General features: G+C 35.3%; 3 protein-coding genes across 3 annotated transcripts in view; all 3 read right to left on the bottom strand.

Annotated features, from left to right (window-relative positions):
• Positions 1–5,954: 5,954 nt before the first annotated feature.
• On the bottom strand, positions 5,955–159,696 carry chsy3 (chondroitin sulfate synthase 3). The gene is made up of 3 exons (XM_006626834.3): positions 158,355–159,696; positions 153,583–153,866; positions 5,955–8,399 (listed from the first exon to the last, which is right to left on the bottom strand). Exons 1-3 carry the CDS (start codon positions 158,965–158,967, stop codon positions 6,828–6,830), a joined length of 2,469 nt encoding a protein of 822 aa, XP_006626897.1. The 5' UTR covers positions 158,968–159,696; the 3' UTR covers positions 5,955–6,827.
• Positions 159,697–172,502: 12,806 nt separating this feature from the next.
• On the bottom strand, positions 172,503–176,974 carry minar2 (membrane integral NOTCH2 associated receptor 2). The gene is made up of 3 exons (XM_006626924.2): positions 176,798–176,974; positions 175,900–176,145; positions 172,503–173,222 (listed from the first exon to the last, which is right to left on the bottom strand). The coding sequence occupies exons 1-3, from the start codon at positions 176,954–176,956 to the stop codon at positions 173,031–173,033; spliced, it is 597 nt and encodes a 198-aa protein (XP_006626987.1). The 5' UTR covers positions 176,957–176,974; the 3' UTR covers positions 172,503–173,030.
• Positions 176,975–180,729: 3,755 nt separating this feature from the next.
• Positions 180,730–288,358, bottom strand: part of LOC102694857 (A disintegrin and metalloproteinase with thrombospondin motifs 19) — a 119,589-nt gene continuing 11,960 nt past the window's right edge. Inside the window, exons 4-23 of the mRNA XM_015366082.2 lie at positions 287,102–287,274; positions 284,767–284,850; positions 283,647–283,801; positions 279,995–280,038; positions 260,569–260,674; positions 243,311–243,451; positions 239,783–239,933; positions 232,003–232,104; positions 223,341–223,486; positions 222,547–222,716; positions 218,041–218,168; positions 211,982–212,102; positions 210,286–210,366; positions 207,169–207,326; positions 205,829–205,982; positions 204,690–204,825; positions 203,103–203,307; positions 201,942–202,094; positions 190,151–190,328; positions 180,730–186,541 (exon numbers count right to left, since the gene is read on the bottom strand). Of these exons, the coding sequence (XP_015221568.1) occupies positions 186,390–186,541; positions 190,151–190,328; positions 201,942–202,094; positions 203,103–203,307; positions 204,690–204,825; positions 205,829–205,982; positions 207,169–207,326; positions 210,286–210,366; positions 211,982–212,102; positions 218,041–218,168; positions 222,547–222,716; positions 223,341–223,486; positions 232,003–232,104; positions 239,783–239,933; positions 243,311–243,451; positions 260,569–260,674; positions 279,995–280,038; positions 283,647–283,801; positions 284,767–284,850; positions 287,102–287,274 (2,738 nt within the window). The 3' untranslated portion in view covers positions 180,730–186,389. The remainder of the gene's footprint in view (positions 186,542–190,150; positions 190,329–201,941; positions 202,095–203,102; positions 203,308–204,689; positions 204,826–205,828; positions 205,983–207,168; positions 207,327–210,285; positions 210,367–211,981; positions 212,103–218,040; positions 218,169–222,546; positions 222,717–223,340; positions 223,487–232,002; positions 232,105–239,782; positions 239,934–243,310; positions 243,452–260,568; positions 260,675–279,994; positions 280,039–283,646; positions 283,802–284,766; positions 284,851–287,101; positions 287,275–288,358) is intronic.

The following is a 288,358-nucleotide window of genomic DNA, read 5'->3' on the forward strand; positions in this document are numbered from 1 at the left end:
GATTAGTGTCATTTAGGAAATCCTTTTTAAATTGTATTTCCATGTACTGTCTTTAAGGTGCCTATTGATTCTACACATTGTATCAGGTTTTGACATTAAACCTGAGAAGATGGCTTTTTTCAAAGTTCAGTTTAATATTATGGCATTCGCAGTATTACTGCTCTGCTGTGTGGTTTTGTGGCATTTGGGACATGCTGTTCTGCCTTCCCATGACAGCTGAAGCAGAGATATATTGTATTTTCTCAAACTGAAGAATACTTCAGTTAGTGGCACCAGTAATACATTTCATATTGCATGGCAGCCCTTCCTCTTTTATTTTGACAGCTTGAAATTTCTGAACCCTTACTAATACTTATGTTATGTCTGCATCATTGACATGATATTTTCCAATAACGTCTTTTTTCCTTTTGTCTTTCCTCTTGGTCATTCTATTCTTGTGTTTCTATCCTTCGTACAACATTAAAGAAACCACAATGAAATGTAAGCACAGTTAAAAAATGAAATTACAAAGTCCAAGAAAAAGAAGGAAAACAATACTGCAGCTGAGATTAAAATCAAGAAAAGGTGTTTCAGTACCTCAACGGCAAGTATCCAGGACAACAGAGGGACACTTCTAGACAAGGAAAGGGACATGGCTGACATAATGAGTATTTCAGGTATTCACTAAGAAAGAAGTCAACTACTGTACATGCCTCAGGCAGTGGAAGTTCTTTATTGCACAGTATAAGCATAGAATAGGTACACAGGTTTCAGGTTCTAGAAGCACTCAAGGTTAATTAATTCCTGCGGCCTGATGGTACTGTATCTTTCCAATTGATGTCATTCAGAGGCCGTTGATACAATTCTTCTGACAGTCTCTTAAAAAAGGGAAAGTACAAATGTATTAGAAATGTGCCATTGGAGTTCCCAAATAGAAAGGTAACAAATCTGACCCAATCATAGATCCTCCAAGTCTGATATTTATTACATGTAATGTTAGTTTTAGAAATAGAGTATCACCTCGCTGAAAGTGATATCATGGGGAATAGGAATAGTAGGACTTGCCAAACTTCATTTTTAGGATTCTTCGAACAAGCAACAACAACAGTGGATATGCACTGTATATGCAGTATATGATGTGTTTAGATTTTCGGATGCTAAAAACTTTGAGTTCCTCAAAAAAGATTAATTCTCAAATTACAGGTGGTAGGCATGTCAGGATTGTATTTGGATTGAGAATTAGTTAATGGGAGTACTGATAAGGAATGAATGTTCGAGTTTGGATTATGTTATTAGTGGAGTACCACAGGGATCTTATTAGGACCACTGCTCTTGTTTACAGTACTATATATCAATGAGCTAGAGTCTGGTGTCATTAAAAAACTAGTCAGGCAGTTTTCTTGGACTCTTCTTTTCTGGTACTCATGGTTCATCATTCTCTGGTTTATTTTTCATTTAAGAGAAGACAAGATAGTTTTTTTTTTGTTGTATGATTACAGAGACTGAAAAGCTTCTGTCTATCAAAGGGTGGTTTGATAACTTTAAAACGTTTTACAGTCTACTTACATTACATGAAATTATCAAGGGAGGCAGTATCCAAATTTTCTGGGGAACTATAGAAGCTGATTGATAAAAAAGGCTGTTTAGCTGATGAGGTCTTCACTCTATCGATGAAACCAGGCTATTTAGAAGTGTTTGCTTGATCAATGAGAATATTTTTTCTGTTATGTGACAGATTTTAGGATATGCTTTTGGGAGAGTGTTGTTTTTCTGTTGAGATCTGTTGTACTTTATTTTAGTCTGTTTTTTGTTCATTTATTGGAGTTAAAAAGGAATGTTTATTCTTTTTTAATGGTTCCCTATCTCTATTATTCTCATAAAATCTTGAGATTATCTACTGCGAATGTACCTACCGTAAGGGTTTTCAGGAAGACAGCATTAGTGTTTGTTTTGTTTGTTTTCCAATAAAGAGGTTATACACAAAAGTAGATTGTGAAACTTGGATATTGTAAAGATTTATACCAATAATAGAAGATGATAACTAGTTTGCACATTAAAAAAACAACAACATTTTTATAGTAGTTCCAGTTAAATATGTGCTGTGACATATTGGACTCATTAACAAAAGCTTCTTACGTGATATGTTGCACCTTATCCATAGGCTTATCATTGGATAAGGTGCACCTTATCAAATAAGAAGCTTTTGTGAATGGGGTTCATTGTTTGTAGATGGGATAGAATACTTGAAGCCAAGAGGTCACATTGGTAGAATTATAGTAAATTTCTGGTGCCCTTTAGAATCTGTTCTTTTTCCATAATTAATTTCTCATTTACCTTCCCCAGGCACCTACAGTATCTGCTTCGTTTTATGCTGCATCTCCAACACTACACAGAATATTTCTTTTAGGTTGTCTTCTTTAGCTTGCTTATATTCTCATTAAAAATCTTCCTCAAATAATTGTCATTTGTCTGATAGTTAGACATGATAAGTGAAAAAAAATTGATTAACACAACCTTTCTGAAGCTCTGAATGTTACAAGTCTCATTAGTTTTGTGGCTTCAGTGAATTGCTCCCTCTGTCTGAAAATGATATTACTAGATTGCCGAAAATAAATTAATACTTATTTTTGATTTTATTAAAAATAAATTATAATTTTTGAGGAATACATCTTGATTTCAGTTTTTAATCTCTGTGAAGTCTCATAGTTCTAATTGCTGGATTGATTACTCCAACTGGAATAAATGCACAACTTGCCATTTATCATCAGATCCCTTCTCAATTGTTCTCAGGTCAAGGAGTTTATATAATGAACACTACACAATGCCAGGTTTCTGCATAAGAATTGTATAGTAATCAAATAGCATTAAAAAGAGTATCCAGTGTGATTTGTCATTATGACCTGGTATACAGGACCTGATCCTGTTAATTGATGTACATTCATGCATCTGTTCATAGGCTATTAGCTTGCAGATCACCAGAAGACATCTCATCAGCTAGAATTAGTGTTTTAAAAAATTTGACCTACTGTCTGAAACTAGTATCTCTGAATTCTGTTTTGACAGTTGTTGTTTTTTTGCCATGTTTACCTACAGTACCTACTCTAAATGAACACTTTAAATAACCCTTAGCCAACTTGTTTTTCTTTAGGTGGTTTTGCAGATGTTTGCCATGGCCTTATAGAATAAGGATGAGGATGTGTGCAAGAACAAGTTTGTCAAAATCTAAAATCTGAATTCCAGATTTAATCCCAAACTTCACAACAGTGTTTACAACAAGTTTACAACTTGTTGATTTATGTTCAGTTTGTTTTCTTCTTTTCTATGAGAACATACTCTATAAGCATGAGAAAAGTCAGAAATTAAATAATTGGAAATCCTCCAATATACACAAGCATCTTTAGCCATTTTTTACTGTTTCAACAAATTGGCAATTCATGTTTTTCAATTTTTAAATTAAAAATATTAATATTTTTTTTTATCAGGTGATATTTTAAAGGATCAGATCAGATTAAAAGAGTCTCTTTTCACATGGAACTTCTGAAAACACAACAGCATTTTGTTCAGTGTTTTAAAAATCAAGGATCAAATTTCATGAAGCTCATAATTCATACATTTTAAGTGTGCTTACAGTATTCTTAACAAAACATTACATTTAACAAATAAAAAAAGCGATTGATATTGTTTACAGATACTGTATGTAAGAAGCAAGAAGTATCAGCATTTTCAGTCTGTTTTCAATAGCAGTTTTGAAATGGACTTAAGTTTCATTTGTGAGAATATGGAATAAGCTACTGGGCAATGTTGCTGAAGATACCCCAGCTTCTTATAATATTCCCTTATCTGATCTCACCTAAAGCAGTTGCAATGACCAACGACCTGGGTGACCAGACAATTCGAGTAATATTTAACAATGACAGGATCATTAGAAGATAATAGAGGATAAAAAAATATACAGGGTATTATACAGGTTAACATACAGGTGCCCCTTACTAAACAGTTTTGGAAATCAAAACTGTCAAGTTCATGTCAAGTTCAATTCCAATATAATGGAATTTTAATGTCTATGTACTCTTGTCCCATTTTTTCTACAATGAAAGCATATTTGTAATATTGTATTCTTTTTGTTCTTTCATTTTAATATTCTGTAACATACAGTAATGTGAAAGCCAGGCACCAGGCCTGTCCATTAAATTTTTAAAGAGAAGGCACAGGAAAAGACTGGAGAGAGAAGAAATGATGATGAATCTCTTTCAACAGACCAGCTAGTCACCAGAATCTGTCCAGGTGATTAGAGAGTAAACGTGGACTGGATTATACAGTATTATGGATATATTATACAGCTTTATGTAAGGTACTTTTTTATATTATTTGGAAACAGTGATTTCCTATTTGTAACATCCTTAAGGCAGAAATACATATCTCTGTTTAGTGAAGCATTTTGAATTCTATACTATAGGTTCCCATTTATTTAGCATTTACAGTACTTTGGAGATGACTGAATCCTAAATATGATCCTTTATTTAATAATACTCAGGTTCCTTCTCTCTTTTTCTCTTTATTGTACAGTATCTCTCACTGTTGCCAGGGAGAGTTCCATGTTTTGCCATGTGTGTTGAAGGCAGTACTCTGACTTGCAGAACTGTAAATATCTGTGCATTGCTGTAAACAGTGTGTGCTGTCTAGATGTACTGTAAATTATTGCAAGTACATATTGTTTGTCCTATTCAAGTTAGCCGCCTGTGTCTGGAGAAGAAAGAAAACATTTGCACGGTTACATTCTGTATTCCCTGACTGTAGGGAGCGTATATTGTAAATGCTATTTTTTACATATTTGCTTGCATAACATTTTGGCTTCAGAACCTGATATTTGATATGTGATTGATACTTATTATTTTGCCATTTGTCAAACACTTCACAGTTTGTAACGTTTAATACAGCCATTGTGATTTATAGGTAAAATGATAAAGGTAGATTCAAGTTACATATGTCCTTTACTAAACAGTTAAAAACTGTTCAAGTTCATGATCTTCCAAAATAGCAGAATATTAATGTCTATGTGCCCTTGTCCCACTTTTTTAAGTAAAGGCATAGTTGTAATAATGTATTATTTTTGTTCTTTCATTTTAATATTCTGTAACAGTGTGTCTGTGCCATATACAATAGTGTGAAAGCCAGACACATGGCCTGTTCATTAAATTTTTAAAGCTCACTTTTAAAACCGCTTTATACAGATTACCAAGAAGAAACATGTGGAGCACCTTCACAAGCATCTAGAGATCCATATTAAACACAGGTATGCTTTAAAAGAAAGCTTTTACTGATACTTTGCCTTAGCTATGTTCAAAAAGATAACTGAATGTTGAAATATTTATTGAAGGTTTAATAGGTTAACGGAACTGTAGGGGGAAGTGTTTCTCATAATTATTACAGGACAAAATGGGAAATAGTGGAATCACTTTTATATTCTTCATCCTGTATTATGTCTACTACCAAAAACATCAGTATAACATTAATTTGCCTGTACTTCAACAATAACAAACAACAAGGACAGAGAACTGATAATTATTTTCCAGCATGCCAGACATACTGTAAGCAACTGAAAAAGCTTTAATGATAACAAATGGATATAATTTAAACTTGGATATAATCAAATGGATATACTGTAATCAGAACTTGATTACCAGTGTTTTTTTATCCTTGTCTGTTATGCACTTGAAATGTCATCTTTCTTTCTTGTGTTTCAATAATAATACACTGTCAAATTTTCAAATTAAATGTTCAAACTGTTTGATTTTGGACAGAGAATGAAGACAAGCATAATGTGAAATAGTAAAACATCAAGTAGGCAGCATTATAGATTAGTGATATCACTTAGTTCAAATCGAAGGCCTGAATGATTATTTTGTTGGCCTATTTAAAAGATTCACATTTGCCATCATTTTAGAAAAAGGCTAAATAAAACTCACATAACCAGGTATTTATAAAAGTTTTAATGTATATGCTTTATTATAAATTACCCCTTTTAATAGAATTTCTTAGTTCTTGTCAGCAAACTGAAAGACTTGAAATTCACAAAGCTGAAACAATGCAATCAAAATGCTTTTTTAAGCATGGCCACATGAAAAAGAGAAATACATCATTTATCAGAATGGTCTCGAGACAGCGGATATCGGTATCCAGTACCTTTTACGTCAAGGAAATAGTTTTAAAAATAAAGATACAATCATCAAAATTATTCACATACTTTAAAAATACTGCAGATGACGAAAGTTCTGTTTACATTTTTACGACTTTATATAAATTAGAAAACTCAAACTATATTACAGAGTTCCTTCCCCTGTGGAAGCGTAAAGCACTTTTGTGGTACTTTCAACAGTTTAATTATTATTTTTATTGTTATTATTATTATTATCATTGTCATCATCACATTGGGTTCAGCAAAGCCTGAAAAGGAACATGGTGAACACTGTACTTTAAAGCCTATACAGAACAAAGCCACAAAGCACACATTCATTTGAAGTAGCCATTGGTTTTGTGGAGGATGTGCTCCTGAGAATAGTTCTGATGCACTGGATCTTCTCAAAATGTAAAGCCAAAACAAAAAAATACAAGAAACCCGGCATCAAACACTTTCAGGTGTATATCAAAATAATGGAGGGACTGCCACTGGGATGTGCAGAAGTCCTTTGGAAGACGGCTGAATAGAAACTAACTTCAAATAAAAGCAAACAAGACAACAGACTTACACACTGCCACTTACACAGTCAAGAGCACATGTGACTCATCTGCTCTGCAAGGTCACACAAAACTTGAGGTAACCTCCCAAAATGGGAGAATGAACTGGAATGTCAGGACAAAGTTCTGTTGTACCCCACACCTAAGTGCTTTTCCAACCACAGTTCAGCTAGTTGCATCGTGGATGCGTAAGTACTTGCTTTAGACCCTAAGCACATCTTATATTGCTTAGGGTCTAGGTTTGGGTCACAGTGAACAGGGTGGTAAATATGGACAATTCCAACCTCTTGACTACGAAATGCCTTTAATCCCGAATTTATGACTTTTGTGAAGAGATCTACATCCTCTAATCCCCAACCTTGGATTGAAGTGTCAAAACCACCTGCTTTTAAGAAATCACTTTTATATATGCATGTGATTCCAAATCCATACTCTCTCCAGAACCCACTTTTCTTTGTAAATACAAAGTTGCTGTCCTCTGGAGGATTGCCTGCATAAACGATTTTTGGATCATACTGACTGAAGATGATGGGGTAATATACCTGTTCCCCTTGAATGGTGTTGTCTCTGCACCGCTGCAAGAAATCTGCATTAAACACAAGGTCAACATCACAGAACAGCAGCAAAGTGTTGTTGTCTAGCTGTGATGATCCCATTTCAAGTGCCAAGCCCCTTGAGAAATCTCCAGTCATGGGAATGACTGCTACATCAGCTTTGGGATACTTCTTACGGTATTCCATAATCAGATCCAAATGCTTCTCTTTGTCTTGGTTAGAGTCATTGTCTACTAAAATTACAGTTAATTTTACATTCTGGTTTGGAATAAGGCATGTCTTCTCAAAGTTCTCCATAAACCTCACAAAAATTTCATATCTTCCTGTGAGAGGGACAAGGAAGTGGATCTTTTTTTCGTTCCTTTCCCTCATCTCTTTGGTTGCTTCAGTAAACTGGAAGGGAGAGAAGATCTTAAAGGAATTTGAGAGGAAAGAAAAGGACTGAGAGTCACTGTTAATGGTGTCAACAAGCTCTCCCACATCAAGTTCCTCAGCTTCTGCAAAGAAGGGTTTGCTGAATGACTGCTGGAGGTAGGCATGCCGTCGGACTGGCACGGTAACCTTTCTCCCCTTGTGCTTTTTATAAAGAAGCAACAAATCCAAGATATATTCTGCCCCATGTAAAGGATCTACTCTCCGGTAGCCATATTGGATCTCCTTGAAATCAATAACACGGCCTCTCGCCTTTGAGTTCTCATTAATCATCTCCATCACCTGAAGCACCGTGTCATCTAAAGCAGCCCGTAACACTTTGCCGAGTCCCTGCCGAGGCACCTGGTTTTCAGCCATGGAGTACAGGAGTTTCCCAGTGAGGAACTCCCATTCAATTACTTCACTTCTTTCTGTTGGCTGGAAGCGAGTATAGGAAGGCATCATTCCCAGTTGCTGATCTTCCTTCTGCACTTCCATGTTGCTCAGCTTGCTCATGACTACTCCTTCCCGGTGGAGCTCGATTGTGCGGTATCTCAGCTCAGAGATTTTACGGCTCAACATGTAATTGTGCAGCCTGTACTGGTATGCAGGCCTCTTATTGGGATGAAGTGTAATGGCGTTGTGGATTTTGCTGCTGTGCAACTCCTGGATATATCCTTTCTTGTTGTGTTCGTAATTTTCATAGAAGAGCTGCTGCATCTGCAAGGAAAACAAAAAGAAAAAGAAAATTAAAAAAATATATAAAAACCTTTGATACACATGTGCAAGTTTTGGTGAAGGCTCTGCTATTCATAACTAGTGAAAATGTTTACTTATCTTTGAAACTCCAGTGTTTCATACACTATACCATGTACTCCCAGACAGAAATATCTAAGACTTAAGGGTTTTGTCACTGAAGCGGAACATTTGTTTGCAAGCACTAAAACTTTCCATTTATACACAATTTGGTTCCCATTAAACACATGGAAAGGTGACTTTTTTCTCTCTGCTCATTAGAAAATATCAACTCATGAGCATTGGTCTATAGATATTATATAAAAATAATAGTGAGAAGTTTGTTTCATTATATTGTACATAGATAGATGCTCTTTTTCTATTCCTTTTTATCCAAGGACATCTAGGATAGTACAAAGTGTTCTATTAGCTGTAGTTCAGGGCACTAAATTATTGCTCAAGAGTTCTACTGAAAAATATTCCTAGCCAAGGGCATTTGATCAATTCAAAGGCCAAGTATCTCATATAGAATAAAGGTGGCCATTATGACAGGCAGTTAATTACACTGGGCATACTGGACAGAGCTTCTTTAGTGAACCATGTTAATCACGTTGGTCTGGCAGTGGTGATTGGTGGGTGGGGAGGAATGAAGGCTTTATTTTTGGTTCTCAAAAACCAATTGCCTCCCTGATATATTTAGCTTTATTTTAATTTTTAATTAACTCGAATCATATTTGGCTTGTTTTCAAAGGAGACTAATTTAATTGCATGGAAAAGCCTCCGTGGAAATGAAAGTAGAGCCACAAAAGGCCTTCTTATTAGGCAAAATGTAGCATTGTCATAAAAAACTAATTAAATTGTGATGAAATGTAAGTCCCTCTATCATTGTAATATAAATCCACAGGACTATATAGGAGGTGGATATAATCCAAGCACACAACATATTTATATGCAGACAATGTCTATATCCATATCTAAACAACAAAAACTAAGATAAAACTAGACAGGAAAGAGCTTTAGATTTATGGTGTGTAAACAATTCCCACTCCAAAAGAATTTTTAAAATAAAAATGGTATCCTAAATAGTATTTATGAATTATTTTTGCAAAAAAGGTGAAAATGTTGCTTATAATAATGGACAAAAACTGTAGTTTGTAGTATATGTAGGGAAGAAAATTATTTAAATGGTACAAAATTAATTGTCCTTCTTTACAATTTTAAATTTGCATTCCCATGAATAATTTCCAGTACTGTCAATACTGTGAGATAAGGCATGAACCGCTTGTGCAATTTACTTTCACAACAGTTAAATATCCTCTTTGCAGTCATCTAACTTGATTAATGATACTTCTTACCTTCAGCCCAATCTGTCCTTGTTTAAAAATACATTGTAAATAAATAAAGCCATTTTAAACTAAATACACCAAAGAAAATATTTTTCATATACTGTACAATATATATATATATGTCTGCAATCATGAGATTTCACACATTTATTATTGTTATTACTATTATAGGAACACATAGGAAGTTAATTCCATGCTGAAACAGATTTTTGGTTATGGGGTCTTCTTCAGATGTGTCACTACATGTTTTCTTCTTCTTTCTTCTGGTTTGTAGCAAGGAATTAACCTCTAGCTTTTTCTTTGAAGCCATCCTCTAACACAGCTCCATATTCGAATGCCATAAGTTGAAATATATGTATCAATATATTAAGAATTCTGATACTGTATTTCTATGCTGTTTACATTTTAATTGAAATAGCTATACATTTTGCTAAGCTTAAGTCTGGACTGTGGCCCGATTCACATCAATTTGTTTTGGTTGATGGTCACAGAACAGTCCCTTGATTTCACTTGATCTTGTCTGAAAATATCCCCAGACACAAACACTGGCACACCCCTGTAATTTGTCATTTTTTCTAAGGAAAGAGCTGATGTTTATCTCAACACCTTCAGGCATTGCACCGAAGCCCATTTCCATGCTATTTTAATTTCGATATAGTTTCAAACTACAAACAGATCCTTTAGAGGTTTAGGCTACAGACAATGCAGATGTCTTCTGCCTAGTACAGTGTCAGTTCTATAGTCTATTTTAATGGAATTCACGTTTGTGAGAGTCAAAAATCAAGTCCCTGGATTTTGAGTGTGGATGCCAGGGTGGGGTTGTTCATTACTTAATGGCTGCAAGATGAGGAGGGGGGCAGAAGGGGGATTAGAATGGAAACTTCACGTCCAGACAAATAGCTGTTTGTTGTTCATGAAATAACTGAAGCAGTCAGGCAATATTCCCATGGCAGCAGCTGCTTCAACCCCACCTTCTCTGGCATCAGTTGTTAGATGGGAAATGTGGATTGCAAGGTCTGAGATAAAATAAATCACAAAACTGCCTCACCTTTTCCTATATAATGCTTACAGTAAGAACAGATTCAGGAAAAGTGAATTCAAGAGCAGTGAATATTAAGTTCAAATGTCTAATATCATTTTTTGCTAAAGAACCTTGTAGCAGTGACAGTGGTGTACTTCACAGACCTTCGCAGATCTTGAGTGAATTAATTTATGCCACCTTTTGAATGTGGTGTCTATGTGAAAATGAAAACACTGCTCATAATCTGGCACAAAAATATTACCAAGTGTTAACATTCTCATTTAAATGGGTATCATTACTATTCAGTGATAAAAGTTGGAGTATTTCTCTACAATCCAATAACAAATGAGTTGAAACAATAATCCGATTTTTTGGACAGTCTTAAGATTTTATACAGTAGCCGTCTATGTAATTTCATTGATTTGAGTGTGTATGTTTTGTAAGAAATTTGTGTTACAGTGATCAAGACTATCCATTTGACCTTGAAGCTATCAGTGCATCCCTGTATCAGTATCAAAAGTATCAGATGCTCTTAATTCTTTCAACTGAGTGCCTATGGCCAGACATTGGAATTAAGCTTGAAAATCTACTACAGTATAATAAAAATGGATTCTTTGAAATTTAAATGGTGTGAAACCACCTTTGAAGTTTAAAGTGTCACTGTTGGGTATAAGATTAAACAGCTTTCACAATATCAGTATTTCTTTAATGTTTCTTTAATCATACAGTGGCTTTTAACAACATTTAGATTTTCACAGTTTGAAGCACTTTCTTACAGATCTTTCTGGTAACAGCAAAATATGCTCATTACGTAATAAACATAATCATGAAAACAAATCAGCAAAGGTGTATAAAAGACCAGACTAAATGTTCTATGATCTTATTTCACATTAGAAATACTTGTTGCACGATTATGACTTGTCAGTGAATTATAAATTTACTGACTCAATTAAACTGTACTCATCCAGCTAGTACAGTATATAAGTAGGTTATTGTAGTCCTTTTTGTTTCACTAGCTGTAGTCTACTAGCTTTTGTTATAGGGATTTGATACAGTGATGCAATGGGTTATTATGCTCTAGTTCCACAGAAAAATAGTAAACATCAGTAAGGTCAAAACCATGTAGACATTTTTAATACTGCTTATGTGTAGCTAATAATCAAAACAATGTGCTGGAAAAAATATAACACTTTTTTTCTGATATAATAATATTTTGTTCTTATATGTAATTTTACATATGTTTGTAAAATGATGATAGAACACATGATTACTGAGGATACATCTATAGGGACATCAAGAATAATCAGGAATAAGTACTGAACATACTGTACATAGAATATGTTTATGTTTTTAAAAATACAGAAATGTCTAACGGGGGTGTGGGGGAGGATGATTTCTTAGATTATCCCCAAACAGAGATACAATATTTGATCTAAGTATGACAATGATAGAAGGTAAACTCCCCTTCCTTCCACATTGGCAATTCAGAAATAATTAGGTCTGCTGTCCACCTGAGTGCAGGGCCTCATTGTCTTCTATTAATTGATCTTTAGAAAACAGAAGTATTATTCATTGGCTGTTAACAAAACTATTTCACAGTCTCTTAACAAATTGGTAATACCATTGACTAGACAATTGCTAATATAGTGCCCATCCATTAAAAGCTGATCAACTCAAACGAGTAATTATAGACCAATAGGTCTTATTATTCAGTGTCTTATATCTGAGCAGGACAACCTTAAACTCCACTCTAAATTTTGTGGTGCATTTGACAAATAACATAATTTTCTAATTGTTGTCAATTTGATCCCCGTATGAAAGAAACATACTTTAATAAACATAAATGTACTGTACATGAATATCAAAAGGTATTCTGCTGGTAAAACTGAATCACAAATGCAAGGATACAAATGGAAACTAAGGTGAAGTGTTTTTGACATAAAAGTTTATAGATGAGGTTGTAGCGGCGAGGCTTATTAATAAGAAAGAATTAAGTGTTGTGGGCTTTCCAAAATGAGGCCTCATCTCTCTGTTCATCTCTGTGGTGCAGCCACAGAGAAACTATTCATGCAGGCTGATTTAAGGTTCCTTTGATAAGGTTTCCTAGGACAGCTCCCAAAGGGGGATGCACTTAGCTAAGCCTGGCTATCATGATCAATGGTCATCCATTGGCGCCTATCTGTCTAGGGAGTGCCAGATGGACATCTGGACTGCATTCCTAAGTGTCAGGAGTAAGTGACTCATATCTCATCTTGATCAACCAATCAAGGACTGGTAGGGCCAAGTAACCCACGTGGGACTCTGATGCCCATGGAACTTTCAGCCAATCAACGAGCTGAAGTTCCTCCAGGTAAAAACAGGCAACACAGGGAGCCTGAGAGATTCAGAACAGATTCAGTGTGATTCAGGAGAATTCTGTGGACAATTCTAAAGGGAATTCGAAGGAGAATTCCAGGGCAGGACGGCCCAGGAGCAGAAGGCTCCCAAGGGCAGGACATTTTCGCAGAGCGCCTCCTGACCATCCTGAGACTCAGCCCGGACAACCACGGAACGGCCAGTGTGTCCGCGTGCCAGAACTTTCCTTTGTTCTAAGAGTCTAGAGCGGAGGTTGCCAGAGAGTAACCAGAGGATCCACCCAAGGTTAGCACCAGCAGCAGGCCTCATGAACAGGTCGGAACTGTGACAGCTGAATCACTATTCAGAACTAGCTCTTCATCAGAAATGAACCGGTCCTCTTCGTGACTTGCTGGGACCCACAGTCATCTTTTCTCCTGTGCACAAACTTTGCTAGTTAAAGCCAACAGTGAGCATCAGCAGCGCACCGTCGCAAACCGCACAGCACAGCCTGGCACCGAGCCAGAGAGCGCGGATTGGACAGCAACAGCCTGCAACTGTTTCTTTGAGTCCGCAGGAGATCTGAATCCCCAGAAATTGGATGAGTATTTAACTTCAATGCATTACAGCTTGATAATTCATTTGTTATCCCAACCAGTTGATATCAATTTAATTCCTAAGAGTTATGTACTTGTTTTGAGTATCTAATGTAGAAGTTATAACCAAGTGCATTTACGAAACGGTCTAAATGAATGATATACTGAACGTATGTCCTCTTGATATGTGTAACACTTTGTAACTGATTGAATATATACCTTTTGTATTCTGATAACCCTCTCGATAAGATCTGTTAGGTTTATATGCATATTCTATGTATTAATAAATGTATCCTCGTGTATTAGTACCTGTGTGTGTGCGTTGTTTGAGTTATGTCGCATGGTTGGATTCTAAAGCCATCAAAAGAATCAATTTCGTGATTTACTGCTACAATTAATAATTGTCCCAGTAAATGCCCAAACCCTACAGAACTGGTGCCTTCAGAGAGTACACTACATTACATTTTGGCTATGGCAACATTACAAGGTAATCAATTAATAAGATACTAAAAACTACAGTACATGAGTCAGATGGGCTGAAAAGCTTTCTCTCATTTGCAAATGTCTTATGTTCTATTAGGAATTTAATTTAAGGCATTTTATTTCCATCTACAGAATATTTGTCAGCAAAGTAGACATTAAATGCATTAGGGAACACATATGGTCACATGCTAATTTAAGATTGAACCTTAATGAGAACAAACCCTGAGTTTTCAGTTTAAAGTACTTATGATATAGACAAAGCCCTCCCTGTGAAGTATTCATAAACCATAAACAGGTAGGTAGCCAATCCCCACAGGCATTTTCGATTTAGTTTGTGTATACTGTAAATGAAGAAATAAGAAAAAAGCTTTTGAAAGCATGAACATTTTCTTTCATATGAAAGGGGATTTCATTTACACTAACTGCTGAAAAAATCCATAAATTTAACAAACACTACTAATTCATTATGGTAAGCAATTAGTTTGATTAGAATAAAAATTGAATAACTTTTAATAATACAAAAAATAATACAATTTCTTTAAAACATTCTTTTTCATTTTATTCTAAATTATGAAACTTTAATGAAGATATTTATGTCTGGAAAAGCAACATACAGTAGCTTGGACTAAAAATGGTTAAATATTTCACAGCAGATTTTACAGCATATTCTGAAAGCTGTTTCATTGTCTAGGGACCATGTGGGAATTTGTTTGCAAGTACTTAGCCTGGAAAATGTTTGTTTTCAGAGAAAATTAATATTAATATTATTGTACGGCACTTTTGAGTTTTTTTAACATCTGAAAAGTGAAACAGTGAAAACTTCAGGGAAGAAATTGAAATGGTTGATATGGTAAAATGACAACTTTCTTACCAGGTTTGTCAGAAAACCTACAGGAGGGAAAGTCTGTATTTATCTAGATTGCAGTCTTTTCCAAAAATCTAAATAGAGAAAGGAAAACAAAGATAACTGTACATTCAACCCAAGTATACAGTAAGTTGGTAAAAGGCTACAACCCAAATAGTTTAATAAATTAAAAATAAAAGAGGAACAATGTCTTTGTTCTATCAGTATTGTAACGCAACGGGGGCTCAGGCGGGCGCCCTTGCCGCATTAGGTCAGTCCCCCACCGTCGGGGGCTCGAACCCAGGACTCCCGCGTCTCTCTGCAGCGACCCAGCCCCGTGAGCCAAAGAGAGATCTCTCTACAGCCCAGTAGCTGTAGTCCTGCTATCACAGGGAAGGGCGGTGACATCACCTGCTCTGGTATGCCAGCTCTTACACAGTGCCTGTCGGCCATAAGCGTTACACTCTCCCCCGCTTAAATCGCCGTCCCCGGCGAAGGGCTATCCCACCCCGCTTCTGACACCAATGTAACGCAACTGGGGCTCAGGCGGGCGCCCTTGCCGCATTAGATCGGCCCCCACCGTCGGGGGCTCAAACCCGGGACTCCTGCGTCTCTCTGCAGCGACCCAGCCCCGTGAGCCGAGCCCAGTAGCTGTAGTCCTGCTATCACAGGGAAGGGCGGTGACGTCACCTGCTCTGGTACGCCGGCTCTTACACAGTGCCTGTCGGCCATAAGCGTTACAGTATATTTGAGTGACACCTAATGGACTCGGCACATTAGGAACCACTGTGAAACCATGTTCTTTAATGCGGAATCAGTTTTGTGAAGACCAACCCAATTTCAGCACCTGTGGTATAGACATACAGAACAAGTGTCATATGCAATAGATGATTGGAAAATAGAGATTCTTGTGGAGACTGATAGAAATTTGACTGCAAAACTCTACACTGATAAATTCTTGGGACTTAATTTGTTGCCCATCCTGTGGAATCATCCTGACATGACAACAAGTGAATAAATGTAATTTAATTCAAGGGGAATTATGTAAAATTGCACATTGGACTAGTAGGACCTTATTTAAAATATTGTGTGAAATTTCAATTTTGCAAATTAAATTATTTTAGTCTAGAATTGGTGTAAGGTGACTAGTAACATTCACAGGCTCAAAGGAATTCCTTACACTGAAAGACTTTAAGAACTGAACTATCATAGTGTTGTACTGAGAACACTATAAGGGGACCTGATTCAAGTACTCAAAATTCGAAAAGGCACAGACAGCCAATCCTATGACCTGGTTCAGAATCAACAGTGAAACCTGAACTAAGGGACTTAAGTGGAAACTGCAGGAATGCGTGACGTAAATCTGAGTATAGCAAGCAATTTCTCACACAAAGGGTAGTGGAAGTTAGAAATCAGCTGCCGAGGCTTGTTGCTGAAGCCGTCACCATCGCTTCTTTATGGAAATGGATTGATGAAACCATCAGAACAATAAACTGCCACCAGCCAAGCACAGCAGATGCACCAAATGACCTTTTCTCATGTGTAACCTTTCTTATAGTCTTATTTGACAAGAAATATCATAGTATTTACTTCGATTGGTTAAATGTATGGTCAAATAGGAATTTAGATATTCTTGTCTCACAGTTGGAGACTGGGCCTTTGCAACAACAGTAAAGACTAATGCATGGAATCTTTATTATATACATTTTTTTATTATTTTAAAGAGTAATGCAGTAACTATTATAGTAAACCCACTTACCATAAGATAAACAGCAGGATCATCCTCTAGAACCCAGCTTCTAAAAACTATGACATCGGTTTGCAATTTCTTTAGAATTCATACGACATCTGACTGCTTTATTAAGCTACTTAAAATGTATGGTAGCTGTAAGCAATTTTTTTAAAGTCAGAACTGAGAAATAAGATCAAGTGATCTTTTTACTCTGTATTTATGTTTATTGATGCAGGATGACGAAGAGCCTCTAAAATTGGAATACATACTAATTTAAATTAGATGGGAGGGATTCGGCAACATTCATATGTGATTCAATTACAATGAAGTGCACAGTCTGCTTATCTATTCAATATGTGACTCATTACATTTGCTGCTTACTTTATTTTAAAGACCTCTGAGGCGAGTGTGGCATTTGAAGTGATTTCTAGCAATTGAGGGATGAGGTGACCTGAATTTATCAACACTTCTGGATTTTTAAACCAACAGCACAATTTTCCTCTACCCAAATGTAAAATCAGGTATTGGAGATAAAATTTATATTACGAAAAATGATTTTCTGAGCTGAGTGTAGATTAAGCCGGTTCAGGGACGCCAAATATGTAATCATAGTGGCTCTCTGAAGGCACCAGTTCTGTAGGGTTTGGGCATTTACTGAGACAATTATTAATTGTAGCAGTAAATCACAAAGTTGATTCTTTTGATGGCTTTAGAATCCAACCATGCGACATAACTCAAACAACGCGCACACACAGGTACTAATACACGAGGATACATTTATTAATACATAAAATATGCCTTAAACCTAACAGATCTTATCGAGAGGGTTATCAGAATACAAAAGATATATATTCAATCAGTTACAAAGTGTTACATATATCAAGAGGACATACGTTCAGTATATCATTCATTAAGACCGTTTCATAAATGAACTTGGTTATAACTTCTACATTAGATACTCGAAACAAGTACATAACTCTTAGGAATTAAATTGATATCAACTGGTTGGGATAACAATTGAATTCTTGAGCTGTAATGCATTGAAGTTGAATACTCATCCAATCTCTGGGGATTCAGATCTCCTGCGGGCACAAAGAAACAGTTGCAGGCTGTTGCTGTCCAATCCGCGCTCTCTGGCTCCGTGCCAGGCTGTGATGTGCGGCTTGCGACGGTGCGCTGCTGATGCTCACTGTTGGCTTTAACTAGCAAAGTTTGTGCACAGGAGAAAAGATGACTGTGGGTCCCAGCAAGTCAGGAAGAGGACCAGTTCGTTTATGATGAAGAGCTAGTTCTGAATAGTGATTCAGCTGTCCACAGTTCCGACCTGTTCACGAGGCCTGCTGCTGGTTACTCTCTGGCAACCTCAACTCTAGACTCTTAGAACAAAGGAAAGTTCTGGCACTCGGACACACTGGCTGTTCCGTGGTTGTCCGGGCTGAGTCTCAGGATGGTCAGGAGGCGCGCTGCGAGAATGTCCTGCCCTTGGGAGCCTTCTGCTCCTGGGCCGTCCTGCCCTGGAATTCTCCTTTGAATTCCCTTTAGAATTGTTGGATCTGAATCTCAGTCTGAATCTGAATCTGAATCTCACAGGCTCTCTGTGTTGCCTGTTTTTTTACCTGGAGGAACTTCAGCTCATTGATTGGCTGAAAGTTCCATGGGCATCAGAGTCCCACGTGGGTTACTCGGCCCTACCAGTCCCTGATTGGTTGATCAAGGTGAGATATGAGTTACTTAGTCCTGACACTTAGGAATGCAATCCAGATGTCCAACTGGCACTCCCTAGACAGATAGGCGCCAATGGGTGACCATTGATCATGATAGCCAGGCTTAGCTAAGTGCATCCCCCTTTGGGAGCTGTCCTTGGACCTTAAATCACCTTGCATGAATGGTTTCTCTGTGGCTGCACCACAGAGATGAACAGAGAAATGAGGCCTAATTTGGGAAAGCTCAGAAACACTTAATTCTGCCTTATTATTAAGCCTCGCCGCTACATGAGTAACTTTGAAAAAAAAACATTAAGTTTCAACTGTTAGTATACTTGATTTATTTTTTCATTTTTCAGCTTAATTTACCTTAGGGTATCACGGCTATATAAAACAACAAAATTACTTCACCATGATTACATTGCTATTTTTCTCTCTTTTTAAATTGCCAAAGGTATTATTATAGTTAATTGAATGTCATGATTGGAAATTATTGAAAAACTGAGGTAAGGGTACAAGCAAGACCAGGCCATTTGACCCATCTTGCAAACAACTATAATGATCAAGTACAGAAAAAGCAAATTGTGAGCTAATTTTAAATACAACTTACAGCATTGACGCTATCAGAGTTTTTATTGCTTTTGTTTTTGTGCATTATAGCAATGTTCTGTTTTAAATATTATAGAATATGTTTTATAATTTTAGGACTTTCTTTCTACTGTATAAGCCTGTTCCTAGGGGCTTAAACTGCATTTGCACATTCATACTACTTATTAGTACCTTTGCCTAAGGATAGGGCATATTTCAATAAACAGAAAACAATCACAATTAAAAAGAAACGTGACTACTGCAGACCTGTAAATTATAACCAAATATATAATACTCCACTTAAATAGAAATTAAATGAACTGCAATTAGATCTGTTACTAATTTTATCTTCAAATTGATCTCATAATGACTATTCACTTGACATGCAGGATACAGTAGTTTTAAATCACTGACAACTAAGAAGTGAATAGTGAATCTGATTTTTAATGGAGGTGTTAAAGCTGTGAGAATACAAATACAATGTTTCTCACATCAGAAAAGTTTGTATTTGTATTAAATAAGAATCTTCCTATTTTAAAAAAAGGGAAAGGTAAAATTGAGATCCTTTCCTTTTGAATTCTTGAAAATGGCTATCTTGTTTACAGTAAGTATTAAAGTGTACATTACAAAAAAATTCATTTTAAACAATGTGGTTCTTAGGAAAACAATGCTACATACTGTACAGTATAGTACAGAAAGGAATCTCCACTCCAGACCAGTATTCCTTGAAACAGGTGCCAGCTCCCAATCCTAAATATAATGTTTTGCCCTTTAACAGCTCTTTGTATTTACTTCCAGTGTCTTTATAATTACAAGCTTAGCATCATTTCTTAATTATACTCTGAACCGTCTTAAATCTTCAGAAACCACTGTAGTGTACTGTCTTAGAATAAAATCTAATTTTCAAGAAGTCAAGAAGTGTGTGAACTCAATATGAGGATATTAAAACAATTTATTTTTAGAACAATTCATATACAGTACAACGCTAACTACAGTAAGTAGTTGAATTTTTTAATGTGATCATCTCAAACCAAACAATAAACTCAAGCGGTTTTAAAAATTAAGAAAGGTTATTTGAGGTCAAGTATTGACATTCTCTCTGTAATTTCAGCATATGGCTGTAGTTAAACCGATTTAACAGCATGCAGACTTCCCCATAATTACATTTTTAGCTGTTTCATGTATAATAGCAGAATTGGCAGTAGTTACAGCTTGTGTACAATACTGAAAAAATCAAGGACTACAATATCTCTAAAATTAGGCATTCAAGCCATCAATAAATGCAGGGTGTAGCTCAGAATTTGGAAATTACATTAATTTTCTAAAATGTTTTTCATCTGTACAGAATAACTTCACTTGATAATGAAATGTAAACAAACATAACATGGAAGTTAATTGTAAGAACAAATTTGAACATATTGTGTTAGAATTAGTGTTTTGATGAAGTATCTCTTGTTAAAGCATCTCTGGCCTTTTGGGTGTTATAATGTGAATTTCCACAAAACGTCTGTCATCTTCAATTATTGAGTCATTTTGCTTTACAGGATTATTTTCACAGCATTTTGTGCATTCTTAAACGAAATGGCTAGAAAATGGAAATATGAGATATGAACCACCACTGGGAGACATGGTGAATTAACGCTCATCTTAAATGCACTTGCATTTTGCCTATGGGACCTGGGTTGAATCCAGCAAATGACTAGAATTCATTTCAATCTGGCAACCTTTGAAGGATTTGCCTGTGGAGAGAGCCTTAACCCACTTTTCAGGTGTCCCAGGGTCTTTGTGTTAAGAAGGGCAAGTGTAAATTGAGTTCACAAAGTCTCACTATCGTGCGTCTTCAAAACCCACTTCATATTTGAAAAAATATTTTTGTGCATATCTTTGGTGCTAGACACCAGACAAAAAGCAAAGTGCCACTAACCATCTGCAGACTGTGAAGCACTGTAAAAGTGTTTCCCTGTAAGAGGCTCCTTTTGAAGAGCTAAGCGAGCACAATGCATTTATTGCCTTTGATTTTGGAGTCTGACATATTATTTAAATTTAGATGTCAAACTCTTGTGTTCAACAGAATTTCATTATGAAAGTTGGAAATGTGGAGATTATAGGATAATGGAGTACACTGAAAACCATCTTTACTTTTGAACCACAGTATGAAAAAAATAAACATTCTTTCTTAAGCCTTAAGATTCAGTCTTAAGGCTTGCGCATTAGGAAATAATTCATTATTTACTTTTGGTTTCCTCCTAGGTGATTATAAACGTAAGGTGCCCCCTACTGTTTTACCTGAATCTTAAGCAGCATTGCCACCTTATAGCCTAATCTGATTATAGCCTGATTAAGCTAAGTGAGTGGACTTGATAAGTACTGGAATGGGAAAACACTAGGGAAAACCACATTACTTCTGCAGGTGGTGTTTGGTAAACCAGTAGGTGACACCCTTCTCTCTACACCAGAATCTCCAAATCAGTGGCTCTGGGGACACTGCTGCAGAAGGAGCCATTCTTCGGAGATGTTAAACTGGGTTCTTGATTACTTGGTCATTAAAGGTCTCATGACATACTGTACAGTAGTCTGTGAGACTATGATGCTAACTCTGGTGTGCCTGCTTAATTCTGCTCTGAGCTTGCACATTCTGGACTACTAAAAGTTCAGTGGTGAAATATTTGTCAGTTTTGTAAGCCATCTGCTGTGTAGTCAGGCCACTGGTGCATAATAGTTGCTGTGCATTATTATGGTACCTGTACTGCAGGTATCACAGTTCAGTAACAGATGAAGCCGATCCTCATGTAAAACATCTGAATCCAAAGACATATGATCTAGAATCAACCAAGTATTTAATCAAGCTTGTCAGAATCATCCGTATGTCCAGTGAATGGAAAACCAGGACAAAGCAATTTCCATAGTTTTATACTGTATATCATATTGAGGAGGCAGAGAACATTATTAAACACAAGATGTCCTTTCATCAAGCCTTTCTGATCATGGTATAATACTTCAGTCAGACCTCAAACCAGCATTAAAACACCTTAATATACAGTTTGCAATCAGAGCAAGTCAAAGAGATAAATTGTACAGAACTGGGAGATATTTATTCTTCCTCAGTAACAGCTGGATATACAGTAACAGCACTATTGAAATTACCCCCAAAATGGCATTTAAATCATAGATTGTATCAATCATACATCAGAGAAACCAACTGGGACCCAAAAATGCCATAAATTCCAGGTAATTAAGCTCCTTTAGCCCAAACAATGATATACAGACCTTGCAGATTCACTCCCTACCAATAATATCACATTTAGCAGAATTATAAGTATAACCTTATTTCTAAATGAAAAATTGTATTCAAAACTGTAATAATCCACCTGAACACTGTAAACTGTAAACTGAATGTAGGCAACAAAAAATGTACAAAGTGAAATTTACTGATTGGGTAGCTTATTCCTGGGTTGACTTTATGAATGCCCTTGAGGATATTGAATAATTGTATTAGGTCCCCTTATACCTGTTTGACCCATGTTTATGTGATTCCCATTTAAGTCTTCTTTTCTCAAATCCATAAATACATGGAAGTTCCTGTAGAACAATCCCCTTGCTCAATTCTAGATAGGGCTTATGATGACATTAATAATTGCTTACACTTATATAGCGCTTTTCTGGACACTCCACTCAAAGCGCTTTACAGGTAATGGGGACTTCCCTCCACCACCACCATTAGGCAGACCTACTTCTCTCTTGTCACATTAGTGCAATTTTACTGTATATACAATTTAACATAATATCCCTTGTTTATCTAACATCCATCCCTACATTATTTTCCATGTTGTCTAAAAGACTTAAATGATGTGTCAACAGAAAAACCTGTATCATCCGTAAGTATAAAGTACATTATATTGCTTCAAGCAGATTCTGTTAAAACTGTTGACATCCTTTATCCACTGACTTCACATCTCATGCTACTTTTCTTAAGCTCTGAGTCATGCCTTCAAAGACTACTTTCTGAAAATTGTAAACTTTTGCTTTAAACTCAACCTATACAGTTGCAAAATATACTTCAAAACATATCATATTATGATGACAACAGCACTTTTCACAGCAATTACTGGCTAAGTCTCTACAAGCTTTGCACAGTGTGATAGAACAGTAAATATGCTCATTCTTCCAACAACATTGTTCCAGATCTGACAAGTTCATAGGGGGTAACTGATGGACTACAATTATCAAACCTCACTATACATTTTCTGTTGGAAAGTCAGGACTTTGTCAGGGACACTCAAGGACTCATTATTTTCTTCAGCTCATTGTCCTGCTGAAATGTGAATTTTTGACATTGTTTTAGATTCATGGGTAATTCAATCGGGTGTTCCTCTATGAGTTACCTATTTTTCCTTGAATCCTGCAAGAATTCCCAGTTGCTTCTAATGAAAAGAATCCACATAATATACTGTATGGTACCACCTGAATGGGTCTTGTGCTTTGCTAGGCTTGCACCAGAGTGCTTCATATTGAGATGAAAAAGTTCATTTTTTGGCTCCTCAGCCCATAAAACCTTGTTCTGCAGTAACCTAATACAGAATGTAAGATTTAAGACTTTTTCAGTAAAGGCTTCTCTCTTGTCACCCAACCATACAAGCTCAACCATGTCAATATCTCAGACATAGAACTTTGCAAATCACACTTTTAGAGTCAAACTGTTTTACAGCTACTACAGAAAATGGTGACACTATACACATTTGAGAATCTTTTAATAATTTAAATATGATCAACATTTCTAGCTTTATCATTTGGTGATGAAGTAATCATGATGAGAAATGTGAAGATTCTAAATTTAAAGTCCTATTTGAAAGTGTCATGATCACACTTCACAAAATGTAGAAAATGTGTAGTGTGTAAAAAATGTTTGCATTGTACTATAAGTCCCTCCAGTACAGCCTACTCTGCAATGGAAAGACAAGGCAAATTGAAAGATTAGAGAAAAATACAATTCGTCCAATTAAATAGAAGGTCTGAACATAAGAATTAGAATAAAAAAGATAGATGTTGAGTATATCTGCACAATATCTGATAATGGTACTATGTAGATTTAAAGGAAGAAATATCTTTGTGTCAATGTGTCAATTGCTGTTGAGTCTCAAAGCTAGTAAATGATTGGGTCACCTGTCATTAAACTAATAATTCTATATACAGTATATACTGTATATATGTTCTATATATAAGGTCTGTTGATTTTCAGTCTCAAAACACATGAGCTACTGAACATGCTCTAGAAAAGCCAGCTTACTTTTCCTATAAAGTAATTTTACTGAGATATACAGTATCCAGTTGTGAATAAAGTATCTTATGATGAAGTCCTTAATTGCATCACAAAGAAAAGGATTCCATGTGTACAGTAACTGCCTCCAAAATTTCTCATTGTATAACTTCATCTAAAGAACTCAGTGGAGTGCATACTGCATTCAGTAAACACTTATAGTATCCTTTTACGAGCAGGACTGCAGATTCCTGTTCTGGAACTAGTTAACTGTTGTAGAGTTGATAGTTTAACTTGAATTTCTAAGTTGAGAACTTAGTTGAGTTGCCTACATTTCCTACAGTGCTTGAAAAACTACATAAAATTGACTAAATATTTAAATATCTAATTCCTCACTGCAGACTAACTGTAAGTGAAGTAAAATCAACCTTTAAATTTAACTTTAGAGTCAAAAAAACATATTTCTTTAAAAATGTAGAAAGCCTCTAGACTCTAGCAACATGTTTGACACCCTGCATGTTAATAAAATACTGTATGAACAAGGGCTCACACATGAAATCACTGCAAAGAAAATAAGGTTATACTGTACATACCACAGTAAATCTACATTAGCAATTTTATGCTGGTGCTCAACTGAGTAAGAGCTAGTTACAATCTAACATTTACAGCAGTTTTAAGATGAAAGGATTGCTTTATCACTTGAGTTCTTAGTTTCAAATGAAAAGCCATACAGTATGCTGGCAGAATTTTGGCTGGATGCCCTGAAACTGTAGAGGAGCTTAGCTGAGAACCTCTCTTAGTAATGAGGAAAAACTCGAGCCAATTTAAACTGTATTGAGAATCCAAAAACTCAAAAAATGTAACCTAGTGAAGAGAATACAGGTAATGGTAGAAAATGGGCTTTGTACTTTATTTTTGCTATTAGTAAACTTGATGAGCTTCTGCATTCAGAAATTTACCAAGTTGTGTTAATGTAGTGAGATTATCTAATTTACAAACACCTTTCTTGGTGTGCTACTTTTCTAAAATTTTCATTTCAGAGATATTAACAACACACAGAAAAATAAATATTTTTTTGCTGATATCTCTGACCACAATCTCCACAAGAAGCCAATACAATGTTACAATTTGGACCTTAATAATCCATGAACCCGAGGTGGCATTTAGATCATGTATTTTACAGAATTCTACATCATACAGGCATTTTTAGCTCTTGCATGCTGTTGTTGTTGTTGGCATCTTTCATTATTTGTGAAACATATAAAGGAGGAATGCATTCAGTTTTGTAAAGAAACTAATGCAAAACCATTTCTGCAGATAAATAAGAAATCAGAACCAATTCAATGGAGCCAACTCCAATGATACTGACAGCAAAAACAATAAGGTAATTTATTACTATGTTGCTGATTACATAACAAAGAAACGTGTTTGTGTTTGGTTAATGTCCATACCTGACACTGGTAATCCATTAAAGTAATTGAAAAGTAATTGTTCATTCTTTCTTCTAAATTTTGGTACTGACACATTTTAAAGATAATGTAAAATGTGCCATCTGGAGTGACATGACAATCTTATAAAGAATTGCCTTGTTCCCAAACCAATATTGACCTATTATTTTCATTAATCAGATTTTCAGGGATCATGTGAAATGACTAGATTTCATCTTCAACAAGTTTTTAAATTTTGTGATTACCTCCGCATAAAAACAAAAAATGCAAAAGGTTTAAAAATTAGACTCATACTTGGTAATGCAATGTCACAGTCTTAAACCAATGGTGTCCTTACTTAAACAGGTGACAACAGTTAGTCTCTCAATGTTTACATGTTGCCTTACTTAAAAGAATGAGTAATTCAGTTTTAATGTCATGCTCCAGTCTCCACTCAGCAATACCTTTTCACAAACACAAACTGGGTATTCAGGTTTCCAACTCCCAGGATAAGTACGATTGACCATACTAAAGTGGCACTAACTGGGTTTGACCCATAAAAGAACATGCTTGGCGGTACAGATTATTATCCTGAGACACTTTGTTTTATACTTCATTGCTCTTTTATACTGTAATACTAAAAAAATACATAATATGAAATGCATTATCTTATCCTCTATTGTAATATTCATTCTAATCTCTAATCTCTCTGTTGATCTTTCTAAAATGCTTTATTATATGAGAATTACACTTTTCTTTAAGTGTATCCTATTTTTTTATCCTTTTATACAGTTCTTTCTTTCTCCTTTTATTATTTAACTGGTCCATTAAACCATCTGGGGCATTGCTTTCCAGACTTTGATTTGTTTACTTATAGGAAATATTTTATATTATCTATAATATATATATATTTAAGACTCAGCCATCTATGTTTTATTGATTCCACATCTATTACTGTATGTCTCATTCTGCTTCTTTTAAGCTCTAGCTCATTCTTTCATTGCCTGCTTTCCCGAAATTGTCAAACTTTGTTTTGGACTTTACCTAGACAAAGCTTGCAGTATGACCACAATTCTGTTAAAGTTTTCTCAACTCTATTTTCATCACTATGTCTTGATTGTTTTAAAAAGATTAAATCAATATAAGCATTCCCCACAGTAGGTGTTCTGACAAACTATCCATACTGTATCTATTTCAATTTCAGTTGCTGACATTCCTACTGATTTTGTGTGTCCCATGGAAGCTAATTCTTCTTTTATACATACTGTACATCTCCGATTTGATTGACTAAAACATAATTATAATTCCTATTAAAACTCTGTGGTCTGTACATAATTCTAAAACTAAAAAAATCTAGTGTCTATTTATCTTTATGCTATTTTTCATGTATACATTGAGTGGCCACATTATTAGACACATCTACCTAATAGCGAGTTGGTCCCCCTTTTACTCTCAGAACAGCCTGAATTCATCATGGCATCTTGGCAGGACTCAACAAGGTGTCGACAGTGTGGCGCAGGGATGCTGGCCCATGTCAACTGCAATGTGTCCCATAGTTGTTGCGGATTAGCTGGTAGTGGATCTGAACTATCTTGCTCCATCTCATCCCACAGATACTCCATTGAATTGGATCTGATGACTGGGAAGGCCACTGCATTAAGGTGAATTCACTGTCACATTCCTAAAACCATTCTAGGACTTTATTAGCCCTGTGGTATGGTACTGTACATGGTCCTGCTAAAAAAGTCTGTTCGCAGTTGCTGCCGTGAAAGGATGCACCTGATCGGCAATAATATGGCATTCAAAATTCTCCCTCTGAATTGCACACACACACGATATGTACAGTATGTACCTGCCTACCTGCTTTAAACAGCATTAACTGAAGACATGATGCTGTCACTGATTGAGTAGTCAATAATATGAGAAGGGCAGGTGCACCTAATAAAATGGCCACTCAGTGTAGTGCTTCACCTCCCTGTCTTCCATCTTCCATGTCATTACAAAATGCAGTGTTATCCACCAAGGTTGTATTTGTCACCACAATTCTCTGTTAGCCATGTTTAATTGCATAATACTTAAGTTGCTAGCATCTTGTTCCTAATACTTCTATAGTTAAGGAATAAGCATTTAAATACCTAGTTCTGTGGTACTGTCTATTTGACCATTGTATTCCCAATGGATCTCCCTTTCAGTCTTTTGTTTCTTATCATTTCTAGTTTAAATCGTTTTGAACTACTTTGTGGATCCTTAGGTCTTCTCATTCAGATGTACTGTATCAGATATCTGTCTTCAGCACACCATGTTCTCAGCTATGTGTTATAATAATGGATAAATACAGTATTTGTTTTAATAAATCGTGGCCACACAGATAACAATGCAGATTCAGTGACATAAAAGCTCCAAAGGATATCCGAGTGATAGAATAAGACTTCTAAAATGCTGTTGAATCTTTAAATTACTGCCTGTAAATTACAAACAACATTAGACAAGACATACATTAAGTGCTGCCTTCTTGAGGTGAATAGGAGTACACACTGTGTACTGTACATGCATAGAATGTAGTTTACCTTTCTCATTTCCTCTTATTCAGCATTGAAAAATCTTTTCGATTTTTTTCCCCTAAGAGTAATCTGTGCAGAGTCAACAATAACAAATATACTGACACAGACAATGTAGACATAAGACCTGTAATGAAAACAAATGCAAATGTTGTAAACTTCTCTATTAATTATAGCTGTACTAGTAATCTGCTATTTAGGTCTATAGTAAAGTTCACTAAGCACAAAGTGTATGAGATTTTGTTTTCTGCTGTATGTCTTGTACAGATGCAGCCATCTAGAATGCACAGTGGTGTACAGAGGACTGCAGTACTGTGTAATCCTGCTAGGTGGCGCAGTGAAGACTTAAATTTCCCAACCACCTTGCCGCACACTGGAGTGCTGTCAGTTGAGGTCAAATATGTATTTATAAAAAAGAAAAATACAAATAAAATAAATTAAATTATTTTAAACATGTAAAACTAATAAATGCCAGTCATTTAAAAAAAGTCATTAAAATCCAGATCACTTAATTAAAACTTCAAAAGAGTATTTAGAATGTCAGCTTTTCTTGATCACATCATGAATGGGGATGTTTTTTATTTAATTTTGAATTCTGAGAAAGTGGTATAGTGAGCTTTAATAATTTTTACTAAATGTGCTGTGGTTGGAAAAAAGGTTGGAATTGTTGCCTTAACAGTAAACTGTAGCTGCTGTTTCCATTCATTGCAGTATTTACTGAATAAAATACTGTTACTTATATAACGTATAAGTAACATAGTTCCCCATTACACTGTACCTGTGTCCTGTGCCACCGAAACAGTTTGTGAAAGAAAACTCGGCCACAGTATTTCTAGTTTTTTCAGCTTTGAGAATAAACTCTAAAACATACTGTAAATCCAGTCTTTCCACTGCCTGTAAAAACTACACTCCCAGAAATCCACAGTCCTGCTTCATTCAGTCCTGTAGGCCCTGCCCAGCTTTGGTAGGACTAGCAGCTTATATAACTAACTGTTTATAATGTTTGTTCAATTGTTTTCAAAAAGTTCAAAAAGTTCAAAAGTTCAAAAAGTTTTTGGTTTATTGGTTTTAATTTGATCCTTTCTGAAGAAGGTGGAATACTGCTTTGAACCTGATCTAATGTTTCTTTTGACTACACGCATTGCATGCTATGTTTCATTCTGTGACAAGCATGCAACACATTCCCTTGAAATATAATTTACTTTTAAAAAATGTTGTAATGTGCAGAAGTCTCCTTGGCATTCCAGACATGGGGTGTATCAGTAGGGCAAAGATAACACATGATTACTGCAAGTGAAAACAGAGGACACAGTACAGCGAGACTTACAAATTGAAGATTGTGATGGGGAGTAGGGAGTGAGATGATTCTGCTGCTTATTTGAATGTAAATGAATTCAGTAGCTTAATAACAATTAATGAATAATAAAAATCTTATTTGTTTTCTAACTCATTAAGCTGACTCATCACTTTAAACAAGAACATTTTGACAATATGACTGTTAAACTACTGTATGCTTTACTTTTAAATCTTTACTTTTACTTTTACTCTGCAAGGCAAAAAACATCTTTGATTTGTGTTAAATGAGGAGGTGAGTCTATATTTGGCAAAGGTTACAACTGAAAATTAGAATATAAACCGTGCAATAAGATAATAAATCCATAGAAAAATAGAAAATGTGTTTTTTGAATGTATTTTTAAGCTAATGAGTTTTGGCTTAAATAGAAACTAATGCTGAGTCTTGTATTTAAAAAATAATGATTCAAAATTGTCAATGGACCACATAATAAATAAACTAGGAACATATTAAAAACTATTCTGTAGAATTTAAAAAAGAAAAAATGCTAATGTATTGCACTAGAGCATGTATCATTAAAAAGGCAGAAATTCATTACATATGAGCATGCCTTATAGTTTTTTCTTCTTGCTAGAAGCATTAGACACAAAAAACAACACAGCTGTTACATTGTTTCAAGCCAAGGAATTCCTCATGGAGCAGTTGAAGACCTGGAAAACTTTGCACCACCTTAAATATCCCCACGATTTTCAGTATGAATGCATTGACATTTTCATTAACTATCCTTGCCAAAGTTAACACAGTTGTTAGCCTTATGTGATCTGTAAACCACAAAAATCACCTCATGAAGCCCTTTTCCTTTAGAATATGATTCATGTTAGTCTTTCATGAAAAGAACACTGTAAAAAGTCACATCAGGACTTTATCAAAGATAAAATGAATGACAGATCCCAATACATTTAAATAATATAATTGTTTTTCATGTGCAACTACATTCACAATTGAAATGAATAATGATTATGAATTTCATGCATCCCTTACCTATCAGCATTCCTTTATTTGAACATTATAGACAAACAATGCACAATTACCAATTTTCTAAATATTTAAGCTGTTCACCACCATGAAAAATTTCAAATTTAGTTATAACATGCCATAATTTAGTAATGTATGCACATCATTGTATTATATTGGGGTTTAAATAAAATGGTTTAGAAGTGCATGGTGACTGAAATAATCAACAGTTCCACAGTTCTTGTCTGCTTTATAATGGTTGTAACAGTAACTCATGGTAGTATGAGGGATATCCATCACTTGGTAATTGCAGCCTAACTTGAAAAAGTTTTTACAGAGACTGATCTACCTACAGTATGAAGATTAACCAACTCTTGACATAGGAAGCATAACTACAGAAGCAAAAGCTACTGTAATAATTAAAAAAGCCCCAAAGCCTTCGATATTATTCAATACATAGATGCATTCTTTGAATGTTGAATCAAAGCAATAGAATATTAATTACCTTCATTTTCAAAAACACCATCCAACTCAAAAATTCAAAATATTATAATCAATAGAAACGAAGTAAATATTTGGATATTCTACAGGAACCTGTTTAGGAAATGCTAAACAATATAAAAAGTATGTATATACTGTTTTACGTTTTCAAAAAAACTTTGGCCTTCCCATCTAGGACTCTAAATTCTAAAGCACAGAAACCTCTAAGATTGCTACTGTAAATGGAGAAAAAATCATGAAACTGTGAAACTCACAGTGTTAAAGTTACAAGTCATTCTGAAAATTAAATGTTTTTAATTTAAATTGTACTTGCCTTTTACTAATTAGCCTTATTTTACCACATACAGTACATTAATACAGCTTATACGTTATTGACTACATTTCAATATAGATGTATCCAACAGGAATAAAATACATACTGTATACTAAAATAAAACAAAACTATATAACAAAAAGCTATAACTTTGTTAAACTGGCATGCGACCTTTCTTCTGTTAAATTTAAAAGAGAAAGCATTATAGGAAAAGTGCACCGCCTTCTTTCTGGCTCTTGTATCAGATGATCTGAAAAGAGCATCTGGGTATAATAAAGGAAAGGATTTAATCAAGGAATTGTTGCCACCACTTTGGCTATTCTCAGATATCAAACACAATCAAGCTGCGCAGCATACAGTATGTTGTTTTCTACTGTACTTTCCCCTTTCTACTGTACTTTCCAGAAGTGTGCTGATAGACCCAAACATACTCAGAGTATGTTTGGGTCTATCAGCACACTTCTGTTGTCACAGGCACTGTATATTTAATGTGCATGAAAAAACATGTACCTGAACTCCTTATTGTCCTTGAATCTGAGATAAAGGACTGGAATGTTGTGAATTATTAAATAATAGCTCTTTTGTACACTTAAAGTCATTCAACGTGTGCATTGTAGCACAATGGAAGGTGCATTTGGTAAGCAGGTGTAAGTCACGTTCATTCAATAGATTTGTATGGATGAATTTATCAAGGTATCATGTAGTGAACTAGTGCAGTTAACACAATACTGATAAATGTCAGTGCTTCCCAAGCCTGGTTCTAGAGAAACACTGTTTTTGAGTTCTCAATTACAGGCTAACATATTTTGGTTTTCTATCTAGACCAATTTGTGTTTGTTTTTAAGTCTTAAAAGGTTAAATAGGATTTGTAATTGGTATCACCCTGCAACTTACAGAGCTGCCCTCGAGTGTGATTGACCAACTAGTAAGAACTGTTGAGTCGAGAATAATGGCAAGCAAGATGAGGAGCTTGGAAACAGTACTCTTGAAATAGGGAATTCAGTACTGACTGAAGAAACAAGTTATGAAGTAATAAATAAAAGTCTGAACAAGAAAGCAGATCCATGAAATCATCAATTAGCACTGGAGATTTAGACATCAGCTTGAATGTACTGTAAACTACTGTAGCAGACACACTGTTCCTTCAGGACCAGGATTGGAAACAAATGATATAGAGAACTGTTATTTTACAGTTAAGCCCCACAGTTAAGGACTGCATAAATTAAACTATTAAATTCAAGAAGCTTTCAATTACATAACTAAACAAAAACTGGATGGCAGAACCTAGAAACACTGATCCTAAGGGAAATGCAAAAAGATTAAATGATTTATGTTTTTTAAGAATTGAGAGAAAGTGTGTATGCATATGATTTCATACTTTAAAACGTGGGGAACGTATAAATGTAACCCTTGTTTTATACATTTATAATACAAGTATTTTAAGATAATTGTCAAGCTGAATATTATCCTAAGTGAAACTGTGAATGCCATACTATTAAATATAATATGACAATGATATGTGATGATATGTGATGATTCTTTGGTATCTGATGAAAAAGCAGGTTAATGAAAATTACATATAAAATGTATTGGTTAACCATTTTGTTATTCTAGATTACTTCAGAATGACCAGTTACCAATCAGACATGCTATAAGTGTCTGTCATTCTTTAATTTTCATCACTGCATCACAAGAACTTCTATTCTTCAAAGACTTAAAAGGAGCAACAACAGCAATCCTAGACCTGACAGGAATGCCATAAACAGTCAGTGTATACAAATGAGTGGCTTTATGGAAAACAAAAAGCTTTGAGGAGATTAGATCATAGTATTCAAATGCCCCAGACTCAGGACTGTGCAGCATCAAGCTGCAGTATTAATCAACAATTACCAATTAATGTTCTGGATCAGGTTTTAAAAGGATAATTCAAGGAAAGATTAGAAGAGAATTGTAGATCAATAAACTACTAGAAATTGAACATGTAAAATGGCACAAGTGGTTTCCTTTCTTCTATATTTTTTTGAAGTCTAGGCACATTATAATGAGTAACTGTGACAAAGAGATAAACTGAATATGGCACTAAACCATTTACAAGAGAAAGCCACCAAGAACACAGTTAAACAGATAAACAGTTGTCTTTTTGGACAGCTTCACATAGATGCTCAGGAAAAAAGGCTCATATTTATACCATGGGTGTAATGTCATGACATCATGAAAACGATTAGCTTTAGTAGATCCCTTTACAGGTATACTCTACATTCCTACCATTTCTAGATTAGCAACATGTAGAGTCAAGAGCTGTACAGCAGGTAAGAAGGAGGACTATACCTAAAGTGAACTGTTGTATATCCCTGATCTGTTCATCAGGGATAAACAGGTCATAGACTGACATTAACATTTTGAGAAACTTAAAGTCTAAGGTTTAGCTTCACAGTGTGTAATTTCTTGTTTTTAAACATGATAGAAGCAATTTTGGTTGCCTGCTGATGTTGGGCTCACAGTGGCATATGAAATTCATTTGCTCATGAATAAGTATAGTGTCTTCAATGCTCTCTAACAGAAGCTCAGTGTGTTACACAGCATATTCCCTTCTACATATTCTGAAAACCTCCTTAACCTCAGGCATATACAGTATGATATAAAAACGGATCATTGTTTTTGGTACCAGTATGTTATTTTAGCTGAGATTCAAAATAACATGCAGATCGAGATGTGCTCTTTGCACAGCACTATTCCTACATAAACATTACCAAAAATTACACTGTAATAAGCTTCTACACAGGAAACAGCATTCCTTCATTTTCTGTGATTACCTATCCTATCCTACTGAAAATAGTTGAAGAACATACATTTCACAAGCATCCATACTGTATTTATGAATATGCTTTTACTCTCTCCATTATCCATTAGATGGTTGTCAAAAACAGGGACTTAGCAGGCACTTGAAAGAAATAACAGAAAAATGTTTTCACTTTGTTCTTTGTTCATTGGTGATATATGAATACTTTATGGATCACATTAATATACAATAGATTTAGGTTCTATCACATTGATATGTTCTCAAATTTTACTTGAAAATAATCTAGTATTAAAAAAGGGAAACATGTTCACCTTGCATCGCAATAGAGCTTCCACTGCTGATAAATCCAAAGGCAGAAATGATCTATACAGTATATTAAGGAAACACCTTACACATTTCCCTGGTATTTTCATACTGTACTGCATAATTCATAACAGCTTCCATCAATCCATTTTCTAACTGCTTTATCTAAATCAGGGTCATGGGGGAACCTATTCTGGGCGCAGAGCCAGTCCTTCACGGACGGTTTACATACCAACGTAAACATAGACACACTCACACCATGGCAAGTATTACCTTACCAGTCCGTTATGTCTTTGGACAGTAGGAGGAAACCAGAGCACCTGGAGCATCAAGGGAACTTACAAACTCCATGCAGATAGCACACGGTCTGGAATTAAACCCAGGGACCCAGCAATGCTAACCACTGTGCTGTCCATCTCAACTCCCCAAGGTTTATGAATTATTCTGTAGCCACTAACAGTGTATAAAAAATTGTAAGAGCCGGGGGAAGCCTGTTCAAATTCTGCTTGTATTCTCTGTCTCTCAATTATAGAAATGAATATAAATTAGCTAGATAATAATAGATATACGTGTTGCTCCCTTAATATCACATCTTGGCAAACTCTGCAGTCGAGTAACTAGTAACTTTCTGTAACATTATTATTTAATCATTTTGAAAAATTGTTTAGCAATTATTCTCATTTTGATGCAAAATCTGGTCCAAAGGAATGCATCATTTGTCTTTTCAATAGTCTGGACCATCTGTTATGTCTTCAAAAAAATAAGTCAGATTCTTATTTAGCTCAGAGCTTTGGTATCTTTAAAATATTTTTTTGTCTTTAACTAGTGTTTGTGAACGAATAGGCTTGATTACAGTTTTTTCATAAAAATGAGACAGTTACCTGGGAGCAGAATGTTTTCTTTGTTTTAGTTAACTATTTGCCTCTTTACTTTGTGTGGTTAATGGCATGGTTTGTGAACCATAATTGTCATTGTGATAAAAAGATAAGGTTAATGAACCTTGTAACACCTGAAGCTACAAGAATTATTCTGTTAACTAAAACAATGTAAAAACACAGATAATATCAGTATAATCATGTTTTTTTATAGATACTATTTGTTGTTTTAAACCTGACAAATATAATGTCTTAGTAGGTGATGGGTTATTGAAAAGTCCCAATCAACCCAATCATCTTTACTTGTTCTATATAGTGTTTAAGCTGTGATTGCTACCAGGAATAAGGAGCTTTCTTATTCCTTGATGGGAAGAATAAATGGATAAGTATGGTTTTAAAATAGAGACCAGAGTAGAAATGTCCACCTTCCATTCTCAAGGGCTAGTGTCTAACAGATTATATCCTGTAGGTCACTTTATAGTTACAGCATTTTCAGAACAAGTAAAGTCTTCAGCTTTTTAAGTAATTAAGGAGTTAAATTGTTGAGTTTTGCTCCCCTGGACTAGGGAGGCTTGTATAAAATATGGACTCTAAACCAGGGTTTTCGGCTGAACTGGAATGTTAACGGACCGCATCAGGTCATTATAGGGTGAGTGGGCCAGTTAGCTTCTCTTTGCTCTTCAGGTGCTGGTGTGTTAAAGAAACTTGGAAACTCTGCATAGACATGGGCCTTTCAGGACCAGATTTGGGGATTCCTACTCTAAACCTATTAGTTAATCACAAAATAAGACACGTGACGCTTGACATTGGTTTGTACTTGTTTCTTCTGTCCAGCTGAAAGCTAGCAAGTAGTACTAGGTTCGCATTTTACAATTCTCAGCTTACTAGCGATAGTGATTTATTATTCAATATTTATTTGGACACAATCACTTTAAGATAGTGCATTAATATTTAAAAATAATAAATGAACACAGCCACCGTTTTTTTTTTAAAACATACTGAATTAAATGTTTGAATACTCTGTTCTGTAGCCAATACTTCAAAAAGAAAAATCTTCAAAGACGTTGTGCCATCCCTCTCATTGATAAAGATTTTTTTAAATCTTTACTCTTTACTAGTTTTTTCCAGTAACAAGACTATTTTTGCTCATCATTCCACAAAATTTTAGTTTTGAAAAATCTACCTTCACTCAGGTAGAAAGAAACAACCCATTCTGTAATAACTGCGAGGCATGTGGCCCACAGAGACATGACTAAGGTCATTCCACTCAGCCCAGCTACTGTGTGTCTGTGCTTTTTATACACCAGTGACCTGAGAGAGAACCTGGTAAACTGGAAAATACATTACTTATTTCCTCTGCATGTTTATTTTTTTCTTTTTAACCTTGAAACTGTTGATTTTCTATATGTATTACCTCATTTTCAGTCTATTTTCATATCTCATGTAAAAGACAATCTTCAATTGATTAAATCTTACAAGTTGCTTGACCCTTTGATGTTTATTTCTAGCAAACGGATTTTGTGACATAAAAAAACTAGCCTTTGAACTTTTTTTATGTATACAAGGTGAAATATGTTTAATGATGAGGATACCCTTACAGTGAGTCAATTATACAGTACAGTATGTGCTTAGTAATCCAGTAAAAACTAAGATGTATTAATAATAAAGTTGTTATAACAGTGGACCATTGGAAACACCACTTGAACCTTTGAGTAAAATTTCTGATGCTTAGAACATTTGTGCTGTGTAATCCTGATTGATTCTAAGATACCTTGGAGTTCTTGACAGTAGTACACAGTATTCAAGCTTACCAGCAAACAAAATCATTGGAAAGAAGATAGCCACTCCAGTCAACAAAGCAGTGTATATCCCAAACTTCAGTCTGCATGTTTGTGGTTTGTCCACACAGTGTGTTTTAAACCATGTGAATGCCTGAACAACTTACCCCACATTTAAGGATATTTCTAAGCAGTCCTGAAGCAGAAAGGAGCAGAAAACTTTAAATCATTTGTATGTTGCCTAGGGATTCTTAAGTTTTATTTCTATTTTTATTAACTATAACAAATCGGCATAATTTGTGCCAGAGCTTATCAGAGCTGAGCCTCAGCACCTATCAAGTTTAGATTATATGTGCTCCTGGAGCTCATTGTGATCTGAATAATAATAATTGCTTACACTTATATAGCGCTTTTCTGGACACTCCACTCAAAGTGCTTTACAGGTAATGGGGGCTCCCCTCCACCACCCGGATGATGCGATGGCTCACCACACATCAGCTGCTGTATTAGTGGGGAGCAGAACCGAGTGAAGAAGCCAGTTTATAGATTTATTTAAGAATAATTTAACATACTTGTGTACAGCTTGAACCTACCTTGAAAACAGACTCAAAGTGTAAAAAGCTGAACAGGACCCAGAGCTTCCCAATTGTCCTTGCTGCATGTGCAGGCAGTGTAGAGCCTGCAGAATTGACTACAATGGGCACATAAGGGGATCAGCATGCTCATATATATATAAAAAAAACTTTTAAATGCTTTTAGTGTAGGAACAGCTTTTAATACTTATGAAGTTCTAATCTCATCCATGTAAGAATGGACAAAAGCTGTCAGATATACTCTTTTTCATTAAGACTACTAGAGGAATTGGAACATGCTCAGACAAAGGCACAGATACTCTATGATAGCTGCATCCAATATTTTTTTGAGAAAGCTAAAGGGGATGCTCTGGTGCAGACCATCATCAGTGATCAATCTGAACATATACAGTATCCACCACAATCAGAGATTTCCACATTGCTTACAATGAGGGCAAATGTCTAAAACCATGTATGGTTTTGAATACAAAATTAATTTTCAGCAATTGAGTGGGACAAATATGGGATGGATTTTGCATTTCAATGTTCCATGCTCAAGCAATCAACAACACTTTTCCTGAGAAATGACAAGCAATGTGTTTGAGAAAACAGTACAGAGTGCTCCTAAAATCTGACTAAGGTCAGATGAGATTACTAACTGGAACAAAAAAAATGCTTTGATCTGCCTCTTTTGGGACTCAATCTCTCTGACTAAATCTATCAGAGTTAACTTTATTGTGCTGAACTCTGCTGTATTTTATATGCAGTAGAGTAGCAAAATTCTACGCTGCCTAGTTCTCAACGAGGTGATGTTACTTCTGTATCATGCCCACTGCACTGAGCTTTATCACATATACAGTAGATAACAGGCAACTGGGAGATCATGCAGTGAGATTCTTAAGCTCTATGGACTTGATGACAGATCAATAGTGCAGATGTTTACAAAATATATGAGACCTAATAAAGTATCGTATGCTTATGGTATTTAAAAAGACTAATTAAAATGTTAAGTTACCTTGTTAGTACTGTATGTTAGCTTGAAAATGTGTTGAAATCCAATACATGTACAGTGAGAGTTATGCACATGTCCGAGTTAAGCATTTTGATACCTTTGTCATCCTTTGTTCCTAGCCACATTGAGGTCCAGCACCTTGAGATTTACAAATTAAGCACAGTTAAAAATATATACTCCTAGCCTGCACTGCAAGGACTAACAGCTCAGGTAAACTATTACTCACATGTTACCTTTAGGTGTTGGTAGTTTTTTATTAATTAAAACATCTGTGAAAATGTTTAAAGCATTTTTCAGTATAAAGATAAATACTGTATGTCTGTTTGTCTACAGTAAGTCAGAATGGCAAGTCTGTGAGAACTCAGTGCAGTAAATTAATGTCAGATTTGGCCAAGTACAGTTATGATTGCCATAATATACTAAAGTCCAAAAAATAGTTTTGAATACATTCAAACGTACAGTACATTCCTAATTCCTAAATTTCAACTTACATTTATGTTAATTTATTATGACTGTCAGATCAAATTTTAATTTGTGATGTACCAATAAATAAAAGCATTGATAACTTCCAATTTAGTGACAGTAGTTTATAACTTTAAAGAATCCTGTATTTAACAATTATTTGACTAAAATATAAGTAATTTAGAGCCCTTACAGTAGATACAGTATTTACAGTATTTTGATCAATAATTAGGGATAAAGCTATTTTAATACAGATATTCTGTATTAAATCACAAATAATAATGTTATTAGTTTTATCTAAATGAAAAAAAATCTGTTAAATATAACTAAGTTTATTATTATTTATTATTGAATAAAGTTCTGAAACCATAGAATTTTGAAAGTTTAGATAATTATTTTGTAAATAAATATAATGTGAAACCCAAAGAAAAATAGCATTAATGAAAAATTATTGAAACTGGAAATAAATAACTTTTAGTTTCAGAAAGAAAAACATGAATTATCTGTCTAAAAAACTTATTATATTGTGAAACTTTAAGAAATAGCAATTTATTTATCATGTCAACTGAACAAATGAGATCTATCTGTGGCGGTCTGAAAAGAAAGCACAACAAATTTATTTTCCTTAAAAAGCTATTTTTAAATGACAGATCAAACTGGCTGTTAATCATATTTCAGGTCAACCCACCAAATCAAGTACATTTCTTATAAACCCTGTTTTTCTTCAGCGCTAAAGGAGCCTATGTCAGAAGTGTGAAAATCCAATATCTATTTCAAAATTGAAAATGGAAAAAGATTCACATGAATCATAGAATTTACTTTAATAACCATCAAAAACAGCCAAAACTAAATGCATGATAAATATTTAATCAAAATAATAGTTACAGAATTAAAAATATATATATATATTTGTTTCATAATGGTTCACACCCAACAATAAAAATAATTGTATTTCAGAATTAAAATGGCTGCACAAATGGCTCCAGATGGACAAACACCATTCAGAAATAATTAAACAGATAAAGGGATTAGAATTGTTGTAGTACAGTATATCTTAGGTTAACTGAAAAAATAGTTTTGGAATAAATGAAGTAGGAACAGAAATCTTAATATGATTTGAAAACTGATTACATTTTCAAAGTTTTCTCAACTGTCTTTTTGATGTGCTACATATGCTCATACTTCAGATGCAGTGATCTTTTTAATTGACATGCAAAGGCCAATTACAAACTGAACATTTTTACAGAGGAACTACAGTATGAAGCTACTGTGTGACAATCACTATTCTATGTATCCAAGACTTTCTTCAGGCATGATCTCTAAATGCAATAGTAGTTGTGAGTATCCTCACCCAATGCTAATGATTCTCATTCCTGAGCACACAATTTCCACAATTTAACCCCTTGTTACTGCTAATATATTTTTATTTTAACAACCATTTAACATCAATGCTTTACTTAAACATCTGCTGTATCCTCAGAAATATAACTTGAAGAAAGAACATTTGTTGTTTTTTTTTTACAAATTATTGTCCCTTAAAGCAGAATGGAGAACAACAAGTTATGATGACCTGGTCTTGTCAGTTCTGACGTTGATAGGAGAGATTAAAAAAATAGCGCAGTCATCTAAAATGTGTTCTAGTAGATGATTAGGACTGAATGGGAAAGACAGTGATATACTTCTAGAGCTATGTGATCTGCGCCTGTGGCTGGAAGGTTGTTGGTTCAAATCCCGCAGCCGGCAGAGGAATCCTACTCAGTTGGGTCCCTGAGCAAGGCCCTTAACTCCAACTGCTCCAGGGGTCCTGTACAACGGCTGACCCTGTGCTCTGACCCCAAGCTTCTCTCCCTGCCTGTTGGTCTCATGGAGAGCAAGCTGGGGTATGCAAGAAATTGTACAGTATATGGCTAATAAAGTGATCTTACCAAGGTAAAATTCCATCATAATTCTGTTACATTTTCTTTTCAAATGGTTAATGGTTAAGCTTTAATAAACTCTTATTTTATGATAAACTCTTTCTTAGTTTACCATATATTTGTTTTGCAGGTGGTCTCATAATTGGGTTACCCAGTGTCCTGGCGGTATTTTATTAGTATCTACCCCATTACTGAGACATGTGCTGATTACTGTCCTTCCCAAATCTACCAGGATTTGGAAAAGGATCAGAGACACCCCATGAATCCTCAGTCTCTCTAGATGACAGGACATCAAGTCATTTGAATATGTTCGATACAGTTAAATATAATAAAAACTGAAACAAATTGTAGAAAAAATATTTACACAAAATACACCCCTCTTGTCCTGACCCATACTGTAAAGGTATTTGGCTATGAACCAGCTCCTAAGTATTGACATGGTTATTGCCTATAGAAAGTAAATGCACAGATCTGAAAGCATTAAACTACTATTGTAGTTATATTTCACAAAATTTATCTTTATTATTCATTATTTTAATACACATAGATGAAAGAATGCTGACTGGTGATCTTTGTCAAAATACAACAAATTGTACTTTGAGTAGTAATATAGTAGTACAAACCATTAACTGGAAATTACCTTGTTGCTGACTTTTTTTTTCTCTACGTTAGATTACAAGCAAGGCTTTTCCCTCTGGGTCTGTAATCACAAGTGAAAACCATTAAGCCAGGAAACATGCTGTATGCACATTCTAAATACATATTTTTAGAATCATTGTGGATCATGTAATTACAACCTTTTCAGTGTATAAAAGGTTTCTCATAAGAGGACTATAAACTAAGCTTTTTAATAATCTCGTCATATTCATCTATGTAATGTGGAGAAAAACAGTCATGATTTAGTATATTTCAGTAGTGCTTACTGAGAGATCTTAGAGTCCCCACACTTTTACTGAATTCTGGGACACAGGGGTTTTAGTGAAACTCCATTAGCAGATGGGATAATATGATCAGGATTCCCAGGACCACAGCCTCCAGCAACCTATTATCATTATGACTGTACAAGTACTGTTACACCAGGGGAGATACAGTACACCAATATGCAACAGTAATAATATTTGTCTCCGAGAACTCATAGTACACCCATCTATGATTGTTAATATTTCTGGATTAGTGGTGATTGATATGTTTATCTACTGTGATGACAGAAAGAAACAGTGACCTACTGTATGAAAAGAAATCACCAATAAAGAAGATAGAATTTTCCATAAGAACAGAGAAGATCAAAGATCTCAAACTGTGTATAGTGTGAGTATTATCTAAAGCAACTGCTGGAAACATAAATGACAGGTGGCAAACTCTCAGGTTGCTTGTCGTTTTGTTGATTGAATCAAATTAATTATGTTAATTTAGAAAGAAAGGGCTTTTCACAACAACATGGTACTGCTTTATTCTAATTGTTGCTCGTGGACTGTACAGCATTTATAATATTAAAATTTCAATTCAATTACATTTGGCAGATTATTTGGAATAATGGTAAAGAGTAAATTTACATTTTCTATTATTGACAAACAGTCTTAATATGTAAACAAAGTTGTGTACAACCCTAGTAAATCATTCTGATTCTTATTAGAAAACCAGCAATAAGGAACTGTGTCTGCCTACTGTTTTTTTTTTCCAATCCTTTATCAACTCCTTTTAAAGGTCAAAATGGAATACAGCAATGGAAGCAAAGATGGGGTTTGCTGTGCCATGCCAACTATGCTCTTAAGATGATGGAACTTAGGACGGAAGGTATCCAGACATGACTAAAGAGCTGGATAGCTAACATAAGGGAGCGGGTTAGCATTTCTGCCCATTCAAGGAAAGGCATCTTTCACTAAAACCAAATCTTTTCCTTTCTGAACAGAAATACGACCTGTGGAATGAATGACACATACAGCCACAGCAGGAGACTCTGTCAGGAAAAACACTGAAACACAGAAAATGTTTTCTCTTCATCTTTTCCTCCCCATATGAAATCCAGTGTAACACATTTCATCAAAGGATTGATTACATTATGTACAGGTACTGAAAATGAACTTGTTAGCATGCAAGTACGGTATTATCTTATTGTGCTTAGCTCAGATATGCACTGATAAATGCAGCCACACAGAATATTTTATAGCCATAACACTGGCAGCATACATATACACAGATTGTCCCATGCTTAATCATGTTTGATAAAGGAGTAGTCATGCTGCATGCAGTAAATTATTCTGATGGCTTTTGACAAGCTTCATTGTTACAGTATATTAGAAATAATATCAGTGCATGTTCAAGTAATAAGACCACACAGTGAAATCTTACTTAGTCTAAGAGGCACTGATTACCATTCTAAAGTGGTCCATTTGATGTGTTATTTAATTGCATTTTTTGCAGAACAGCAGCAATACCATTTCAGAGGCTGATCCATATATTGTAGATCATTACTATAAGGAATTTCTCCCAGTCATTTACGGGGAATGTTGAGTTATTCTGGAGTGTTCAGCAAATTTCAGTTTAGACCCTGTGATCTTGAAAAGTCTCTTGGCAATCTTTGAAAAGACTCTCCTTGCCACTCCTTGAGTCATGAAAGAATGTAATAGAGTTTAAAATTGTAGGGATGTGAGGAGTCATAGCGCAGTTCAGTGAAGGTTTTACATGAGTATAATTTCTGATGAAAATGGCCATTTCCAGAGAACACTAGAAGAGTCCCATATTACAGCAGAGTTACAGAGGGTTTTTTAATCCTAGTCCTGCCATGAAACCCTACTGTATGTTATTACCATGAATGGTAATAATAATAATAATAATAATAATAATAATAATAATAATAATAATAATAATAATAATAATAATAGCTTACACTTATATAGTGATTTTTTTGACACTCCACTCAAAGTGCTTTACAGGTAATGGGGACTCCCCTCCACCACCACCAATGTGCAGCATCCACCTGGATGATGCGACAGCAGCCATATTGCGCCAGAACGCTCACCACGCATCAGCTATCAGTGGGGAGGAGCGCAGAGTGATGAAGCCAATTCATAGATGTTGATTATTAGGAGGCCATGATTGGTAAAGGCCAATGGGAAATTTGGTCAGGATGCTGGGATAACATCCCTACTCTTTTCAAGAAACACCCTGGGATTTGTAATGACCACAAAGAGTCAGGACCTCGGTTTTATGTCTCATCCAAAGGATGGCGCCTGTTTACAGTATAGTGTCCCCGTCACTATACTGGGGTATCAAGACCACATGGACCGCAGGTTGAGCGCCCCCTGCTGGCCCCACTAACACTTCTTCCAGCAGCAACTTTAGTTTTTCCAGGCTCACACCTGCCTAGCTAAGGTGGGTTGCCAGTTGTGAGTTGCAGAGTGATATGGCTGCTGGCTGGCTGCTGGTAGTCTATGTGTGACCACTTATGGCCCACTGGCCATTCCTGAGTCCTGATAATTGTATCCCCTCCTTTCAGCTACTCCTGAGATGTCACATACAGTATAACAGCAGGTGCCTGTTTAAAATTCACTCACGTCAGGTCAGTGGTAATGGTTACTACAAATCAACCATTTTTTCTTAAAACTTACAATTATTTCTCAATTGGACTGCGACCACATCTCTTGTAAACAAAATGAATGAGGATGTGTGCATGCATTCTTCTGGCACACGACAGGAAGAGCCATTACTGTTTTTCTCTTCGTTCTCTTACCAGCACTTACAGTACCAGGTATAATACTTAAGTTTCCCCAAGTCCCTAAGAGAAATCTATGCATTGAAAAAATATAAACATAATTTTACAGTACCTTCCAGAATGTAAAGCTGGAAATATAACCTTGCTCAGCATATCATGACGTGGCAGCATGGAACAAGTTTCACTGCCATGTTTCTGAAGCCAACACCTTATTTCAAGAATCAACTGGATTAGATTAATTAACTCCTAATTACTAGATGGACCAAATGACTTCCTCTTGTTTGTAACCTTTCTTACTGTATGTTCTTATGAAAGAGCAGCACAATTCAAGCCAGAGTTGATGGAATTCATTAAGGGGGAGAGACATGCTCCCAAAAGCCTAAACAGAAATGAAGAGGAAACTGGACTTTTTATAAGAAAATGGGCAGTAAGCATTTCATCACCAGTGCACAAAGGCCTTTTAGGATTTTCTAGCTTTGCTTTCTTCTGGGAATGCTTTTGCTGATTTCAATTGCAATCCTTAAATAAGTTCACCACACTAAAAGGTTTGAAGATGTCATAGAAGAGGAGGTGAATGAGATGCTAGAATTCCATTACCAAGAGGCAACAAATAAGGAGCTGGAAGAACCTAAAGAATTTGTGTTTATTTTATGCTAATTTTACATACTTTATAGGTTGGGCCATACATTATGTATTGAAGCATTAATTGGAGATATGTTTTCAAAACAACTTAGCACTAAAGTTGTATAAAGGCACAGTTCAAGAGAAGGGTATAAAAACATTTCTTAGACCCTTATGGTCTCATTGAGTTTGGTGACGTCGATGATTAAGAAGTGGAATGCTCCCAAACAATGCCTATATAAGGCTGTCACTTCAAACTGAGCAGCCATGCAAGGGAGAAGCAGGTAAGAGTGAAAAGAGTTTAACACAGAGGTGGGAGAAAATGTCCTCGTGTCCCATCCACTCCAGAACAGGGGCTTGTATGAAACTGAAAAAATAAAACATCTCATACCCCAGAGGGGGTTGCAAAAAAGCACCGAAGTGATATTGCATTTGGCAGAAGATTTTGTGATCTGATGTGGCAGAATTTGAACTTTTTGGTCTAAATGCAAAATGTTGTATATGACCCAAATCCAACATACCTTCAAGTATGATGATAGCAGTACTGCTATTGTTCTGCCTTTCATCAAAAAGGATTAGGAAGCGTGTCAAGATTGATGGGTACATAGATGGAACAAAATACTTGAAGATCTTAGAGGAAAAGCTGCCTCAGACCTGAAACTGCATCACAAATACACTTTTTCAGCAGGACAATGACACAAAGGTCAAGGCCAAACCTAAATTACAGTGGTTCAAGAATAAGAATATGGTGAATGTCCTTGAATGTCCTGGCTTGAATTCAATTGAGAATTTATGGAAAGACTTGAAAACTGCTGTCTTTAAGTGATTCCCGAGTATCGTGAGAGAGCTTGAGCAAATGTGCAAAAAATGAAAGGGCAGAAATTACACCAAAGCTGCAAACTTGGTTACTTATTAAAAAAGACATGTGACTATAATTGCTGCTACATTTACTTCCACAAAATATTGAGTTCACAGGTCTGAATACTTATGTAATTAACTTATTTCACTTTTTTCCTCTTTAGGTTATGCTAATATTTACTGTACTTTTACACTAAAAAGATATCCATTCAGGTGTGGATTCCAGTTTTGAATAAAACATTTTTATTAAACATCAGTTCAAAAGGTGTATGCATCATTTTATTATTTCACAAAATGCAAGAGTCTGAGGTACTATACTAACATAAATCTGACTTCAAAATGTTATACATGATAATCATTTTTATAAGAAAAATGCATACATTACAAATGGTCACCAAAGAGTATAGAATCATTATTTCACAAATAGCAAATGAGGGGTTTTATTTCTTTAAAAAAAACATCGAAAGAAGCAAAGATCATGTAGCATTATTTTTAGGATTAAAAAACACAGACCCTCATTTGTCCAGCCAAATTATGATAAGGAACAGAAATAGCTTCATATTTATTTGTTATTTCAAATTGTTTTGTATTTTCCCAATAGTGAGAGAATTTCAATAAAACATCATTTCTGAGCAATTTGTGGCTTGCTCTCAGAATCAGCACATGAGCCACTGGTTTCAAAATGACTTTTATTTTCCTGTGATCAGAAAACAAATTGAATTAAGGGCAGAGAGAGACGTGAATTTGGGGAGGCGAGTTTATGACTGAACCCAATGCCTGCAAAGTGGCTGAGATCAATCAGCCCAACATAAATGAAGGATAAGTGCATTTCACTCAGATGCCCATCAGTTTGACTGAAGATGCACTTCAAGACTGATGGTAGACTGGAGAACAATTTTATGAAATTGCACTTTAGATTGGAACTACAGGGACTCAAAGAAATCCATTTGCAGGGGCTTGTTTTTTAGCGCAGCTGTTGTTTTATATTATTGTTCTTAGAAAGTTATCTTCCATATCCACCCATCCAGATTGATACTAAATTCATGATTTTACTTTGATCAACACAAAATGATTCTCTTCTGACGCATACACAGGCTGTGATTTTTCTCAAGGATGCATGTAGCTGCCATACCAGACTCATATAGCCATAGGCATTGCTTGCCATTTTCATCCTAGACATTTACTTAGCATTATCAGAACATCAGATCACTAACAGCAAGAACATTTTGTTGGTTGCACATGGACAAAAAGCATGCTCTCATTATTGTATTTCCAAAGAAATTTATGTTTTTTCATTGATTAATCTTATTTCTTTTCTACATACAGAATACAGTACAAAAATAAACAGATAAGCAAAAGGTTTTTTGCTGTGTGGATGAGGCACTGAATATGTAGAAGTCTTAGGGACAGTATGGGTGACAAAACAGTGCTAGCAAGAACAAATGAATGAAAAAAAAAACAATTGAGCAATTTCCCTGTTAATTTGTAAGGTACAATATGTATTGTATTGCTTGAATGGGAAATATTTATACTTCAACAACTATACAGTTGTACCTGTGTTCATTGGAGCCCCATGTTCAATTTTGTTTTCTCTGGTTTGACAGCAGTCAGTATACAGTAGATCTCTTTAAATAACCAACAGTTTAAGACCAAACAAGATAAATAAATTGGTTTAATCAAGCAAATAATTCATTAATTTATATTAAGAGCTTGTGTTGTATAAAATGAAGAAGAGATCACAGCACTCAAACACCAGGTCCTGCTCCAAATTTTTTAATGGACATTGTGCATCTTTGGAAGAAGTGTATGTGGTCTATTTAGTTCTGAAATTGCTTCAGTGTTTCTTCACCCAAGGGGCTGAGGTTTAAATAACTGTTAAAACTGTTAACACAGACCAGAAGTGTATGTCCTAGGCTGTAGTGTTGTATTGTAATACCGTATATGGATGTGTTCTGTCTAGATTGATTATAATAATGAGGAATAATGAAAACGAACACATTTCTCTAGTTGTAGTTCAGGTGGGTAGCTGCGTCAGCATGCGTAGGCTGCAAAGGAACAAGTAATAGGTTTATTCCATGCTGAAAAAAAGAAGAAAGAGAACACAACGTTTCAGCCGTGGAGCCTTCTTCAGGTTTAACACCTGAAGAAGGCTCCACGGCCGAAACGTTGTGTTCTCTTTCTTCTTTTTTTCAGCATGGAATAAACCTATTACTTGTTCCTTTACATTTCTCTAGTTGCTCTCTAGTTAACACGTAGCCCTAATAATAAAAGATGTCTATGGTCATCCAGCAAAAAAGACATTTTAATACAAAGTTTGGCTAACATAAATTGCCAGGGAAATAGACACAAGGTGATGATAACTAAAGATCCCATAGCAAACTAAGTTTCAATACGACAAAGGTTACAGATAACCCTATACTAATTTCCTTGAAGATAAATAATAAAAATGAATTTTGCAATGCATAGTTGGTTTAGCCTCTATACATAAACGTCTATCCCTGTCTTATGTGCATATTAATAAGCCTTTATTAATAAAATTAATAAAGACAATATACTGTACAAGACAAATCCAGGTGTCACTATTAAAATCCACCAGAAAAGCATTTACTGTAAGTATTGTTTTTTGTTCTTCATTCCTTTTTGCTGAAGGAATTCTCCCAATTTGTTTTCTTGGGTATTCAAAAATCTATTTTTCGTATTGTTTTTTCTCTCTGAGGAAGATAAATATTTATCTTAGGACAAATATTTATGTGATCAAGGAAGACAATATAATAGGTTTTGTTTTTCATTCTCTGTGGTCTTTTGTAATCTGCAATGCTGAACTTATTCCTGCCGTGGTTTGCCCTTTTCAGATTTTAGATTAGGTGTAATTAATTTTGCCCTTAATATGTGTACTACTGAACGGCAATAACTGTTTCATATGTATTAAGAGGTCATTTATGATTAATAAAGCAATTATGGATAATCAATAATTCTGTAGATCAACTTCACCAGAGCAACTGACATCTCAAGACTACAAGTCTGTATTTGTCTATCACTCAGATTCCACTCTAAATATATACACATGGCACACCTCCATTATTTAACTGCTTTATGCAACACAGGATCAAGGGGGAGCTGGAGTCTATCTTGGCAAGCAATGGACACAAGGCAGGATACAACCTGGATGGGATTTGCTCCACAGTTGAGAAACTGTGCCTTCTTTGCAAATCTAAACTCAGTCCAAAAATGAATATACAGTTACGAGTACTTCTTCATGATGTAATTTATAAACAGACACAGACAGCACACTCACATCTAGGCAAATTTTCCCAGAAGCCAATTAACCTACCAGTATTTCTCAGGACTGTGCGAAGAAACCAGAGCATGGAGGAAACCCACATGAACATAAAATATAAGCAGATAGCACCCCAGGAATTGAAGCCAGGGCCACAGTGTTATGAGGCAGCAATGCTAAGCACTTGTACCACCATGCTGCCCAGAAACAGAACATTTTAATATATTTGTGGAAAGCATTAAAAAAAAATCAGATCAGAAAAAAAACACAACCTGAACAGATGTACATTTGAATAAATGAAACAGTAACACAAGAAAGATCAGCTTTTACAAGCTGCAGTATGACTGAAAGAAATTAAAAGCGCCTAATGATTATATTAAAAATTCTATTCATTTAAAAAACATAAATCCAAAAGCTTTGAAAATATCGTCAAGTGCCAACTTTTGCATTGTATGGAAAACAAAAAGTATTTAAATCTGTTCTCTGTACAGAGCTTTTAGAATCAGGATATGATACATTCCCATTACTCTCATTGGCTGTGTTGTTACTCAGTTCACAGCATTACTGAATTTGGTGTCTGCAGGCAGTTTGTGTGCTTTCCAGCTAATGGAAGGGAGCATGTTACTCTTTTGTCAGGCGGTCTGGGCCTTTTGGCAATGTGGTGATGAGCTTGTCTTAGGAGCCACTGACTAGGGTCTGATTCCTCAGCTTGAACAATCTGCCTCTCCAGCATCTCCAGCACTGCAGCATGATTTGCTCGACAGTGGAGAAACTGTGCCTTCTTTGCAAATCTAACTTGAGTCCAAAATTGTAATATACTGTACAGTCAAAAGTCCCTTTACATGAGGCAATTTATGAACACATTCAGGTTTTACTGTAGTTTGGTTTCAGTGAAGAAGAATGTTTCCCATCTTATTGAGAAATCTTGGTTTCATTTTTTAAGCACTAAGTGATAACAAATTTAAAACAGTATCCTTGTACTACTATGATAATGAGATCCTTGAATCCTTGAGATATGCATTGGGAATATACTGTGAAGTAGTTAATGCTCCTCGATCAGTATCTAAGCAAGACAAAGATATTTCCTGACTTGTCGCTTTGCATAAAATAACACCAATTTGATGCCAACATTTATCAACTTGTAATACCTGTCAGCAGCATTAAACTAAAGACTCTGAAATAAATGTGCTCTCAGGCGGATACTGAATTTATTCTCGTCTTTAATAAACATTAGTGAATTAGAGGTTTTCATCATCAGAAAAGCTAATGTGTTCTGAGCAGTTGTCTTATTTTGACACCTCCTCTCTTGAATTAATCTGCCAGTCTGTTATTATTTAAAGAAATATACTGAACGTATATACAGTAAAGTGAGGCATTAAAATATATTTTGGATACGACAGTATTTGATGTGTTTTCCTCTCAGTATATACTGCATATGTCTTAAACATTCATTTTAATTACCTTTCCTTTTACAATGCTGAAAACCAGAAGAATCGGAATAGAGTTCTCATCTCTCTTTGCACTTGTAAAGTCAAAGTTGACAGTCATGTAGAGCTATTTTGCCCTTATTAGGTTCATCCCTGGGTCATAGGTAATGTTTGCTAGTGCAGCTGGCACATATATTGTGTCTTTGTTAGCAGAGTCACTGTGAATTATGGGACTGTGAATATTACAGCAGCTCCCCACCAATACATGCATTTATACTGTAAATAGGCAGCACCACTGGAAAGAAAGAAGGTACTGTAAAATTAAACAACATCTGGTTCTGTAAGAAAATACATTGTTGTATAATGTACCTTTTGTTAAGTGTATTCTTAATTAAAATACAATTATATAAAATGGACAAGAAATAACACAGTTATGTCCAAATATATTAAATGTGAAATCTTGGAAAAGTATCTGATTTTTGCAAAAATTGTTGGGGTTTTTTTATGATTGTGATCAACATATACAGTACTAACACTTTAAATAATAAGGTCAAAGTTATACTTGCTAAAAGTTTGATGTTTCTCTTAAAAACGACTGATTACATGATACTACGGAAGGGTGAAAAAAATGTGGAAAACTACGTTGTACTGTATATGTGTTATACAAATATTTTAGTTGTGAGAGGGCCAGAAAAGACACACAAAGCACACAGCAAACTCGTCTAATCTTTTATAAGTAGTTTAGCCTTCATGATAAATCTCAGAAAGAAACAGGGAGTGCGTGAAAAAAATCAGAAAAAACAAATTCCAGAAAGCTGAAAAAAACAAACTGGAAAGGAAAAACAGACTTTTGTGGCCAGAGACATTGAAAGAAGAAAACAAGACACTGAAGCATGACAAAGCTGAAATATTTGAAGACTAATACTGAATATCAAATGTAACTAGTAAAGCCTTCTCTCTCACGAAAAAGACGGAGACCACAAAATCTCACGGGGATAGCACCTTGTATCAATTCCCCCACAATTACTACTGTCTCTTGTACAGACAGCAGCTGCTGAAGGAGAACACATCTACAAAACAACTGCTGCTGGCTAGAGCCAAAACGTCTGCTGGCATAAAAAGGAAGAGGTCACTGTGGTCCTATCCTGTGATGCTGATTCACTAAATTTTAAAAAAGATTTTGGAAAACATACGCAACCCTCATACCATTTTCTTATTGACATGTGGCATTTTAGGTTTCACCACAAGGGGGGGGGTTCAGCCTGAACTGCTGTTTGTAGTGCCTTATCCTTTACACACTATTTGCATTAAAGAGGATGTTCTGCTGTATCTACTCACTTTCCTCTTAAACCTGTTATTTTAATGATAGATTTTCAATTAGTTTCAGGCAGCATATGTCTACCTCTGTAATTAAAATACACATGACCAATTTCAAAAGCTATCATTATATTTAATACTTTCATGGCTTTTACAATGCAATGTTCACTTACTGTATATGTCCCATAATTATCCCAAACAAACCTCCCAAATTATATAAAATGTCAATGTATTTCAGTAGAACCCGTTGTGTTTTGAATCAAAAAAGGACAAAACAGGAAAAAACAATTATGATACAGATATTTTTTTAAAGCATTTGGTTTTGGTTTTTATAATTAATACCCTCAAGATGTACTTGTTCAGTTGTGAGCCTTTCTGCTACTACCAGCGTGACATGAGTGTTTTTTTAACTGTGATGTTCTATAGTTCACCAAGAAAAATGTGGCATAACAGCTGAGCCTTCTATTTAACTTTACCACTCTTACAATGTTACATCAACACTTATCAGAATTTGGTTCATTTGTATATAACTAAACATATTTCTTTACATAAAACAGTTTTGGCCTAGTTTATGGTCAAATATTCATCAGAACAGTTTTCCTGCAGACAATTGCAATAATGTTACTTTGAAATATCTATACGTTCAAAAAGCTGAGATTTTTCAATAGTACCAAAGATATATTTAGACTGTGTAAGCTATTTTAAGTACTTGACTAATTAACTTTTTTTCCCCAAATATGGCACAATAATATTAGTAAGTAGTAAAATATACTGCACATCATCCAAATCTAACCAACCATTTTCTGTCACCCCTTAGACCAACAGAGTTATGGTAACTGAGTGAGGGTAAGGCAGTATACGCCCTGGTGAGAATGCCAGTCACAGGACACACATGAAAATAGAAACTCTATTTAATCACAGGAATGGTGGGGAGCATCTTCACTATATGGAAGATGACCCAGGGTGGAATCAAACCCTTCATTCAAATCATAAATTATAACAATCTATTCCAAAAAAAAATGGCAGAGCCCTACAAGTTTTGGAATCCTGGTCATAGTTAGCTAATGACATGACCCAGGCTCACACCCATAACCACAGAGCTCAAGCTGTGCTCATGTACCTGTCTTTAACAATTGAGCCACTCAGGAGGGTCGTGAATCAAGGTTCTGTGTAGACCACCCTGATGGATGTCAATGAGTGTGACACAAGAAGTGCAGAAAAATATGCTAATTGTTGTGGAAAACAGACCAACCAATAGGGAGAACCAAGTATGATGGTGAGGGCAGAAGTGTCTCTCTTATCCTTATCTGTGGGTTAACCCTGATGTTACAATGTTCTGGAAGGGCAATGAAAGATGAGAATGTGACAGTTATGTCAGAATACCCCAATAGCCACACTTCAAGCCCACTAAACATTAGTGGTCAGCAATTGGGATAGCATGTGGTACCTACAGTATGCATACAGTACTTCTAGTGCATTGGTGTAGCAGAGACAGAACGTAAATGACCGAAGGAATAGTAAACTTGATTACATCTGTCTATTGTCTCGACTTTAGATTAAATAGGCTTTACTAATTTGGTTCTGGTCACCTGTAGGGGTCTAGGATGAATTTTAAGCAGGTTTTGTACCTCCCCATGACCAACATATTTTGTGCAGAGCAGGTAGACAATGTAAATACATGTTTAATTGATTACTTAATGGAACAAGTAATAGGTTTATTCCATGCTGAACAGAGAAGAAAGAAAACACAATGTTGTCTGTTTAGTTTCTTCTCTTTTCAGCATGGAATAAACCTATTACTTCTTCCTTTGCAGCCTACGCAGACTGACGCGCCTACCCACCAAAGTTAATGTATTGCAAGGCGCTCTGTTTTATTGACAGACACTAAAAATGTTAAAAGTTTAAATACTCAACCTTCTTTCAACCTTGGGCTATTTTAATTCATGTAATTTAATAACTAAAGGATATTGGACAAACACACAAATTGAAACAGCAATTTGAGGCCTTTGCAAGTGTGCAGTCTGCACAATGATGAACTTTCTGGACGGACATGTCCAGAGAGAATTCATTTGTGAATATCGTCAGCTGATTGAGATCCCTGAGAACAATCACTGAACGCATAAGGCTCAAGTTTGCTAACCTCTGCTGCAGCATATAGTTAAACAGCATAATCAATTTAGCTATGTCATATCTGTTTTACACAATGTCTCTGCACCTGTTACAGAAAAAACTCCTTTTCCTGATGATAAGTTTATGAAAAGTTGCAGTAATAAGCGAAGCATTATTTTAAATGCTCAGTACAACAGATGAATGGATTATTTCAACATCAGGTCAGCGTGACCTAGATTCCGTTTCCCTCAAGAACAGATGCAAATAGATACCTAGAGAATTCCGTTAGTGCAAATGGGAATTGGAAAAAGATTTTGTACAAACCTGTTTCGCTGAAAATGTTTGCCCATGAACTGGAGTATTTAATTGGAAAACATTAATCCTCAAATTTGCACGTTGTAGCTATTTTACTTAATATAATACAACTGAATAAGCAGACCACATTTAACACAATTTTAATTGCAATTAACAATTATAATTTTGATTTATTTTAAGAATGCTACATATGGTATGCATTAACTAATCTAGTGTTATGTACAAACCATTCTGGGGACAATTAACTATTAAAATAAATTCCTGTTAAAAAAAAAGTTACTGATTTTTTTTCATTAACAGTCAACTTAATAGAATGTCTCTTTATAAAAGAATATTGCTATAGAATGTTCATAATTTCAGAGGAAATGGAATCATTGTGATTTTACATGAATACATGATCCTTTTGTCATGGAAACAGAAGGTTCTTTTGTTTTGTGATGATATTCAAGCTCCACACATATTTAAAAATGCTGGGATGAATTTTCTCTTTGTGCTATGCTAAGTTGTATTGCAACATGCAGTGTAATTTAAATCACAATAGCAATCTAAGTCCTTCCTGCTTCAAAGAAAGGACATTTGGTACAATTATAGACACTTTGATTATACTGTCTTTATATGTCTTTAACAATGTGCCCTGTTTAAAAAATCACTACTGAAAATAGTAAATTGGCGTCAGTCAAAACTGGCTCTTACTCATTCAGCAGAGGATGAAATGGTATTTCTAATGCACATAATAACACCTAAAATGTATAACTGCTGTTACAACCAGCACAATGAGATTTAAAATAGAGGTGGATTTTTGCCTCACATTCTTACTTAAACAGTATAGAACAGCTAGAAAATCTGTTCTATAAATTAATAAAATAATCCATTTACAGTTGAAGTTCAGTTTCTATTTATGTTTGTCCTGTCCTGTTTCAGAAAGCAGATTGATTGAATTTTGTATTTCTGTTTTATTGATTCATTCTTCAATATGGTATCACAACTAATACCATTAATACCCTAATGGTCTATTATTTATTTAGAAGCCATCAAGGAAGACAGGACCTATACAGTAGTAATGAAAAATCTAAATGATAAATTAAACAAGCATTAAATACAAAATACTGAAAAAACAGACAAAAATAGAAGATAGTTTATATTTCAGATCGGCTAAAGACAGCATGGTGCTTATGTAACAAAAAAATTCTGTTCATCAGAAGTTAAACTTTCTCAAAGATGACAGACTTTAGTCAGATACAGTGCAGTGCAGTCAGATTTCTTTCTACTACACATAAACTTAAATTCTTCTTATTTAAGTGTTAAACTGGTCTCACCTTTTAAAGAATATGGTCAGTTCTGGGAAAGTGACTCACAGAGACGCCCATTACAAACTCTTTATAACAGGGGCTGAATTAATACATTTCTCTTCTTTTCAACTGCACCACAGTCAAGCAGTTTTCATGCTTGGTTATCCTAAATACTCCAATTACTGCATGCTGAAATATAGCTTTCCCATCATAGTATATACTGTACTCAGCAAAAGCTAGTTATATTTACCAGACACCACCAGGTGAGTTCTTCAATTATTATCAAATGAACAATGCAGAACCATCCTTACAAGCTAATTTGCTCACAATAATCATAGCGTGCCAGACATTTCTGGCCATATACAGTATGATTGTAACAGTTTGCCTGACCAGAAAAAAAAACACAGGAAAGAGCCCAGCTGGTAACACTATTAGCATACATTACAATGGATTTCTAGATGGACAGTTTTAGTCATGTTGCCATGAGCAAGATGGTTATTGAAAAAAAAAGAAATGTCAAATACCTAGAGATTAATTCCAATATATCCCACTATCAGTTGGCACTTGAAATACTGAGACTGATGCACACTACACTACAGGGGAATAACTTTTGATTCTTTATAGAATAACAGCCTAACACCCTCTAAATGATCAGCATGACTTCTCGGGGCCAAAGAAATGTTGTCAGTGAATTTTGAAATCTGAGTTATTTAATCAAATGGTTAATTTAATCCATGGTCTTATATTACAGTATATCTGCCAAATAAGTACAACTTGAGGGTTTTTAGATCATGCATGTAGAAGACACACACATATTCAAGGTTAGATTTCAAGCAACTTGTACAACTTTTCAACCAGGAAAAATATATACAGTAAAGAACATCTGATACTAGAGAACAAAATTCCACTTCGGTTTATACAGTATTTTTCCTTAAATGTTTCCACATATTCAATTGTTTCTATTCTCAGTTCATGAATTCTTAAACTGAACTACAGTATGAAAAACAAAGTACAGTTCATTAACTCTTTACTGCTATTTCTGATATAAAAATATAATTGGATACACTAATTACAATTAACATAATCAGAAATGTGTAACATACTAGCCCTAAAAAAGAGAGAAATGGATCTATTATAAAAAACAAAATCAGTCAACATGTGTAATCTAAGTATAATCCATTTTCACTAATATGTTGAAAGTGATTCGATTTATGAGTCACCTACTTTGGTACTTTGGCAATAAAGAAAATGTTCATGTGGTTATTAACTTTCAGTTTAATAAAATACAGATTTATGATAATGTCCATCACAAGGCTGCCTATTACCATCTGCCTATGACCAGAAATGTGTGTGTAATTTTCTAATTTTCAAGAACTCACAGTCCTTGATTATAGCATGTGAAGATTACATTTTAATAATACAGGTTCTGTTATTTCCAGTTACAGTATGTGAAATATTTAAACCTCACAATAGCTTTTCAAATAATCAAGGTGTATTAAAGCACAAACAAACAGAAAAAAGTAAAAGTTTTGCAAATACACTTTTCACACAACTGTAAACTGTTCAAATAGATCAGACATTTCAACAGTATGCAAGGCCAGTTCTCACACTGATTTGCCAAAGGAAAAGCTTGAGGAGCTACTTACAGCACACTCAATAAAGTTAAACAAAGTTCTGTAATGCAATACAGAAGGGAAGCTGATGAGCAGCACTCACTACATTTTGTAGGGAACAGATAAAAAGAGAAGGACTTTTATTAGCTGAATTTCCCGACATGACTGAGACTGTAAATAACTACAGTGTCTATTTTTAAGTGGAATTGATGAATGTGTATACACATATGATATTACATTTAGCATGTACTGCCTTCGGTTTGAACTTCATTTTCATTAAAGACAAAACATGGTCGAAAAATCTACTGGTTGTGTGTCAAATTGTGTAACTATCTTATGTACAGTTTATGTATACAACAAGTGCTTTATTGTTGATTATGCCATGCTCAAATAGTCAAACATTTTATTAAGTCTCAGAAGAAGAATGCATTTGAGCATGAGTTTTCATGTTTGTTAGGATCTACCATTAAATTACATCATAAGTTTGTACTTAAAAGGTGGACAACAATAATCAAGATCAATCTACACAAAGACTGCAATAAACTTTGACAAAATATTTAAATTGCTTACATTGTCTCTGGTTAAGTATTTATATGTTCTATACTAGATCAGTGGGTTAGCAAGAAGATATAAAATGTATTTATACAAATCCTAAGCAATTTGAATTGCTTGAATTGAACTTTACCTTTAAATATAATGGATGAAAGTAAAAATATCATTGCTGTTCTTCATATTGCTGAATACAGTCAGGGATTTTTTCTGTACTACCAAGAATATGTGATCCACATAAATGATTAAATCTATGAAGATTAAAGTGCTATGACCCATTTTAATGTTAGAAACATTACATATTTTTTCTTATAATAACTATAAGGTGTTTTCAGCAATGAAAGTACAGTACACTCATGACTTATAGAGAGTGAAAAACCTGTCTGCAGTCATTTGCTTTTGACAAATCAATTTGAAACATACTTTAAAGGGTTTAGGCATTCTGTTTCTAATGTTAAAAACTTAATTACATTTATACTGTATATATATATCAGCAGTATTACCACCTTCCAGCCTAAATCATCATACAGTAAACTTTTGGCTTAACGAACTTCACAGTAAGCCTTTGGATTTAACGGAAAAATCTGCTAAAGGGAGTTTTTTCTGTAAAATCTAAAACATCAGCAATACCAGGGTTCTCAACTAATTAAACAAGGCAAAAATAATTACTACATGGGCTTAACATTCAGGAATATCAGATTCAGGTGCGCTATTGGTGTAGGTCAATACAATGGGTGTTTTTTGTGTTTTGTATGCTTTAGCGAATTTTATTCAGTATGTTTTCAAAACATTTAAATTAACAGTTTGTATATTTGTGATGAAAACGAATAGGAACAAATCTTAGGAAGAGGCATTTAACTGAGGTCCATTTGGTAATTAAAGGTCTCTCAGTTCTCAAGCACTGGGAAGTTAACTCTATACTGTAGTTATTGTCTTTACTTCATTCCACTCGTTTTGCATGAACAAGCCTACCTAAACTTCCTCCTTGACGAAAATGGTGAATTTCTCACTACTCTGCATAATGTGCTGTGTAGGTGGGGCTGCTGGCACATAATGTGTCACCTTGGACTGTGTTTCTACACTGTGCTGCAGTGTTGATGTGGGTCCCCTCCTATATGTAAAGTTCATTGACATCTTTTAGAGTGAAAAACACTATATATATATAAATGCAAAGAAATTATTATTGCTGTTACATAAGTACATAAGCAAGATTACAAATGAGAGGACACCATTTGGCACATCTAGGCAGTTTGGTAGCAGTTATTTAGTCATTTGGCTGTTTCCTGAGGGAGAATTTAACCACATGGCTGGGTAGCTTGTTCCATACTTCCACAACCACTGGGGTAAAGAAGTGCCTCTTATACTCAGTTTTAAATGCACTTCCACATACAGTAGATTCAATTTTTTTTAATCTGTCAGTGTAGGTCATTCAATCTGCTTGCTTTTCACTGTAGCAATATCTTTTTTGAAAACAGTGACCAATACACAACACCTCTGCCAAATCTTAGTTAGGGCTAGCTAGAGCATTGTACAATTTTAACATAGCATGCATTGATCTGAAATATATACCATTAGAGTGTAACATCTTGTTTTCCTTTTTTATTGTTTCCCAATATTGTCTAGAAGATGTAAGTTCATGTGATAATATAAACACCCAAGCCTTTTTTCAGAAGTAGCCTCCTCAAGCTCAGTGTTTCCCATTTTGTATTCCCATTTTTGTTTTGACTAAACATAAACATACCTTATTAGGTATTTGTCAAGTCACTGATTTAAATTGTTAAGAGCAGTGATCCTTTTACAGTACTGCTTTACTAATTACATCAACCCAATTTGAACATTCGCTGCTTATCTGTATGCCATTTCCTATTTAGTAAGTAGTTCTCAATGCATTTGCACACATTATCTTCAATGCCTTCTGCATGTATTTTGAGAATGAATCTCTTATGGAGAACTATATTAAAAGCCTAATGAAAATCTAAATGGACCACATCATTTGTTCTGTGCATGTTCACTACTTTTGCTGCTTGTTAAAGAAAACTTTAACAAGTTGGTTAGGTGAGACCTACAGTACGTTTTCTAAATCTGCACTATTTCCTAGGATATTATTTCTGTATACTGTAGGTCACCCTCTAGTTTAGTTCTAGTTTAGTTCCATTAATGTTCATGTAATAAAAGTTAGATTTAATAGTTTGTAATTGTTTGGACTGGTTTTGTCTCTCTTCTTATGCATGGACACTACATTAGTTGTTCCCTAGTCCATGAGTACTATCTCTAATTTGAGTGACTGTTGGAAGAGTAACTGTACATACATGGCTGAATAACAATATCTCATTTCCTTGAATACAACTAGTAAGATTCCTTCAGGCCCTGGAGAGTTGTTGATCTTGAATCTATCAAATACCTGAAACTTTTCTGCTTCTCCTATGCTAATCGTGTTTAATAAAGAACATCGTTCTGCTGCCTGAGGCATGATGTCTTCTTCTTACTTGGTGAACATCTGAGTGAACTAGTCCTTTAGTACTTCTGCCATTTCCCTTACAAAATCTAAAGGTTTAGATCATTGTCTCAGATACATTTTACTTCATCCTTAATGCTTCTTTTGCTGCTGTAGTAGTGAAAGAACATTTTATTATTTCTCTTAGTCTCCAAAACAATATTGCTTTCTACAGTAGCTCTGTCTTCATCTTTTCAAAATGTTTTATACCTGTGCATGCAGTTAATTGTACTCTTTTTCTTTTATTTGGTCCTGCTGTTTTTTAGTTATTTTATATAGTGGTTACTTTCCCCTTACATTTTACCTAATTGGTTTATTGAACCATTTCTGATACTGTTTTTACTTTTTATTTAACATTTTAAGACCTGAATGGTGTCATATATGTATCTGTCTGTAAATCAACCATATTCCTTATTTAATTAATTATTATAATGTTAGTTTTTTATTCAGTTATAAAACTGTTAGTGTTTTGTCAAATTAACTGTTTTTATTTTCTTTTAAAAACAACACAAAGGTTTGGAAATGACAATTGGCTTCTTTGAAACATTAGAAACTAATTAATTCATTATACAGTCCATAGAGTTTTCTTAGAAAATCAAGACTAGAATTTAAAATACAGTTACAGTATCTTATCAATGCTAAAGCAAAAAAAAAAACAGACAAAAGGTTTAGGAGAGCTTTGGCAAATTCAGATTTGAAAGCAAACTTGGCAATAAGGCTGTAAAAATCATACTTGTTACAACCTTTTCATTTAAAAAAGTTTTGGAGAATTTCAGTTTTGCTGATTTAAGCAATTGTAAGGTATATTGGTTTATTGGTTTTGATCAGCTACAAGAATAGGATATTATGACCTGTGTAATCAAAACATAAGAACTTATACGTATACATACTTTGAGTTGCTTAAAACAGCAGCAGATAAACTTCCTGCCTCTGTGATAATATTAATGTTCAAAATGTGAAATACATCCATCCCAACACAGTTGATAATAAACGAATAAAAAACTAAAGTCATGATATTGCTGTTGTTGCTGCATTCCTCTCATTAGTACAGTAGAAATAGCAATTTTCATGTAAAATTACATTAAACTGAAATTAAAGTATACAGCATTTGAAAAGGGTTTAAAGCTGAACAATGTCAACTATTTCACATTCTCAGATAGAATATTTTTACAGAATTTACTTTTGCATGAAAGACATCTGTTAAGATTTTATTTACAGAATGCCGTCTCTGCTAATACATAAATGTCCTGCTTTGCAAGCATGCAAAAACAGACATGCTGCAAAAATGGTTGATGAATTAATTGTGTAATCTGGCAACTGTCTCTGCCAGCAGTTAACTAGTATTTAGATACTTAGTAATGACAGTATGAAGTGAGACTTAGTTTTAGTGTTTCTTATATTTCATCTAAAATTAAAGAAATCGTAACCTGCAAAGGACTTAGATGTGCAGTTGTGTCGCCAGCAGTAGTGATTGAGAAGACTTTACAAAAAGCTTCAATACTAAGAAAAAAGTGTGGGATTTAAGTCACACAAATGCATGTTGTAGTGTGTTCAGTCCACAGGTGATACCCAATTTCTGCCTAAGTATGGAGAGTGGGAAGGGTGACATACTGTAGCTGGAAGCTTGTCAGAAACAGATTCTAGAGAAATGGATTCTGATACAATGGGATCTTACAAAAAATGTGGATTAGTGATGTACACTGCTCAATAATAATAACAGTCATGACCACAGAACAGACTAAAATGTCATTATATGTTTTAAGTATTTTTAATGTGATATGCATGTTTTAGAGAATATGTATTTGTGGATGGGGGTTTGTGAAAGATGATTAAATCTATACAGTACAGGATGTCATATATATATATATTACAATATAATAACAGTACATGACTGATCCAAAACACAATGTTTTAAAGTCTATTATATGTAATGACAGTCTCCCTAATTATGGAAAACACAAACCAATTATCACTCTGACTGTTGTACCCTACACGTGCGTGTATAACATTATCTCATTCAGATGTAGTCTGAAAAAATTCTCAATAAGTTTTAAAAAGCCCTTAAGAGATACTTATGTATCAAAACGTACATTGAAACTTACTGAATTCACAGCCTTCGAAGAGCCCTGATTTAAATACTGAGTATAAAAAGCAGAATAATGTAATACGAATAATATATAATCAGTGTAAGAAAGAGAAACAGGAAAAAGGGAATATTAGAAAATGAATACTGCATCTAAAAACTAAATATTTTTTATTTTCAATTTAATTCAATTAACAAATTAATAATTTGTTATACTTTATATTTTAGTTGTTTTATATTTGATTATAATTTGTCAAACTAACTCCCTAAACTGGAATACCTAATAAAAAGGCGTCCTGGAAAAACAGGTAAAAATTATTCATTGATCAACTGTCCTCAGTTTGTTTTGGTTAAGTGAATTCAGTCATGGAGAGAAAATATTACCCCTCTCTAAATGAACATACTTGGAATCTTGTGACCTCAGTTGTGATTTAGTCTGATATTTATCATTCCTTATTCAGGAAATGCCTTAGTCTCAAAAGGTCCCTTTCTTATTCCAGGCATGTCAGTTACAGATTGCAAAATGTGATTAAGCTACAGTGTAAATATTGAAAGCCCTTCAATACTGAAATATTGAAAGCTCTTCTAACAACAAAAGTGTCCACTTTGTTTGTCCATACTGAAGATTCCGTCTTCAGTACGCCACCAGGTTTCTTAGATAATGATGTTTCAGATAATTTCCTGAATCCTTAATCATGGCATGTACACAATACATAAGGATAATCTAAAAATCTGTAGTTATAAAATAATAAAAAGGAAAAGGTTATAACATAGTGGAGGCTATTGGGCTTGTCTATGAGGGCAATGAAAAACAGTTTGTACTGAACCCTTGGTAAGATAAAAAGAGATAACAGTCCTTCCTGTTGTATTCTAAATAACAACAGACCTGTGTAAAATTAAAACACAAATGTGAGAAATGTTGATTTCCAAACACCTACATTGATAGCTTTGATGCAACTCTATCTTAATAAATGGGAGCTTATTAGGTAAATAAAATATACAATAAATACCACCACAGCACTGCATCTTCCATAAGTGCATGCCTTTCTTGCTAAATTGCTGACAAATCATAGTTCATAAAAAGGAAAGGTCATAAAATTATGGTTGTGGTTAATTGAATGTAGCTTTATGAGTCAGCACAACACCATCTTAAAGGCTATACAGTATGTGTTGCTGTTTTATCTTTCAGAATGATTTAGGAATACAGTATGTTATTCCAAACACTAAACAGGTACAGTATATACTGTATGGTATTCATGCTTAGGTTCTGTAATAACTGAAATCCTAACATGTCTTACATTTGAGGTTATGGTAATCATGAAATCCAAGATAACTATCTGGTATTTTAAACTCAGATTTAAACTTTAAATCTTTTTTTACTTAAAAATTCACATAAGAAAAATCATATAAAGCCATATACAGTAGCTTAAAATAATACCATTACTGCATACGTCTGCTAATAGACGATAATCACACGCTACTAAGTACATTCGTACACATGGGCAATTATTTAAAAAAAAATTGGAGCAGTCTAATTATTTTCTACACCACATTAACCAATTAAGTTTTAGCAAAGAAAGTAGTAGACAAACAACTCATTTAATACAGTGCAGAGAAAATATTTGTGAACCTCCTAGATTGGTCTGTATTCTCAAATATTTAAGCCAAAAACATACTGTAATTATATCTTCACAAAAATCTTAATAAAAGGTGGAGATAATCCCATTAAACATACATGTGACAAATGTGACAAATATTTGGATTATTTAATCAGCACTTAAGATTCATTAACCAGTGGCACATTTTTGAGCAGCAATGACTACATGATTTTATGATTGTTGGCCTATTGTTCCTTTTAGAACTGCAGTACTTCAAGTCAGTGACACTTGAGGATTTTTCTTGCATGAACTGCTCACTTCAAGTCCTACCATAACATTTCTATGAGGTTTATATCTGACTTTTGACTAAACTAATCCAAAATGTGAACTTCCTTCTTCAGCCATTCTGTCATACTATAGATCTACTTGTACAGACAAACCTGTATGTTTAAGATACCAAATTTGTGGCTCTGTGAATGATGTGTCTCAGCCTTGAGGCAGCAAAACAGCCTCAAACCATTATAACCCCACCACCATGCTGGTGGATGAGGGACTTCTATTGGAAGGCATGGTTTAAATATTTAAAACATTTCTTATTTTGGCCAAAAAGTTAAGCTCTTTACTAATCTGTACATTGAACATTTTCCAGTAGTCTTCTGAATCATCTAGGTGTTCATTGGAGACAGGTGATAGTGTTCTTTTTAAAGAGAAAAGGTTTATCCTGGCTATCCCCCCTTGAAAACAATTTAGTCTTTTCCTGATGCTTGAGGCACAAACACTCACAATAGTCACAGAAAGAGAGGCCTGCAGATACACAGATGTTACTCTGAGGTTCTTTGTGACTTCCTGAATAATATTCCAGGTTGCTCTTGGCGAGATCTTGGCAAAACACTCAGTCCTGGGCAAAGTTACCATGGTCTGGAATATTCTCCATTTATAAACTGACAGCAGATGGATAAAGCGCCAAATGTTTAGAAATTGTTTTGTAATACTCTCCAAACTGCAGAATGAGGAGCATCAACTACTCTTTTTCTGAGGATAACTTGACTTAATCTTTTGATTGTGTCATTATGTGTTTCCAGTAAACTGACATGAGCTGGGAAAGGAAAAGAAATATGGTTTCTTGCATATTTTCAGACAAACTGGCTATGAAAAAAGCTAATCAAATAGGTAGAAATAGCCGTCATTCAGGGAATCCTGGCCATTCATAGACTTAGAATGGAAGGATTATAAAGTAATGGTAGCTTTTTTATTTTTAAAACTTTCTTCTCATAAGTACACAGCAGAAAAGTGCAAAAATATTTAAAAACATTATAAGAAGACTCTCCAGAACTGGCAGTAGAGAAATGCAACATTAAAATAGTAAATTATTATTTTCATTATTTTTTATTATTTATTTTACGTTTTATGGAAGGCTGAGAAAACAATTCCAGGTCTTGTTTTCAAAACAAATTCATGCAGATTTTTAAAAAAATATTTGTTCAATCACTCTCAGATTTTTATCCAAGGTAGTAGTAGACATAATAGAAAGAATAAATAAAGAGAAATGTACATCCTAGATGTGCCAAACCTAACCCTTACCCTGCAAAAATGACTTTTGAAGAAAGACAATAAGATGTGCTTGTTGTTTTTTTCCATTTTTGCTCTGGATATTTCTTTTTAATGTGTGTACTGAATAAGACATACAAAAATTTAAGGTACACAGATCCCAAAAGGGTTCACTTGAATTCAAAACCCCAGCCAGGAAGGTATTTGTATACTTCCCAAGATAACTGAATCATATCCATATCCATAATTGAATTATATCCATTCCAGGAGGACAATGACCTTGGGTTCTATTTTGGGGAGGATGTGTATAAAGTTTTAACTTTTTGATTCTAATTACCCCCTTAATTGTGTAAACTGGGAGTTGACGTTAATTCACATACATTTATTCTTACTTATTGATTCTTTTCTACCTCATACACCATTGAGTCTTGTCTTAGTCTTTTAAAAAGACTAAGAATATTACATGAGAAACCAATACAAATATTCAAAATCCTAAATGCAATTCAGAATAAACACAGAAAAATGAACCAGAGCAAATAAGTGTCAACTACTGTACTAGAAGAGAGTTTTTTTTAACCCAAAGAGCTGTTGGTAAAAGGAATAAGCTGCCCAGCCATGTTGTTGATGCCGATACCATGGCTTCTTTCAACCATTCCTCCATGACACGCTGAATCAATTAGCTACAAACTACAAAACAGGCTAGATGGGCTAAATGACAAGGATATTTTTCCTTAATGAGTGTGACTGTTGGTATATAGCTTACAATGCACTAACTCCACTATTAAAATATGTAAGATGCTTTAAGAAATAAAGCAATATAAGAGCATGAAATGAACATAATTGACACTCAGAAACAACTTATTTTAGCATCGTTTTAATCATTTCCATTCTACCCCCACTGTTTTCACATATACAGTAACACATACATATTCACATATGAGGGTAAAGAGAAAGTCTTCTTATTCTTGACATAGACTGAGTTTTGTTCCCAGTAACTGATACAATTAATGCTTTTCCTGTTATAGACTATACAGACACTATTCCAGTGCATGTTTCTGTGGAAGAAGTGGTCTGGCATATTTCCCAGAATGTAGTTATATAAATACAAGCCATCAGAAGCCTCCATTTACAGTTATAAAGTTTTACATCTCTATATATCAGTCGATTCAACCTTTTTAACAGGTGAATAAGCAAGTGCATTATCTAAATCAGATAAGCACTATGCAGAATAGAGACCAGCCAAGATCCATCAGCACAAAAGTTAGTGACCAGATATGCTGTAAAAGTAAGTCCCTGAGACTGCTGGACATGATGGTGAATTAGATAATTTTCATGAAAAACAAAGAGACCTAAAGCTCCAAGTTCTAATATTTAACTTAGATATTGACTACAGTGATACTGGCATCATTCTTCTCTAATGCAGTGCCTTTTATTCATTTAGTGCAATATGCCTTTTTCCATTTGAATGCCAGCACTGCTTTGCTCCTTAACAAACATTAGTAAATGTCCTTTTTGAACAAACCACTGATTCTGTAGCTGAACATATTTGAACACAATTCAGATTCTAACAAAATTCAATATTCTTCAAATGGCTATAAGAAGAAACAACCATAACGAAAAGAAATATATTGAAAGCAAATGTGCAGACTCTCACTGAACAAATAAAATGTCATCCATTGCACAGAGTGCTGATAAAGATATTTTTTGTTGGTTACAGTGGGGATCACAAGTGTGATGACTTTAAACATTACAAACTGTTCCTGAGAGTCCTTTTAGGTCTATACAGTATATGCTAAGAGGCCTTAAAAATAAAACATGTACTGTTAGTACTAGATAGACTATAATATCCATCACTTTCTTATGCCTCTCAGTATATACAGTACATTAGACGGATATACTTTATAGTATTTATTTTCACATCTATAGAAAGATTTTAAATTGCAACTATAATAAACATTTCTCTTCAAAAGTCAAAATTTATTTCACAATATTTCACAAAAGGTTTAAGATACTGATTTGTTTTTAAGAACATCAAGCAATTATCCTTTTAAACAATATTGTTATGTTTTATAGAAACTAATGTTAGTGCTAATATTGTAACACAATGAATTATGAATTAATTTGTTAATGCTGATGCAGATAATGCAGCCTGTCCATTACAAATTCTGAAAAGTCTACTAATTCAAACATAGTAAAGATTCACGAATTAGAATGCAATAAAATATAAATCACTAACAAAAAAGCATAGTAAAAATATCTTATTACAAATATTTTATTACTGAAAAAATTGTGCACAATGTTTGCCATCAAAAGCCTGCAAACTAGAGAAATTCCTGCCTATACCCTATTTACTGTATCTTATTATAAAAAAAATGGCTGGTTGCCTCATGTAGTGACACAACAGCATCACAAGTTTATAATCTGATCTTCTCAGATCTCAGAAGACTGGGTCTGGACAGTACTGGGATAGGAGATATCTAAGAAAAAAGAAGTTGCTGCTCTTCTGTAAGTGCTGTTTGACTAGTAGGTGTCACGATTGTAAACCCCTCCTCTTAAGGACACTCCAGCCCTTCCTTGTTTATTCTTGCTCTGCTGCACCTGAATCCGGTTCCTGCCCCTGTCCTATAAAAGCCAGACGTTCCTGCCAATCTGGGTTCAACTTTGGAAGATGGACACCCAGAAGCCCAACTACCTGTGAGTCCAGTAGTGACTCGATGGCATAGGCTTCACAATGGCGTCCTGGCCATCTGGGTATGGGACTAGGAGCGCCTGGCCCCGTTACCCCCTTTTATTCCCCCGACTCTTTGCCGGATCCCGGCTTTTTAACTTTGTTTGTCTGTGTCAGGATGGATCACCCGGCTTTCTCTGGACATTGGCTTTCTCTGGACACTCTCATGGACTCCCTTGGACTAGTTTGCCCTGGACACACCCCCCCTGAACACCAGCGCACCTTCGACACGCCCCCTGTTCTTCTTCCAGCCCCTATCCTAGTCTTTTTCCCCAGGTTTTCTCACTCCTCTTTGGATTGTGCTGTCTGCACAGGCTCCTGAAAGACGCTTCATGACAGTAGATTGTACACTTCACACTGGACTGGAATTTCCACACAAAGGCCCTAATGTGGTGCAAACTGATAGTGTGTGTAGGAGGCACCATCCTTCAACTGCAATGGTAAACCTACTGTAGGTTCTGACTGCTTGGTTATTAAAGATCTTTTACTTTTACTTTTTTAGGCAATTTTACCTAGTTACCCAGGTTGCTCGATCACCACCTCCTCAGCCAGCCTCGGCCGCCTTACTGCCTCAGCCTCCTGCTGCGCCCGCTAGCCCATTACCCCACCCCGGATAAGTTCGACAGTGACTCCGCCAAGTGTCAGGGCTTCCTGGCCCAGTGCTGGATGGCGTTCCAACTCCATCCCAATTGTTTCCCTTCCGACCGTGAGAGGATAGCCTACATTGTATCTTACCTCTCTGGTCGAGCCCTGGACTGGGCCATGGCTCTTCTCATCCAGAACGCACAGTGGTTCCGTTTCCAGACTGCCTCGCACCCTACCAATCAACATTCCGCACCTGGCTCTCTATTTAAACCCTCCTCAACTCACACTTCGCTGCTCGGTATTTAACAGTCTGATGTTTTCCCTGAGCTCTTCTTATTCCTGTGACCTTCTAAGAATGACCCCTTCTACTGCTCTGGATCCTGACACAGCTTGCTCATCACTGACTTTGACTTTGTCTAGCCCCTTTGGATTTGTTCACTCCTGATCACGGAACCCACCGGCACAGGGCTCTTCCTAATGCTCCGTAATGCATCTGCTGTGTGGTGGGATTGCTGGCCCAAAACATTGTGGTTTGTAATACAGGTGGATGCTTTTTTATTGCTTCTTTACATTGCCTTGATAAGGACATTGAATGATATGTATATTTAACATATTCCTTTTGTGCAGAGCTTCCTGTTAGAATCACCCATGTGAATCACCCATGTGATATGACCTTTGTATTAATCAATGTTAAAATTCATCTTTCAATAATTTTATCTTACCAGATCACTCTAAATCATTGACATATTTCAAGAAGAGAATGGGCCTTAAACAGATCCCTGAAGCAGCCACTACTTACAGTATGCCCACCTAGAGATTATACCCATTAGGGTGACATCCTGTTTCTTGCCTGTTAAATAATTCTAGATCTATGTGCATTTCTTACATTGGTTTTATATCGGTTTCTATTTGATTTGAGAATCAACCATTTATGGGGGACCTTTTAAGAAGGTTTCTGGAAATCTAAATATATCACATCAGATGTCAAAAGGATCTCTGCTTTCTTTGTTGCTTGTTGAAAGAATTCTAGCATGTTAGTTAAACTAGATTTTCCCTGTCTAAATCCATGTTAGTTAAACTGTCATTGTTCTGTAAAATTCTTAGTGATACATGTTCAGTTCTTAAAACTGTAGTTACTTCTCCCACTCAACTAAACTAAAATATCCTTGCTACAGGCCTATTAGCAAATCCCTCATTTCCTTAAGTTTGGCTAAGAAAATACTATCCATACTTGGTAATTTATTCAAAGCCACAGCCTTAAAAATCTCCTACTAAAAGGGTATCGCACAACACAAAACAGGAAAAACACAGGCTCAGTTAGGCAGCTAGGGTCATACTAGCTAAAAAGAAGATCAAACTACAACATACAGTATAACCGCAAAAGACCAATACAAATAAAAAAGATAAATAATTTTGGCTCGGAAAGGGGGGAAATCACATAGAAGCAGGGGGGATTATAACAAAACCAACCAATTATAGCACCACAGTTCCCTAACAATTATTTACATAAGGGACTTACATTTGAAGTGCAGTAAGATGTAACAGCTTGAAATTTATGTGGAACTTAGAAGAATGGCAGACAGAATGGATTTAAACTTACCACTTAGAAAATGTGATGTGGAAACTTGGAAGACATCCAATCTCCAAGTTCAAGCCTCCAACCATCACCCACCACTGTGAAACTGCCACACTGACAGACATTCTCTAGAACTCAATGGCCACTGGTATGCCACAGAAATGTCCATGTTTACATCCATACATTCCCTTCCTTTTTTTAACCTTTTCATAACCCTGCAAAGTACCCAAGATGAAGTTTAAAAAATGTTTTCAGATTTTATTTAAAATACTTATCTAAAAATTGAATGCATTATGTTGTGAATAGTCTCTGATAAGAATCTTCTTGAAATATCAAGATTCGGTAACATTTCAATATTGACCTTTTGCTGCACAACTAAAGCAAATGTAAAAGAACGTGGGTGTTTAATTCAGTCGATGATGAGACAAGTGCATTAGAGATTGCAAAATTGTTAAAATCTCAGTCTCAATTGGTAAGTTGTATGTTCTACTTATGATTACTAAAAAAAAACAATAATTGAAAGTAGTACTTGAGAAGGACATGACACATTGTGAAAAATATTCCAGATAGGTAGAAAATGCAGAATTGCTTTGCAAGACTATTCAATGATGTCCCCTTCTCTTGAATTCTCTAACTGAACACTTTTTTGAGAGAAAAAATACATTTCTGAACAAAAGGCAAAGAAAAATAAAACAATTATATTAAAAGTGTGTTATATGTTTGCTGTATAAATTCTACAAGACTATGAAACTCTTCCAAATGTTCAACTATAATGCTAAAATGTATTCCATTTTAGACTAAGTATTAGTGACTTAACGGTGCTATGATATCTTGGTGTAGTAGAGAAATGTTTAAACATTCTACAAGCAGCCATAATTCAAAGCTTTTCTATATTATAGATTTCTGAAAATTAACATCAGCTCACAAATACAGTAGATACAGCAATTTGCTACAGCAGACGTTTTGGAGTTATGACCTAATGAACTCAATACAATTCAGTGCTCCCACCCATAATTAAGAGTAAATTACTCTTTTTGTATATAATGATCATCACCTTTTGCACTTTAACCAGACAAAAAATATATATTTCCCATTGATACTGCATTCACTCAAAGTTGCACTCTTAACTGCAATTGAGCTTTGTTGCATTTTTAAAGGTTAAACACAAAATGTGTAAGGAAGTCTCAAAGCATTATTAACTTGAAAATTCAACATTCCTTATTTTATGATTAAACACCTCCTATAATCCTTTGTGATTTCTGTGTTAGGGTCATGCCCCTATAAGACTGCTCTTAAACTGACTCAGAAATTGTAAGTATGCATAAGCCATGGGGATCAGATGAAAAAAACAACAACTATTTGTTTATCATTCTAAGCATTCTGTTAATTCTCTATTGAAATTTACTTCAATCCAGACACCAGCACCCCATTCACATACAGCTTGTTATGTGGAAGCATCTGAAGAATCAGTCAAGAATTGCTGTTTTATGCCATTCACGCAGCATAGATATGCTCTCTCATCACTGGTATAAAACACTCACACAGCATAAAATATGCCATCTCAGTGCTGGTATAAGCCTTTTACACAGCTGTTCAAACACAGACACTGCTGTTAAGATTCAGTCACATAATGTTGACTTTGAAGTGGATTACAACATTCTACAATTAGCAGTAGAGTGAAGCAGTCCAGTAGTACTTGAAAGAAGTATAGGCAGTTAAAATATTATTATTATATGTAGATTAAAAATCCAACAATCTTCTGTCATTTTTACATGTAAAACTATTTTTCCTTTTATAGGAATTAGTATTTGTAATACTGATGTGTCATATGGTACTACACATTCAAAATAGAATTAGGAAGACTAATGCATGAAACGTACTTTTCTGATCTAAAGATTATTTTCACCTTGATTTGTCCATTGACCTTCTTGCGTTTATCATATATTTTGTTGATATATTGTATTCCTCCTTTTGTTCAATTCAATTACACTTACTGTACCATGGTTTTAAGATTAACAATGATCTGAGAGGAGCTGTCAAAGTCTGGATTCACCCTGCAGTGTCCTGCAATACACTCAAGAAATCTTGACATCAGAATGCAGCTGTGTTCTTTCTGGCTTTTAACTTCATCCTGTCTGATGGAAAAAAGTCAATGAACCCTTGAATAGTGAACATGGTCCTTAAGGTGTAACTGCACCTCACTGAATCTATTCTATATAATCGAGTATCAGAACCTATTATAAACATAAGGTAGCGAGAATGAATGCACATCTTATTAGAAGTAGCTGCTGACATTTTGTATCTTGAAACTGGAAATGTAATTACATTGCTTTGCACTGTCAGATCACCAAATAAAGGTATCATTAGTCATAATTTTATTTTCATAATGGTACACCCACAGTAATCAAAAAATTAATTTATTTTCTAAAATAAAGCTACTCTTTGTGTGTTGCTGTCATTTATACTTATTCGCTGCTATTTTGTGCTACATTACGACTGAAAAATCTGTGATCCTGCTTGAGGGGCATTATAGCCTCAAAGGACTGAAGTGGTGTTAATAAGTACTACTTAAATAAAACTTCACATGTAACAGATCTGGTAAAGCAATGAGATATTTCGACCATACCTTTTACTGGTTTCTACTGTAAGACGACTTTATTGTTGAGGTCGACACAGGTGACATGCACTTTTATAGCCATCGTTACACAATTTGATTTGACAAGCATCGGATAATACAAGGGAAAAGAATGTTCTCCCAAACGCAATGATGGCCTAAACTAGATAGGGGATTACATAGAAAATATGATTTTCTTCAAAAGCACGGTAGTCCTACTCTGTCTTCTTACAAGCTGCCTGGGGTAAAAGAGAAACAGACACGTCAGCCTTTGTTAAGTAACCTTTTATACCAATTAATGGAGACTGATTTCCTCTTCTGTGTGCTAAAAATTCTGGGCCTTGTAGTTTCCAAGTTTCTCTCCTCTCCCCTAGATGCAAATTGGAAGTGATAGCTGCACCCCTGACTGTGCCACAGCACTTTAAATGAAGATAAATATGTTAAGAATTGAACCAGCCATATAACCAAATGTTCTGGTTCTCTGCCATCAAGATAATTAATAATTTCAGTGGTGTGTATTACATCACATTTTTTTAAGTCTTAATCAAATGGATAGTTTGCTCAATTCATAGAACTCTGGTCCATGATGATTGAAAGGTATGATTTTGGTCTAAAATCACCTTTATTTTATCAGTTCACTAGCTTAATTGATCACGTGTCCTAAATTGACTTGGAAAACAAATTCCAAACTGTCCCAAGACATTCGTAGTTTCATGTTGATCTGTTTGAATGGGGCTCTGTGGGACCCGGATTGGAAACCTTTGCTTTAATCCTATACAATTTAAAAAATTGTGTTTGTGTTACAGTGAATGAAGATAAAAGGTACAGTAGATTAATACTAAACACAGTTTTAGGTCCAAAGTGGTGTAATGAGTTCATACTTGTGGATTCATTGATTTCACAGAGGCTTACTATTGTTTATTTGACTCTGACACCTAAACTCTAAAGCATGACCTCACAGATCTGGAAAAAGTCTGGCTATCTTTGTTACCGCTGAAACATTTACAAGCATTTTCGCAGAAATCACAAGCATCCTAGGAGCAATAAATGTTCACTGATAGTAAATTTATAAGCTCATGTAACATTTTTCTGTTTTATGCTACATCTATCTCTCTGTATAAACCTTTGTTTTTCTTTCCTGTTTAAAGATCTACTTGAATGCAAAATAGTCAAACACTAAGAAGAAGCTGTTTTCTTTTCTATCCAATCATTAGGACTTGACAGAACTAAACGTGTTTGGTATAAAAGAAAATACACACAGGGGAGCAGGAGGGTCCTATTGATCAATGATAAGAGAATTCAAATAATTAATCCTAATTTCAAATACAAAATACTTTGAATCTTCCAGTGATTCAAATACTTTACAGATTGCATTTCAGAAAGATATACTGTAGCTCAATAATTTTTAAGTCTTTTATATAGATAATAAATTCTCAAATGAAATAGTTTAGAATTGGAGGTTTCAGTCTAAGAGTTTTTTTATACTTTTCTATACTTGCACAGCAAAAAAAACCATAGACAGCACAGTCAAAAACAGCAAACTGCTTGTTAGTAGACTTATATTTCGTATTTGTTTAAAAATGCATATACAGTAATACATACAAAAGTACAGAACTACCTGTGTAAAAGAATAAAATAGAAACATAAAAAAGTTAACTAGGTAACTGGACTTTAACATCATTAGATTTCTTTTTATACATTTACAATGGCCAAATATTGTTTACACTCAAGAAGATCAAAATTGCTCATTGATTTCGGTGTGTCTTATATCCCACAAATGCCTCCTGTAACACATGGGATGAATAAGGGGGGGGGGGCAGGTAGGTATGTCCTCTAACCTGCCTTCCAATCAAAGCCATTCAGCTCTCGACAGTCAAGGAGACTCTGCTCCAGCTGGAGGAATGGCTTCTCTTTCTCTGACATTGCTGTAACCCTCAGGCAACCCAGGAAGTTGCTGTAGTTGCTATTTTACTGCTCGAGTAAAACCTGACCAACTATTCCCAACCCACCCCTGCCCCCTGTGGTGCTCTGTGAATTCTGTGCTGCTGCTTAGGGAATCGCAGTCACGTTCAGTTACCAACATGACCCAGGCTTGAACTTGCAGCACCTGAGCCATTGAGCTCAACCCCTGCCACTTTTTTGGTGGTTGAGACTCTTACAGGACCCATTATGGTACAAATTTCTATCAATAAAGGCCGTGTTTATTTTAGAGCTTCCAAACAATAATTATTTGTTTTTCAGCTTTACGGTATGTTAGCTAAAAATTAAGAGTATCTTTGCATTGCTATATTTCTATACTGTAACTATGCAGCACATTAAATAATTTACTGACTGAAAGGATTGGAGACTCACAGGTCTCATTCTTTACATTTTGTAATTGATGCATTTTATTTATTGTATTTATTTTCTTCAATTCTATTTTTTTTCTTAAAATTCACTTTGTTTAGTATAACCCCAAAACATTTATGGTGTTAAATTTTTATGTAATGTTTTATATAAGACAAATAACTACACATCGTTTTATGTTTGGAGGCACTACTGTATCTTGCCAAAATGCTTTTTATAAAATCCAGATTTATAACCACTGGCCTTTATTATTGCTGTTGCCGCTCCTGTTGTTAACCATACAAACCAAACAGACTGTACTGTAAGTTATATATAGTTCCTGTTGAAGTCTGTATTGAAAACTGATATAAATGACTGTAGATTCCTGTGTAATCCAAGATAAATACTTATCTAAGGAGAATACCATGTTAAAATGATGGATGACATTTGTTAACAGAAACATCTAACATACTGGTGGTTGTCCATGTCTCTTCACTGTTTCTCTTGCTTCACTAAACTGATGTTGTGCTTGTACAATATATGTTAAATCAAAACCATTATTTGCCAATATCATTTTGTCATAATATGTGGGCAAAATAATGTCCCATGAAAATAGTTCAGTTTTAAAACATGGCTATAAAACATAAGGAAGTGTGGCAAGAAGGGTGTTGTGCCACTGTTTATTTTAGTGCAGAAAGACACTTCTGAAGATGGAGAGATGAAGAAGTTAAACTATAAGAACAATAACATGATACAGTAAATGCAGGAGGTACTGTAGATTATCCCACGTTTCTCCTCTGAGTCACACGAGAGCTTTGTTATGATGAATCTTAAAGACAATTAGTGAAATTGTATCAACATCATTACTTGGTGGGTTGAAAAACCTGCAAAATGGGCAAATTTCATTCTCGATCTCAAACCCATTTGGAATGAATGTGTGTTAGGAGAGTTTGAGGCAGAATTGTGGGAATGAACAACCCTTTCCTGAATCTAGATTACCTTAGAGAAATCTCCCAAAAGTAGCCAAAATGAATTTGTTTAGATCTAGACATTGGCTTATTTCAATAAACCCACAAATGTTATTCTTCTAGTGCCACCCAATAGATAAAATGAGTAGGATAAGTGACAATTAAAATATTTGATCAAATTGCACGAGTAAAAATTCTAAGGATTCTAAGGATGATGATACTAATATTGGATTATGCATGTGCTATTTTAAATAAATGACTTGGGTTTATCGCTATATCAAAGATGGTTTACTTAAGTTTAAAGCTCAATATGCAATTTATTAAAAAATTAACATTGTGTTCCTACTGAGGTCTTATTCCATACATGATCACAATATTTTTTTATCTGTACAGTCTTAAATTAAGTGAATGTATGTGATTGCTTAGAACAGTGACATACCTGTACATACAGTACAGAATCAAAAGAATATACAGTACTGTATACTGACACTCATTGTACAGCATTAACTATCTAACTAGTTGAGTTATACAGTCCCATGTCATAGTGCGATACACTGTATTTCATGACAGATTTCCCACAATGTCTTTAACAACATCTTTAGGAAACATGAAGACAGTCGGCTCTTCTGCATTGAGTTTTAGCGCAGTAACCAAACTTAGATGTTAAAACACTACATCGTAATCAAGGTGTCAAATATACTTTTTTAAAGGCAAAGTATTTAAATAAAATCCAGACTACTGTCTAGGTTGGTTCTTATGTCAATTCATTAATAGAATCGTTTGGATAAATCATGATGGTGGGAGGTTCTTACACTATCCACTAAAAAGCAAATAATCCCCATCTGAGACAAGATCACCACATAATATACAAAGCTGGCAGAGATCCAATAGTGTTAGAATTCCTGCAAATGCATTACAATCCTGTTACTGACAGCATGCAGGATTGTGTGTGACATATGTATAATGTCAGATTTGGTGGAATCTTTCAATTGCAAGTAAAAGCATCAATTGCATAAGTACAAAATATGTCGGAGTAAAATATACCATATACAGATCCAGCCATTCAAAACGCTAACAACCAATGGACCCCTGTTGGTCATTTTGGCCAGCCAAATCACGTACCGCGGTACAACGCGGTGGACTATGGGTAATTTCGCGTGGTACGGGGTTGGAATGGCTGTATCTGTATACAGTAAGACATCAACTTTAAGATTAACTGGAATATAATGAAAGTGAAAAATAAAATAAAATGTGTATACAGCCAAAGTACTGTTTTTAGCAGTAAAGGATACAGTATAACTTTATGGAATAACCAATTTTACTTCTTATAAGAGAACTCTGCTGTTTATTAGGAAATGCTGTATGTAGGATTTGAAAAACAAAGGGCAAAGTGCAAGGTCTTGACACTGGCAGGTTGGATTTTGTGGTAGTCCTAGAATTGTACGTTGGTTCTGTAGAATGGTGTGATATGTAGTCATTTGCTTTACAGTATGTTATGCAGCTTAGAGGTGTAAAAACCATACAAGCATAGTATTTCTCCTCAACAGTTACATGGTCCAGTTTAATCAGTCAGAAAATATGATTTATGAAACATGACTGCATAACCTTGTTCTCTCCAGATTGGAATACTGCAACTCTCTCCCAGCTGGCCTCCCTGCTTCAGCACAACACCCTTTTCAAGTCATTCAACGCTCCATGGATTGCTTGGGAATTGCTGTGCCTCACTTGTCCCATGCAACGTCTCTCCTCGCTGTTCATTGGCTATCTGCATGTGCTTGCACCAGACTGAAGAGCTTTTTCTTAACCTACCTCTTAATTTTACTGCTCCCTCCTGTCTCCATACTCTTGTTTCTTCTTATAGCCTGTCCCTGAATTAACCTTTTAATGGGCATATTATCAAATTCTTTCCCGAAATTTAAGTATACAGTGCAGTCCGTAAGTATTTGGACAGTGACGAAATTTTTGTTGTTTTAGCTCTGTACTCCAGCATGTTGGATTTGAAATGAAACAATGACTAAGAATGTATGAAAACTATGAAATGTAAATACCCTTGAATTAAAGCTGACATTCTGCACTTTAACCTCATAGTCATTGTTTTAACATTTAACATTTAACATTTTCCTTAACTTGAATTTAAAGTTATAGGTAATAATTCATATAATTCAATTGCTTTTGAGCATTTAAACATAACATTTTTTAACTACAGTATAGCCATCTTTTCCTTCTATGGACTGATTCCATTTTTTTACAGTTCCCAGTTTTCAAGATCTGTCTTATTCCTTTACATTATGGTCACAATTTCCCCGGGGTTGTATCACAACTATTTTTCTCATTATATCCTGGTTGTTTGAAAAGAAAGATCAATAAGACTCCCTTTCCTGGTGCTTTTACAAAACACGTTAAGAAGAGATAATCACTATTTCAGCTATTTTGATTTCAGCCTTTATATTACCTATCACTACTGTACATCTCACTTTATGTGTGGAATATTGAAATCTCCCAGTAGTATTACATCACTTGAGCTACGTACTTTTCCGATCTTTTCATACAATAAGGTTATTGACCACATGTCTCTATTACAAGCATGTGGCCTATAACATGTTAAGTCCTTACATTAGTGAAGTATGATAAATTAATATGATAGTTATACGATGTAGCAAAATACAGACCTGCTCTTTTCCAAGAACTGTGCTCAGCACCCTCCTGTTTTGAAAATCTTAACTTTATCTTTCCTATGGACATTTGTAAATTTGTGCACAATTATACAGTAGTCTTCAAAATTATTATACTAAACTGAACTATATTATGCTATCATTATACTGACACATCAGTGGTACAATCCAGGTTTTCTGTCTATTATGCAGTACATAGTATTTATCTACTGTTAATAACCGAATTATTCGAGTTAGTTATATGTTAATGTGTTAAAATAGGAGTTTGTTTCAGAAGTATGCATTATTCAAAAATGGAAATACTGTACAACATGAAGGCTGAGGCTGATTGCAACTTACTAAAAAAACAGCAAGATCATGATGACCAGTATTGTGATCTCACTATGTTTAAAAGGGAATAACATTTGTCTGAAAGAGAAATGTAGAAGACACAGCTCACAGTACATTTTGAGTGAAAGAAGTCAGCAGGAAGATTAGGAGCCAGTAATTACACACTAGTGTGCATTATGATATCTTTCACATGTCATTTAAACATTAACAAAAACTGCGAAACCTCTACATAGTCTAAAAAATCATGTAATTTACAGAGCTTGTGCTAACTACAGCTGTGTTAATTGATATGAGGACACATATGGGAATTACTGCCATTTTGTGCATTCTCAGTGATTTTTAACATACAGTAAATTATAAGATGGAATTTGGGACAGCAATAAAATGGAAAGAACCATATCTATATTAAATGTCAGGATTGTAGGGTCTTGTTCAGCTTTACGAACAGCTGTACCTTAAAACCTGAATTTAAAATCAAGACATTAAAGTACTCTTAACTATCCAATGATTTAAAAAATATAGTATATACAGTAAATGCTAAGAGAATATCTAAAGTTGGAGTTGGAGCTTTTTATAAAAACTATATAATGAAACTGTGCACTGTGCCTCTTGGACAATGTCATTTTAATTACATCATCAGGACCACAGAGATCTTAATTCCAGACAAAAAATAAATTCAGTGTTTGTGGCAGGAATTGTAAGACTATCAGTGCTGGGTATCACAGAAATTAATTTGTCCAAATAATTTAATAATTTTAATTAAACATATACATATACAATGCTCAATATTTATTGACAATACATACATTTATTGACAATATCAGAATACCATGTTTTTTATATTCAGTTGTGATGATCTTACATTTTGTTCTGTTTTGTCATTTATCTGTGCCACAAATAATGAATGTAGACCTGCAGGTGATGGCTACTGTAAATTCAACTCTCAATTACTCTATTTTATGAGTATGAATAGATCAGGAGTCATTGAATTTTAAACAGAATGCAGATTCTTTTGTGAAAGATTACCCCTTTCTTAAAGACACACCAGGCCAAAGTCTGAGAGTTCAAATAAAATCTTTCTCAGTTGATATTTTGAATAATTCTCTTCAGCAGTATTGGGTGATGATAGTTATCCATTTAAACATAACAAAGAAAACCTGAAAATATGGTTTAAGTAATCTTTTATGCTCAATATTTCATTATTTTATTTGGTAAAGAATCCCTTTCTGTGATCTAATTGCTTTTGTTTCTTTTTTTTGACAGCAGGGAGAGACTGAGATAGTTTTGCTATAGAAAATGCACTTTCATCTGTATCGGAGTTTTCCGTCATCCCATCAATCTGTCCCAGTCCTGCCACACAGTGTCCTTCCTCAGGGGGTAAGTAGAGAAGAGTTCTGGCTTCCTGCCACTCTAGCTCTGGACTTTAAAAAGTGAGTTTCACAAGGTTACAGCAAGAACAAAAAGGCTGTTGCTATTCTCTGATATAAACAACCGCAAATTGCTGGAAGTACCTTAACATTAAATTGTTGTATTATAATCTTGTGAATGTAATGGGTGTGATTGTTTTAGCTTCTTGGCAACTTTTGTATTTGCACCTTTGTCCTTAGGAAAAAAAGGACAAAACGGGTAAAGGTTTATTCAATGCTGAAAGGAAAAGAAAAGGAAACTACGCATGCTAACGCAGTCACCTACTTGAACTAAGAAAAAAAGATATGCAGGTTTTTTTACCATGCAGTTAATTGCATGAACACATGAACGTAACACAAAGTAATCTTGACATTGTATACATCTCTAAAGATTATTTGACAAAGTTAATGTTCCATTTGCAAGTATGAAAGGGTAATAGTTGTTTAAATCAATAATTATACTAAGACTTTTTTCTAGAAAGAGGATCTGTGCACTGTTACATCAAAGATCTTAATGCTTAATGTGTTCAAAATAACTCAATGATTAAATCAATGATTAAGCGAATACTTAAGACTCTTCATCTCACTTCATAAGGTAATCATATTTTATGTCTTCTTATCTCTCACGTCTCTCGCTTCACTTTCACTGATCCGTTTTCTAATTTTTGTATTGCCTTTTTTGTTCAGAAGTGGATTGATGGATTTCTGATGAAAGGATTTAATGCCTTAAAGAAAAGCATCAGTGCCTTTTGGAAAAAGCTAATTAACATCAATGTCCAATTACCTAATACTTTAAAATAACAGGTACTGTATTTTAAATTTACCAACTTCCCTACCTTCAAGTTTGCATCTGAACATACAGTACTGTAGATGTTTTGCTAACTGGTGGGACGTAGTGAAGAATTCACTACTCTGATACATTTAGAGGTAATCTGAGTCTGTTTAGAGTTTCTGCATGATATGTGCAACTCTGATATATCAGATTAGGTCTTTTTCTTGTTTTGTTTGTAGCAAATGCTACATGAAAAAGAAATATTGCATGTTATATTATAGTTTATTACCTTAGCATTTGTGATTCTCCAAGGTCACTGAAAGTGTTTACAGAGGTAGGTAATATATTACATATATTGCAGGAAACTAAAATACACTACAGTCTGAAATATGCTACAGATTTTTAAGATTCTTATACCTTTACAATGCCTGGGCATCAAATATTTAACTTGTATTTTATGCGACAACATAATTTGTCTACATTTTGGTAGTAAATGTCTAAAATATTTCCATCTATCCATTCGTTTTCTAACTGCTTCTTCCAATGCAGGGTCATCGGTCTAAAATGTTAATCTAACACGAATTAAAATTGTAATAGGGGAAGAAAAATAGGTAAGAGACATTACAAAATTTGTCTTTGTCATTGTGGTAAATTCTAGGGCATTGTGTAAAGTTATTCTCACTGTAAAAGGGGAAGAAAATATTTTCAGTTGTTATAAAACACTGCAACATAGAAAAAAGTAATGTTGTTAATATCGACTAGCAATCTTACTGTTTTTGGTGAGTACCACAAAACTGACAGAAAACCTACATACTGTATGCATACAGTACTTATAATCCAATTACTCTGGTCATGTGACAATTTATCAGTAAGCAGGACTATGCAATGCAGTATTACCTAATACTTCAGATATGGAAAGTTATATTTTGGATAGAACGGCACACTTTTTGCTACAATGTGTTAGAAAGAGATTGCAGCTTTTTAAGTGCCAGAGAAGTCTCAGCCCAAAAAGTCTTCCCATTAGTCATAATATTATTATAAGAAATAAGAGTGGCACGATACTGGCTAGCTAGGAGTATAAAAACAAAAACAAAAACAAAAACATTTCTTCAGTACAACATAGTTTGACATAGAAGCTAGAGGCATTTGATTGCCTCTTATCCAGATAGCCAAAGGAATATAAAGGAGTTTTTAAACAAGCGGTGTATAAAGTGCAATATTTAGGAAACAAATTATTTTTTAGTCTCAATGTCATATTAATATGTAATAAGGATTATGAATGTTTATGTAATATGAAAACATACTGCTAAAATAAAACTGATTAATAAGGAAATATCTCATATGAATGAAATCATAACTCTACTGTATAAAAATGTTATGTGATTTACAGATGTCATATACTGCCAGCTGTGTGAAAAAATAATATGGCACTTGAATGGGTCTTTACCAGAAATTACTAACTTCCTAACATGACCTTATCAAAGAGTTTCTTGGCATCTAGTGTGAGAGAGCAGTATATTCTGACAAGACAGGAGATTCTTTGCTGAACTTAATTTCCCAGAAAGCTGTGGGGAATGACCTGCCTTCCTCAGTCACCTGACCAGTTGGTATAAAACATGTTAAAAACCAGGAAGTTGACCCTGCCACGTTTAGTCAACATCTGCCGTCTGGAGACAGAGGGCAGATCCTCTGATATGCAAACTGTGGCAGAAGTAGAGAATCATCTGACAAAGTAAGAACTGGAACTTTGTAAGTTTTCAGAGTTTTAGAAAAAAAGTTTATTTTGAAGCAAGTATGCAGTTAAGCTGCCTGACTACTGTTAGAGAGGAAATGAAGAAATTCAGTGAGAAGCTGAAATACAAACTTAGGCTTTTGTTTATGTTTAAGAGTGTTGGCTTATTTTTCTTGCACTGAAAATAAAAGAACACTTTGGCTTTACTTTACACCTGCTATGTGTCAGTTTTTTGTAGACCTGTCTATCAGTGTTCCTGTTTGCGACACGCTGCTCCAGGGGTGTACTTTTTCAGTTTTTGGTATATATATATTTTACTTTTGCCTGAGGTTATTTCCCTTCTGCGGAGGTGGGATAACATTTCAGATCTCTTGTTTGGACTTTGGGAATCTTGGGTCTATACCAAATGTAATCAAAGAAGTCTTTGCCATAGAGGTAAAATGAGAAGAAATTTACATACAGTTTGACTCTAAAAGAGGACAGAGTACAAGTGTGCTTAATGTAATCTACAAAACCACCTGAATATTTATTAATAGAACTCTAGTCTTCGCCAATTAAAAAAAAATAAAACTTTATAATCGTTATGGCACAGTTTTGCTTAGTTCAGTATTACCAGTAATTACATCATAAAAAGCTTTATTTTTTATAGCCAGGTGAAGTAAATGTTGTGTGCTGAAGGTGCTTACTGTCCACACTAACCAAATATATATACAAATGAAACCTCTAAATATAAAGAGGGTAAATGAAGATGGATAATGGATAGTTCATGCACATTTGTGCTGTATTAATACCAGCAAAATACTGCTTCAAGAGCTGTAACCATAGTATTTCACACTACTGGGCTTTTTCATTTTTGCTACTCAAAAAAGGTAAGTAAAGTGGTTCCCCTACTGAAAATTGAAATTATTGTGGTTTTCAGTCACATTTACTGATGTGCTAGTAGTATTCATGAGAACCGGGCAAAGGAAATGATTTTCTTTTGATCTGAACATAAAATAATTTTAACAGCACTGTGGAAGAATGTGGAAGCAGAAACAATGGGAGAGGGTGTTTGAGAACCTTCCACAACTGCTGCATTTAAACTGGATGTTTAGAAATACTGTAATGCTATAACGCAAAACAATACCAGGCAAACTGTAAAGCATTTTGTCTGATTAAAAAAATGTTCACTTGGAAGGCTTCCAACTGGCTGAAAATGCAAGGATAAAATAGAGATGCTGCCACGCTGTTCTCTGTTGCTGCATCCTATTCCACCAGCTTCAAGGCACAGCCTGCAAGAAATACTATAGATTCAGTAGCTCCTGGATAAACAGTACAATACCTAACCTTTTTATAGTATGATAGTTTGTCCTGTCTTCTAAATGTAACAATTCATATCATACTAAATCCAGTGCATGCGTTTGAACTTTTAACACATTTGCAAGACACTGAGAATCACAATGATGGCAGAAAGTCTAAAGGTGAAGGCAAAATTAAGTGTACTACAGTGTTGTCTTTCCCTTGGCTTCTTGATGAATCAATCTTGAATACCTAAAGATTAATGATGATCTCGTTTAACTTCAATAACAAACATGAAACAAAGGTAGCGTAGAGTATTTTCAATCATGGAAAAGTTGAAAAAAGGGTTTGTAAACTATTATGGTTTAATTGCACTTTGCCTTCCTGTTGTGAAATATGTCTGCAACAAATATCCTGGTAGTGTGGTGGCAGCAGACATCTCAAATAAAAAAAAAATATGACAGCCAATACAGTATGTGTCAAATAAACAGAAAACATAAGCTGCAGTGAGGGCAAAAGAATTTATGAAAAATAAAACTATTATCGATTTGTTGTAAAACCTGATGAGAAAGCAAACTCACAAGCATAGTGTGCCCTCCTTTCCAAACAACAGTTGTATAGCTTCTGAAAGTATGTGCATTACTATAAAATAAGTATCAGTGCCTTACATTTATATAGCACATTTCATTCCAGAGGGTCCCAAAACTCTTTACACATACTGTGGAAGGAGAGCCAACTTCATCCACTATGGAAGTGAAGTACATTCCTGGCTGATATATGGCAGTCATTATGGTCCAGCAGCCCCACTCCACAATACATCAGGCAGCAATGTGAGAAACTGAATTAAGCATTATCTTAAGGAAGGCCAGAATTGACAAGCCTAGAGTGGAATTTAGTGATGACACTGAGATTAATATCCCCATTCATACTAACAGTACCATGAGATCCTTAAAGACCAGTCAGGGCCTATGTTTAATGTCCCATCAAATGAACAAGTAAAGGTTGTGTTTCTTTTCTTCTGTTTTCAGCATGGAATAAACCTTTACTTGTTCCTTTGCAGCCTATGCATGCTGACGCAGCTACCCGCTTAACTCTCTCATAAGATGTCTGGCATCTCCAGTGTTCCAGTTCATAATTTTGGGGCACTGGTTTGGTAATTCTGGTTACCTACTGGTTTGCCAACACCATTCACAACAGTAACCTGTGTTTCCTAGATCTGTACTCTAGACAAGCTTAAAAGCTTAAAAATTAAAAATCTTTAAAATCTGAGCAGATCAAGGTACAAGGCACTGTAGCACTGCTGACAAATGAAAAAAAAAAATTCTGAGAACAGATGCACCCAAAAACACATCTATACAAAAATAAGATAAACGTTTGCACAGTGTTTAGCCAAAGACATGTGGAACTGATTATAATCTGATTCTTTAAGATTTCTTCCCTCATGGGTTTTAAAATTAATTTAGTGTTTCAAAATGGAGCAACTTTAAGTTCAATTACACAGATACATGCTGGGGCCGTTTGATTCCATGCACTTGTCTGATTCTAATGCAGTATTATTAACATATTTAAATTGTCCAATTATGCTAGTATAATATGCAGAGCTTGGGGAAGACTCATAAAATATAGTTGTTCAAATGAGATTCATTTTAAAACGGTATTTTCACTAAATTTGCTTATCTTGTCTAGAGATTCAAACTGTCCTAATTTTAAGTTAGCTTAAAATAAAAAGTTCAAAATGATCAATCTTATGTCCAACTCTGGCGTCTGTTCCATAATTACTTACATATTCTACAAATGACATAAGCTTTTCTTTGACTTACGTAAGAAACGTAACACTTGTAAGTTTATTTTATACTTAACGTAAAGACAAATGTATGAATATGAATTATAAGTGTAAAATATTATTTGAATGTACAGCGATAAACTGAGATATATACTGGTTTATTAGATCAAGGTTGTTCTGTCAATCCAAACAAAGATGTGCAGAATTTACTGTACATTATCATAAAGAGGCTGTAACTTACAATGTCTTCCAATATAAACATAGCACTGATTTTTATCAACTGTTTTTACAAACATCACTTCAAACAGATCTAACCAATTTCCAGATATCATAATAACAATACTAATACACATTAAAAGACACATTGAAAGCACTGTTGTAATATATACAATGTTAAACTGATAAATATCATCTTATTGGCCTGAAGCATTGTTTACTACATTTAGAAAACAGCTCAAACATAATAGGTATTACCCCTGTTTCAGAATGATACTCCACTGACATCACAAACTTAATAAAAATTATAAATGATTAAGTCTGCATTAAGTATACAGGCATAATCTCAAATGCTTGCCTTGACTTTCTTTCAATGCTAGGTCAATTCCACCCAAAAATAAATCAAATTTAAATAATCTGACATAATTTAAGATATTTACTTCAACCATTACTGCAAACTAGTACAGTGACAGATGCTGGCTTTCACTTTAGCATATCTGGATCCTCAACATTTGAAATATTAGCTGTTGGCTCATAGTAGTAGGTCACATTTTGCAAAGAAAGAAGCAAAGCACTTCTTTTTTTTAGTGTTTTGTTTTTTTGTCCATCAGGTTAAAAAAAATCTAATTTTGTAGCTTTTCATAGCCTGCCTGACACAGCTACAAAGATTAATTTTAGCCTTTTCACCTACAGTCACTCCTCTCTATCCACCTACATAACTTGATCTGCAACAAGGAGAGCTCTGTGAACAGCTGCCAGTCTCAAGAGCTGCAGAACACCAAAAGCCACAATATGAGTGACTCTGCTGTGTTGACCATCTCTACCTATAAATTCTTCCAATAAGGCTGATACTGATTACACTGGTTGTTTATATGTGCATTTAATAAAAATGATCCGCCCTATGATTCCAGGTTTTCAAGTTACATTATATGCCACCTCCATTGCAAATACACTACAATATAAACAGAACAAACACATTCTAAACTTAACGTTTGACTCGGATTAACTATGTTTCGATGAATTGAAATCAGGTTCGAAGGACACTGCTGGGCCTGTGAAGCGCTTTTCAATACTGTTTAATTATAATTTTTTTTGTGCAAGACACATTAGGTTTCTGAGGATTATATAACACAATCTGATTATTGTTCTTCTTGTAAGGAATATTTGCTTCCTTACAAAACATTTCTTTAAAAGGCAGGGTTTGTTTTTTCCTAAAAAAATATTTCTTATCTTATCTCATCTCTTCAGATTTATATCCTTATCCATTCCACATGTAGCGGAGCTAGTGTGGTGACGTCAGCGCCCTCACTGCGTGTAGCAGGGTCCTCAGCTGCCTGGGCTGAGGGAGGTCTCCTTTAGCTCACCCGGTTGGTGCCCTGTTGCGTTACGCCAGAGACCTGGATTTGCGCCCCAGGTGTGGGGTCTGGAATGGGTGGCGGGGGGCATGACCCCGTGCGGAACCGTGACTGTCACATCGGTGCCGTGACCCGGGCGGGAGTGTGAAGTGTTATTCGCCGAGCCGAAGTTCAGCAGGGGAGGGTGTAGCGGAGTTAGTGTGGTGATGTCAGCGCCCTCACTGCGCGTAGCAGGGTCCTCAGCTGCCTGGGCTGAGGGAGGTCTCCTTTAGCTCACGCAGTTGAACCCTGTTGCGTTACGCCGGAGACCTGGGTTCGCGCCCCAGGTGTGGGGTCCGGAACAGGCGGCGGGGGGGCACGACCCCGTGCGGAACCGTGACTGTCACACACAGCACCACCATAATTCTAATAAGTAATCAGTCATTTATACTACTGATAGATGACAATAGTAAATCTATATTTTTCTGCAAAATACTGCTATTTAATCAAGACCAATTGTTGACACTTTTAGGTACTGCTACCTGTAATTAATGTAATGTAGTTAAGATGTGCATACTGTATGGGCATTAATTATTGGTGTATTTTTCATTTGAATGCTAAGCCATTTTAATGAAATCCTTTTTCAGCACCTTTAGATACCGGAAGAAAAATCAAGAAACAATAGTGCACCTTTAAATTGAGTTATCAACATGATGGATAGCAGCACTGGAGAAAAAAGAATAACTTTGAAACAAAAATTACCAAAGCTTTAAACAAACCACATTACCCAGCAAAGTCACCACGCACTGTATTCCCACAGGGGGAAAAAAAAACTCTTCTGCATTCTGTTGTGCATGTTTTTTCCATTCATCCTTATAAATACAACTTATTGTACAGTACAAGCAGAGTGGGATTTTAGAAGCTGAGACAGCAAGCACATGTCTTTTGTGCCATTGCAATATTAATAATCTACTGCCTTATCTGGATACAGTGGAAGTCTGACTTATCTGAAAACAGTTTTGTATTAATTCAAATCAATGTAATTCCTTGCACACATTATATAAGCTTTAGCTTTATAAACACCGGAGTTTTTCTGACAACTGGTGAACTGTACAACCTCTAGCAAATGTGCATTTAAAGTTATGTGACAGTTATTGGTTTTGCAAGTACTGTATTTGATGGGTATGTTGCTAGCAGAAGTGACTCATAGGTAAGTACCAATTATCTGCCATGTAATTGGGGAATGAAATAACCTTCCTGATTGTGGTTTCATACTATCAGCTCCTAAAGAAGATTTTCATTTCAATTTTATTTTTTTACCAAAAATAAATCTCCCAAAAAGTTCATAACAGAAAGTGAAATGTCCAAAAAATATGAATTTTGATTATAAAATATATTCCATGTGAACTTGTTTCCCAATGAGTTCCTTACTAAATGAATGAACACGCCTCTATAAATATTAAAGCAGCTCTTGTTCTTCACATCTTTTCACCAGCTATACACAGGTTCAGTGTTATTACAAGCACCAGTAAAAGGTGTGATAGCAGCAGTGATGCTAATACCAAATAATCTAGACATTCATCTGCACACCAGCACAGTTCCAAATGCTTTTTTAGCCTTTTTTTAAAAGGAAGCAAGTCACTACTTCATTTCTAAAGATAGGCCTACACCCTATCAGCTGTGCTGCTTTCCTTTCCAAAAAGACACATTCTTTCCACTACAGTATACACACTGTGCAAAGGCCTTGTTTTTTCTGGCAACCCCTCGATTTTCTAGCTGAAGTGAAACGAAAAGCGTCTCTCTGCAACGTGTAGCTATATTGTACCAAGACTCTAAACTTTCTAAAATTCCCTTATTACTGCCTTCTTAAACAGGTCTTTTCAATCACAAAGTACCTACAGTAGCACTCACTGTTCAGTGCCCTCCTAGGAAGACAGGATTTGAAAGCAAGATTAACACAGTTAGTGCACAAGTTGTCAATATCCTTGACCAGAAACTGCCCCAACTTGATATTTTATATAAATAATCTTCTTTTGAGCCCAACAAACTATTTCTTGTTTTTAAGATAGCCTTTTTCACTATATAAAAAATAAAATTCAAAGACAGATGTATGGTGAAAGAAAGCACTTCAGAAAATAATTTTAAAAAGATCAGGATCCAGCTGAAGAAAAGCAGTACAATGCAAACTGCAAGAAGAGGTAAAACACAATGTAAAAATGGTCACGAGTGAGACAGCAAAGAATATTGCAATATTGAATATTACAAATTCATTGTTCTTGTTTCAGCCTACATTAGAATGCATGATTTACATCACGAAACAGAATGACAGAGAAGCAAAAGGCACCTATTATCTCATCAGCCTGTTTTCTCTATTCAACCTGAAGTGTGGATTTGATTGATATAATCATCCCAGTGAGAAAGGTTTGGATTAGCTCCTGTTTGCCATGCCTTAAAGGATGACTGCACAGCTGGGGTCTCGTTGGTATGCTGAAGTGATTTACTATCAGGTCACTTTTACTCCCCAGTCTGAAGGAACACAGTGTGATACAATGATCCTTCTGGGAAAACAACATACATCTGAGACAATAACTGAAACAACTATATTCTGTAAAGACAGATAACAAATGGCAATACTAAAAGAGGTGTTTTCCTTAAAGAGTACAAAGCAAGAACATTTTATCTATCCTAACAGACATGAAATTTGAAGTTTGAAACAAAAAGTTAATGGACATACTGTAATATAACAAGCCGGCAGCCATATAATCTTGCAGCTCTCAACTGGCTATCCAATGAAGCTAATCAGGGTTGAGCCTGGTCAGTACCTGGATGAAGACCTCCTGGGAAGCTATGGTTGTTGCTGGAAGTGGTGTTAGTGCCCCGGTATAGTGGTGGGACACTATACTGTAATGGGTGCTGTCTTTCGGATGAGACAATAAACCGAGGTCCTGACTTTCAGTGATCATTAAAGATCCCCGGCCATTTCTCAATAAGAGTAGGGAGCAATCCTGGTGTCCAGGCCAAATCCCCCCAGCCTTTACCATGGCGTCCAAATTGTCTCAATATATGATTGGCTTGTACTTGCCCTGCGATGGACAGGCTCCCCGCCCAGGGTGTACCTGTCACGATCGTTACTCCTCCTCTTAAGGGCGCTCCAGCCCTTCCTCGTTCTGTCCCATTCCCCACACCTGTTCCTTATTCCAGCCCTTTTTTAGTTCCACCTTTAAAGCCAGACGCAGGCGTTTGCCCGGCGCTTCTCATTGAATCCCGTTCCGTGTGAGCCCGGGGTTCTGCCGCGTCTGGCTCCGTTATGGTTTTAGTTTCCTGTTCCTGATTCCCTGTCCCGCCAGTCCCGACCCGGTTCTGGTTTTTAAAATACTTTGGATGGATCCCCTGGTCTTGGACTCTGCCTCTCGTATTGGATTTCCCTTTTGGATTTATGCTTGGATTGTTTGCCCCGGACTCACTTCCCCTGGACACCTGCTCACCTCGGACATGCCCCCCTGTCTCCTGGCCCGCTCCTGCAGGATATTTTTCCCTATTGTTTCTTCACCTTCCGGATCGTGTCATCCGAATAGGGCCCGGAAAGAACTGTTCCTGACAGTACCCTGCCTTGCACTCGTTGCTTGCCAGGTAGGCTCCAGCTTCCCGCGACACAGTATGGTTTGAAGCGGTTTGGCAAATGACATGACATAATATACTGTAACATACATGCAATCTATTGAAAACAAGTAAATCAACTTCTATTATTTTGGATTAAAACTGTAACATTATTCCACCAGTGAACATTTTATTATATTGTCCATTTATGATTTAAATTATAACAACTGGAATGTAATAATCCTGCTGTTGCACATATTTTAAAACCTTGTGTGCTGGACTGGAAAAGATTTCACAGTAGACAAATCATCCAAATCTAGGGTAAACAACACAAAAAAATGTTTTGCCTTGGTTAAAACATCACACCCTGAGCAAGCAATTATAAAACTTTGTCATTATTAGGAAATATTGCAGCTGTCTTCTTTGGATATTGTTCAGCTTTGTGCAATGTGCAAATTCAGTGAACCTAGGAACTAGATGCAATAAACTGAGACAAGAAAAATAAATCACAAAAACAAAGCATTTTCAAGTTGGGAGATGTACTCATGCTTTATACTATACATACAGTGTCTCCCAGAAATATTCATACCCATGATGGTACAGGAACAAAAACCATCACATAGCAGGAAGACTTATGGATCGGATAATGTGATTTGTTTAATGTCATGACATATCTAAATCATTATCTACTGTATATATACTGATGGAAAAAAGAAACGCAACATTTTCTGGAATGAGAATACTATAGTTATGGCTTATGTACAAAAAGTTGTCAATTTGTATTAAGCCCTCTGACCAGCACTACAGCTTGTGCAGTGAGGCATTACAACTTGCCAATCACACGAAAGCTCGTAAGGTGCACTTTTACCCAGTGAGGTCCAGGTGGAGCAATGCCTTATCAGGTCACCTTTAAAAAGGCCTTAATTCAAAGCTTAGGTCACTGCAAGAAAAGGGCCACACTTAGTCAGTTTTCTGTGCATTCCATAACGCCTTGATTGTCACCAGAAGCAAGGGAGAGGACCATTGGCATGCTGCAGGCAGGCATATCATGTGCCAGCGTTGCCAGACAATGCCCACATCAGTAACAGGACAGAGGCTCCATGTTGCTGGCCTTAGAGGCCCTCTGCTCACACCTCCTAGACGTCACACCCGACTGGCTTGGGCCAGACAGAGGCTGCGATGGACTCATCAGCAGCGGCATCAGGTCCTCTTCACGGATGAGTCACTCTTCAGCCTGTTCCACGCAGATGGGAGGCTCAGAGAGTGGAGGAGGAGGTGTTGTGTTTCTTTTTCCCATCAGTATATAGTATATACATTTTTACTATTTTTAGCAAGACGTACTATCCAATCTGTAACTCATTCATTTACTGTATATGAAGTTTTTGTTCCTATTGCATCAGAGGTCCTAATAAATCTGGAGTGCAGTGTGTGTATATATTTTAGCATTCTGCACTCCTGGTGCTGGACTGTCCCATGACCTCTGCCCTTTCCTCCTTTACTAGGCTCACTCTTTCCTCTTCCTCTCCTATAAAACAGAGGGAGATTTCTACTGTCCACTTTTTGCCGTGTCAGTGATCACTGCAGGCCCATTTACCAAAATCTGGAAAGGAACCCTGTTACAAGTCACTACCTGTGTGAGCCTGACCCACCCTTTCCACCCTGTCTTTCCAACCACCTGCACTAAGTCACACCAGAGTTGTCCCATTCACCAGAACTGGAGCTATGTGCTGTTTAGTGATGAACAAAGGCTTTATGTAGACTCCTTGGACATCATGAACACCAGTGCATGTATAATAAACGTGACGAATGATGAACGTGACTGTTGACAGTTGACAGATTGATCGATGGGGAGGTCCTGTCTTTACAGCACTATATTGATCTGGTCCTGGGACCACACTGGCTACTATTCGTGGGGGCTCATCCCGACATGACAACATTCCAGGACAATGCAGTTCCTCCTGCAGTTTGTTTAATAATAGCATTCTTGTGAATTGACAAAGAGACCTGCCTTGGATGGCCTGCTCACTAGAGGTGAGCCTCATTAGAAACATGTGAATAGTCACTTGCTTGTTCAGGCTCTATGAGAGGAATGGGACATGAGAATCTTGTGCACAACATCGTCTCAGGTGTAAAGCTTGTATTGATTTCACTGGTGGTCAAAGACAATACTAGCCTGTGACTTCCACACTAAATGCAGTGTTGTTCAATCCTGTTGAGCACAAATGTTTATCAACATGTTGAATTTACAAATCTTGTGTCTTTCTGCTAAAATGTCTGTGCACCTGCTATAAATTGCAGAATTTGCTGCAGTTATACGCGGTGTTTCTTGTGATGCTGAGTATAAATTTAGTTTCATTCTAATCTAAAGTCAAATGTCAAAATTTACAAACAATTTCACTAACTCCAAACCATTATGCTTATTATTAAGAAACATTCGGCTACAGAATCTTATTTGCTCTGTTTAACATTTGTAGTCATTAAAATTAAATACTGTAAGTAAAGAACATGCTGGTAAAACTGAAAGTTTTCACATCTGTATAACAGAAAATCAGAATCTTCCAAGGCAAAATCAGTCTTGTATTACTACATTTCTGTCAACATTTTGTGCTTCACATTATGTAAAAAGCTTTAGTTTTTTCTACCTAGATTTTAAAAGAAACAATATTTTCTGTTTCACATATTAACATGTTTATGTTAATAAAAACATATTTTTATGTGACATAGCAAAATTAAGCACAAAATAAAATAACATTGTCACACCATGTTGTTTTTTCAGATGTTACAGTACATTGATAAACTGATACGTAGTGAGCTGCCCCATGTAATTGTTCCTTCTTTGAGGATTTTTGTTTGACACAAATGCTTCCTGTCAATATACAGTACAAACCAATGCATATAAAAAAACCCTAGTACAGACATGTGGTGGGAGTTAAAGGAAATCTTTTGTGTTTAGAAGTGTGGTAAAAAGTCTTAAATTCAATAATGGACACATGTGTTTCCGTAACCTACATACTGTGCCTTTTAAGTTTGATTTAAAAAAAATAATTTGACCAGTAAGGACATAAAAACAACAAAGAAAATTCTTGCCTTTGGCCATAAACTGTTCCCTGTCCTCAAACAAGTGAAGGATCAAAGAACAATCAAGTCCTTTTCAAGAGCAGTAATATCACGGTGGTCGGTAAACATCAGGTACTGCATGTCATATGAGAGTATGAGATAGTGGAGGTGTTTGTAATGATATCAAAATAAAGAAATCTAGGCAGCAATGTGTCAAAAATAATAATTTTAGTTCTTTTTTAATTTGTAAATTATTTAAATCAACTAATGGAAATCACAAAGCTAATTATATAAAGCATTTAGAGTGATTTAGCTGATTACTCATGATAATATTTATGTGTACGTTGGTTTCCTGATCTGCATCAATACATGGGTTCACTGTTTTTTTAGTGTGTGAAGCTGTACTACTTTAAATTCTGATTGTAGCTTATTTTGTGTACATGTTGTGAGTACTACATCCACAAAAGTGCCTTTTTTTAACTTTCAGTGATAGTAATACTTGCACTGGAAGAAAGTAACGCATTTGGTAAGAAACTAGCAGAGAAGACAACCAATGACATGATAAACAGAAAGCTTAGACTGAAGCATGTTTTCCTCTAAGATAAGCCTTTACTTTTTTTCCCAGACAAGCTTGTCTTGACAAGCTTCCCAGTCTTTGCAAAGCAGATGAAAAGCAGCCTGATAACATAATGCTGCCACCACCATGCTTGACATAGGGATGGTGTTGACTGGGTGATGTGCTGTGTTGGGATTGCGCCAAACACAGCACTTAACATTTACACCAAAAGTTCTGTCTTGTTTGACCACCATACCTTTTGCTACTGTACATGCTTGCATTATCACCAGAAAGCTTTAGCCAGCAGTCATACCACCCTGCAACTCACAACTGGCACCCTACTAAAACTAAACAGGTGTGAGCCTGGTCAGTACCTGGATGGAAGACCTGGAAAAAATGAAGGTTGCTGCTGGAAGAGGTGTTAGTGGGGCCAGTAGGGGGCAGTGGTCTGTGTGGGTCCTAATGTTCCAGTATAGTGACAGGTTCACTATATTGTAAAAAGACACTGTCCTTTGGATGAGAGGTTAAACTGAGGTCCTGACTCTCTGTGGTCATTAAAAATCTCAGGGTGTTTCTTTAGAAGAGTAGGAATGTTATTCCGGCGTCCTGACCAAATTTCCCATTGGCCCTTACCAACCATGGCCTCTTAATAATCCCCATCTATGAACTTGGTTCATCCCCCTGTTCTCCTCCCCTCTGATATCTGGTGTGTGGTGAGTGTGCTGGCGTACTATGGCTGCCGTCACATTATCCAGGTGGCTTCTACACATTGGTGGTGGTGGAGAGTCCCCATTACCTGTAAAGCGCTTTGAGTGGAATGTCCAGAAAAGCGCTATATAAGTGTAAGGAATATTATATTATAGTAGAAAGTTTTATTGCAAACGCATTATACTGAAGATGGGTTTCTCACTCTGCCATACAGACCAACTATGTGGATTGTCTATGATATGGACAGAATTCAAATTCCCAATTCGGTCATTGAACTCTAGCTTTTTCAAAGTCACTGTTAGCCTCACAGGGGAATCCCTAACGACTTCAAAGGGAGAGTCATGACATTCTGTTTCTCTGATTTTTTTACACTGTTCTCCTTATCAGGAGATCTGTTAGGAATCTGCAAGGACCAGCTCCTCTCTTGCTTTCTCTGGCATAGAGTTCTGACTCTGTCTAGTTCAATAGCAAATGATGCTGCAAAAGATCCCCTCTAGTCTTTGTTGGCAACACTAAAGGGATTCAACACTACCCAAACAACATTAGAAAGTCTCATAGGAATGGGCCATCTTTCTGCAGAAGCCAGAATTCCTGTTCATGGTTCTGGTGTCTGCTGCAGCCCAGGAAGTCTTCATTTGCTCTGCACTGTGCCTTGGGAAGTAATCCTGCCTAACAGTTCTTTTGTGTATGGTACAAATGTATGAGTCTGGAGTACAGAGTGACTGTAGCTCCCTGAGTTTTTGTTATTTTGCATTAGGACTACAGTACCTTCTCTCTCAATTGGTTTACCAACATTGCTGATACTGAAAAGAACTGCAAAGAGGTTTCAGATCCTAGTTTTAGGCGTAGTTGCTAAAGAGAAATATAAGCCATCATAGTACCTAAAAAATAAACACATTCTGTACCACTGTATTCCAACCCCAATGACACAATGAATAATGAAGATCATCGACATAATTTCGACATGGTGTACAGTACATAATCAGCTTCAACAGCGAGCTGGTTCATACCCATTTCTTGCTTCCCAATAAACACAATTATTTATTAACTATTCCTAACCAAATCATACCTCAAGCTCCATAAAGTCTGACCACAGAATCCCTCAGGATACAACTGCTGTGCACAGTGTTTGACTAACGGCCTTAGCATTCAGCAACCACTGGACAATGTTTACCAGACTGAACAATCCCCTGCCTGTTAAGGATCTCTGCTGCCATGTATTTGCCATTTAAATGGGCTGCTCATAGCCTAGTGCCTTAGTCCAAACCCACACTGCGGAGAGTACTTAGGTAAGCAAAAGTATGTTTTAAACTGAAGGATTAGTGGACATTTGTAAAATATTGTACAGTATAATAAGCCTTAGAAATTGAGTTGTACTGTATAGCATGGTCCTCAGGCATCAAGATTTTAATAGATCTGCAACCCACAGAAACAAAAGCATTGCAAATAATGAGTAGTTCAGTCTCCTGTTTACTCAAACTGAGGACTTGCTTTCTTTTTTACAGAGATTGCTTTACTGAGACCTTTTTTTGTGTGTTTGCTGATACCAAGAACAGAAAATTGTCATTCACTATTGCTAGTGAAGAAGCATAAATGTCATTGGAAATCATTGCAGCAGAAGACTTGGTGTTGTGTCCAGCTTCCTTGACAATGCTGTGAAAATTACTCCAGTAAATTGACACTTTGCAAACCCCTTTCAGCCATGAATAACTGGATGGTTGAGTTATGTGAAAAAACTATCAGGGTTATGATATACATTCTGGGTATCATGTTTCAGAGATTGCCAACCATATATTTTGGTATGGACAAGATTCCAAGGATCAATGTCTGTAATGTCTAATATCATATTTGAAACCAATTTGAATTATTTTTTAACAATTTGCCATGAAAGACTATTGACCAAATTGTTTTATAAATATACAGTGCTTTATATATCTTGAAACTCAATTCTATTTGCATACTCCAAAACTGAAATAGTGTAAACTATATTATTATAAAGGATAATCAAGTAAGTGCTAAAATTACAGAAAACGGTGGTTTTACTTATCTGAACCACTGCACAAAATAACTGCAATTATACTATGAAGTCCAGGCATTTTCTGAGAAATTCAGCGCAAATATTGTATTCAGGAATATGTCTTGCAATATGTCTGGCAATATGTCTTTTGCCGGCAATATGTCTCTCACACTTTTAAAATAAATGGTCTGACTTAGCAATACAGAGTGTACAGACCCTACCAGTGGCAGTGATCAAGTTAACACCTTGGAAAGTGAGTTTCCATTGTGATAATTTCTGACTATACAGTTGTCACATTCATCACAAATATAATGAAAATTGTAGCTCTTCTAGAAATCAGAAAAAGAGAGAGTATCACAATAATACCTTAAAATTAAAACCCAATTAAATACAGTAACATTTGTGGATGCCCTTGTATTTTTCAAAAAAATAAACACAGATAGAACTCAATTCAAGATTATAATCAGATGATCTTTTTTTACTGCAACAACATTTTTGATTAAATATATATTTTCAGTTCTTATTATAGTGAACTGAGGTAGTATGGTGGCACAGTCGTTAACATTTGCTGCCTCGTGGCTCTGGGGCCCTGCGTTCAATTCCTGGGGTGCTATCTACAGTGTGGGTGAATGAATTATATTGAATTTATTCCTAGCATTTTTTATCTGCTATGGACATCCATCCATGCATTTTCCAACCGCTTTATTCAATACAGGGTTGCGGGCGAGCCAGTTCATTAGAGAGCACACACAGACACAAACACACCAGGGCCAATTTTCTCAGAAGCCGATTAACCTATCAGTATGCCTTTGAACTCTGGGAGGGAACTGTAGAACCCGGAGAAAACTCATGCGAACACAGAAGAAACATATAAAAGCACCACAGGAATTTAACCCAGTGCCCCACCACTACCCAGCAGCAATGGTAACCACTGTGCCACCTTGCTGCTGAAACTTAAGTTTTTCTCCCTAAAGAATATGGTGCTGCTTAAGGCAATAAAAAGCATATAAGACATATAATGAACAAGATTGTTGTTGTTTCCTGCAAGATGAGGGGTATAGAATTTACACCAATAAAGTTCTAACTTATGGATCTAGCTACACAAACGTGTAGCATGTGTTACTATTATTGATAATATTAGCAGTGAGCAACACAGCAAAGTGCTAAACATTTCTTTTTGCTGCAACGACATCACATAATGAAATGGCCAGAACAAAAGGAGATAAAAATAAAATTATAGTGTAAAGAAAATGAATAGCAAAACAATATCATGTATAACAATTCCAATAACTACCTGTACAATAAAAAGACAGGCTAAACAGGCTAGTCTTGAGAAAGGGCTAGTTCACCTTAAATGGTACTGTGCCCATGTAAAAAACAGTGTCATGGTTTTCTCCATTCCTCATGTCTCATGCCCCTCATTCTTCCACATATTCTGACCTTATATCCTGTATGATGTATAAATGTACATCATGCATTATATCCTGTATGATGTATAAATGTACATCATGCATTATATTCTGTATGATGCATAAATGTGCATTAGTATTGTGAGGTTCTCTTAATATTGCAGTAAAATTAAAAAATAATTTCACATGAACAGCAGAATTCATCATCTGACATGTTTGTTTGTTTATTTATATATTGTGAGCCATGTTTCTGTTATTATTGAATCAAGAAGGAAGAATCATACAAAAAAGATATTGCTGCTCTGGAATCAGTCCAGATAAGAGCAACCAGATACAGATTTGAGCTTAAAGAAATGTCCTACACTGAAAGATTAAAAGAACTAAACCTTTTAAATCTCAGAGAAGTCTACAAGGGGACCTGATCCAAGTATTTAATACTCTCAAAGGCACTGACAAAGTCAACTCGGAGAACTTCTTCAGTATCAACAGTGAAACAAAAACCAGAGGTCACAAGTGGAAATTACATGGGAGTGCAATTAAATCTGAGTACAGGAGGCACTTACAGTATTTATACAAATGGTTTTGGGAGCATAGAACAAGCTATCCTCTTATGGTTTTGAAACTGAAACAAAGCATTTCAAGAAATGGCTGGATGAGATCCTTAGATCAATTAGCTACCAACTTCTAAATGGGTTAGATGAGCCAAATAGCCTCCTCTAATTTATAACCTTTTTATGATTTTAAGAATTACTGTTATAATATACAGCAATACATCACTTTGGAATATTGTATTAAAAAAGCAAAGGTTCTAGGGAGGAATAGGGAGCTAACTAATGTGCCACCTAGGCTTTTCAGAAATAGCAGTTCAAAAGGTAATTATATCTTAAGGTAAAGGAATATAACAAGGAATATTTGTCTGCTTTTGTGGAAATAACATTAAAACAATAAATTATGTGTTAACCGCTAATATATATTTTTCATACATAGAGACTGAAGCTTTCCCCTTGAAAATACTGTTTCTGTTTGTAGTTACACATGCCCAAGATATTTATATTTACTGTATGTAATGTTATCCATCCATTTTCTAAATGCTTTATCCAACACAGGGCTGCAGGGCAGCCAAAAGCTTATCCTGGCAAACAACAGGCACAAAGCAGGATAAATCCTGGACAGGATACCAGTCCATCACAGGGCACACACAGACACAAACGCACACACTCACAATTTTCACAGAAGCCAATTACGTCTACCAGTACAGTATGTCTTTGGACTGTGGAATGTAATATTACTGGAACAATAAAAATAAAAGGACTGCAAGCATACATTAGAACAAAAAATCCATTGCCTAAAAGTTCTTCTTTAATCTTCTGTTTCTGCAAGTCTATTTTGAGAGGCGAGAAAATTCTCACTTAAACAGGGCTAACAGTAATGTGGTTTGGATACCTTTAAGAAACATATTACAGCCAGTCTGCAGCTGTATTAGCATTGGCGTCAGCAGTTACTGTAATCAATGCCGGCCCTCACTTGCTTCAAGCCTGGCAACAGATTTTGTGAAATTGCTATTTTTATGTAATTGGGTGAACACCTAGGTATTCTGCCATTTACTTTAAAGTCACTGCACCAAGCAACAAAGCACTCAGCCAACTTGTAAAAACCATGCTAAGTGCATTGCGTTGATCTCCGTCTACACCCTTCTTTCATGTACTATTGAAGATCATCAACAGCTGGGAGACTCTTTGCTAACATTCTGCATTCAGGGTACATAAATACACTGCAGCAGTGTTTCCTGGTTAAGGTCAGAAGAGGAAAACACTAAAAAATATGGACAACAAAAACAACAGCCAAATTTCTTTGGCTTACGGTGTCATAGACTGCAAGCTGTCAAGTGTTTTAGTAAGATTAAGTTCTTGTTTGCAATAAACAGTTGTTTCAGAAATGGCTATACTGAGATAATTCTAAAATTAATTAAACTGTCAAATTGGAAAATTCAGGTGTGAACCAAAGGATGGTTGAATCCAACAAACAAGTAAGAAATATATATCCCAACCAGGCTCACACCTGCTTGAATTTGTTTTCAGCCCTTGAAAAGTTAAATGATATCTGTAATTGGTATCAACCCTGTGTTAATTTCTGAGTTTCAGAACTGTCCTCATTGAGGAATATAACCTATTGAACATCTACAGAAGAAACAGAAGAAAAAGGCTCATTTTGTGTATGATACAATGTAATTACCATTTGCAATTATCATTAAAGATCAAGGAGAGGCTGCTTAAAGTTGTGTGTGAGGAAGTTGATGTTAACAACATGATTAAAATCAAGCAAGAGTTGTGAAAAGTTGAGAAATCCTGTCAGTCAACATATAGTACTCAAGGACACAGAGTGGAAAACCATACTGTATTAATAAATAGTGGTAATTCAAACCTTCTGGGTATAAAACCAGTGGGTAACAATTAATAATAATAATTGCTTACACTTATATAGCACTTTTCTGGACACTCCACTCAAATTGCTTTACTGGTAATGGGGTCTCCCCTCCACCACCACCAATGTGCAGCCCCACCTGGATGATGCGACAGCAGCCATAGTGTCCCAGAACTCTCACCACATATCAGCTCTCAGTGGGGAGGAGAACAGAGTAATGAAGCCATTAATGAAGGATTATTATAGCCAGCAGCCATATCACCCTGCAACTCACAACTGGCAACCCACTGAAGCTCAGCAGGTGTGAGCCTGGTCAGTACCTGGATAGGAGACCTCCTGGGAAAAACTAAGGTTGCTGCTGGAAGAGGTGTTAGTGGGGCCAGCAGGGGGCGCTCACCCTGCGGTCCATGTGGGTCCATGTGTGGTGAGTGTTATGGCGCACTATGGCTGCCGTCCCATCATCCAGGTGGATGTTGCACATGGTGGTGGTGGAGGGGAGTCCCCATTACCTGTAAAGCGCTTTGAGTGGAGTGTCCAGAAAAGAGCTATATAAGGTGTAAGCAATTATTATTATTATTATTATTATTATTATTATTATTGTTATTATTATTAGGCCATGATTGGTAAGGGCCAATGGGAAATTTGGCCAGGACATCGGGATTACACACCTACTCTTTTCAAGAAACACCCTGGGATTATTAATGACCATAGAGAGTCAGGACCTCAGTTTTACATCTCATCCAAAGGATGGCGCCCGTTTACGGTACAGTGTTCCCATCACTGTACTGGGACATTAGGTCGCACACAGACCACTGTTCCCTACTGGCCCCACTAACATCTCTTCAAGCAGCAACCCAGGAGGTCTCCCATCCAGGTACTGACCAGGCTCACACCTGCTTAGCTTCAGTGGGCTGCCAATTGTGAGTTGCAGGGTGATATGGTAGTACAAAACAACTGCAGCAGACCAAGGTAAAAGACAAAAATTTAAACTCTCCCCACAACTCCTAAAGTAGTAGAAAGCACTGGCAAGATAGGTGCCGGCCAGGACATTGCTATTCCTACTTTCATTGTTACCAGTCTGCAGGTTATTTTCAGGCAGGTTATTTTGAACCGCAAAGAATCTTAGCCATCTGATTCAGCAAATCATGTCAAACTCTGTAGTTTTTCAGATCTGCTTATTTCTTACATTTATTCTCCCATTGCTACAATCCTTTACATTATGTAAGAAAATCAATTCATTATGTCTATTGCTATATATTTCTTACTATACTTAATGAAATTGAGTGAATAGGAAAAGCTTGTAAGTGTCCAGACACTACAATTTCATGTAAAGAAAAAAATGAATGTCTGGAAAGAACTGTGGTCTGTTTTAGCAGCTCAATTGTCAAATGAAAAATTGATAAGATTGCCAATATGAAACTGCTTAAACTGCCTATTGTGTTTTGACATAACATGTTCAGGCGGATACTGTATGCTTTTTCATATTTTAAGCCTTATTTAAAAAACATGATTTTACAATAAATGTTGCTGCCTTAACATTATTTGAGGTGAATCAATCACTGCTATCATCTTTCCACAAATATAACCATGTGTAAACAAAACATCTCTAGAACTGTCATGAATCAACCTGGAAAGGTGAAGAGTAAAAAAGAAAAGTAACTAATATTATAATTTTCTGGTTAATTTATGACAGATTAAGAAAAAAAAACGATGACAATATTTTGTTTATTTATAAATGAACAAGTGACTATACCACCATCTCACTGAAGATCCTGAGATCCTGAGAATGGGGGTTTATGTTGGAGTTGTGATTACTTAATAAGATTCACATACAAATAAAGTCTCTCAAAACATTAGACTTAGCTAAGAAACATTTGAGAAAAAAATGTTTTATACAGTATAAATACTGTAGTACGCAAAGGAACAAGTAATAGGTTTATTCCATGCTGAAAAGAGAAGAAAGAAAACACAACGTTTCGGCCATGGAGCCTTCTTTAGGTGTGTAGTATATCAGATAATAAAGTTTTATTATGTAGCCATACTAGTTTCTTCTACAGTAAATTGCCTATATTCAGCCTCTAAAGAAGTGCTCTCCTTATATACCCTTCCCACACTGGCAATACATGTTTTTGGCAGCTAATAAGACATTTCCCTAATATTCCTAATATTTTTGAGGAGTGTCAGCATATCTCATCATTGGAGTTTGATTTCTAAGTTGACTTGTTACTACAGACAGCAAAAAAGACAAAACGACAATCCAAGAACTTGAATAACAGAAAAAAAAGTATTCAGGGAGTAGAGTCAAAATTCTTTTTCCATGCATTCATACTGAACCGCACAGAATACCAGACGACAGAGTCACCGTTTTGCAGAAACTATAATATGCTTTCAATCAAGCTAACTCTTCCTGTCCCTTCCATAGTTTAAAGCTCTCAACTTATCAGCTGTGATAGTCTGTCAGCATGCCCCATTAATTTGTGAGTAATGCGGAATATTCTGTCGATTATTACGCTACGACTACTTTCCTCTGTGCTGTTAAATTGAGTTACACACAATCTGTGGGACGGGTTTAACTGGAATTAAAAAAGGCTGTTTAAACATATGAATGGAATCAGTCAGGTACAATGAACACTTAACAGCCTGTATTGCCGGAAAACTACTCTTTTTAGCTTTGGCTACTGAAGTGTTGGAAAATAACAGACCAATCTTTACAAAGGAGTTCTCAGATGGCCCAATTTTGTATTCAATCATACACATTTGTCTCATCAACTTGATTTATTTATTCACTTCGCTTCTCTTCTTCAAAGATTATACAGAAATATGCATCGGGGCATAAGACAACATCAGTATGCTGCCTCCCTATAGCTAAAGTGACTGATATCATCCACAGAGTCAACAGGCCTCTAGCTAAGACAAGCAAAAAACCAGTAGCTGTTATCCATGTTGGCGTCAACATTACTGTATGTAAAAACAAGCATACTGTACTTTCCATTTGGAACAAATTCAGACTCGTTGAAAACTAACTAAAGAACAGAACCAAATCAGTAATCTTAACTGGAATCTTAGCAACAGATTTGACAAAGGGAAGAATGTCAAATGTTAATCTATTGATTAGTACATGGTCTCTAGAAGAAGACTTAAATTCTTAACGGAAATTCTAGAAATATTTGAAACAAAATGTATGAGACAGGAGCAACCACATTAATGGGATTGGAATCATAGAAATGTGGCTCAGTAAAAGTAATGGAGATTAATAAAATATTAATTAATAGACACTGTTCTAGAGAGACAGGAAAGACTGAAGAGGGATAGGTACTGTTTACATATGTTTATATACAAATATATATATATACAGCATGGAAGTATTAACTGAAGGCAACGACAAGTCAACACAGCTGTTCCTAATCACCATCACCAAAATGGAAAGTAGCTATATACATAAAACACAAACACCTCCCTTCACATTTGTCTCATGCATCCCTCCTCGACCCCATCTCCACCTTGCAGCTCTCCCTTGGTTCACTCTGCATTGAACGGGGTCCAAGCCTCCTCCTCCTATGGCCAGAAGGCTAGCCATTAACCAAGCACATCAAGCAAAACCAAACCCATCAAATATCCCTAACATCCACAAAAGACTCAGTTCTTGATGTTGTTGTCCATGGTAAAATGAAAGGTGCTAGGGAATAATCAACAATGATTTTGAAAAAGGTACTGTATGTCACAATGTATTCCCTTCTTACAGTTCATTGGACTAGCAAAAGCAATAACACAGACACAAAGAGTATAATATATAGAGTATTTAGATTTTCAGAGATTTTCAGAACTTGATAAAGTTCCTCATTAAGAACAATTAAGTGAAAAACCCTCAAACTGGACTGACTAAGATTTAACTAAGATTTATGTCAAATGCCAGACCTGGCAAACACCTGGCAGATGATGTTTAATTGATGTGTAGAATGAGAATGGATCAGGCTACTTAACCATTTTATTGAAGCCATTTACATTTTTCAGGAAGCCAGGATAAAAACCTGGGATCAATAGCTAATAAGTAGCTACCAGGCTACATGAGCCAAATGGTCTACTCCTGTTTGTATCATTCTTATGTTCTTAATAGCAGAGATTCACAAATACAGGCATGTGTTGCTCTAAACATAAATACAGGATATACAGTATGATGGTTATATAATGCTTTCCTCTTTATTCAACAAATATGTTTTTCTTTACAAAATGTTTACAATTGTGTCACAACTTAGTTCTATTTTAATTATATGCTAAAGAAATACTCTTCAAAAAATCTTAGCTACACATTGTTTGTATAAACAAATTCCAGGGTTTTGCTCCAACTAGTATTGACCTTAAATCCACTTAATATTCTTGTTCCCTGCTTTTGGATCTGTTCAATCCTGAAGTCACCAATATGGCACTGACTGTACGGTGCAGTCTTTTTTACACAGCAGACTGTTTCAATATGACTTCATGTAAAAACACATGTTTAAAAGTGTTTGACAAGTACCCTGGCTAAACAAGCAATTGGCTGCACCAGAACAGAAAGAAGAGCTCAAAGAACGTTTTTAGGCAAATGTGGGATTTCATCATTGGGAACACTGGCAGGGGTTGAATATTTGTAGATGATTGGATGGGGTTGGATCTCCACAGCAGCTTCTTCTAGCAGATTTTGAAATGCAGTACTATACCAAGATTAAAGTACAGTACATGCATTACACAAGAATATGGCTGCTGTTTTGTGGGGTCATTGGCCTCTTCATAAGACAATTGTGACAACCTTTCATAAACATTTGTTAAAAATCAGAGTAATACATATTTTACACCCGAAACCCAAGAGCTATGAAACGGGACTACGATTAAATATTGTAATTAAAGCAAAGAAGTAACATTCAGTTTTTTGTTAAAGAAACATTATTTTAGGGTAAAACGAACAAAGAAAGCATTTGTTTATTGGTACTAGTTTCATATATGCACTGATTCTTCTTACATTAAAAAAGATAAAAAGATGGACAAAAAACATTTTAAAAAGGTGCCAAAAGGATGAATTCATTTATTTTTAGAATTAAGTCCTCCATAAGCCCAAGTGGTTTACCAAACATGTGTAAAAAACAAACTGAGAATATACAGCTAAATTAACCAGACCAATCAGGTAACCTCAGGAAACCTTATGAAAGGTTACAGCAATAGAATCTACATTTGGGGCCTGAACCCACAGACTTCTAGTTATACATTGTTCCCTGTGAGAGTGTTAATGTTCAAATCAATCACATGCAGGCTTGCATGAGAAATATGATTATGCATTTAATCAGCCAGTATGTTAGAAGAACTGTCTTCGGCAGCAAGGATAAAAAGAACAAAATAAAAAACAGAGCTTATTGGAATGATAATGTCAGTCACCTTCATCTTTCTATGACACAGACAACTAAAATACAGCAGACCAGTTTTACTACAGCTTATTTCAGACCTTAATCAAGGACAAAAATGTATATCAAGTGGCATGCTGCCATTTGTAGAAGCTGTCAACCACAAAAGGATCAAAAATGAATGCCACTAAAAATGTCAAATGTAATCTGATCCAACAAAATAGGTTTCTGTATATACCTCACTACAACGGAAAGCTTTCAATGTTCCATCTGTTAAATAAGGAAGGAAGTCTCTTTCAATGAACTTTCTAATAATGTCTTCATGACATGAAATCCATACTTCAAATTAAGCACAGCAATTAAAATATTCATGATTTTTTTTCTAACAGATAACATACATCCCTAATAGCTTAATTACATTGCAAACCTTATAATAGGGTATGCAATAATAATAATAATACTGTCTATTTGTTAAACCCCACACTACAACTGCTAGAAATATGTCCAGAGGAGTTGAAAGTAAGTTCAACCTGAATGAAAATAGATACTTATATTACAAAATGGAAAGATAAGGTCCAAATTCCAGATTCTCACGTATCAGATGGCCTAACTATGCCTGGAACACATGAGGATGGATTTCCCGAGTATGACTCATACAAAAATCATTCCCTGTGCAAGTGTTATTGAAGACATCTGAAGAACCTGAAGTTGGAACTGACCTGCCTGTATTTCTACCTTTGGAACTTTTCTTCTTACTTACTCAACACAGCTTCTGCATTTGCCTCAAAAATATAAATAATGTGAAAAATTTTTGTTTAAATTTTGTTTAAATAATGTTCAAATTTGCAGTTAACTAAGCAATAGTTTACTAATACAATATCCTCACATTCTTCATACGTTCAGATTACGTCTTTGAAATGACTGTAAAATGAGTAAGGTATCCACCCACTTCACAAACTATGACACCGAATATGCAATACTGCACACTGAAACAGATATACTGTACTGTATTTGACACATATTATTGTTATAATACATGAAATATCATGTAGTATTGTAGTTCCATCATATTTTGATACAAGAATAAAAGAGCACAAAAACCACAGCTAATGTATTACCTTCTACATTTAAGAGTATAATTGATTATGGTTTTTCAGTGTGATATACTGTACAGTTGACAAAGTGAGCAGAAAATGCTTATGCTAAATGCCAGGATATTAAACTATATTATGTTTAAATGGCAGTGTAATACATTGCACTGAGGCCAAACTAAAGATATAAAGTGTTTTAACCATGTATTTCACTAAATAAATAAGGCAAGGTAGTTTATTTTTATTGTGTCTGTACTTGATCACTGTGTTATAATTCCGGGCACCAATTATTCATACAGCATCAGCAATGCAATACAGCACAAGTATTAGATTGGTTTCAAGTGGGTTCAAAACTGGTGCTGTATGTCATTAGGTGGTATCCTGCTTTGATCAGGGGTTACAGAAAAAAGGAACAAAAAGTAAGTTAGAAAGAGGATATTGCTGCCTATGTGGCAAACATGATGAAAGGCATAGTGCATGGATCAACACATGTTGAGGCAGTAGCCTCAGGTCCTAGAGTAACAAAGATACAGCACTTAAGCTTTGCAACAGTTGTGTCCTCACCAACTGAAATTTATTGTGGTTTACCGTGTGAGAGATAAATGTGCTCCTAGGCTTCAAGATACCTTGGCTTGGTTGGCAACAGGAAAAAAAGACAAAGCAGATAAGTGCTGTTGAGGGGCCTGTTGAGACAGAGGAAATTAAGATCCAAATCTAATAACTCAACCAGAGAAAAATGTCAGTGCAATAATTTAGATTCCCATTGTGTGCTCCAGGAATTACCAATATGGGTTAATTGCACTAAATTACAATTTCATACAAATGATTGATCAATAGGCTTCTAAAAGGGGCAGTAATTAAAGAAACAACAGCCTGATTGTGTAAGTTAAAATGATGGAAAATATATTAGTTCAGTCTGAAAATAACCAAAATGCGAAGTAAGGGGGAAAACCAACTAAGAATAAGGTCAAGCAGTCTTGATAGCACTTCACTTTTCAGAACAAAATTGATTGAAGTAAGGTCTTAAACCATGTGCTTTAGCTGGGTAATGATGGAAGCAAGGGAATAAAATACTGACAGAAGACTGACAAATGTGTGGCAGTAATAATGAGCACACATTTCCATGTGAAAAAAATGGCAATTATTTAGAAGTAAAGTATATTAGAGAAAGCAATGAATCCATACGATGATTAGTAGGAACAAGAAAATGTGGGCAGGGCTTATGAACACACATTTTCATGTGAGAGAAGACATTAAACTGTTCACGCATACAGACAGTGTGCCTACAGTTGCCGGTTATTAATCACTTACAGTAGATATAAGAAGGGCGTAGAAACTGCAAGAGGGAGAATGATCAGAAAAGAACCTGAGAGAGGGAGAGAAAAGGCCTTTAGCAAGCTATCTGGCTTTTCAAATGGAAAATCCACTTGCATCTTAGTTCTAATAAGAGAGTGTTTCTTTAAAGATAGATGATTCAGAGGGTTGTCTACACAAAGCTGGTAGGACCTGAGTAGAAGAGGTGGTCAACTGTGTGAGGAGAAGGAGCTCCTTAAACTGAACTCAGGCTGGATAAAGCGCTAGACTATATAAAAACTGAGAAGTAAAGGTGTAAAATAGCAGCAGATTCTTTTGTTTCTATGTCAGGACTGCCAATAACGTGAAGCAGACAATAGAAAGCATATAGCCGAATGGGATCAACCGAGAGAGGGTTTACACTGCTTCAATACGAGCTACTGAGAAACAGACTTTTCGTTTTCTCTCTTTCTGTTACCCTGCAAGGGGACATTAACAGCATCATGTTATCAATCAAGGACTGGATTTATCAACCCTGACAGCAGCAAAATAACTGGTTTGGTTAATAGGTTGAAGATCATCTGATCAGAAATCCTGGAGGTAATTTCTATAGATTCACTGCTAAGGAAGTAGCAAAATCAAGGTTCTCTGGTAGAGGAACAAGAAGAACAAAGGATACAAATTCCAAAGAGAGTTTGTGTTGAAAAAAGTACAGTTTAATTAGGTCTCAGAAGAAAAGTGCAGTTAAATCAACTCAGTACAAAGGACAGACAGATTGGATAGGGGATCCAAAGAGCAGGGGAAACAAAGGATAGTTCTCCCCAGACCTCTTGTAGGGTAAGCACCAAGGTTGATGGCCCAATAGCAAGAGAGAAGCATATCTTCTCCCTCGCTAGATAGAGATATCTAGTGAAAGCCCTCTTAGTGCCAACAGTACAGTGCTGAGTCATCTCTTGAAATTGAGAGTGTCTGGACAGTGAGTGACAAGGACATCAAGGTTCATGTTGAGACCAAGACTTCTCTCCATATTCAGCAAGGATTCCCATCTCCAGAGGAGTTTTGAGGGTAGCTCTAAGATTGAGGGAGGGAGTACTGTATGTGCCTCAGTTGTAATTCTGCTGTAAGCTAGAGGCAGCTGTCAACATCCCAATGCTCTGAGTCCACAAGTGAAGAACTAGGGATGCTGCAGGGTCTAAGCCCATTAAGGCGGTGTGTAAGGCTGTTGCATTAGAAACACTTCCGGATCAACTACTTAAGAGCATTGCCCTAGTTTCTCGGCATGTAGCTGAGTGGTATCCAGAAGGGACCAGTAAAATACCTACCTAACCTCCGAGGCTAGGTTAGAGGAACACCAGATATAGACAGGTTAAATTTGCCAAAGGGTGGCAAAACCTAACATATAGATCACTAAAGCTGGGAATCTGTGAGCATAAGGTTCAGAGATCTTACATTGTGCTAATGCTCATGTGGAGTGAGAAGAGTTGCTATGCAATAACAGAAACAATAATAATTTCCCTGAAGAGGGGAAACTCAATTTAGAGTATGTTCAATTCCATCAGGCAGATTTTCGCCTCTAAAATATATATTCTCAAAGGTTAGCGTGAAACTGGTTATCCAGTCCTGGAATGCACATGCTTTGGCAAAGTGTTAGAGACAATAGTTTATAATTTCACTAGAGCTATGCAGCAACAGGACTGTGAAAATAAAACCTGGTCACAGGGCACAGAAATGCCACACAAATTTGTTTCAGACAGTGGCAAATCTCTGGGCAGATGGATCAGAAAACAAGGTTATGGGCTGGAGGAAAGCATCCTTTCTGTTACAGAAAACTGCACACTACTGCTATAAGACAATGACAGATGATCAGGAATTACTTTTTATTTTGTTACTCCACTTCTGTCTCATTCATACTAATGATTGACTCTCAAGAAACTGGAGGCATCAATGAATCACATGCAATACAGTATTAGCTAGTGTCTAACCAGAAGGACCTTTTATATACAGTACTTCCTAATTTACACAAATGAATCCTGCTTTTTCACCATGTAGATTAAACTGGACATAAGGGCTTAAAGACATGAGATGCTGTCTGAACATATCCTTTCCTATAGGAGTCAAGGCATGAACAACAAGACACCAAGGCAAAGTGGAAATAGTCAAAGAAAGAAAAATATCAATTTAAAAACATAGATTAAATTTCACCTTACCCTGCTGCATTAGAGAAATGTGATATAATATTCACTGTGATTTGTTATTTCTAAAATGTATACACAGCTGATCTCAAAGTAGTTAGTATGCATATAAATATTAAGTGAAAAAAATAAGTAATTTAGAGTACTGAGTATGATCTCCACATTATTACAGAATGCTGAATAATTTATTAAGTATTGCTTCAAAAAGTATTACTTTTGCTATATAATCTAATAAAGAAATTACTTTAATCTATGTGACAAATCAGAAAAACAACAAAAACTCTGCACATCAACTAGATGCTACACATCCCCATAAAAGCTGATATAAAAATGAAATATGCTTCATTTCCAGTCACTTTGAATCTCCTAACTAACTGCAAAACTTGTAACATTTGCATACATATTGTCTCAGTTTATCAGTACTATAATTGCTTAAGAAGCAGGGTTTTCTATTAATGTAAAAATTAGAACAACGCAGGTAATGCTTCATACAATATCATGCCCCCATCTATAGTATCCTCCTCAAGCTGCCACCCAAACAATCCCCAAGACAGTTACGGTATGATAGGGGCTTTTTGCAGTAGGGGTAAAGTGTTAAATCCTTCTGTTGCAGCACTCCAGGACTCCATCTCTCTCCCTGCTAGCTCTCAGGATTGGAATTATATCAAGATGGGAATGCAGGCTGCCAACATATCTGTATTACCAACATTCTTTTTAACTACAGTGACACCAGCAACCCAACCAGTTTATACTGCTCCAAGAACCCAAGAATTAACATTGAACAAAAAAACCTCAGGCATATTCTTCCTTAAGACAGTGGATAAAAAAACCTGTTTTCAAACATAATGAGATTCAGGAATTGCCAAAACATGGGTATTAATGTGCCCACAAAATCTCCTGGCCAAGCATACTTGGGAAACTGTCAACTGCAGTAGTTTCATATCAGCTTATCTTTGAGGGTCCAGCTAACTCTGTGAAGAAAATTCTAGTGAATAATTCAATGGGTAGGTGTTTTGGAAGCTGGATTTATATGGTCCTAAATGTTGTACCAGGAAATTCCTTCATCTGTAACATTCTGCTAAAGGCTTGTGTGAAACTCAAACAGCAAACAAATAAAGGTGGCCAATCCCTTTGTTTTGCTCCTCAAATCCCACAGATTGTGCACTGGGTGTGTAGACAACATTACTCCCCCTTATGGCTGCACTGTATATCACGATGCAATTTAGAACATAAAAGTAAGATATGTTTACATAAATATGTATAAGTTGCAAACCCTGGAACAAGTGAAGACCATCTTAATTTAAAATACTCTAGAATGTCAATACCTTTATTTCTCTGGAAGAGAGGAGTGATTTACCTGCAAGGACTGTATATGGAAAAGAACAGGAATGCTACTGTACATCTTCTGTGACTTAGTGACTTTTTCTAATAAATGTGAAGCTGTAGCTAAGTACATAATTATATATCCAAAGCTCAATTTACATTGAGAAGGAAAAAATGGTATAAAATAAATCTTGAAGTCTGAATTAGGCCAGATTGGTATCAACAAGATACCAGACTATGGGTGTTAAAACTCAAAAATAGTGCTCACACAGCAAAGGAGAAGAAATATCATTAAAAAATGATTCCATAAAAATGAGAAATAGTAAAAAAATCATATGGCAGCCTAAGGTACAGTAACTTGTGTTTGAGTAATGGAAATTAAGCCCGTTATAGAATCCTGTTCTATGTTACAATACCAGGAATGTGCCGTTGTCTGAAAGGCCATTTAAACCACATATCATGTTACCTTAATTAGATTTCTAAGAGAACCATTTGCGGCACTAAAGCTCAAGCAGAACTGAAATAACGTTTGTTAACATGTAGCGCATAACACTTCTGAACTTGAAGCTGTAGCCACACATTTTGTTCCGCTATATTATGCATAAATGCTTGCAGCTTAAGTAAATCACAAGTGACACCATTTCAATTTTTTTTTTTTGCAATTAGGGTGCCGACCCCCCTACTTCCCCTTTCTCTATACTTCAATTATTCATGAATCCACATATTTTAGACAGCACTGCAATAGAATGAGAACGTAAGTAATTACCACCCTGAGGTACTGATTTTTCTGAAACTATTTTACAAGTTAAAATGGGCAAATCACAATACACTCCAGTGGATGTGTTGAGTAATATACAGTGCCTTTTAAAAGTAGAACATTGATAGACTACGTCTGCAGTTCCTTATTTTTAATTATTTTAAAGTTACTTTTTCATGACTTTTTTCCATATACTCTATACTATATTAATCACCCCACACGGAGCTGCAGCCAATAAATTACTAAAGTTATTGACAAAGTGTTTTACAAAATTCTAATTGCACTCTAATTCTGCTAAAATATAAGAATGGAGAAAGGTTACAAACCAGGTAGGGCCAAGAACATTGGAACTGTACCACAATGGAATTGACCATTTTTACATGTCAATACTGCTGACTTTGATATTGCAGAGTTCAGCAAGTACTGTAACTGCAATTGCAACTCTAATCAAAAATAATTGCAGTTGTTCAATCTGTTAATAATGATTTATTAATGTGTTCTAGTACTGTGACTGTGACTAGAACTGGATACCTGCAAAGTAGTACTAAGCTGTGGTCATTGAACAAAATAATAATATCACAAAATTTAAAAGCGACTTGACATTTTAACATTCCAGTTATTATGATATACTGTATGTCTATAATTAATTAAATGCTCAATAAATCATCTTACCATCTTCTAATTGATTATTGGGTCAGATTATTTTGCATAGGTAAAAAAACGACATACAGGAACTGTGAACATTAGTATGAGATTGCTCCCATCATACCTAATAGAAAACATATCTATCTTATTGACAATAAGATGCTTGTTTAATGTAAGCACAAAGACAAGGAAGCCTGGAGCTCAGTATATATAACAAATTCTAATACTGTAAAGAACATTTACTATCTTGGTACATTTCAAATATAGTTAGCATACCAAGAAAATGACAAAGAGTTTTTAAACAAAAGCAGATAATACAGTATATAAAAATGATTTTAACTTATCATGAACATACCAGCAGCTATTATAACATGTAGTGATATTGAGCTATATGCTGTAGTGTGATGAGGTGGTGAAGAATGTTAACTCTTCAACCTCAGAAAGAAGAAAGTACTATAAGACCATGTGAATAATGTAGAAAGCTGGACCACATTAGCCTGCACAAGACCACTGACAGATTATCCAGTATCATTTTTAGTGTCTCCCTGGCTCACAGAGAACAATGTCTCTCCTAATATTGTGTCTTCTAACTGTCAAGCACACAACCCACACAGTGAGACACCATTTTTACATTTTTAACTCCTGGCTAAAAATGCCTGGGAACAATAACAAATAATAAATACAATAATACAGTAAAATAATAATCATCATTATTCTGTTTATGTGTATGTCCAAGATACTGTGCTTTTATTTTAGGTATCAGTCTGCAGTATGAATGAAGAACTTTTTGTCTGATTTCATGTCTGCCTCACCCATATTTCCAGCCACATAGCATTCCTGATCTGTCACAGCCACCTAAAAAGTTTTCAGCGACAAGTTACAGATTTATAAGTGCTTAAAATAGATAGACTGTTTTTTACCTGCCTAGGAGGTATGATGGGCTGCAGATTTTTGGATTTTCAATATCCCTTTGTTTAAATCTGATTTTAACATTGATACACAGAACAGAAATTTAATCAGATACAGTCAGAACATTATTCAGCAATTCCAATAGTAACGTATGTAAGTAAATATATATGTATTAAAACATTGTTGGGTACATACATGTTCCGGCTATATAGAATACTTACAATTCTATTATGTCAAGATGCTTTTGTAAGGTATCTGGCAAAAATACCATAACACCTAAAAACATAAAACGTAAAACTAATATAATGGACTTCTAATTTTCTGAAATAAAACAATATACTGTAAGAAACAGAAGTAAACCCACTTTGAGGATATGTCCATGTTAGACTGTCATTTCCTATTACATTACAGTCCCACCATTTTAGAGAAATTAATATGAATCTCACTGAAAATGGGAAAATATGAAATAGACAATAATGGAAATTTCCAGAACAAATTCTCTCTCCATTATTCATTTTTGTGATGTTTGTCACATTATAATCATAGGCAATATGAAAATGCATTAACGTTTATTAGCAATAAATATGAAACAGCATGCTGAAAGATACCAATTATTCCCAAGCTTCCATAAACCAGGGATGGAATTGTTTAATCTATTTGTAGGACAGCAAAAAAAACAACAACTACTGTATAATGTCAGTATTTGGTGAGGGCCAGTGCTGTCTTTAGCTGAATCAGTCACCTCAGATGTAAATTGAACTCAGTGCACGGCAGAGATTTTCTGTCTCACACTACAAGCATTCAGTAGGTCAGTAAACTTTAGTATAAATTTAGTATGACTAAATAAATGGAACATGCACAAATGTAATTCATGTTTTCAACCTTAGTGTAGTATTCCCTTGAACTGTAAAAGCCTCCAGTAGAGTCTAAATGATTAAAGGCCATCTTTTATGTCTTTCCTTCTGCTGGCCTGTTCTATGAACACTGTGCACCTGCACCATGGGAAAGGAATATTACAGTGGCTCACTAGAGATGTATTTTATGATGTGCACTTTTTTAACAGAAAGGCTAAGGTTATGAGCTTTTATGAAAGGTTCATAGATAGTTTTGTTTTATTTTTTTAAATATGCATCCTTTTGATCTTTTAATTGTTTAGTAAAAGCTAAAATATCTCAACTGAATTTGTGAAAAGAAGAGCTTTATATCTCCATGTTATTAAGGAACTAATAAAAAAGACAAAGAACAGTAGTCAGTGAATAAATTTAAACAATATTTATAGCAGTAAGCACACAGGCTTATTTACTGTGCACATAAAATGCAAACAAGACTATCAAAAATCATTGAATAAAATTAATACAATAAGCAGAAGTGCAAATGAAAAGACTATATAATGAATATACAAAACAAGAGGCCACCAGTGACAAGCAAGATCAGCAAAATGTTTAATGCAATTTGTTTCTATCAATGTAAGTTGAAGGACAAGGTCATCTCTGCTCTGCATCAACTCAGCAGGCAAAAAACATTTCTTCCTGATTTCTGTCAGTTTTGTATTTGCATCAAATAGCAGCCCACACATTTACCTATCTTTTCAGCTATTATATGAAAAACATTTACTGTATGAAGTGACTTATTTTGGTTTAGTTTAAAATACTGGTATAGCCTTTATTTTGCCTTTTGATGCCAGTGTGGCAACAAAATGTAGTGAGCAGCAACCACAAAACACAGTAATACCATGTACTGTAGTATATAGTCTAATGGAGATAATTATACTGTAGCTGAGGATTGTCTCAAAAGGTAGTAAGATATTAAAATAATCAACATTTCTTTAATAATAATCAGAAATAGTCTTTTACATTGCTATGTAATTACTGAAATTAATGTATAATACAATCCACACATTATGTTAGACCTCTTTTTTAACTTAAGGAAGCAACTAGCTGTCCAAAGTTGAAATATCCAGCAATTACAAAACACAGAACTCCAATTAGATTTTGCTGCTAAAACATCTGTGAAGATAAACCATCCATGACAACTGCATATGCATGACTTTCAACAGTAATATAATAATCTGCATATTACTGATTGCTGAAGACTGTCAGCTTTATTCACACACACACAAAACTGTAGAAGGTCAAAAGAGGAAGACACAAAGGTTTAGTCAACACATGTACCAGACACAGGAAGTGTCAATGAAACAGCTGCTGTCCTAATCATTGTGGATGAAAAGTATTGTCTGCATACCTTGTTGCTTTGGTTTAATCCCTGTAAGGTATTTCATTCCCCCTGTTCCTTATCAGCATTCTACAACATAATTCATAAATGCTGTGACTTGTCATATCTATCAAGAAAGGAGCTGAGTTAATGGAATGTAGTCAATGTCCTGCTGTCCAGGGTGTGCACTAGCATAAAAATGTGTTTCTTTACTTACGAATAACACATCCTGATATCATTTATCAGCATTCAATTCTGCCTACCAAAAATATTTTCCATTTCTAAATGAGTAGAAGTCTAAATAATGTAACACTAAATTACAAATGACCTATACTAATGGCATTTTGGATAAAAAAAAGAAGACATATGAAGGAATGAAGCCTTCTGAACCACATTTTTTTCACCAAACACTACAATAAAATCATGTTATTTCTATCTCTGCAATACAATCAGTATGCAGTATGTAAATGTTCTATACCAATCAGTTCAGAATAACTCCCGAAGCACCGAAGCAAAAAAAACTCTGACTGGGTTGTTAATACCATTTAGCACAATTTCTGCTTCATATTATCATCTACTGTACAACAGTAATCAACATGCTGTTGTGTTCTGCTGATCACAAAGTGGATACCTTCCATGACCAGACATTTCTGTGAGTTTATGTCCTCAAATTTGCTTTTCTAATCCTCTTTTGGTGTTTTCTTTATCAATTATGTTTAAAAGAAAAGCATCGCTGTTGTTTTTACATGTTGGATTAAAATGCCATCATTAGCATTACGTGTGTCCATTCTAGTTTGGAATTTCACATGACTGTGACAGAAGTACACCATACGCACTAAGATGGAGAAAGAGCCTCTAATGGTTTTGGGGACTGAGCAGGTCTGAGTGGCGGAAAAGCAGGAGTGCAGAGGCCATGATGAGGCCAGAGACTGAAGACTAGTGGAAGCAGAGTGACTAAAACACTGGTAGGCAGTAACGTGAGTTTGGAATCGGATGTGCATGGCAATGAAGAGCCACTGGAGTGACTGGAATAATAAGGTAGCATTGAAAAAGTGGAGAAGAGGGAAAGCTTGCTGAGCCACAGCCATGTTTGCATGGGTTTTCTTGTGGTGCTCTGGTCTCATACTACAGTCCAAAAACATACTGGCATTTTAATTGTCTTCAGGGAAAATTGGCCCTGACGTGAGTGTGTACAGTACATTTCTGTGTCTGTGTGTGTCCTGAGATGGATTGGCGTCCCATCCAGAATGTATCCTGCCTTATGCCCGTTGCTTGCTGAGGTAGGCTCTAGCTCCTCTGCGACCCTGAATTAGAAGAAGCGGTTAGATGGCGGTATATTTACAATGCTAAAAAATGTCTGACACTTGACTTTTCCATTAACCTCTCAGATTAATATTGTAATGCTATGGGGTTCAGGTGGCAAGGTGGGCGCCCTTGCTGCATCAGGTCAGCCCTGCACCGTTGGGGGCTCGAACCCAGGATGCCCGGTGAGCTAGAGAGATCTCTTTACAGCGCAACGGCTGTAGTCCTGCTATTACAGGGAAGGGCAGTGACGTCACTGCTCTGGTAAGCCGGGTCTTACACAGTGCCTGCCGGCCTTATGCGTTACACTCTCCCTCGCTTAACTCGCCGTCCTCGGCGAAGGGCTATCCCACCCCGCTTCTGACACCAATGTAACGCTTCGGGGTTCTGGCGGGTGCCCTTGCTGCATCAGGTCGGCCCTGCACCGTCGGGGACTCGAACCCAGGACTCCCGCGTCACTAAACAGGGACCCAGCCTGGTGAGCTAAAGAGAGACCTCTCCACAGCCCAGCGGCTGTGGTCCTGCTATTACAGGGAAGGGTATTGGCGTCACCGCTCTGGTAAGCCGGCTCTTGCACAGTGCCTGTCGGCCGTATGCGTTACAATATGATTCAGTTGATTCGTCCTTTAAAGACATATCAGTGAATCATAAGAAATGGACATTTGACTTGAAAAGGGTCTGCGTACGATAGCTGCTTTCAATGAACAAACTTCGTATGACTTACACTGTATAATGCAGAAATTGTAGAGGGGCAGAAGGAAGATAAGGTGGTGGTAAAGTCAAAAGTAAAAGAAAGGAGAGGCCCAAAAAAGGGAAAGGAAAAGAAGGAGGCTTAGTTTAAGATGATTGGAGTGCATCCAGGAGGAGATGACTGTGAGACAGTAGGAGATATGGCAGGAGACATAAAACATCAGTGTGAAGCAAAGAGGAATATTTGTCTATCATTGTTTCCCTACGTTCATGGGAAGCAGCATTTCACTGTTTTCCTATGAGTATAACTGTACAAAGGAAACTATTTCTCATGAGTTGAAACTGAATAAGACTTGATCCAGAGGTTTTTATCCTTCTCAGAGCAAAGTCATCTTCGATAATGGCTGATTCCAAAGCCACAAAGTCTTGAAAAGAGTCAAAGTGTCTTTAAATGGGGAGAAGAGTCCTTAGCAATTGTCCTATTTATTAACTCAAATGTGACTTGAAATCGCCCTCTCTTTACTTTTTGATGTCCCAGCAGGTCTAATATTTGGTGCAAAAGAAACAAAGCTGTCCACATGATATGACTTTAACATTACTCACAGCTTCAGGCACTTCTATAAACTGTAGAAAGCAAAAGAAAATGGAATCAGGAAGAAAGTAATGAATGGACCAAAGATTGGTGTGCAAGCTTTATTAAATAAAAACAACAGAGTACTTTTATTAAAGACATCCACACATCCCCAGAGATGTTTTTTTTTTCTAAAATACAATAAAGTTTTAAGAAAATACATTTAATAAAGTCTATAAATAAGAAAGTGAGAACACAAAGCATCACATATATATTATTTTAAAACTGGATTTCTTCACATTAACAACTTCACAAAACACAACTGTTGTGGTAGAGCAGCTGTTTCTTTTTATGTTTTTATGTTCAAACTGTAGTTACATAAGTAACAGATAACCTGCACCTGAGCTTGTTTGTGATGACAAAAAATAAGTTGTTAATCCTAAAATCTAAAAGACTATGCCAAGCATTTCTTGGCCAGGTGAAAATAAATCAGTTTCTGACAGTCCAGTAATGAGTCTGCCACTGTCAGTAAAACAAGTGAGAAATAAATGTAAGAATAGTTGAAATATCTGCAAGAAAAGAAATAATGGATAAAACTGGAAAATGTATAGTATAACCCTTACTATGGAATACATTTATGAAAGTCAAGTCTGTTGTTAATGTTACAGTTTAACACAATAACACTGTAAACTTAACCAATATCATCAATGTATCCAGTGCTGATACTGACTAGTTTGCATAAACTATAGACCATTAGGGTACAGTGCAACCACTGTGGCACAACTCCATTTACATTTACTACATTTGTCCCATCTCAGCCATCCTCTGAAAGCTTGATATGTGGAAGCAAATTGATACCTGGATTTTGAAAAATGGTTTAAATGAACAAGTATTGTATGGTTCTTTAAAAGAACAAATATTGTAGAAAGTTTACACTGAGTTTTAAAGCTTTAAAAACAATAAGGATTACCCAAACTGCAGCTCTAGTGGTTACACCAGAATGAATCTTTACCTTCCTGCAGTTTTATCAATTAAATGCAATTTCTCTGCAGATTAAATGCTTGGTCCTCAATCTTAAGAAAGTTAATTTTTTGTACAGAAAGCATAAAGGACAATTGAACCAGATTGTGGAGCAAGAAATTGGGGTTGCATTACAGCTTTCCCTGAAGAGCAACCAGAATATGATGTGGAACAAGGCCCTCACCCTCTCAGCAATGTTGGCTATTTTCCATCAACCCTGCATATGACATTGTAGTTTCAAGTTTTTTTTTTTCTTTTTCTTGTAACTTTGTTTAATTCTTGGCATAATATCAAAAAGAGTTTTTAAACTGCAGAAAAGAATCTGTATAAATATTTATGTGAACGAATACATGCTGTAGGCACCAAAAGGGTAAATTCACAACATGAATCAATGCAAGAACATACAAATGAATACTTTTTTTAAAAATATTAACATTATAAAGAAGAGACATTTACAGCATGGAAAAGCAAAATGGAAGTCTAAAATGACTTTTAGACCAAAATATTAAAAATCTACTTCTAGATTTTTCTAATGCTTACAAATGAATTAAATACCACAATATTTATTCTGAATAATATCATGTATGACAGATAAATATATGACTCAAAACTCTATCATGCACGTTCATTTATTTCTGCAGCAGATTAACTGAATATCCCTCTGTGCTTTAGCAATCTGAGCACATCCATAAAATATGGCTTGACACCATATTGTCACACTTGGTTTTAGCCGTTTTGCAAGTGTCTCTCAGCAAATTAATAAAATTCAATTAAGCTATTAAACAATGGCAATCGAAGATTGTCTACTTGTTTTCAGAACAAGGGCCTGGTTCTAAATGTTCAGTGATAAAACGAAATGCAGGGTGATTGATGTGTGAGTGATTTAGAATTACGACTGTCACAGATAGTGAGGGTTTGCTGGCAAACTATCAAGAGCCCTGTGTTTCTGTAGTAAGATGAATGAAATATTAGTACTACTGGGAGAACAGCTCCTGGAGCACAGGTGCCACCTGGAGAGAAGGTCTGGGGATGTTTCACTCGAGAAGGAAAAATGTTTCTCTAAAAAAAGGTTTTAATATTTTACTCAACAATTAAAAATGTAAGTTCCAATAGGAGAAGGAGGTAAATTCTAAAAATCTCATAATCCATATTCTGGATTCTATTATTCAGAGCATGGCCTACAGTTCTCCAAAAGTTTTGGAAAAGTAAAAAAGTTTTTTTCAAAGCCTTATACATCGAATGCTAGAAGATGTGATTTGTAACCTTCAAAAGTATTGGGACAGGAAAAGGAAACCTATTATTTCTGATTTTATAGTCCAGCAATTTTTATTTGTAGATGATTGAAAAGTACAGTAAAATATTAATATACTTCTTTTCATTTTGTCTAATTTAATGCATACAGTTGATCGTAAGAACAAAAACATGCTTTGTGCTCAACCCAGCGATTTATAAGAAACAATAATAATTGGGGACACATTCACTTTAAGTAATATTTGGGGTGCATACCAATCTGAAGCAATAACTGTATGGATTCTGCAACCCTTTGAGTTTACCAAAGTCTTTGTGCAGCCATGGTTAAGATGCTTTTGAGATTTGAGATGCTTTGCCAAGCTTTTGCTACACCCACTTTCATTCTTTGCTTATTCTAGGGTGATCTGACATATTTTTTGTCTTCATCATGTAACATTTAAGTCTGGAGATTGGCTGTTCTTTGACTTTTCACTTTTTTCTCCTGATGGACTGCTTGGTTGCCACTGACTGTATGTTTTCGGTCTCTGTCATACATCACGGTAAAGTACCACACCAAGTGTTTCCAGTATAAAAAACATTTCTGCTACCAAAGCATACAACTTATACAGAAGGTAAAAGATGCTTCTGTAAACTTCAAGAATGGGGTCTGCTGCGGCCATCATCAGACACATTATCAAGACAGATGAGTGATCCAGATCCAGAGGTAATCATGCATGCTTAGGCCAGTACATTACTTCCTCCAAGCTTCAGATTTGCTCAGAAGTACAAACATATGGCAAGAGGGCTTTGGAAAACATGTTATGAACAGACGAGATCAAGATAAACCTTTACTAGAACATGTTTACCTATAGCAAAGGAACATTAATTAAACTGATTCACATCTGTCATCAACAGGGTTGAAAAACAAGATGTCTACTGTGAACATCACAGACTTGTACAGTGTGTGGCTGTCCCTGAAAACAATATGTGATGCACCAGATTTCAAATGCTGCCATGTAGGATACAGCCCCATTCCTCTTGTAAAGCCTGGACAGGAAGTTATTGTTCATTGGTCTCTGAGTCCTAGATGCCCCAGTCCATCCAGGTGAGAACACATCTCTTACTGGAATGCTGTCACATTAGAATGAGCACAATAATTGTTTCTTTTTCTGTATTTCTCTTTCTTGATTTACACCAGGATATCATTAAGTGTATCATGATCAGCCCCAAATGATCAATTAATGGAAATGACATCAAAACAGGTAACCAATATCCAAAATCAGTATACTTTATTACGACAACTTTACTACAAAGAAAATAGTGTGATTTACTTTTTTTGTTCAGTATAGATATTTGTATGTTTGTCATTTAGTTTATTTTCCTTTTTTCCCCCAACTGTCCTTATTTGGAGATCTTTGGAGTCAGAACACGTGTCGGCTAGACGTAGTTATTCTAAGAAGTACTAGAACAGAAACCTTTTTACTGGGAATACAGTTGAACAATTTTGATGACTAAATCTGAGGTCATTATGCAAAATGTCTGATTCCTGGCCACCTGTAACTAAAAGCACTGTTAAAGGATAAAATTACTACTGCTTTGGATAAAAGTTTCCATTTCACTCTGGCACAAAGCTCAAACAGTTTTAGAGCTAGAAAAACATTTTCATTTAGCCTTTAGGACACTTCTTCTCTCAAATTAAGATTACAATGACGGTCTCAAAATACTAATCAAGAAATACCCTTTTTATGGAGTGTACTCTTTGGCTTACATTCAAGGATACTGGAAAGTAATTTCATGGCAGCTTTAAACATGAAATACAGGACCAAACATGTACAGTATCTATATTTCTTAATTACATAATTTTGTTATTGCTACTTGGCTACAGACCTCAGAATAACATATAATAAACAATGAAATAATTAATTCTAACATTTAGCTTTTATTTTGGTATCACGTCATCAACTAAAACAACGTTATATTGCTACACTGAATACACTCTTCCTCAAAATGTTGTGAAAGGAGCATTATTTCCTAATACTATGAATTCACTTGTTTTACTGACCTACATTATAAAGCATTCACTCCCTCACCCTGTAATAAGACTGAGGTGTATTACTTCATAGGGAAATAAAATTATGTCCATTTAATAAAAAACATTAAAGGCCAATAACACTCAATGCTTTCTTGTGGGCACAATAAATAAATCAGCCGCTCTTGTTTGAACAGTTCTGAAATACATACAGCAATTTACTGAAAAAATACAGTGGCTACTTTGGACAAAGCTATTCTGGAAATGGACAAATGATAAATACAACAAATATTTCTTTAGGATTTATGCTTGAGAAAAAGAGAATGAATCAGCTGTATTCAATCCTATACTCGAGGGCCATGGAAACATGTTTTTTTCTATATGAGCTCTTAATCACTTAATTGAAATCATAATTTACTGAACTCAAAAAAATACATTGTTTCCAGATTTCAAGCAGGTGGTGGCTTTTAGATATCTAAAACAAGCTTGTAGGGCAGCAAACCTCCAATTTCAGGAATACCCACCACTGCTGCACAACAAGTCTTACAGTCATTTCTGAAATGCTGAATTAATAATGACAAATGTGTTGTGTGGTTCTCAAATGATGGATTTGTATCTTTTTGTGCTATCTACTTCAGGGACATAAGCATTACTGTACAAGTATTTTTTTTATTATGTTCTTTGCCAAGTATCTGTCTGCTGACATCGAATATCAGCCCAGTGAGGGTTCCCTCTCCACCTACACATAGTCTGCCTCACAGTACTTATTTGAGAGTTGTGTCTGGCCTTACCACGGTGTGGCTAAAGACCAAACCCACAATTTCTTCTAGACGAAATTCAGTACTAACTGCTGCCACATTTTCTAATAATGTAAACGTTTCTGGAAATGACAATGCAAGATCTTCCAAACAAATGTCTTCCATAAGAGTATTTGGCTTTTCTCAGCTTACAGCTGCAGAGCAACACCTTTATGTAAAGTACAGTATAACATGGGATGGATAATGTGTTTGACATGAAGTATACCACACCCTAGGTAAAGATGAGGTGGGAAACAAAGTTACATTAAACTGCACATTTACATCCATTAGAAAATTCTGCCTGGAAAAGTGTCATTTTAAAAGCACTGAGAAGAAAATATGCTGTTGATATCAATGGGCTGGGCAAAGTTCCAAATGAAATGAAGAAGCAGTGGAGTGACAAGATCAATGCTCAGTTAAATATATCACTCCTTTTGATGCCAGGTTTTATTGTGAAAGACGTTGCATACTGTAGCTACTGTACACATCTTTGTTTGCATTGTTAGAAAACAGGCTAGTTTCCTCAGTTTATGTATCCCTAGACAGAATAATCTCATTGATACCAGTTCACACAACTATTCCTGTGGTTGGGGGTCCAGGATTTTCTGAGGAGAACTGGAACAGGTAAGATGAGGTTCTATCACTAAAGAAATCATTGGACAGGGGGACAACCAAGTCTACATGTTTTAATTTTGTAAAAGATAGAGACAATTTTGAATCACATTTTCTAGCAAAAGTACTTCTTTGATATTTAAAGTACACTAAATAGAAGTATTTCATCCCTTCCTATATAATTGTACTTATAGGGCTGGGCTCATAAGGCTGGAATGGAGGGTGATTTATACTCTGAAGAGCAGTTTATTCACACACATTATTCTTCTTCAGGCTAAAACTTTTTACCAATTTTGTTTTCTCTAATACGTAGTTTTTAGATTAGAATTCAATGTATAGATATGTATATCTTTACACAATAAATAAATTACAGTACACCAAAAGTGTTACTTGAGCAAATGCACTGTTACTTTTCTGAAAGGCTTCTGGTAAAAGTATTTTTTATCCTAAAAACTAAATTCATTAAGTAAAAAGTAAATGATTTAAAAAGTACTGAAGCAGCAAACAAAATAGGTACTCTAGAGGTTCAACAAACCCAAGCACCTATATGACAATTCTTTTAAAACAGCTTAAGGGGCATATTTGTCTGAAACATTCTGAAGAAAATTATATTATTATCATTTAAACTGTGTACAACATAAACATTCCCCATTCTTTTCCAGTTATTTATATTTGCACTGCACTTTAACTTCTTCACACACATACAGATGCAGCCATTCAAAACGAGCGGTAGTATTGAAACAGCCGTACACATATCAATAGAAAGTCTTATACTACTGTTTGTGCTACAGTACCTGAATATACTTATATCATTATTAATTTATTTAGATACGCGATTCCATATTATATTCCCTATTAATCAAATTCTAAAAGTATGCTTTTGTTTACTCAGATAACGAGCGTATTCACAGAAAAGGTTAAAACGATCACTTTTCACAAAGTATATAAACATATAGTAATATGGTCAGAAGGAGCATGTAAAAACATTTCCGAAATAACCACATGTAAGACTTTGATGCTTAAAATGTTTAGGGAGAAACGGAATACTGGTGTGAATTTTTTCTTTAAACTACCAATACCAGCAATATACAATTTACATAATATGTTTATGTCCCTAAATTAATATGACCTTGAACCTTAACTTGAACTTGAACTTTATTGCCATATGTAACCGGTACTGGTACAATGGAATTCTTACTTACAGAAAGTCTCACGATTGTAAAACAAGTGTAAAAAAACAAAACAAAGTGCAAACAGTGCATCAAGACAATGTACAAACAAACAATAGACAATGTGCAAGTAAACATGTAGACAGTTCGAATGTAAACAATACAGACGTGTAAACAATGACTGGAGATGTGCAATAGATAAGAAATCATAAAAAGGTAGATGGTGATGGTGTAGGTGTGGTCCGAGGGGGATGGCTAAATGTGTTCGCCAGTCTCACTGCTTGTGGATAGAAGCTATTGAAGAATCTAGTGATAAGTGTCCGTATGCTCTTATATCTCTTGCCTGAGGGCAGTGGGGTGAAGTGCTCATGCCCGGGGTGGTGACTGTCCTCTGTGATGGCCAGAATTCTACCACGGCAGCAGTCCTCATAGAGCTGTTTAATCTTGGTGAGACCGCAGCCGATGATCTTCTGGGCCATATTGACCATTCTCTGCAGTGCCTTTCTTTCTCGCGAAGAGGTGTTGCCATACCACACGGTGATCCCATTGGTGAGGACGCTCTCGATAGTGCAGCGGTAGAAGTTCACCAACACATCGCTTGAGGCACCTCAAGAAATAAAGGCGCTGCTGAGCCTTCTTCATGATAGAGTCAGTGTTCACAGTCCAGGTTAGATCTTTAGAGATGTGAATTCCCAAAAACCTAAAGCTGGTGACTGTTTCCACTTCCGTTCCATCAATACTGAGTGGGCTGTGAGTGTATGGCCTGTGTCTCCGAAAGACACAGTGTTATGCTCCTCTTCTTTTTATGCTCAGCTACAGAAATTTCCCTTTAGTTGTAAAATTCCATATAAATATTCAATACTAAGCAGATTAAAATGTGCACAGTAAAGAAATTACATGATTAAATCTTTTCACTACCGACCGATGCACCATGAGTGCCCCTGTCGGTCATTTTGGTCAGCCAATCACGTACTGCAGAACTGCGCGGTGGCTTGTGGGTAGTTGCATGCGGTACGGGTTTGTATTGCGAAGTCTGAATGGCTGCATCTGTATAGATATTGCAAGTTTTCACGAACAGAAATTTTTGTCAGATTTTTTTTCCATTAAAATCACTGCGATGCTATGCTTCCCTCAACACTTCCTCCAAACCTGAATAAAAGGGAATGCAATACAAACACTTTGAGTCAAATTATTTAAAGGAACATCTTTGAGATTTCCCATTTATTTGTAGAGGAAAGTGGAAAAGAGATATTAAGAAATTGCTAAAAAAAAAATTCAATCTGTTTCACTGGTATACCTGTGGGAATTAATAAATGAATATATAAGTACAAAGATCCAGTCTTTTCAGGTAGGTGTTTAGCACATTTTCATCCTATGTGACCTTTACTGGTTAACAATAAGAAGTAGCATTTCAATTGACAAAATGAGAACCTTCTTCTTAACAGTATGGTTAATAATTTAGACCACTGTGGTAGTTACATCAGTAAAACATTTTTGTCACAATGTTTAATTATATTCATTTGAACATAAATTGTGAACCACTCAGATTCCTTTTGAAATATTGCCCTTGGAACAGTTAAACAAATTGATTTCCTAGCTCTTTGTAAATTTATTACGAACTGGCATGAAAAAGAAATTCTTTAAGAGGTTTTCAGGTTTAAACTAAAACAGGGCGCTCTTTCAAGTATCCTTTCTATTACTTTAAAATCAACACAATGTAATTAATAGTCACTCCTCAAAATCATTAGATAGATAATGAGATGCAGTATAAAGCTTAAAGGTCCTTTTGTACATTATTCTTAATGAAAGACAGTCCTGTTCACAGGAGATCCACATTCATTATTATTGTAATTGTTCTTTTTTGTGCTGCACAACAGGGTCAGAAGTGGGAGAAAAACTGCAAGTGTCACATTTACAAGAAAACACAAAACAACAGATTCCAACCTGCTTTATGGTAGAATAATATAGTAAATAGGAACCAATAGTAGATTTTCAACCTTTTTTATCAAGTGTGAAATAACCAAAAATATCAAAAGCTTGCGTTTTTTAACAAAAATTTCAATAACATACAGATTTATATAGTACGTCACTGAATGTCAATAGCTGCTTTGTAGAACTGATAAAATAGTAATGGGGTATACTTGCCAAACAGTGTTTCCTTAATTGTATAGAGTCTGTTTTTCACAGGAATTAAACAGCACACGTCAGATTAAGAGCTAGAACCCTCTCACACAAGACTATTAAGATAATACAGAGGTAAGACCATTGAGTGCATTATACATGAGCGGAAGAACTTTGAATTCCACTATAACTTTAACTGGGAGTAATGCAGTTATGTGCTGATGTGGAGTAGTTTTTGTTAATACACAAGCTGTAAAATTCTGGAAATACTGAATCTGTTAAGTACCTTATAAGTAATAACAGTAGTTTAATTTTGATTAAATAAAAGCTTTTATGAATATTTCAACACCAGATAGGCCGAGCATGGGTCTTTAAAGAGCAATGTTATGCAGGTGGCAGAAAGATACAGTACCTAACATGCACTTCAAATAATAACGTAGGGTCACAAATAAAACTATTTTCATTTTCTGTTACCAAAGGTTTCATTTCAGCACTGTCAACTAACACATTGAAGTTGCCAACTTTGCAAAGGTGAAGTTGAAATCTGCGAGCCTCAGTCTCATTCTTGTCACAGTTTAGCTAAAGAAATTTCTTTTGCATGAATATGTCAGAAGGACACCTTTAAAATGCAGAAACTACATAGATGTATCTGATCTAGTCTGCAAATATTCTTGAGTGTCAACAACATAGCAGTGAAACCAAGGTTCACCCTGGGTGGAACATGCTGACTAAGTGGGACAATTTCAGATCTCAAAACTGCAAAGATTTATGAGTTACCTGCTGGAAGTCAAATAGGAGCCTAACTAGTGAAGGAAAGCACTACTGATAACCCAATAATTTTACATTCAATCCAGTAGGATGATTGATAGTTCACTAAAATAAAGAGGAAAATGAAAATTAAGAGGACAGAAGACCTTGAGTGTAAAGGTTTGAAAAGCTAATTAAATTCAAGTTGTGACTGCAATTTAGATGCCATTATCTGTCTGAGGATTTTTCTGAGAAAAGGCTAATTGGAAATACGATGGAAAATGTTAGGTAGTTGGTATCTGGACAGGATTTTTTAGCACAAGTGTGACAATAGCAGACTTTAAACCTATGGGAACAGTTCCGAATCTAAGGGACTCATTTATGAGGTAAGTAGCAACTGGGCAGAGCTGAGAAACTAGCTTTGAGTAGGTGAATAAGAATAGGATCCAGGACACAGGTGGAAGCTCTCATCTGAGCTATTAACTCAGTTACATACAGTAGGCAGTAACAGCAGCAGTAAAATGAGAGAAACATGAACCTGTGAAAGCAGGAAGTGGCGTTGTTGTCATGACTGCGGGAAGCAAGGTCAGCAACTTGTTAATAAAAATTATGTATTTGGGTGTGCAAGGATTGCATGAATGCATTACGTTGTTAGCAGTAGAGGGAGGGAATGCACACACATTAGCTGGTTCAAGCAGTTTATTGATAGGAGAGAAGGGGACTGAATGAATACTGTAATCCTTCTGAATAAGACTGGAACGGATGAAAGATCTGGCCATAAGCCTGAAGATGAACAGTCAGTCCCATCTTCCTACACAACCATTCATTACATCATCCTGGTTTCTTCATAGACCACGGCTTTTACGGTATGTGTACCAGCGATGTAAATCACCACAGAGACAGAAAATGAGATTAATGTTATAACTAATTAAATATAGAACTGTAAGCTTTCTTCCACAAGGTCTGAATGTCACTTGCATTTGTGGTTTCCACTTACAAATCCTTGAGTCACTATCAAGTTTAAAAAAAGCAATTAAATCTGATACAATTAGCACTATAGTTTTTTCCCACACTATGTCAGAATGTTTTAAAAGCAGCTAAAATGCACAATATCACATTTTCATGGATTAAAAAAGCTTATGGGATACAATAAAGACAAAGCATGTTTTTTATTCTCTGTAATTTCAAAAATACAAACATGTTACAGTAACGCAAGCATCTTTTTTGACACTGGATTGGGTGCTATAAAAGGTAGTGTCTCTAGTCACACAGTAACAGAAAGTCTTCAGGCAACTTTCTCTAAAACAGAGTTCATGCGAGGTAGCTTGCTGGGTAAAATCCAAGCCATTTCTTTTATGACAGAAAAAGAATCATTCACAGCATGAGTTAAGGCATGGTGCGCTTTAAACATGTACTATAGCACTGAACAGCCAACTGAGTCTGCAGACTTAAGATTATGTCTATATATCAACCAGAAGCCAGCAGCAATCAAAAAATTGTTCACAAGTTCCAGAAATGGGCAAGTCTTTGAGCTCTCATTCTTCTCATGTAATGACATTCTGGCAACTCAAGCTGAAAGCTACCTTGAATTACCCCCATTGGTAAAGAGTTGGAAATTATAGCTAGCTAGCCGAAAGAAGCAAATTTTAAAATAGTTTAGTTTGGGGCAACTCTATTAAAAAAAACAAAAATGGAGAAATACAGATCAGATGAAGTGTAACAGCTACTGTACATACAGTAGTATAGTATAACAGTATTTGTTGCGGTCATACTGAATACATGAGTAACAGTTTGAAATGTGGTTTGAGGGATGAAGTTCCGCTTATCAGTGTTGTTTACAAGTCTGCTTTATACTGTATAAGCTTTGAGACAGGTCCTGTTTACTTTGGAGTTTTAGCCTCCTGACAAGTTCTACTGATTTCAGCTTGTCAGCCGTGAGAACACTCAGCAACAGCACCAGTAAGAACATCTCTGAAGACTGCTCTGGGCTAAAGCAAATGAGGACCCCAAACCACATTTTAAAAACAAGATCCTTCCTTTTCATAATTAGCTAATGCTTCAACAGAACAGATCAATAGCTCTACTTCAGCTATGCTTCGTAATTACAACACGATGAATATGATAGTGAAATGCATAATTCAGCCTTACTGTATATATATATATTGATTTGAGCATTACCCTCTCAGTAAGCTGACTCATCTAACTACACTGATCACAAAGTTGTTTAATAAATACAGTGTGATCCTACAAATCATAATGTCCTACTAATAAAATAAGTTCGCTTTTTTAGAAAAGCACTGTACAGTGGAAAACATATAAGGATATTTAATTAAGCGAAGCGTGTCTTACTTTAACTTGAAATGAACAGCACGCTTCAGAAAGCTGAATCTACCAATCACCACTAGTCATATTTACATTTTTCTTAACTTTGCTGTGCAATGTATGTGCAATATTCCACACACCTTGCCAATTCTTTATACTGACTTCCTCTTCCCCTACCTGACCTCTCTGCGTCTTCTGTAAGGGAAAAAGATCCTTGAAAGATATCAGTCCTCCATTATCTTTCCCACCACAATTCCCCAGCCTAATTTGGAGTTTTAAATCAATGTTGCACTATCACTAGAGGAAAAAGGACTTCGCCTACTTTTTTCCAAGATGTCCACTGCTGGAGCCAGCTGACATTTTCATGGTGCATACAGGAAAGCCAACATTAAACGGAAGAACGGGGCAGTTCTCCATAACTACTGAAAGCCCTGTATCCAGGTATCCAGGTAATCTCAGGGTTTACAGATTGCAGACCAAAGATTCCTTGCCAATTCAAATCCATCCAAACCAGAAGTACTGTGTGTCACTGCCTGAGGCATTCCAGTCACAGTGAGCTCATGGCTGATGGCACAGCCCAAGGCTTAACTCGTGAGCAACATAGGTTTCTTCACTAGCTGTGCCCATCCCTGTGCTGGCATTATTTAATTAATTTTCCATCTAACCGTCACTTTCTCTGCAAGTTTAATGTGCTCCAGTTGCTGAGGTGATGAGTCCAAAGTAAAGACAATTATGTACGGTATATACTGTATGTGCTCTGTTTCAATTTTATAAAACACACAAATTCATTCAATGATGGATACCTCCTTCATCGCACTTTTTCAGAGGATAAACATGTAACCCTATTAAGCAATGTTAAAAGCTTGCCTTTAAAAATATATACAGCTTTCTTCCCTTTCCCACAAGTAATAGATATGTACATATCCTGGAAAGTGGTAAATAATTTATGAATCGATTATTTATAATTGTATTTAGTAGTAGACATACTGTTATACTTCATTTCACAAGACAGTCTGAATTTGAAGAACTGTGCTAAAAAATGCAAGATTTTTTCAAACATTCTCACATGGCATATCACATTATTACAAGGCCAACAGCATATTCCAGTTTCAGTAGCACTAACTCTTGAGCTAGAACAGTGCCTTCGGTGTTGCTAGTTTCCTAAATGTTTCATTACTTTTTTATTTAAGAACCACAACTGACATGATTGCTGGTTGAAACAAACAAACATATAAAGTGAAATGTAAAAAAAAAAAATGCTGGTTGTTATACATATATACAGCAGCTGGGTTGAGAAATTACTATTAAAGGTAAATTCCAGGAAACACACTATCCAACCAATAACCAATAACACTAACCCATGCCCCAAGCTTTCCCAATTATTAAAAGCAAAAAATGCAGCATCTTCAGCCATTATATCTTAAAACAAATCCCCAAAGCCCACACTGTGCAATGCAATCAAATTAACACTACAGAAGGCCTAAAGCAGTTATTTGTTAGTTGGCTGTAAAATGAATGGAAACAGCTTAATTAGAACACACCATATGTATTCCAGACAGGAATTGTAAGTGAGATTTAAAGGCAAAATGTCCAGAATATTAAAGGGGGAGTAGGTGCTTCTGAAATCCACCACAGCAGTGATGCCTGATGCTTCAGCATTTCTGCAACCATGAAAGATAGAAGCACACAAGATAGATTTTTTTAAATATTTAGTCTACCCTTTAATCCAAAACCAGACTTACCAAGAAATAAATGTACTCTTTTATCATTTGACCAAAGATGTGCATCCCCTGCATCAATAACACTTTATCTAATAGTTAAAATCTAGTAGTTATTGCATGGTGATTAATTCAAGACTTTGAGAAAAATGTCTGTGTAACACAGTAGTTTACACCTAGTGATCTTAATATTTTTTTGTACTGAAAGTGCATTATTTACAAATTAGAATTATACATTCTTAGTTTATGAACAAAACCATAAGACAAGCAGTGAGCACTGTTTTGCAATGAGATTACAGTGCACATTTTCTTTTAGGTATCTGTATATCTAGCCACAGACCAAAACCTATGTACTATATCTATGCTTTTTCAGGTGAAACTGGATGCTGGATTGCAAACAACAAAGCTATAGAGATCAGATAATCCAAAGAGAGTAGATCAGTTAAAAGGTCCAAGATAGTAAAAAAAGGTCTTTAACAATATTATGTAACCCGAATTATATAATAAAATACAAATAAGGATAACTTGGTCGCTTCTTTATCAATAATATCAAAAGCAGAGTGGTGGCTCTGTGGCTAAGGATCTATGCCTGTGGCCGGAAGGTTGTGGGTTCAAATCCTGCAACTAGCAGAGGAATCCTACTCTGTTTGGCCCCCTGAGCAAGGCTCTTAACCCCAGTTGCTCCAGGGGTGCTGTATAAATGGCTGACCCTGCACTTTGACCCCAAGCTTCTCTCTCCATGCCTGTATGTCTCATGCAGAGCAAGCTGGGGTATGTGAAAAGACAAATTTGTAATATAAGAAATTGTATATGGCCAATGAAGTGATCTTATTTAGAACTGCCAAGGTGTGAATGATGAAATGAACAAGTGGACCAAGTTAGCTCAAATTGCATCTACTTTAGCTATGTCACATTGTGTGACATCATTAATGGACAGACTTCTTGTTATTTGCAGTAATGAACCCTTCTGGCTGGTATTTAATTTGGCAAATCACTGTCCAGTGTAGCTGTTTTCCTCACATTAAAAATACATTTCAGCAATTCAAAAATACATTGCTGTGGTCAGCAACGAACACAGACAATGGTAAAAAAGAACAAATATCTAATGTATTTAATCTAATTTATTTGTGTGTTCTTAATCTCTGTGAATAAGAAATGTTTAGTAAAATTAAAACTCTGGCTGGAATAGCCTTATACTGTTGCAGGAACATTTGACACATTCTTAAAACCCTGAGGTACAGTATTGTTTGGTTATAGTCTGCAGTTAATGTAAGGGGATTTCCAGTCTTTCTGCTCTTTAAACACATTTTAAAACAGCAGATAATTAAAACAACATGGGAACTGTTAAACAGTGTTAATGGCAAGGTTACAATCACTGCCTTTTGTCTTGATTTCTCATCTAGACAATGTTTCAGTATCATTGTTAGGCAAGGAGTATATCATCTTCTGATGATCACAACCCTAACTTGATCATGATGAAGGCTGTCACTGTTTATTCTGGCTAAATGTGACTGATAAAATTGCTAATTGGCGCAGGCGCACCATGGCCTATTGGGCAGAATTTCCTCATTTAAGTTTAGAGATACGTGAAATTGTTTACTCGCCTACAGTGTAAGCAGAATAAAACACCACGCATAAACAACACAAAGAAAATGTTCCTGTAATATTGGGCTGTCATGTTGTGTGTTACGAGACACATTAAATCGGACCAACTGATAGCACTCTGGCTGTCTGATTCTAACACCCACCTCTGGTGGATTGAAAATATAGGGAAAAGGCAGGGAGTGTGACCTTGTTAACTAATTTGCTTTGTTGTTTTAACTGTGCTATGTGTTTAAAGGGGAGAAGAATTGGAAATCACATTACATTAGCTTCAGCCTCTCCTCAAAAGCTGCTGTTCTTGTACTTTTCAAAAAGAAAATGTTCGGAATGTCAAATGACATCAATAGTACCACCTAATTCCAATTTTTTGCAGCAAAATTATTTTTAAAATGCATAAAATCTTTAGTGCTGTAAACAAGGATGTAATTTTTTTCTGCTCATGAGTCTGTAAACAATACTGGATTATTATTGAAAGGGAATTTGTATTGTGATGAACTGCATGAAACCCAGGCTTCCACAAAGTACAGAGCTTTTTGTAAAGGAACCTGAGGTTGATTATGCTAATAATCACATACGATACACTAACATTACGTAAGTAACTTTCAATTGCAATACTTAAAAAACGGCAGGGATGCTTACCACTGATGCTTTAGAATACAAATGATTTTTTTTATTTAAACTCTGACCTCCACAGTGCAAGTGCTTACAATAATTGCAAGTGAATAAACCTCATATCTCTAGTTTATTACAGCATATGCAAGCTCATAATCCAATTTCCATCTTAAAACACTAAAATCCTTGTGAACCAACATCTGATAAATAGCTCATCATATTTTTTATTTGCTCTACTACTTAACATTTTTTTTCAAATTTACAATAGCCAGTATAACTGCAATAAGATAAGATCACTATATTAGCCATATACAATTTCTTGCATTAGGAATTTGTCTTTTCACATACCCCAGCTTGCTCTCCATAAGACACACAGGCAGGGAGAGAGAAGCTTGGGGTCAAAGTGCAGGGTCAGCCATTTATACAGTGCCCCTGGAGCAACTGGGGTTAAGGGCCTTGCTTAGGGGCCCAACAGAGTAGGATTCCTCTGCTGGCCACAGGATTTGAACTGGCAGCCTTCCAGCCACAGGCGCAGATCCTTAGCCACAGAGCCACTATCACTCTGCCCCCAATAATACTGGTATTCCTTTGGTTACAATTTTGAAGTTATTTTATTTTGCAAACTGGGATTTTGAGAAAGAAGAAACATTGTTTAATTAATTAAAATGTATCTCCTGACCCCTAAAATGTTTTCATTTCCAAATACTAATATAAAGATCTTTTTTCAGGAAAAAAAAAAGTGCTTTTGTTAATCTTATCAGAATATAAACAATTATTGGACGTTTGTTCCAAAATCCATGGTTTTATTCTTCTGCTCTGCCCAGTCTTGATTTTTGCTTCATCGTTTTAGCCTGGAGGCACACGTTTGTAATTGTTATAAACGGCAGTGGTCCTATGGAAATTCTTCAGTAGCAATGGACTCAGCTATTGCAGTGCTTAACCACAGCACACTTCCTTGTAATTTCCTCCTTTAACGAAAGTGATTTATGGGCTTCATCAGCAGATGCTGGTTCACCTTATGAGATTTTACATATCTGTCCATCCGTTCCATATTCTACTCGTTACACACAACATTTTTAAATCAACAAGGATATGATATTATTACCTATAACAAAGCTTAGCAGTACCCACTCTTACTGCACTAAAGATAACGTAGTATAATCTGCTGCAGTAAAAAATATAAAGTAAATACCTGTTTATATATACTGATAGGCATAAAAAGCCAACAAATGCTATTGATTATACTACTCATTTGTTGCAGTCCTCTTTTAAATTTTAAATCGATGTGGATTTTTGATAAATTCAGCCGAATCTTGCTCTACTCACCCAGTATGGTATCACCAATTGTGTAGGAATTGTAAGCAGACTTCTACAATCTACCTACTCTCAAGCCACTAGCCTTTTAAACACTCTGCATGCCTACAAGCACATGTCACAGAGAGAACTCTGGCTAATAACCCCACCTTACCCTCAGCAGCACTGCATGGGGAATTCCAGTCACAGTCAGCTAGTGACATGGTCGAGGCTCAAAACCATTGTCAATGAACTGCACTGGGTTGACCACCTTTACCAGCTGAACCAGTCAAGAGGCCCATTTTAGCATTTTTAATACCTTCAGGTCTAGTAAACATACTGTAGCTCTGGTTATGTGTTATGTTTTGAATTGTTAGCTTTCCAGACTGTTCCCATTAGCTCTGTGGCTCAAGCAAAAGCAAAGAAGAGTTTTCCCACTTTAATGATGACCTGTTTTATGCAGAAAAACCCCTTTGGCCAAGAAATCGAATGTAAAATTTATGGAAATATTTTTCAGATGGCCCACGTATTCTACATTTCTTTTTATGTCTTCTTTCTCATGAAACTGGGAAAAGTAACTTGCATACATTTTCATATAAAAAACTGAACATTTAATTTTAGCTTGCCTTAATTTGTCTCCAGAATATTTTCCTTTTAAGTAATGACTGTTTATAATGTACTTCTGTAAGACATTTGCATTACTGTATATGGAGCTCACTGACCAGTGCACAAGTAGATTGTATATTATAGAAGTGTTTTTTTCACTGGCGCTTTATCAAAAAATGTACTAATTTAATTTAATTAGCTTTGTTCTGTTTTCTTTTTTAGATTGGTAGGCATGTTACTGTCACTTTGACATGAATTGTACTCTTTAAATGGATATTAAAATGCACCAATTTGATTCAGTTTAGAACAAAGCTCCTACTGTATATAGCTATTAATTTTCCTGTCTGATATCACAGAAGATATATTTTGTAGAATACAATTGATTAGATATCTTATTTTTACAACTAAACTTAATAAACATTATATCACTACTGATATTCCCGTATGTCTCCATAAACTACAATTTATATTGCTGCAATTTAAAATAATTTAATTACTGTATATGTAAAAATATTAGTGACTCTAGGAATAACAGTGAAGAATGAACATGGTTGTTCTTTTTGAAAGCCTACATTCTACACTTTGTTTCCATACATTGGACACTACATTGTATATGTTCTGCCTTAATTAGTTAAATCTGCTTTCACTCATGTTACTTCTTACAACTTGTGCTCCTGCAATTTTGATGAACTACACTGAGCCAAACGTTATACGTAACCTGCTGTACTGGGCTTGCTAAAGAATTTAAATATAAGTCCTCTATCCAAGCTCTACATCAGCTAGTATGAAGAACTGGATCCTAAAAAAACTTTTTAAGCTCCTAAATCTGGCACTAACCCATGAACAAAATGTTCGAAAATAACCGAGGATAGTGCAAGATTCACCTTTCGGGTCCGAAGTAACCCTGCACTAATCACCCTGAAAAAAATCAACAGACAAAACTAATTTTAGGCATGATTAAAAACATAACATACAAAGTTGCATAGATATTGTATCAAGATCATATTGACCCAAGGCACCATACAGAATCTGTTTACTAGAATACTTGATAAATTCTAAAGCAACTAAACTTCCAAACAAGTTGATAAAGTGACTCCCAACTTAAGAAAACTCCTAATTATTATAATAGTAAGAGCAAACAGTCTCAGGTCAATCAGTTTTAAGAAAAACAACATAGAATATTTCTGAATTTATTACTTCAAATTTAAGGCAACAAATTCCATTGGACTTTCTTCCAAACCATGAGAATTTATTATATGAATCTGATAAAATAAATTCCCTCACAAAAATTCTTCTCACCGACAGTCACACTTTACACTAACTATTAAATAATATCCAGTCTAAATTTAAAATAAAGTACCATAAATTGATAATTGCTCGCTGTATCACCTGCAAGTACACAGCCACCACCACACTCATTCAAGGCCCCTAAGGACAATTCCGGATCACCCAGACAGCATCTTGTACCTCCAGCAACCTTATTTATTGTATCTCTTGCAGTAAATGCCCAGCCATCTACATTGGAGAAACAGGAAGGAGACTCGGAGACCGCTTCAGAGAACACATCAGGGCTGTGAAGATTAAAGATCTCTCCAAGCCCATTGTTTCTCATTTCACCTCTGACAGCCACGACCACTCTAATCTCTCCGTCTGTGTTCTCAAAGACGGTTTTCCGAACTCATACATCAGAAAGACCACCGAAACTAAAATTATTCTGCAGCTAGGATCACACATTCTCCCTTCCCTTAATGGCAGACTACTGTTCTTTTAAATTTTCTCCATTCATTGGAAGTTTCATTTCACACCTCTCTGCACCCATTCTGACTTCACACCTCTTGATTGGCCTCTCTTTCTGTCCCCTGCTCCCGCCTCTCACTCCTCCTCCCTCCCAACCTTTGTTCTCCCGCTACTTTACCTTTGCCTACTGCCCTGTCTCTCTCACACCTGAAGATGGCTCCACGGCCGAAACGTTGTGTTCTCTTTCTTCTTTTTTTCAGCATGGAATAAACCTATTACTTGTTCCTTTGCAGCGTACGCATGCTGACGCAGCTACCCACATAAATTGATAACTATACAATATATACAATATATCCTGTATACAGTATATATTATTAGACATCAGGTAAAAAATAATAAGAGGCCAGGAGCATCTTCACAGACAAACTTAAATATGACCGCTGTTGCAGTAAAGGTCCTGTAATAGCAATCAGCCTACAGTATATTGGCCCAGTTTCTGCAATTACCTGTAGATGGTCAGTAACCTTGTATACTGAGGTTACTGACAAGCTAATAGTTGTTACTGAGCTTGTTGTTGAGATGCTGTTAGTGGATATCTTTTGGCAAACAATAAAAAAACAAGCTCTACTTTAAGAAAATAAATCAATTATAGTAATGCTCTTTTTGTGTTGATCTTTTACATTTGTGACCTTTCACAAGACATCTCCTGTTCTGCATGATAAACAGTCTTTATTCTAATGCTATTAAGCTTTTGCTTTGATTAGTTCTCCAACAAGACTTATTTTGGTATTTCAGCATTACAGCAAGTAGAAGACATCTGGAATTTTAAGAGTGATATAATATCAAAACTGATAGGTAAGCAACAGCATGAAGCCAAACGTTTGTAGATGTATAAAATATTGAAGTGACCACGGTCTCCAGCAATATTTTATTAAACAATTAAAAAAATAAGTTTGTCTTCACCTGGATACTCATTTACCTAATAGATGAAGTTATGAATAGCCTTGGTTAAGAAACTCTTTAATTGATTGGAACATCTGAAAGAAGATGCACAGAGCCAAACACATGCTTATTTACTGCAGACAGGTTGTTCGTTAAGGACAGGATCTTAAGCTGTTTTCCAGTACAAAGGATCATTGAGCTGTTGCGACTAAATCGCTTATTAACATACTGTATAGTGCTCTTTCTGTGCTTAACACTACAAAATGCAATTCATCATTTGACTGTCCAGCTTTTTCTGAATAAATCTACACCAATAGAAAAAATTACTATATGTAAGCATGTGGTCTGCATCTAATGACCTTCAGGACTGTTAATGGCACTAGATGTATTCGTATTGCAGTATTTACTACATTAGCGTCTCTCACGAAAACAAAACATCCATGCATCTTGAAAGTATAGAAAAGCACCAGATTGTCCATGATGCTACATAAATTGGATAATATCAGTATAAGAAATTATCTTTTTCAGAACCATTTTTAGTTTCAGATCACATGTAACAGATCTAGGAAGTAAATTTGGCTGTACCTTCGACTTTCAAGTATTGTTCTAAAATACATTATCATGCTAAAAATATGACTTTAATAGTTATGTTTAATATTTTATAGTTATGTTTAATATTGCAAATATTCAGCCATTCATACAGCAGACAAAGGCAAGACCCATATAACGAAACTGTGCTTAACCATTTTTTGCTGTACACATGGAAAGCAATTTCATACTGGGCTGAACTGAAATGTCTAGATCCAGATCTAATCTAAGAAACATCTTATCTGCATCTTATTGAATCATGTTGCCAATATTACTCCTCTAATTCGTAATTCACAATTCACAACGTTTACTTCTGCTGTAATTTCTAAATGTGCCCTTCAAATTGCAGAGCCATGTAACAATTCTCTATACAACATTTTGTGAAAAATTCACTCTTCCCACGTTGTACAGTAGTTCTGCTGCACAAGTGTATAGGGCCTAATTATGTCAATATTTCACCCACCCACCAATCACAAATTCCAAAGGACAATAGTGGGTGTCAGGTTGTTACTGGGTAAACGACTGGTCAATTGGCCTCCTATTGTTTGTAATCTTTCTAAGAAGCGTCTGGCTTCTGACAAGAAATGCCAACAAGTGTTAGGATTGTGATCAGTAGGAGGGCTGCAGTTCTCTACTTAATCTGGTTCTTGGACTGCAGCTCCTTTCCATCTGTCTCTTTTTCCTTTTAATAAGTGTCGTATTTTTATGTGGAAGCTAGGTCAGCCATGGACTGTAAGAAACACGAAATGCAATACAGCTACCAGATTAGAAGATTACGACAATACAAATTCATACAAGCGTTTCTCTTTCTGACATACCATACCATGCTCCAGTAAATTTCTATTTTTAGCTGTTCCAACTGTAGAAATATACTGAAATGAACATGGTGCTAAACGAGCACAGCATCTTCTGCAGAGAGTGAAAAGTGTTTCTGCCCATCAGCAGATTTGTGATGAAGAGAAACACATCAGTACAGTGACTGGGTGTTTCATGGTTTTACAAACGTACATATGAGTAACTAAATATTTAATATGAAATTACAGCTATGGGTGAATTTTAAGATAAATGGCATATCACTGTGTTTGTTCTGTAAGTTTTTTGTATAACTAATTGATTTTAGATATTAAGACCTACAAAAGCAGAAAATATCACATATGTTTATGTCACCCATTTGATCCTTTACATAATGTTTTTTTCAATTAAATATTACTCAAATGTATATAAAATATCTAAATTTGGTGAGACTTAAAGGTCTGAGATGAAAAATAAAATGCAGTCTCATCAGAATCGAGCATTTGGATTTAAATGCAATTACTAGATTAAATCCCTCTTTAACAGAATGTGTCTATAGAAATTGAATGTTATGGGAGGTAACCTAACTGTAATCTCTGAATTTGATAAATATATAATTTCTTTGTAATCCCTTTAAGATCTCTTTGTGATGCTTCCCATTCTGCATATCCTCAGTGAATAGACTGTAGAATATCAGAAGAAGAATTTCACCATTAAAATTAATGTATACCGTAAATTATTTACATTCCATTAACATACAGTACTTTACATATTAAAATGATGCTTTGAAAGAAACTATGTCTAGAAAGCAATTATGATCTTCCTTAGAATTTGTAAGGTTTCACTAGTTTAAATAATTGAATAGGTAAGTGGATTAGATGAAGTACAGTGGCTAGGGTTCATTCTTCAGTGCTATAGAATGACTAAAGTCATTCATGAGGTTTTTCTTTTTAGGCAGTTCTGCACTTTTATTTGATGCCCTCTGAAAAATAATAACACATCTAATCAAACAATTGCAAAAGAGAATACATTTTACTATGTGTAACCAAGTGATGAATGCTAACAGTACTGAATTTCTCCAATAAGATTTTTTTTTCTTTTTACTTGACAATTGTTATAGTCTTCTTATTTATTGTTATTGTCATCCTGTAAAGCGCTTTGAGAAGCCACCTTTAAAGGCGCTATATAAAATAAAGTTTATTATTATTGTTATTATAATGGGCGTTCTTAGGAAACAGTTTGAAATGAGATTATCGATATGTGTGACCAGTCATGAAAATAAAAGTAAAATGCAAATGTGCTAATGTATTTGAACTGTCACATAAAGTCTGGCTACAACCCATGATGAATTAAAGAAAGCTGTTTCTAACAATAGATGGTTCTTGAGGCTACAACAGTCGTGCAGCTGTTTATTTTGCTATCTGATATACAGCTCTCCAACTGACAATATTTACATTGATGGATTTGATATTTCCCTATACTTCAATAAAGAAACATATTTCAATTCTATACCAAAATACTTTTGTCCAACAGAGAAGTCAGCACTATCAATTACATTCAGTATTCTGTATCACGCCGGAAATATCATGAAAGCATTGGAGGGAGGCAATGACACTTAAAAGCTAAAGAAGAGCTTCTAACTTAGCAGCTATTAAAGTAACAATTATCACCCCTTGTGCATCTATGGTAATATGTGGTACAATGCTAGGCCAAAAAAAACAATAAAATGCATATAATTTCTTCCTTAAATTACTTGAGATAATTGCTCAGCTCTCCAAAGGCACTTTCTTTTGTCCTTCTGCAGTAATATTCACATAACAAAAGACCTCATTAGGCCTCTGCCATACCAGCAACAGAGGCAGGCTAAAATTAAATTGGACTGCTCGAAAGAATAATTTTAAAATTAAGATTGTTTTTATTAATACAGAGTTAGGTTTCTGAATTGCCCTTGCATGCATCTTTAAAACAAAATAAAAAAAAACCTCCAAAGCACAATTAAAATACCTTCATTCACATGCTCTGTTTTTAGCGTTGTAACATCATCCACGAGAGAAATACAGCATGTCGGACAGTGGACTGGGCTTAACTTTAATTGAACGTTTTATTTTTCTATAAGATATCCCATACTTTGGAAAGTTATACTTTGTTAAAGTTAGAGATAGGAATATGGTGACATTTAGGAACAGTCCCTTAGATCAGTACATGCCATAGTTGTATGTACCATTTTCTGTGTTTATTTAATAAAGTTTGTCTGAATCACTTCACTGAAAATACAGAAGCCCTATGAAGTGGATCCATGCATGCAGGCAGGTGGGAGTAAGGCGTTTTCATGGGTGATTAGTACCAAAATGAGAACGTGGGCTTTCAGGCAACTGTGATTTGTTTCTTATGCTTTAGGTGTGAGTGGAGGAGTGAAAATGGTGATCACAGTTTCCTTGATTATGAAGGCCTCAATATACAATATACAGTAAGTCACCTTGAGTAAGCTCTTTAACTCCAATTGTTTCAGTCCACCCAGATGTATATATGGGGACCAGCATTTCTGAGGGTTATCCCTGCGATTGAACAGTGTCAAATTCGGATGGGATGGGGAAGGGGAATCAGGTACTCTCTTTTGGTTTTGGTCATCATCACAGAATCCAGGATATGCTCTGGCCCAATGACCCACTGTGGCTCAGATCTGGAAATCACCTTGTTACTGTAAAAAGTTACAGTATGTATTTTGTCTGCTTTTAAGTTTCTATATTTTCCCCCTTTTTTGTTATTTAGCGCATTGACACTTCATAAAAGGCCACTGTTGATTTTTAAAAATAATAAAAAAACAACAATTATCATGATTTCTATAATTTTTAAACTCTTTGATTGAAATCATTTGGAGCAGTGTTAATTGGTAAATTAATAGGAATGAAAATCTGTAAACTTTTAAAAAAATAATTGTAGTATGAAATGTTTCCTATCAACAAACACACTAAATAATCTGTGAAATGCTAAGACCACATCATTTAGAGTATAAAGAAGTTTATTTTGGGGGAAATAAGTTGTTTCCAGTATTGTTTTGTTTAGAGATGTCTCATGTTGCTGGATATTAAATTCTGTTTTTTACAAGGTGCTGTTTTGAAAGTTCTGCTCAATATATCTTTAACCCAGGTGTAAAAGGGTTGAGGAAAAGACATCATACAGATACAGATAATAATCTGGAGGTTTAGCACAGCAAAGATTCAATGTTACTATTAGCATCATGATTCACACAGCATTCCACAGGAGCCTGAATTAAAACACTATTGTTGCTTATTATGTTCATGGCACTAATGTTCAATTTTCTTTTCCATAAATCAGGCAATCAGATTTCCTTTTTATTCTCAGCCTCAATAAAAGCGAATAAATAGGAATGCATTTCACAAACCCTGTCGTTTTTAAAACCCTGAAATACAAATTAGTGTTTATTAAGTTCCATTTTAGAAGACATGCTGCAAATGTTTTGGTATTTTTATCCTTGAAGGATAACACTCATGGCAACTGAACTACATGGCAAATTAAAATAAAAACTCTTAGTCTAGCCTGTTCTGTACTCATCAAAGAAGGAATAACTTGACTTCAAAATACATGCTTATTTGCAGTGGAATATGTGTATACTGTTTTCTTTGTCTGAAAGGCAAATTAATATTGTAAATCAACACTAGTTTGCCACAAAACTACAGACATATCTTTCTCATTTAAAACACTTTTCTAACATCATATCTGAAAAACAGTTTTAATTTCAACAGTTATAAAGCTGCATGAGAGTAATTAACAGCCTTTGAAAGCACCTTTGCCAGGATCTATGGAGTGGTAGATAAGTACCATTCAGGACTACCTGTGGGTTTTGCCTCACACAAAAGCAGAATGGTGGTACTTCGAAATGGAAATGATTTGGGAAAACAGTTTGCTTCCATTATTTAAATCTGGAATCTTTGACACCTACCCGTGCTGTGCAAACATTACAGGATTAAAACTCATACTGTTATGTTAATTATACAGAAAAAAAAATATATTTTAGAATTTTCCATTTTGAGAGAATTTAATTATAGTGTATAATGACTTTTAAGTATATTCCAACAGTAACCTAATGTAGCTTAATGCATGAAATTACATTTTACTTATGCAAAAGAGCCAACAAATAGTGCAGATGTTTGCAGTGCAATAATGGGTTGAGAGAATCATGTTACACTCAAAGATGGGTTCAGCCAGCAAAGCTTTCATTTCAAATGGACAGAAATGCTTTATGAAAACCAGGTGCATTGAGCTGAAAACAAATTATACCCCTTCCAATCACTATACAGTACATGAATGACTGTCTATGACCTATCCCTGTGAAAGCATCCTAGTAAACCAGCTTCCTGGGATTGCCTAAAACCGATTCAGTAATCAGTATGGAAGGACACCCCCCAGACCAGTACTACAGATCTCTTACATAAAATATGTACACTGAATGTTGTCTTGAATAAAGTATGAACTCCACATGCATTTTGCCTTGGTCTCCAAGAGTGGACATGTATTTACGCATCTCTCTACACCAAAGCCTGAATTAAAAAAAAGAGAAATAACTGTACTACTGCGCTAGCACAAAGCCCTCTGGAGTATTGTGTTCTGCTCTGGTCACCACAAACACACATCAGCGCTGAAAGCAGTCCAAAGAAAGTGCAATGACACAAGGACTGAAACCAATTTCATTGAAAACAACAGGATTAGGTACATGTACACATTTAAATAAAAACTACCCACCATTAGCATACCCACCATTTGCAATTTGTGACAAAATACTTGAAGGTCACAGCTTATTTGACAGTTTACTGTACTTCCTCTGGTCCAATAGGTATTCAAGTATTTGGTTTGCAAATAGAAATTCACAAGCGAGATTTACATTTGTGGTTTTGTTTTAATCCAGGTTTTAGAGGAGATTGATATTTTGTTTGTTTGACTTTTGCTGATACTCAACACAGAGACCAAGGCAAAAAGCCCATTCAAGACAGAGCCTCAATTGCTGTCTTCAATTATTAAGCAATTAACAACAGCCATTGGGTTAAATGATCTGTGTTCATAAGTTTTCTTGTGCTCTGTATAGTGGTCTTCTAAACTGTTTTGGTCACAACAAACAATGTTATTTACTATGATTTTGAGTCATTACTATTTATTCATCTTTCTGTGATGTATTTCAATGGTTAAAACAGTGCAAATTTATACTGAAAAACTGCAAATCTTCTAGAACAGCTATTAAAAAACTGTTTTTAAATCTTAACTAAAGCAGGATTTGAAAGAAAGTCTGCCCTGTGGTATTGCTGTTGCCATACCCCAGTGTGTTGAGAGGAAGGTGATCCCGGCTGAATACAGATCATTAATACCATCTGGTAAAATTATTCAAAAAGGAAGCCTTGACAAAAAATATGCACAGAGCTCCAGCAGAGAGCCAAGCTTCAGCTTCCCTGTAAATGCTATTCCAACGTGAATTACACAACAGGAGTTGAGTTTTAAGCACATGGTATTTGGCAATGCTATTAACTTTATCGCAGAATTTCTTTGTACTAGATCCCTACCCCCAGAAAAATGACTATATGAAAACCAGTCTAAAAAAAAATGTTCGCTCAGTCTCCAAAAGAAAGTATTTTCTTCTTTGTGACCTTTCAGCCCAAATACCTGCTGGAAGGTTTAGACAGACTATTGGAGGTCTTAAACACCAGTGATCTTTTAAATTCTTTCAAGTCAACAAACTGCAGTTACAAATAAACACTGCATTCATCTGTAATGGCATGGAGAGGGATGCAGTAAAGAAGAATGATAGCTGTCTTTCCAACATGCACAGCCAGACAGAATTGATAAATGGGAGCTTAATCAAATTAAATATCCTACAGTAAAAGATTGTATGTACATCACATAAATATTTCCAACATTCTGCCAGCATTTAACAACATCCAAAAGGCAGTAAATTTACTGTAACTGTTTCCCATCAAGAAAAAAAATCAGAAACATCACACGACCTTCCAGCTATTAATATGTACCCTGTCTATCACATTCCTCCTACACAAACTAAAGTTGTTGTTTTTTTCTGCACGGGATAAAAACCGTAAACAAAGTAACTCACGCTGGCTTCATGTTAAGGGAAATGACAACATGCAAGCATTTTCACAAGCACTAGATTTCAGACCCGTTCCCTCCTTCCTAGTATTAGTAATAATTATTGTGAGAGATGAATCCTGCTTTCAAAGGGCACAAACGTGGTATTTTCTGTGGTATCAAAAGGATTTTGTTATATTATGTCTGCATTACCTGTTCAGATTTTTTATATATACGCATACACGTCCTTTTCAAATCAGCTCAGAAATTCAGGTAGTATAGCAGCAACTAAATAAGGATTTATCTCAAAAGCTATCGGGGGAGTTACAAATGTGCTGCATTTGCAGATGAACAGCTTGAATAAAGTGTGGTTTCTATCACAAAACAACTGCTGATGATTGATATGAGCAGGAAAATAAGATACTTCTTAATTAGATGGCCTTAACATTTTGTGGAAGTTACAGCTAGAAAACCATCTAGCATCTAGATGTGTGGTTTAATGTCTGTGTTGTAAGAAATAGTTGAACCATTAAATATATGTAAAATATACCAACATGCTTTTGACTAAAGACTGTCTTACATTACAAAAAATAAAAAAAAGTTCTAGCAAATATCAGTTCAATGCATGGAAGGTAAATGTAATGCCTTTACAATAAACATGATCTGCTTTCAAAGAGTAATATTTCTAATTGTAAAATAACTGTTAACTGTACAAACATCAGCAGTGTTGTAGAAAACATGGTCATCACTTGGCCAATCGTGTATCTTCTTAAATCAGATGAGACCTGAAATCAGGGAACATACTGTAAAAAGCACTTGTTATCCAAACTGTTAATGTGATGAAAAGCCAGTTTAGATATCATCAATGTTCTTCTAGGACTATGAGCTGATGCAGTATGTTTTCCAGGAAACAGCTATAAATAGGAAAGAAGTCACATTCAGGAAGAGGTAGCAACCGCAAACATTATGTGTAGGTTTCGTATTAAGTGTGTACTTTACTTCATACCATGAAAAGAAACAGGTGCACATATTTAGGTTACATACTGTATCTACAGTAGATAATACAGACAGCATGGTATCCAATGGTTAGCACTGCTGCCTCACAGCACTGGGCCCTGGGTTCAATTCTGGACCTGGGGTATTATCTTCGTGAAGTTTGTATGTTCTCCCTATGTTCATGTGGGTTTTTGCTGGGTGTTTTGGTTTCTTCCAACCCAGACCTCCAAGATTAAAGACTTTTTGGTAGAATACCAGGCTTCTGGGAAAAACAGCCCTAGTGTGACCGTGTGCATGTCTGTGTATGCCCTGTGTCCTCTCCAGCATGTACTGTATCCTGCCTTTTGCCCATTACTTGCTGGGAGGGGCTCAGGCTGCCCCACAACCCTTTACTGGAAGTAGCAGTTAGAAAATGGATGAATGGATGTACTGTAAATAATACATATTTACATAGGTATCAATTTCGCAAAGCCCACAATGGGCAAATATTTTGAAAGGAAATCTCAACTTTATAATGTCAAAATCTTTACCTTTCAGTACCCTTTGCTTCAGTACCTTTTATTTTTTTTCAAAGCCACTGTTATAATCTGCTTTTATACTCCTAGCTTCTTTCTTACCCAAATTCACTATATTTACACCTCTCTGAAGCTTCCCGTGCTTGAGTTGCCACGTCAACCAGAACACGAACAAATGGAAAGATAGAATTAAATGCAAAGGGTTCTGAGTACAAAAGAGTGTCCAAAACTATTTCTCATCTCAGAATGTTGTGAAACCATATTGGAAATTAAACTGCACAAATAAATTTTAACACAAGAAACAAAAAAAAATCCAGAATAGATTTGTAGAAATGTGAGGCTCACACAGTAGAATTATAAGTACATAGAAGCCTTAGGGAGCCTGACAAAGATATGTTTGTTTAATCATTATGCAGATTGAGCATAGTAACGCTTGAATACACTTTAAAATATTTTTGGAAGCTTTAGCAAAACTAAAGCAAAAACATAGCAAAAACAGCTATATACATCAACATGTAATGAAGAATAAATGTGAAAAACATTGGCCATTATATTTAAGCTATTTAGATACTGAAATTCCCAATGCCCCATATGGGAATTTAAGGACCTTAGTGTTTTTGAATATTTGGTCCATTGTTTGCAAGGCTGGAAACTGACTTTCAATCACTGTCTGCAACTCCAATAATATCATAGCTATTTCTTCCCCCAGTTGACTTTAAAACTCGTTTTCCATAACATTTCATAAAGGAATTTTCTGGCCCTTGCACCAACAGATCTTAGCATTACAAAGCAATTACTGACAGTCAAATTTTAACAATTGCTACAATTTAAATTTAGCCTTTGAAGTCAAGAGAAAAGTATGCCCTCTCAGCATCAGAGAGCAAAGCAGAGAAGCAAAGAAAAAAAAAGCAGTCACCATGCAGACCTGTGGGAAAATCACCTAACTTAAAGGCGGGCAAACTAGTCACAAGCTATAGAATAAGAGAGACGAACACTTAACACTTCCAAATATTCTTAGGGCTGTACTGTTCAATCACTCAATAGTTCATATTTTAGTATTTGTCTTGATGAATTGATACATTGCATAATTCTAGGTTTTTGAAGCTTAACTCCAGTATTCAGGTTAAATGTTCCTGTAATATCTGGTAATAGTTGTTTTTTTTTTTGAAGACATTACCAGAAACGCTAAATGTGCAATATGTTTATTACCAATTCAAATTAGATAGGTATCATAGGTTATAATTTATCCCTGCCAAATTAATGTTCCTCTTGATGAAGAGATGCACCTGAAAGCTGTTAAAGGTAACAGGCATCAGAAGCTCTTTACAACTGGTCCTCATTTTTAGTACACCAAAGAAAAAAGCAACTTTCACTTTCATGAAACAAACACTACTGTCAGCAGTTTTGCATCTTAAGCAGCACATTTTGATGTAAATTGCCTTTTTCCTCTTAAGCATTTATTTAAATGATAAAAATTACCATAGATTTTTTTTCTTCATGTCCTTGCATGTCCAGATGGGTTTTTTTCTCCACTATCGGACAACTGCTTTGTTTTACTGAAGGTTTCATTTTCATCCTTTCAGCTGAATAAAGTGATCGTACAATACAATAACAAATACAGCAAAATTGCAATGCTAAAAACAGAAAGCATGTCTCTTATTATGAAATTTTAATTTTCTAAGGAACTTCAATTTTAATTGATGAGCTACAACACAGTTAAAGTTGTTTTCAAGCAAAGTAATGCGAAATACTGCAGCTCGAAGTTTATGGACAACCTATGATTCACTTTGTATGTCTTGCCAGTGAAATGACAAAACTCTTTTTTGGAACACGAATAATAAGATATAGACTGATCGTGGTGAGAAAGACCATCCTTTTGAGCTGAATTTTAATAAGGCAGTGTTGCACATCTGAATGTCTGAAGGACTAGATTAGTACCAGGTGTCAAACACCCACCCTACGGTACATCAGCATCTACAGTATGTAAGGACAAGGTTAAAGTGAAGGAAAGTCTTCTGAGGTATGGGTTGAATCTCCTCCTATGACTGGCATTGCACTGTTAATAATACAAATTTTGTTTACATATTTATGAAAATAAAAGCAATATACTCTTTCAGAACTGTCATATTTGCAAAATGTGGTTCTAACTAATTTATTTGCGTGACACTTTTATCCACAGTAATGTTTGACTCCAAACATATAAACAGTTGGGTATTTTACTGAAACAATTCAAGAGGAATATCATGCTTAAGGATACAATGGCAGTGTCTCACTTGGGATTTGAACCCACAAACTTCTAAGTTACAAAACCAGAACTCCCAATACTGCTCCACACTTCTGCCCAGATGCCAAACAGCCACATACTCAGGATTTCATTCACTTATAATAGCTGTAAGTTAAATTACAGTTATCAAATTGACAGATTTGAACTTCAGTTAATACTAATTTAATTTTAATTAAGCAAAATGCCATTCCCTTTAGTGTTACAGACAAAAATTACAGTATGTCATTTTTGCTCTTGAGCAATCTGCTGTAAGCTTCCAAATGCTTCTTTTTACCTACATATTTTACCTGAAAAAGCAAAAAAAATCAACACAAACCAAAAAATATATTCTTTTAAGATGGGAAAAACACGGGGGTAAATTTCATCAATGAAATTGCATTACCTTCATTATATATTTTTTGTTTAATTATGTTCCTACAATTCTTGAAATATATGGATTAAGGAATGAATCCTCAAGGAAGCTGAAATTTTAGAAAAACTACAGCAGTATAGGATTTAGTAGGTTATAGGTAAGTTCAGTTTCATTTTGTTTAGCTTCTAATTGTGCAAATGCCACTGATAAGTAACAGAGTTTGAAATGCTTTGCTTTTTGGTAAAACCATTACCAGTTCTAGTGTAGCCCCTGACTTTGTCATTTCTTCGGTCAGTGTCCAGAGTGATGACCCATCAAAAGCAATTTTCCATTTTAATGGAAATCGCACTTACTACCAAAAGATGAGACTACATAAAACTCAATAAAATTACATTGTTACAGAAAATGTCAATTTCTTCAAATACATAAAAATATTAAAAAACACTGACCCTGTCTATAGCCTTTTAGGATGCTATCCTTCATTCCAGTAATTCTATTTTATTATGAATATCAATATAGAGTGCCTTTGCACAGACACATTACACTTACTTAATATAGTACTACCCTTTATTTTTTAGGTAAAGCTGGTACTGTACATTAGGTTAAAATTAAGAATTTGCATCACGGGATAGAACTGACTCTAGATTAACAACAGATGAACAGTCTGATCAAAGAACTGAAGATTTTTTTCTTTAATATAAAAATATAATAACCGATGGAGTGCCCAGTTTAAAAATGATACCTGTGTCACACAAGTGAGTGTTCTCTGATATCTTACAAGTCCTTTGAAGTTATTATTTATTTTTGTGCTACAGACAAAGAGCACAATCTAAAAGGAAAACAAATTTCAGGAGAATGACAGCCAAGTTGTTTCAAAACTGTGAAATTTCCCCCAGCAAATTGAACAATATGGCTAACTTCAGTAGCGCAGATCAAGAACCCCAATAAACATGGTTCACTGCTCACTTCAGGATTTCTTTGCCTCATTTGTGTCGTAGGAATTTTCCCACTTTTGGTTCCTTACCTCATACGACCAGACGCACTGGGTCCCTCCAAATCTTCGAACACATCTACCCACTTCCACATCTTCATGTGTCGTGTACATCTCCCGCAGACACTCCCCGATGTGTGGGACCATTCTTCTCAGCACCTCTCGGCTGAAGATCATGCCAGGTCCTCCCATGCAGAAGTTTTCTCCAGACTCCAGCGCTAGTTTGCCCAGCTCTTCTGTAGTACCGAGTCCAGTCTGCCCCAAGTAAAGAGGTTTACTGCTGTTCAGGGATCTAAGAAATGACTCCAATTTGTCTCCTTTCAAAACAAAAGAATACATCGTTTAGCTATATGTGTTCACCACTGTTCCAACGAATTTCCGCTTAAAGTCAGTGTTTTGGCATCTTAATTCTAAATAAACAAATAAAGGCAAATAAAACAATTCATCTGAGAGCAGAGATGGTAAATTAATAAGCCTTTTTTAGTTTTACTGTCTAGGAACAAAATGCAATACTTTTAAGTAGGGCTCTTTAGTATTGTTATAAGGTAGCTTAAACAAAATTCAATTTACTTTTTGTATGGCGTCTGTTTGAGAAAACATTAACCACATAAGGAGATCCTTTGTATTTAACCCTTAAAACATAGACATTGTATATATTTTAAAAATTAGATGGTCTAGTAGGAAACTGAACAATTGAGTTAGTTTATAACAGGCACACTTGCCCTGTTACAGTAACACCTAGTACGATGTCATCACTATAAAAAGCATAGAGGCAGCAGAGTGAAAGAAACTGAACGTACAGTAAGAGTGATAATTTACTTTCTCTTGGGTTTAAAAATCTACAAAAACAGGTGGACATGAACTAAAAACTACAAAACAAAGGCTTTTAATCAAAACCCATCTTCAAAACAGACTATATAAATGGCACTACCGTATAAGTAATTGCTTTGATCTAATACATTAAAATAGAAAATCTAAGTTGATACTGTATACAGTATATATCCTCCTAGGTTTTAACAGAAGTACTGTACTAAAACTAATCAATGAGTCCAACTGATTTAGTGCTGTATGTCATATACCTTAAAGCTGTGGTTCCTAACCCTGGTCCCGGAGGAAAAATGTCTCTTCAGTTTTTTTGCTCAAGCTGAGTTCTTAATCACGGGTTAATTGATTTCAGTTTCCTATCTGGGGCATATCTGAGAATTTGCTTTCAGCTCTTAAGCGGTCAAATGGGATTTGTAATTGTAATTATCAACCCTGCAGCAATTTCAGGGTTTCACCTGCCCTCGTTCAGGTGCGTTGCCTGATATGTAGCCAATTGTACCTCTGCAGAAGGAACAAAACGCTTATGGGAGTGCTCGGCATAATTCCCATCTGTATCTGTTCATCATAATGCGATCGACTAGCAGGAGCTGTTTAGTCACGAAAAATGACAAGCAAGTTGAGGAGGAGCCTCGCAGACGTCTGTGCAGAAGTTGGTGCAATTGATAGAAAGGGTACCCCTGAAGTGGGGGTATTTTTGACATTCTGCACTGACCGAAGAAATAACTTAAATAGAAGTCTGAACAAGAAAGGAGATCTCTGAAATCTTCAATTAGCATTGGAGATTTAGAGCTCAGCTTGAGTGTAAACCAGCAGGCACAGTGTTCCTCCAGGACCAGGAATGGTAAGAACTGCCTTGAAGAACTCAAGGGTGCAGAATGTCAAAACAAACAAGGATATATGCATTCATATATGTCCTTGCTGATTCTCAAATCCAGTGTGCACCTTTTCACATGCTGAAAGCTTACTCCAGGTACCATGCATATGTTTTATCACACTAAATACACTTCACTGGTTAATGAAAGTCCTGAAGCATGGAAGTCAAACCAGTAGATGCTTGACTTGGAATGCTACAAACCTACTGTATACTTTGAGAGATACATTTGCAGTTTCATTGTAGCCTATCATTCTAAACAGAGGTGTGAAATTTAAAACAATGTATTCATGTTTAAGATAAAAAAAGCTAAGCCATTAGCAATTACATTTATTTTGAGTTCCTTAAGAAACAATAGAAGTAGTGTTTTTGTGCACCTTTGTTGGATATTATTTAGCTGTGTTTTGTACTGCATTAAAGCTAAGGGTACTTACCTGAAATCATTAAGGTAAATGGTTGGGTGCTAAAATGAGCATGGAGTAAACTGCCTGAGCTATGGGCTCCCAAATCTGGTCCTGGTGACCCAATTGTCAGCTGATTCTCAATTCAAACAGACATTTAATTGGTCAGTTGGAGCTTTAAATGAACTAACACTTAATTAATTTAAAATCAACAGATAATACAATTAGGAATTCCCCCACTGTTTTCTGTTCTAAAAAAGACTTACTTAGGAATATTCACAGTTAAACTACAATATCCAATATTTTCAGAAGTGAAAATAATTTGAAAATGTCTATCTAGGACATGATTTGGGGCTCAATAAATAATCAACAGCTCAGCTGGGGAAAAAAACAGCAACCGTGGTTATGAAGATCTGGATGAGGAAACGCTACTCTGGACCTCTGCTCTCCAAATCTAGCTTCCAGCAGGCTGGGGGCTCTTCTATTTTTCAGGTATTTGAACTAATGGTTCACTTAACTGAGCCATTTAACTCTTGCCCAAGTAGTGATGTAAATAGACCTAAAAACTGTATTGGACCATGGCCCTCTGGGACCAGATATGTGTACCAAGAAAAAGTGTTCGAAGACCTCATGAAGTGATTCCATCTTTGATATTTGTTATAATCTGTGTGCAGCTGTATGTTTCTGAAAGCAAGCACGCCACTCCCCTCTGATCTCAGAGGTGTGCTTGTACGAACTCTTTCAGCCACATTGTTGTGGCAAAAGCCCGTAAGAAATTATTTCTGATGTATTCATTTGTTACGTTTTTGTAAGTCTCGTATGTAAAAAGGTTGTGCAAAATATATCAACATCATTGCACAAAGCGACAAACTAAGCATGCAGACCTGGGTAAAATCACAGTGAACTTCTTCTACTCCATTAAGCCAAAAACTGGAAATGCAGTTTTGAAATATATATTATCTTAAACCAATGAAGCAGATTCCGAATGAATTGTAGCCATGAAAGCATGCTGTTAAAAAGCAAGTTGCACTGTTCAGTTCCAGGATACTGCGATAATAATAATATCAAGCAGCAATAACTGCATTTCCACCCTTAATTTTAACCTAGGAAAGATAAAACAAAAACCTTACATTTAAAATAATTTATTGAGATACAATAAATACTACGCCTGCCATATGCAGCCCTGCACTCTCTCCAGATTAGATTGCTAGTGTAATACCTCTTTGCAGATAAGGCAATGTCATGAAGCCAATTAACGGTGAAGACAGTAATGGCATTTTAGCCCCCTCTGACAATATATATCTTTCCACTAAATGCTCCCATGTTCCATTTGTGTTGCTTTTGAGAATACATTTACATTATTGTCGGATGTAAGTTAAAAGCCAGCTGACTTCTATAACCCTTAAAAACATTAAAAAAGAACTTTTGTTCCTCGTTGATTCTATAAGATTCTGTCCTGTCAGAATGACCAGCCCATCAACAAGGTCTTGAAAAACCCTTACCCCCAGCTGACTACATTCAGTTGATTTAATTAATTGTTGCTGGTCTGTTCTGAAAAATCAGATTAATAATGTTAACTATTTTTTCTAGATCACAGAATTGTTGTTTGGGATCAAATACATTTTACTGTGAAATTCAGGTTTATTGAATGAATCACAAATACTGTATATACTCTACTTCAAAATAAATGCTTGACTTGTAAGTTTGAGCATCATGTGTTCTGCAAGGTTTTTTTCTAACGTTGTATTTATAACTTCCTTGTGTGTTCTGCTTATTTAACTGAAACAGGAGATAAAGCTCAACTGTGGAAACTTTTTTTTGTTCTGACCAGGGTACTCTTATGGTATGTATCCCCCCAAGCCAAGATACCTCAGTACTGTCTTAAATTAAGTAAACCCCATTTTTTTCCTGAAAACCCTGTCAATAAATTATGCAATCCGAGTTGTATTGAATAAATCTATGCAGAAGTGGCAGACAAATCCCATCATATTATCAAGTATCTGAACATCTGTACATTATTTATTATACTTAAGCAGCCTGTCAAGCACTAAGAAGGTTCAAACCAACAACATTGGGACAATTGTTTTTTTTATTTAAAAATATTGGAATACTACACTCAAATCTCAAATTAAGGTTGTGTTTTTATTTTTCAAAAGAAATATGAGGTTATTATTCATTGCAAAAGAAACGGAAAGTGAAAGTGGAAAGCTAGAGGAAATTCAACAGTTCATAAAATGATGCTTGTTTCCTTTTTGCATAAAAAAGGTCTCATACGCTACTGGTCCGTTCAACACGTAATGCTATTGACTTAGTACGTACTTTTATATGTTTTTTTGTTTTATTCGTGTAAGTCATGCAACAATGCTTGCTCATGTGAAAAAATCTGGAGCACTTTTTATTTTGTTTAAACCTAAATTAGTCACGGCATACAAGTTGCCGGTATCAACAGTACATTTACGTGTTATCATTTATGTAGCTTTAATATGTTCATCTCGATGAAAGCATATAAGCTTATATTTTATTTGCGCTAAGTTGAGTTTTATTTTAATTCAGTCTTGATAATTGTTCAAATATGCAATGACAAAGTTTGAGAGCTTCAGTGATGCTCTTCGAGAAAAAAGAAAAAACTGCTACAGATCACTGAGCCAGTTTCAATTTCAAATTCCACAAGACATAAGACTGTAAATGCTGAACTTTAACTTATTCACCTCGTATGTAGACATCGTCATCCGCCCGCATGAACCACTCGTATGTATCCAGGTAGTTGTCATGCATGTACTTCAGCATCATGAAGGACTTTTTCTGCGGAGGATAGGAGTCATCGACCCCCGGCAGGGAGACCACAGGAACGGAGATGGGCACAGGCACAATGTCAGATCCCTCGCTAGAATAGAACTCCACCTTCCCAGGAATCGACCGAGTCCATGTCCTGTGAGCGGCTACGGCTCTGGAAGCCAGGTATTTTTTAGCTGTCATGACACCAACGTATAGGAAATGCCTAGGTCGCGATATAGGTCCCCCGCCATCTCCACTGCCATTGCCAGTCCTGTATCTGCTCTCTTCCTCTTCCTCGCTTTCCTCCTGGCTGGAAAGAGTGTTGTCTTTTTCCTTCTGCCACGAATTGCTGCTTGCACTGCTGCCGATACTCTCAGCCACTTTACCGATGCCAGCCACATTACTGTAGTAAGAGCAGATCGTGGATTTCCTCTTCTTGCCACTGATTTCCAGGACTCTGGGGACTATAAGCCAAGAAGCCGCGGTAAATCCAACAATCAGCCCAAGGATCACACTCATCAAGGGTCTCCTGGACCTCACGGCCATGGTTAAATACTGTATAGTTGAAATATAGAGTGTATATTCTTTTCAAGGCTCGCCTAAGGTATGCCTTATCTCACTGAACGATAATTACTCATGACAGAACATCGAAGAAGTATGTTAACAAGTAATGCTACCTAGGTGTGAGAACATTGATCCAAACTACATCCTTAAATAACATCTTTGAAACCAAACTGAAACAAATAAATACATCCAAGGACAATACATTAAGAATCTCAAACGTCTGTCATGTAGCCGTTCTTGGAAAAAATGACTTGCTCCTTTTTATTTGTAATGTCCAGCGCAAAGGAAGAAGTTGCAATACAGACAGAATTTGATGCAACGCTGAAAGCAGGGTTCCTTTTTCCTTTCCATTGGAAAGAGTATCAGCATTTTACTGAAAGAAAGTTGGCTTCTGTGTATATCCCTCTCTTGCTTATCTGTAACTCATACCGGCGGCCAGTTTTCTTTGAATCAAAAAGTTCGAGGCGTAAGAGGGCTTCAAAGATTTCATGCTGCTAACTTAATGAATAAAAATTAGAGCTCCTAAGCTGTAATTTGCTACTTCTTGCTCAAGTCGCGCTCCTCCTCCCAGCCCGGCTCGCCATTTTGTTTACAAATTGACGTCAGGATAAATAACTCTGCTTTTCTCCGTCCCCCTTCTCTAATTTCTCGCCGTTTGGAAACGGGCGAACAGTACGTGTATAAATATTCATTGCTGTGTGAAGTAACGGAGAGACTTATTTGGGGCCAGGCAGACAGAGGGGAGAGGGAGGGGCTATGACTAAGAGCGGCTCAGGAACCTCCTCTTCCCAGGCTGCTATCCTGAGGGAGTTCTTTGAGGAGGAGAGATGCTGCATCACTAATTGCTAACCGGGTATTTAGTTAAATGTTAAAGAAGACAGGATGATAATGGAGAGGCATGAGAATCGATATTGTTTAAACAGAACAGAAAACATAGTTCTAGCCTAGTGTAAAGTATGTACTACAGCGACGCAGTAACACAGACAGGTGACTTATACACTAAGGCAAATACAACCTGTGTGTAAGAATGTACTCTCAGTGTTAAATAAATATGCGGACACGATCAAAAAAACCTACTGATGTATGCCATTAAGAAAGGAAGAACCGATATCGACTAGTGATAATGGATGTCTTATTTCCGCTTAAAGCAATACCACACACGACAGCTTTTCGCGAGATTGTTATATACAAAGTTCCAAACAAAATATTTCCCGTTTTAGCAATCGCAGTTTAAACTCTCTCCTCGGTACCATAGGATTACTTTTTGTTTATTCTAGCCTACAGAATGTTTTTCGGAGCAAATTCATGCTGATTGTTATCTTTTTTTTCCACTTTATGGTCGCTCGGCGCAGAAAATAAATAGACCCGTAACATGTTACTGTTTTTAAGATTTTAACCTATTTCGTTTATTGCAAAGCAACTGAATTGTATTTTATGAACAAAGGCACAATATATGTTAAACAAATTCATCTATAACATTTATAATATAATAAATGTATATAATATTCGGATGTACCCACTGTTTCACTGTTCACATGGTTAATTAAAAATAAGAATTAGTATTTTAGAGGGCTGTCAGCATCAAGAGCAAGAAGTTTCATTCAGTTACATAAAGTAGGTCCCTATCCTAACGTTTAGGCTTTTAGACGTTTATCAGAACAATAAAATGTTATTCATAGGTGTTACCTCTATAGCATTGCCAGCTGCAACATTTCCATTTGATTATACGCTAACAATACTAAAATGCCACATATTAAGTAAAGCTCAGTGATAATACATTATATTTTGATGGAATGTCATTTAAAATGTGTGGTTTTCCATGCCTAATACCAATGAGTTAAAGTCCAAGGTGAAAGCCTTATCTGACACATACAGTAATAACTGTCTTGTCTTTATGGGAACACATAGGGATCAGTGCTTAGGCCACACACTTAACGTAGGATTGTAGAGAAAAATCAAAAACTGGTTTACTTCATCCTGTCTCGGAAAACCCTATTGATCCCAGAATAAGATTCTTATAAAAAGTCTTTCCCTAACCATACTGCCTCCTAATACTTCTATTGTTAGGTTCATGGCTTATTGTCTGTAGTGTTACCGTGGCTCAGAGATTAAGCCTTAAGTGCTCGCAAAATTTGAGTTACATGACAGTATAAGGTGGGAGGCACAGAAACCACAAGCAAACAAGTCCTTAACTATACTGGTTAGAAAACATATTTTTATTATATACTGTACTTGTTCTGGGAAAACTACCTTTGTTTTTCTATATGATCTCTCTCTGATTGAAGCAATTGGCTCTCGGCAATGTTACAGTACAGTACATGCAGACTTCACAAATTGACAGACATATCTAAAATGGGTTAAGATTTAATATGTTCTTATCTCTGCATAGAGCAGTTCTTGTTCTGAAGGTCTTTTTAATCATCTTTCCCATATGAACACTCTTATGAATTAAATTTAGAAACATGCATAATGAAGATATATTCTGCATAAAACTGTAAGCTATTTCAATTGTTCTACATCCACTTTTAAAACATGACATATCATACCATATGTGAATGATGTGCAAACTTTTTAATATAATACAGTATGTAGCTCAATTTTAATTAATTTAATTTAATTGTCTCTCTCACACCTGAAGAAGGCTCCACGGCCGAAACGTTGTGTTCTCTTTCTTCTTTTTTTCAGCATGGAATAAACCTATTACTTGTTCCTTTGCAGCCTACGCATGCTGACGCAGCTACCTGCCTCAATTTTAATTATGTACTTTTCCACTAACTAATTTATGTGAACAAATGTATTCAAACATTGGTAATTTGTTCCTTAAATGTATTTGAAGATTGACAAGACATTTAAAATACTTAAAAAAATATTTTCAAATTCTAATTGTATCATTAAGATCTGTCAAAACTATCCAATAATAAATTCACTTTAAACCCAAAGTACATTCCCACTATTAAATTTCAATTATAAGGTATCATTGATTTTTTATAATAAATATATAATTTGTATGTGATACAGGCTCACTACCTCTAGTACAGTTTGCTACTTTTCCTGAGCAATTTGATGAAGATATAATTGTACTATGACTGTATAACAATGCAAATTGTTAATATGAAATTCTACAAAATATAGAAAACATAGTAAGAAAACACCATACAGATGAGACACTAAACTAAGGTTCTTGGTCGTTAAAGATACCTTGGTATTATTTTCAAGAGTAGAGATGTTAACCGATTTTCCATTTGCTGATATAATGTAGCTTACTTAAATGGCCCTATTTATATGGTCTGGTTCACCATATACTGTATCTGGTAAAGAATGGCTGCCATGCATCACCAGAGAGGATTATTTCATTGGTGGGCGATGTGGGTCCCTTCGTCTATAAGGTACTTTGGTAACCTTTGGGAATCTGTTATAAACTATTATAAACTGGAATAATAGCACAATTTAAACAGGTGAAATGTAGTTTTGTTGTATTAATTAACTTTGATGAGCATATTTTTCATAAGTTGTAATAACTGAAATACTAGGAAATTGAAAAATACAAACCAGTACCAGTACTATATAAAAGGAATGCTTCCTTATACATTTTCCTTATACCAACTGTGTTGACAATTCATCCAGAATTGTCAGAATCAACAAGGTTAGACTGGGAGAAACCAGAAAACAATGATGTTAATGGTAAACAACAACAGCTGATTGAGATGATGCTTCAAAAGTGAACTTGAAGTCTTTATCTGATGTATGTCGCTTTTTGGTTCTCAAAATATACGTCTTTTAATGGAATGGAGAAAAAAATTACAACATCGCTAGAAAAACATGGAAAACATTACGCAAAACTCAACCAAGATGAAAATGGTCAGAATGTCAGGGCTATGTACAGTAAAATAATTTCATTGTCATGTGACCTGACATCTGTAACAGGCAAGAGAAATTAATCTTTCCTTGGAAAGTAAGAAAAAACAAAGGTATTTTCAGATTGGAAGATTCTACCTAAGCTAAAAGAGAGGATTGATTAAATTACTTTAATAGGGGGTGGAGGTTGGTGTTGGTAGGTGGTAACTCCCTTACGTTTATCTAGTAGTGTTACATCTTTGATAGTGCAGAATATCAGGATTTTAACAAATAAATAAAAGGACATACTTTCTGTACCATTAAATTATAGTTATGAAGTATAACAACTTTCTAGGATTTCCATTATTATATGAGAAAACCATAGAAAAGTTCAACAAAATATTAAGTGTTTCTTTGTGTTTCTTTCTGACTCATATCTCTGAACACAGTGGACATAACAGAGTGTCCAATGGCAAATAATGCCACATATATACAGTAATTACTTAATTATTATATAATTAAACGAACAAGCTGCACAATTAAATTGCACATGTTAATTTTTAATCTTTGAGATTTAAAGAATACTCAGCATATTCTTGAATGTATGCTTCCAAATTTAAACAATACTCTATTCTACAATGTATTGCTGAAAATAGAAAATACATTCGGTAGAGTGATAAACCAAAAATCATTTTACACAGTGATTACTGAACCATATATTTTTTACAAGCATTGCCTGTTTAGAATATATAGTATGTTTCAGCTGTTAATTTAATCTTTTAATATACAGTAGGAGGACAACTGGAGAGAGTCTTTAACTGGCCTTCCTCCTTTATTTTGTTGAAGTATACAATTACAAAAATAGCTTGTGCAATTCCACTTCTGCTGGCTAGTTACACACAGAATTAAAGAAAACCATTATAATAATTTCTAGTGTATTTAAAAAGACAGATAATGTATGTCTTACAATAAAATAATCAATTCGAATGCAACAAGGAATATGCAAGTTAACCTTTATTATGGTCCTAGAGCTCCTTCTAGTGGTGATACTCTTTCTCGTTCACCTTACATATTGTAAAAGTTTTAGAAACAATCTTGTTAAATTACGGGAAATTGTGGATGCACACACACTTAATTCTTATGAGCTGTGACGAAAATTAATAATTTAAGACACACCTATCCTAGTAATCAAGACTTTCTTAAAATGCCTGAAATAAACGTAATTACATTAAAAAACAATAGACATACTTGCAGAAGAAACCCTCAGAAACCAGAGCATATTTTCTCCGGCTACTAGAGTTCAGTTTAAGAGTGCAGATTGAAATTGAAGCTCAATGGTGTTTGTCTTCTCAAGAACTCTTACAGAAATATTGGCCATAGCTTTAGTAATCACAGGTCTCTCATGCTGACTTAGATGCTGCTCGATTGAACTACTGTATATTCATATGAAAGTCAATTTCCTAGTTCTTCTACAAAGAGATCTGCACGATTCCTGAAAGATATTGACATACAGTACATGTTAGAATTGTAGTGACGAAAGAGGACAAACTGCATCCTAGCTCTTCAAAAGCTATAAATGAAGTTTTATTTAAGATTTTTGCTTAGTGTTTCCTCCGTAGTTAAACAATGTGGCAGATAGGGTCCGTGCTAAACTGGAGGGGCTAACAGCTTTTTCCTTTAATGAGATTCACATGAATACAGTAAGCAATGAAAAATCAAGAGATAAAACATAACGGACAAAATGTAGAATATTGCAACAATTTCATATTCTGTATTATTTTGATTTTAGGGAATTATGGCACTTATTTTGATGGCTTCATTAATGTACAGTATGTATTATTCCCCCTATCATTTGTGTTGCGGTGACAGGGTTGTCCAACTTTTTCCTGTATCTGAGTGTTTACATTGCAATCCAGCTCCTAGTGAGCTAAATCAGGTAGGAATTGGCTTAGGTTTAACAGCTCCTCCTGCAGACACAGTGGCCTTGTGGGACTAGTACTATACAGCCCCATTCTAAGACATTAGCCTGGTTCAGAAAATAGGAAGTTGAAAAAACAAATCATAATCTTTAGCTGCACGACATGAAAGGTCCTGAATTGTTATATAAAATACATGTAGTCTTATTAATCAAAGGAGATATATTCAAGTAGGAAAAATATAATAATGGCAAGCACAAAAAAGGGGTCACAAAAGATGATGCATAGAATAAATAATGCATGCCTAAAACCCATAAGATTTGCAAATTTGTTTCTATAAAGAATTTACATGACCGAATAGAAGAAACCAAATTGTCACTGATGAACGGTAAGGTCACCAGTTTTGACAGCATTCCAGCTGAAGCCTCCTGACAGTGTCAGAGCAATTCTGTCAGCTGGTGACAAATGACACACGAACAGAGTAGTGAGACACTGGAAAGGAAGTAATTATCAGACAGCTTTTGAGGTATTTTTAGTATGTGTAGACACTCTAGCTCTATCACCTTGATTTCACATCCCATCTCATCTCTGAAGCTTAGCTGGTCTTGGTCTGAATTTAAGATAGTGCCTTCTAAATGACAGAATCTGTGAATAGGTTGAAAGCGTATCAGAACTCTGCCAATGCTTCATAAATAAAACAAAAGAAATTCTGAATATATGTACAACAGTATTCTTTTTAATGAATAATATAATAAAAACAATATTTGTTTGAAATGTTATAAATGGCTTGTATAATGCATAATAAAGAAGAAAAAATATCAGTCCTGGATTCCCACTACATCATCTGAGATCATCTGGAAATTTGTGTACTAACTGGTTTTCACAGTTATTAAGATTATGACTTATCCATAAATTAATGATATATATAATAAAGTGATGTTGTGTTAAAAAAAAGGGGCGGAGCAGTGGCTCTGTGGCTAAGGATCTGCACCTGTGACTGGAAGGTTGCCGGTTAAAATCCTGCAGCCAGCAGAGGAATCCTACTCCGTTGGGCCCCTGAGCAAGGCCCTTAACCCCAACTGCTCCAGGGGCTCTGTACAATGGCTGACTTTTCTCTCTGACCCCAAGCTGTACTCCCTGTCTGTGTATCTGCGCCTCATGGAGAGCAAGCTGGGGTATGCGAAAAGACGAATTCCTAATGCAAGAAATTGTATAGGGCTAATAAAGTGAAGTTAATCCCTTGAAAAAAGTCTAGATATAAAATGATAAAGATGTGTCTGGAAACAGAGTAGAATGAAAAAGTTTCCTGCTTCTAGAGAGTGATTAAGTACAACATACAATATCTTTTATTTAATGATGATTGTTTGAAGTGAACATAACTCAGAACAAAAATTAATGTTACATAAAGACCCTTTGTGAGCAACATGGAGTTTCATCTGACATCACCATTTTCTTATTTACATTTACTTACAATCTTATTTCTAATACTCCTGGTTATTGCTGTTCTGTACAGACAGTTCAGTCCAGGTGTCATCTATCACATTGAGAATTGAGATATTGAGTATACACTAACATCCCATCATCAACTCATTAATTCGAAAGGAAGGCTTAATTGAAAAATAAAATATACATTAATATTGCTAGCAAGAAGAAGAATGAAGAGAGAGTAAAATGGATGAAAAACTAACATTTGCAGAACTCAGAGACACCCCTCACACACACAAAGTAGATTATAGGACCCCCTGTGACATGAAACGTGTTTTATTCAGCTGTAAAGATTGTATAAGGTCACTTTTTCAACAAGAAAAAAACAAGTGGGTCAGCCAACTTGCAATTTACAGTAATAAATTCACCTGTCCAGCAGTGTGCTGAAGGCTAGCCTCAGGTTAAAACACTGTAAGTTTGAGATTTCTTTGGTCCCCTGATGGTAGTGTGAATAGAGCTGTCTGATGGAAGGGCTTTAAAGGTGATGGAAAGATTTGAGTTAACGTATGATCTATTTGGTTTCAAAAGAGAGCCACCAGAAAGCATTAATGAAGTGTGAACGAACCTGCACAAATATATGCTGGTGTCAGATGGTAACTTAAAGTGTGCCTTGATTCAGTTCTTTGACTATATACAGGTATGTAAAATTAATTCTACTTTAGTACCTGTAAACACTTTGGGAGAAAAACATAGCACTTACATTTTCTGAGTGTGATTAGAAGTCTGTTTTTGCTCAAGCACACTTCTGCTTTATATGTCAGATGCAATTCAAGAGTTATTCTGAGACCAAAATACGCAGAATTTGAGTCAACCTGTGTTAGCCAGCCCAGTCTCTTTTCTAAATACTTTTAATTTATATTATCTTACTTTACTCTTAGAGTAGAGCAGATGGAGGAATTTGTTTAAAACTTGTATCAGCACCAGTTAACCAAACATTTTGATTTTTATAAGTAACTTAAGTAAGTAGGGATTGTATTTTTCATCTGTTTCTTTCTGACTTCTGGCATTGAGTAAAAAAATCACATATGTGAGGCATAATTATTTTTAAGACTGCTATTATTGATAAAGCAAACACTGTTTCTTAAAAATTTTAAGAATGCAGTTAACATGAGACTAGATCAGCAATGATGAAACTATGCTTCACTGATGTGAAGCTCCAATAATATTCATAACCAGAACTATACACTGTGAACATTCCAAGTGTCAACAACAAGTAGTGCTCTGGAAAGGAAAGCACTGTTACTGCTGTTTTTCCATATTTGCTGCTGTGTATTGGTTTGTTGGGGGTATTGTGGAAGAAAATTAAACATGCTGTTATGTGTGAGGAGATAAACAAACAAGCAGTATACTAATCTCTTTGGTACGACTATGGAGATTTTTGGAGCATTTGCATAACTGTCCCTTTGTCATTGTCACGAACAGTTCTTTCTGGGCCCTATGAAGACGACACAATCCGGATTTGTGAGGAAACACTGGGGAAAAAGTCATGCAGGAGACGGGTATGGAGACAAGGGGGCGTGTCCTAGGTGTGCAGGTATCCAGGGGAAGTGAGTCCGGGGCGAACAATCCAAGACGAAGTCCAAACGGGAAACCAAAACAGTAGCATAAGTCCATGGCCAGGCGATCCATCCAGGGGATTAAAAACCAGGAAACCGGGTTGGGACCGCCAGGGGGGATTAGGAACAGAAAGTTAAAAGCATAAAGGAGCCAGATGCAGCAGGATCCGGGCTCTCACGAAACGGAATTCAATGAAGAGCCTCGATTACTTGATTACATGTTATTACACGTTACTGTTATTGCTATTGTGTAACTGTCTATTGTCTTATCTTGTATTTATATACTGCACCTGAGTGACTAATGAGAAACACTTTTCATTATACTATGCACCTGTGTAAGTTTAATGACAATAAAGTTGAAAAAAATTGAAAGTTGAATTGAACTGAATGACGTCTGCGTCTGGCTTTTAAGGGGGAACTGAAGAGGGGCTGAAATAAGGAACATGTGCGGGTAATGGGGCAGAACAAGGAAGGGCTGGAGCACCCTTAAGAGGAGGAGTAGCGATCGTGACAGTCATGTTATTGAGCGCTGACAACAGTTTTGTGCTATCCAGCTGGCTAGGTAATTTTACTAATATTTAATAGCGATAAGGATTCTTAGTGAAGTCATTAAGCCAGCCTTCTGGAAAAGTGAATATAAACGTAGAATAAATCAAGAGGTTGAAATTCAAAGAAACAGAACCATTTGAAGACTCCACCTTTAGATGGAGAATTCGGGAAATGAAGAGACCGACTTTAAGTTTCCGGTAAAGGACTGTTGTCATATAAAGTAATTGTGCCAATATTTACTTCCTATTGTTGAAAAGTGAAACAGATTCCCATTTTTTTAGCATTCATTTTAAGTAGTGATGTATTCCTGCCTTGGGCCTGTTATTTTATATAGAACAGGCTCCCTCTATTTCCTAGTATATAGTATATACTGTATGTGGCTTAATTGAAGGGATAAGATCTACAGTATTTTTCATGTTTTTGTTGAAGGCAGGGCCCTGGTACTCACCGCCTTGTAAATATCTGTGCATAATAGGAATAGACGTGTGTTTGTGCTTGTAAATTATTACAACTAAATATTTGTCTCTTTAATATTTGCTGCCTGATTTAATATTTTGTTATCTCACTGCACAGGAGAATAAAGGAAACAGGCTCCTCAGTGTTCTCTGTCAAATAGGGAGAGTTGTTGACTATTATAATTTGCTTGCTAGGCAATCTAGTGTCAAGACCTGATTCTATTTTATCCTGCCTGTCTTCAATTATTCACACCCTCTTAGCTTTTAACAACACTTTTGCAAATTGAAAAAACAAGCACTTCAAATGTAATACCAAAAGGACAATGTAGGCATATAAAATCTGCCACGTGTATGAGTGCTTTGGTGAAATGTTATACACTGTTATTGTATTTCTTGTTAACTCTGAAAAACTAAATGCATTAACAAAATAGGCTTGTGGTGTGTACTTTATGTTTGACCTAGGCAGAGGGTGCTGATTATGTGACTACGAAGCCCACCAAAAACCTCAAGATGTCTATCAAACAAGAAGAGAAAGTATGATAATGCCTTCTGTCAGTAATGAAGATTGACTGAGTGCTGTTGTTTGTACAAAGAGATGATTGCTCCAGCAATCAGCAAACCTGTCCAGAGAAACCAAGAATCAGGCTATGCTCGGTGTAGACAACAACCTGATAACACAGAAAACATTGGAAAGCAGTATTTAACAACCAAAGACAGAGGACTAGTGATTAAATTTATGAATGTGGAATACTACAGTACATTCAAGTCACCTATAAGCGTTAACGCTAACTCTGTGTTTCTCCCAGTCCAAAGCTGGTATTTCCACATGGTGCATTAAGTGTGTTTGTGGATGTTCCATTAAACATGTCAGAACACATCAGTATATCAGTTCCCTCCCTTGAGATGCAGAAGGGAGTCATATACTTTATGTTTAATAAACTTTACGTTTATTAAACACTTTATGTTTATTTTATTTTTAATTTTTGTAGATGCAAGGCTTGTTGCACACTGTTTTATTTGCAGGGTGAGAGATTGCTATGTATACGCATACAAAAAGGAAAGATAAAATATATTTGCCAATAACAAGCTAAAAATAAGTAACCAAAAAAAAATAAACTGACTAGAATGGGGGAAATTCAGGTTAACTTTCCTAGTTTCATTTCCAGTTCTTCACCATCTCCAGTACCTACCGTAGTAGCTGTTGCTGAAGCTCTCAGTGTCTCCCACTTCCTACTTGGGTGGGAAAAAAATAAGGTCTCTTCCCCAGCTGTTTACAGATTGACTCCTGATGAGCCAATGTCCACAAGTCCCACATGTTCACTTCCCCTGCCTGGTTTCTGCCACAAAATAGATAGCTTTATCACACACCTATTCATTAAACTGTTTATTTATAATTAATCACATACAAGATAACAAAGACTGGTACAATCAAGCACAGTAAACAACACTACACAACACAGATATTTACTCAGTGCAGTTCTTTATCATGTGAAACTGCCATTCAATAGTTCAGAAGGGGATGTCTGACATATTTGCCAGCCTTTTATCTCATCAGCCAGGTGGATGGTGGTGATGGAGGGGAGTTCCCATTACCTGTAAAGTGCTTTTGAGTAGAAAAGTGCTATATAAGTGTAAGCAATTATTATTATTATTATTAGTATTATCATTATTATTATTATTATTGTTGTTGTTGTTGTTATTATTATTATCTCTTATTAAGAATAAAGAATCCAAATGTGTTTTACCTATGCCATGGATGTTTCTATAAAATGTATCAGTGTGCTTCCATTGTTATAGGAAAAACATTTTAGTAATACTGTCAATCATTCACAACATTTTTGGGAGTAAGAAGTTTATTTTTGTGAAAAGTGAAAGCATTTGTGATATTATGTTGGAAAAGCATGATTATACAGTAATGAAGGAAGAAGTTAGACAATGAAGAAAAAATGGTATATGCTCATTTAAAGTTTTTTTAACATGTTGACCTACTGCCTTGTAAGTATTCAGACACCTATGGTGTCCTGTTTGGTGAAATTTCAAGAAGATGTATACATATTTTTTAAACTTACTATTTTATTAACTGAGAAGGACTGGAATCCTCTATATCCCACCTTGTGCCTGTTGCTTGCTGGGTTAGGCTCCAGTTCTCCACATGACTCTGTACTAGATTGAGTGGTTTAGAAAATGGATGGATACATGGATATCTTAATCAAAACTTGAATGCTTACAATGAAGACTTCTAAGGGCCAGATAAGCAAAAATTAAAGAGAAAAAATTTATAAACATGATTACATAAATAATTAGTCCTGTCAACTCAATATTTGTGGGAAGTACAGTACCTTAGGTAGCAATTACAGCTATAAGTCCTCTTAGCAGACTTTACAAGTTTTACAGGTATGAAGTTGCATGAGGCTCACTTATGGACAACAATTTTCAATGCCTTACACTGATTTTCAATAGGATTCAAGTTATGACTTTAACTTTGTCACTCCAGCACATTCACTTTCTTATTCTTAAGCCACCCCAGTGTTGCTTTGCTGTAGCTTTGTTCCAGGGCTTTGGATCATTGTCCTGTTGAAAAGTAACGTTTTGACCCAGGTTTAGATCTGTCACAGGTTTTGCCAGATGTTTAATCAATAATAATAATTGCTTACACTTATATAGCGTTTTTCTGGATACTCCACTCAAAGCTTTTTACAGGTAATGGGAACTCCCCTTCACCACCACCAATGTGCAGCATCCACCTTTGCTACTGTATATTTAATAGGTTTATTCCATGCTGAAAAAAAGAAGAAAGAGAACACAACGTTTCAGCCGTGGAGCCTTCTTCAGGGGTGAGAGAGACAGGGCTCTCACCCCTGAAGAAGGCTCCACGGCCGAAACATTGTGTTCTCTTTCTTCTTTTTTCAGCATGGAATAAACCTATTACTTGTTCCTTTGCAGCCTACGCATGCTGATGCAGCTACCCACCTGAACTACTGTATATTTATTTTTCCCACAGTCTTTACAGGCTTTCCAGTCCTTGCTGATGAGTAGGACTTTATCATAATGCTGCCACCACCATGCTTGACACTATGGATGGTATTAACTGAGTGATATGAGTGCACTTTGCTGGGCATCTCTAACCAGTTTCCTCCTTGCCTGGCTGCTCAGTTTGGAGGGACAACCTGATCTAGGCAGTATCTGAGATACAGTATCTCTGAGTTATTAGAAAACTCCTTGATCTTTATGGTCGACTTTTTGTTTGAAATTCACCACCTGACCAAAGATCCTTACAGAGATAAGTGTACTTATTCTGAAATCATGTGAACCACTATTATTGCACACAGAGGCCACACAACTAATTGTGTGGCTTGTTACGGTGCATTTTGTGAACCTAAATTAATTTAGGTTTGCCATAGTTAAGTGTTTGAATACTTATGCAATCATGGCTTTTCCGTTTTTCTTTTACATCATTTACTTTTCTTTCTTTGCTTGGAATGCGTGGAGTAGGGTGTGTACATGAAAAACACTAATTGGTGCTACAAAGATGACTGCAAGCTACAGTAACAAAATAGGAAAACTATACATACAGTAGGTCTAAATACATTTGCAAGGTATTGTACTGTATGTACTACACTATTAAAACCATAATAATTAATAAACCATAATAAAATATTGAGATGATAATAGTGGAGGTAATAGTGAGCTACTGTGCTACAGTTTGTGGGGCACTCAGAAAATGTAAGCAAAATCTACATCAACATGACAAGTTTAATGTGATGATTAAAGGTGATGATTTAAACCAGCAGCCGTATCACTCTGCAACTCACAACTAGCAACCCACTGAAGCTAAGCAGGTGTGAGCCTGGTCAGTACCTGGATGGGAGAGCTCCTGGGAAAAACTAAGGTTACTGCTGCAACAGGGTGCTCACCCTGTGGTCCATGTGGGTCCTAATACCGCAGTATAGTGATGGGGACCAACCATGGCCTCTAATAATCCCTATCTATGAAGTGGCTTAATTACTCTGCTCTCCTCCTCACTAATAGCTAATGTGTGGTAATCATTCTGGCGAACTATGGCTGCCATCACATCATCCAGGTGGGGAGGGGATTCCCCATTACCTGTAAAGTGCTTTGAGTGGAGTGTCCAGAAAAGTGTAATATAAGTGTTATTATTATTAGAACCTTTGCAAAACAAAATAGCTATGTTATTATATATAAAATTAACAATGTGGTTAAAATTAGTATAATGAATATACTTGGCAACATTAATTCCTATGTTTTGTGACAACAATAGGCACTGTGACAATTACAATGAAAATGCATATTAACACAGAGATTAAGGTGATTATTTTGCAAATTTTGTTCCGTTTCAGCTCATTCTCTTTCTTTTTTAGTAAGGAATCATATCCAGGAGTATAGAGATCTTCCATCCAAAAACTGAGGTTGCTGGGGTCTTCCTGAAACAGAATATTATTTTTGTAACTTTTTAACCCTTTGTTGGTTCAAAAGGTTGCATGAAACGTTCACCATAGACTGCCTTTATGTTACATTAGAAAACAAGAGCTCCTTATTTTCTGAAACTTTGCTCAGTTATGCATCAGCTAGAAGCAAGGATCTAGAAGCATGTTAAATGTTTGATTATCTTCTCTCAGATAAGTGTCAACTTGGAGCCTTAAAGGGTAATACACGAATAGATCGACAATATTATGATCATTTTATTCTTTTTAATTTGATGGTTGTAAGCCTTAGCTTCTTTTGACACCAAATCAATTCCAAACTTTAAAGTTAAATTATACAATTATAGGACTTAACGTTAAAGTTAAAGTAACCTTGTTAACATAATAACTTCTATCATTCTCACTTCAGGTGTCAGTAGTATTGCAGCAAGTTGAAAGGTACTGTTCCTTCTCTCTGAAGTGGAACTGACATTTGACATATGAGGATTTACTTAAGGCAGACATGTCAAAAATGGTCATTATTCGTGTCTTATGCTGCTCCTGAACAGAGCAGGTCCTAGTGCTTCCTTTGTCACATCTTATATCAGGGTATTGACAGTTTTTGTGCAGAATATAAAACAGTTTTCTTTGAAAGGATTGGGGAAAATATGACATTGTAAAGTTTTATCTATGTGGGTTAGGGATTTGCAATAAAAGCTGGGATGAACAGCATGCTGGCCCTATGCTGTCAGCGTTACGAAAACATGCCATGTTGTTCAGCTTTAACTGCAGTTAAAGAATCTTGGCTAGTTTTCAGAATCAGAACTGTAAAAAAATCCTAATATATTTAATTCCCAACTCAAACTGTTTATTCCTTGGAGATTTTGCATTTTTTGTTGTTTAAATATGCTTGTTGTTTAAAGTATGCTGTAAATCAGAATAACTGTGGTGCAGATATGAGAAAAGATAAACCAAGGAATGCAAACATTGATATTTTCTAAGACGGGATTGAAATCAAAAGAAAAGGATGTGATAAAAGGCAGGGAAATAACAAATTTATATTTAAAAAACAACTACAACTACACAGCAGATATGTTTTTTTTTCTCTTGTTTTAAAGGTGAAAGTAATTATTTCATGATAATTTCCTCTTTGTGTCACATCTTTAATGGGAAGACATATAATACTCTACCTGTACCTGTTTTTTTTTAAATCTGTCCACTGTCTGCCATTAACACATATACAGTATTTTTCATTTCCCTCTAAGCTATTTATCTGGCAGTCTCTTTGTTACAGAGCATTTATTTCTCTTTCTTTCTTATCTGAGGTACCCTGCTGATTTACAGCAGGTTCACACTACATCATTGCACAGTCTTCTGACAAAACAGAAAGGTATTTCTTTGGTGCTGTTGCATTAAACTGCACAGCAGTGCTTCAGACTTTTAGATAATAGTAGTAGATAATGGCAGTAAAAGCAGAATCACATGGCATCATCTATCATTACTTTCCAAATGAAGCTATGTCTGTGATAATGCTTCTGCTTCCAAAGGAGTTGTGAAAAACTAATTTTATTTCTAGTTAGGTTAAGCCTATTGTCTGTCTTAAAATTCCTTTCCACTCCTACCAACAATACAATTAAATGAAGGGAGTACAAAAGATCTAGCCTCAGGGTCTAGATTCCTATTTGATTTGGGATGGAGATAAAAGGGTTTATTCTATTTCCTTATCTACACTCTGTTGTCATTGAAACAATTTGTTCCTGTTGTTATGACCTCCATAGATTACATCAACCATTGCAAGCAAACAACCTCTCAGCTTAAAGTATTTCCCATTTAGTACATTTAGAAAACTAGAATTGTGAATTAAAAAAATAGTTGATATTTAATTTTGACAAGATTGTACCGTCTTAAATTTGGTCTTCAGTCACTTTTGGGTTCATGTAAGACAATAATCCTCGACCAAAAGAGATAGTCAATGAATTGGCTGTTCTTAGTTTATTTTAAATAATGCCGTATGAAACAAATGCCAAGTGATCCTACTCTTCCACAGGAATTTCTGAACATGTAGTATTACAGGTACTATAATATTCATCTGTAATTGTCTCAGGACCAACACTCGGTTAGGTGTCACCTCCTGATTATAAGCATGACCACTAAACATCCTATTTTTACCCAAATCCTCATGCATGACTGAATTGATTACTGAGTTTTTTATTAACTTCATATTAAGACCAATCCCTGGATTTCAGCTAATGCCAGCTAATGTAAAGTGCCGATTATTGTTTCTTCTTCTTTTATGCTACATAATACGTCTTAGATTATTGAGTTAGATTATCTTAATCCCTTGCAAAAAGCCTTCATCTTTATAACTGAGATTTCTCATTGTTATTTTAGGATCTGCATACGGACAGTATGGTTAACATTGCTGTCTCATAGCACTTTGGCCCTGGGTTCAATTCCTCTGTGACTCTGTGGAGTTTGTAGTTTCTCCCTGTGTTTGTATGAGTTTTTTCAAGGTGCTCTGGTTACCTCTCACAGTCCAAACATACACTGTATACTGGTAGATTAATTGGATTCTGGGGAAGTGAGTGAGGAAGAACATATAAACTCACATAATAGCAGATAAGGTCTGGAATTGAACCCAGGGCCCCATTGCTGTAAGACAGCAATACTAGCCAAGCCTGACTAGAATCATGTTTACCTTTAAGTAGCCTGCCAGGTTTGAGTGCAGTGAATGGCGATCATATTCTTGAATGGTCCAGGAAGGCTGTGTTTTCTTGCTCTCCCAGCCATCAACAGTCCTTATGTCTGAGTAAAGAGGGTTCCTCTTTATCTTGGATTTCAAGGTGACTGGGGTGATGTGCTTCCCAAGGCTTTTGTCAACGAGTACTGGGCTGCCTTCTGTTGATTTCCAGCCATAAGAGTCATTTAAATTTCTCTTCTCTCTCTGCAGGAAATGAGAGATGGGAGGCAGAATAACAGGATGTCATTTTTCTGGTTTCTTTGGGTTGTTCACTCAGTAAATCTCTTTGGGCTGATTCAGATAAGAAAGATACTGTATCAATGTTATCCAAAGCTGCCTTTATAAAATAGGAAAAGTCAAATTTTATGATATCCTTGACCTGAGTTTTGTTATTATTTTACATTCAGTGTGGTATTACATTTCTGCAGACTTTTGATAACGGTTTAGCAAAAAAATGAACATCTGACTCAACATTATTATTATTTGATATATATTACAAGATGAGACATATCAAAATAAAAAAACAGAAGAAAATGGCCTATTAATTTAAACGTAATGTGTGATTATCGCCAATAAATATTGTAGACACAAAGCAACAGATACACAAACATTTCCCTATGTATGTAATTATGCACAAATTCTTATTTTCTACGTGGTTTAAGAAATTTAGCTTCTTTCAATCACTTAATAAACAACATGTAAACAACTCCAAATTGAAATATTTAACATAAAGAATTTGCTTTAAAATACCCATAAAATATTATGTACTGTAAAGTAAATTAATTTATTTTGTTCAGTCCTGTCTTTAGAAGCAGAAACATTCCTAATTTCTGTATGCATGAGGAGAGAGGCCTACCTGCAGATAGACTCTGTTCTGCCACTGCCTGTGTCCAGACAAGGCTGCTCCAGCTGCAAAGCCAGCCTGGGCCATAGCTGGGCTGATTGGTAAAGATTTTACCTCAAGTTGCAAGAACTTCTCGGGATGATTGTTGTTGGGTAGAACAGAGAAATCCATGATTTAGCAAGCTTTTCATGAAGCGTGGCAGAAAATACTGTGTTAGCTAAGCCGCTCCATCTCCAAATTATTTATGATGTAAGCAGCTCTGGCAGTTATGTGAAACTCTATCTGTCTTAGCTGCACCAACTGAAGGAAAGGAAAGGGTTAGGTAGAGAGAGAGGCTATATTTTCACTGACTTTTTACTAGAAGGGTTCTCTGACCATTTGTCTTGAAGAACATAAGACCATTTGAAAGAAAATGTAATACACAGCTCAGTGTACTATTTTAATTAATACATTTTAGCTGAGTGATAACATTGTAGATAGATAAAAATAAGACAATAACATAATGTTCACCTTCCAATAGTGTATTTGTATTTACATAGTCCATAGACTGTTCAAACAGTATATTCTTAAAAAAAATTAAATATAAATATTAAGATTTATTAAATGTAAGTAAATATTAAAGTTTTAATTGTAAATATTAAAGAATATGATCAACAAACCCTTATTCAATTTGGTATCCAATATTGTGCTAAAAATGTGGTTTAAAGAGGGTTTATTTTAAGCAAGTGAGTGGATGAGGAAAGATTTTGGCTTCAAGAGACTACCCCAGAGAAGAGCGGTGATGGCGAAAATGTATAGTTGGAATAATACTTAAGAGGAATCCAAGAAGATTCATGAGGCCAGGAGCCATGACTATTTTTCTCTGTCCAAATAACCCTCTGCACTGTGAGGCAGCAGTCCGAAATTGTACAGTAGGTCTTCAGGAGACAGAAGGCAGTCATTATAGAATGTTATGCCATCCATTGCTCCTGAAGCAGGAACCACAGCCTTAATTCACTATGCAGTTGGCATGCAGGTTAATCATTGTGCAGAGATCTTATGGACAAAGCAAGGTCGAGAATCTAACATTGGACCCTAAGGGATGATGCACACAAACTACAGGCTAGTTTAAGTGACTAAAGAGGTTTGAGAGCTCACATGAATAAGAAGAGGTGAGAACTGACTTAATGCCTGGCTTGTGGCAAGGAGGCGTGAAAGGTTAGAATCAAGGACAAATTGTAGAGGCCCGCAGAAGGAAAAGTGCATAAATTTTCTCTGTGCTGGAAGAAGCCCAAAAAAAACAGAGTGAAGGCTAAAAGAGTTCTAGCAGGGATAGCATCAATGAAATAAAGCAAAATGATGGATGGAGAGTGACAAATAAATTAAGGATGCTCCAGCAGAGGCATAAATTTAATGGATTTAGTGATGCTGGTTGTCACTGGCTAAAAGTTTTGATCTGCTGCTTTGATCAGGTTTAGGTTAAGGATTACCAACTTCAGAGGAAAGGCAGAAGACTTGTTAACGCATTGTGCATCGTGTTAATCAGAGAAGAAATTTAAGGCCCTTCATTGAAGATGCTACTCTGGGCAAGAATCCACATACTGAACGTACCTAACCTCACAAAGTAATGATGAAATTATTAGTACGTTTCTTTTTCATTTAATTTAATTTGGGGAAGAAAATGCCATTTATTACAGTGTATGTTACTGCCGAGATGTTAATTTGCAAGATTTAGATCTTGCAGACAGGGACGGATTTTGGTGTTTGTAGGCCCTAGGATCTTTCACTCCGAAATGTGCAAAAAGAGGGGTAAAGGCCAATTGAACTATGTCGATTGACATGATGCACTTTAAACTATTCTGATGCTAAACCACGTGATTGATGGAGCGATCATCACTTCGATATTTTTAAGTTTCTAAAACTGCTGCTAGATGGCGTATGATTATTGATTTGGAGCACCTAGAGTCGATCACAAGCATGTTGTTTCAACTCGTTTTCCGTTAGTTACTAGTGTTTCCCTCCTTTGTAGGCCCTAAACATTTCGTAGGCCCTAAGCCTTGTGCCTACAGTGCTTAATGGGAAATCCGGCCCTGCTTGCAAAGAGGAAAAGGTTGAAGAAAAAAAGGGGAGCAGGGAAGAACAGGGAAAGAGATGTGCTGTGATTCCACTGATGCAGTGGGGTGACAACCTGAACCAAAGCAAGGGATACAAAGCTGGAACTGAGTGTTGCCTAGTTACTCCACTGACTGGGTGGTGGTGATGATTGCCAAGTGTAGGGGTGGAGAACTGGAATCAAGAGTATCGAGAAGGGTCCATTGATGAAGATGGGTTGTAACCTGAGCAGAAGGTCAGGAGTGCAGACCTGGAGCTGAGCAGAGGAGCCATTGAAGGGATGCAGGCATCCTGAAGTAAGGAGGAATCTCAGACCTCCTTCTTCCGCAGTGCACCTGGATTACAGCACTAGGATGCCAGCAAGAAGGAGAGGAAGAAGGAAAGGGAAACCCCTTGGAACTTGTGATTGGCGGGGACTGTGTTTGAGTACTCCAGATTGGTTGGATGCTGGAGTTTATGGTTTTCTTTAGGCAGGTCTGTGTCTGTTATAGAAAACACCAATTGAGAAAATGAAACATACAAGTGAGTAATCAAGAAAAGTGATATATCTATAAAGGTTATAGATTGGTACAAGGAATTACGGAAAGACAAGTTTGTTTAAAACTCCTTTTAAACAAGTACATTCCCATCAAAGCTTTAGAGTCAATGATTTGTGTTGTACAAATACATAGACCTGGTGTGTGTTTAACCCTATGATGCAACCCTGGATCTCAGAGACTCAAAGTGAATGATACCGTATGTCTAGATTTTTGTCAGTCCTGCATCCTAGGGTTAAAGCCAGAGCCTAATACACTGTAGATGAAAATGCTGTAGTGATTATGCTAATTTAAATTTAAATTTCCTATAGTGTTTTTAGTGAGTTGAATGATGTGAATTTTACACATTCTGTGAGCATGAAAACGTAAAGTAATAAAATCTCATAATTGCATAAAGAATGTGCATACAGAAACAATTTCACTGTTATACATTATCAGATTTCTTGTGCTTTGCCATACTCAAATGTGAACGTGACCAAAAATATATTACCAAATGAGGTAAATTCATTTTTTCTCCTGTAAAATTTGTGTTTTAAATACTTTAGTCTGAGAAAACAATCTGTTTTCAGTTAAAAACTACAAATTTCCCAGGTATTAGTTTTTGCTGCTGCTGCTGCTGAAGCTGTGTTCTCTGATAAGCACAAGACTATTAGAGGTGGTCTTAATCTGATGACCTGCTCAATGTAACCTATGTAATAACAGGATCATTTCATAAAATGTATGGATCGTACATCTATCAGTGGACTAGAGGTTAGTCACTAAGGGATATTGAATCAATGCCCAATTTGTTTTCTTCCTTACACTTTATAATAAAGTAACAGAACAAAGGATAACATCCAACTATAAATAGAAGTGGGAGGTCAAAACAATAAACAATGAACACTCTCACAATGATGTCACCTGATGTCTCACAATGAAGTCAATGTTGGAGTGACCTTCCTTCAAAAAACCTGAGTAAGCACTTAATCTACCCTGAAATGCAGATTTGGGGCTGACATTTTTTTAGGCAAACTGCCTAAATAAAATCCTTTGACATCTTTGTGATTTCAAGAACAGTACACCGAGAAACACTCAAAAGTAGTTATTGAAATTAGCACAAACATGTCATAAGTGATACGTTCAGGTATTTTTCATCAGTTGCATATAGGTAATACATTATACCTCACTTGGTCAACTGATAGAGGTACTGTGACCAAACACAAATGGCGAAGATATAAAATATTTCAATATGCATTTTTTCTTCTAAACAAAGATGTTATTTCCAATAGCAACAGGAGCTAGAAATAATGGAGAATAGACATTCAATGAATACTACGTTCTTTTTTATTGAAAATGTAACATCATATGTATCATGTACAGAGCGTATTTTCACAGAAAGAAAACTGAAGCCACACAAAGTTTCACACACCTGCAAAACTTTCCAAAGATGATGCTACAAACTGAACAAGAAACAGCCTAAACGTAGGCATAGCATAACAGTCATAACAGAAATAGAGTAGATTTTTCATATCATACCTATCAAATGCTTTGAGCTATCAACATCTTGTTTTCATATGAGTAACAGAAGATAAAATTAAGCAGTATTCATGCACCATAAGATGTCCTGATGGAAGACCTTTTCAAGTCTAAACCAGTGCGACAGCAATTCAGTGTAAAAATATACAGTGTTTTCTTATTATTTTATTTTTTCTAAATATGTTTATTCAAGTAAAGACTGTGGAATAACACACAATACCAAAAGATTAATAGTTTTTATATTTTGTGAAATGTATTCATGATATACAGCAGATTATTTTCCTATTTAACGGTAGAGCAGCTGAGCAACAGGTCAACTTTAAAGCTCAGACCACGACTTTATATTTTAATATGTGGCAGAGCATGCCATAATACATAAACAACACTACCTTTGCAAGTGGTGTATCAAATAAATAAAACTACATAATTGCTGAAAAGATAAATAATGTGAATAACAATCTAGCTATAAGTGTCATTATAGTTTCCCTTTAGTTTTTTAAACATTTGCCAGAAGAATACCAGTTACATTTTTGTAATTCAAAAAGGGTCTTTCCCTTTATGCTTCCTAATGGTGCCACTGTGTTTCAGCCTGAATTCAGTAAGCTACAGATTAATATTGCCTTTGCTGAGAGATCCTATGCCTAGAAAAACTTAGACTGTATTTCAAGCTTTAATTGATTTTAAATGAACCCTTGCATGGAATTTCTACAATAACAGAACATACACTAACAGTAAAACTGTTCAAATTTAAGAGGTCATACATTGTGATGACTTACAGTTCTTATTTCAAGAAGAACAAAGATCTAGATGGAGGGAGTAGAAGGTGCTGCCAAGAACACTTTGTTGATATTGTACATTTAATTTCTTTGGTGTTTTGGAAGATTTTGCAAATACATTTGTTATTTATTATTATTTAATTCATCACAAGAAGTAAATATACTTATACAACAAAATTATTTTATCCTAATATTATTTATCAGAATTCTGATTATTTTTATACCAGTATTTTATTCATACCAACATTCTACGGGGTACATGGTAATGCATTCCAGTACATTCCTTACACATTCTTAAAAACACTGTTGAGGCTACAGTGTATACTGCCTGCAAAGTTCAGCAGTGACTTAGCTGTCCATAGAAAGAAGACACTCTATAATACTAAGAGACTCTAACATAGTGGAATGAGGAAAGTATTTAGGGTCTACCTCTCTGTGCAGATAAGGAAGATTCTGAGAAAGGCATGTTTTTCTTTGTTTAGAACATCATGCTCCTGGAGCTTCATGAACCATTTAATGAAATAAAGGCTTTGAAATAAAATATCTGTTTTAATTCAAAGCCTTGTTTATCTGATCTCTGCAAACAACTCTCAATACTTATACTGTATACCCATGTTGTTTAACACGAATGTTATAGTTTCATTCATTTTTGCCCTACTTTATGAAACCACTGGCAGTCAGGTAGAAAGTGAAATATTAGAAAAAGAATTATAGTAAAAAATTACCTTGAAAGAATACAATAGTTAATCTAAATTGTGTTTCACTAGTTTTTCATGTTTTAATGCCCAGCAGACATTTTTGTTAAGCCGAATAAGTGTTCCAACAAAAAACCCTTCCTGAGCTTCTGTAACCCAGAATAACTCAAATTGCATCGATGAAGCATTTTTTTTCTTTACCCATTTAATACCAATTTCTTTTAAACCCTTCTTTCTGGCAGACCACCACGAGATTTAAACCTAATCTGTCACTGGGATAAACCATTGAAAAGGGAAAAGAATGTGAACAGAATTTCACATTTTCACAGAAGTCAGAAATTAACAAGAAAATACAGATGGTTCATTGTATCTCTGTAAATCATAAATATATGATTTTCTTATATTTAGTAGTAGTAAATGATTAGGGATTACAGAATCCTAGTGGCAGTAAGTGACCTCAATACCATTGTCACAAAGGAGAATGAGGAATGTTAAATATGATATAAAATTAAATTAAAAAAAAATTAAACATTGATAAAAATGATTTTAGGATTCACTAGGCAGCAAAAATCCATTTTCAGGTTGCCATTTATGAGAATAACTGGCTATTACAGCAGCTATATTAGTGTTTTATTATGTCTTTCTGTCCCCATGTTGAGCTTAAAATGACTGGCAACTGATAATCTTTATTGCAGCATATGGACTGGAAAATGAGTCATTCCTGTACCTAGAACACAGGTTAAGTAAGTATGGAAAAATCAAATGTTACATTTAAAGGTTTTTTACAGTTACCTTCCAAAGTACACAGTTCTATAAGTCACAGATTCTGGGAGACAGGTCTTATGGAATGAATTCAAAATACCTCAGACTTGTCTGAGTTTTAAGCATCGTACTTGTTTTTTTTATTACCTTCTTAACATTGTTCTGGCCTAAATGGAAGAGTAAACAGGAAAATCAGTATAATAAAGACAGCGCCTCTTCATCATCACCTGCACAATAGTTCCTTGTCGTTACATAAAATCTAGTTTGTACATTGCCCTGAATAAGGGTGTCAGATAAGCAAATAACATTCATAATAAAATGGAAAAAAATGTATATGTATTGCACAACTCTTAAAATCCATAAATTACAAGAGGCTGAAATAAAAGAAAGCAAATAAATTAGTTTTCATAAAGCTCCAGCTCCTCCGGATCCACTTGTCATTAAAAACGACTTCTCACACTAAAACAACAGCAGACCTGAAATGCTAGAAGCTGCAAAACCTTGATGTAAAAATACCTTCTACAAAGGATAATTGTTGTAAAACCTCATAATATTAGAAGCCACATGTAACAAAACTCCTCTCAGATTATTTCAAACAACCTTTGAGCTCAAATGCTTTGATAATGTATTTGATAAGACCATAAACTAAGTTTGAAAAAAACTTGAAAAGCTGCCCCCTATCTGAGGCAAAGGACTTAATGTGTTTCTTTAGCCAGCAGGTGACACTAAAGTTCCAAGTGCCAGTGAAAGAAGTTGCACTCTATTGTTGCTGAAATTTTTACATCTGTAACTATTTTCCTAAATACAGCCAACAATTCCTTTTTTGACCCATTTATATAGCATTTTGATTAAATGACATCCCAATACCATTCTCACAAACTGACTATTAGATGATAGACATATTTTGCACATACTCCACATACACTGTAATCTTATACTTGTACTGTTTTACAACTATCTCATACTTGCTGTTTTCTAATCAAACTGAAGGAAAAAAATTAAGTTATGTCACAAATATATTGTACCTGTTCCATGAACCACTATATTTTTATTGATGTCTTGAAATATAATTTTGAGAATGGGTGGATACCAGCTTCCCCTTTGAATATTTCTGAATTACAGTAGCATTGATTACATCAACTTTGAAATGATAAAATAATAAAAACATGAAATTTGCCAGACTAGAACTGGGACCGTGCTTAATTTATATTTTAAAGTTGCACCTCACAAATACAGAATTTAGCTAATATATTTCATGCACTGTTATGGTGAAGGATATAATAAATGGCTGGACAAGTTAGAAAATATAAAATATCCACCCAGACATTTTTAAAAACATTTTTTATGTTTCAATGACTTTGCTCATTCTGCTTTCAGCATGACTTTATACCACTCATGTACAGTATGTGCAGAAAATAAGAATGTAATGTTCACATTCTTATTACTAATGAGAAAATAAGTATCATCCATGGGCACTATACTATAGTTTGCATTCAATATGTTCTGCATATTTAACCTTAAAGTGTGCTGTAAAAAGAACAAAACACAGTCTTAGGCTTTTTGCAAAAACGTTCTACAACAGCTTGAACAATCAGCAGACTAGACCAGAAAAGACAAGAAACCTTCTCTTTGAGTGACACCATATTGTTGAGGGCAGAGGCCACCACGGTGGTCCACTACATCACATCTATCTGATCCATCTGAATTTTCAAACTGGAGTCACACTTCACAAGAACAACTGTACTCATCAATCTACCTGAAAATAATCTGCATGTTTGGAGACTATTCAAGGGGAAACGCGCTCACAGAGAAGAGATGGAATCACTGTTTTCTGTGGGCTGCAGAGTGGTGGTGTGTTTTTCCCATCAAATGTGGTTTTGTCCTTGACAGACGTGATTGGTGACAATGTGTGGGGTTGTTGTAGTGTCTGGTGTATTATTGAAGCCAATATGTGGTGTAGTGAAGGAATGATATCATGGGCAAGAATGTCTTTTAACATACTGTAAGTATACACATTGAGGGCAAGCCTACTGCTTAGTGATAAATTGTCAGAGTCTTTAAGTTATTAATTTCCTCAGCAGGTCAGTCTAAATGTGTTGATTTTCCAGCAGGACAAACCACACAGGGATAGTATTAAAATGGCACACCTTTGCAAAAATGTCTTCCTATAGCTAGATCATTATGTCTAATAGAGCATCGTCAGTCCAGATGTGGAATATCCTACAGTATTCTGCCCACAGGCTCATCAGATCTATGCATCAATAATGCCAGGACAGTGTTAGCACACAGGGATGGTATTCCTGACAATGACTTAATTATATTTTCATTTTGACATTGTGCCATACTGTATCTCACACTAAAAACCATATCATGATTCTTTGATATGTATGTTTGTTCACATTTTCTGTGATTTTGTTCAACATCTATGTGTAAACTACATTTTCTTCCCACAGTTGAAATCCATGTTGTCCAGGCTAACAGACATCTTTAAATTACCCCCATATGCAAGTACAGTATGTGTGAGTGCAAGTGTTTGTGTGCCCTGCAATGGATTGTGTCCCATCAAAAGTGTAGCCCCATGGCTCTGTGCCTGCTGGATTAGGATCTGGCTCATTATGAGCCACTAAAGATAAAACATTTACTGAAAATGGATGGAAGGATCTATGATTAAAATATTTAAAATATATTATGTTCCATTAGACAAGAATGTTAAGTTTCTTTTGTGCATAGATATATATGACAGGGATGCTAACTGTAATGTCTGATTAGTCTTGAGAAGCACCAATACTGTTTAATATAAAATGTATAGGGTTATATGCAGCCATCTTTAATATCAGTACACGGTTTTATAAAACTCAGCACATTTTCTTTTCTGGCCATCTGCTGTTATCACATTTCATTTCTGAGCTACACATTATAATCTGGGCTGACTCTGTTACAAACCATAGAACATCTTGCTCTATGGCTAAGCCAAACGAGGCTGAAATAAATGTGCTATTTCTGAAAGAGTGGCATTTGCTTTTAAACATTTACATTTTTCATAGAACAGCATGTTTTTTGTTTTCACACACTACACAACAGACATAACAGAAACAATCCACAGACTATAAGAATAAATTACACCATTTAAATTATCCAGAATATGTGTGCTTGAAAAGGGATGTTTTCTTTGTGTGCATGTTCTTGATATAAATAATGGTGGAATTTCAAACAAATTCTCATACTGTCGTCAACTCTTTTGCTGCATTTTTTGTGCATAAAAGTCCCTACATGTCTCACAGCAGCGCTGGTACCATCTCATGTCTTGGCACAGGTTCTTTTCTCGGATCACTTTACAGTACACAGGCCATTGATCCTGCAGGCATTTGAACGTTAAGGCAGCTAAAAAAGAAGAAAAACACGTGCAACATATATTTTAGATGTTTTTGTCAAGATTACACTGGTCAACATTTTTCAACTGGAGTTTGAAAAAGAAAATGTTCAGTAGAAATGTGTGGCAGTTAAGTGACTCTACCTACTAGTATATCACTTATTTTCCTACAACGTCCAGACAGGTCTGGAAATTATGAATCAGCCTTTCTGCATTAACATAGTTGTTTTTTCTCCATTAGGTGTCACTAAATGCATTGCTGAGTGCAAGAAATCTGACATGACCACTTAAAGAGACAGCACAAAAAATACGTTTTTTAATATTTTCATTGCATTATTTTAGTAATTCTATATTTTGAGAATACTGAAAGGAAAAAAAAAGAATTGTATTTTCCCACAAATATACAGTAATTAGATGATACAGAGCTTCTTTTCACCTACAGCCTAGGCCCTGCTATTATTTGTATACTTTAACAATTGAGCATACTACAAAGAAAACAAGATTTATTTATTAAATTTGTTAACAGTATGCAATTATGTATACTGTTCCACTCACACTAGCTGTTTACTGAAACACATAAAATATACTTAGTGCCATAGTGTTGATATAACTATATAAGTAAGGATCTTTAATGAAACAAAAATTAATAAACATTTATGTCTGCCAGAGACATAAAAAGACATAAGAAAACTACATAGAAGACTGCTAGACCACTGTTTAATTCTTTACTATTGAATTAAAAGAGACAAGTTGATTTATATACTTAGCTGTCATTTAAGAATGGTTTTTGAGATTGCACGTCTATTTTTAAATGAGATACAGATTCCACAAGGGTAAATGTCAGCGCTGGAGGTATTATCTTAACACACCACATCTCAATATACAGAAACAGATGTACACAGTTTTACTTTGTATAGGCAATATACACAAATATATTGCTTTTTATATAAATTGTATTTTGTAAATAAAAACATCTGTTATGTTTACATGAAGATTTATCATTTTGTAAAAGATGCAAATATGACTTAGAAACAAAGTATAGTTGTTCAAAGCTTTTTTAAGACCTTGTCTGGAGTGCTTGATGGATTTACAAAGACATTAGAACATTAAGAACAACGTTTGCAAAAATGCTTCTTAAATTTGATATCATCTCTGCAAAATCAGTATGGGAATGCTGCATGTTTATGACATTGCATTTCAGTTAATATCACACAAATAACTTTGTTATGACCGTAATTCGGTATGTCTTCATATGTTTTGCGTAGTTAATAGGTTTCTAAAATCTTGGAAAACCTTTGTCATGTTATTACTGTGCCTCACCACACCTAAAATGGTTAATATATGATTTATAATGGATGTAACTTTGGAATAGTTCTATTGGGAATGACTCTGCCAGATATTTAATTCAACATTATAACACGTGCAGGCATAATAGCACTGTTTCACTTCTTTAATTGACTTTGATAATCTCTTGTTAAATTATGACTAAGGAAAATTCCTTTTTGATCTGTGGACTATTTTAAGTAATGTGGAAATTTAAATAGACATCTCTTTTCAGACATCAATAAGAAACAAAATAAATGGTTGTCTATTAAACATAATTCATAATTCTCAGTGTCTGGGAAAACAACTGTTTCCGAACCCAGTGCTCTGCAAAAGCAGGTACACATTTGTTAGCAACTGTATTTCTTTTTATCATTACAGTATGTAAGGATGCAATTAAATTTCAATTAAATAGCCCCTGGCTATTCAGACTCCAGCTTATTGGACAAAATGATTAGAAAATGTATGGGTGCCTACGGTAAGCCCTGTTCCTACCACTGAAAAATACAGAGAAAATATTAATATATTTATTTGCTTTTCTATTAGGTGTATTACCAGCTAGAATTTACTTTCTTTGCACAATCATATTCATGGTCACAGAACTTTGAATAATGGTTAAACATACAGTATCTACAACATTACAAAAATATTCACCCCCTTTCAATGATGTCCCATTTTGTTGAATTACACATAATGTGTACACATTTTTTAAAATAAAAATATTTTTAATCAGTACTTGAATGCTCAAGCTTAACATTTTTATGGGTAAAAGCAAAACGACAAAGAAAACATTGTAATGATATATAAATAATATAATAACAACTGTAAAATAAAAATACAAATATTTGGATTGGATAGGTATTCACCCCTTTTGGTAACGATTTGAAAATCCTAAAATTAAAGTGAGCAAATTATTTTGGCAAGTCACACAATTTGATAATTGGCCTCTCTGACCAATGACAGTGGTTCACATGATTCCAGAATAAATACACCTCTCTTCGTAAGCCACCTACTGTATATCAGGGAGTGAGGATTCAACCATGTAGACCAAGGAACTTTCAAAACACCTCAGAAATAAATTTGTAAAAGACACATATCAGACATGTATCACACAGATCAGGAACTGGGTGTAAAGACATTTCGAAGATACTGAATATCCCTTTGACTGTTGTGATGTCTATCATTAAGAAAGGGAAGGTGTGTCATACAACCCAGACATTGCTGAGATTAGACAGTCCTTCCAAACGTGACCAACCCAGCAAGGAGAAAACTGGTTAGGGGTGTCTAACAATGGTCACTTTAAAAGAGGTACAGAGTTCAATGGTTGAGATGGTAGAGAATGTCAAAACCTCAACAAAATCTAATTTTCTCCAAAATGATGGCCCCATTGGAAGGGTGGCAACAAGGAAGCCATTAGTGAAAAATAACACATATTAAAGCATTTAAGTGATATTGCAAACATGTGGCAAAAGGTTTTATTTAAAGGAGAGAAAATGAAACTTTGTGATCTAAATGCAAACCGTTACATCTGGCACTAACTCAACAACGTGCATCCCCCAGTAAACACCACTCCTAAGGTCAAACATTTGTTATGGGGCTGCTTCTCATCAGCAGAAACTGGAAAGCTTGTCAAAACTGAGGGGAAAATGGCTGGAGCAAAGAACAGGCAAAACACACAAGCCTGCTTTAGTCTACTACAGACCTAAAACTGGGATGAAAACGTTTTATCAGGGGGACAATAACCCAAAGCACAAGGTCAAAACTATTGTACACTGAAGTGGCTTAAAAGGAAGAATGTGAATGTCCTTGAATGGCCCAGTTAAAGTCCTAACTAGAATCTGACAGTAATTCTGTGGCAAGATTTGAAAACTGATATTCATCAATGATTCCAAACCAATGTGACAGAGTTTGAATAGGTGAAGAACAGGTGAAAATTGCACCATCCTGCAGTGCAAAGTTAGTATCTCAAAGAGATTTATCAAAAAAGAATGACACCCAGAGACATACAGTAAAGACAAAAGAAAGTCACCAAATACTGACCCCGGGTCTTATGCAATTATTACTTATGCAGTTAGTGTTTTTTTTATTTTTCATTTGCAGTTTTTGACAACAGTTAAGTTTTTTCACTCATGAAAGTGTTTAGGTTCAGCATTCAATTCGACTAAAATGTTACCTTTAAAAAAATGAGTAAACACCATTTGTATTTCACCAGAATACATAACAGATTGGGACTTCACTGGAAGGGGATGAATTGTTTTGATAAGTATACAAAACATATGTTATTGTTCATCACTCACCTAGTCTTGGAGAGGTGATAGTGTTCACGTTAATTTTCTCGTTGCAGGGCTCTTGGTGGCAGGGTCTGTAAGCTGCAGGTTTCTCGGATGAGAAACATTCATTGCCATGGCGTCCTGTGATCTTGTGCATACATTGAATCACCCTGGACTGCATCCCCTTTCCACAGGTAACTGAGCACTGCAAGGTAAAGTATATCTATATTACAACCCCAAGTTTAAGCAAAAGATGGCTCATAGTTACAACTGTAAAAATATGCAGTATTAAAAGATTATATAAGGACCTATGTTTGTCAATGTGACTGTTAGATGAAATGTATTGATTTAAGCCTGTGGTGAATGCAAAGTCTAAAATGAGAAATAAAAATAAATTGTTTTAAAACATAAATCAAAAGCAAATTAAAAGGAAATGAAGGTTATATACTTATGAAATATTATGATACATACACATGTCAAAATAGAAATACTGCAAGAGGCTTTTATGCAAATACACATTTATTTCCTAATTCTTAATTGGCTCTTAAGAATTAGCAGCACTATATTGCACATTTTTGTTTTTTGTGACCTTTTGTTATATTGTAGCACTTTTAAAATTTCATTTGTTGAAACAGAACTGTTTTAAAATATGTGTGCTTAATGTAGGTAGACAGTATTATAGACATGGGAGAGTTGGAAAAAATAACAAAACAGACTAGTGAGCTTCCTGTGGCCTCAGTGTTGTGCTTTCCTTTGACAAATGTGACCTTGATATTCTCCGAGGATTGTATGACTTTAAAAAAGAAAACATTTTGCTAAGAAAGGAAAAAAAGAGAATTTATTTAAAGTAGAATATTGTTTTTCATTTTCCATTATACAGTAATTCACTATTTTAATCTGAGTATCTTCTTGCCCAGTAGGGAACACAAATTTTTCCAATGTTTATCACTGTTTAAATATTAAGTTATGAACCTAGCAAATCTTTAATTAAATGTTTAAAGGTGGTATTTTGTCTTAATATTGATTTTGTTTTCAAAGCAGAATAGATGCATTTTAGAGCATGGTATAAACAGTAAATTATTAAAATGCCAAAGACTGTAGGTAAATAGTAGTACAATTACATTATGCAAAGTGCAGGGAGTAAAAATCCGTTTTTGGTTGCATATTCCTTAGAAGTAATAGCTGCATGAAGTTTGCAACCCACTGAGCTCACTAAACCATTTGAGACTTTGCTACAGTCTGATTGAATTCATACCTAATCTTGAATTGTTCTGAATAAGCGTTTCAATTTCTTCTCCAGAATGTAAAATATATAATCAACTGTATTTAAATCTGGAGACTGACTCCTGATTTCAAGGACGCAACTCCTTGATAAGGTATTGGGTCATTGTGACCAAAAAAAAAACTATTGGGTGAAGCACCACCCAAGATGTATGGTATCATTTTCTTCGATATAAGCAGAAAGAATGTTGGTGTACACCCTCAGAACTAGTAAATAATTTCCAAAAGTGGTCATTTATGCAGTTATTCTGTCAAAGCAAACTGCAACCAAATTTTGAGTTTTACACATTGAGGTCAATGTGTCTCAATACTTTTAGTTCCCTAAAACCATTGGGTTGAACATAAAGTACTTGTTTTAATATGATGAAAGTTTGTATGGAATTACCCCAAAATATAATGTATATTATACTGTAGTAGTTCAGGTGGGTAGCTGCGTCAGCATGCATAGGCTGCAAAGGAACAAGTAATAGGTTTATTCCATGCTGAAAAAAAGAAGAAAGAGAACACAACGTTTCGGCCATGGAGCCTTGACACCTGAAGAAGGCTCCACGGCCGAAATGTTGTGTTCTCTTTCTTCTTTTTTTCAGCTTGGAATAAACCTTTTACTTGTTCATTTGTATATTATACTGTACTTACAGTATACTAATCTCATGATCATGAAGACATGACTGTAAGGTTAACATAGCTTGGACTTTATTGTCCCAGATATTCTTGGAGAGCACTGTAAAAATGATTTTGAGGATTAGAGTGAATAATACAGTACCTCTGTATTTTTTCATGCAGTTTACATAAAATTCACAGGATACATAAATGGGATAGCGGGCATAGAAATGGTAGTGAAAACAATTCACCACCTAGTGGTGATATATTCCATAGTGCAGAGAACACAAAGGACATAATTGCATGTTGGCTGAAAAGCTATTCATCCTGAGTTCACAACACAGAGCATGTCTCATAAAGCTTTCCTACCCAGCAGGTAACAATGCTGGTTCCACATTTAGAGATGGCTGTAGGCAATGAAACCTATGCCTGAGCTCCTGCAGTCTGTCAAGCTTCCATTTCAAAGTGTAGCCACCAGGCAGTGTGATATTGCTGCCCCTGGGGCTTCACACCAAGCATTTATACTAATACCACCAATAGGCCTGTTATAAGCCTGAGGTCCTAACTCCACCCTCTTCCTGAGGGGATACATGGATAGGCCAGTCCTTACATTTCCTCTTTCATTGTTCACATTAGGCAAGTGACTGAGACCATTTTATCTCTTATCTCTTCTATCTTTACAGTTTATTGTCAAGTCTATTAGCTTTCGCTTTTTCTGTGGATTGATTGACACCTGGTGTCTTTGATCTACCACATACTGGGCATAAGTTGAGGTATTGCCATTTTCTCTGCCTTATTTGAATTATTGTTAAGCTCCTAGCTATTGCTTTCAAAATAGTACGGTAAGATTTCCATTTCTACCTGTATATTTAGTTTCTAATCTTTGCCTTAAAACATTTTGCTCTTCTGTTTGTTTATTTTTGTGTTTAAAAACTTTATTCACATTTTTACAAAATACTTTTTTTTATTTTTGAAGAATTTGTTCCACACCTTCCCTTCATCCTGATTGTGTTTTTTACAAGGCTTTCAGAAGTGAACTCCTCAGAGCAGTAGTTCTCAAATGTTTTGGACCAAGTACCACCCCTAATAAAACCAAAGCATCCAAGTACCACCTACAAGTCATCTTCTCCTAGGAACCCCAGAAAATCTAAATGACCAACATGAGTGTGCGTGCGCACACACACTCACATACACATCTAAAAATATTATAATAAACTTTATTTGATATAGTGCCTTTAAAGATGGCTTCTCAAAGCACTTTAAAGAATGACAAAAGGAAAAACAACAATTAAAAATAAACAATAAAAAGCACCCTTTCAGTGAGAGGGGTGAGCCTGTTAAGTCGAGCAAAGCCTAACAGATCTTAAATCATCAGACATTTTCTTGACGGCCAAGGCCTTGCAGTGGATGCTGCAGTTCATATCTGGAGCCACCTCTCTAATTCTTGCAACTACACTGCTGTTTCAGCTTGTCATCGCTCTAGTCTGTACAAACTAGTACTGTCTGTACAAACTCTGACGCATTTTATCCAGTCGATGCCATTCTCTTTGATAAATTCATTCAGAAGCTGAAATATGTGCTCTCCTGTAGTTCCTGTTGGTAGCGGCTTACAGAACAGAAAGTCCTCATGGGACACGCCCTCAAACTCATATAGAACGTAAATGTGCAAATTGGCCAAATCAAAGACATTTATAGACCATCTAATTGCAGTGAAAAGCATTTGCTCATCTTAACACGCTCTATCAGCGTACGTTTGACATCATCCACCATATCAATAATTCTATGAGTGGCTGTGTCTTTCAGAGGGGGCAGCAGGTCGAGCTGTTTAGTAGCTTTTTCTCCGTACATAATACAGTATGTGTCAGCTCTTTTGCCAATGGTAAATAAGGTTCTTCAAAAATACTGTGGGGCTTACCCGCTTTAGCCATCCGCAAGTTTGCATTTTTCCCCATTTCCATTTCAGGAGTCTGTCTCAGAAGTTAAAAGAAGTTTTTATTCCATGCGCATGGGAGCGAACCACAGAGACGCTCGGTGTGTTTTTCTCAAATTAACCTAGAACAGTTTTAAATATTTTTGTATTTTTTGTATATTAAATATTTTCATAGTATGCATTTCTATGCTTTCCTGTGCTTACAACACTGGCATTGTTCCAAAATCACGCACATTCTCCTACCTCCCTATTTGCTGGAGATAAATTGGTCACTTGCGTTCATAGCACGCATTCCTATAGAATGGTATAGAATTACATTGTAGCTCTTTTGTCCACTCAAGTATTAGCGCGTGCTGTATCATAGTACGTAGGCTGTGTATTTGACACAAATTAATTTTATTAAAATAGAAAATATGAAAATCCAGCCCAATTTTTCCGATGTCATATAGCGAACTGCCTGGCGGAGCGCCGTGTACCACAACTGGTACGCGTACCACAGTTTGAGAACCACTGCCTCAGAGGAAAGGACAGAGGTGATAGCAGGTTTCTGTGTGGTGGCCTGCACTCTAACATGTCCTCCACTGACAGACATATCTGAACAATCTCTCACACAGGGTTCTCCTAGGTTGGTTATTTCACAGGAAAGTCATCACTGCACGAGACGTGACATTATGATATTTGAAGTGGCTGCAGGTCAGTGGAAATCAGTGCTCTAGAACTACAGCGGGATTTTGACCCTTCAGCACTTTAACAGTAGTTTAACATACTTGTGCAGATGGAAAACACATCAGTGATATCTTCCTTTATTGCCCAAGGTGGACTAAGATGCTGGTCTTTCAATTTGAATGTAGTATATCTCCTTGTGTCACAATTCATCCCTTCTAGATAATGATATCCTGGCACACTTCTGGCCACACATTGGGCTATAAGCTTTTCTATCAGTGCAGCTATGGCCTTTGTCCCTGAAGCGGAATGTTCGTTGGTTCTAGTGTTGTCTTTGGTTGTTATTTATTTGGTCATTATACTATTCAGAGTACTAGAGCCTAGGTAGTTCAGTGGTAGCTATTCCAACAGTGGCGACTACCTATAGTGGAACAATCGTCAGTGAAGATTAGCTAAGAAATAAGTAGAGATAACACTGAAAAATAAGCCGTTACAGGCCAGGTAGCAGTGTCAAGACCAGGAATTATGGGCAACAGACAGAAATATTTTCCTTCTTGGAAAGCCAAGGTGGCCTGTTAGTGACAATGCAAATAGGATTGTGGATTATGGATTCCAGTGTTTAATGACACACTGGAACAAAGGAGGGAGTTACAAGAAGGTTGGGAAACGTGGATATGGCACTAGAAATATTGGCAAACTAAAGACCCTTTTCAGGAATCTGTTCTTCTCACCCCACATTGGGAGGGGATAGGGAAGACAGTACTGTCTAGCTGTCTGTTTGTCGTGACTGTGTAACCATTTTCAATGGAACCACCTCTGCTGCAGTAGAAATCAATGAAGCAATAGAAATGTAGGCCTTTGAAGATTAAGACCGTCAGAGCCCTAATGACAGACGTTCAGAGTAACGCAGTACAATCATGGCGCAAAACATGACAACAAATGTAGGCAGCAATTATGCATCACCGATTCTTTGGAGGTTAAGACAGAGGTCAGGGAATGTTGTAATATTACTCTAATGCCGTCCTTGATATTTTTTACCATGATGCTACACCTGACCACCAACAAGCTAGATAGATGCTAAACTATGCTGATGATGAAGAAGAGCTCCCTTCTTTATTCTTCTGGCACAAGTAATGATGCTGTAGCATATGATCATTTGGAAGCATATCTCCAGGCAATTGTCAGTAACTTTAGTAAGGCATGCAAGAAAATGGGACTGATGTGTAGTACTTATTAAGCAAAGATCCTCCACAAAACAAGCTCTCTACAAGCAGCCAATAAGCAGATAAGTATAATACTTCCGGCATTTCTGATGCATGATGTGTGATACATCAGATTGTGGAAAACATTGGAATCTCTGCACTTCAAAAATCTTTCAATTTTCATGTGACAAAAATAGGAAAAAGTAAAAAAAATCGGAGTGGAAGAAACAACATGCCGCAGTCCGAATCAACAATCCAGGGCCATTCATGCTACTCATAAACACAAACACCAGTTTGAAGATGCCAAAACTGGAATCCCAAAACCTATTCATTAGCGTACCTCAGACCACTATATTTGACAATTATGGGAGACAATCATCCTTGACAATCACCAAAGAAAAAAAGGATATTTTGAATTGGTAAATTTATTCTAAAAGTACACTGCATAGCAACACAGATACTAAACCTTACATTTTGCAGAATCACATATTATTATTATTATTATTATTATTATTATTTTTATTTTTATTCAAACCTACAGACACAAAATAAGAAAATAAACTGTGGTCGGTTATATTTTCCAAACCAGTTCTAATGAAAATCACACTGCTTAAGGATCAAAACTGAAAAATATACTTAATTCATTTATTTACACTTTTTACCAATAATAATAATATTCCCCTTTTCATCAGACTGCTGCTTTCAATTATTAATCAGATACATTATGTTAACCAGTCATCCTACCACAAGCTAAGCCAAACTTTGAAGCCTATAGTGTTTGCCAAGGCATGAGTGAAACACCAGGATTGCATTTGGCTCCTGCCATTAGAGTATTTAACTGGCTATGAAAATTTGCCAAGCACAAAAGGCAGTCATAAATACTTATAATTCTGCTAAGACATCAGATCATTTACACCGGAGACATCGTGATTAAAAACTCCTGATTGTTACAAGCAGATGTCAAATATTCTTTAATGTAAGATTTATTCAAATACAGAACTGGATTTTATTATATATTGACTACATGGAAATGTATGTGCTGCCGAGCTATGTACTGTACACTCTAGTCTGTGCAGCAGTTGCAATAACTATCCTCATTCAATGAAAACCTTTCTTTAATGGCTTAATCCAGCATTGAATGGTCAATTCAGGTATGATGCCAAATATAACAGTGTTCAGTAATTATAAGCTCTAACAGCTGGTTTCTGTAAATCTTTAAGAATGTAACACAACAGAAGCCGAACCTTCCTATGTTTGTCAACTTTGTGCCCTTTATAGAGATCTGTGTCTTACATTAAGATATGAACCCAGCAAAATGTTAAGATAAACTGTGACAAAACAGAGGTTATACTGTAGGTTCCTGAAATCAGCTCGGTGATTTCAGTGTTGGTATTGACAGGGTTTAATTGAAATTAAACCCTTGGTGCTTCTCTTGACCATGTTTTGTGATCTGAAGCTTATGCAAAGAACATCAAAAGGGTACCTTTACCACTCAGCAGTAGCATTGGTCAGTTGAGTTCCTTGCTTTGTACGTGTGTGCTTAATTTGCTTTGTGTGCTAATTAATACATTCTATTTTACAATAAGACCAGTCTTAATAATTTGAGTATTTACTAAGGTGCTCTATACTGTAGATGTCCATATTCTCAGAATTCTGCAGCTCGTGTGTTAAAAAAACTCTCATCCCATGTAAACTGCACTGACTCCCTTTGAAATTTGGAGGGTACTTTAATGTTTTGTTAAGGCCTTACTGCATGAGTATAGTCCAACACATGATCTGAGATCTTCTCATTTAAGCCTTTTTTCGTTACTGAATATCAGGCTTCACTTTATAGGCAACAGAGCATTCTGTTCTGTGCCACCACATCTGTGGAACTCATTGCCCAAATCCATTAGAGATTTTGTGACTGTAAATATTTTTAAAACTCATTTCACCATTGATTTAATTGGGTCCATTACAGTGCTTTTTTCTTTTCTTTTTTATTCCAGTTATGTGTATTATGCATAGTCTGCTATACAGTGCTTTGGGTTTTTTGGAAAGTGCTTATAAATAAAAATGTATGTATAAAATCTCAAAGGTTTTCCTACATTATTACTTAGTAATTTACTGCAATCCTTAACGTGACATGAAAATGGGCTGAATTTCAGGACTGCATGTCAAACTTCTCAAAGAGCAGGAAATTCACTACAGATTTAGATTAAGGAGGTCATGCAAGACAAATTCAGCTCCAGTTTTACTGACCCCTCAGCGTAAACAGGCCCTTAAGGTGCAGAACAAAACAAGTATTATCCTGACCACTTAATGCTCACCTCACAGTAGATAAATGCACATAGAGCAAAATGCCCGAGGTCAGCCTAATAGATAATAGGGTTTTCCTCATAGTGAGCTAAGTAAAAACATCACTCAAGAGATGCATATAGTGTAACAAGTGCCACTCTCAAAACTCATGTCATGGCAGCTCATGTGCTTAGAACTAGTTCATACCCATTCAGAAATTTGCCACAGGCCTGACCAGAAAATGAACTGCTACTTAATGTTTAAATGCTATATAAACTGTATAAACAGAACTTTACAAAAAATAAATATGATTTTCATAAATGAAATAATAAAAAATCTAAAGTTGATTTAAACCACTCTGTGAATAATTAATTATTCTTAAAGATGTTATCAATACTATACAGTAACAAAATCTACATAGAAGCATTTGCGTTTTGATTCACTACTGCCCTTAAGTAAATTATTTCATTTGTATGTGGCTGTAACAGGAAATTTGGCTTTCAAAAACGTTTAATACCATGTTTCCAAAAATCCTGAAACTAAAGTGTAGTTTATTGTACATTTATGCTAGTAGCATGTGTTTATGTGTTTAGGAGCCATACTAAAAATAGTCTTAACTATGGATAATAAGAGCTTAAATGGGTAATTCCTGTTTTAAAAAATAAAACACAGCATACAGTATGCCCATAGGACATGTTTGTTTTCAATTTTTTGTAGCCATCAATAACTGAAAAGTTCAGCACAGACCCATTTGATAATTTGACCTCGGCAAAACTCAGGACAAAGGAATCTTAAGGGGAAACTGTTTAATCCAGCCAATTTGTGTTTAAAGAAGAGAAATACATGAGGATATGCTATGGTGTAGCAAACCGAGACTGCAGCTGTCCTTTCCTGACCTTTAGGAAAGCATCTGTATTCAGACTGCAAGCTGAGCAACTGAACACGTGCCTGGTGAATAGGCTCATGTTTGTACAGTAAATAGAAGTAGGTTAGGCTTTAATTCTACTCCTCTTGTTATGTTAATTTAAACAAATAAGATAAATGGTCTGTAAAGTGCCTTTTCAAAGGAAGAATAATATTTTTAAACTTTAACCAAAGCCAAAAATGTGCACATTGGGGAACTTCATTTACTTTATCAGAAGATTAGGGGGGTGTTTTGTGATACATTTTAAATGATCTTTCTATTTAGAAAAAAAACCTTTTAGAAATCTTTTTCTAAATATTTTGCAGAGCTACCAAAATGTAAATTAAAGTAGATGTAACTAAGGTACATTTATTTTGTTTTCTGAACATTGTTGTGTTATTTTTTCGGGGGTTAAAAGGGGTTTATCTACATTGATAACATTTCTGAGTGTGGTATCCAGGGAAACATGGTTTGCAGAAACTTCAAAATCCTCTATATGTGCACTAAACACAAATTGCGGAACACACAAAACAAAACAAGTAAACATAATTTTAGCCTCATAAAATAGAAGAGTAAAAAAGGAAAATGCAGAAATAATTACTTCTCATTAAACACATAATACATACAAGTACACACATGCAATGCACATAGTTTCTGGGATTTTGCATAACTGTATCCAGAGGGCATTCAACAGACATAAGAATACAAGTAATCCTTATGTATAAGGATACATACAAGTATCCTTACATAAGTAAATACAATTAAAGGGAAATAGCTAATGTATTAAATTATTACACATATTTATTTATCAACATGCATTAGGATATGAAACAATATTACTCACTATTGAATAATCTCACCATAATGGCAAACTTACTATGAAAACCTGAGGATGTTTTTCCCAGTTGTACCACAAGGAATGTTGACCATGAACAGTAACATTACTCAGTGTTAACGTCCATCAACAGGAAAATTGCAAATATTGTTCACACTTCTGATCCGTCCTCAGAGATATGGGCAAAACAACACTAATTGCAACATAATACTGTAAATGTTGGGATACATAGCTATAAATGTCAAATTTGCATAATGGGAAGTAATGTTAATGGGGATTATTTCAATGAAAACAGTTTATTTTCCCAGGTTTAAAGCAATGCCCCTATACAAACAGGTTAAAGGAAGTGAATCTCTAACTTTGAATAGAAAAAGTTGATATGTAGTTTGAATAGAATACTAAAACCCTTAAGAAAAACAATGCACTTTCTCTGGATCAGCAGTGAACCGGTTTTAATTGAATTTATGTAAAAGTGTATTTGAGACTGAGCACATTGTTTTCAAAAGGGTTGTGGGAGCCTTGAACCATCTACCCAGCTACACTGTTGTGACTTACAGTATACTCTGTGATCCTTCAACAAACAAAGAAATGAGATTCTTAGCTAATTACAACCAAATGCTCTAAATGGGCTGTCCTCATGTTTGTAACCTCTTTAAATGTTCTTATTAATCTTATGTCATGCAACATCTCTGTGGACTTATAAAAGCTTTTAATCAGTTCTTTGATGTTCAATAATAATTTGGAGCAAACTGATCATAAGCAATAGCCAAATAACACAAAATTAAGTGTCTTTGATTTGTCATTTGTTTAACCACATAAATACAAAACCTTAAAGAGCAAAGACTTAAATTGGATGTATTCCTCAATAAAGATAATGAAAAGAGATGAGTGTCTGATCCAATATAGAGCCCTCAACTCAGAGGACTTTTGACAAGCTAAGATTTTTCTGTGGTTGAGATCAAAGCACCAAAAGGAAAGTCAGATATTTGATGGAGCTTTGCAAAAATAAAGTGCTTGGTTTTTCAAATAAAATCTTCTGATGTCACCCAACAGGCACAGCAGTGTAAAGGTGCAGCTCTGTGCACTTGTATTACAAAACACACTTAGGATGATTCTCAGTAATATTCTTGAGGTTTTTCTAAGGCTGAATATTAAGAACGCTGGAGTAATAATCACAATGTCATTTCTCTTAAAACACTTGAGTGATTTTCTAGGAAGCTGAATAGGGCGATGAAATACTACAGCATGTAATTAACAAGGAAAACAATTTAAACTCAGCTGAGTTTACAAGCTGAGGCATTACAAACAACAAGCCAATGTTTTACAAACAAGAGCAAGAAAATGAAGTCATAAAAAAGCAAGCTCCATAATAAAAATTATTACTACTATGAGAAACAACAAAAAACAAAAAACAATTTTATAGACCTCATACACAAAAAAGTTTCCATTGTGGATTATCAATTTTCATTATATAGCAGTTATATGAAATTAATAACAGAGTACAGGCTGATAATGAGCTGGAAGCTCAATACTAGTGTATTATAAAATAAATTGCTAGAATATTAAAGTAACAAGCTGATGTTTGTGTAATTTAAGACAATATAAATACCAGTTGATGTGGCACTCCAGAAAGTCTTTTTTAGACTAAAGTGTAATAAAAAGTATCACTTTTTGAGGTCCTTTGACTGTATTTATATCCAAAGTATGGTACTAGGTAAAGAAAAAAAAGTGTGAATTCTAAAATATTCAAAAGGTATATACTGTATTAAGATATAGTTCCTATCAACAGCTGGTTTTAATCAACAGCATGACAAGAGGCATATGTGAAGCCCAATAACTGAAAAAGCAGAGGCGTTGAAATGGAATAAACAAAGAAGGCCTATGTAGGTTTATTTAGAAGTTGTGAAAACATTCATTGAACTTACTACAACGCTTTTGTCATTTTACAGTATATGCTATGTGTGATATTTACAGTCTGTGAACTGAACTGGCATCTTTTACAAATTGTAATGTTTTTTTTTTATAATGTGCTGTCTGCTGAAATCTTTTACATCAAGTAAGATTGTGAGAGTGTGTTGGTAGAGGTACATGCTAAGCACAGTCATAACAGTGTACATTAATATCACCTTTGACCAGTCTCCCGCTCTCCAGAGGTAACATTTGGAGTAATCCTCACAATCCTCCACCTCCCGAGGACGCGTGGACAAGTCACACTTCCTGCGGGGGTTGGTGCACTTCACAGAACGGTGACGAGCCCCCTTGCCACACTTCACAGAGCACTGAAACGCAACCCCCCCCACCAAGTGGTTACAGTCTACAAAGAAGGCAGGATTTTGCACAAGATCACAGATGTCACCTTACATTCCCATCATCTGTTCTAACATGTCTCATGGAAAAAAAAAACCACACACACACACACATGGCTGTGACAAGAATTCAGCCGGCTGATCAAAGGGGAAAAAAATATTTCTTCCCTTTGGTGTCAGTAGACACTCCTGGCAGCTGTTTTGGTTTAGACCTTCAAGATTGCTTACATCCACAGGTGAATTATTGGCCTGTGCATACCTTGTGCGAAACTGACATTAAATCACGTGTTCTAATGGGGCTCTTTGGAAGGTCCAGACAAGGATGCTGTGCTGGCAATGGTAAAGACGTACTTTTCAAATCAAAATGCAAAAGATGACTGGACCAGACTAAGAATTTAGCATTTTAATGTAGCACCCTTATCACATAATCCCTAACAGTAATGCCTCTACGGTATAGATTTGTGCTCTACATAACCATTAAGATTAAATCTCTCTCTCTCAGGGCAATTCTTTTTCATATTTACTAGAGGCAGTGCTCTAGGACAGTGGTTCTTTACTGCATCCTACACTTCTTTGGATGTTCTTGCATACCTTTTCAAAAATTGGTGAAGTAGGTCTGTGCTTTAAACCTAAGATATATCATGACTATAGAATGAAAGGTAGAATTATTTATTTGAATTTTGCAGTAAAATTAATAATACATGAAAAGTTACACTCTTTTTTAAGTTTATCTTAAAATATTTAAGTCTCGTGAGCTGTAGTGTACCTACATGCCTGTGCTTAATTTGTGTTTTTGATTATTCACTTTCTAAAAATATCTGGTATCCACCCAGAAAATCCCACCCCCAGAAAGGGCATCTCAAACCCCAGAATGTCACAAACACACTATGTCACAACGTCTCTACAAGAGTTTTCAGCTAATAAAAGATTTATGTATTGCAACCATTTGCATCTTGTGCAGGTGGAAGAAATTTATATTACCTCAGACCACTCTCCTGCCTCCCATACTGTCATACAGTCCTGTCCCTCACAGCGCTGGGTTGTAGCAGGCTTGGGGCCAACACAGTCACGGTCTTTGGCTCTGACAAGAGCACCATTGTGCAGCTGCTGTGTGCAGGCCACCTGTCTGCTTTGAGTTCCCTTTCCACAGGTCCTTGAGCAAGTGGTCCATTCTGTCATCATCCACCTGAGGTAAAAACAACATGTTTCTAAGGCAACGGAGTCTTGTTCCATTGAACAACATGGTGAGCATTACTCAGAAAGTCATCTCACAGGTGCAGGATCATCAGTTTCTACTAACTCTTTACTTTGTGCCTCAAGCAACAAAATGTTATTTTTGGCAGCTGTTTATTTGAGCCATGGTGAAGATATGAAAGGAATTTCACTGTGTAGTATGCATAAATGAGAGCCTAAAGATTATATGTAACATATACAGCCTATATTGATTTTCCTTTAATATAACAGATGGACAAAAACTGTACAGTTTAATTAGGTCATGCACTGAATCTTACTACTTGGATTGTAAATAACGTTTATTGCTTTAGGAGAACAATTATTTTACCAGAGACACTAACCTTTTCACTTACTGTAATTTATGTTGATAGAACAAGCAGACTTCTATAGTCATGGTGACTGGGATGTTTTCTTTAATACTGGCATATAATTTATTTAGAAGGTAATGAATAATCTGTGACCACTGTACTAATTATGTCTTAGAATTGCTTAGATAATTACAGAATTGTATCATAATCTTTTTTTGTCTAGAAAGAACAGACAAGGACAACCTCCAGGGAAAACTGCTTTGTGAAGAACAGGATGTCAGCATTTGACCAATTGCAAAAATAATATATTATTTCAAGCACAATAATGTATCTAGTTTTTTATTCAAAATATTGTTTTTCATTAGACAAATAATGTTAATTCACTACAGAAAATAACCCCCAAGAATCTGAATGCTTTGTGAGTGCTTGGAATGCTTGGTGAGACATTTGGCTTAACCTGCTTGATTAATGGGTAGCCTCCTGTCCAAGGGACAAGGAGTCTCAAACCCCATTCAGATTGAGACAAGAGGTAGAGGATGGGCCAGAGGAGGGATGCTTGCGATGAGTGCAAGGAGAGGCATTTGAGTTCAGTATATGTAGCTAGTTTTGTAATGATGGTGATTAGGTACAGTTGTGTGAGACTCATTGTTATCCCTCCCAAAGCTCAGTTAGTAACTTCCATTTAAAACTAAAACTGCTGACAAAGTAACCAGTCTTAATTCTCTGAAGAACAAGAATGACTTGCAAATGTTGCTACCAAATGTGAAGAGATACAGACAGTTAATAAAGATAAAGGAGAAAATTATGCTTTTTTTTAGTTTAGTCGGGGTTGAAAGGTTGAAGCCAAGCTAGATTTTGGTATTTTTCCAGCACCCTGGTGCTAATAACCTTTCTTCTTCTGAAAACACAGGCATGGCATCTTCGATATTTCAACAGCATGCATTTCTTCCAATAATCCTAAACAATAACATCTTTGTTTGTGCACTAAGCCCTGAACAGTTCTGAGAGAAGTTCTTTACAAACTTGCCTTGCCTGGCAGGGCTGCTCATTGCATTTGCGTACTTGTGGCTCCGGTTTAGTCAGGTGGCGGCACTTTCTGTTGTCAACCACGCTTGTTGTCTTGTTCATGATCTTTGTGCAGGACACTATAGTCTTTCTTTCCCCTGCAATGAGTGAAAAAATCCAATGAGAAGCCTATTAATCCTTTAAGAAGGTAGAGCGCTGTTCCTGTCTTTGCAATATAGTAATGTATTTCAGATAATGAGACAACCTTTCATTTGTCAAGAGTTAGTGGTTTAACTAAAATCCAGTTGATATCACATAATAGTCATAATTATCCTAATAAAAATATATTATATTTCTGTAGTGTCATTCCAAAGAATCCCAGATCATTTCATCCAGGGGTTGGGTGGTACTTCCTCCACTCCTACAGTGCAGCAGTATCTCTGGTTAGGTGCCAGCAGCCCTACTACACAGCAGATCATAAGGAAATGGGGAATCACTTAAGCAACTGCATTTAAAGGGAATGTTTATGGGGGACTGCTTGTGCAAGCTCAAGTGTAATTCAGCCAGGACACTGGGTTTAACATCTTGTCACAGGATCTTTGGGTATGAACCTTCCTGTAACAAGCGCTTTGAGTGGATTGTCCAGAAAAGCGCTATATAAGTGTAAGCAAGTATTATTATTATTATTATTATTATTATTATTATTATTATCTCATCCAAGGGAAGGAATTGCTCAGGCACGCCTTTCACTATCACCATACTCGTTAAATAGTTACCAAATTTTGATCCCAAAGGAAGAGTGTCACCTCCTTCTCCACTTTCAGCAGCAACCTAGTTTTGACATCTCCCATCCCAGTTCTTACCAGGAATAGCTTTGCTAAATTGTTAAGCTGCTAATACTGCTTTAACTTTTCATCTAGCTATTAACTACCATCTTAGTCCTGTTACTGATTTATTTCTTTTATACTGAAGCAACCAAGTATAATATATTTTTATGTTAAATTGTTTTATGATACACTTTGATGAAGTGCTGACTTACCGGCCACAAAAATGTACTGTGTGAACTGAATTTATCAAATTTTAATTGACAAAGCATGAGAATGTGCCCTCATCATTATAGTGTACACCGTCTTTCGAGTCACAGGGAAGGTCCCCTCCTACCTCCACCACACACCACGTGGCAGTCTTCCCAGCCTGAGTGTGTCCACATGAAGAGAGGCTCGTTGGTCTTGGTGCTGTGGTTCTCAGGGACGGGCTCCATGGGGATGGTGTACTCGTAATGGATGCCATAGTTCTGTTCATTGAAAAGAAGCACCTGGAACCAAGGAACACAATAAAACCAGGGTGTTGCAGGCAGTGTGTTTAAGCTATAAAGAGCTCTGACATTGTGACTTACTTCCTGCACCATCATACTTAGGCCAGGTTTTCAGGCTTGGATACAAAATGAAGTGAAAGCGCCCTGTAGCCGTGTTCTAAATCACAAGCTCACCTGACAGCTAAAGCGCATTCCTTACAGGAAGGGAAAATTTTTTTACTTAAAGGAAATTGCCCAATTTCTAAAACATGAATGGCTTTCTATGTTGAAGGAAACTATAAAAAAACGTTTGTTTGGGGTTATGTTTGAGACCTTACCCTTAATCTGAGCTCATCTTAAACAGATTAAAAACAATAACAATAGCAAGAAATACGTACAGTACATGCTTTGAAGTTTTCAAGAGAAAGGGAAAAGATTGATTGTTAAAAATACAGATAGGCACAGATAGGTAAAAGCTGATTATTGGTTGCACCATCTGTTTTTAATGTTAATGGTTGTGTGAATATTATATTGCAATAAACAATTGTTTTTTATTACAAAAAAAACAATCAAATGGAAAATAAGCAAATGCATTCATTAAGCGTACCCAGCATAACCAAATAATATTCTTTAACTGGGTGACCAGACTTCTTTCAATTTGTTCTCATTAAGAAGATTGGAAGTGATACTGATCATTCGGAAATACATCAAATTAAAAGGATGCTGCTGTAATAGATGGGACTGTCCATTCAAAGAGCATGTAGGCTGTTTAAATTTCCCCGATTTAAGAAAACAAAAACCTTACACTTGGGAGAGATAGGGTATTAAGACAAAATTCAGGTGTAGGTGGTTTAAGATGATATCTACTGTAGTAGTGAGGGTCATGCAATTATTGACATTTTTTTCTACATATATTTTGGCATAATGGAGTGTCTTTAAAAAGAACACACCTGTACCTTAATTGTAATTAACATATATAAATTGATTTTTTATGTAAGAATTTAGCTTATTGAAGGATCTTATTTATTTAAAACAAACTCAAGATTCAAACCTGATTGGTGGTTTCTGTGATGTTTAACTGTTATTCTGTTGTTTTTAATCACTGTCTACAATTAACCAAATAACAAATTATTGTAATGAAGTGAGAGTATTTAGTAGATAGGATGAGAATTGTATGCCAGAGAAACCTTGTCTGCTTCCTTCTTACCAAAAGGTGCAGAGGGGAAGTAGTGGGGCCTTTTGCAGAGATTTTTTCCCACAGTCCTCTTCTGACATAATGAACTGTAGTACCAGCTATGTTGAATGAACCTGGATGCTCGATCTTCCAGTCACTGTTGATGGAATGTTTGCTGGCATCTCGGAGAGCTGCAATGAGAAACGTTTTTTCAAGCTGAGTGATTCTTAAAATGTGGACCTGTTAATAGCAAGGGTTATTACCAGTAATAGAAAATAAAGAACAGAACAACATATTAACCCAGATTTTCAAATGTAACACAAAAAGGAAACAGTTAAGAAATACTAAATACATTTTCTAATTAAAAATGACAATTATGTTATACAATTCAATGATGATTGAATCGGTGTGTTGTCCTTTCAAATTCAATATTTTTTTTGTTTTGGTTATAGTATACAAATTGCTGCAATTACCATTAATGTATCTATTTTCTAGCCATTTCTTCTAATTCAGAGTTGCAGGGGAGCGACTACACAAGGATGCAAGGATGGGACACCAGTCCATCTCAGAGGAGACACACACAGACACACTCACACTTAGGGGCAATTTTCCCAGAAGCTATTTAACCAATCAGTATGTTTTTGGACTGCGGGAGGACACCAGAGTGCCCAGAGGAAATCCAAGTGAAAATAGGGAGAATATAGTACAAACAGATGGCAGATGGCACTCCAGAGAGATGGCACCCCAAGCCCCCAGTGCTGCAAGGCAGCCATGTTACCACTGTGCCACCGTGCTGCCCACTACAATTGCCAGGAGAATAAAAATGAATGTCTTAAAATGTATAAAAAAAGATAAGAAGTGCGTGGGACGGGACATGATTTAATTTCAGAGAATTACCCACATATTTTATTTAAATTGACTTATAGAGAGTGCCCCATTAAATATAAGATAGGCAGAACTTTCTTTCATGCTTATGAAAGTAATTTTCTGTATCTTCATTCCAAAAAGCACCCGGATCAGAAGGGATCCTCCTATGCCCAGTGCGAAGCTGTCTGACTGTGGGTAAGCTGTGTTAAAGAGTAAAGGCCTTGTGATTGATGTGAGTCATTCTGGACGATTCATCTAGCTACATAAAAGAGGGCCTTTTGGCAGATGTAATTTTACTGGTAGCTGTCAGCTGACACATATTATGGCCCCTTCTGTAAAATGAGAACCACATGGAATACTGGCTTTTGGTACACACATTATTTGATAAGAGCACATTTAGTTTTCCTAAAACAATATGTCTAGAGACAGAGATGATTATGTTCTCCATGAAAGACATTTGCTTTAGAAAATGTCTCCAAGAAATACTCAGAATGTTAGAAAACACAGTATGGCAGAGGCAGAGGGCCCTGGCTATGTCAGGGGAGACATCCCTAAAACATCCCAGAAGGTGATTAGTCCAATGTAGCTTTAGCTGATCCACAACATTCCAACAGTCCAACATTCTGAGCCACCCAAAGAAGGCTCCACGGACAAAACGTTGTGTTTCTTTTCTTTTCAGCATGGAAAACACCATTACTTGTTCCTTTCCAGCCTACGCATGCTGACGCAGCTACCTACTTGAACATTCCAACAGGACCGGAAAGGTGGAAAAGGTGGAGGTGCACACTCTACACAGTAGTACATCAAAAACAGCATAGTATGCTATGGACCACCCAATTCACCTATTCATTATAATACAGTCTTATATATGAATGGATGGGTGTGTAAAGGAAGAGGTGGCTATTGTGAGAAGGTTTAATTGTCCTCAAACTCTCTGAGAAAACAAGTAGGTATGTAGTTGAAAAGTTACATCTAACTATTGTTTACTTATACGATTTACTGTGTTCTTGTTGTCAGAACACATGCTAGGAGGAATGTTTGTATTCGTCTACTGCTTAACGAGTAAAACAGAGGTGAGACAACCATCAGACAACTCTTAACATAATATGCACTTGAACCTCTATAGGCAGTCCAAAACAATGTGACACAATTTTAGGAAAGCGGACCACAAGGGAATGAGACAGAACATAAGCAGAATAAGACTGACACAAAATCAATAGAAAACTAAAGGCAGCAGTTAATTTTTTTTTTTGCTAGAACCACAGAATATATTAATCTCAAGAGTAACTAAATCAAAAGCTACAAATCAGAAGACAAAATGGTTTAATATCTCATTTACTGTACATATGTTTAAAGAGAAGTTTCTAAAATATGTAAGAAGAGCATGTACTTCTCTTTTTCTCTATTGTCTTCCTCTAACTTAAAAAAATTGACAGCAATAGCAAAGGCCTTAAAGATAACATCTCATAAAATGTTTAAAACAACATTCTGAATATATTAACTGTACAATTCTGGATCTTAAAATGTAAACCACACCTATAACCCATAATGTATTATTCAGACAGGGACACCAAAGAAAAATAAGAATCTGTTCAAATGAAAACTCATGTTTGCCTTATGAATGAAAAAAGCTTAAAGAAAACTGTTAAACAATTTATAAATACATATATATATATACTCTTAATCGGGAACCCATAAAATGCCTACTTTAAGTTTTGTATGTGATTACCAAAATGTGAGTAAACAGTATACAGTATATGACTTCGTTCATGGTATGCTATGCCATTTAAATCATGCCTTTTCACTCTAAATAATTGTTCTTTTGGGTTTGCAGGGGAGACAGAGCCTATCCCAGCAAGCAACAGGAATAAGGCAGGTTACACATTGGATGAGACACCAGTCCATCACAGGGCAGAGAGACATACTGTAGTATGTCTTTGGACTGGGAATACCTGCTGAAAATCCACATGAACATGGAGAGCACATGTAAACTCCACACATATACAGTACAGTAGCACCTCAGGGTCAGAATTGAGCCCAGGGTTTGAGTGCCGCAAGGCAGCAATGCTAACCACTGCCCCAACATGCCACCCTATAGCAGTTTTAAAATGTTGAAAGTGTGTAAATTTATCTAACCACATATTACTTTCATCTACACAGGTATTTCTGTTTTTGCTTTTACCTGCTTTTATATGCTACATAGTATAATAGTAACAGAATCATTACTATAAATCATTTAAAATTGACTTTAGTTACAAATTACTTGATGACTGTCTTTATTACCCAAATAGCTGTGTGCAGGCTTTTCTTCAACAACTCTGATTCTTCTTGCCCCTGCAGGAATCACTACAGCTTCGATGTAACCTGTAGAGTAACAAAACTGTTTAATCTTGTACACAATGCATTCATTCTGCGTATTAGTGTTTCATTTCTTTACATTTTGAGTACAGTAAACCCTCAGTTTAACAGAATTTGCTTTAAAAGACTTCAGATTTAACAGACAAAATATGGCATATGTTTCTAAAATCAGAATTCCTGTACCCCCCCGCCCCATGTTGTAATGTACAAATAATAAAAGAGAGTACAAATGATAATTACATTGTTTAGAAATTCAGGAATATTGGTGCTCTATAGTAGTAGTTCAATTCGTTACAAAGGATATTTTTCATATACTTTGGTCAACTTTCTACACCGTATTTATGATACACTGAATAAAAAGAGCTTATATATTCATGAGAAAAAAAGTACAGGAAGAATTTTCATTGACTGTCAAAATATCCAGTAGATGCTTTCTCATATAACAGTGTGTTTTTGTGCAGAAGAAATATCATTTGTTATTTAATGGACTTTAGGCAGTAACGGAACACTTTCCCCCTATTAGGTCATTAAACTGAGGTTTAACTGTACGTTTATTTCTAGCTGTGTTGCATATTGGTGTATGCCACCAAGCTCATTTTTGTATTTTAAATGGACTTTATCACTTGGACACATAATGAGTTTGCCTCACTCAACCTTCTGTTAATTACTTGCTGTTGTAGTTGTGACATAAATGGGACCTGCTACTTTGTGAAAAATATTTTTGACATAGTCAGCTAGTTAATGGCTTTCTGTGTAATTCTGTATGAGTGACAAAAAATGTTGTTACTGTTGTTTTGTTTTACCTGCACAGGCACAATATAGTAAATGTCAATACTGTGTATATCAATGTGTATGCTCTTGGTACTGTAAATCCCTTTAATAAACTGTGCTAGGGATTAATTTATCCACAGTTAAAGTAAAATGCATACTGTATGCATGTACACACAACTCTTCTAAAATAATACAGAGAAGTATTTTCCCCAGGAGTGACCCCTTCTGTAGAAGGCCAAGGAAAGGTCTGGTTTGTGGTATGTTCATTTATTCCTGGGGAAAGTAAAATACCAGGGCTTTTTCCTCAGAGTGGTGTTCTGAAAGAAAACTGATACCCTGAAAATGGCCTCACAAGAGGCAAAATTGTTGGTGTGTGTGCTGCAGGCATGCCAACTCGGAGCTTCAGAGGCTTGCAGGCCATGGGTGGTGGATAAAAAATACCTTAAGGAAACAAGATTCAGGGTTCAATACAAAACAAGGTACTGAACACATCATCTACAGAGATTTATCAGCTGATGTCGATGGAATTTTCCCACATCATGATGGATTATCAGGTGATATACATGAAGATGTGTACATATATGTTATGTAGAATAATATGTTTGCAATAAGTCAAAGTTATATTTATGTAAAGCTGTATATAAAGTTGTATTGTTTTTTTGTTCTCTCTCTAGTATATACATCTGAGTGATGTGAAAAAATAATGTAAAGTACAGGGATAGTCCTTTTCTCTATTTGCAAGAAATACAAAAGTAGCTTTGATAACAAGTTCCCATCCTTGGTTATTATTTTTTTTTAGTTTGCAAGTGGTATGTAAAATAAAAGTAAATACAGCAAGCATTTACTCTACCTGCCCCCCTAGTATGGTTGAAGTCTCCTTTAATAACTTTGCATGACTTTCCATTTCCGTTGCACACTCCACAGTGGTCCTCCCTGGCCAAGGATCCTACTACGCCATCACAGCCCACTTTCTGCAGCAACAATAAAGTTTTATCCTCAGCAGGTTATTTAAGTTGGCTATACAGTGTGTATAAGAGAATATAATACCTGAATCATAAAAATAACAGTAATGGTTTGATTGAACCATAAAATCTGAATGTATGCAGTTTAATTTGTTGTAGTTACTGTATGAGTATACTGAATATGGTTGCACTATACACAGTATACTGTATATTTCCAAACATAGATATACTTTACATGTTACTTATGCTGAAATAATTCGATTACACATACAGTTCAATCAGCTAATTGTGTTTTTTGTTAAGGTCATTTTTTGTGCCTAATTTAATTTAGGTTTCCCACAACAAATCAGTTGAATACTTACTGTATGCAATCGAGGCAATCCCTTTTTCTTTTGTATTAATTCACAATTATTTTGATTGTTTTGAATATGTGTGTATAACAAATATTAATAGCTACTTCAAAGTGTCTGCTGACATGACTACAAGCTCTACAAAATATGAAATCAGCAAGGGCTTGAATACTTTTGCAAGGCATTCTGTTATTTTTCAGTGTCTTGCATACAATATACAGTTTTTATTGCATATAATCACCAAAAAAAGGATTTTTTGCTATATGCAACTCAACAGCAAGTGTTTAGAAAATACTTTAATCAATGGCATTATTAATAAAAAACAATTCAGACGTGGGAAATAATTGCTGTTAAGTGCCATTGATCTTACTCCACAAGACACCAAATATATTAAAAAAAACTACATCTGTGAGTCCCAGAATATAAAGCTTTATACCTTTATAAGGCTGGAAACTCACGAGATAGTTGTTCTAGTGTTGACTAGAGAGTACCTGCTTTCAGGAACAACTTTGGATCCATTGCTAGTGAAATCATTTGCTCAGAGACTAACTAAAATCATCTCACTAATGATTAGCTACAGTCATCCAACACTTAATATACTTTACAAAGTATTGGTTGGTGACACTGACACAGTAACAACTGTTGATTGCAATCTGTTTTTGGCTCACCACATTGTGATAGAAAATGTGCAAGACTTTATCTGAGTGGAGGGATAACGTATATTGCTAGCCATCACTTTTGCATCTCTGTATGCTGAGTGTAAAATTGAATTAAGAATATCTGAGAAATAACACCTATAAAAGAGCTGTGAAACAATCTATAATGATAGATTAACCTTCTAATTCAACCATAACTGCCCAGAAAACAGCTTCTTGAATGAATCTAAGAATGAATCCTGAAACTCCATTCCACATACAAAGTAACTAACTGCTTGTAGTCATTCATTAATTTTTGTACACTTAGATAGTACCAAAAAACACATTTTTGAAATCTCTTAGGTTCAATTCATTATCTCCTCTTCTTTTTTCAATACATGATTCAGCGATAGAAACTCAGCTGCATCACCCGGAGAACTTGCCTAATCCCAGGACTCAATAGAATATTGTTGGCCCTGGAGCTGGATTCCTTAAGGCTGTTATGTGCCAGTGCAAGGATACTGCAGATGGGCTAGCAAGTAATGCATGTGCATAAATCCTAGACAAACCACTGTCCAACAAAGCAGCTGAAAGTAAGGAAACAAGTTTGCATTCTAATTGCATCACTCCTTTTTCCTCTCAAATGCTCTAATCAGAATTGAAACAATGTCATTTTTTCCCTTGGTTTCAATTAATTGGAAACCATATATTTCCTGACTAACATTTTTTTTTCTGAAATGTTCTTCTGAACTGAAGGGAAAACCAAACTGTTGAAATAAAGTGCACATTCGGATCCCTAAGGGGTCTATAAAAATAACATAGGATGCCCAAAGGCTTAAAAGATGCTTGCTAGTCTTATGATTTACAGGCATTCAGGTCTGCTTGGCTTCATATAAATATATTTATACAGAGTTCAATGTTGAATAAGGGGTGATCAAGTATTTATTTCATTCTCTTCACACGCAGCTATGATATATAACTATAGAGTTTACAATTATAATTTTTGTATTATTTTAACCATATGTAAGATATCAAATATCTACTGTAGTTAAAATGCATGAAATACTGGAACACAAAGATCATGTTAATTTGATTTTTACCACTTAATGCATAAACTCACACTAGATTTTGCTAGGTATATTTTCCTAAGTTTAGAATCACCAATTAGTTCTGATTTACCCAATGGTGTGTTTTTCAAATCTTCTCAAGTCTCTGACAGCACTTCCTGCCTGCAGGCATCCAGGTTGCTGGTGTCACTGTGTTATTGACTGTCTAATCAACCCTACCCTATGTACTACTCAGAGGGGGAGGAGGAACCTGTGAACATGTCATCACAGAGCTCAACCTGTGCTCAGGCAGGTCCCTTTAGCAGTTGAGCCACTCAGGAGGTCCGCAGTAGAGATAGTTTCTCACAGTATTTTCCCATGGAGCTGAGGAGTCAGGCCAGGCACTTTTCTGTCCAGCCCTTTTCCTACCAAGAAGTGCCCAATTGTCCAATTAACAATTCAGTATTTATTCCCTCTCTGGAAGTTTCTCCTCCTTTCTCAACATTGAGGTGGAAGCACTCTGACATTGAGACCTCTACAGAGGATCAGTTCCCTGCGCATCAGTGTGACCACCACCAGCAAACCTGACAAACCTCACTTGAGGTTCGGGTAGCTGCTTCACCTCTGGGTCCTGATGAAGACTAAGCTTCCAAGCATTTTTTTTTTCTGCCGCCCCTGTTCGAAGTCACCTTTCCTTTTCTAGGACTCAGCCTTTGGCCCCCTTGCAGAACCTTCGGCTGCCCCCGCCGAGCTCTGCCTGAGTCTTTCCTTCAATACAGTGAAAATGCCCAAAGACCCATGAGCTCATATGTTTGGGTTCCGGGCACTAACCCTCCACAGATGCCTGCAGCACAAGTGTGCGGATTCTGCCTGTACTTCTCCGCCCAGTCTGCTGCGCCTTGCTGAATTGTAACAAATGTTCTTACATTTAGATCTCCATTGCAAGAGCTCCAACTGTTTCCAGGCTCCATCTTCATGTACAGAATAAGCAACAGGGAGGAAACCAGTGAAGAGGAGAGGGAGGTTGACTATTGAGTGAAACCTCTGGGTCCTAAATTTAAAGCAAACTTGTTTCTAATAAATTAATTTTAATGTAAAAACTGGGGACAAAAAGTATTTTGTAAGGTAATGGAAAACACTAATGTCTTTAAGAGGAAATGTTTTTGTACACTGTCAAGCATAGCAAATAAAGTATAAAGCTATTATCTGTAGGATATCTCATTTTTTCTGCCAATGTCTGACCAATGTTCGGCCCTCACATTATGAGCTAATTCTTGGAAAGCTATGTCATTAATGTCATTGCATACTCCTGACACATAATAAAAAATAGCAGCTGTAAATCCTTTCCAAGAAATCCTTTGAGGTCTTCTGCACTTAAGCATTTACAATTCACTTGTAAAATTTATTTCATTGGCACATTGTATTTTTTTAAAACAATTCTTTCTTTTTTCTCTTTGATAAAGCAAATTATGATGATAATTTGCATTTTACCAGACAATAGTTCAAAAATATTGAATCATTGAAAATGGATGAAATATATATCTGTAATAAAAAATGAACTGTAATAGCACATTCTTTCACTCGAGATATATTGCTTACAGCATACTGTATGTGCTTCTCTTAGTTATGACTGATTCTCAAGTTTTACAAGTCTTAAGTGTAATTAGAATTAATTATTATTGAACAGTCTTTTCATTGACCTTTTGTTGAAACTATCCCAAAATCTAGTAGTACAGATATAGAATCTAAAGTTTTCTGTGTCTTAAAATATCGCATCACAGTTTTAAGCACTGTTAGATAGTGCTTATAACCATGAGGTATCAAACATAGGTAAAATACAATACATTGGTGGTGCTGTCTGGCATTGTGATGTGGACACACATTTCTTTAATCTTACATGGTAATTAACTTACATGGTAATTTCACTTTTTTTCCCCAAATTTTAGCCTTCCAGCAAATTTAAATTGAAGAGGAGAGGCTAATAATCAACACACTTCCTGTACTAATGTTAACGTTTTTGTGGAACATATCCTTCTATGCACAACCTTTATGTATTTGACTAAAATTAAATCATTAAAAAAAATAAAAGGAAGGCTCTGAATATCATACACACCAGCTGAAATGGGGTAAAAGTCTGGATGTGTCTTAGATCCGTAGCAGGACTATTCAGCTACTACAGTAAATCAACATGCCTCTTCAATCTGTTAAAGTTATTCTTTCCTTCCTTTCTTGATGCAGCATTTTGGATCGGTGGAAATTTGTGTTTCTTTCTGCAAGGGAATATTCTTTTTTCTTTTCATTATTTATATTCACAGACCAATTTCTAGACAACAAACTATTACTTTCTCTAGCTTCATGAAAATGTCACAGCAGTGTATTGCACTCTGACAGCACTCCGACGGTAATGGAACTTTCATTTGCTAGCCAATACCTATCTTGATGCACTTGGCACTTTAATTCGCTTTCATTATCTTATGAAAAATTTGTTAACAAGGCCAATGAAGGCTATGCAGAGCAGTACATCCGCAGACTATGACAGCTTTTCAATCAAATTTTATGAGATGCTTTCTTTTCTGTTATTGCGATTTATGTGTTCAGTTCTCACAGAATCTCCTTCACATTGACTTCATCCTCTAGCTTTCAATTAGACAAAGTTTTTATTATACAATCCTTGCATTTTCTAAACTGCTTTATCCAGTACAGGACCGCAGTGGAAGCCTGAACTTAATCCAGCAAGCAGTATTGTGCAAGAAAAATAAAGACGTGCTGTGATGTTTCAGATTTTCCCATTTTTCTCTTGAATCCAGATATAAAGATTCTGTCAAAGGTTCTAGAACATCACCTACAAATCTGATCAGATCATGCTTTTTTAACTCAGTCATTTTTTGTAACCTGTGTACTTTATTAAACATTTCTACACTTCCAATGTTCCTGAAATTCCTGCTTCCTTTAGACACTGAAGCTTTTTTTTTTGCAAAAAATCTTTCAGCATTTAGTAAAACTTTGGAATTAACTCAGTTTAAAGGATAATATTTCTCTTCAAACACTTCATTGGCTTCACTGTGCACTAATGTTGTTTACTCTTTGTGCTGTCCACTGTTGTCCTCTTTCTTTGTTTTAGTCTTGTTATCAAAATGTTAGCACTTGGGGTGTGACACATGGTGGACTAGAGCACAAATGTCTTTACGATATATACAGATGATATATTACTGCATGTTTTGAATCCCACTGTGTCTTTACCTTTGATTATGGATACACTCATTAGTCCTGGTAATATAATTGGACACAAAATCAAGCATCCCCAAACCATAATACTTCCACCATCATGGTTGACAGTCGGGATGGTGTTCTTCAGTTGGAAGACAATGTTTTTTGCTAAATACACTGTATACTGTATAGTGCTAAGAAAAAGGTTCACAGATGTGGTATTGTATCAGCAAATGATGGAGGGGAATGTCAAGCCATCCATATGTCAGCTTGTAACTGTGACCTTTTAAAGTCACCCATTTTATTTGCCTTATCTGCTATAATATAAAATCTCTACTACACAGGTCATTCAGTATTTTGCTTCCAGTAATGTACTTTATGTTCTTAAGTGCTAAATGTTTTTTTATACTGTTTAAATAGTGTGAGTTTAATATGATTTGTTTTTAGTTCTGTCTTATCATTTTCATTGTATCTTACCTCAGATAAAAGATAAAATCATTATTTACATTAATTATAGTAAATTACACTGTGTTTTTATATATGAACAGATCCATTATCTTTGTAGAGCAGATTTTAATTTAATGGAAATTTTCAATTATTTTATTAGACTATAACTGATGGTATCATTTCTGTAGTTGAACGAACTATGGGGTTTAAAAATATAAATCGGTGTGACTGATTAGCTGTGACTAGAAATTTATATCTTTACCTGACATGTTCCATTAACACAGATCCCTGACTCCTGAGGTCCACAAGAGGTTCCATCGAGCACTTTTTCTGCCAAGAGAAACGGCTGTTCCTTCCCAGATGTGGAACAGAACAGGGCGCATGGTTTCTCTAACAGGGAAGAACAAAGAAACTTTATCAATTGTTTTTTTCTACTCTTTTGCTATTTGTGACTACATATATAATTTCCTCCTGACTCTATGCTTGGATAATGGCATGTAAAACATTAGCGATTCTTACTGAGCAGAAAGTGAGAGAAAGAACAGAAACACATTTGGGACGTGGTAGAAAGCAAACACAAAATGTAAAGCAAAATAAGCACTGTAATTCTTTAATCTTAATACAGTATATGTTTCAGGGCACTATTTTAATTAGTATGTCTGGGCTATATTATACATGTGGTAGTTACTTTTTTAGAAACGAATGTCTACAGTAACAACAGAAAGCGTATGCAATCACGTAAAAAAATGCTCATGTCTAATCAGCAGGGATAAATACAAAAATAAATCTCCATTTTTTGGCAGTTGTACATATGATCTGTAAAATAATCTGCATGATATTGCATTTTCATCCAATTAATTATATAGCCAAGCAAGATGGGGATCCATTCATCAAGAAACACACTGACAATACAGTAGCTGGTCACTTCTCTGAGAAATGCATTAGATGGCATGTTAATAATAAAAGATATATAATTAACTTTACTGTCTTCTAGTTTAAAGGGTATAATCTTCGAGGCAGTATTGTACTGTAACAGGGGTGGAACAATTCACCATAGTACTTGGAATATTTCTAATTAACCAAACACATCCTAAACTGGATGTCAGGAGATAATACAAGGCCATTATAAAGAGAATAATAATTGAAATATAATCATAGAATAATTATCAAATTCTGAACTCATTCACCTACGGGATACAAGGTGCTCAGATTCAGTTGTTTTTACAATTAATGGAACACTTACATGGTAAAATGATACAAAATAAAATAATAAATACTGTATACAGTACACTGTATATACTGTATGTGTGACTTACAGTTATACAAAGATGCAAGTTGACAAAAAATATTTTATACATACCTTAATTTGAGCCCATATTTAGGACTAAATTGGGCCAGTTGTTAATCTTTATGGTTCATAATGCTAACATGACAGGTGCAGCTCTTCTATACCCTTGCTGGGATTCAATTACAGCCATAAGGCACAAAGCACCACACCCAAAACAGCAGTAAACATTACACTGCTACTGTATGTTACAATACCTGGTCTTGGGACAAGGGATTTTGTGCACTATCTGTGTTTTAATGGGACGACAATATATTCTGTACCAGGTTCAGTTCCATAGATACCTAATATACTAACAAATGGTCAAATTAATTTATAGTGGACAAAGAAGATGTAGAATCTAAAATTGTAACAGTAAAAACACCTGCATGTGTAACTCCTCCTTAGTTTCACAAAAAATCAAAATGTTGTAAATCAAATTCAAAAGTAAAGTTTGAATATTTCTTCATCATAATTCAATCATGGATAGCAGTTTAAGATGAAAAAATGTACAGTATCTGCAAAAAGGCTGTGTGGAAAAGTAACTTTTATTTGACATTATTTGCTCATTGTGATTTACTTAAGCTGTAAACATCTGATCCCGCTCTTTGCACACTTAAGCACATGCCAAAGAAACAGACAGGTTTATTATATTGGTCTGATTTGTGCAATATGCCAGGACTTGGCACTAAAAACTGGCTGAGGTCAAAACCTCAATCCAAGGCATCCATTAGATGTGGGAAAGAGCCAAACTCCAGTTCTTGCTATCACAAAAATCTCAGAGTTAAAAGCCAAAACATTTTCGGTCTTTCTTGTACCCTTGCCAAAGACTGTGCAATGCACGCTGCCTAAACAGCTTGATATATCAAATATTTGTATACTTTTTATTTTTAGTTTTTATATTTTCAATCTAAAATAACACAGTGGCAAGAAAGCGTTAACAAATCATTTGATGGAATTCTTGTTCTCCTTTTAGCTGTTTTTTTGTTCTAAGAAAATCCAAGTAACTATAAAAGTAAATATTCCTCAACAATATGTGCATGCAATTATATGTTATTAAATACATGTATTAATGAATCTAATAAAATAATAAGTTTATTAAAATAAAAATAGTCATAAATAAAAGTACTGGAATAATATTATTTCAGGTCTTTCAATAATCACCTGAAGAAGCATTGTTGGTTCAGTTACTGTAAAGGTATTTGGGTATTAAAATGAACTGTATAATGAAAAACTAACGTTGTCAAATAAACCTGGATTATGGAAATTCAAGTTCAAGTTGTACCAAAAAAGGAACTGTCATCATCAGACAATTACGATTACAACATGTAGTAGAGTTGCTCTAACAGCTTTATTAACAATCAAAACACACAGCTTGCACACGCTGTAGATTTGGCAGAGGAGTGCTTAGCGTCCCAGGTCAGCACTGATGTTTTCCCTATAACAAGCTAGTTCTCCCAGATCCTGCTTAATATAATCAGGCATAATTAAGCATCTTATATGAAAATATATCTGTCCTGGGACTACTGCTCTTCCCGATGTATATCAAGGATCTAGATTCTGGCATAGTTTGTACAATAGTTTTCCGTTTCAAAATAAGAAGATGAGAAAAAACAATAGAGACTTAACAAGAAATGGGATAAAACCTGGCAATTATGCGGCAGGTGATATTTAATGTAGAGATGGGCAGAATCCTACATATTGTACATGTAGCAGAAACATAAAACTGAAAACACAAATTCGAAATGCTGAAATTGAAAATGCTATTCATCAAAAACACTTTGGAGTTTAAGAAATAATTTATATCTTCTGTGGAAAAGTCGTAAAAATGGCAAATGGATATAGTTAAAAGGTTAGTATTTAAATTGAGGGATGTTAGAATGCAAGTACAATTTGGTAGCAAGATCTCATTTAGAATATTATGTAGTTTTGATCACCATGTTAGAAAAAAGATTGCTATTCTGGAAGGAGTCCAGAGAAAAGTAACCACATACACTATAAGGCTTAAAGAATGTCCTACATTCAGACTAAAAGAACACAATTTTTTTTAGTCTTGAACAGAGACGACTGTGTTCTTAAGGGACCTGATTTAACATCGTCAAAGAGGATTTCAAAATCGTCAAAAATACTGACCTCAGTGAACCAGGAGACTCAAGTAGATACACAGTGAAAACCAAGAAGATACACAGAGGCATCCTCTAATTTGAATCTGCTCTTATGTTCTTAAGTTTGTGTTCTACAATTTGTATTAAAGAATGATTCCTTGAAACTGTTTTTTTCTAAAAGATAAATCTGGGAAGCAAAAAACTTACATTCCTGAAACTATTGCAGGACAAAAATGTTCATATTACTTCATTTATGAACAGTGAATCAGATGCTGTTAAGAGGAAATGTTTAAAATGTTTGATAAAAGTTCTACATACAGTAACTACTAACTAAACAGAAACATGTCAACTTAAAAGGCACTATGTGTTTATTTAATTTTAAGTTAACAGATCATTGACTGTCAGTAGCAATTTTGCTTAGATTGTGTGCCTCTCATCAGTGTTGGACCTGTGCTGAATAGCAATAACAAAAACTAACAGAAAGAAAATATTACCACAGTTCTGTACATTAACGTTAATTCTTAAATGCAGAATGGATTGTTTCCTTTTAAAATATACAAAAATCTATCACTTTGTTTACAAGTTAATAATACATTTATTTTGTGCATTGAAAGATATACTTTGACCAGAGATAAGTTCTTCCAAAGAAAACAAAAGATTCTGTTCTTTGTCAGAGCCAGTCTGTGGAGTGCTTCCCAGGCCTTACGGAGAATAAAGAGGATCAAAATGAAAGGATCTTTGTGTTCTACCAGGCAGACAGTCTTCACGGTGATGTAATCTCACAAGATTACTTTGTGCCATGTCTAACATCTTCCACATTAAAGAACTTCCAGATAAACAGCAGTCATTTCTGAAAGGCCATTTACACTGTACTGGTTCAAGCAGTATTTAAGCTGTATATATGGCTGTGGTAATGATATTGTGATTAAACAGATCTGATCATTTAGATTTTCAAATTTTTTTTAGCTTTGGCAACTGCAGCAAATTCTAAATGAAGTAAAAATATGTTTGCATTTTGATTAAACTAATTCTAAAGGTATCTTATGGTAAAAGAGATTAATTAAAGCACTGCATTACCATGTACTTGTGACTAAATTTGTTATATTTCATTAAATCCTGAATGTCAGATGTCAACATAAACAACATCTATATACTGTATACTGTATATGCTATTCAATGAATAGACATTTTAATGTTTCAATAATTAATAGATGGTAGGTCTGCCATTGTTACTTTCCTGACTTATAATTACAGCTTTGTTTAATTGTAATGAAATGTCCATTAATATCTGAAATATTACTACGTAATATATATTCCATAGTAAAGCAATCCTATTTACCATCATCTGTTACAGAGAACCATGGGACAGAGTGCTTCTGTGAGGAAAGTCTGTTGAAAGTCTGACACTGCAAATCCCTGAAGCTTGGCACACCTGCAGGGCATGGCATGTTTTCGCACACTTTATACTGAGTTCTGGGACCAGGACAGTCCTTCCCCTTAGCACCAATTCTGCAGAAACAGAAAACACAATCTTCATGTACTTACACAGCAATGTGTAGGTTTATGTCACTAATATACATTTTAAATCAGCTTTAACTGTTTTATAATTTTTTACCTATTTCACACTCCAGAAGGGAAATTACCTATGCTAAGAGGTATTAGCATTTAATTTCCATCATTTAAAAATGTTGTAGTCTGTAAAGCATGGATGGGCAATTCCTCCTTGATGGTTACTGTACAGGTGCTTTTTAATAAGCAACAGATCTGAAAACAAAACAGGCTCTGCAATCTCTGATCCAAACAGTTTATCTAATGAAGTCATTTAAAGCTGAAGCAGAAGTCCTCAAGACCTGGGCTTGCCCATCTTTCATCTACGTGGAAGATTTTTATTGTGTGCATTATCATTCCCTGTGATAAACACATAAAAGATTTTGAAGCTTAAACCTAACAAGTTGTGAAACCTCATCTAAATGTACAGTAAAGCAGGCAGTCCTTTTTTTACGTGTTAAAGTAGCACATGCCTTTCCCCTTCACTTTATTTTCTTAGAAAAGGACTAACGAACCCTTGATCCTATATGAGACTTTGTAGATTAAAAGTTGAATAAAATAAGAAGAGACTGGAGCAATGCCTACCGGGGGTTGTCACACTTGCGCTGCCGGACACTGATCCCAGTGCTGCAGGTTTGGCTGCAGGCTCCCCATGACCCCCAGGAGCTCCACTCGCTGTGTACGGACTCGGGGACGGGAGCTTTGCTGATGCACTCTCCAGCTTTACACCACTGCAAAGACAGATTCAGCACAGCATTTAAACTGCCCCAGCTCCCTTCTTTATATATCCTTCCATCTATTTTCTACTCTGCTTTATTCAGTATGGTATTGCAGGGGAGCCAGAACCTATCCCAGCAAGCAATGGGCTCAAGGTGGGACACATCTTGGAGGGGACGCCAGTCTGTCACAGGACAGAGACACAGACAAAAACACAGACAAGTACACACTCACACCAGGGTCAGTATTCCCAGAAGCCAATTAGCATACCAGTATGCCTCTAGTCTAGACTATGGGAGGAAACCGGAGTACCCAGAGGAACGTGGGGAGACCATGTTCACTCAGATAGCACCCATGGTCTGGAATTGAACCCAGAGCTGTGAAGCAGCAATGCTAACTACTGTGCCCTGTGCCCATCTTTATATGGAGTTTGTAACAAACGTTTGGGAGGGATGACAATGACCAAGTTCAATCAGGCTCAGCTTTCAGTAATTTGCAATCACTCTTGACATAATTTCCTCTGCTAAAATACCATAAATACCGTACATGTTCCCTTCTCTCCCTCACATACGTCTTTTGCATTCCACCTCCACCCCATCTGCACCTCTGCAGCTGCCGCTTGGTCACTCCTCACTCTGCATGGGGGTCCTGGCCTCCTCGTCCTATGGCCAGGAGGTCAGCCCATAGCCAAAAGGTTAAGCCAAATTTTCATTAAACACTCCATAATCATTTCAGTACACTTAATCCCTGGGTGTTCCACCAGGTTTTAATAGCATTGAGATCTAGTATTTATTTAGCCAGGGCATTGTACTGTAGCTTAGCCAGCTATGTACTGTCTGTCGCTCATTGTATATCTGTTGATTGGTGATTCCTAATATTTTCAGAAGGTTGAGTATGGCGGAGGTCCAGCTTTTGAAAGAATTGCAGTTGGACTCTTAGATCAACACTAGTTGGACACTTTAGTTCATATACTGTAGTTGTCTGAAGAAATACTGTATAATGCCATTAGTTGCCAACTTCCTTCCTTCCAATATCTTTCAAGGGGAAGGATTCAATAATTTATACTAATTTATAAATGCTCAGAAGAGTTCAGTGTACTGCATATTACATCAGGGTTTTGAGCCATTGCATGTTTTGGACATTGCTATGCATAAGCCAATGTTTAATAAACATTACAATATGGTCAGCATTTAATCATCATAAACTGTAGTGATTGTACATCTTAAACTACAAAAACGTTATAATAAACGTTATAATAAACCAGGAGAAATTCCATGAGAGCTAGCTGCGGCACAACAGCCGGTTACTTCACCATCAACCCTTCTCCCTGGGCTGGAAACCAATCGCAAGACTTGGAGCACTTGGAGATGGTTTTCGACCCAGCCCATTCCAGGTGTTTTTCAACATAAATACTTTGACCTGACAGAGTTCAGGGCTCGTTTTTAGATTTGTATCTGAGCCCTCAGAATATTGTACCTTGTTTTCCCTAGCTTTGTCCTTTTTTTGTTCCTGTTTCCCTAGCGATGCTTTTCTTGTATTCCTGACCTCAGCCTTGTTTTCAGACCCTATTCCCAGATTCTCCCTTGGCTTTTTCTCTATGATTGATTCGGTTTTGAACACTCCTTACCTTTGAGACATTGTCTCCTGGTTTTGCACCTGCTACAGACTGGTCTATCGAGTTTCCCGACCTTTGACCTTCACCTGCCTGACTACGTACTAGTACTGTGTTTTCTGCTCTGTACACTCAGCTCTGCACATACCTCTGAGTCTAAAGCTAGCCAGAGCACCACATTTGCCTGCCTGCTTGATTCACTCAGCTGGCTTTTCAGCAAGCAACCTGCTACTCATTTCCAGTGTGTGCTCTCCTTTATTAGCCCGGTTCCTGTAATTGTGCAGCTCTGGGGTCCCTGCCTGCAGTTCCCCAGACTCTGGTGCCCCTCACCCAGAATTTTGGCTCTCTTTATGCTCCAGGATCACACCACTAGTTCCATCATAGTAGTGTGACTTTACAAGCCTGTGTGTGTTTAATGAAACCAACTGGATGGTTTCCATCCTCTTTGCAGTTTCCATTCATGTAATACTTGCACATGAGAAAACATGGACATACATTTAAATCAGGTATTGGCATACTGTCTATTATAAATATTACCATTGACCCCAGTATAATTCACTTGTGACAAAGGGATATCTCTTCCTTTAAAATGTCTTTCCATTCCCATGCATTACACTGAGCTGAAGCTGACATAGTCTGTGGACCACACTGTATTAGAGATAAGCTAATAAAAGCAAACAAAGGGGCAAAGGGAGGATAAGGAAGGGATTTGAAATTCTCTCCAGATACTGGATGATTTGTTTAAAGGGGGCCAAAGAGACTTTACTTTGAAATTATCTTTTTTTTCATTATTTCAAGGGGATCACTGATATTCAGTGTGCCACAATAAATAAATACATCAACCATAGGTTTAAATGAGATATACAGGTTTCACAAAAAATAATAAAAAGAAGAACTGGGATAGAAAGCAATTTTGGCTTCTGTTCACGGGTGCTTAAAATTTTAATGGAGACAGAATTAGGATGCCTGCCCACTTGGTGTTTTGTTTCTAATGTAAACTTACCATAGGTACTGACTGGAACTTTGCTGTGTGGTCTATTTAATCTTAGTTCAGGAGCTGCTGCCAAGTAAACCAAATCAACAATCTACATCTGCCTTGCAAAATGTGGCACTGACAGGCCCTAACAAGCCATTCTACATTTCAGGAGCATTACAAATGATGGCTGGTCGTTACTTTATATTGGACAGCAGAGAATTCAATAACCCATATTCAAAATCTTATAAAACTTGTGACTGCAAAATGCTTCTCATGTTAAATCCTGTCTCTGGGCAGTAACCCTATTGCCCCAATGCAGTGGTTCTCAAACTTTGGTACGCGTACCACTCCACCGCCAGCTGATATGCCATATGACCCTGGAACTTTGTTGTGTGCGCTGAAAAATCGGGACGGGTTTTCATATTTTCTATTTTAAGACGTGTCGAATACGCAGTCTACGTCCTACGATACAGCGGACGCTAATACTTGAGTGGACACAGAGCTACAATGTAATTCTATACGTGCTACGAACGTAAGTGACCAATTGTATTAAAAAAACTTATCTCCAGCAAATATCTCCAGCAAATAGAAAGGTAGGAGAATGTGCGTGATTTTGGAACAATGCCAATGTTGTAAATGCATAGAAATACAGAAATGCATAGAAATGTTTGTTAGGAACGCTGGTAATCTTGTGAGCACAGGAAAGCGTGATAGATAACAGAAAAATATTTAAGAACTGTTCTAGGTTAATTTGAGAAAAATACACCGAGCGTCTCTGTGTTTTGCTCCCATGCACATGAAATAAAAACTTCTTTTAACTTGTGAGACCGACTCCCCAAATGGAAACAGGGAAAAATGCAAGCTTGCTAAAGCAGGTAAGCCCCACACTATTTTTGAAGAACTTTATTTACCGTTGGGAAAAGAGCTGACATATATTATGTGTGGAGAAAAAGTTGCTTAACAGCTCAACCTGCTGCCCCCTCTGAAAGACACAGTCACTCATAGAATTATTGATATGGCGGATGATATCAAAAGTATGCTGGTAGAGCGTGTTAAGATGAGCAGATGTTTTTCACTGCAATAAGATGAGTCTGTAGTCGATTTTGCCAGTTTGCTCGTTTACTTTAGATACGAGTTTGAGGGTACGTCCCATGAGGACTTTCTGTTCTGTAAACCGCTTCTAACAGGAACTACAGGAGAGCACATATTTCAGCTTCTGAATGAATTTATAGAATAGAATGGCATCGACTGGATAAAATGCGTCGGAGTTTGTAAAGACAGTGCTAGAGCAATGACAAGCCGACACAGTGGTGTAGTTGCACGAATTAGAAATGTTGCTGCAGAAACGAATGGGCGCATTGCAACATCCACCGCGAAACCTTTGCTGTCAAGAAAATGCCTGATGACTTAAAATCTGTTAGACTCTGTTGTGAATCAAGGCTCAAAAAATGAATTCACATCTGCTTTGCTCGACTAAAGGCTCACCCCTCTCACTGAAATGGTGCTTTTTATTGTTTATTTTTATTTGTTGTTGTTCCTGTTTTTTCTGTAAAGGGCTTTGAGAAGCCACTTTTAAAGGCGCTATATCAAATAAAGTTTATTATTATAATATGTATATGTGTGTGTGAGTGTGTGCGCACACGCGCGCTCATGTTAGTCATTGAGAATTTCTGGGGTTCCTATGAGAAGATGACTTGTAGGTGGTACTTGGATGCTTTGGTTTGATCAGGGGTGGTACTTGGTCCAAAAAGTTTGAGAACCACTGCCCTAACGCATTTATGCACAACTCTGATTCAAAAGGGCCAGAGGGATTCTGTTTTATTTTTCATGTATGCCCTTAATTACCTAATTGAACTCATTATTTGTCATAGTTGAACAAATTTAAACCTTTCTTTGTTCTAAAGAGAAACCTATAATACCTGCTAGATAGCAGACCTTGCAGTTGGGCACCTCTGGCCTAACATTTCCCCTTTGACTGCTTGATTGACTTTGAACTTAGACTATAAATTAGGGCACAATCATCAATATCAATCTTACAAAATAATAAAAACCTAAATAAATTGAGTCATCGTACTCAACTGTTTTTTATTTACTTTTGTATACTAATTAAATTAGTATACAAATAACAAAATTCAAAGCATAATTGGATCTAGAAGCTTTGCCGTCTGAGAACATAAATCTCAGTGCTTTTTTGACTGAAGTGGAATTGGAAGCCAGTTTTTCTGTTGAAAAGAAGAAAAAGATGTTATGATAAACATAACTCCACTTTTGGTTCTCAGAGTATATGTTGGCTCAGCCTTGTGACTTTGATTTTGCCTGATAGGACAGTCCTGGCATAGAAAGCCTTTTGCCTGCAGCTTAATTACCACTAAGCAGCAGTTGCTCCATAAATGTGACTTAAATATGTTTTTGTTTAAACAGTGAAATTACCTGTAGTGACACGTGTTAAACACATTTTAAAAAATTTAGTAAAGAAAAGTTTGAATGTCGTTTCACATACAAAATACACCAGAAACCATGAATTAGAGGTTTCATTCAAATTAGCTAAGCTTGGCCATGTACAGTACAGTATATTTCCAACTTACTGTATTCCAACAATATTAGAGCAACAATATTAGAGCAGGGAGACCTTACTGCTTTTGTATTAATTATAATAATTATGAATAATTCTGACACCTGAAGAAGGCTCCACAGGAAAAAAAAGATTGTATCTCTTTTCTTTTCCTTTCAGCATGGAATAAATCTTCACCTGTTCCTTATAAAATAATATACCATATTAATGTACAGTAAGTTCAGTTTCTGGGACATTTCATATAGCAATGGGAAAAATAAGAAAGCTAATCAGTTATAAAATGTATAATGCACATTGCAATTTTCTCTTTTCCAAATGCCTGGAAATTATATCATTATTCCCTATGACCACAAATCCTTCCCAAAGAAGCCAAGCAGGAATTGTAAGATATGGCTAATATGCCAATGATTATGAGATCAACTGATTGCACACACGTGTGTTTGGGAATCTCTAAGGAGAATGAAGCTGTTTATAGCAATAATAAACAGATTTACTAAATGAACATTCATTCAGCTGTCAGAGAATGTTTACGGGGTTTATTGCCAAATAATCTTTACACTATTTCAGTAAAGGTACTAAACACTAGAGACATTTTTTCTTTTTCCAAAACTGTTCTCATCGGATGAGTGCTATAACTTTTATGGCTCTCTTTAAAGTGTTTAATCTTTGAAGGTTTGCTCTTACAAATTTAAAGAAATTAAAAGATTTGTATACAACTACATGTACTAAATTCCTAAATATTTACGGTGTAACTGAACAAAATGGTTTGAAACTTAACATAAGATTCTGTTTTTGAGATTTGAGTGCGTCCTTTGTGATGGAAAAATACATTCAGCAAGTTCCTAATAGTGCCTTTTGAGATGGATGGTCTTTTCACACTCCCCACTACTTTGTTAATGCAAATATCCTCACTTCACAGTTTCAAACCATATTTTTTGTGGTGGTCTCATTCAATTGTTCTGTAGTTATGAAAGGTTGATCCAAACAGACACAATCCTGCACTATCTTTTCTGATTTCTGTTGTCAGTCTAAATTCTGAGACCTAAAAAGTATTGATCCATGACCAGCAGCTCTCTCCTTAAACTTCTATCGGAGCTCAGGAATAATGTTGTGTAGCCTGCATACTGTAGGATCTCCAGGACAACTTCTGCTAAAAGTAGAGTCTTTCTGCCCGCACTATGGGCTCTGTAAACCCTTTCTGGCTTGTTGTGGAATACAACTCCTCAGATGTCCATTGATGCCCATTCTGCTCTTTTGTTTTTCTATCCATTTGCTGAAACTTCCCCAGAAACCAGTTCCAATGCTCTGAATACATACTATAGCTGTGGTTTAGTCAGTTAAAGGTCTGTTCCTGGTCAGGCCTACCACCATCACAGAGAGTTTCCTGTCTCTTAGCTCATTTAATGTAATCTAACACCTGTGTTAAGTGCAACTTGTATGACTAATTTAATATTAACACCCTTCTAGGTTAGGCTGGGAGCAGCGATGGCAAGGAATCACAATGTTTTTGGGAACTGAACTGACTTGTGGTAACAACTTCTTATCCTGGCCTTTTGTGCAATAAAGTCAAGAGTTAGCTGCTGCAAACACCCTTGACAGCTAACTTTTACTAGTGTATTAGTCTTACAGTGTCTCCTGTAGTGTTGTTACTGTATATAAAAAGAGCTAATGAATATCTGTAGTCACAATTGATGAGATTTAAGTATTCTTCTTTTGGGAGTATAGAGTTAAAATAACTTTTCAATATCCTGCTTTTCTAGGAGGTTTAATTTAGAAGACATGCAAGTAATTTAAGAGGCACACATAAAAAAAATGATAGAATAGAAATATAATACTGGAATAAAATGGAAATTAAAATTTAAATTCCTCAGAGAAATGACATATAATGTCAAACGCAAACAGAACAAGTTATGGGTGGCTTATACTCCAGTAATCGTATTCAAAGACTATTTCCAACATTTTATTTTATCTTTAAATTGGTTTTCATACTGACAATGCTTTGGAAGACTGTTAACCAAATCTCAATGGAGAAACGTCTATTAACGGTGCCAGAAACAACAGGCCTAGTTTTGAGTATGCTATAGAACTCTGTTTGCAGATAGAAATTCATAGTTAAACCTCTTTTTTTCAAAAAGGCGATTATTTCACAAAGGTTTTGTATTGAAATAACAGTTGTAGGTGAAAAGTAATAACTTACATTAAAATTTGACTTAGTTTATGAGATATTCAAATATACAGTACATGTGCGAGTTACATTAACACACTAATGGACCACACTATTACCACTTTGTAGCCTAATGTAGTCAGATCTCAGAAAATAAGCACAGTTGGACATGGTCCGTATTGGGACGGGAGGCTAATAACCAGGTTTCAAAGTGGAAAACAGGAAGCTAATATACATTTAAATGGTATTGTTGGACAACTAGGGGTCAATTTACGTAGGAAACAGAATTTCTACACCGGTACCCCAGTATGGTGACAGGGGACACTGTGAAGCAGAAGCTGCAATCCATTAAATACTGTAAGATATCAAACCAAGGTTTTGACTTCATGGTCATTAAATATCCCATGACACTTTAAGGGTACGGTTGTTAACCTAAGTGTTTTAGCAAAATTCAGTTTTTATCAGAATTTATCTTACCATAAATTTCCACTTAATTAATTTGATGAAGAAATGTCTCACTTTTTTGCTATGCAGTGGGGCTAATAGGTACTGCACTTCAGTTGTTCAGGCTCCTTCAGGATGAAAAGCACAGTGCAAAGGATACATTGTGCATTTAAGATTAAGTGCACCATCCTTATGTTCTTCTGGGATTCAGAAATAATCCCAGATACATAACTATGGTTATGTCCCTTTCCACCTGTTTTCAGGACCTGCTTTTTAATTAGAGAGTTAAGGTGAGATGGAATCCAACCTGGAAGGCAGAGGGTGCCAGTTGGAACTACACTCTAGGTAATTCGCTAATGCCTATCAGGGTGCCTATACACGCATGTGTGGGGGGGCAATCCAGAGATGTTAATTGACCTAGAAAGCATGCTTTTGGACTGGGAATACCAGAGTAAATAGAGCAATCCTCTATGGGCACGGGGACACAAGGAGAAAATGCAATGTCCACATTAAGGTCAGCTAATTTATGCTTTTTACAGAAATGAACAAAGATCATTCACGTCTTCGGGTGAAACACTCGCACACCCCTTCTCAGTCTGTGGCTCACACATTTTAAGAATCATTAAAAGTCAAAATGAGGAGCTGTCTATTAAATTAAGCGAAATAGACATTTTCGTTATTTATTGCTAATAAACGATTAAAACAAATGTTTTTTCTCTTCATATATACCATTTGTACAGCCCTAAGGTAAGAATAGTTTACCTTTCCTGTGTCACACTCTGTCCCATCCATTGGTGGATCAAGCTTGGTCTTACACTCCTTCTCCCCTTCCACTTTGCACCAAAGTCCGGAGCAAATAACATGCTGAGTATGGGAAAGGAATAAACAAAGGTATTAAGACACATACATTCTTTGCTAGTGGTTTGGTAAATGACATGACATTCTTTTCATAATATAGAACTGAACTCCAGGTCTCAGGCAAGCAAATGTAATTTGTTTTAAGACATTTCATTAAAAACTCAATTGCTGATCAATGGTATTATGTCATAGCGGATAAATCAATCTGTTCTTAAGGGGTCAAAATGTTCTTTGAAACTATTCATCAATATTCATTCTAAAATTCCCAGTTTGTATTATTTTTATTATTACATAATCTTAAAACAAAATGAAGCATTTTAAAAACATTAGTCAAAGAATGTATGTACGCATGGAACTGGAGAGCTCCTACAGATTGCTAGTTGGTATGACTAGATGTTAGAGAGACTTTTATTTTCTTAACACACAGATCCATTTCAGCAGACTGTATGATATTCAAAAATAGTTGACAGCAAATGCAAAGCATTTAATAAATCATAAATATTTAACCAAAATATAACTTCTGACATCATGCATAGTAATATGTCTAATTGGCATGATTTAGTTTTATCTAGACAATACATTAATTTATTATTCTGCTGTCACATAAGAAATAAAATGAGGAAACAAAAGGTCCTCGGTTTTACTGGAACATAAAAGATAAGTAAAAGTACAGGCAACTTTAAGCCAAATTTCATTAGTGAAGTCATTTAAAAATAAACTAACATTACATCATTTACGAATTTAAGAAAATTTAATGAAGGGTCATAGAAAAGGGTTTTCAGAAAAAGATAACTTACAATTGTCATTTTGTATTTTTGACTCAATGAAACTTTTAACTGAAACAATTATGATACAGTATATAACAAAATTAAGATATATAACAAAAAAAGACTAATCTCTTTAATCAGCTATTCTCATGAATCCTCAGTATTTCGGCACTAAGAATTTCGGGTATGCACTTTTAGATCAGTTTTCTCAGGGTGATACCACAGTATATCTACTTTTATCAGTCTAACAACATATTTACAGGTTTTCAGTGCATGAAATGCATACAGAAACTGAATGCAAAGTTTCTCTCCGCACTATGCGCATCTTGTTAGACCGTGAGGATCCTGTTAATTGCTGTTAATTGTACTGTATTCATCATTATAGTTCAAAGGTTTGATTCCAGTGCAAAAAGAACATGGGCAAGATTCCCAGTGAGTTAATTATGAGGACCAGAACTCTCCCTCCTTTGTGTTATCTTCTGAGAGTAGAAATACACAGCTTAGAGTCTGAGAAGAACAGAAGACAGATAAATGTTAAAATTCTCTTCAATACACACTTTTGAAAGTAGGAAATTTTGAAAAAAAAAGACACATGTAGATCAACTTTACAGTATGTGCCTTTCACACTACACCTGCAACATTGTGCTTCTGTAAGGCAGATGTACTCTGATAAATTCTCTGAGGAGTTTTAATTTAATAGAAATTCTAATAAACTACTGCAGCACTTTATAATATTGGTGTTTCTCTCACAAAATGGAGAAATCTAAGAGCTAATGAGTACTTATTTTGATCTTTTGCACAATTTGAATAAAAACAGCTTAATAGGTGGTCTTCAGACATCATTATTTGAGGACCATACATGTGAAATAAAATCAATGAAATCTGAATAGTGAGCATGATATTTACACAGCAAATAATTGGCAGGGTAGCAAAATAAGCAAAGGAAACTAAAATTTGATTTATTAGTGTCCAGGGAATTGAAGACATAACTTGGAATTTGAATTACAGAATGACTTGGGAGATTTGATATGAAAGTGAAGTGACATCTGATATTAAAGTCTCCAGGAAACAAGATTAAATATTTTGCTGTTCCCTGAAAAGTATATATTGCTACAACAAACTTTTAAAACTGATTAATTTTATGAACTAAATTGAAGCTGGGCTGTTTATTGCAGGCAATGACACAGGAGGTACTGAGAAAACTAATAAAATAGTTGTGTGAAACTACAGTATGTTATAATGAAAAAGCTAATGTTTGAAAATATCACTCCACATCTGCAAGCTTCATGTTTCTCAAATAGTTTTCGTAGGTAGTTTTACATAAAGTCTAGCTCTAACTACTATATACAATCATTTATGTGAACTAATATATTAAAAGAATATCAATATGGTATATCTGCAGAAGAGGAAGCTTTTAACATTCATTTTTTTCTCAAGAAGAAAACGATAGACAAACAATAGTGAGACGAAAAAGTGGAGGGCACTCTCATAGGATACACATCTACTAGTGAAGTGCTTGTAAAGTTCTGTACATTGTACAGTACTTCCACATACTGTAGACAATGCAGTTACTTCAAAATGCATTTTAAATCAAACGCAACAAGTTTATGAGAAGCATCCTGTAAATCTTAAAGTTTGTAGGGGATACTAGAATAAGGAAAATGTATATGACAGCAATGCACTTTATTGCAGAATTGCAGAACATGAAAGAGATGCTGGTGAAGTGTGATACATTATGCAGGTAACAGAGACTGCAAGCGTGTGTTTCCTCAGTGCTTACTGCAGTTGGATAAATGCTACAAATGCTGCAGTGCACATTACAGCATATGCTTATAGAAGAAATTCTGCTTTTTCAAAAAACAGACCTAAAAGATCAATAATAACTATTCCTATACATATTCATTCATATTCATAACCTAGATATGTAATATATTGCAAAATTGAAGATTATTGTATAGTTAGGGCAATGATAAACCTGGAAGGCTTTGCTCTATGTTATAAGCCTTTCTTTTCACCTGAATGGTATATAAATATCTACAATTGTCTTTGTTTGTTTCTGTGCAGCAACAAATAGTGTTTTAATCAAAGATGGTTTTCAAAGACCGTTTAAATATTTCTGGTCATATTTTTAATTTAGTGAAACTGTTGACTGAAACAATTACTACATTCAATATATCAAAATTAAAATAATCTCCTAAAGTGCATTTTTAACAAAAATTATTAAATGACCACATAAGTTTTACTTATACAGGAAAATAAAGAATGTATGACAGAATTAAAATGTAAAGTGTTTCTTCTGTATTAGATAGAAGCTGTTACAACATATGATGCAGGAACTACAGTACAGAAGAATATTATGGCAATATAACCTCAAATTTACAGTATGTTTCACTCCCTATTAGGAATGCAATATTGTAGAAAGTTACATTGAATTTATTACATGAGGAATATGAGAAAACATAATTTACTGTACGTTCATGGTAATTTATTAATACATTCATAACATTTAATATTTTGTATATATTGGGTAATAGGTGTTATTATTCCAAATGAAATTTGTGAAAGAATACAAAAGATTCAAAGGGAATACTTCATTTAGGCATTCAATTATGTAACATACCCATACTGAGTCAGCCTGGTGGTGTTTTTTTAGCTGGCTGAAGTCTATAAATAATCAGTTTGATAGGTTTGATAGGGACAATATTGGGAGTGCCTAGTCTTCCACTTTGATCATCAAGAAAAGAATACATCCATAACATTACTCTACAGGGAAGAGACCTCAGCTCTTAGGTTGGGTGCTACAGTATATTCCTCTGACAAGAACTTGAAATGTTTAAAATGTTTTCAAGTCTGCTATATTTTTAGCAAGATATTTCTTTTTTGTGTTTTCCCTCTGGTTATCATCCCAATTGTCATGTTCATGACATACATTCTACTACAGTAGAGAAACTTTTTCATTTGGTTTAAATTACATTCTGTATTTGAACAATCTGTTAGGAATGTCACATACAGGTATTTAAACTCATCCACATGCAATACAATATGAAGTTCATATGTCAAGCAAATCAGCATTACACGAGTGCCAGAAATGTAATGAAGTAAGATAATAAAATTAGAAAAAGTGAACAGATATATTGGAATATGTTCATACCATTTTAAATAACTTGTTTAAGTTTATATCTTTTTTATATTTAATTTTCAACTATACTATATAAAGCCAATCCAAGACTGATTACATGATGTTATTGCATATTCTAGGAATGACTAAATAGCCAGGTTATGTTTTTTTTTATTCTATATTTTATCAAACCAATTTTAATCATAGATTACAATTAATACAATATTCTTAGTAGAACAAAATATTTTTAGTAAGAGCATAATGATACCAGAAAGAAAAAAAATTAAAACAATATTTATGTTTTACTTGATATTTTGCAGTTTTTCCAAGCCAATTTAACAAAATGAAATTTTCTTTAAATAAAGAATCTATGTCAATTAGTTATTGTTAGTGTAAGGTGTCCGCTTAGACCAAATATATAGACCATATACTGTACTGTATTTCTTGCAGATACAGAGAGTGTAGGGTATAGACTTAAAGTTAACAGCTATACAATCTCACTATCATACCCTGATCTACTCCAGATCCCAGTTAATTCTGCTTGATTGAAAGCAACACTAGGCTCTTTTGTTAGTGCTGGTCAAAATTAGAATTTAAAATGCATCCAAAAGACATTCCACTGTACAGATGTCCTTTGACACAACAGATAAATTCCATACTTGATATTATTATCCAGTCACATCTGCTTTTGAGCATTATGTTCTGCAATTCATTTTCTTAAATGGTACTGTATATGAAATCAGTTATAAAGTCTAACATTATATGAAATCAGTTATAAAGTCTAACATGACACACTTGTAAAAATGTCTCAAATCGTACAAACCATACAAAGTATTAACTGTATGAGCCTTCATGTTGCCATCCATAGTAAATTCTTGCTCATTATAATGGTGAACATCATGAATGCGAAACATCAATGGCGAATATGATGATTTGCTATTTCATCAGGTCTAATTTCAATGTATTTAAATAAAAAAAATATATTAAGTAATAAAGTCTTATAGATCAAAGCACTTCATTGATGTCTATTGTTAAGAATATGATAAAGCCTAAAGAGAGTTTTGTGAGGTTGGTTTATACTGTATGTATCTAATATCAAAAGATTTAATGTGGTACAATATAGAAGGTGCTGTCACTGAAGGTGCTGTTATTATTCCTTTTTAAGCAAGTAAAATATTTGATTTGTTGCTGCCACAAGATGTCACTATGAATCCCTGCCAAAGGGTTCTGTTTTGAAGGTATCACACGATACATTGCACTTTAAATGGAAATATAACACAACTAACATGGACTTTTAGAAATGTAGATGGTGATTTGATCAACTTAGTTTTCTTTTTGATAATACCTGTATCTTTCTAGAAAAAATGGATTAGCGTCTTGATTACTAACAGCGAAAACATGAAAACCTTTTCCAAGACACACATAAAATTGAAAGAAAAAAACAACACAACTTTCTTGATGTTGCAAATAAATCACCTTTAGGTTAATAATAATATCATTAAATAAAATTCTTACTAAATAGAATTTTTCTAATTTTTTTAAACTTTAGTTACATTTTAAATTTAGTTAAATAACAACAAAGCTTGTAGAATAATACATAAAATAATTTTATTTTAGAATTTTTGCATTGCCTTTATTTAGTGTTGAGGTGATTTAAAGATTCTACATTCGTATTGGTTTGTATATTTTTTGTCTAGCTCTGCCATCTGTCTCCATATGTTCATAAATGCCTCAGCCTGTAACAGGTTGAACAGCTTATTTCAATTTTTTCCATCTATGAGCAGCATCCTGCCAGATTGCTTTTTTAAATATTTTTAATGGTGTTTAATTTCCATCCCGAGATAGCTTGATCAGGGCAAATAAAGTCTTAAGCTGTACTTTGCAGCAGTTAAATTTGAAGTTCCTGGAATATTCACTGCTGTAATAATGTCAGAGGAATGAAGAAAACGATGAGTGTTGATAGTTTGATTAACCCCACTTTGGGCCAAAAGAACTATACAATGTTTGTTAGATACCTTCCAAGGCTGTCTGGATATGCCAAGGTTGTCCAGATAGTTTATAATGGAGTTTATACATTTATTGCAATGTCCAGACATGCTCTCTCAACTATTGTTTATAAAATAGCATCTAAACCCAATGCATAACCAGCAAATAATTTGGGTTCAAGCTGTGGAAAGTAATCTATTTCTCTTTATACTTTTATACAGCTGTCAAGGAAAACAGAATGAGATCATGAACTTTTTGACATGAAACTGGTGTCGTCCTTTGAGCTCAAGAGATACAAAACATCCTTCTCTAAGGCTGTTAATTTTGGCCATGAAAAAAAAATGCTTATCAACCCTTTTTACAAACCTACATATGTATTACTGCTTTATTATGTTAAAATAACTACACATTCGTGTAGTTTGCAATCTGATCTTAATTTAATTTGCTGTCTTTCAGGCACCTTCAGTGGTCAAACAAGCAGTGGTCAAAATCTCGAAAACAAATGCTGAGCCACTGGGGTAGGTCATTTAAACACTCTTAAGAGTCATTAAGAATCATAAAGAATGATGTCTCATCGGACACTCTGAGACCATGTTGCACATGGAAATTGATTATGCTGCACTACTCGCTGCTCACAAGAAAATGCATGAATACTAAACACCATGAGCAAAAAGGAATGCACTGTAATTATAGATCATCTATAAAGAATTTATTTTTATTCTGGCAGGTTCATTTTAGTGGATATTTTTTCTGTTTTGAGGGAATGAGGTTAATAATATACTATATTAATTCTAATTTCTGAGATATTGTAGCCTCAGGACAACACTAACATGACAGCAACCACCTATTTTTTAATGATCCATGAAAGTATTCTGTAGAAAAAACAATGATATAAAGTAACATACTTTGCCTTTTCTCATGAACTGTCTTGTGTTTTCTGTGAAGCAGTACCATTTCCTTTATTACCATAAACAATGTAAATAAAGGGATTTACCACTTTGATAGAGGAATACTGTATGTTCCTAACTGCATTACATATACAGCTTGTAAAACCTCTTACTGACATGTACAGTATATCTTTGTGGTCTCTAAGGTAAGAATATACAGACATGATAAGTATTCATAAAGAACACAACACATTCACAAATTATTGTACATGTTATATTTAAATTAAATCTGAACTGAACATCTGTTGTCCTAATATTCAAAACTTGTTGGATGTCATGCAATCTCTAATCAGCATGATTCTCATTACTGTGTTTAAATAGAACAGTATTCAGGAAAAGGAGCCCTTTAGAAGGACATTTCAATGATACTGTATCTTGGAAGGGTATAGAGAAGCAAATAACGTGCACCATGGTTCTACAACATGCTGAATAGTGTTAAATTGAATAGATTTATACTTGCATACTGTAGAGGGATGTCTACTGTTGGAAATTTACAACAGGATTTTCAAACTTGTCCGATTGTTTACTTGTACTGTAGCTTGACCATAGGTGTTCTGTGTTACCACAATGCTTTACTTGCCTGGATCAGTGGTATACAATAATAAAGCTATCTGAGATATAAAGGTTTGTTATGGCAGACATGATAATCCCTTGCAAATATCCTGTGGTAAATTTAACACAGTCAACTGTCATGAAGGCAGTGTTGTCTCGCGTGATATTTTTTAGTCTAATTGAATACAGTATTTATCTATTCTCAAGTGTATATCATTTACAACAGAAATTGTAATGATCTTAAATTTAAATATGGCTTCTGACTCTTCTATTATGCAGCCACCACAATTGTTTAGTAATTATACATATTGTACCTGCATTTTTTGGCAATAGGATGTTTTTGGCCCAAACAGAATCTGACACTGCTCATCTGCTGTGTATGTCATCCCAGGTAACTTAGAAGGAAGAATCACAGAATTGAGGCTTAGGGGATCTGTCTGCAACAGGCAACTGCTCGCTTTAGACCTGGAACAAAATACACAGCAAAATTGTTAAACATGTTATTCATACACAAAATATTATTCCCTCCAAATCATTAAACTAGAAGACTCATAACTTCAAACTGTACTTTCTTGCACAAATTATTTTAATAAAATACAGAAATGTACTGTACAGTGACTTAACATACAATCACTCTAAAGAAATAGATCTCCCGTATGTTAAGGCTACAGTTGTCTGTCACTATTCTAAAACACTATCCAGCAAACAGCCTCCATTCTTTAACAGGTGTGTGATTCAAGAAACATCCTAATCCCAAGGGAAGGATCTCTGCTTTTGCAGTGATTTAGAGACCCAAAGTTAAACCATTTTGCACTTGATGCACACATGTATCAGCCTACTTAGTACAATTATCTTCAAGACTGTAGGCCAAATAGACTACTTGAATAAATGTGATTAATGTTTCTGCTGCAAAATACATCAAATATAACCTTATAAAAAGCAACAGTTAAATTCTAAAATAGGAAAGTGTGTATGCTTAGAGCTGTGTATAAGAGCTTACCTGTTCAGAAATTTACAAAAATTGTTGCTAACACAAATACATGTATGTATTGTATTGATTGTAATTACTTGGTGTATCATTTTAACCAAATGCCTTTTGTTCTGTCCACATAACAGTGTTCAATAAACAAGGTTTTGATTTTCTAATATAAAATAAATGAGCATTTGTCAACGTAACAATAAAAAACAACTTATACATATTAGATATACTGTAAAAATAATATTGATTTGGTAATATGACAATAAAATTGAGTTGTTTTTTAAACCTAATTAATTCATAATTCCTATACACATTCGATAATAGTTTTGCACCAGGTAAACATTGTTTTACTAAATGAAAAACAGTTCTAACTAATCAAATATCACAAATAGATATTATGGTCATGGCCATGTATAATAAGAACTGTGAAGTAAATTTTAAGTTTCACAGACTTTTACAGTGTTTGGTTTCTTTTGTTTACTGACATACTGTATATACGGTATATAAGCATATACCGTATAATCTACTACTGTTCTTTTTTATAATTTATATCCCAAATACAGGGATATTCTAACCACTTTTTCCAATTCTATCCCAGCAAGCAACAGGCACAAGGCAGGATACTTAGGTGGGATGCCAGTCCATCACAGCACAGACACAAACACACACACAGACATAACCATGCACACACTCACACCAGTCTTTCCTGACGACAATTAACCTCCCAGTGTGCCTTTGGACTGTGTGAGAAAACCAGTGCAATCCATGTGAACATAGGGAGAACATACAAATTCCAGACAGATAGCACCCCATCACCCCAGGACCAGAATTGAACCCATGGCCCAGTACTGCAAGGGAACAATACGTGTGCCACCAATCTGCCCTGTTATTTAATTTACTGGCTAAAATTGCTTTTGTTAATGTTTAATGTTTTACATAATACCCTCACGCCCATAATTGCTGATCTTTCTAAATAAAAGGTGAGTGAGAAATGAAGCAATCCTTGAACTGCAGTTGTTTCTCTGACTGACATTATAACACCGATGAATTGCTTTGTATTTTAGATTGAGGATTAAAGGGAGCCCCAGGCTACAACCTCATATGAGGCCCCGAAAATGTTACATCCAGCCTTGCTGTCCAATTCACAACAGATATTTTCCCTGCATGCCAGTAAAAATAATGGAGGGGCCATATGTGTTTTTTATTCTAACAGATTGTAAATGCATGTTGTTTTCCATCACCTACACAATGCAGTTATGATAGAATATAATCCATTTTATGAACACTTTTTAAGAATATACTGCACCTTACAAAAAAGTAGACCAAAATCTAATTGTTAAGTAATTTAACAACTTAGATGTTGAGTATATTCCAGATACTATCCTTTGTAAAAAGGACTGCTCTCTGACTATATATTTAATTTCCATGTGTTTCTTTGGGCCCTTGTTCCTCTGTTGATTCTGAAATAGTCCATTGGATTGACTTATCAGTACAATTCAGAATTTTAAATATTTGCATCAAGGCCTTACAAAATGTCTGCTGTTGGAGACAGTTTGAGGCCACGTGTGTATGACATACAGTATTCAACTTATAGCTTTATTTTTTTACTTCTAGAGCAGAAATGTCTTCTTTGAAGTATGGCAACCAGTCCTGATAATGCAATCAAACATAAATTCCAATTCTAAACATCGTACATTATACCCTTGTGCTGTGTTAGCATAATTTTTTGCCTACTTCATTAAATCACACTAATTTCAGTCTTAGGCAATAAAATACTATGGTAATTTTCAAGTAAATATATGTTTTTTACTTATCAAAATGTGTTCTATGCATTAGGGGCAGTTATATATATTTTTTCCTTCACTGAAGATATAATAATTTATTTAAATACAACTTAAAGACACTACCTTGTCTGTGATTTACATTTGTATGTGTTTTTTATGGAAGTCAGAGAAAACTGTTTAACAATTAAATACAAAAATAAAAAAGCCCTTTGTACATTAAACAATCCTGAAAACAAAGTTTATATTAATTTTACAGTAGTTTACATTTCCTGATGGTATTATATTTATTAGTCTATGTTTTCCTAAGTGGTTTGCATTCTGATTATGAAAGACCAGTAATTTGTGTAATAAATTAAATACTCACAACTTCCAAGGACTATCTGACCTCTAGCAAATGTCTTTAAAATTTTAAGTATAAAAAATGTTATGAAATGTAAAACTGGGAGTGTACATACCATCACTCCAAACTACATTTCAGGTGTCATTGTTTTTTTCATATGCTGACACCTTCAGAGAGAACCCTCATACAATACAGGTAGCTTCAAATTCAGAGCAATTAACTCATGCAGTGAACTATGGCATTTTACAAACCAGGCCAGAAGTACAAAAACATGTATAAAGTGAAATGGAATCATTTTGCAGCAGTTCAAGTAGGTAACTGTGTCAGCATGCATAGGCTGCAAGGGAACAAGTAAAGGTTTATTCCATGCTGAAAATAGAAGAAAAAGAAACACAACATATCAGCTGTGGAGCCTTCTCCCACCTGAAGAAGGCTCCACAGCCAAAACGTTGTGCTTCTTTTCATCTCTTTTCAGCATGGAATAAATCTTAACTTGTTCCCTTAGACTCATCCCACTGTGCTCTTTTATAGTAACAATTAAGTAAAAATATCTAAGAAAACACCTCTAATGCAATTTGGAAAAGCAGACTTTAAAATGTTTTATTATCATAGTAGTAGCATGTCTTCTAGTAACATTTAGTAACATTGTCTTCTATATGAATACACAGTATATACAGTATCTTAAAGGATAACACAAGGGATTCCTTTAATGGTATGACTTTTCTCTGTTTTGTTTTACCTGAGAAACCTTTCCACATCTTCCCGGCTGCAGCGAGACCAGGACACATCTCCAAGCTTCTGCCCTTTGATCCACTCCCCAGACATGATATGGAGGCCATCCGCACAGGTCGGGTGATCATTGTCATGGCTTACTCCCATGCTAAATTTGTAAATCAATGAAACAGCAGAAAATGAATTTTGTGACCTAAAACTTTAATAAAACATTTCCAAGTTCACACCCATAATAAAATGTGTATTTTTAAATTCCGTGCTGGAATGCCAGAACACACTGAACTATGACTTGTCACTGAACACATCATTGCACTAATATGCATTTGCCAGTTTCTGTTTGAATGTTTTCATGCTCATGCATGACATTTTACTCTATTTTACGTTATTCACATCCAAGCTGTCGTATATACTAAACTTGAACTTACTGGGCTAGCCTAGAAAGTCACTATGACTAACAGACACTTTAGTCAGCTTGACTAAGACTATGACAAAATCAAAAACTGGTGACTAAATTAATACTGGCTCTAATGCCTCCACCCTGGAGGAGCCACCAGATATGTCAACATCCTGGTGTCTCCACGACAATTGGAGATGCTGAACATTTTTGATTCTGGACATGATTCGGTCAGATATGATGTTGTCAACCCACACACACCAGGATACTGACATTTTCCAATCCTGGACAGTGGTATTCTTGCTCTCAATATCCAAGTGACCTCCTGTCTACTAGGTTGAAACAGTCTTGGTATATTAGTTCAGCCATGATTACTATGTTCTTTGTACCCAGGGTCACAGTACAGTAACCTACTGTATAAATACCGACACAGATCACTTCCATGATTTTACAACCTGCAGACCATGCTAACATGTACAGTATGATGTGGTACAGTAAGTAGCATGTACCAAGTACCAAGATGTGATTTTGGCCAATTTGGCCAATTGGTCCGATTTGGCCAATTCAGTGTTCAGAAACTAAATGAATAAAATATTGTTACTGATAATTTGTGAATATATGCTTCTGGTGAAACAATGAAACCAAAGTCATTTGTGCATTTATAGCATTTCTAAGTTTAGAAAGACATAATGCCATACTAGATGAAAAGTAACTTATTTTAAAAGACACAGGAGATTCAATTTTTCAAACGTCCTATGTATTTAAAAGTGCACTAATTGAGTAACCAACAAATTCACAACCTATAGCAAACAGAAATAAATGCACAGAATGGTACAGTATATTACATTGCAAAGGCATTCATTCATGGTTTCTTTGTTCATAATAAGCTTTTTTATCAACCAGGAGAATTTCTAAACAGAAAAAAGGAAATTAGTTTAATTATTTTAAGTTTAAATTTAAGTTTAATTATTTGAATTTAGACAGCAAAAACAGTAAATGTATCGATCTCTGTAGTTTTATTAATATCTAATCATTCCAACAATAACAATGAACACTTATTTGGTCATATATTGTATATTATTTAAAATGGTAAAATAATAAAGAGGATTTTATTTTTATTTCTTATTTGTTTAAAACAAAAAAATATTAAAAAGGAGTCAAATGTATTAAATCAGTGAGCTATAACATTGGAAAGCAAAACATATTTGACACTTATCTGAGATGCATTGAGTATAACAGCTTTCATATTTTTGACTCACCAGTTCATAAACCAGTTAAACTTGTAAACTAAATGATCTGAAACTAAACCTAATCTAATAACCGACAAATGTCATTTCTAATGTATGCTGTGTGACAGCACACCAAATTTAAAAAAAACAGCTAAGTCACTGAACTGCACTTTTGGATTGATTAAATTTATAAAACACATCAGCATGAGAAGACGATTGCCAAACATGCACATTATGCCAGCAAAATTGCCCAAGTCTACCACATTTCAGATGTTTTTGTTCATTTAAAGATATTTCTAACTTGATTTCTGCTGCAATTACTAAGACAGAAAAAAACAGTGCTTATTACTTAAGTACTGCATTCTCTCTCATTCAAAAGGCATATTTCATAACAATGGACTACTAATCTTAATGGTACTTAAAGCTTGTGAAACAATGTGCAATCTATGTAAAATAATAAATAAATGGGGTTTATAATATAACAAAATGGTGATAAGAAAAATAATTTTCAATAAAATAAACAATACAGTTCTATTAACAATGATGTTTTTGAAAATTCACATATATTGTGTTATACAAAGGAACAAGTAAAGGTTTATTCCATGCTGTGCAGCTTTCTTCAGGTGTACATTTTTTGTATATGGTGTTATTCCTTCAAAATTGTAACACAGCAATACAATGTAATAAAAATAACATATTACAAATTACTTATTAACCACCTTATTTACCACGATATTGCAGACGTGTTGTGTGGTTTACTGTTTATCACAGTGAAGCTTTGGGATTTTTGAAATATCTTTACTGATGAAGTCTCCTGAACTATGATTTGGTTGCTACCACGCACATCCAGTGATGTTTAGGCATCTTTTATGCATTAGAAGGGGATGTAGACTCAATTTGTGATGTGACAAAATAAGTTTCTATATGTCGTCTGTCATGTATGTATGTAAAATCATAATCTCACATGTGTAGCAGAATAGGTTCGAGTTTTGCAAGGTTGAATAGGTTGATTAAGCAACAGCTGTATCCAGTGGACTGCAGCCAAAGCCTTTTGCAAGGTATTTAGACAAATCTAATAAAGCTGTACAAGTGGGAAAAATCCTGAGATGCTTTTTTTATTTCTTCTACTTCAGGTTCATCCACTGACATTTCTCATAACCCAATACCATAAGCGGGGTTTCAGTTACTGACTACTTCAGAAAGCGATGTGCTGAATGAACTGTTTGCTTACAGAATATTATAATATCTTGGCTTACGAGTGAAGATTAAGTCGATACGTTTTTTCCAGAACTGACTTCGCAGTCATTCCATTTCACTCCCAATGTGTTCCACTTTTGGGCCAGACTTGTCTTTCTTTTTTAAGCCATACTGAACTGTTGTGGAGAGCCTTTATCAATATGATACTGTACAATGCCCCACAGGCATTTTCTTTTTACATTTAGTATTTTATAAAAAATTAAGTTTGCTCATATAAATGTATATTTTTCATACTTAATTTTAAATTTGGGTGACAAAATATACAAAAATATATTTTGCTTCTAACAAAGAACTGTAGATTTCAGTAACTTCTTGTTCAATGACTCTTCAAAGTAATTTTTCTTCATTCAAAGAAATTAAAATTTCTGAAATTTATAATTGTGTGGTTTAAATATAAGTATAGTGAGATACAGGATCACGGGATTAGTTCTACAGGACACATGCGTGGACATACTTAGATATCAATGTTGATTGTATTTTTTAAAAGAGCATGCAAATGATCTACTTTGGAAGCATGCAAATATATTGGTGAACCAAAAGAATTAAAAAAATAAACAAAATTGTCCTCCCTAACAGGTCCTCTGTGTTTTGTGTCTCCAAATTTATGAAGAATACTCTATAAAATGTTTTATGTTTTTTCAGTTTATGTCTTTTAACTGTTGCAGTGACTTTCATTGGAAACCAGTACTGAACTGTAAAAAAAATCTAAAGCTCACAAATTAAATAATTTTAATTACAAACACCGAGCAATTACAAGCACCGAGAATTACAAACACAGAGCAATTAAGCCATATACAAATGATGAGAAGAAGCAGAGAAAGGAGAGGAAGACATGAGCTGCATCAATTAAAAGGTAATAGCTGAAAGAAGTGAAGGAGTCCAAATACTGAGCAATATTGATAAGAAGGAATTAGCAGCAATACCCAGGAAATGGAGTTCAGATACTAGCTTTAAGATTCTTTTATTTGTGTTAACAAAGACAAACAAGGAAAGCATGTGAATAAGTTGCATTATATTCATTAGGCATTTGATCTATATAAGGGTATATATACAGTAAATCAAATATAGATCAATTTCCCTCACGGGATCAATAAAGTATCTATCTATATGTAATGTGCCACTGCTGAACATAGTAAAGCAAAGGTGCATATTCATAAAATAAACCCCAAAACAGGCCGATATACTGTACACAAGCAAGCAGGCATGCAGCTACGTGAGCAAGCAGAACACTGTTTACAGCCAGCAACAGAGATAGGATGGTGAGCCAAGGCAACGGGCGAGGTTCAAAGCCAGGTAAAGAGGGAAACACAGAACAAAGGGAAGTCCAAACTCAGAGCTGAGGGAAACAAGCAGAATGCATAAACAAAGAGACACAGTACAAAACACCAGGGGGAATCCAATGAACAAAGTCAGGGCAAAGCAAGGGTCCCGAAACCAGGAAACAAACATATTCAGGAACTTGAACTGTACTGCCAGAACATGACTTATGTACTCCTATGAAGTCTAAGTCGAAAGGAGTCTTGTACCACCTGGAGGCAATTATCTACCACACCACCTCAGGTGGTACAAGTCTCCTATCAAATTAATTACCACAGTAACTGGTATAGACTGACAGGAGATGTTAAGTGTTGCTGGCACAATATAAGATCACTTTATTAGCCATATACATTTTTTTTGCATTAGGATTTTGTCTTTTCACATACCTCAGCTTGCTCTTCATGAGACACAGACACACAGACAGGGAAAGAAGCTTGGTGGGTCAAGCTATATAGATAATAGCTTGACCCACCACTCATTTGTAGCGATGAGCATGACACGTACTGTATATACTTATATTTCTGTTCACACAACCAAATAAAGAAATACATGATAAAGTGAGAAGTAAGAATAATAGTTAACATAGTAGAAGTAGTACAGATAAGTAGTAATAATAGCAGAATTAATTTTAGTAATAATCCACACAATACACAGAGCACTTTATCCTACAGAGGATAAACCCATGCAACCCCCACAAAAGCCTACTCAGTCAGGTATCAAGGGAACACCACTAACTGTCAGACCACTATGTCAAAGGACAAGGATAATTAAGATGTCATCTTCCACAGTGTTTGACCATTCATTCAATCACACTCAACATCTTGAGCCAACCTTTAATAATATGTGTTTCGTTTGGTCAGGAATCCTTGCAGCTGTGTGTATCAGGCAAACTTTTAAAGGCAACCCTTTAAAGAATGTTTGAATTGCAAAACCCACTTTTATTATTCCTTTTGGTTATTTTAATGTACATTTTAAAATGATGTTGCAGAAAACACTTATATTTGAAAAAAATAAAATTATACCAATATGTCAGTCTTATTATTTTTCTTATCCATGATTGTGTTTTATGAAAACCCACATGCAGAAAGTCCTATGTTTCCTAGCTACAGTACAGTATGTATTCTTTTTTCTCTTAAGATTTGAAAGGAGCTCTAGACATAGCAAATGTCATATGCATATTAATATAATAAAAAAATAACCTGCTCTGTCTGTTTTGATAGATTTGCAAGGTTTTTTTCTCAGTTCTTTCCAGTTTAATGTACAATTAAAAACATAAAACTATAGAAAAAAATGGTGTTCTAATAAATTTACAACATTACATTATTGCAGGTGGCACAGTGGTTAACAATGCTGTCTCATGATCTTAGGGCCCTGGGTTCCATTTCCAGGTGTCATCCGTGTGGAATTTGTATTCTTGAGTTGGTTTCCTCCCCCAGCCCAAAGACTTACTCAGCTTTTGAGAAAATTGACCCAGGTGTAAGTTTGTGCACGCATATGTTTCTGTGTGCCTTGCAATGGAGTGGTATCCTGTCCAGCATATGTCCTGCCTTGTGCTGGGACAGGCTCCAGCTCTCCCATGACCCTTTAGTGGATAAAGCAGTTAGAAAATGGAGGGATGTATTAGTAAAAAGACTGAACACTTTTAAGTTAGCAATAATGAGAAATAAAACAAAAAGCTATTAATAGTAAATTACCACAATATAATTAAGTCTTTCCTCACTATGGTAAGAAATAAGAGTAAAAACATGTTGCCAAAACCATTTCTCAAACCCATTGCCCTTTGTCAGAGCAGTGTATACTGTTGAGTAAGTGCTGTAAATTGTCTAAACCTGGATACAATGGAATTTGATCCTAGGTGAACTGTTCTGCTTCAGGCACCCCCTTTTCTGTTCCTCAAATAAAAACCAGAGCTTACTAGAGAAAATACTTTTCTACACCATTGTGAAATCTTATGTTCTATATAATTTTATTTTTTATGTTTTATTTTTTACTATTCTTGTCACATAATATGTGTAGATTCAGTTTTACATAGTGGGAGGGCTTGGTGCTTAGGAATGAAGAAATAAGAAGACATGTTATTTGTAGAACATAGAAGGGCAATTAGGTATCTGACCATATAAGCACAAAAGACCTGCTGTACTGTATATAAATTATATTCAACTGCTTGTAGTGAGATTTGAACATACTCAGAGTGGACCATTTAAAGGCTGGAGGTACAATACAGAGTATGTACAGTACTGCAAAGACAGTCAGAGCTAAAAGAAGAAAGGGAAGAAAAATGAAAAGACCAACATGAGTTTTGTAATGCAGATCAGGTAGAGAAAGAATAAAGAAAACAATAAAAAGCAGCAGAAAAAAAAAACATTGAAAATTAAAACATAGCAGATGTGGGTGCAGGTGTAAGAAATGCAAAAGTAAAGAAAACAACTGTCATCTATGAGTACAGATACATATTTTTGTTATTATATCAATATTTCACCTCTATTTGTTTCTGAAATATTCAAACTTTTGTGCCTAAAGATCTTTAGTTGGTACTTTTAAAAACAATATTGTCTTTCGTACCATACCATACTACAGTGGGCTGTAAGATACGCTAAACAGCTCACTGTTTGAGATTGTTTTTATTGTACTGTCTCAGCATTTTCCTGTAGGCACTGCCTTAAAAATGTCTTGGCTTGGCAAGAGTGCTAGATCCCAAGACAAATTCAGACCCAGCTGTACTCAATAACCACATTACTCACTGCAGTTTCTACCTTGACATTGAGAGGGCTACTGCAGTGCTGTGTCTTATTGAAAGTTGAGAGTTCAAGGGGAAAATGAAGGAAAATAATTCAAATACCTTTCATAAAAGGTACTCATGTATCATGCTGTACAGAAATAACAGATAACATGTTTTTGCATCTTTTTATTTTAATTGAAAAACTTAACCAGCAAAAGATAAAGTCATATTTTGCGCCTATATGATTTTTTTTTCAGGGACTTTTTGGTGGTTGGATGTCGCAATGGACTGATCGCTAATTGTATCGCAAAACTGATTCTGTTGGATCAAAGCTTGTAACCAAGCATTATTTAATCTAATATATTTGCAATAGCTTATATCAAAGGTTTTGATTGTTTCACACTCATACTTTTTTGATTGGAACACAAGTCAAAATCCAATGCCTGGTGAGGTTCAGATATAGACTGCGGAACTGCTCAGTTGACACCCCAGCTAGGGTTAAGGTTAGCATTCACTTATTACTTTGACAATTTTTAAGCACAGCAATGGATTTTCAGGCCCAAGTCAGCTATAGGATGAGTCATTTTTTGCTCCTATCTGATTTTTTTTCCCTGAGACTTTTTGGTGCTTGGCTGGTTCAATGGACACATCGCTGAATGTATCCCAAAAGTGAGTCCGCTGGATCAAAAAAATCATTACTGAATCTAATACATTTGCGAGAGCTTTTATCAATGGTTTTCATTGTTTCACACTCATACATTTAGGTTTTGGGAACATGTCAAAATCCAATGCCTGGTGAGGTTTAGATATAGACTGCAGTTCTGCCGAGTTGACACCAGAGCTAGGGTTAGGGTTAGCATCCACTTAATACTTATTTTACTTACTACAATTCTTAAGCATGGCATTGGATTTTGGGGCCCATGTCAGCTACAGTATCGTGACTGTTGTTCAAGGTCACTTAACAGTAGTGTGAAGATGTGGAGAGATATAAGAGAACTACTGTATATCCAGAGGATAATCAACAGACCTTAGTATTTTGTTATTATCCAGTAGAGGATTACCTATAAGGGACAAGGAGTACATGTACTGTAGATCCAACAAGTCTTGAAGAAGTGAATGATGGGCCTTTTTCAGGCAGATCAAGTACAGTAATTGTAACACAGATATGTCAACATCTGATACAAATCACAATTAACTCTTAGCATCCTGTAATTTTGTTGTATTTGCATAAATAATCATGGTTTACCACAATTAGCTGAGTGTGCATGTACAGCATCATTCATTCCACAATCTAGTGCTTAGCTGAACAAATCGAACGAATGAAAGAGGAACTAATTCTAAAACAGAAAGCTTTGGCTAATGTGTCTTGCTTTAAAAAAAATAAAAATGTTATACTGTACAGTAACTATAATAGCATTGCACACAGCAAAGTCATAATTATCATAAATAATTAAGGACAGAAAACACAAGGATTGCATTAATCCAAACTGCTGTGTATAGTATTTTGTCAATTCTACTTCCTGTAGTTTGCTATGGGGTCGAGGGGTTCAGCAGAATTGCTGTTGGTCCTTCATTTCCTTTGGTTTGATTTTGAGAACTGCCTTCTTGAGTTCAAACCACAAATTTTAATTTGGATAGAAGTCTGGAGATGATGTGAAATGTTGAGAATATTTATTTTGTGGATAATTTACGGCTCTGTGGGTAAGGATCTGCGCCTGTGGCTGGAAGGATGCCGGTTTGTATCCCACAGCCGGCAGAAGAATCCTACTCCGTTGGGTCCCTGAGCAAGGCCCTTATCCCCAGCTGCTCCAGGGGTGCCTTATACTGTAAATGGCTGACCCTGCGCTCTGACTCCCAGCTTCTCTCCCTGTCTGTGTGTTTCATGGAGAGCAAGCTGGGGTATGCAAAAAGACAAATTCCAAATACAAGAAATTGTATATGGCCAATAAAGTGATCTTATCTTATTTTTCTCAGTCTGGATGTATTTTTTGTATAATTGTCATGATGTCCATTTTTGATCACATTTGAAGTTGTTGGCAGAGGTAACCTGGTGTCGGTCCTGGTAGCTGATGAAGTTTGTGATTGCTTCTGCCTTAAGAAGGTTTCTATAACCAATAAATGTAAAATAACACCATATTTTACAGTGGGCTCGAGTATTATCTTAAGATGAGCTTCAATGTTTATGCTGAAAATACTGTAACAATAACCTTGTTCAAAAACTCTGGTTTTGTTTCATTGGCAGATTGGCTAATTCGTGTCACAATTAACTGTGGTTCACCCTCAGAAAAGCCTTGCTTCTTGCAACCTGACCATAAATGCCACTTAACTTGTTCCAATGGTAGTACAATTATTTAGGATTGGACCTGAAGTTGTCTCCAAAATCCACTGGCTTCACAGCAAGATCCACTTGCATCGTCCGTCCAGGCAGGGTTTCCACTAAAATAGCTGCCTTATAGTTCTTAATAAAGGATTCTACAGTGAAAAGTTGAAGATTCAGGTTTCTGTGGATTCTTTAATAGCCATTCCCCAACTTGTAGAGGTTAATGACCATTTGCCTATAGTCTTCACAGCTCTCTGTCCTTTAACCTTATGAGGCACATTACTGCATGAACTACAGAATAGGGGAAGGACGTACAGTATAAACATGTCCATTTACAGTATACCCCAGGTAAACAGAATATTTTTATAGGCCTCTATACCACACTAGAGGGTTCCACTGCAGTTCCAAAGAGTAAAATGTTATTAAGTTATTAAAGATTTGAATTTGTTGGACTATATTTAAAGAAATACTTTAAATTGTGAATAGGAATGTGAATAAATGTGACCTTGTGTTTCCTGGAATTCAGTTAATAATTTATGATAAATATGGCTTTGTTCTGTGCAGCTTTATTCTGATTGCAGTATGACAATTTCATATATATATTTTTAAGCAAGACACATTACCCTCTCTATAACTCATTCTATAATGTTTTTGCTCTTATTTCATGAGGGTTATGAATAAATCTTGAGGGGACTTTATCATAATAAACATACAGTATTAAAAACTATAGCAATAAATTCCACTTTTGATTTCTGTCTTCTTGCTGAATTTAGATGAGAGACTACAAAATATACTGTATGTTTTTCAAACATTGTCATATACAAAGTATATTTTGGCACGATAATTCTTTAATTTTTTTAGAAAAGATTAAATAGTTTATTCTTGTGAGATATATAAATCTCTGCTGTAAGACAGACTGCTCATTGTGTAAATCTTAGTATTTGTAACTCTTAATTTTTATTAAATGGTTGAAGAGGAGTGTTACAGATTTTATATATACTGTGTATCTCTAGGATCTCAAAGATGTTTATATATAAAAGCTGCAGATCACAGCTATGTTACTATAATAGATTACTTTATTATGTTAAAACATTTCTGTTTGCACTGAGTGTTGATCTTTCTTGCTTTTGTGTTTTCTTGATCACTGATATATACTGTAATGTAGGGTTGCATTTAAACATCAATGCCCACTATGAAATCAAAATAAACTTAAAATACAAAATTTAATCTGATTATAGTCCATAAAATATTAGATTTTGCATGCCCCAGAATTTGACATGCACAATATTACCATGCATGACCAATCCAAAAATTGAAAAAAAAAAAAACAAATTGAAGATTTCTGCATATCTAAATTAAATTTCGCTATGTTTTCATTTTTTGTTCCAAATAATGGAATGCCATGTCATAAAACCTTGACTCTGACATGGTGGTCCTTTTGACGATCACAGAACTCTTAACCATTTACAGATTTTTTTTTCTTACGCTATTTCTAATCTTCTCCACATATGCCTTGCGTATTTTATTAACCTCCTGAAATTCTATTCCTACAAACATATAACTGTTTGCTTCTGATGTCAAACTCAGTCGTCCATTCCTTTTTTTGACAGCTTGACCTGAGGCAAGACTCATATTGGCAATATATGGGAGCATGGATGAAAATGTTTTGTTGTGTAGTCTTAACATGTAATTAAAATTAGTTTCAGGGCAGATTTTCCTACAGTCTGAAGTGCAGAATTTAAACACTTTTTTTCTGATTTTTGACATATCTTTTTTAAAACACTATTTTATTTCATTCCTAATAATTAGAAGATACAGTATATAAAATAAACGTTTTCCTCTTTTATTTAACTTTTGAACACATGACATATACTGTAACATAACATTAAAGGGGAATATATAAAATGTAATATAAGGCAAAACATATACTGTATACAGTATATAAATATAGTCAAAGTCAAGGCAAAATAAATATGCAAGTATATCAACCATAAACCATTACCTTTAACATCAGTTGCATATTTAAGAATATAAAGTAGGATAGTAAGCAAAAATGGCTTCCAATCACTCTGGAATTCATTTCTTCTAAAATTAAACTTTATTTCGACTGCATAAACGTTACAACAGAATTGGAGAGGACAATAACAGAATTTTTTTCAGCTGGAAAGACTACTTCCTCCATTCTTTGCAAGATAAGCCTTAAGGGTTTTTGCTCAAACTCTACATCGTTGCAGATAGACATGGCAATTAGACAGTGAGGTTGCATGCGTGTCTTTGAAGAGGGCCGAAGTGCAGTGATTTGGAGCAAGTACATTTCCTAAGAGATTTCCCTTATTTGCGTGGACATTTGATTGACAGTTCAATGATACAGTATTTCTACAGTCTCACATTTTCTCTTTGATACATTTTAACTAATTGAAAGACACCACGGTCTGAAAGTGAACTGGGGAACGTGTTTAAACTGTTTGCATTAAGATACGCTCTTGGTTGCTAACGTTGTATGCTGCAGTTACCACTGTAGACTGAAGTACACTGCCCACAGCCAGTTGTCCAAGTTATCGTTTTTAACAAGAAGTCTGTTTTGGAAGTGCAAGGTAATATTGTTACAGATCTCACAAGAACTACATGGTAAATGCTTCATCCATCCGTTTTCCAGTACAGGGTAGTGGGGTAGCAGGAGCTCATCCCGGCAAGATGGTAAATATACTGTATAATGAAATAGACTGTAATTTAAATTCATGGCAAATTATTAATTAATTCACTCATTTATAGTTACTACTGTACATTTGAAATTTAGATTGAAGAAACTGTAAAGAAATTACACTTGTCTCTTTGCAACTTGTTAGCTATCTCACAGCCTATGAGACTATAAGATCTATTTATTAGCCCTATACAATTTCATGCATCAGGAATTTGTCTTTTACAAATATCCCAGCTTGCTCTCTGTGAGACACACAGACAGGGAGAAAAAAGCCTGGGGTCAGAGCACAGGGTCAGCCATTGTACAGCACCCCTAGAGCATTTGGGGTTAAGGGCCTTACTCAGGGTCCCAACACAGTAGGATTCCTCTGCAGGATGCAGGATTTGAACCAGCAACCTTCCAGCCATAGGCACAGATCCTTAACCACAGAGCCATTCCACACATGCTGGAGACTCATTGGGGCCATCCTCTATGAGATCAGGCTGGGCCTATCAGGCCAATCATGGAACCTTGCACAGAACCATTCCTCAGGGCTCAGACATTGAGTAACTAACCCTTCTTTGAGTTTGTTTCAGTTTCAGGTTCTCAGAAGTATTTCTCAGTGTTTCTTAATCCTCAGTTTCCAGTTCCTCAGTCATCATTGCCACTAATCATCTCTTCATCACCTCAGACCTCAGCCTCTGCTCTGCCTGCCTCAGCTGTTTCCTCAGTCTCAGCTCTGTTTGTCCTCTTCAGTGCTGTCATCGAATAAATTATCTTGATTGCCGCATATCTTGGTTCACTAACTCAAATTTTCGCCGAGCCCATTTCAACACCTTGTTGGGCCTGGCATAACACCTGAAAGTTCTTTAAACGCGTATTTGTACACATTAATTTACATGTTATTTAATAAATATATAATAATTAAATCTGTGTAGTAAATGTACCCCCATATATGCAGAAAACTATGATCTTTGACCTTAGCATCTTAACTATTTCCATTGTGTTTGAAACTACATTTCCCTGTAAGGTAAATTATTTTCCAGTCTGGTACATGGTAACAGTTGAATAGCTTTTATCTTCAATGGTTTTACTTTGCCTACTATTTTATTTGCATCTTGCACAACAGTAAAGCATACACCTACACAGTATGTACACCTGTAAACTCCTTCATAATTGTTTTTCTGCATAGCTTTGTTTTGATAGTTTTACAGAATGGAATTTGTGACCAATGCTAAAATGTAAAATCAGAAATAAGTCTTACGTTGGTCATTTTCTTGTTCTTTTTCTTGATTGCTGCCACAAGCTTTAATGGTCTCGTAAACTGAAATAACTCTGTAAAATGTTTGTGCCCATTTTAAATAAAAATCTGAAAGGAGCTTTACAAAGAGTAATGGAGAAAAAAAGTATTTATAACAAAGCAATTTTGCCTTAGATGTTTACAGATCTATTTATTTTAAAGATAAAACTGAGCATGTATGTTCTATACTTGATGTCTTGAAATAATTCAGCTTACATGGATTCTGAGGAATTTTCTTTGTCTTTCAGCTATTTGCTCACAATCAACCAATATGCCTCATAAAAAGAGATACAAAACTGTGTCAGGCCAAAATGCACAAGATATAAGCAATATAAACAAGTCTTACAAATTCTCCTTTGCTGGAGTACTAGTATAACAGAGACCAAACAGACGCTCATGGTCTTTGTTGTACTTCTTAAACAAGGATTCACCAGCTCCTTTGTATAGCAGAAAGAGAAAATGAGAGTTGCTTTAATAAATGCATATTGTCAGTGAAACAAAGACTCTTTCATACAAAACCCAAAAGCTCTTCCTCATTAGCACAAATTAGTCTTGACTATTTGACCCACTTTCCCATGATTTTGTCAAATGTTTTTTCAGAAGTCACTTAGCCTTGAAAATGACCCAGAGTTGGGGTGTTTGCATCACTGGATGGAAGAGTGCTGCTTTTGTAAAGCCACTGCCAAGAAATGACAAACCACTCTGAGTTTGTCTGGCAAACAGGCAAGCACACCAAGATTCATCCAGGATTTTTGTATCTTTACACTGGAGGCAGAACAGAAAAAAGGCACACATAAAAAAATTAAAACTAACTTCACTCTTTCTGGAGCTGAAGCCACACTACGAAGCTTAGATTCTGATCTGAGCATGTAGACATTACTAGATATATTTTATGCAGTACTTCTTCTTAAATTAACAAAATGAGTAATTCTGAGTTTATCTTGAAAAATGTAATTTAAATAAAAATTGTTTCTTTTAGTTATGAAAGGATGATTATTAAATTCTGTAATAAAATATGCTAAACAACTACAGCACAAACCTGGGAACACATGCCTCACACTATATTGGTTTGATCTGCAACATCAAATACCACCTCTCTAAATAACATGTTGATCTGCACTTTTTCAAATGTTTAAATAAATATAGAAATAAATTCAGCCACGCTTCCAGACAGCAATATTAAGGATATACAAACACTATGTACAGTATACACATTTGGTTTACATTGCAATTATTATTGACAGATTTCTACAGGATCTAGTGAAAACAGACAATTACTTAAAGGAAGGCAACACGTCTCACAGTTCATTCTGTCTTAATATCTTAATATGATGTTGAACTCTCATGCAGGATTGCTGAAGTCTGCCAATTTCTTGGATTATTTTCATAATCACTTTCAGGATTATTTTTTTTATTTAATTCATTTACTGCATAATTAAAAACCAGCATGGTTCAAAGGTTTACAAAACATAAGATGATCAAATACAACAATTCAAATGCTACAGGAAACCATCAACATACAAATGATTGTCTAATAAAGGTATATCTAATAAAGATATTTTTGTTCCAATTTACTCCTAATTTGTGCATTATAAAATATGATTATTTAAATAAATTATATATATTTTTGCTTGTTTGTTTGTTTTCTGCAGTGCACTTTACATTAATCAGTCCAACGTAAAAATTACTTCCTTACAACTAAATGTAATTTTTCTTGTATTTTTTGCATTTCCTTTAAAGTCTGAATAATTGTGTTGGTTTAAAAACAATGTTCCCAAGAAGCAGAAGGCTTGTACAACAGTTAAAACAATTACTATGTAATTGAAAATGTAATCATAGTGAGGATCACACAACCACTTTGATTACAACAGTATATCAGTATGCTTGGCATTTAAATAAAAATAGGTGTTTCCCAGATCTGTTTTGCAATCCTATTGCACTTACAATATATCAAAAAGATTATCAGCAAATGTAAAAGAATAAAACGTGGTTTTGCATTCCCTATTTTGCCTTCCTGAAACCTACACACTGCATTTATTACCTATATTATATTACCATTTATTACATATATACAGTATAGTATTGTAACGCAACGGGGGCTCAGGCGGGCGCCCTTGCCGCATCTGGGCGGCCCCATCCCGACTGGAGGCTCGAACCCGGGAGTTCCGCATCTCTCTGCAGCGACCTAGCCCCGTGAGCTAAAGAGAGATCTCTTCACAGCCCAGTAGCTGTGGTCCTGCTATCACAGGGAAGGGCGGTGACGTCACCCGCTCTGGTACGCCGGCTCTTACACACAGTGCTTGTCGGCCGTAAGCGTTACACTCTCCCCCGCTTAAATCGCCATCCCCGGCGAAGGGCTATCCCACCCCGCTTCTGACACCAATGTAACGCAACGGGGGCTCAGGCGGGCGCCCTTGCCGCATCTGGTCGGCCCCATCCCGACTGGAGGCTCGAACCCGGGACTTCCGCGTCTCTCTGCAGCGACCTAGCCCCGTGAGCTAAAGAGAGATCACCGCCCTTCCCTGTGATAGCAGGACCACAGCTACTGGGCTGTGGAGAGATCTCTCTTTAGCTCACGGGGCTAGGTCGCTGCAGAGAGACGCGGAAGTCCCGGGTTCGAGCCTCCAGTCGGGATGAGGCCGCCCAGATGCGGCAAGGGCGCCCGCCTGAGCCCCCGTTGCGTTACAGTATATTACATATATACATATATACCGTATAGCCTTACAACTATAATTCGGTGGTGGTAAGGCACAAAATCATTATAGTATCCTCTGTACATTAAATCAGTACAAGTAAAACAGAAAATCTCTGAAACGTCTTTGCTTGCTTGAGTATATTGATTGAGTACTTTTCAAACAAATTACCATTTATATTAAAACAATATATTATGGATATTCTATTTTATATTTGAGGTGGCAATCTGTTGTGTTTGTGACTGAGATCCTACAGTATATTAATAAAGTCTTTAATATTATAGAAAAATACAAACTTCTATTCTAGTTAATACTACAATGGAAATAATAATATTTGTCTCTATGAGGCTTCAGATGCAACATTTATTGCAGTATGCAAATCTCGTCTGAATATGTAAAAGAAAACTTGTCCAGCTATACTGAACCTTTTCCATATTTTTCATCTTCAAACTGAAATATTTGTCTAAACCAAGATCATGACACTGTAGCTCAATGATACCAAAATTCATGCATTTACAGTATTAGTACATTGCTGCCAGAAAGGTGTTCAGACACTGATATTTTCATGGGCTAGGTATCACTTTCAATGTATAAGTATTTTTGAGCTTTTGTGCACTGGGAAGCAGAAGTACGAGATGAGAATTTCACCTCCACCCAAACATCTGCTCAATAAACCACTAACCTCACAAGAAAATGCAATTTGTCTTCAAAAAATTCTCACCAACAGTTAACCAAACAACATAGCATCTCAGTGTATACAGTACCAGTGGAGAAAAAATATAACCAATAAGAATTTAACATTCCTTTTAGGTACAGTATACAGTATCTATTAATTTGTGATACTCCACTGACAAAGGGAATTTAAATATTAAACAAAAAGATGGGAATGAGTCATGAGTGTAGAGGCAAAAACATGTGTAATGTAATTATTGGTATCATAGGTTCCATGCCCATTTTACATAAAATGTATAATTAAGATTGTTCTGTGCTGGTGTGTGTACCTACACATACGTATGTATATTCAACTGCTCCCAGGACACTATGTCTGTTGCTGCTTATGAGAGATGGGGAGATTAATATTTCCCCCTTGCTTGTTTTAAAGTTTAGCATATATTTGAAGACAACTTAAGCCTAGTTGTGCTGTGTATCCCAAAAATGTCTGAGTTAAAACCATGTGTGAAAAGTCTTCTTAGGATTACAAAAGAATGTATCTCATGTAACGTGTTTAATCCATCAGCAATTCCCTTAAGATATGTTGCACATTTGGAAACAAGAATACTAACAAATGATATCAATATATTTACCATTAAAAATATGTAATGCTGATCCAGCATTCCAGGAAAAAGATTCACTTACTTGTGACCCATCTCATGGGCAATTGTGAAAGCAAGACTGAGCCCATTGTCTTCAGCCAAAATGCACTTTCTTTTCTCACTGCACATTCCACTAAGATATGCGATTCCTATAAAAAAGTTGAATCAAAATACAGTTTATCAAATGACAAAGAACAATGTTTAATTGCTTATATGATATACTGAATGTCTGTGTTCAATAAATATGATCAGTACTTTAAAAACTGAAAACTGTGGTAAATTGTGAGTTCTGTTTCTCATGTAGATATTGGATCCTGAATATCCAATCAGTGATGAATGCTAGAACATGCTAGAACATCTTCTGAATCTCCTTCCTTGTCTCTTGAATCTCTGTGAAAGTTCTTGCAAAAAAAACAGACAATTTCTATATAAGCAGTAAAGGACTATTTGTTCTCTAACAAGAATGTAAAAAAAGTGTTTGCTACCTTTAGATTAGTAATGTTTGAAATGTCAAGTGCAGACTTTACTCTGAGCAATGGTACATATAATAGGTACAATAAAGAACTCAATTTTGGACCATTAAAAAATTAATTCCACACCTCCAAACAGAGCTAGAGCTACTGCTAATAACAGCAAAATACATAAAAATAGTAATGATAATAGTATAAACAACAAACAAAAACAGATTTATTTATAAACATATATATTTAGGTTTATTAGCCAAACACTGAAATGAAAGTGAGCCATCCTGGTTGATGCACAAACCCTATATTTCATATATGTATATGAAAATATCATATACAATTGAAAAGCGTACACTTCCTGTTGAACACCCAATCCAAATTATACAAGTTAAAATTATTATTAATCGGCTTCATACTTTATGGGCAGGAGCAGCATACTGTACATAGTTTAGAACCTGCTTAGAGATAAAGATTATGGATGCAACTTTACAGGAGCATAACTGAAAAAGCTCTGGTTGTTGATAAAATGTACAAAGTTTAAAATTCAATCAGGGCTGAAGAGTTTTTGGATGTGTTTGTCAGGACAAGATGATGCAGGTTGATGCAGGACTCCAATTTTTGCCATGAATTTAATACTTTATCTGTCCTAGTATTTGTGCCTATTATTAAGTTTTTCAGCTTCCAAGTCTTCAATTACAATCAGTTTCAAAAGTTGGCAGAATTGTGTTCTATACGTTTCCAGTGTTTGGAAATCTATAGTGTAGATATAAAGTAATCTGGTCATCTGATCACCATTTCTTTTTTTCTGTAAATATGTAGCCCATTAAATCAACTCATGATTAAAAAAGTTCTGAAAATGGTACGGATCACTGTAGTTAACACACAGTTAACACTGATGATTACTAAGGTTTATGCGTAAAGTAAGACTGTAACACAACTGACATTTTTTTTCCTCACAAGTTGAACTTCTTCTGTCATGGAAACTACTCCTTCAATTGAATCGAAGCTTCTCAGATTTTAGCTAAAACGTCTGATTTGTCCCACACCAGTCACTCTCAACACTTAAACCTGCTTCAGACATGCACCTGATATTTTGCCGCAGTACTTTTTTAAAATAGTCCTATACAAAGTTGTGTGTTCAATCAACTACACACTAACTAGAGGTTCATGGGCTTAGCACTCATTAAATTGGTAAAATAACAGGATTTTGAAAGGGTGTTCTTGTGAAATCCCTAATTTGCAATCTGACTACTTTTTGTGTTGTTAATATACAGTACATGATGCTGTACAAAATTCTACTATTAAAATCTTTGACTGCTTCATTGCTTCACTATATAATATCATGACACTAGTAATCGCTTGGTACCTCTCCAAAATGTTCCAGCGTTCTAATTTCAGTTCCAACCTTGCTGTATTTTAAACTGTGTCAGATTGGCAAATCAGATTTATTTTAATTCCCATGACCAAGAAGTAACTCAAGAAAAAATACAAGGAAAATAATTCAATGAAAAGTCATTCTGAGTGAAAACAGGCAAAAATAAGGATGTATGAAATTCCATACACCATTACTCGTTCGAGTTTACATATATCACACTCTGGCACTTACTGCACCTAAAGCTTCAGATTTCAGGCTGCTTTCTCTCAGGATAAAAGAGAGCTTTAATCTTCAAAATCTGCCTAATACATCAAAAGTGCAATTAATGCGGTGTGGTTTTACTCCTTATTAAACACAGTTGAGCTTTTCAATAAAAAGGCTACTTGATGTAAATCACCCTCTTATTTAAAAGAAGTTAGTTTCATGTCTGTTTCATGCTTATTAATTTCATGTGTAAGAAACAGCTGTATCTCCTTAGTACACACAACATCATGCTAAATGAAAGCATTTTTTCTTGCTCTATATATCTATGTCCTGACATGTATTGGCTTCCTATAACTAATCCAAGTGTAAACGTCTAGAAACTTCTAGAAACTGATCCAAGTGTAAACTTCTTGAAGTCAAAGAAAATAGAAAAAACCTGCCTTTATTGCTACTTTTTAAAATCAATGTATTATTTTCTATAAATTGATAGCCAACATACAGTATTGAAAAATATCATGTAGCTATTTTACATCACACCACACCAAAACAGTTTTGAATAAGTAGAGCTGTGAAACCATAATTGATAATGTGACACCTTTTCAGGAGACAAGGCACCAATCTGAAACTATTCGCTAATGAAAAATAGCTCTATCTGCTTTTCTCTCCAATGTATATTCAGTGCCTTCCTTTATTCTTGTGAGGTTTGGCAGTTCATTTGATGTTCTTGGATTTGCAACAGCTGAATATTAATTGGCTTTAAAAACTGTTTTGGTGAAATACAGTATGTATTGACCTTCTCTTTCAAGATATGAAACAAATTGACTTAATGTAATTTTTTATTAAATTCTTTAATATATTAAAGATCAGCATTCTTTGGTGTTAGCAAACATGTTTCAAATTTTGCTTTTATTCTGTGTTGTATGCAATACACTTAACCAAAGTTCTGCCATGAGTATTCAAGTAAACATCAGCCCTGACTTTGAACAGCTCATGGTAATGTTGCAATTTCTGAACTCTTTTCAATGCTTTATGTTGTTTTTACATGTACATTTTGATGTTCCATTTTGATGTTCCAAATGATGTTCCATCTTTATTTTTCTCTCTAAGAGCCACGCACCAAAGATGAAACTCCTGTTGTAATAGGCAACATGCAAATTGATAAATCACCCGGCCCTGATGGGGTCTATCTGATAGGATTTATTAAAGATTCAAATTCCAGTTCTCCCCCCAAATTGAATTCTATGCTTACTGAATCTTTTTCACATTCAGTCTTATTTCCTACAGTGTATAAAACTTCAATGTCACTATTTCTAGAGAAACATTAAGATCAGCATGACTGTAGCTCATATCTCCCCATTTTACTCCTCAATACAGATGTTAAAGTAATTGCCAAAGCCTTAACTGCATTGAATCAATTCCCTCCTCCATAATCTCTCCAGACCAAAGAGGTTTTGTGTGGGGTAAGATGCCATATTTCAATCGTAGGTGTTTTTTTTTAATTTTCTACATTTACCTTTGAGATAGTTGGAGCCCTGGTAGCTCAGACAGCAAGGGTGTCTAGCTCCTGACTGGGAAGTCCCAGGTTCAATCCCAGGTAGGGGCAAGTGATGTAGCTTGCTCCAATTCCTTCCAGGTGGCTCCCAGGTCTAACCCTGCTTTCCAAATGAGTTCTGGGGGTTAATCCTTTGGGGGGTAATAGGCTGGCCAGAGTAGGATGCTGACCCTATCACCTCTATCTCCAGTGTTGGATGGTTGAGAAAAATGGTGGCCATTCCCCCATGAACCTTTATGGCCTGAAAAGGGGATCTTACCTAACCTTTAAAATGACCTTGATTGGACATTCTTCCTTCTCCCTTGAAGGTAAAGAAGGGCTTCAGTTAGGATGAATGCAATTATACTAGCTTACATAAATTGGGATTTGACATCAATTATTAATTGCATTTTGCAGTACTGTATATCCTTTATCTGCACCAACAATACAAATTCGGAATATGTTTCTTTCATTGTGATGCTAGACAGGAATACTCTCTCGCTCCATTTTCTATTACAATATAACCACTGCCTAGTAAACTGCGTAGTAATCCTGATGTGCTAAGTATAGACGGAATCTGAGAAACACAACAATCTTATCTCCACTGACAGATTTTTATCTCTGTGTATTATCTCTTTTTTAATCAGACCTATAATTGTCTGATACTCACTCACATTACAATATGATTCTACAACAATTATGAATTATGTTAATGAATTTCTCTTCCTCTAAGGAAAGGTTCCCATTTGTGCTGAGTTCCAACATGGATCTTTTGGGGGTCCTAGTTTCCTTGTCCCACAGCAAAGAGGTTGGCTGTCAGCCAAGCAGGTTAAGAAAAATCTCACTATACTGTGCTTAAGCACTACATAAAAATCTTCAAATGCATCTAATTCTTGACCTGATGTTGTTCCTCATGAACACATTCATATAATGATTTGCTGCCAATTTAATCTATCCTTTAGAGCACAGTAAACAAGACTTCAGCTGTTTAAACTGGATAATTTAACTTGTTGGTATTAAAATGAAAATCCTTTCAATGTTTTTTTTATTTATTTTCACTGTACTCCTGCTTCATTTCAAAGTATTTTTCCATGTGGTTAATAGTCCAGTTTCTTCATTTATTTCGAACAGCACAATGCCTCATATTGCAAAGAATTCTTTTGTATACTTACTGTACAAGCGGACTGCTTTGCCCAGCTCTATAGTCTACCAACATCCTCTTTTAAGACCATACCAACAAGCTCTTTTAAGACTTCTCCCAGTTTACTCTGTTACATGGAACTCTACCATTATTTATGCATATTCATTAAGAACTACGTGGTATGTTATTCTCTGGCATATCTGTGCACAATTTAGACAGCCCTTTGGGTTACAGTCCTTGTGAATATTTCCCTAATTCAATTATATATTCCTGCTTTCCCCTAGAGTGGAGGGCTTTTCAAATGTTAACAATATATATTGTTAACTGTTTTTCCCTTTTTGAATTGCTTTAATACTTAAAATGTGTTATTCAGAACCATAGTTGTACTGATTCTTCACTATTCTGACTATAATCTGTTGATTCTGTTTTGCTCTAAAAATTTGATCTACAGGCATTGCATCTACTATCTCCAGCCATACTCTTTAAATAAATTGATCTTGATTAAAAACTTATTAAAATCTTTATGGGAACACGGCACTTGGTGTGATGTCGTTGATAGCATCAGAAAATCTATTCTAACCAGCGGACATTCCTCCCAAGTCTGTATTCAGCACAAGTTAATTCATTATACGTTTTACACCACTTCACCTCTCTAAACCTAAGTTACCCAAAACCTGTCTTAGATTGGCTCCACCCTGCAACAAATGCATATAGCAGCTGTTATTCTGCCATGTGCTGTAGACCTGTCCAGTTTGACCCTTGTGTCTTCAATTGTTGGCACTTCCTTTTTTTTGTTCAACTTATTCACTGACTTGCACTCTCTGAAGTTCCATTTGAAGCAGTTGACCTAATTAAGATGCAGACTGACATGACATGCCTTAGCAGCAGGGCAGACACGTCTGTGGTTGTTTCCTATTTCCTCTCTGGAGCCCTGTCCATTGAAGGCAACCTACCCCTTACATGAGCTCAGTGGGCAGCTGTTCCTCCCCCTCACGTTTGAGGGACAGAGGTCCTTCTACAAAATGTGAATATCGTTACGAGGATTTAAAGTTGCAGTATAGCACAAGTGGTTGCTGAATAAAGGTGGTCTTATGAATAGGACTTACTACTTTTAAGACATTTGACTTATGATTGTTTGAACACAATTTAGTTATGGAACAATATTGTGCAATGAAGATATTTCACAATCATTGTAGACTAGTGCAATTAGAATTACTATCACATTTAAAAAAGTATTTTACCTTGATGAGAATAGCACCATTTTCAGTCTTGCACCCTAAAGTGGATTCTTTTAATCATAAACTTTGAACTTTATTCTTTACTATCATTCTCTTCGAAAAAAAAGAAGGATGTGCAGCATGTAATGTCATTGTAAATCTCAGATGAAAACGAACAACACTGAGTAAATATTTTCACTGTTTTAATCTTAAAAGCTCTTTATACTGAATTTAAAATGCTAAAGTGTTTTTTGATTGAGTTTATCTTAATAATAAAACTTATTAAAGATCACAACAGTGGTCAACTGTGAAGAACAAAATGAAAACCCAGATATGACTTCTAATACCTCCAGATGTCTTGTCAATAATGGGGTCATTTGTCAGCAGCACAAAATGGCCTGTGTTTATGTTCATTTAAGTCTTTTTTTTCCACTGTGCAGCAGTAAATTCTACATAATTTTAGAATAAAAGGTAAAAAATCAGAATGAAACTGGCTGTGAAACTTGTTGATTTGATTGTAAAAGGGAGCAACACAAATCCATTAACCTTCCTTTTTATTAGTTGTACAGACAAGCCGTGATCACAGACCTCTAATATATTATGTCTCTTGTTCAAATTACAACTTATAGTATGTAAAAGTAACTGCATGAATGTAAGATATGATGTGCCTTTAAGGTATTTCCCATGACTAATCTTGTGAACTTCTTCAATTGGTTTTAAATCATGCTGTTGGTTTGGGGTGTTGTCCAAGAAACCTAAACCAAGAGGAATAAACCTGTTTTTTAGTAGACAGTATTTTATTGGAAAGTAAAAGAAGGTTGAGCATTTGGCTGCTGTTTAATGACAAGCCAGTATATTATGTTTCTTGGTTCACACAAAGGTAGAAATGATAAATGAAAGACAGAAAAAGTTAATCATGGCATATTCAAGCAAGGTTTTCTCTGAACAACATTTTGAATTTCTTAATATGAGCCCAGTATAGTGAGTGGATATACAGTATGTTCTAAGCATGGAATTTTTGTACGTTACCTCAGTCAACAAGATGCTTAAATATTTTGCTTCTCTTTTCTACGAGATATTACAATACAGTATAATAATTGCAACGAACAAAGAAATAATAATGAGATAATATGAGATTATATATTTAAACTATATTTTAAAATTTAATATTTTAAATTTCACCCTTACACCCTAACACAATAACCTTTTTAAAATTTTTATTGTTAGACATCAATCTTTTTACAACTTTCATAGCTAACAGACTTTAAAGCACTACATGTGCTGTACACCTGTGTACTCTGCAAAATGTAAGATATGTGAGAAGATATATCAGATGTATCAGGCAAAACTGATTCTTGTAAATCCTGATCTAGCTCTGTTCTTGACAGTAGCAGTAGTAATACAGAACTACAGTGTGTATGAAAATGCAACATATTCACCAAAGCTCATGACCAGTATTTTCTTAAATTAAAAAGCCTCCACAAATTATCAATGTTCTACTGAGAATAAGGCCTTAACAATTGAATGTACTGTTTAAGCGTTTAATAAATCCAATGCAAACAGCAAGTAAACGTTGTATCTTACACCCCTGTATATATCAATATTGTATATATTTTTTCTATGTAATTATCAGTTTCTTATTGATTCTCATTCATTATTATATTCTTCATTTAAAAACACCAAAATAATATTTCATTCTAGAATGTGCCCTATTAACTTCATAAATATATATTCCATAAACGTTTTATTGTATTTATAATTGTATACTGCTTTAATGACTTACTTGTCTTCTAATTCTATATTTATGCATGCACAATACAATGTCTTTAAAATAAAAAAAAACAGCTAAACTTCAGCAATACAATATACAACACAAGAACACTTAAGCTTATTCATGATGCTTACCACATGCATCACCTCATCGTCAGCTCTGTGCCTGGAAACCCATGCAATAAATGATAAACAACAATATTCAACAGTTTGTAGGACACGATTTAAAAAGTAATCTCATGTGAATTTGGATTATTTTCTCCCACTTACTTCACCTCCTTTTCCATCTTTGCTTGACAGGAAAAATATTAGTTACTCTGCCCCCCTGACCGAGACAAAGCAACACAATAATTTGCCAAGTTATTTGGAGGAGACGAAGAACTGTGTTAGTGAAATACAGTAGAAGGCTAAACAGTGCCACCCAATAGTATAATCGCAAATAACAATATATAGTAAACCTACAATGTTCTGAGTCTACATTCTGATCAATACTGTAACTAAACCACTGAACGTTCCTAACTGAAAAACAATGGAAATTTATCAGGAGCAATTTGCTTCTCCATCGAAATAAGTTATGGACATTGGCCCTTGACATAAATGTATTGACATAAATGATACTTTAAACTAAATTAAATCAAAGAGTTTGTGAATTGTAATTTTATAAACATGAGTGGTAACTTCAATATATATTGCAAAAACAACATATATTTTCGGACATACAAAATGTACTACAACAATGGTACAGGAACAATTTTCCTTGAAGATGACTGTGATTGTTTGATTGTTCACAGTGTAATGGGTGATTGATTGTTCATAGTGTAATGGGTGACCCCTACTGGCCATATATCACCTGTATAAAGGCAGTGGACTCTATTCAAAACAAGTGTTAAAATAAGGTATTAGGTAACTCCCTGAAAGAATGAGATGTGAGACTACTGAAATGATATATGCAGTTAACATGCAATTATACTGTACATCTCATTGTATCTACTCAATTTTGAGATTTTCTTAATTTAAGTGTTGAGTTCATGTCCTTGTGTGTGCATTTTGAGTATTTTGCACATTTATTTCATACTGTATATTGGAAAACATATAAATAATAACAAAAAAAATATTTTTTCTTGGTTTTTACTGGCTCAATACTGAGATTTCTCCGTAATAAGAAAATATTTAATGATTGTCAGTGACTAGTCTTAGTATATACAATATACAAATTAGTAATGACATCCCATGTACTGGGGAAACACTCCATTGCAATTTGTTATTATTGCCAAAGTATTCCAGAGTACATTCAGGATTAAAAAGGAACCATAAGCATTATATTAAGATCTAGATTTAATAGAATTTAGTCCTTTAGCATTCCTAATCCTAACCAGGAGGTTGTCCCAAAGATGAAAAGCACAGTAGCAGAAGGTTCTGTATGAAGTCTATGCCTTGAAATGATCAAAAGATCTATATTGTAGTACATTCAAGAACATTAAAAAACACAAGGAATGAGAAATGTTTTGAAAGATTTTATATGGTTTTGAAGGAACTTAAGATCAACTTTACTATTATCACAGGGGTACTGTGCTCAGAAACAGTGACTTGAGTGAACTAGCAGTTTGTGGAACCAGGAGCCTTTTGGTTTTGTTAGGAATTACAACAGGCAAGAATTAGATACGTATACTCCTCAAATCAAAAGGTCACACCAGCTTATACTAATATCTCTACATCTTTTCTATCAATGACAAAGATCTCAGATTCACACAAAAGCAACAAACTACTGTATATAGATATATACTTTATATTATTTACTATATCCCAACAATATAAACACATATTGGTTTTGGTTTTGATTAGATTTAAACAAATTTACACAGTATCAAAATCAATAATTGCAATGGGCAGTTTGTAAGAGCAGAGGAGTCACTCAAACCTCTTCAAACAGTAACATTTTCTAAACCATTTCTTTATCAGCGCACTTATTCATCTCGGTGTAATTAAAAAAATCTGAACTGAGTGTCTCTACATCTACAAAGGAAATTCCTACATAAGGACCATTTGTATTTCAGCCAAGAATGCAAGTGGTTTTATTTCTTCATAATGTAAACTTACAAAACAGTAAGTACTGTAAATATGTCCACTATGCACAATTTGGGAATTCACAAGAACACACTTCCACGTAGTTTAATTTTGTTTTCCTTTGCATTTTTGTAATGTGTGGAACATGCCATGTCTTGAGACTGCCATTTGGGTACCTTCACACAGGAAAATATCCCAATACTTAAATAGAAAACATATGTTCAGAGGGGTTCCAGGTTTTATTTAGATTGGAAAACCTTACACTGACAGGCTGAAGGAACTGAACTATTTTAGTCTTGAAGAGAGAACACTACAAGAGTCCTGAGACAAGTATTCAAAATTCTCAAAAGAGCTGACAAAGGCAAAACAGCCGATTCCTTGAGAATGAACAGTGAAACACGAACCAGAGGGCACAAGTGGAAACTATGTGAAAGTGCATTTAAAACCAAGAACAGGAGGCATTTCTTTGCCCCAAGGGAGTGTGGGACTATGAAACAAGCTACCAGACACATTGTTGAAGCCGATACTCTATTTTGGAAAAAAAGCACTTAAACAGCTCCATTGTCATTCCTGTTCCACAGTCGTCCTTTACAAGGACGTCCACCACAAGTCAGAAGCAAGCTCAAACTAATGATACACGAGAGCACTAGAACAGGTTGTCAATCACTGTTTTTCTCTCCCCAGTTGAGTTCTTAATTACAAGCAAACTGATTTCAATTTTCTATTTAAGGTTTAAATTTAATTTCTCTCTCCGAGGGTTGAACATAAATTTAAATCTATGTTTAAATTTGCTTTCAGCTCTCAAAAGATTAAATGGGATTTTTAATGGATATCAAACTAAAGAGTGAGTAGTCACTGTTGAGTTTCAATACTACTAATACTCATTGTGAGTGTTGGATGCATTTTTATTCCCATAAAGTTCTGTATGATGAAGTCTTCTGTAAATACTACTGCAGCTAGTGTACAGTCAGGTTAATTATCACTTGCGAATAATGGCACAGTTGGAATGAAAACCAACTGACACATGGTTCCCTCAGGACCAGGACCAAGAAAAATTGCTATAGATATTATTAAACCTTGTTTTCTTATGGACAACATAAGCTGCCATACAGAGATACCTTTAAGTGGAGATCCCCTATCCTGATCCTGGAGGGCCAATGTTTGTGCAGGTTTGCTAAGTCTCTTAAAAGCTTGGGAACTTGAAAAGCAGCAGCAAGCTGTTAAGCTGCTTCAATTCAGCCAAAAAAGAATAATGGCAAACACACCAACCCCTTTTGGCTCAGGGTTGGTGACCCCTGTCCATATGGTTGCTAGATCCTCCTTCTATGTCAATCTTATTGATATGGGTCACAGTACACCAACAGTCCTTTATTTTACCAACTAAAGTGCTAATATCAGTTAATATATTTCACTATTAAACAGTGTAGCACATCCAAGCAACTGTTCATAAGAAAACACACAATAAGACATACAATATTATTAATCAGTTGTAGACCTCACGTTCTCCCATGCCTGCTCTCACAGGTTAAAATTTCTCTCATTTTACTTGGAAAATGCTACTTAAATGATTGAGCTGGTAAACTATGCTTTGGAACCTCCTGTGCTTTAACTCAAAACCTAGATTCTCTGCACTCTGTGCTAACCTTATCAATGACTTCTTAAAATTTAGTTTTGCAGATTAAAGCTGTGCTGAAAGCACTTGGTCTGGTGTTTAGTAACTTCTGTTCTAGTTTATCCCATTCATTGCAGCTCAACTGTGATTTTATCTTGCATCTAATGAGCTGTTTGAATCTTTGAACTTGGTCTTTAGCGTACAGAATAAAAACCTTGTTAAGGAAGTTAATAATTTGCTGATGCTTTCTTAAAATTTATTTACAGGATGTATAAATCTTGGCTGTGCTAAATCTGGTAATTTCCCAATACCTCATGGTAGTTCACAGATACTAGATGAGTATCTATACAAAACTATACAAGGTATAGTTTCTGCACTTGAAAGCTATGTTATAGAATTTTGTTAAGCTAAACTGATAAGACTAGATTCATGCTTACTGGCTTCCAACATCAGCATTGCTGTATTGGTGATTTCAGTGTTGTTGTCAACAGTGCTGAAATTAAACCCTTGAACAATGTTCGAAACCTTAGTGTTTATTTTTCACATTGTGTTGTCATTCGAAGCCTACTGTATGTTAAAAACATTTTTTCCAACTGCATAACACTGCAAAGTTAAGGTACTTGCTCTTTTGCATACTGATAAATTGCCATGTCTTTATTCATCAATATTAGATTACTGTAATGTCTTACTTGCTGTTGTATCTGCTTAGGTTCTTAATAGGCTTCAGCATGTCCAGAATTCTGCAGCTCTCATGCTAAACAAAACAACTACTTGTAATCCCTGTGAAATTTAGAGTGGATCTTAAAGTTCCTCTGCTCACACACAGGGCACTAAACATTCTACTTGCAGATACATACCTATTGCATGAGTATAGATGCTTTTGGAATTTGCATGGAAAATGCATTATTTTATTACTGAAATATAAACAGAAGAAAAGTTAAAAAAACACAGGACATCGTTTGGCCCAACTTGCTCATTTGGTTTTAGTGTAACAAGGTTATGTTTTACTGGCATTTTCTTTCAATTGTATCTCAATTACTACTATGAAACTCTTAATCCTTGTAATGGGGCACACATTCCCATCTCACTATGAAAGATGAAGATTACTTTTGGTGCAAACTGAGACATAAAAGACATGAATATCTGAGCCAGCGCATGACAGATCAGGCAATTAGCTTCTGTTTTTTTTTTTTAAACTGGGAAGCCTGAAATACAGTATAAGAAACTACAGCAAGTGAGTTACTATGACCTGAAGGAAGAAGATTAAATCTGATAACCACTTATCCATAATTAATCTGACAAGAAAGATATTTATGTAGGAAAGATGCCAGAAAAGTGATTGTCTCATATTGTGGAATGTATAACATAATCATCAGATACAGAAAGCTGGTACCTTTGTAAGTATAATAAAAACAGAAAAGACAGAAAAGGCTGATTATTCATCAGTCTAAGGCTAATCCTTTCATACTCAGCACTCAGTTTACTGCTTCTAAATTCCACAACAATTCTCCCGCCATCATAGAAAAAACTTAAGGGGCAAGCTTAAAAAATACGGTAAAATGAAGATCTGAGAAAACCATTAAAAAACCTGTAGAGTAAAATATGTTCAAAGAACTCAATCTTAATTATCTTTACTTGTGACTTACAGTACAATCATTTATCTTCATAAAGATAAGTATAATAACTGATATATAAGAAGGCAATAGTCATACAAGAAGGTAATAGAAGAAGGTGTCTTCATAGAAGAAGGCCATTGTCAATAGGTAATAGTCAGACTGGTAGTAGGTAGTAAGACTTATAATATGGGTAAGAGACCTATTGGTCAAGGTGCAGTGATGACTCTAATCCATCTCCATACTGAACCACAATTAACTACTGTATGTGACTGTACATAATGGTTACTCTATGTGATTTTTTTTATTTCTATAGAGAAGAAGGAATATCCTTGTAAAGGAACTGTTGTATTAACAGATTTACAAAAAAGTCAAACTATTTTAGCAACATTCACCTTGTACTTCCACGCAAAAATTACTGTAGCAACTATTCTAATATTTATTTGCTGCAAGAGACAATTTTTTAAAACTTTAAAAGCAGAATTTCCAACAACTGTATCTAAATAAATGTTAAACATGTTGTATGCATTCTGTGAAGACTGCTTAGTATGATCTTTAAACAGTTACCCCAGACTTTGGAAGTATCTCATATCAGTATGAGAATGCCTCACAAATATTGTACTTCTAAAGCAGTTAAAACTGTTAACAGCTTAAACAGTTTAAATACAGATTAGTATTCAACATGCATACTTGTTTTTTTTAAGTTAAAGGCATTTTCGTATAGTAATGTAGGTTAAAATTACAACAAATAAAAATAAACCTGATCATGCTGCCTTCTTAATATTCTTATTCAACTTAAGTGAAACAGTAATTAATTTTTACCCACAGTTATTTCAAAAGATATTTTAAAAGCTCTGTGTACAATACAATCTGACTGAATATGGCATGCATTGTATTGTGAACATTATAAAATGCTTCTAGACCATTTGCATACAAAAAGACCAGCTCTGTTCAAAGATATACAACAATTAAACTGCAATACAAGATGTGCTGATGCTTGTTATCTGATAATTCCTTGTAAATTATAAACAAGCCACAAAGGACTCTGCATTGAGTTATTGAGTACTGTAAGATGAAATTATTCACTTTGTAATTTTTTACTGAATGACAGTTTGACCATTACTGAACTCAATTCATCATTCAAACCACTGAGGAGCTGCAGTAGATTTATAGCCTTCTAACAATTCTAAATATGCAGTGTGCTTCAGGAAACAGCCTTTTGAGAAATTTGCTGCTGACAGTTTTCTGACAGCCAGTATCTATGCATAACTTTTAAACTTGGGAAGTTGACCTAAAAATAAATACACCGAAAGAGGTAACTTCAGTGAATGGATTACAGGTTTTTACTGGATCTCTGTTACAAATTAGTATAAAATGCAGTTTAGGAAACATGCATACAAAATTCAAGACAAAATGTTACTCCCTTAAACTTGCCAATCTTTCCAATGCAATAACTACTGTACATGCCTGAAGATGGGGTAACATGCAGTCTATGAATATTGTGTGTCAGCATGACCTATTACTTCATAGAATAGAAAGCCTTATGTGAAAATCATATGAAAGCTTCATAAAAAAACACCAATTTTTTCAAAGACTTAACTTTCCACAGCTCAGAATCAGTTATTATTTTCAAGAAACAGAATAACTTCCTGTCAAAGATTTTTTGCAATATTTCATCACATGTCTACAAATGATATCCAGAATGCCCTTCAGTAAACTATTGGTAAAGGTTTTATAATAGAAATATAATTCGATTTATGAGCAAAAGCACACACATTATATATATATATGTAAAATAAGTAAGTAAATAAGTAAAACTAAGAAAGTAAAACAAAAAAGAAAAAAATAATGCACAACAAATTAACCTAGTGAAACCAATACTAAAATTAAATTATAGATTTAAAACTTTCATTAAAATTTAGGTCTTTAGGAGAGATTTCCAAAGTTATACATTTATAGTCTTCTGTGTAATGGATATGGGCAGTAAGTTCCAAAGTTGTGGTGTCGCACACAAAAAAAGCTCTATTGTCTGTTGTGTTCTGCCTGGTCTTTGGCAGAGTAAGAAGGCCTGAATCATTAGATCTCACATTAGTTTTCTACCTAAGTATCCTCCTTGTCAGATTAATTATGGATTAGTAGTTATCATATTTTATCTTCTTCCTCCAGGGCATGATAATTCACTTACTGTAGATGCTTATACTGTAGTTCAGACTTTCCAGATTTAGAGACCCAGAAGCTAATTTACCAGTCTGCCATGCACTGGCTCAGATATTCATGTATATTTTGTTTCAGTTTGCTACAAAAGCTGTCTTCAACTTTCAAATTGAGATGGAAATGCCTGCTCCATTAGTAAACCATATATTTAACCAATTGTCCAAATGGCATCTGTATTTCAGCATTAGATAGGCAGAGTAAAGGGTTTAACTGAGTAAAGTAAAAAATGGGAAAACTAGCAGTGAAACTAGTCTATGATGGTGGTTATTGTGAATATTAAATAGTAAAGCTCCCACCACAGAATTCTGTAGAACTCTATGAGTAAGGGAGAAAAAAACAAAAGATTCAAAACAGACAAGATTTACGAGAAAAGGCAAAGTGGGAAAACAGTGGTAGCTAATTGCCTGAGTGACAAGATCAAATTTTTGTCTAGGTCCAACAGATCACAGCAATGAGACCGCCATTCAGATCTATCCTCTCCAAAGCAGAGGCTTGCTAGAGACACCAATCAGAAGGAATAGACAAAAAAGATCCCAGGCTCATGAACCACTTAAGAGATTTTAGGAGGCAACACCAAGAAATACCAAGCTAGAAAAACTATGCTTTCAATAATAGTAGAAAAAGCAAACAAAAATTGACAAAAACAGTATCAAAAGAGTGAATAAGTAAACCAAAAATGTAGTGAAGACATGACACCAAACTTTGAATGGAGGCACAAGACAATGGTCAGATTGCATTAGTGAACATTTTTACGACTTACAACTAATATTACTATTCACAGAACTTAATATATATCCAGCACCCTATCCCAGACATAAATCTCACCGTACAGTATACGACAAGCTTTTTTAACACAAACCATAAATCACATCAAAATGTGAATTTAAGATAATCTATATTTAAGGAAAATCTTAAAATATACACATACTATAAATACATTCCTGATTGATGGGATTACTAGTTTTAACCCTTATATAGGTATGTCAAGACTATATCCTCTTCCAGATACAACACTAATCCAAACCTTAAGCCATACTGAAACATGCAGTATAGTCCAATATGACACAGATGAAAACTGTTACAATTAATATAATAATAAATTTTATTTAATATAACACCTTTGAAGGTGGCTTCTCAAAGCACTTAACAGAATGACAAAAATAATAAAAAATACACAACATCTGCATAATGAGAATACACAGTGAGAAGAGACAGTAGATGGGAGTACAAAATATAGTAGGAGCAGAGGAGTAAAGAACAGAACCAGTTAAATAAAGGCTCTTCTAAAGAAGAAGGTTTTGAGTCTAGATTTGAAGGAGTTTAGAGAAGGTGACTCTCTGAAATCTGTGGGGATAGAGTTATACAGCTTTGGGGCATAACAGAAGGCCTTACCACCCATAGAGTGTAGACGGGCTTGGAGGACAGATAGGAGACCAGAATTAAAAGAGTGAAGGTTGCGAGGTGGGGAGTAGGACGATAGGAGCTCAGACAGGTACTGGGGTGTCAAGCCATGCAGAGCCTTATAGATGAGCGTGAGGATTTTGAAGTAGTAAACTTCAGGACAGGAGCAATGTGATGAAAGTAAAGTAGAGCATTACAGTAGTCAATTCGAGAGAAGACAAATGTGTTGATCAGCTTTTCAGCAACAGATAGCGATAACATAGGATGTACTCTAGTGATAATGCTAAAGTGAGATGAAGATGTTTTGACAATATGTTGCACATGTGGGTTGAATGTCAAGCCTGAATCAGATATCACCCACAAGTTTTTCACTTTAGACTTGTTACCATCTTAATCCCTCCTCTTAAGGACGTTCTGGCACTTTCTCATTTTTGATGATGTCATGCACCTGCCTCCAATCCTTATTTAAGCTGGGCACTCTTGCTACTCTGGGCTCTGCATCGGAAGACAGAGCCCTGCCTACCATCAAGTCGCCCTACATCCGCGGCTTGAGGGCATAGGCCTTCTACCGTGGTTAAACGCCTGGCCTCGTTATCCCGTTTTTATTCACCATCCCTCTACCGGATCCCGTTCTGGTTTTAAACTCTGTTTTGTCACATCTCGGCTTGATCACCCCATTTGGACTTTGGGACTTCGCCCCGGATTTCCCCCCTAGAATCCTTGGACTTGTTTGCCCTGGATACGCCCCCCGAGCCCCAGTTCACCATCATCACATCCCCCTGTCTGTCAACCCCTCCTGATCCTCGTCGTCTCCTCCCTGACTTCCTTTTCCACTTACTTCCAGATAATACCGTCTGCATAGGGTCCAGAACTACGCTTCGTGACAAGAATGAAGTAACAATTTACTGAAATAAAACGTGCCCCTAATTTTACTGAATGTCAAAGTTTAACTGAAATTCTGACTGTAGTCCTACTCTGTATATGAACCTTACCCTACTGTTTAAGTAGGAGGCTTTAAACAATATTCAGTAAAGCATTAATATCCAAGCCCTGTACTGGTAAAAGCAAAATCAAGTTTTTATGGATACATATCTGTGAAAAATATTGTTTTGTTTTTATGAATAAGGTTATAAATTAGTTTTACTAGACAAAAGTACAATGCTTATTTTTATATATATGTAATATATGATCACAATTACATAATATATTGACTATCACAATATTATATAGCAAAGTTTCAAATGATTTTCTCAGTCAAAACTATTCTTTACGCACAGTTTCTCATTTTTAACATACATTTTCTAGTGTACACATAAATAATTCTTTTTTGACTTTGCTTTTCAATTTTGCTACAGCTTTCTTACCCATTTTTTCAATGTATTCCATACATCTAAATTTTTGTTCTAACATGCATGGTTTCTTTTATTGAAAATCTTGTTTTTGATTCACAAGGGGTTTATGTTTTTACTTTAAACTCCTCCATTTTATTATTTATTACCTCTACAAATCTTCTAATAACAAATCTTCTCTTTTTGTTAAAGAGCATAACAAAAGTTATTATTATGCTCTATACTTGTTAGTATAAAACAGTTTCATTGAAAAATATTGTTTTGTTTATTTCTATCATTCACCAAGCCCAAAACACACAATCTACCAACAGTTACAAGTTTTAACTTTAAGGTATTTTACCTGAAACAATCAAAAGAATTAACTATGTCGTAAAATGGAAATAGTAAGATGTAACTAGTTGATTGGTTTGGTACCAACTTACCCTTTAAATAAATCCATTTTTAAACAGTGTGTTTTAAAACCATTTGTGAATCTAGTTATACATTATAAAGCTTTAATGAGGTAAAGTTAGGTTTAAAACAATGGTCATTTATTTGATTGTTTTGATCATCTGATTAAAACGAATTATTCACAGTGATATTAAAGTTTGTCTTTCTATATAAGGTTTGATTTTGATACTTTGATATTTAATTTTAATCTATGAATCTGGGTCTGTAGCTACCAGATTTCTGAAGGTCAGTGTTATTTGTTAATATAACATATGTCAGTGCTATAATTATTTAAATATTTTGACATTTATTATATACAGTATGAGCTGTTATTTGAGAATATTTGTGAAAAGATACTATTAACATTCATCATATACTAATTAACTATCAATTAATGGTATACCAAATACTGTTAAAATAAGTTACTGTTAAACCAAATACTGTTAAACTCAATTGTTCCCAAGAGTAAATGGGAATTCAAGAATAGTTCTTGAATTTTTTACTGTCATGTGAATGAATTGTAATTAGTTAAATTTTGGAGTGTCATTTTCAAAGTAATGTGATGGTTTAATAAAGGTTATTTCACTGTATTTTCATTTGTAGTATTAATATTAATAACTGAGTACCCGTGAGGAAATTATTCAAATAAATGTAACCAAAGAAGGACATACCAGAGCTGCTGATCTATAAAAGTACTGATATAATGCTTTTAATAACATAGAGGAAACAACAATAAGGTTGTCAATCTAATTGGTCGGGTGCAAAAGGTAAAAAAAACAAACTAGTATGACTGTTAATGAGCTATAGAAATGAGAATTCATATATTTGCTTCTTCCTGTGAGCAGATTACTTTAAAAACAAATACCAAAATGTACTTTGGTTGAAAACCATTTGCACCTTGGCACCAATGGGAGGGAATGTGTTGCCTTTATTTTACCCTGATAGTTTGAAACAAAATCTAAAATGCACATTAGGGCAATGTGTATTTTAATCAATAAAGGCAGCCCTTTCCTGTGAAATTAGAAGAATTTAATTTAGCAATAATCTTTATCAAAAGAATGAAACAACATCTGGTGTTAACTCACCTACAGTGTCACATGGCTCATCTTTGTGCACGCAGAAATCTTTCCTGAAATATGAAGACAAACTTAAGCAGTCCCAAAACAAAACTGCAATGATTATCTGACCCATTTACACATAATTTGTATGGCTCAGTGAACAACTACAAGGCTTCTTTATCTCCTTCAGTGGCACTGCACAGAAAGTGTATGGGATTAGCAAGGATGTTGTAACATTCATCTAGCCATAAAACTGATTTAAGGTTAATTGGGAGACAAAGTGCATTAAACACTAACATTTAAGGGTCAATGCTAAAGGCAGTGAACTTAATAAACAACAACCAATTGGAGTTCTGCTACAGTTCTCAGATGACATTAACCAGTGTACATGCCTTAAGTCACAGCAGAGGGGCAAATCAGAAAGCCACAATCAGGAAGTTCTTTCAGCAGCAATTTTTCTTATTGGCTTTGTGTTGATGTCAAGGGTCACATGCTGGTAAGACTGGGATCTAGCACAATATCTCCTCAATTCTCAATGTTCCCTGGATACATTTTTACAACCTTTTCACGTACATTTCATTTTTCTTTCCCCACAATATTAGAAATATAGAGTAAAGCGTGAAATGTCCCATTGAACAAAAAACAAAGTCTATTGGTTTTAAAATCAATATCAACATGTATCAGTACATTTCTTGGTCATAAGGGACAAAAGCTGTTAATAAGCTCAAGGAAATCATGTATCATGTAGCATTTTGGATGATAATAACATTGCGTCAAGAATTTCAGACATTTGAAATTCATAATTAACACATGGGCACCAAGAGCCACCATGAATTACTACTAAAAAGGTAATTAGGAAAGTATTTAAGAAAGTAAACATAATAGTAGAAACACCAAATGGGACCAAATCAAGCTGTTGCAGCATAAATCTTAATATTTGACGAAAGTGCTTTCTCACTCCTGCTCGATGCCAGCAGACCATTCCACAAAACCTCTCAAATATTTAATTTCTATTAAAATCTAAGGAACAGAGGTATCTACTGCACAACCGGATATAGGGTGATTTGATTTATTTCTCAAACTGGTTCCTTTGCCAATAGTTTCTGAGCATGCAAATAGCCATTATTGATGCCAATAGTTGTCACAGAAAATCATGAACATGATGGTGGAAAACATGGAGCTGTTAGCAGGCATGGAGACTTGACTGATTTGTTTATATTACTGCAAAGTCTATCGCGGGACACTAGAATGTTTTTGTTTAGACTACAAAAACTAATTTGATGTTGATGTTTAACACAACCCTCAAGGTATTTTTGCCAAGATATGTTTAAGCAGTTCCAAAATAATAATCCTTTTATTCAACCAGATCAGTCAGTAGACAGCAATGTTTCATGCCCATATAAGCAAAGCAGGTTAGGTCAAATTAAGTAGTCACTCTAATCTAACACATCTTAAATAGGTAATCAGTTCCTAAAAAAGATACACATCACAACAACAAAAAAAGCTGCAAACATATTAATATCAGAACTACTACAACTATTTAAAAGAATACACAAAGCATGTCAGCACAGAACTAACAGCAAAACAAATGTATTTTCTATAACATTTTCAAGATGCACAACTTGCACATTGTAGTGGGTAGCAAGCTAGAATGAGAATAAACAACTGCTCTATCCTTTGAATGTGACACCCATCCATCACAAGGCCATGGATAAATGGGATCATTTAGTATAACCAACTAAAACAAACCTGCATATCTTTGTGTGATCATAGGAAACCAAATCATTCAATGACAACCGATAGTGAATGCCCTCAGCAAAATAAAGTCAAAACTGTTATTTTTTCTTTAAAGTTTTTTTGATCATGACATTTCAATGATAAAGTATATTATAATATATCTTTTATCTTTTGGTAAATCAATGCATACATTGTATCATAATAAAATGGAAGCATACTGTATTTTGTGTTCAACATAGGGATTTCAAGTGTTTTAGTTTAAGTATATTTCAGAGCATAAAAGTCAGAGCTTGACTAGCTTGCATAAGTCAAGCAAAGCTTGACTTCTCCTTTGAGGCAATAACTGCATGCTACTCAAGCATGCAACCCAATCAACTCACTACACTATTTGTGTAATCATTTGAGATGTTTTGCTGAAGCCACTTTGAGTTCTTGCTCTTTCTTGGGATGTTCTGACATCATTTCTTAATAAGCAATTATGTAATTAATGTACTGTATTTACTCAATACTCAATTGGATAGAAATTCTGAGTTTGACTTGATGATCTGGAGATATTCAGATTAACTTCTTGATTGCATTGGCTCTATGTTTTGGATCATTGTAATGTATGATGAAGCACCATCCAATAAACATTTTCTTGTATATAAGCAGACAAAATGTTATGCTACAGTGTATGTAGACTTCAGAATTCCTTTTATTTTTGCTAGTGCTACATTGTTAATAAAAATGATTGAGCCAGTTCCAGTGGCAGCTGTGGATGCCAATTTGTCATTTCAATAGTTAGGACAAAGTCTGTTTAATGAGATGGGGTGACAAAATGTATAGGTACAGCACAGCACATTAAAAGTGTGTTTGCTGTAACTCGGCTGAATGATAAAATAGCAGCCTAATCATAAGGTTGAGGCTGACAGGACCACCATCCCCCTGCTTCATAGGGAATGAGCCAGGAAGTCGCTCTAAGGGTGAAGATGGGTAGGAGGGAGGTGTGTGAGAAAGATGAACAAAATGGTGCTTAGCCAAAATATTTATGTACAACAGCTGGCACAATTAAAATGTACATATTTCTATTTCTATTTTAAAAACGTCATTTGGCGGGGCACTACATGCAAATATTTTTAGTCTCCTCATGCCATCCTCACCCATTTTCAGAGCAATGGTTCGGCCGAAGGGAGTGCATGCATTCCAGTCTCCCTGGAATAACAACAACTTGTTTTGTGATAGTTTCGTACATTGTAAGAAATTTTCAGTGCTCTGCTACTGTGTTGTATTGTATTGTATAGCCTTCTCTTAATTTCTTCTTCCTTTTCCTTCAGTACTGAATAGGTGCTACTGATGGTATTTTAGGTGTTGATGTTTTAACAGTAATGAACAATTATTTTAGATATAATTTTTGTGACAGTTTAACTAGTTTATAATTTTTTATTAATCTTTTGTATTTAATTAATATATTGGGTATATATTTCAAATATATAGGGTATATATTACAAAAACCTGCATACAAATGGAAACAAATTCAATACTATTCCTAAAATATACCTCTGATATGTTGTAGGTTGTGTTCATTAGGCCATCTTAATCATAACATTTACCCTGTACTTGTCACAGTACCTGACTAGTAAAAAACCCTGATACAAAAGAGTCTCACCTGATACCAAAATATGTACACATAATGGTGCTTAGTGATACCATTATGTATATATATAGGTATGAAGTGAAACCCATTTGTTCAGTTTTTTCAAACCCTTGATATTTATTTATGAATAACAATCATAGCTCTGATTACCATGAGATCTGATTAGGTCACTTATCAATAGTAATAAAGAATGCCTTAATATATTGTCATGAATTAACGAATAACATTTTAATATTTTTTAATATTTTTTTTTACTCTTAATTATAATGAATATAATCAACACCATAGCCAGCAAGTGCTTCCCCATACCTTGTGATAAGTATAGCAGTATCAACAGATGGTAGGTCATCCCTCCATCTTGTAGAAAAATCGACATGGATGTTCTTCCTACCAAACTCTTCCTGTTGCCACTTACAGAAGCTCTCCAGCATCTTTTCCCCATGATGGCCAATGTACATGTCTGTCTGTGAAAAAAAGTGTGGATTAAAATCATACACAAATGATTTGAAAAGGTTAGGGAAACAGCAAATATACTGTATAGCTGATGTTTTTACAAATTTAGAATTCAATTTTCCTGTTTTTTTGTGATACACACATAACATTTCGAATAGCCAGTTGCTTATTTTTCACGTGTCAGCTCATATCTATAAACCCCACAACCAGACTAAGCCGAAAATGAGGCAGTTATACAGTATTGTGTTATACAGTTATACAGTATTATACTAATGGTGTTATACAATACTGTATAACTGCCTCATTTCGTATAACTACTGTATAACTTACTGTATAACTACCTCATAATACAGTTATACAGTATTATACAGTACACAGACACTTTGATTGACAATGGGTATTTAAGGAGGCTGGAGACAGAACCAACTGATTCAATGTCATTAGTCACCACAAGCAAGATCAGAATTCTCAGAATATTTAAACATGTCAAGGCAAAAGGTTTTCAACCTCTTAAATTTATTTCAATTTCAATTATAGCATCAGAAGAAGTGTAATTTAAAGAAGTGTCTTCTCTATATTATCAAAGCTGATGAAACATCAACAAAGTAATGATTGCTGGGGTGTGACCAATTTTAAACTGTGTATCTGTAAAAAGAAAATGCAATTTCAGTGGGCAGATTTGTTTTTGTTGTATCTGTAATGTAAAATTTCATTATATCTACAAATATGGTTTCTTCCAATACAGTCATTATTTTTTAGTATTAGTAAATGCCAGTACATTATAATTAAATTGATTTTTAGAGACCAGACTTAATATTTGTCATATAATATAATACACAAATCGTTTCACCATATCATAATCCATTCTTTGTCAGCTTTTGACCACTATATACGGCATTATATGTGTTAAAGCCATTATTAAATGTTTCCTGTGTTCCTAAGAGGCAAAATAAATATTTAAAAATACAGTACTTACCGGTGTTTCCTGAAGTAGCACAAGCTTGGTCAATCGAATGTTAATTTGGATGCCAAGGCTCTTATGTTGAAATAGGTTAAAAACCTAGAAATAAACATATTTAAAGCTCAGTATTTTGTTCTCATAGTTATTTAATTTAATCCAAATTTTCATAAAAAATATACACCTTCAAAAACAAAAACCCAAAGCATTTTAGCCAGACATCTCTACCATTTCTGTTTACAACCTTAAAGAACCCTAAATATCTGTTCTTTATTTTCTTTTTGCAGCTTATATTTAATACTCATTCAAGTTTCAACTTTTACTTCTTTTGACTTAATAAATATAAGACTCCTGCCACATTTGCTTAATGACACAAGAACTAGTACATTACTATGATGATACAGTATATGCAATATGGTTTTCTAAACCATAGACCTTAGGGATTACTACTGTATGTCTTCTGAATTTTGCTCTAGTTTAGTTCTTAATTACAGGCCAATTGATTTCAATTTCATGGTTGGGGCAAATTTTAAATTAGCCTTTAGTGCCCTGTACATTTTTAATGCAAATTGCGATTAGTATCAACCCTGTGCCAGATTCTGAGTTTCAAAACTCCTCCATTCAGATCTTTTGTTTGAAGTGCAAGATATTTGACCCCTGCAGAAATAAAAAATAAGGGGAGTATTTGATACATTGTCGTTGTTACCTCTGTGTGTTCCTCATAAGTTAAAAACCTAAAGTATTATGTTGAGGAGAGGCTGCTGAAGGTGTGAATGCTGGCATTGTTATTAACAGACACAGTGGTACCCAAGGCACAGGGCTGGGGACCACCACACTAAGTGATACTGCTGACTAATATGATTAAAGTTATAAAATACAAGCAATTAAAATGAAAACTACCTTTATGTAATTGCTTTAACTAATGGACAACACTTCATATTGCAACCAATATATAGTTATATGACCACTCTTGTGAGTTTTAAGGTAGTATTACAGGTTCATTATGTTCTATATATGAAGATCTCTGCTATTAAAACTCAAAACCCATATTGTATCACCAAGTTCAAATTCATTCAAAGAATACTTCCCTCTGTAACACTGTGAACCACTTACATCAAGTAGAAAAAGGGTTCAGTTTAATCATTACTTTCAGTTGATTATATGACTTAATGAACCAAATAAGAATTTGGTGAAAACACTTTAGTTCTATAACACCTCATTATATGAGAACAAAAATCAAAATTGTTTAATCATAATCTCGTTGGGCTAATATTATTGCTTTTTTTGCCAGCACAATAGATAAGCCTCATTAAAACTCAGCAGGTATCCTTGAACATTAAGCTCCTGAGGCTGTGGCCTTTGCTAGTATAATAGTCACATATACTTTACTTGAGTTTCACATTTCCTTTAGCTACTGTACCTAACTTAAAGGAAAAGGAAAACTTGTAAGGAAAAGAGTAAAATCTTGTAAAGGAAGTTGGCAGTTATGTTTATATACTACTGTACATTCCCTACAAAATTAATCAACTTCTTAATCTCAGCTTGTTAAAAGTTGGTAAAATTAATTATTCTATGCCTTGATCTAGAAATAATGTGCTGAACTGGGTGCATTTCTTTAAATAACAGTAATTACTGTTTAAATTGTAATAATAAATTAATTGTGGTAATAATGATACCTATCCTAATCTATTATATGTACTGTACAGTAAATTTTGTAATACATATATTCTGAACACAAATAAATTTCCATGGACTAAATACTGCAGACTTGAGAAATAAAGATAGTAACTCATTGTATAAAGAGAAAAGATGAATTAAAGAAGCACTAGTAGATCCCACTTGTGTGTACATATCCATAAACATTTATACAAATTATTTACGTTGAGTGCTTCCCACGCTGGGGAGTGTGTAAAGTTTGTAAATTCCCCTTGTGGGATGTGGATTATCAACTTGACATTCCAACAAATAACTTTATGGGTAACTAAACAAAAAATGAGTTACACTACACTGCTGATTTCATTTCTTAGCACTTATGGTCTAATAATGTGTATGTCTTAACTAGACAATCATTTTTTAGGTTTAGAAGTGATATTGTGAACAAAAACATGTGACACAAGGTTGACAGATAATAATAAACTGTTGGATATAAATTATGATAAATGACACAAAGCGTCTGAGCTAAAAATAGCCACTTGAGGAGTGCAAAAAGGACCATCAAAAGTACACATATGAATAACAAATGTGAAATTGAGGATGAAACACCAGCTAAGACAAAAGTCAAATGTTTCCCATACAGTCTTTAAAGGTTTCTAACATTAAAGTGTTAAAATATAATTTCTTTATAAAAGCTCACCATATTCATAATTGTGAGAATGAATCTTTTAGCAGCTTCTGGTCCATAGTAGCTGACCATGGCAGGATCAGCGACAACTAAGGTCTCCACGTTATAATCTTGAGGTACTTTATAGGAGTATCTTTTTCCTCTTCCATTTTCTGTCAATTTTCTGTTCTTATTTTTCTGTTTTTCTGCAAGATGAAAAAATAATTATGAAATTCCCATCTAAACTAGTAAGAGGTATAATATATAATTAAACTATATTTATTCCAAGTTATAACTACTGGGTGCATCAGTAAAATCAAGAATTGATAGGCTGTTTAATTAAATAATTCAAAAACAATAGCCAGCTTCAAGATCCTGTGACTACAGCTAAATCATCTTAGAAAGAACTGGATTCACATGTATAAAAAAATGACAATTTTACTTACAAAATAATTCAAAACAATATATTGTATAATTTGATATACAATACGTTCAAAATAAATATGACATGAAATCAATAAAATAGCAACAGTTCAAAGGAATTGTGCTGGAAGCACATTAAATTTACAAATTAAAGGCTAAATATGAGTGACTGCGATTACTCATGTAATCGCAGAAAGCTATGTGTCTGCTCCTCTCCAGACTGACTTTAAAACAGAAATATATTTTGTCTAAATAAAAAAACACTAAAACAGTGAATGAAGCTTTCCTTGAAAGACAAAAGCTTTTGCAACAGCAATCAGAAACAATTAAGTGAGTGTTGTTCCATTAACACTTTGTAAATTGAATTTAAAGAAAGTTCAGCTATTACTCTAACACTGCTGCTAAGGCCTAAACCAATGCCTTTTGTGATAAGTACAGTATATTGGTGTGGGCTATAATTTAATATTTATTGTATAAAATTACTGTACTACAACTTTAACTGTATCCAAGTGAGGGTGGTACCTACCTTTTTATTTAGTGAAATGATGAATATATTATGTTACACTATATTTGGATATGTTCTGAAATATACAATATTTTTCATTTTCTCACTACACTTAAAATACTTTTTTTTAATTTTTCTTAAACATACAAGTAATGTTTAATAGTTATTAAAAGATAACAAAATTAGTTTACATATTAAATATGTGTAAATATACACACAAGTATGCATATATATGAATACTTTAAATGTTCATACAATTTCAATATATGCCCAATACAACATATACTGTACCATTCAAAAATGGCACAATATTGTTTAATCTGCTCACAGAGAAAGAGAAGGCCATTTTCAGCCGGGAAACT

This window comes from Lepisosteus oculatus, chromosome 3 (genome assembly GCF_040954835.1).
Source record: "Lepisosteus oculatus isolate fLepOcu1 chromosome 3, fLepOcu1.hap2, whole genome shotgun sequence".
In the NCBI taxonomy this organism is placed as follows: Eukaryota; Metazoa; Chordata; class Actinopteri; order Semionotiformes; family Lepisosteidae; genus Lepisosteus; species Lepisosteus oculatus.

Coding starts and splice junctions, on each gene's coding strand:
- minar2 (XM_006626924.2), bottom strand. CDS start 176,956: ATGGATTTCTCTGTTCTACCCAACAACAATCATCCCGAGAAGTTCTTG. Junction 176,146..176,797: donor AGAACAGAGTCTATCTGCAG/GTAGGCCTCTCT, acceptor CATTTCCTGCAG/AGAGAGAAGAGAAATTTAAA. Junction 173,223..175,899: donor ACCTGGCAGGCTACTTAAAG/GTAAACATGATT, acceptor ATTCTGTTTCAG/GAAGACCCCAGCAACCTCAG.
- chsy3 (XM_006626834.3), bottom strand. CDS start 158,967: ATGGCCGTGAGGTCCAGGAGACCCTTGATGAGTGTGATCCTTGGGCTG. Junction 153,867..158,354: donor TGACGATGTCTACATACGAG/GTGAATAAGTTA, acceptor TTGTTTTGAAAG/GAGACAAATTGGAGTCATTT. Junction 8,400..153,582: donor AGTGCGTCTGGTCGTATGAG/GTAAGGAACCAA, acceptor TTTTCCTTGCAG/ATGCAGCAGCTCTTCTATGA.